General features: G+C 45.1%; 3 protein-coding genes, 1 long non-coding RNA gene and 1 pseudogene across 5 annotated transcripts; 3 read left to right on the top strand and 2 right to left on the bottom strand.

The window, feature by feature from the left end:
- Positions 1-23,375: 23,375 nt before the first annotated feature.
- LOC140720327 (uncharacterized) lies at positions 23,376-31,527 on the bottom strand. The gene is made up of 2 exons (XR_012097162.1): positions 30,846-31,527; positions 23,376-23,759 (listed from the first exon to the last, which is right to left on the bottom strand). It is a non-coding gene; the product is annotated as an uncharacterized lncRNA (long non-coding RNA).
- Positions 31,528-58,741: 27,214 nt separating this feature from the next.
- Positions 58,742-70,036, top strand: LOC140720307 (zinc-binding protein A33-like). The gene is made up of 6 exons (XM_073035174.1): positions 58,742-59,229; positions 59,363-59,458; positions 59,869-60,102; positions 61,409-61,431; positions 61,527-61,642; positions 68,851-70,036. Exons 1-6 carry the CDS (start codon positions 58,819-58,821, stop codon positions 69,378-69,380), a joined length of 1,410 nt encoding a protein of 469 aa, XP_072891275.1. The 5' UTR covers positions 58,742-58,818; the 3' UTR covers positions 69,381-70,036.
- A 9,388-nt stretch (positions 70,037-79,424) lies between these two features.
- Positions 79,425-85,786, bottom strand: LOC140720317 (zinc-binding protein A33-like; annotated as a pseudogene).
- Positions 85,787-128,792: 43,006 nt separating this feature from the next.
- On the top strand, positions 128,793-269,529 carry LOC140722216 (uncharacterized). The gene is made up of 20 exons (XM_073037009.1): positions 128,793-129,203; positions 129,290-129,385; positions 130,752-130,985; positions 137,913-137,935; positions 138,032-138,150; positions 153,081-153,612; positions 171,613-171,751; positions 173,762-174,154; positions 174,234-174,329; positions 174,565-174,798; positions 175,886-175,908; positions 176,005-176,123; positions 180,521-181,041; positions 206,943-207,371; positions 207,453-207,548; positions 231,847-232,080; positions 234,173-234,195; positions 234,283-234,401; positions 246,173-246,697; positions 268,413-269,529. The coding sequence occupies exons 1-20, from the start codon at positions 128,793-128,795 to the stop codon at positions 268,877-268,879; spliced, it is 4,833 nt and encodes a 1,610-aa protein (XP_072893110.1). The 3' UTR covers positions 268,880-269,529.
- Positions 256,013-268,010, top strand: LOC140720254 (zinc-binding protein A33-like). Of its 2 annotated transcripts, XR_012097148.1 has the most exons (5): positions 256,013-256,442; positions 256,522-256,617; positions 257,441-257,674; positions 263,118-263,236; positions 267,843-268,010. XR_012097148.1 is itself a non-coding variant. In XM_073035129.1 (4 exons), exons 1-4 carry the CDS (start codon positions 256,032-256,034, stop codon positions 263,025-263,027), a joined length of 768 nt encoding a protein of 255 aa, XP_072891230.1. In that variant the 5' UTR covers positions 256,013-256,031; the 3' UTR covers positions 263,028-263,093. The 2 variants fall into 2 exon arrangements, 1 of the variants encoding a protein (XP_072891230.1); XM_073035129.1 differs by lacking the exons at positions 263,118-263,236; positions 267,843-268,010 and adding an exon at positions 263,001-263,093.
- Positions 269,530-288,358: the final 18,829 nt, after the last annotated feature.

Genomic DNA, 288,358 nt, shown 5'->3' with positions numbered 1-288,358 from the left:
GATACAGAGCTGGAGAAGGGAACGGATTATGGGACGTGAGGCCTCGGGAGAAAGAAAGGGGGAAGGGAGCACCAGACGGAGATGGAGAGCAGGCAGTGATGGGCAGAAAGAGAGAGAAAAAGGAGGGGAAAAAACTAAATATATCAGGGATGGGGTAAGAAAGGGAGGAGTGGCATTACCAGAATTAGAGAAGTCGATGTTCATGCCATCAGGTTGGAGGCTACCCAGCCGGTATATAAGGTGCTGTTCCTGCAACCTGAGTGTGGCTTCATCTTGACAGTAGAGGAGGCCATGGATAGACATGTCCGAATGGGATTGCGACGTGGAATTAAAATGTGTGGCCACTGGGAGATCCTGCTTTCTCTGGTGGACAGAGCGTAGTTGTTCAGCGAAATGGTCTCCCGGTCTGCGTCGGGTCTCACCAATATATAGAAGGCCGCACCGGGAGCACCGGATGTAGTATATCACACCAGCCGACTCACAGGTGCAGTGTTGCCTCTCCTGGAAGGACTGTCTGGGGCCCTGAGTCCCTCTCACAAGCACTCCTTGCCTGCTCTCCATCTCCCTCTAGTGCTACCCTCCCCCTTTCTTTCTCCCTCGGCCTCCCGTCCCAGGATCCTTTCCCTTCTCCAGCTCTGTATCTCTTTTGCCAATCAATTTCGAGCTCTTAGCTTCATCCCTCCCCCTCCTGTCTTCTTCTATCATTTCAGATCTCCCCCTCCCCCTCCCACTTTCAAATCTCTTACTATCTCTTCTTTCAGTTAGTCCTGACGAAGGGTCTGGGCCCAAAACGTCAACTGTACTTCTTCCTATAGATGCTGCCTGGCCTGCTGTGTTCCACCAGCATTTTGTGTGTGTGCTTGAATTTCCAGCATCTGCAGATTTCCTCGTGTTTGCGTTTTTAAATAATTATCAGCCCAGTATTTTTCCATACCTTGGTGGGACCTGCTGCACACTCTTATCTCTTACAACCTTCAGCCCAGACACACAATTTTGGAAGACGACGACAACAGGTATGTAAAGAGGAAAACTTTCTTTGTCAGTATTTCATCTTAATGATGTGCGTTCAACATTGAGGCAAGACACTGGTCAATATGAGGGAAAATAGGCCATTATCACATTCCAACCTGATGACATTTTGTCTTCAAACTTCCATTTTATTTTGGCATGTGCCAGGGAGGAATCACAATTAACTCTTTCCTCACACAGGGAAATGCGCCTTCTCCAGCAGCCTCCCGATGTTGAGGATGACTCGATTCCACTCCAGAAATGAGGTGACGGATGAGGCCAATGTGGGATCTGCAGTGTAGGATTAGTACATGTGTGTGGTTTATGGTTGATGAGACTTGGTGACGAAAGGTCCTGTATCTGAGCTTTATTCGTAATAAAAGTATTAAACCTGATGTGAAAACTGTTTTACATTCTGAGTGCCATCTGGTCAAAACATTCAGTCATATTTATACAGTTGTATAAGATGATGAGAGGCATTGATCGTGTGGATAGTCAGGCCCAGGGCTGAAATGGCTAGCGTGAGAGGGCGCAGTTTTAAGGAGCTCGGAAGCAGATACAGAGGAGATGTCAGGTAAGTTTTTTACGCAGAGAGTGGTGAGTGCGTGGAACGGGCTGCCAGCGATGGTGGTGGAGGCGGATACAACAGGGTCTTTTAAGAGCCTCCTGGATAGGTACATGGAGCTTAGAAAAATACAGAGTTATGGATAACCCTAGGTAATTTCTAAGGTAAGGACAAGTTTGGCACAGCTTTGTGGGCCAAAAGGCCTGTACTGTGCTGTAGGTTTTTCTATGTTCCTGACTCACTGCACCATTGTCACTCAGGTTGCCTCAGAGGTGATGCAACTTTTCAATGCTTGTGGAGCTTCGCCACTTGAATTAACCCCTCCATGTCTGGTAGCAGAAGGAGCCTCAATTAAGGTCTTTTTCCACAGAGTTTTTGCTTTGGCTACACTGAGATTTAGTTCATCCCTAAGCACGTCCTTCTGTCGCCTGGACTGTGCCAGCTGGCGGCATTCCCTGACGGACATCTCGCTGTGCTGAGAGACCAACAGGTTTCGGGCCGACCAAAGATCGTCCCTCTCTAAGCTGATGATCTTCCAGCAGCAGTTTCCATGCTGAATGACTCAATGACACTGAGATCACCGGAAACAGGAACATCAGCACTGAGGGCGGCAGGTCTCATTTTGAGAGGGAGGCTGAAATGTTACACCCCGTAGGACCCCTGATCTCACTTGAGGGTCCTGTCTTCTGTAACATCCCACTGTTGTGGAGGAGAGGAGTTGTGCAGGGGCTGGGCTGATCTGACGGACAGATGGAGAGATTATCGGGCTGTTGGGAGGGGTTTACACACTTGGTTGGGAGAGGTCGGATCAGACAGGTCACTGGGCCTGCAGAAACAGAATCAGAATCGGGTTTGTTATCTCTGTTTTATATGATGTGAAATGAGTCGCTTCGAAGCAGCAGTGCAGTGCAAAGACATACTTTGTTGGCATTCATCTGTCTGGAAGGACCATGGGTGATGGTGATGATCATCACAAGTCTGAGCAGAAGGTATGGAGATCCTATGAGTCCAGTTGTTAAGATCCCCCTCTCGGCCTCACCAAAGAAGAGCTTATGAAGCAATCCGTTTGGCACCAGCTTGGCTGCAGGAGCTGCCGGAAGGATGTTCAATGACATCCAGCCGCAATTCGGGCTCCACTCCAGATGTTCTTCGTTTTTCCTGAGGCTGCCCACAAGTCTGGGGATCTGGTTCATGAGCACCAGGGCGTGTCCAGCCACCGTGCAGCCTGCGAGCTACATTTGCAGGGGCCAGACCTCTTCCCTGTTGTTCAGCCTTAGTCTGAAAAGAGTTTAGTTTCTGTGTGTCACCAGCGAGGGGCACTACATGAGACTTAAACACAAAGTAGACTGCAGATGCTGGGGTCAAAGCAACACATAAAACAAGCTGGAGGAACTCAGCAGGTCAGGGAGCAGCTGTGGAAATGAACAGTCAACGTTTCGGGCTGAGACCCTTTGTCAGGACTGAAGAGGGAGGGGGCAGGGGCCTATAAAGAAGGTGGGGGAGGGTGGGAAGGAGAAGGCTGGTAGGTGCCAGGTGAAAACCCAGTAAGGGGAAAGATCAAGAGGTGGGGGAGAGGATAGGCAGGAGAGGTGAAGAAGGAATGTAAGCAGAAAGCACTATGGATAGGAGAAGAAGGCAGAATCATGAGAGAGGTGATAGGCAGCTAGAAGAGGAGAGAGAGTGAAGGTGGGTTGGGGGAAGGGAGTGGGAGGGAATTACCGTAAGTTGGAGAATTAGATGTTCATACCAAGGGGCTGGAGACTACCCAGACGGTATATGAGATGTTGTTCCTCCAGCCGAAGTTTGGCCTCATCATGGCAGTAGAGGAGGCCATGTATGGACATATCCGAATGGGAATGTGAAGCAGAGTTGAAGTGGGTGGCAACCGGGAGATCCTGTCTGTTGTGGCGGACGGAACGGAGATGCTCGATGAAGTGGTCCCCCAATCTGCGTCGGGTCTCGCCGATGTAGAAGAGGTCGCACCAGGAGCACCGGATGCAATAGATGACCCCAACAGACTCACAAGTGAAGTGTTGCCTCACCTGGGAGGACTGTTTGGGGCCCTGAATAGTGATAAGAAAGGAGGTGTAGGATCAGGTGTAGCCCTTGCGCTTGCAGGGATAAGTGCCCGGTGGGAGATCTGTGGGGAGGGACGTGTGGACCAGGCAGTCACGGAGGGAACGAACCCTGCAAAAAGCGGAGAGGGGTAGAGAGGGAAAGATGTGCTTAGTGGTGGGGTCCCGTTGAAGGTGGCTGAAGTTGCGGAGGATAATATGCTGGATCCGGAGACTGGTGGGGTGGTAGATGAGGACGAGAGGAACACGGTCCCTGTTGTGGTGACGGGAGGATGGGATGAGGGCTGAAGTGCAGGAAATGGAGGAGATGTGATTGAGGGTATCATTGATGACGGCAGAAGGGAAACCACAATCCTTAAAGAAAGAGGACTTTTGAGATGTCCTGGAACGGAAAGCCTCATCCTGGGAGCAGATGCGGCAGAGACAGAGGAACTGGGAATAGAGAATAGCATTTTTACATTTGGCAGGGTGTGAAGAAATATAGTCGAGGTAGTTATGAGAGTCAGTAAGTTTATAGAAGATATCAGTGGACGGTCTGTCTCCAGAGATGGAGACCGAGAGATCGAGAAAGAGGAGAGAAGTGTCCGAGATGGACCAAGTGAATTTGAGGGCTGGGTGGAAGCTAGAGGCAAAGTCGATGAAATTGACGAGCTCAGCATGGGTGCAGGAAGCAGCACCAATGTAGCAAAGGAAAAGTTGGGGAGCAGTAACAGTATAGATTTGGAGCATAGACTGTTCCACATAACCCACGAAGAGGCAGGCATAGCTGGGGCCCATGCGAGTGCCCAGAGCTACACCCTTGGTCTGAAGAAAGTGGGAAGAGCCAAAAGAGAAGTTATGAAGTGTGAGTACCAGTTCTGCCAACCGGAGGAGTGTGGTGGTGTTGGGGAACTGGTGAGGTCTATTGTCAGGAAAGTAGCGGAGGGCTTTGAGGCCTTCTTGATGGGGAATGGAAGTGTATAAGGATTGGACATCCATAGTGAAAATTAAGCGGTCAGGTAGCTTGAAGCTGGAAGTTATTGAAGAGGTGGAGGACATGGGATGTATCCCAGATGTAGGTGGGGAAGGACTGAACTATGAGTGACAAAATGGAGTCCAGGTAGGCAGATACAAGTTTAGTGGGGCAGGAGCAGTCCGAAACGATGGGTCTACCGAGACAGTCAGGCTTGTGGATCCTGGGGAGGAGGTAAAACCGAGCAGTGTGGGGTGCGGTAATTATGAGTTTTTTTGGCTGAGGATGGAATGTCTCCGGAGTTGATAAGGACGGTGATGGACTTGTTACATAAGACTTGCTGTTGGAGAGGCTCTGTATTGGCAGGGAGAAACTTACACATTCAGCTCTCCATTTCACACAACTACCAGCCCGTGGTGGAAGCTGAAAGTGAGAGCTAAAAGCACTACCATTACACTACCACACTAAGCTCATCACAATGACCACTTTGACACCAAAGGCTTAACATCACTATGAATTATAAAATAAATAGTGCAAGTGAAGGAATAATGGGGGAATCAGTGGGAATCTGGGTGTCATCCCCGGCACAAAGAAGATGTTTGTGGTGTTTGGAGCCGATCATCTCAGCCACAGGACATCTCTGCAGGAACTCCTCAGGACAGAGTCCTCGGCCCAAACACCCTCAGCTGCTTCCTCAACGACCTTCTGTCCATCGTAAGGTCAGAGGTCGGGATGGTCACTGATGACGACACAATGTTCAGCTCCATCTGCCACCCCTCAGGTAATGAAGCAGCCCACAACACAAACGCAGCAAGACCAGGACAATATCCAGGCCTGGGCTGATAGGAGGCAAGTGACAATCACACCACACAGTGTCAGGCAGTGATGTCTGTGGGAGGGATCTCTGAGAATCATGAGAATTGGGAAAGTTTGTAATATGTTTAAACAAGGTGCTTATATTTTGGGAAATTATGGTAAAATTAGACCAAGAGAGAAGGTCACCGAAAGGTGACGATATGACAGTCGGTGCAGTGATCAGACTGTGGACGTGTTCAGTCAGCAAAGTGAAGCTCACTGGATCAAAGGTAACATAGAAAACATAGAAAATAGATGCAGGAGTAGGCCATTCGGCCCTTCGAGCCTGCACCGCCATTCAGTATGATCGTGGCTGATCATCCAACTCAGAACCCTGTACCTGCTTTCTCTCCATACCCCCTGATCCCTTTAGCCACAAGGGCCATATCTAACTTCCTCTTAAATATAGCCAATGAACCGGCCTCAACTGTTTCCTGTGGCAGAGAATTCCACAGATTCACCACTCTCTGTGAAGAAGTTCTTCCTCATCTCGGTCCTAAAAGGCTTCCCCTTTATCCTTAAACTGTGACCCTTTGTTCTGGACTCCCCAAACAACGGAAACATTCTTCCTGCATCTAGCCTGTCCAATCCCTTTATAATTTTATACGTTTCAATAAGATCCCCCCTCAATCTTCTAAATTCCAGTGAGTATAAGCCTAGTCGATCCAGTCTTTCTTCATATGAAAGTCCTGCCATCCCAGGAATCAATCTGGTGAACCTTCTCTGTACTCACTTCTATGGCAAGAATGTCTTTCCTCAGATTAGGGGACCAAAACTGCACACAATACTCTAGGTGCGGTCTCACCAAGGCCTTGTACAACTGCAGTAGAACCTCCCTGCTCCTGTACTCAAAACCTTTTGCTATGAATGCCAACATACCATTTGCCTTTTTCACCGCCTGCTGTACCTGCATGCCCACCTTCAATGACTGGTGTACAATGACACCCAGGTCTCGTTGCACCTCCCCTTTTCCTAATCGGCCACCGTTCAGATAATAATCTGTTTTCCTGTTCTTGCAACCAAAGTGGATAACCTCACATTTATCCACTTTAAATTGCATCTGCCATGAATTTGCCCACTCACCTAACCTATCCAAGTCACCCTGCATCCTCTTAGCATCCTCCTCACAGCTAACACCGCCACCCAGCTTCGTGTCATCCGCAAACTTGGAGATGCTGCATTTAATTCCCTCGTCTAAATCATTAATATATATTGTAAACAACTGGGGTCCCAGCACTGAGCCTTGCGGTACCCCACTAGTCACTGCCTGCCATTCTGAAAAGGTCCCTTTTACTCCCACTCTTTGCTTCCTGTCTGCCAACCAATTCTCTATCCACATCAATACCATACCCCCAATACCGTGTGCTTTAAATTTGCACACTAATCTCCTGTGTGGGACCTTGTCAAAAGCCTTTTGAAAATCTAAATATACCACATCCACTGGCTCTCCCCTATCCACTCTACTAGTTACATCTTCAAAAAATTCTATAAGGTTCGTCAGACATAATTTTCCTTTCACAAATCCATGCTGTCTTTGTCCAATGATTTCACCTCTTTCCAAATATGCTGTTATCACATCTTTGATAACCGACTCTAGCATTTTCCCCACCACCGATGTCAGACTCACCAGTCTATAATTCCCCAGTTTTTCTCTCCCTCCTTTTTTAAAAAGTGGGGTTACATTAGCCACCCTCCAATCCTCAGGACCTAATCCAGAATCTAAGGAGTTTTGAAAAATTATCACTAATGCATCCACTATTTTTTGAGCTACTTACTTAAGCACTCTGGGATGCAGACCATCTGGCTCTGGGGATTTATCTGCCTTTAATCCCTTCAATTTACCTAACACCACTTCCCTACTAACATGTATTTCCCTCAGTTCCTTCATCTCACTAGACCCTCAGTCCCCTACTATTTCCAGAAGATTATTTATGTCCTCCTTAGTGAAGACAGAACCAAAGTAGTTATTCAATTGATCTGCCATGTCCTTGCTCCCTATGATCAATTCATCTATTTCTGACTGTAAGGGACCTACATTTGTCTTGACCAATCTTTTTCTTTTCACAGATCTATAAAAACTTTTACAGTCAGTTTTTATGTTCCCTGCCAGCTTTCTCTCATAATCATTTTTCCCTTTCCTAATTAAGCCCTTTGTCCTCCTCTGCCTGTCTTTGAATTTCTCTGAATAAACAGGTGGAGTTTGGATTGCAGACTGGCAGGAGAGTTTATCATCAGATAAGGAGAGTCACGGCAGAAAAACAGGATCAGAAGTGAAAACAGTAAATTACAGAGAGCATTGAGAAATGGTTGTCAGTCAGATTGAGATAATTTAGTTCAGGTACCTTGTCATTCGGCATGGGTGATCATGTCTCTCCAACCATCACGGTCCCTGACCCTCCGAATTGTATCTGTTGCCTCCCCTGTTTCTAACCGTGATGTTAATCCGTCTTCATTCTCATTCTCTGTCTGCCTCTGCTTCTTTTTCCTTCCAGCTTTCCAGTCGTAACTGAATGTTATATTGTCTCTCTTCGCATGATGTGACCAAAGAATTTTGATTGCTGTTTTCTGATTTTCTTAAGTAACGTACGTTTTGTTTTTGTTCTCTGTAGAATTTCTTCATTGTTTATCCTGTCCATCTATGATGTGCATAGCATTCTTCTGAGGAACCACATCTCTGCTGCATCGACTCTCTTTTCCACTGGATTTGTGATGGTCCATGACTCGCAGCCATACATCAATACAGGAAGAATGTAGCAGCAGATGTCAATTATGAGTTTGAAGAGATTTGGTATGCCAAGAAATACACTCAAAATCTTCTGTAGATGTACCATGGAGAGCATTCTGACAGGCTGCATCACTGTCTGGTATGGGGGGTAGGGGGGTGCTAATGCACAGGACCAGAAGAAGCCGCAGGGGGTTGTAAATTTAGTCGGCTCCATCTTGGGTACTAGCCTACAAACTACCCAGGACATCGTCAAGAAGTTTTGTCTCGGAAAGGCTGTGTCCATATTAAGGACTTCCAGCACCCAGAGTATGCCCTTTCTGATTGTTACCATCAGGCAGGAGGTACAGAAGCACACTGAGCGATTCAGGAACAGCTTCTTCCCCTCTGCCATCTGATTCCTAAATATCAAGACACATGCTGGTGATAATAAACCTGATTCTGATTCTGAGGTCAAATACTACAGAGAAATGTAGGTTCCTGATGAATTTTTATGACTGTTAAGTGAACCACTGTAGCCATCCCATTGGTGCTGGACAAACGTGCCATTGCGTGAGTTTGAATCCTAATACAGTAGTTCTGCAATTAATGCCATTAAAGGGGATAAAAACTGGCATCACTATGGTGACAGGGGTTGTCACCATCCTTCCTGCCACGCTCACCCTGTCTGATCTCTGTGACTGCAGACTCTGTGACTCAGGTGTGCCCCCTGCTAGGGTTGCAAGCTTCACTGTTTTCAAACCACCACATTAAAGCATTCATTGTAAGATGTGATAGAGCAACTAGTCAAAAACTCCAGTGAACACAGGCCCAGGGCCATCAGATGCACTTCATGTGACAAGGCATTCAATCTTGGAATCATTTTCATGAGCCTTCTTTGACACTCTCCTGTTCGCTACAACAGATGATAAAAGGTCCCCAACATCCCGCTGCACACAACGAAGGATCTCAGGATTCTTAGGAAATAGAATCTGTTCATTCCTTTCTTGTAAACAGTCGTCTACCAACGACCTGCCCCTCCACCTGTCTTCATATCAGCTGCAGACCTTACAACAAAGCTATCAATTCCATCATCTGAATCACTGACATATAATATGAAAAGAATCGGTCCCAACACAGACCCCAGTGGAACACCACTAGTCACTGGCAGACAACCGGAAAAGGCTCCCTTTATTCCCACTCTTTTTCTCCTGCCAATCAGCCACTGCTTTATCCATGCCAGAATCTTTCATGTAATACCATGGGCTTTTCCTTGTTAAGCAGGCTTATATATGGCATCTTGTCAAAGGCCTGAAAATCCAAGTTCACAACATCAACCAATTCTTCTTTGTCTATCCTGCTTGTTATTTCTTCAAAGACTTCCAGCAGGTTTGTCAGGCAAGATTTTCCCTTGAGGAAACCATGCTGACTATGGCCTATTTTACCATGTGCCTCCAATTATCCCAAGACCTCAACCTTAATAATTGACTCCAACATTTTCCCAACCATGAAGGTCAGATCAACTGGTCTTTCTTCTACCTCTCTCCGTTCTTGAAGAGTGGAGTGACATTTGAAATTTTCCAGTCTTCTGGAACCATTCCAAAATCTAGTGATTTTTGAAGGTCATTATTAATGCCTCTACAATCTCTGCAGCCACCTATTTCAGAACCCCGAGGCATACACTACCTGCTCCAGGTGACTTATCTACCTTCAGACCTTTCAGTTTCCCAAGACCCTTCTCTGTAGTTATGGTAACTTCACACACTTCATGACCTGATAGCTGAAACTTCCACCACCCTGCCAGTGTCTTCCACAGTGAAGACTGATGTAAAATACTTAATTCAGTTCCTCCACTATTTGTTTGTCCCTCCATCATTTTCAATTGGTCCGATATCCACTGACACCTCTCTTTTATAATTTATATATCTGAAGTAACTCTTGTCATCCTTTTAATACTATTGGCTAGCTTACTTTTGTATTCATTCTTTATCTTTTTAATGATGTTTTAGATGTCATCTGTTGTTTTCAAAAAGCTTCCAATCTTCTAACTTCCCACTGTTTTCTGCTCTATTATATACCCTCTCTTTGGCTTTTATGTTGGCTTTGACTTCTCCTGTTAGCCACTGTTGTGTCATCTTTCCTTTGAATACTTCTTCCTCTTTGGGATGTATCAATCCTGTGCCTTCTGAATTGCTTCCAGAAACTCCAGCCATTGCTGCTCTGCTGTCCTCCTTGCCAATGTTCTCTTTCAATCAATTCTGGCCAGCTCCTCCCTCATGCCTCTGTAATTCTCTTTACTCCACTGTGATATTGATACATCTGACTTCAGCTTCTCCTTCTCAGAATTCAGGGTAAATTCAATCATATTATGATCACTTTCCCTTGAGGGTTCTGTTTCCTTAAGCTCTATAATCAATTCTGATTCATTGCATAACACCTGCTCCAGAATAGCTGATCCCCTATTGGGCTCAACCATGAGCTGCTCCAAAAAACCATCTCGCAATCACTCTTGAAAATCCCCCTCCTGGAATCCAGCACCAACCTGATTTTGCCAATCTACCTGCATATTGAAATCCCCCATACACCATCAGCTAAAGAGAAAATAGTAAGGAATGAACCCGGATGGATAACCCAGCATTGACCTAGGCACAGGAAATGACAACTGTAAAACCAGCCCTGTTGACCCTGCAAAGTCCTCCTTAGTAAGATCTGGGGACTTGTGCCAAAGTTGGGAGAGCTGTCTCACAGACCAGTCAACCAACAGCCTGACATAGTTGTACTGACAGAATCAGACCTTACATTCTGAACTCCACCATCCCCATTCCTGGGTAAGTACCGTCTCACTGGCAGGACAGCCCTAGTGGAGGTGGTGGCACGGTGGTATACAGTAGAGAGTAAATTTCCCTGGCAGCTCTCAACATCGACTCTAGACCCCATGAAGTCTCACAGCACCAGGTTAAACATGGGCAAGGAAACCTCCCGTGATTACCAGGTACCATCCTCCCTCAGCTGATGAATAAGTACTTCGTCATGTTGTGCAGCACTTGGAAGAGGCATTGCGGGTGGCAACGGTATAGAAGCTACTCTGGGTAGGGGACATCAATGTCCATTACCAAGACTGCTTTGGTAGTACCAGCACAGACCAAGCTGGTTGGGTCCTAATGGACATAGCTACTAGACTGGGACTACAGTAGGAGCTGATGGAACCAACAAGAGGGAAAAACACACTCGACCTCATTCTCACCAACCTGCCTGCCGTGGAAGCATCTGTCCATGACAGCATTGGTACAAGTGACCACCGCACAGTATTTGTGGAGACTAAATCCTGTCTGCATAATGAAGAAACCCTCCACCGTGCCGTGTGGCACTACCACTAAATGGGATAGACTTCGAACAGATCTAACAGCCCAAGACTGGCACCTGTGAGGCACTGTAGGCCATCAGCAGCAGCAGAATTGTACTCAACTACAATCTGTAACCTCATGGCCCGGCATATTCCCCACTCTATCATTACCTGCAGGCCAGGGGATCAACCCTGGTTCAATGAAGAGTGCAGGAGGGCATGCCAAGAACAATACTAGGCATACATCAGTATGAGGCAACACCCTGGTGAAGGTACAATACAGGACTACTCGCATGCCAAACACCATAAGCAGCAAGTAACAGATAGGGATTTGTCCATCGTCGTCGATGAACTAGCGCTTGATTTGAATTTAAGTGAGGGAGAGTTGCGCGGCATCAGCCTCACTGTCTCTTCCCAATTCCCATCTGGATCCAGTGGCAAGATGAGTCGAGACGGCTGGAGATGGGACCAGGTGCAGTGGATGACCAGGACGTCTTCTGTGTCTTGTCCAGCTCCACACATTCCACGATGCATGCAAAGACCGCCTTCTCGATCATTGGACCTTCCCTTGATCTCGTCCGCTCAATCCGCCGGAGCCTGTCTTCACATGCTGGGATAGACAACTCCCTATCTCACTGAGGGTTTGAGACCCGTCGGCTACGTTCACCTGGTTTAGCCAGCTTGTCGAAGCCGTTGCCCGGGGTGTGGCCGCTGTCGCATGTAAACAGCTACAGGGAGCCACAGGTGAGAGCTGAGCGCCAGGTGGGGACCAAAGGTGGGCAAACCGCCCTGAAAAGGACACAACATGTTCCCCCATCAGAGGTGCTACCCCTCCCTGACACCCCATGCACCCCAAATAATAGACAGAGCTAAGTGGTCCCACAACCAAGGGATCAGATCTAAGCTCTAGTCCTGCCACATCCTCACTGGAGAAGGAGGCTCTACAAATATCACCATCCTCAATGACAGAAGAGCCAGGCAAACCTGTGTAAGAGATAAGGCTGAGGCATTTGCACCAATCTTCTGCCAGAAGGGCCGAGTAGATGATCCAGCTCGGCCTCCTCCAGAAGTCCCCAGCGTCCCTGATGTCAGAATGCAGCCAATCCGATTCACTCCATGTAATATCGAGAAATGGCTGAGAGCAGTGGATACTGCAAAAGCTGTGGGCCCAGATAAAATCCCTGGCAATAGTCCTGAATACATATAGACAGACAGACAGACACACACACGCACGCACGCACGCACGCACGCACGCACACACACACACGCACTCCATCAGAGTGGGACACACCGTCCGGGACATAGACACAAATCTCTTGTTAGATATGAAATCTGCCAGCCGTATCCAGTCTCTCTGTACCATGAACTGCCCTCCGACCTGACATCACATCAACAGTTCACAGCCAGGCTCCAGGGTGAGATTCCTCAGGAGGATGATCTGGGAAGGGGTTTGACAGATGTTTAATCCACAGCCCAACTCATCCATCCGGACTAAGATGTCTTCTTGAGGAAGTTCTGTTTCCATGGGTTTGTTCCATTTCCCTTGAACCATTTTCTATCCGTGTACCTAGAAAAAATTATTACATATTTTGTTAATTATGCCTGTTTCTACAACTTCTTCTGGCAGCAAATTCTACATATACCCACTTTCCTAACAGTGAGAAGGTTGCCCTGCAGATCTCTTGTTAATCATTCCCCACTCACCTCTAATATATGATCTCTGGTTGGACTCCCTTGTTTTGGGACAAAGACCATGAGTTTACACCTAACCTATATACCTCGAAAAGGGATATTTCCTGAACATTCTACTCTCCAAGGAAATAGCCTCAGCTTATCCAGATCCTTTTGACCCAATCCCTCCAGTCCTGGTAACTTCCTCCTGAAGCTTCCTGTCCAGTGTAATGGCATTCTTCTCATAGTTGGGGAAGCAGAAATGCACACAATACTCCAAGTGTGGTCCACAATCAACGTCAACAGAATTAGTGAAGTCATGTGGATAATCACTACACCCTGTGCTGATCAATCCTCACTGTTACCTCTTCAAACAACTTCAATTTGTGAGACATGATTTCCCATGCATAACAGTCCCTAATCAGTTTGATCGTAACTGTCAGAAACTTTCCCACCACTGATGACAGCTTGGAGTTCCCTGGTAGGACCTTCCATCCCTTCTTAGCTAAGGCCTCAAACTGAGCCACCCTCCAAACCATTGGTGGTGCATAGATTAAAGGAAGGGATTCTGAGAGATGGGATCTACAGTCATTTGGATAGGCAAGGACTAATTAGGGACACCCAGTTTGGCTTTCAGCATGGAGAGTCATGTCTCATGAAGTTGACTGAGTTTCTTGAAGATGTAACAAAGACAATGGATAATAGAAGTGCAGTAGACATTGTCTGCATGGACTTCAGTGAAGTATTTAATGAGGTATCTCTTGGTAGGCTACCCCACAGAGTAAGATCACGTGGGATACAGTATGAACTGGCTCATTGGATACAGAATTAGCTAGGTGGAGGTCTCCGAACAGTGGTGTACTGCAGGAATTGATTTGAAAGAGATTGTAGGTGGCATATTTAGTAGGTTTGTGGAGGACTCTAAAATTGCTGATATAGTGGACAGTGAAGAGGGTTATTTCAAAGTTCAAATCAAATGTTATTATCAAAGTACATAAATGTCACTGCATACAACCCTGAAATTAATTTGCTTCTGGGAATACTGAACAAATCTACAGAATTATAACTATAACTATAGGAAATAGAAAAGGTGAGCCAAAAGGGCAATGTTATGGTAGTCATGGGAGATTTTAACATGCAGGTCAATTGGGAAAATCAGGTTGGTAATGGATCTGAAGAGAGTGAGTTTGTTGGATACCTAAGAGATGGCTTTTTAAAGCTGTTTGTCATTGAGCCTACTAGTGGATCAGCTATACTAGATTGGGTGTTATGTAATGAAGCAGAATCGATTAGGGAACTTAAGGTAATAGAACCTTTAGGAACTGATGATCACATTATGATTGAGTTCAACTTGAAACTTGATAAGGAGAAAATAAATTCTGTTGTAGCAGTATTTCAGTGGAGTAAGGGAAATTACAGTGGTATGTTGGGGAAGTCCAGAACAAGGGGTAACAGTTTAAGGATAAAGGGGAAGCCTTCTAGGACCGAGATGAGGAAAAACTTCTTCACACAGAGAGTGGTGAATCTGTGGAATTCTCTGCTACATGAAACAGTTGAGGCCGGTTCATTGGCTATATTTAAGAGGAAGTTAGATATGGCCCTTGTGGCTAAAGGGATCGGGGGTATGGAGAGAAAGCAGGTACAGGGTTCTGAGTTGGATGATCAGCCATGATCATACTGAATGGCGGTGCAGGCTCGAAGGGCCGAATGGCCTACTCCTGCACCTATTTTCTATGTTTCTATGAGAGAGGAGTTGATCAAAGAAAATTGGAAGGAGCTGCTGGCAGGGATGTCAGCAGAGCAGCAATGGTTTGTGTTTCTGGGGAAATGAGGAAGCTGCAGGACATGTGTATTCCAAATGGTAAAATAGCACAACAATGGCTGACAAGGGAAGTCAAAGCTATGGGAAAAATGAGGAAAGTGCAGGACATGAGTATTTCTTCATTTCTTCCAAAAATGAAGAAATACTCAAATGGTAAAATAGTACAACCAACAAGGGAAGTCAAAGCTATTGTAAAAGCAAAAGAAAGGGCATACAACAAAGCAAAAATTAGTGGGAAGATAGAGGATTGGGAAGTTTTAAAAACCTACAGAGAGCAACTTAAAAATCATTTGCAGGGAAAGATGAAATATGAAAGCATCTAGCAAATAATATCAAAGTGGATGGTATAAGTTTTCTCAAGTATATTAAAAATAAAAGAGAAATGAGAGAGGATATAGGACCACTAGAAAATGAGGCAGGGGAAATTATAACAAGGGCAAGGAGATGGCCAGTGAACTAAATAACTATTTTACATCAGTCTTCACTATGGAAGACATTAACAGTATGCCTGATGTTGCAGTGTGTGAAGGAAGAGAAGTGGGTGCAGTTATTATTACAAGAGAGAAGGTGCTCAAAAAGCTGAAAGACTAAAGGTACATAAGTCACACGGACCAGAGGAACTGCACCCTAGGGTTCTGAAAGAAGTACTGTTATTGATTGTGCTGGCATTAGAAATTATCTTTCAGAAATCATTGATTTCTGGCATGGTGCCAGAGGACTGGAAAACTGCAACTGTCACTCCACACTTTAAGAAAGGAAATTATAGAACAGTTAGCCTGACCTCAGTGGTTGGGAAGATGTTTGAGTCAATTGTTAAGGATGAGGTGATGGAGTACTTGGTGACACAGGACAAGATAGTACAAAGTCAGTACGGTTTCCGTCAGGGAAAATCCTGCCTGATGAACCTGTTGGATTTCTTTGAGGAGATTACAAGTAGGATAGATAAAGGGGATACAGTGGATGTTGTATATTTGGACTTTCAGAAGGCCTTTGACATGAAGCTGCCTACCAAGCTAAGAGCCTATGGTATTACTGGAAAGTTACTAACGTGTTTAGCGCATTGGCTGATTGGTAGGAGGCAGTGAGTGGGAATAAAAGGATACTTTTCTGGTTGGCACCCCGTGACTAGTGGTGTTCCGCAGGGGTCAGTGTTGGGACCATTTATTTCTATGCTGTATATAAATTATTTGGATGATGAAATACAAGTGTTTGTAGATGGCTTTGTTGGCAAGTTTGCAGATGATACAAAGATTTGTGGAGGTGCAGGTAGTGTTGAGGAAATGGGTAGGATGTAGAAGGACTTATACAGATTAGGAGAATGGGCAAGAAAGTTGCAAATGAAATACAATGTTGGAAAATGCATGGTCATGCACTTTGGTAGTAGAAATAAATGTGTGGAGTATTTTCTAAATGGGGAGAAAATACAGGAATCTGTGATGCAGAGGGACTTGGGAGTCCTTGTGGAGAACACCCTGAAGGTTAACTTGCAGGTTGAGTCAACGGTGAGGAGGGCAAATGCAATGTTGGCATTCATTTCAAGAAGTCTAGAGTACAAGAGCAGGGATGTGAAGCTGAGGCTTTATACAGCACTAGTGAGGCCTCACCTTTAGTATTCTGAACAGTTTTTGGCCCCTCATCTTAGAAAAGATGTGCTGGCATTGGAGAGGTTCCAGAGGAGGTTCACAAGGATGATTCCAGGAATGAAGGGGTTATCATACGAAGAACATTTGATGGCTCTGGGTCTGTCCTCACTGGCATTCAGAAGGATTTGGAGGTTCTCATCAAAACCTTTCATGGGTTGAAAGGCCTAGACAGAGTAGATGTTGAAAGGACGTTTCCCATGGTGGGACAGTCTACGACAAGAGGTCACAACTTCAAGATAGACAGGCACCCTTTCAAGACAGAGATACAGAGAAATTTCTTTTGCCAAAGGGTGGTGAGTTTGTGGAATTTGTTGCCACATGCAGCTGTGGAGGCCAGGTCATTGGGTGTATTTAAGGCAGAGATTGATAGATTCTTGATTGGACATGGTATCAAAGACTATGGGGAGAAGGACGGGAACTGGGGTTGAGGAAGAGAAAAAAAAGTACAGCTATGATTGAATGGCAGAGCAGACTTGATATGCCAGATGGGCTAATTCTGCTCCTGTATCTTATGGTCTTATAATAGAATCAATGGAGGACCACCCAACTAAGGTGTTCAACCAGAGTACAGAAGACAACAAGCTGTGCAAAAGAAATTATAAATAAATAGCAATAAATAAGGAGAACATGAGGTAAAAAGTCATTGAATGCCAGTACATTCATTGTGGAACATATCAATGGTGGGTCAAGTGAAGTTGAGTGAAATTATCCCCTTTTGTTCAAAAGCCTGATGATTGAGGTGTAACAGCTGTTCTTGAATCTGATGGTGCAAGTCCTAGGACTTTTGTACCCTCCTGTGATGCAGCCAGGCAATATACTCTCCATTTCGCATCTATAGAAATCTGTCAAAGCTTTAAATATCATGCAGAAACAACACAAACTCCTAAGGAATTCGAGGCACTGCTGTGCTTTCTTCGTAATTACACTTACATGCTGGGCCTGAGACAAATTCACTGAAAAAGTAATACCTAAGAATTTAGAGTTGCTAACCCTCCCCACCTCTGATCCCATGGTGAGGACTGTCTCATTCCAACACGTGAGCAGCACCAAACAGCAGCCTACACATTTAACCAATTCATCACAGAACAATTTACAGTGGACTATTAACCATATGACTTTGTACCGTGGGAGGAATCCGGAGCCCCCAGAATAAAACCACACAGTCACAGGGAAGAACAAAGTTATTGGTTGGTGGATATTGTCAGGCTGATTGGTGTTGAAGTTGGGATAGTAAATTGCACTAATAGTCTTGCTAATTATGTAATGACGTCTGCCGTTAATGGAACACTAGCTCCAGTAAGCACTATTATTGAGGTATTGACCACAAGATATAGGAGCAGAAGCAGACCATTCGGCCCATCGAGTCAAAGATCTGATCTAAATAGATGACACAGCACTGACTGCATCAGTTGAGGTTGCTCATTTCGACTTCTCAAGGGCAGTCGGTGGGCAGTAACTGTTGGTCCTGTTGCCGATGCCCACATTCCATAATCAAATTCCCACTCCTGTTCCAGCAGAGTTGCAACATTTTTTTGGCTCTTCCTGCAGTCCCGGTTTCCAGCAGCAAGCGGGGATTGTCAACACTGAATACTCTGCAGATGCTGGGGTCAAAGCAACACGCACAACACGCTGGAGGAACTCAGCAGGTCAGGCAGCATCCATGGAAACGAGCAATGTTACAGCCGAGACCCTTCGTCAGGGCTGGAGGGGGAGGGGCAGGGGCCTAGAAAGAAGGTGGGGGGAGGGTGGGAAGGAGAAGGCTGGTAGGTGCCAGGTGAAAACCCAGTAAGGGGAAAGATCAAGGGGTGGGGCAGGGGAAGCAGGGAGGGGACAGGCAGGAGAGGTGAAGAAGGAATGTAAGGGGAAAGCACTATGAGTAGTAGAAGAAGACGGAACCATGAGGGAGATGATAGGCAGCTGGAAGAGGGAGCTGAGTGAAACTGGGATGGGGGAAGGGAGGGGGAGGAAATTACCAGAAGTTTGAGAACTCAATATTCATGCCAAGGGGCTGGAGACTACCCAGACGGTATATGAGGTGTTGCTCCTCCAACCCCTGAATGGTGGTAAGAGAGGAGGTGTAAGGACAGGTGTAGCACTTACACTTGCAGGGATAAGTACCCGGTGGGAGATCTGTGGGGACGGGACGTGTGGACCAGGCAGTCGCGGAGGGAACGATTCCTGCAAAAAGCAGAGAGGGGTAGAGAGGGAAAGATGTGCTTAGTGGTGGGGTCCTGTTGAAGGTGGCAGAAGTTGCAGAGGATAATATGCTGGATCCGGAGGCTGGTGGGGTGGTAGGTGAGGACAAGGGGAACTCGGTCCCTGTTGTGGCGACGGGAGGATGGGGTGAGGGCCGAAGTGCGGGAAATGGAGGAGATGCGGGTGAGGGCATCATTAATGACGGCAGAAGGGAAACCACAATCCTTAAAGAAAGAGGACATCTGAGATGTCCTGGAACGGAAAGCCTCATCCTGGGAGCAGATGCGGCAGAGACAGAGGAACTGGGAATAGAGAATAGCATTTTTACATTTGGCAGGGTGTGAAGAGGTATAGTCGAGGTAGTTATGAGAGTCAGTAAGTTTATAGAAGATATCAGTGGATAGTCTGTCTCCAGAGATGGAGACCGAGAGATCGAGAAAGGGGAGAGAATTGTCCGAGATGGACCAAGTGAATCTGAGGGCTGGGTGGAAGTTAGAGGCAAAGTCGATGAAATTGACGAGCTCAGCATGGGTGCAGGAAGCAGCACCAATGTAGTCTTCAATGTAGCAAAGGAAAAGTTGGGGAGCAGTACCAGTATAGATTTGGAGCATAGACTGTTCCACATAACCAACGAAGAGGCAGGCATAGCTGGGGCCCATGCAAGTGCCCAGAGCTACACCCTTGGTCTGAAGAAAGTGGGGAGAGCCAAAAGAGAAGTTATGAAGTGTGAGTACCAGTTCCGCCAACTGGAGGAGTGTGGTGGTGTTGGGGAACTGGTGAGGTCTATTGTCAGGAAAGTAGCAGAGGGCTTTGAGGCCTTCTTGATGGGGAATGGAAGTGTATAAGGATTGGACATCCATTGTGAAAATGAAGCGGTCAGGACCGGGGAACTGGATGTTATTGAAGAGGTGGAGGACATGGGATGTATCCCAGATGTAGGTGGGGAGGGATTGAACTATGGGTGACAAAATGGAGTCCAGGTAGGCAGATACAAGTTTGGTGGGCAGGAGCAGGCTGAAACTATGGGTCTACCAGGACAGTCAGACTTGTGAACCTTGGGGAGGAGGTAAAACCGAGCAGTGCGGGGTGTGGGAATTATGAGGTTTTTGGCTGAGGATGGAAGGTCTCCGGAGTTGATAAGGGCGGTGATGGTACGGAAGACAATGGTTTGATGTTTTTTGGTGGTGTCCTTGTCAGAGAGCAGTTGTTTGGCCTCAGTGAGGTCGAGGTCCGTCTGCCAGACTACTACGGCACCACCTTTGTCTGCAGATTTAATGGTGAGGTTAGGATTATTGTGGAGAGAGCAGAGGGCAGTGCGTTCAGGAGTGAGGTTGGAACAGGAGAGAGGAGTGGTGAAATTGAGACGTTTGATGTCTCAGCGATGGTTACAGTTAGAGATGAAAAGATCGAGTTCAGGAAGAAGGCCCAGGGGGCCTTCTGTCTCCTTCTACTATCCACAGTGCTTTCCCCTTACATTCCTTCTTCACCTTTCCTGCCTATCCACTCCCTGCTCCCCTCCCCCACCCCTTGATCTTTCCCCTTACTGGTTTTTCACCTGGCACCTACTAGCTTTCTCCTTCCCACCCTCCCCCCACCTTCTTTATAGGGTTCCTGCCCCCTCTCTTCAGTCCTGACAAAGGATCCCGGCCCGAGGCAGGGATGCTCGTCGTGAAACTTTGGGCAGCCTTCTATCGCCATCTTCTGGTTGAACGCGGTGCTGCCATGAACTGAACTTTTGAAACATTTATGAGCTGGATTGGCAGAGTCCTGAATTCAAGCATGAACAAGGATGAATGAGGTGTGGGTGACATGGAAACCCCTTTCCTCTCTCAGCCGTCGTCCAGCCCTGGGAGAGCAGGGAGTGAAGGATCAAAGGTCACTCGCTGTTCTCAATGTGGATTTTTTCTGCCCCTCCTTCACTCAGTGTTCCATTGCCCCTTTCGCTCCATCCGTCACTCAGCCTCACTCACATGACCATTTGGGACAGTTGGGTCACCCAAGCAAGGATCGTGTCACCCACCTGGGTGGGAAGGAGAGCCCAACGCAGGGGCCACAGGAAGGTAGCACAGGGTGCAGCAAAGAGAGGGGTGGGGAAGTGTTGGAGGCATGAGGTCTGAGGAAGGGCATACGGAGGAGGGCCAAAAGAAACACTGAAGGAAAGGACAGGAGGGATCAGTGCTGAGGGAGGTTCAGGTGAGACTGCGTGTAAGCACGTGAAGATGAGGCTGTGGATAAAGGTAAGTGCCTGAGCTCACATGGTGTGTGTGTCTGTCTGAGGGAGAGGGAGAGGGGGAGGGGGAGGAGGAGGGGGAGAGGGGAGAGGGAGGGGGAGGGGAGAGGGGGAGGGGAGAGGGAGGGGGGAGAGGGAGAGGGAGAGGGGAGGGGAGAGGGGGAGGGGGAGGAGGAGGGGGAGAGGGGGAGGGGAGAGGGAGGGGAGAGGGAGGGGGGAGGGGAGGGGAGGGAGAGGGAGAGGGGGAGCGAGAGAGAGAGAGAGAGTCTTTCCAGGTAGATGCAGGTTCAGCACAGGCCCATTTTCTCCATAATTATTTTAAAACTCACAAAAAGATGCTCACTTGGGCAAAACGCTTCCCACTGACAGACTAACCATTCCACAGCCTCAGTTACTAGGAGGCAGTCAAGTGTAATACCTTCTCTAGTTGAACTATCTACATATATCTTGTCAAAATTTCAGGAACACATTTTACAAATTGTGCCCTGGCAGATCCCTCAGCACTATGTCTGTCCCAGTCAATATTAAGGATGTTGAAATCACCTCTGATTGCAATTTTATTATTCCAAAAATTATCTGCCATCTCCCTTCAATTGGGTTCTCACAATTCCCACTGACTTTTGGGTACCTATACTTAAATCCCAACAAAGTGATAATCCTCCTCTCATTTCTGACTTCGACCAATATAGTCTCGCTGGATGCACTCCGAAGTATATCTCTTGAGATACTGTAGAGAAAGTTGCTCCAATGTTTGCCTCCCTCTTATTTTTAACCAACCAATTTAGCCTCACTGCACATTCCCGCAGGAATATCTCTGTAAGCTCAGTGGTGATGCACTCCCTAACCAACATCGTGACCTGCCTCCTCCCAATCTTTGGTCTCCATTTCTATCACACCTGAGGCTGCTGTGCTGCCAGTCCTGGCCATCCATTAAAATTGTTTTGGTACAGTTATTCAATCACAATCTTGTGTCCCACTGTCCCAGATGGAGAGGACAAGGCGCTGGAAATCTGAGAGTCAGAGGGGCAGAGAGAAACCCACACTGGGAGGAGTGTGTGAAGACCTTTGACTCCCTGGCAGGGGCCTTTTGGCAAATGGAGTCGAGTTCTCAGTGCTGGAGAGTGAGTGAATGGAAAGGACTGGGGTTGTGGAGTGCATGGAGGTGGGGTGAGAGAGGATGCAGAGAGGAAAGGGGAGCGCCAAGGATCAAGGTGGGGGGCAGAGGGAATGAGGGCCTGTGCTGGGGAATGTGGGATGTGGAGATGCAGGAAAGAGGACGGTTGATTGAGGGGTAGGGAAGAGTCAGGGAGGATCAAGTTTTGGAGAGTTAAAGGGGAGGCAGTGGGTAATGTTTTCTGTGCCTCAGCCCAGGTGTGTGTGTGTGGCGTGAGTGGGGAGTGGAGCATGCCTAAGGTGATGGCCACATCCCCATGTACCTCTTCTGTTGGACTGTCAGGAACAAAATCACACCAACTATAATTTCAAAGAATGTGTGGCCATCAAACTGAAACTTACAAACTTCTTCCTGACTTCACAGGGAAGATGTTTCTGGTTTCTGGGGCATCTAGAAGGAGGGGTCACAGTGAGGGGATGACCATTCCGAAGATGATAAATTAATTCACCAAGAAGGAGTGAATATTTCGAGCTCACGGTCCGGGTGTGGGTTTGGTGTGGGGATTTTTAGAGAGCCAGTATGTTCAGGAGAGTCAGTGGTAGATTTTCTTAATAGCAAAGGAAATCATGGAAATGACATCAACACAGGCAAATGGTGTTGACGTTATTTAATAGACAGCAGGTGTGAGGAACTGAATGGCCTCCTCTTGTTTCTGTTCCTGATGTTCTTCAGATCAGGGGACGGACTGAACTGAGGGAAGATACGTGTGGCAGGGGTATACATAGAGGTGTCAGGCAGGAGGCTGAAAAAGTGGTTAAGTATAATGTTTGGGGAATTGTGATTTAAATAGTGTAAAATGCATGCAAACAATTATAATAAAAAGGGCTGTCCAGAGACAATATGACATTGTAAGATGTTGGATACACTGGGATTACTCAGACACAGGAAAACTACCTGACTTCATCTCTTACAGCCCTGCTTTGATGCAACGAACCACAATTCCTCATTGTCAGATCAGAAACATGTTTGAATTATGTAATTTTTTCCATAAATAGTCTAATGTAGTCTAAGTTCGATCCGGATTCAAATCCTTTTGCAATAAAGGTCAAGGTGGAGTTTTCCTCCTCATTGTTGCTTTCAGCTTCATTTTCAACCCCCGGTATCCAGTGATGCACCATCAATAACTGTCGGAGACGTGAGGCGAGATATAGGCTTTTATTCGCTGGAAGAGAGCAGTCAGCAGCAAGAGATCCCCACACGACATCCTGGAGACTGAGGGAGGAGCCGTGCCTCCAATCGCCTTTATACAGGGGTCTGTGGGAGGAGCCACAGGAGCAGTCAGCGGGGGGGGGGGGGGCGTGTCCAGACAGGTAAATGTAGTTCACCACATCCAGTGAGTCAGAATCAGAATTAGGTTTGCCCAAAACATTGACTGTACTCTTTTCCATAGACGCTGCCTGGCCTGCTGAGTTCCTCCAGCATTTTGTGTGTGTTGCTCGGATTTCCAGCATCTGCAGATTTTCCTTTGTGAACAGGTTTGTTATCATTGACTTACAGTATCGCACAGAATTTGTTGTTTTCCAGCTGAAATACACAGTAATACATAAAAAGTAATTACAATAAAAATAAATAAATAGACAAATAAGTAGACAGACAATAAATAGGTAGATTAGTAAATACAAGGAGAGTGAATAAATGAATGAATGGTGTAAAAGAGAGCAAAATAGAGAGGTAGTGTTTGTAGGTTCATGGACTGTTCAGAAATTCCATGGCAGAGGAGAAAAAGCAGAAAAAGCAACGCAACAGAATTTTAACGTTGTAAATCAGCGCGTTGTTTGTTGTCTCCCCTCTCGCTGTGAAACAAGGACACCCCTTTTTCCCTTTTTAGGGAGTGAGATCCTGTGTTATGTCGAATTACTGGGTGAACGAGTAGTCTTTGGGCTACTGCAAGTCTGTGTCTTTATTGATGCTTTGCTGCAGGCTTGGGTGCTCGGTGGGGAGTGCTGACGCTTTTTTGTTGGTGGGGGAGGAGGGGGGATGGTCGTTGCTTTGCTGCTGCTTGTGCATGGGAGGGGGAGCTGGAGGGGCTTTGGGGTTCTAACATTTAACTGTCATTCATTCTTTGGGGCACTCCTCTGTTTTTGTGGATGGTTGCGAAGCAAAAGCATTTCAGGATGTATATTGTATACATCTCTCTGACATTAAATGAACTATTGAAACCTTTGAAGTAGCAGATGGAGTTTAGCCTGGACCTGTGAGAGAGGATGCATTATGGGAAGTTAAATGTAAGGGGAAAGTTCACAGCAAATGGCAGCACTGTCAGAGCATTGATGTACAGAGGGATCTTGGGATCCATGTCCACAGCTCTCTCAATGTGGCGACACGTCAGAGTGCAGTCAGGAAGGTGTAGGACATGCTTGCCTTCATCAGTCAGTGCACTGAGTGTGGAAGTTGGCAAGTTCAAAGTAAATTTATTATCAAAGTACATAAAATGTCAACATATACAATTGAGGGATTCATTGCCACACACACAAAATGCTGGTGGAACGCAGCAGGCCAGGCAGCATCTATAAGAAGAAGTACAGTCGATGTTTCGGGCCGAGACCCTTCGTCAGGGTTCATTGTCTTGTCTGCGGTCATCACAACGGCACCGTGGTTCACTGGCGCCATCTTGTGGCTGTATGAAACTCTGGTGACGTCACACAAGAGGCTGCGGAGACAGGGAATCCGGACTGCTCAGCCAAACATCAGTGAGGCGAAAGTTTATGACAGACAGGATCAAACAGCATTTGAGATTAGGACCATAGAACATAGGAGCAGAATTAGGCTATTCAGGCCATCGAATCTGCTCTGCTACTCAAATTTATTTCCCCTCTCAGCCCCATTCTCCTGCTTTCTTCCTGTCATCTTCAACTCCCTTACAAATCAAGAACCTATCAACCTCTACTTTAAATAGACTCAAATGACTTGTCCTCCACAGCTGCCTTTGACAATGAATTCCAGATTAACAATTCCCTAGCTGAAGAAACACCCCCTCACCCCTGTACTAAAGGGATGCCCTTGTATTATGAGTCAGTGCCCCCTGATCCTAGTCTCTCCCATTATTGGAGACATCCTCTCATCTACTTATGTAGGCCATTCAATATTTGATTGGTCGCATTGAGATACCCTGTCATTCTTCTGAACTACAGTATATAAAGGCACAGAGCCATTAAATGCTCCTCATAACTAACCCGTTCCTGACCAGGATCATCCTTCTGAACCTCCTCTGGACCTTCTCCATTACTATTACATTCTGTCTTATATAAGGAGCCCAAAACTACTCACAACATTCCAAATGTGGTCTGACCACCTCCTTATAAAGACTCGGCATTACAACTCTTCTTTTACATTCCAGTCATTTCAAAATTAACGTGAGCATTGTATTTGCAACCTGCATGTTAACCTTTAGGTAATAATGCCCATGTGGTAAACTATGTGTATACCTGTCTGGACCCACACCCCTCTGCTGACTGCTCCTGTGGCTCCTCCCACAGACCCCTGTATAAAGGCGATTGGAAGCACTGCTCCTCCCTCAGTCTCCAAGATGTTGTGGTCACATGTGCAGCTAATAAAAGCCTATCTTTTGCCTCCTGTCTGCGAGAGTTATTGATGGTGCATCAGCACAAGACCCCTTTCACCTCCAATTTCTGAATTCACTACCCATTTAATAGTCTGTACCTTTGTTCCTTCTACCAACATGCATCACCATCAGCTTCCCTACACGATATACCAGCTGCCACTTCCTTGACCATTCTGCTAATCTGTCTAAGGCCTACTGCAGACTTCCTGCTTCCTGAGCACCAGCTATCTTTATATTATCTGTAAACCTGCCCACAAAACCATCAATTCTGCCATCCATATCATTTGCATAAAACATGAAAAGATATCTCAACACAGACCACAGTGAATCCCATTAGGCACCAGCAGCCAACCAGAAAAGTCCTCATTTATTCCCAATCTTTGCCTCCTGAGAGTCAGTCAATCTCCTCTCCATGCTGGTATCTTTCCTGTAATACCATGGGGTCGTACCATGTTTCGCAGCCTCATGTGTGGCTTCTTGTCAAATGCCTTCTGAACATCCCAGTGAACATCTACTGATTCTCTTTTGTCTATCCTGCCTGTTATTTCCACAAGAGTGCAATAGGTTTGTCACAAGCCCAAGAACATCTGCAGATGATGGTAATCTAAAGCAACACACCCACTCAGCAGGCCAGGCAACATCTATGGAAACGAGTAAGCAGTCATCATTTCGGACCTTCTGGGTCCCCTTCAATGGCGAACTTGAAGTGGCTCAGCTCAAAGGATGCAATTAATATTCCTGCTATAGAGAATCACAACTGCATCCAAGGTCTGTAAAGTTAGTAAATGTATTTTAATGCAATAGAACAATCTATCACTGTCTAAATCCAACAGCGGACGACTTCTCGTCAGAAATATTGCTGCTTCGGGTGACAAGTGCATTTAAAAAATCACAAGGTTTGTTGACTACCAAATCAACTATCTTGCTGGTAAATGTACTGTCTCTGGTAAGCAAAACTGATGATCTCAAAGCTATCGTGCTGTATCATAGGGACATTAGGACCACGTGCATCCTGTGCTTCACAGACTCCAGGCTAACCCCCTCCATACCAGACACAGCAACTGAGATTGACGGGTTGACTGTACACCATCAGGATAGGACGGTTGTGTCTCCCAAAAGCAGAGGTGGTGGTGTATGCCTCATGATCAACTCCCCTTGGTGCACAAATGTTTCAGTGATATCTCAATTCTGTTCATCAGACCTGGAATATCTCTCAATCAAGCGCAGGCCATTTTATCCGCCGTGGCAGATTTCAGTGGTGAATTTGGTCACGTTGTACATTTCACTTCAGGGCAATGTAAAACAGGCTCCCAGTGTTCTCAACAATGTGATCAACATGCACCAAACAGCAGAACCTTACACCTTCCCCAACATTTTGGGGGATTTTAACCAGGGAAGCTTGAAAAAAATCACTAAATAATTATCATCAACAAATCACTTGTAGTAACAGAGGAAACTACGGCACTGTTACACTAAGATCAAAAGGAATTGTCGTACTATTCCACACCACACTTCGGAAAGTCTGATCACCTGGTTGTACTTGATTCGAAGATGAATCCCTGAATACTGTCTAGCCCTCCTATTCAAAGCAGTCCTGTAAGCGCGCCTGAGCTTCCCTTGTCCATACCTTCTTGGTCCCCACAGTATTCAGGGATTCATCTTCGAATCTGGACGAGTATGCCACAGTTGAAACCTGTGTGGGTGAGTGGGGGCCTACAAAAAACTTGCTGTACAGTCCCAAAGCCATGGGTGAACCAAGAGCCGCTTGAGGGCTAATTCTAAGGCATTTAAATCTTGCAACCCAGATCTGTACAGGAAAACCAGGTATGATTTGTGAAGGGCTATTACAAGAGCAAAGTAACAAGTCTGAGCGAGGTTGGAGGTTACATTCCATTACTTCCTACAAAGCAAAACCCAATAGCATGAATGGCACCAATGCTTCAGTACTGTACCCGACAAGCTCAACACCTGCTATGCCCTCTGTGAAAGGAAGAATATATCTGTACCTGTGAAGATCCCTGCTGCATCCGGCGACCCTGTGATCTCTGTCTCAGAGGCTGTCTTTCAGGATGGTGAACCCTCACCAGGCAGCAGGCCCTGATGGAGTACCTGGTAAGACTCTGAAAACTTGTGCCAACCAACTGGCAGGCGTACTCAAGGGCATTTTCGACCTTTCACTGTTGTGGTTGGAAGCACCCACCTGCTTCAATAGGGCAACAATTATACCAGTACCCAAGGAGAGTAGTGTGAGCTGCCTTAATGGGCATCACACAGTAACACTCACACCTACAGTGATGAAATGCTTTGAGAGGCTGGTGATGGCCAGAATTAACACCTGCCTCAGCAATGAACTGGACCCATTGCAATTTGCCAATTGTGGCAGATACAATCCCAATGTCTCTTCACATGGCCCAAGATCACCTGGGCAATACAAACATCTACATCAGGATGCTGTTCGTTGACTATATCTCAGTGTTTACCACCATCACTCCTACGGTCCTGATCAATAAGGTACAGAACCTGGGCCTCTGTAGCTCCCACTGCAATTAGATCCTTGACTTCCAAACCAGAAGACCATAATCTGTGCGGATTGGTAATAATACCTCCTCCTCATTGACAATCAACACAGGTGCTCAGCCCCTAGGTTTACTCTGTCTATCCCCAGGACTGCATGGCTAGGCATAGCTCAAATGCCATATATAATTTCACTGTTTGTACAACCATTGTTGGCAGAATCTCAGATGGAGACAAGTGGTTGTACAGGAGTGGGATCTACCAGCAAGCTAGGTAATGTCACAGCAACAACCTTGCACTCATCGTCAGTAAGACCAAAAAGCTGATTATGATGAGAGTGGGGCACACACACAACAGTCCTCATAGACGGATCATAACTGGAAAGAGTGAGCAATTTCAGGTTCCTGCTTGTCAAGATCTCTGAAGATCTAACCTGGTCCCAACATATCGATGCAGCTATAAAGAAGGCAAGACAGCGACTACATTTCATCTGGAGTTTGAGGAGATTTGGTATGTCATCTGAAACACTTGAAGCTTCTACAGATGTACTGTGGAGAGCATCCTGACAGGCTGCATCCCTGTCTGGTCTGGGGAGGTCGGGGTGGGGGGGGGGGGTGCTACTGTACAAGCTACTGAAAGTTGCAAAATTAGTCAGCTCTGTCTTGGGTACTAGCCTCTGTAGTATCCAAGACATCTTCAAGGAGCAGTGCCTCAGAAAGGACCCCATCACCCTGGACATACCCTCTTCTCATTGTTACCATCAGGAAGGGGGTCTTCTTGGGAGAAGGCACACACGGCGATTCATGAACTGCTTCTTCCCCTCTGCCAGCCGATTCTGAAATGGACGTTGAACCCATAAACACTACCTCACTTTTTACATTATTTCTGTTTTGCATTTTTAATTTAATTATTTAATATATACCATAATTGATTTACTTAATTTATACTTATACTATCATGTATTACATTGTACTGCCCCCGATATTAGCAAATTTCACGACATATGCCGGTGATATAAAACTCATTCTGAAACCCTTCTTCAGATCTGTCAGGCAAGATTTCCCCTTAGGGAAATAATGCTACTTCAAGTCAAGTCAAGTCACCTTTTATTGTCATTTCGACCATAACTGCTGGTACAGTGCATAGTAAAAACCAGACAACGTTTTTCAGGACCATGGTGTTACATGACACAGTACAAAAACTAGACTGAACTACATTAAAAAAAACAACACGGGGAAAGCTACACTAGACTACAGACCTACCCAGGACTGCATAAAGTGCACAAAAACAGTGCAGGCATTTACAATAAATAATAAACAGGACAGTAGGGCAAGGTGTCAGTCCAGGCTCTGGGTATTGAGGAGTCTGATAGCTTGGGGGAAGAAACTGTTACATAGTCTGGTCGTGAGAGCCTGAATGCTTCGGTGCCTTTTCCCAGACGGCAGGAGGGAGAAGAGATTGTATGAGGGGTGCATGGGGTCCTTCATAATGCTGTTTCCTTTGCGGATGCAGCGTGTAGTGTAAATGTCCGTGATGGCAGGAAGAGAGACCCCAATGATCTTCTCAGCTGACCTCACTATCCGCTGCAGGGTCTTGCGATCCGAGATGATGCAATTTCCGAACCAGGCAGTGATGCAGCTGCTCAGGATGCTCTCAATACAACCCCTGTAGAATGTGATGAGGATGGGGGGTGGGAGATGGACTTTCCTCAGCCTTCGCAAAAAGTAGAGACGCTGCTGGGCTTTCTTTGCTATGGAGTTGGTGTTGAGGGACCAGGTGAGATTCTCCATCAGGTGAACACCAAGAAATTTGGTGCTGTTTACGATCTCCACCGAGGAGCCGTCGATGTTGTTGGCTCTGCACCAGTCCGTTAGCCGCGGCACCTCCTCTCTGTAAGCTGACTCGTCGTTCTTGCTGATGAGACCCACCATGGTCGTGTCATCGGCGAACTTGATCATATGGTTCGAGCTGTGTGTTGCAGCACAGTCGTGGGTCAGCAGAGTGAACAACAGTGGACAGAGCACACAGCCCTGGGGAGCCCCCGTGCTCAGTGTGACGGTGTTGGAGATGTTGCTCCCGATCCGGACTGACTGAGATCTCCCAGTCTAGGATCCAGTTGCAGAGGGAGGTGTTCAGGCCCAGTAGGCTCAGCTTTCCAATCAGTTTCTGAGTGATGATTGTGTTGAATGCTGGACTGAAGTCCAACCTATTACGTGCCCGATACTTTGTGCTTAATAACGGAGTCCGGCGTCTTCCCGACCACTGAAGTTAGAAGAACCGGCCTTTAATTTCCTGGTTTTTGCAATTTTCCAGTCCTCCGAAACCACTCCGGATCCGGTGAAAATTTAAAGATCACCAATAATGTCTCCACAATCTCTTCGGCTACTCCGAGACTACCTGATTGGCAATGGTTTAAATAGTGTTAATGTGTTGACCATCTGGCACTAAGAATTTAAAATGCCCTTTGAACTGTTTCAATCTTTTGTAGATATGCTAATTGTGAATAAAATTTAATTCCTTAAATACGTGTTTACCTTTTCGGCTTGCTCTGCCTTGCCCTCCAGTCTGTCGGCTTGCACAGGGGATCGGTGAGAGCACGGCCGCTCCCAGCAGCAGGAGGCGGCTTTCGGAGGCAGCTGCAGAAAACAGGCCCTTTTCGCGGTGGAAAACAGAAGCCGGCTATCTTCCGTGTAGATGAATTTTGCCCGAGACGCCACTCCCGATTTCCGGCCTCCCCCCAGACCCACTCGCTGCCGGTTGCAAACTCCGGCCCTTGTTCACTCCAAACGCCCACTGACACTGGGAGGGGCTCACTCCTCGGCTCTGAATATGCTTGAGTGACGGACCGTAGATTTCAGTCTGATGGAAGCGCCGAGTTTGTTCTCAGAATTAGAGCAAGTTCCGGGCAGTAACGTTGCCTCCTGGATGTGAAGGTTGCGTTAATGAACTTGGTCGCAGTTGCTCCGGGCCAACACATTCGGCCACTTGTCATTCAGGAAGTGGTCAGCTCGGCACATCCAGACGGATCAGCAGGTGATGGAAACCCGCGCATCACAGAAATCCCTGCAAGATGCAGGAGGGACTCAGCAGGTCAAACAGCAGCTGTGGAAAAGAGTAAACAGCCGAGCTTCCGGTCCTGATGACTGACGAAACGTCGTCTGTTCTCTTTAGATGCTGAGATTCCCAGCGTTTTGTGTGCGCAGCGAACATCCTGCAGACAAGCCAGGAGAATGACTCGATTGACACAGTGTGGTAGTCCTGATGAAGGGTCTCGGCCCGAAACCTCGACTCTTTACTCTTTTCCACAGATGCTGCCTGGCCTGCTGAGTTCCTCTCGCAATTTGCGTGTGTTGCTTGGATTTCCAGCATCCGCAGATGTTCTGGTGCCAGCGTGTTAGTTCCCACAGCAGCCTGTCCAGATCATCTGTCAAAACGCCTCAACGTCAAAACTGGCACCAAGACCTTGCCTGGCGGGTGGTGAGGGACCCTCCCCCCAGTCTGGTCCACGCTGCAGGCCCGAAGCATCGCCCACTATGCGCTGCCCCGAGATGACAATAGCAGGGAAAGGACGGTCGCTCACCTCTTTCCCGACTGGAGCTTTGCATACAGGATGTGGAGAGAGATGCGGGGCCTGTGTTACGGTTCATCCCGAGAAGATGCGTGACAGAGGGCACTCTAATCTAGGGGCTGTTTTCCAGCGACGCACAGAAAAACGACATCCAGTGTCAGCTCGGTGAATGACGCCCTTTGGTCTGCCCGAAACTTGTTCATCTAGAGCAGAGGTGTCGAACTCAATTGCACATGGGGCCAAAACTCAAAGCACACTTTAGGTCGCAGGCCGAACAGGATAAAAATTTATTGAACACACTAAAACTAAACATTTTTTGAACATAAATATGAATAAAAACAGACAGGAATATTATTCCAGAAAAAATAAACTAAAACTTAAAATAACTTAAATATTTTGCTCTCCATAAAAATATCTCCTGTCAGTATTATACAAGTTAGAAATATGAGCATGCTGCAAAAAAACCCCCTGAAAATATAAATAAAATTTGTGCTTTTCAGCAAAAGTTAAAACAACAACAAATCAAAACACTCAGTTTTCTTTGCTCTTATGCCGTTTTGTCAGAGCTGGATGCTTGGCATCTTTTCTTGGCAATAAGTTCGTTTAGGTTTGGTGTAAGGTTCTGTGTTGTGGAGATTCTCAGGATGGACTGCAGGTGTTCATCAGTGAGACGACTCCTGTGTGATGTTTTGTTAATCTTCATCACTGAGAAAAGCTTCTCACACAGATATGTGCTACCAAACATGCACAAGGTTCGAGCCGCATGTAGACGGAGCTGAGGCATTGCTTCAGGAATGGAGCGAATAAACTGTACGGGCACTGCAGTGTCGTACTTTGCCTTTAGTGTCCCATTACACTGCAGCTCTATCAGCTCCATCTGAATCTGTACAGGTGCAGTTTCCACGTCGACGGCAAATGGGTAGCGAAGCAGCTCGAAATTAATTTTTTGTGCTTCAAAGTCACCAAAGCGCCGTGCGAACTCAGTGCAAAGTGCGCTCAGTTTATCAGCAAAGTGCGCATTTGGGAACATCATTGCGCCGACCTGGTTCAACATTATTTGGCAACAGGGAAAATGAGGCAAGTTGCACTGGTGCATTTGTGTCTCCCATAAGAGCAACTTCACTTGAAATGCCTTCACTGCATCATACATGTCAGTGATCATGCGGTCACGTCCCTGGAGCTGAAGGTTTAAGACGCTGAGATGTGTTGTTATGTCAGCCAGAAACGCCAACTCACATTTCCACTTTTCATCCCGCAAAACTGTGGAGTCTTTTCCTTTACTGTCCATGAACTGACAGATTTCCTTGTTGAGCTTAAAAACTCTATTGAGAACTTTCCCCCGACTCAGCCAACGCACCTCTGTATGATAAGGAATGTCGGCAAACTCTGAATCTATTTCCCGCATAAAAGACTGAAATTGCCGGTGATTTAAACCTTTAGCTCGGATAAAGTTTACGGCTTGTGTTACAGTGCTCATTACATGTCCCATCTTCAGGACTTTACCACACAGCGTTTCTTGGTGTATGATGCAGTGATATGTTGTTAACTCACCAGTACAGTTCTCCTCCTGCATCTTTACCCGCATCCTTCCCACTAGTCCACTTTTTTCACCGCACATCGCCGGTGCTCCATCTGTTGTAAGTGCAATAAGTTTGTCCCAGGGCAATTTCATGTCGGTTACACTTTGACATACATTTTCAAAAATGTCTTTTCCTGTCGTTGTCCCGTGCATCGATTTAATGTTCAATATTTCCTCTGTAACGCACAAATTGGAGTCCACTCCTCGGATGAAGATAGCCAGCTGTGCAGTGTCCGTCATATCAGCACTTTCATCCACAGCAAGCGAGTATGCAATAAATGGGTTGCTTCTTTCAATCAACTGTGTTCTTAAATCAGTGGCTATCTCACAAACTATACTCAGCAACCCATCGGTTTTGAAAGACTCTTTTTTCGGAATCAACTTTTCTCTTCGCCATTGTTAGGGGTTAGCTTTGACTTCAGAATAGCGTTGTATACAGCAACAGACGCTTGACGCGGGAATGTTCCCGGGTAGCCTATCGGCAGCTGTTGCGCTGCATTATGGGATCTGTAGTTTGTGTGTTATCAGCGCTTCATATCGCCGGGCCATTAATAATTAAAATAATAGATCTATCTAAAATGATCTCGCGGGCCGGATATGGCCCGCGGGCCTTGTGTTTGACACCTATGATCTAGAGGATGCTGGCGCATTAAGAATGCAGGAGTAGGTGCCGTGGAACGCCTTGAAGGTACAGTATAGGGGGTTTCCGCCTCTGGACAGGGAGCGGCCTGGTTGGGTGAGGAAGCACCTCAATTACTGCAGTAGTGAACACCCCCGGGAGCCGTGTGAGATACAACAGCCCGATTGTTCTTAATGAATGCAGTAGAAAACTACGTAACACAATAACTGTGTGAATATGTAAGGAAAGCTATGGAACGGTTCAGAGTATTCTTGTGAATATTTTATTGTGAATAAAATGCATTCTGATAAAATAATTTAACTTGTCGCCAGTGTCCAGAATAAGGGAGAGATGGCCTTCCAATGGAGCCCAGGCGGACATGGGGGAAATGTCAGAATGCTTTTTCACAGGAAGGGCGGAGAAATAAGGACTTCACCAAAAACTGATTTTTTCACCCTGATGTCCTGTCCTTTACTTTGTCCTACAGTCACGTGTTAGTCATCGCCACTGTATCCCTCCCTTCTCAGCACAATATTCTTTCCACGTCCCCAATTTCATGGAATTGCATTCTAGTCTGAATCTCTTTCGATCAAAATAAATAAGCAAACAAACAAACAACTAAGTAAGTAAATAAATATCTGTGATACCGGAGGGACTCAGCGTGCCAGGCAGCATCTGTAGAAGGGAATGGACAGCAAGTCGAGATCCTTGATCTAGAACATCAACTGCCTGTTTCGTTTTTCAGGACTTGTCCTCTTCACCCCGGTCTTACACCGAACCAGGCTTTTCTCTCGGGCTTCATTTATATTCAGACATGTTTAATATATTTCTGATCCCACCCCAATGTGGAAATTGCCGTGGTTCTATCCCACTGAGCACTTGCAGGAACATTTTTCATTCTCTGTGACTGCAGCGCGCCTAGTGGACAATCGCGGTACTGCAGAGGTTCAGAAGCTGCACGTATGTGAAAGGACCCCGAACCAGGAAATTAAGGGTCTCGGCCCGAAACGTCGACAGCGCTTCTCCCTATAGATGCTGCCTGGTCTGCTGTGTTCCACCAGCATTTTGTGTGTGTTGTTCCAGGAAATTAATATGGCTTCGAAAGGCCAGTTCGAGTGTTTAACCGAGGAGGCAATTTGCCCCATCTGCCTGGATTTCTTCACCGATCCGGTGTCACTTGACTGTGGACACAACTTCTGCCGCTCCTGCATCACACAGTGTTGGGAAAGGGAGGAGAGAAACTCCTGCCCGGAATGTAGAGAGGAGATTGCAGACCCCATCCTAAGGGTAAATCGGGCCTTAGCAAATTTGTCTGAGAAAGCCCGGAAACTAAACCTGAATCCGAAAGAGAAGGGAAGTAAACTTTGCTGCGAGGAACATGAGGAAGAACTGAAGCTGTTCTGTGAGACGGACAAGAAACTGATCTGCCTGATCTGTAGAAATTCGTGGGAACACAAGTCTCATGACTTCTTGCCGATTAATGAAGCCGTTGAAGTTTACAAGGTAAAATGACCCTCTTTCGATAGTCTGTTTATGTTGTGTCATCTTTTTGTTTAATCAATTCACTCTTTAATTCCCAGGATCGGGTTAAATCTTCCTTAGACTCTCTCGCAAAAAAAGGAAATCTGACTTCGAGAAAGTGGAGCAGCAACAGAAAGAGAAGATTTCTGGAGTTCGGGTGAGGCTTCCTGAGCAGAAATTACAATCTTGTTGTGTAGCATTGCTCTCTTGAATGCAGAATACAGAGTATCTCAGCTCCAGTGGCCTGAGCTCTCTATGCTGTCTGCGTGGAGTTTGCATGTTCTCCCTGTGACCACGGTGGGCGACTTTGCTGAGGAATCCTGATTCAACGTTTAATTCACTACCGTAATTAACCCAGTGAGGGTGGGTTGTGTGTGAATCAGGCGGGAGTTCATGGGTCAGTGAGGAAAAATCCGTTTCAGGGAAATGTGTTGGAATGTGATTGAAGATCTGAGAGCCACTTACTTACTGTCTGTTACACCACTGGCGTTTAGGATAGCAGTGAAGGTCCTCCATCTCCGGCATTGTCCAGGGCTTCACTCAACATGTCAGTATCTACTTCTCAGTTTTCGCTACTGTCCATCATGCAAGTCTGGGCTGGGGAGACTTAGGAATGCTATCACTCTCAAATGTTGAATGATTTCTTTTTAGAAAATCAGTTTTATCAAGCAGGGTTGTTGGTCCTGAACTGAACCCGCAAGCCTCCAGGACTCTTTGTCTGGCCTCTGCCCTTTGACCTGTTTGACATGGGTGACCCCACCAAGAACCAAAGCATCAAGCCCTGACTCCAGCCAACATAGCTGTCTGAGTCACTTGAGGCATGCAAGCCTCGTCGTTGAGCTCCATGGAGTATCTGAAAGCAGGTTCAAATGTAATCAGCTGAATAGACCCTTCCACGTCAGAAAGAAATACAATAGCCTCAAAGACTAACTAGCCTTTCCTTTGATTTGACAGGAACAATCACACAGCCTTCAATCCCAGATCACATCCCATTCTGCCGAACTGCACCAGATTCTCATTGAGAGAGAGCAGTGTGCACTCAAAGATCTTAGGCAAGAAGAGGAGAGGATTCTTAATCTAATGGAGAAAAATCTGCGAGAGATTCAAGAACATCTGAATTTTATTTGGGAGGAAATCTCAAAATTACAGGAATGGGTAGATCAGAAAGACAGTGTGATATTTCTCATGGTGAGAGATTTCAGTTTGGCTCTGTAAAGGTACACAGTGACAAAAAGTTGTGTTTTAAATCAATTGTTATTTACATGTACTGTAGTTGTAAACTGATTTAAACCAGACAGATGTTTTGACTGTTCAGGATTGTCATTGTCCCAAACCGACCTTCCAAAACATCTGTACATCAAAGGATAGCCTGCAACCTTCTCGGGAATGAGTTACTCTGATCAGAGCACTGAGCTGGTGATCGTTTCTGTGATTCCCATGTATAATATCCCCTGAGACTCAGAGTAACACCCAGTAACAGTTACAGGCTGTGAGTGTGTCTGGTGTGGTGGGTGTGTGGGTCTCTCTGTTGATCAGCAGGAACTGAGGTTGAATTGCAGAATGTGACCCACACATCAGATTTACCATCAATATCAGGTTCATTGTTTTAGAGAATTTGGCACCGACTGTTTTCTTTGTTGGAACTATTCTTCATCGGATTATATCTGACTTTTCATCATAGACAGGTTTTTCAGTCCATTCTCTCCTATCAGTTTCCCTGCTTTACAAGTCCCTTCCCACCTACTCACCACAGCCAGCAACAGTGTCCCCGACTCCATGGTCCCTCAAGTGTTTATGTAGCTTCCACATTACAATCAATCTCTGCTGCTCCACTTCAACCACTCCTGTGGCAGTGAGTTCCACATTCTCTTCACTACATTTCCTGTAAGATTTATTAACGACCAACTGATGTTTTATCTTTGGCTTTTGGTCTTACACATGCAGTCATATTTTCTCCACTCCCACCCCATCAAATCCCTTCGGTGCCTTAAATTCCTCCATCTGATTCTCCCTGACATCGTATCCAGATAAAAATACACAACCTGTCTGGTCTCTCCTGTAAGTTCCATCCTCTCAGTTATGGTATAATTTTCATAAAATTCCTTGTACTTTCTCCCGTGGTTCTGTAGCCCTCTTTCCCCGTGTGTTATATAGGAATTTTCAGCAGCTTGTAATAGCCTGTCTCAAGTTCCAGCTGTCAGAATGCCGATGGTCAGTGTCCGTCAATTGAGATCTGTGTTTGATTTATTTCAGGAGGAAGCTCGTTGGAAGAGGAGGTAGAACGTGGTCTTTACTGAAACTCTGTATGGATTTGTAAAATAGTTCAAATATAGCCAATGCTCAGTTTATAACCAGCTGTATCATATTTACAGGATTAGTGATGATACCCAGACATTGTCAGTGACAGATGGTGCCCGACTGGTTGAAAAATTCTATCACCCCTATTTGTTCAACATAGCTTTTGGGGACGAGTTTGATGTCATTAAGCGAGGTAAAAGATACAGATTTATTTGTCCTTGTTTAAGAGACACCAGTATGTTATAATTAGACACAAAATTTGGCTGTAATAAGAGGCTGAAGGGAAACTGAAGTTTATTCCAGCAGTAACCTCACCTGCTGGGAGGCATCAGCTGGAGATGTCAAATCTCTGAACTCACTAACACAACGAAAACACGTACTGTTAGGTGAGGCACAGCATCCTGATCGCATTTGCTCTGACAAATAGGCCAATGCATAACTTTGAATCCTAATACAGCAGCTCTGGAGTTAATTGCATTGAAGGGAGTAAACACTGATGTCACTGTGGTGACAGGGATTGTTGGAAAAATACACAAATCCTTTCTGACTCTCTCAGCCGGTCTGACCGGTTCGTGACTGCAGACTCGTTGACGCAGGTCTGCCCCTTGCTGGCTCGTGAGCTTCATGGTTATGAAATCGGCCCATTCAACATTGCGAGACCAAGCCCGGATAGACCGACAGCATTGACCTCGGTCAAGGATTCATCTCGGGAGAAGCAGACACAGCGTTACCGGCCATGCAAAGCCCCCTCACACACATACACAAGAAGAATGGGCAGATTGTCGTCAGAGCCTCAGCATCGCACATTGTTAGTCCCCCCAGCAACTGGAAAACTTCCTCTCAGACACAGTGAACATGTTTTACTAGAGCAACTCACACACATTGTCAACACACAATGGACATGTGAAGACAGACTGTAACATCAAATCTTCAATACACACACTCACCTTCAATATGTACACATACCAGCTGATATTTCCCCAATTAACATGTGTGCACGGAGACACACACACACACACACACACACACACACACACACACACACACACATACACACACACACACACACACACACACACACACACACACACACACACACACACACACACACACACACACACACACACACACACACACACACACACACACACACAAAATCAGGGTGGGACACAGACAGAAATCTCCAGTTAGGTATGATCCAGTCTGTTTTGTGTACTGAACTGCCCTCTGACCTGACATTACATCAGCAGTTCAGAGACCAGATCCAGGGTGAGATTCCTCAGGAGGATGATCTGGGAAGGAATTTGGCAGATGTTGAAATCTGGGTCCAGCTTGTCCATCCAAAATAAAATGTCTTCTTGAGGAAGTCCCATTTAGATCATAAGCCATAGAAGCAGAATTAGGCCTTTCAGCCCACCGACTCTGCACTGCCATTCCATTATGTTTGATCCCGGATCACACTCAACTCCATACACCTGCCTTCTTTCCATATCCTTTGATACCTGACTGATCAGGAAAATATCACTTCCTCCTTAAGTATACCCACGGACTTGACCTCCACCACAGTCGGTGGCAGAGCATTTCACAGATTCACCAATCTTTGGCTAAAAAATTCCTCCCTACGTCCATTTTAAAAGGTCACCCCTTGAATTTCAATCTTTGCCGTTTACGCCTGGATACCCCCACCACATTCTCTCTACATCCACCCTATCTAGTCCTTTCAACGTTTGGAAGGTTTCAATGAGATCCCACTGCATTCTTTTGAATTTCGGTGAGTACAGGCCCAAATCTTCCAAACTCTCCTCATATGTTAACCCTTTTATTCCCAGAATCATCCTTGTGAACCTCCTCTGGACTCTCTCCAATGACAACACATCATTTCTGAGATATGGGGCCCAAAACTATTGACAGTATTCCAAGTTTATTTGGATAATAGTCCACACGATGGTTCCTTTTACCCAAATACATTATCAGACATTTCCCTACACTGTATTGCATCTGCCACTATTTTGCCCATTCTTCCAAGTCCTGCTGCAATCAGATTGCTTCCTCAGCACTACCTGCCCCTCCACCTATCTTCATATCATCCACAAACTTTGCCACAAATCCATCATTGATAAACAAAGTGAAAAGTAGCTAACCCAATACTGATCTCTGAGGTAGTCTTTGGCAGCCAACCAGTAAAGGCCCCTTTTATTCCCACTTGCTGCCCCCTGTCTGTCAGCCATTCCTCTATCCTTGCCAATATCTTGCCGGCAATGCCAGAGGATTGTATCTTGTTAAGCAGCCTCATCTGTGGCATCTTATCAAATGCCTTCTGAAAATCTAAGTAAATAACATCCACTGCCTCAACTTTGTCCACCCTGCTTGTTACTTCCTCAAAGAACTCTAACAGATTTGTCAGGCAAATTTCCCCTTACTGAAACCATTCTGATTTTGACATATTTTATCATTCATCTCCAAGTACCCCTAAACCTCATCATTAATCATAGGCTCCAACACTTTCCCAACCACTGAGGTTAGGCTAACTGGCCTATAATTTCCTTTCTTTTGACTTCCTCCCTTCTTAAAGAGTGGAGTGACAGATGCAATGTTCCAGTCCTCTGGGACCATGCCAGGGTCAAGTGATTCTTGAACGATCATGACAAGTGCATCCATTGTCTCTTCAGCAACCTCTCTCAGGCCTCTGGGATGTAGTCTACATGGTCCAGGTGACTTATCCACCTTAAGACCTTTGAGTTTGCCTAGCACTTATTACTTTGTAATAGCAATTACACTCAATCCTGCTCCCTGATACTCACGGACCTCTGGCACACTGCTAGTTCTTCCACAGTGAAGATAGGTGCAAAGTGCCCATTAAGTTTATCTGCCATTTCTCTGTTCCCCATTACTACCTCACCAGCATCATTTTCCAGTGGTCCAATATCAACGCTCACCTCCGTTTTACTCTTTATATAACTGAAAACACATTCAGTATCCTGGTTTATATTATTGGCCGGTTTCCTCTCATATTTCATCTTTTCTCTTCTTAAAGCATTTTAGTTGCCTTTTATAGGGTGTTAAAAGCTTCCTAATCATCCAACCTGCAGCTCACTTCTGCTACCTTGTATGCCCTTTCCTTGGCTGTTGTGTAGTGCTTAACTTTCCTTGTCAGCCATGGTTGCCTGTGCCGGCCATTTGAGAACTTCCTCTTCTGTGGGCTTCTATCCTGCACCTTGTGAACAATTCCCAGAAACTTCAGCCATCTCTGCTCTGTCACCATCCCCACCAGTATCCTCTCCAATCCTCCTGGGCAAGCTCCTCTCCTAGGCCTCTCTAATTCCCACTGTGATACTGATACACGTGACATATGCTTCTCCCTTTCAAACTGCAGTATGAATTCAGTCATATTATGACTATTGCCTCTTTAGGGTTCCTTTACATGAAGGCCCATTATAAGATCTGGGTTATTACATAACACCCAATCTAAGATCGCCTTTCCCGGAGTAGGCTCAAACACAAGCTGCTGAATAAAGCCATCCTGTAGGCATTCTACAAACTCCCTCATTTGCAATCCAACACCAGACTGATTTTCCCGGTCCCCCATTCCAATTCTGACATTAGGTAGAAAGCTGTAAAGTAGGACCTCCAGGGCAGTAATTTCTGGATTGCTGCCTGTGTCACCCACCAGTGAGGGTAGAAACATGATGATTTTGCAGTTAAATGTGTGGCTGAGAAGCTGGTGCAGGGGGCAGGGTTTTAGGTTCTTGTATCATTGGGATCTCTTCTGTGGGAGGTATGACCTGTTCAAAAGTGACAGATTGCATCTGAACCCGAGGGGGATCAATATTCTTGCAGCAGGTTTATTAGAGCTGTTGGGGAGGGTTTAAATTAATTTGGCAGGATGTTGGGAACCAGAGTGAAGGGACTCAGGATAGGGTGGATGGTAAAAAAAGTAATGACAGTGTTCAGTCAGGCTGTCAGGAAGACCAGGCAGGTGATGGGACATAGTCGCAGCCATCAGGGCGAGTATCAGTACATTAGGGATGCAAAATCTAAAAGGGTAGCAAATATGATGCTGTGTCACGTACCCCGTGACGGGTTAAAGAACCAGCAGAAATGGAAAACACATTGGAGTCTGGTATTGCTATAAACTAATAGTGTTTATTATAACTACGCAATACAGTAATATAAATGCAGATATATCAAACAGGTTAGCAATGAATATATAAAACAAAACTAGGCTCTTTCAAACCCAGGGGTAAATGGATATAGTCTTACGATGATGAAGAGAGTTCAGTTGAGTTTGAGGTATTTAGTTGAGTAGCGTTGGAGAGAGAGAGAGGTGAGAGGTGATCTGATGCTGTTGATCTTCCCGTTGCCCTCCAAAGTCCTGTAAAAGTCACCATCTGACACCTGCGACCGTTATTCCATAACGGAATCTTCACCCAGGCAAGGGTGGACACACAAATAATGCCCCACCGGTCACACCTTTTCACATTGCGAGAGCAACTGATCGATTTCCACAAATTGATCCTCCAAAAACCCCATCTTCCTGTGGGTACAACAAAGCTCGTCCAGTGTCCAAAAACTCTGTGTGTGTGTGTGTGTGTGTGTGTGTGTGTGTGTGTGAGTGTGTGTCTGTGTGCATGAGCGGTGGGGGGGAGGGGGGCGGCAGTACGGTTTGGTAAGGGAGTGCACACAATACATGCCTGTGTAGCTCTCTCTCTGTGACTGTCAGCAATCAAGTCTCGCAATGTAAACTTTGAAGGAATGTTTGATGATCAAACATTACAACCAGTGGTGCATGTGAGCTCCATTTCAACGTTTAGGAGAAGTTTGGAAGGGTACATGAATAGTGGGGATATGGAGGGTGATGTTCCCAGTGCAGGTCGATGGGGGTAGGTCGATCAATTAGTTTCAGCATGGACTAGATGGGCTGAAGGGCCTGTTTCTGTGCTGTACTTCTCTATGACTGTCAAAGTGGGAGATACAAACAACATCTACACATCACAGGGCTGATCCAGGAACGTTGTTTTCAGTAACTGAGCTGTCTGGAAGGAGGATCACAATAAGGGATGTTTCTCCAATCTAATTAGGGCTCTTCACCATGGTTTTGTGTGTGGGAACTCACATGATCCGGAGGATCCCTGAGGAAAGGACGGTAAATGTTGTTTACATGGATGATAGCTGTGCCTTTGAGAAGGAGCTCAACATGATGCCACACCTGTCATTTGAAATAAAGGGTGTGTTTTACATGTACACAGTCTGAGATCTACATTGGACCAACATTACTGAAGATTAAACTTTGAGGAACAAAACCAGGCAGCCATCTAATTGCTGGCTTCAATGCAGAGAGGTGTGAATACAGGAATAGAGATCTCCACTTTGGGGTCCTGGTGGGACTGCACATGGAACCTCTGGTCTCCCTCCCAGAGAGAGTCTGTGGGAGAATGGGAATGAAGACAAAGTTTCCCAGATTGCTCTGGAGGGTGAGGTCTTGTCCTCAAAGAGATCAGACTGGCTGGGCCTGTCTCAAAGTTAGAAGAGTAAGAGGTGGACTGACTGAGACAGACACAGTCTCACAGGGTATTGACTGGGCAGAGGCAGGAATGAGGTTTCACCTGGCTGGTGTGTGGAACCAGAGGTCCCAGACTCAAAATAACAGGTCTGAGATGAGAAATTTCCCCACCCAGACTGTGGTGAAACTTTGGAATTCTCTCCACAAGGTTTCTGGATTTTCATGGCTCAGTGATGAGCTCAGTGTCAGTTTCCCTGGGGTCAAAGATCAGCCATGTTCTGAGTGAAGGGAAGGGTAGGACAGGCACAAGGGGAAGAATGGCCACATTTTGCATCTGTTTTTTTATCATCTTAAAACACAAATCTACATTTGTGTTTTTTAATTTTTTGGTCTTCAGTCTGTTGGATTACACAGGGGAGCGGTAACCAATGCACTCTGTGTAAAGCATCCTCTGTACCCCGTGTTGACTGTATTCACTCCACTGTCCCCAGTGTTTGTAACAGGATGCAGAGTTTGTTGTATTCATAGTTTTTGTATCCAGTGAGAAACACGTCTGTGTAAGCACCCGGGACACTTTACTGCATTTACACAGCGACTGTACCTAAATACCAGTTGTTGTTGTTGACTGCTGCGTTCACAGCTGCTGAACATAGAACATTGAACAATACAGCACAGGAACAGGCCATTCGGCCCACAAGTCTGTGCTGAACATTGTGCCAATTCAATCTCATCCCATCTGCCTACAGACGGTCCTCAACCCTCCATTCCCTGCCTGTTCATGTGTCTGTCTAAATGCCTCTTAATTGTTGTTTTATCTGTTTCCACCACCTTCCCTGGCAGCACGTTTAGGATCTCAGAATTCTCTGTGAAAATTAAACTTTCCTCCTTTAAACCTTCTGCACTCATCTTATGTTTACTCCCTGTAGTATTAAACATTCCCACGGCGAGGGTGAAGAGACTCTTACTGTCTATCATGTCTGTGTCAGTTGTGTTGACTCTTTCCTAGAGAGCTGCTAGACTTTTCCTGAACTTCTGTGCCTTGTGGTCTCTCAGTCTGGGTTCCCTGCCGGATAAAGGATTCGGAGTGTGGACACGAGTAATTCTCCACAGCTCCTGCTGGACACTGGTGAGCACTGAGTGTGCACTTGGTCTCTGTTCCCGACCGGTGAAAGCAGAGTGTGAGAGCGAATAACTGGAGCAATTCCGCCACCTGCTGACCGCATAGGGAACTGCACCTTCTCCAGCTGTCTGCCGGGGTTCAGGGGGACACGCTTTCACTCCGGAACTGCTGTGACGGACGAGGCCAATGAGCTGCAGCGTAGGATGAGTGTAAGAGTATAGGTAATGGTTGGTGAGGACTTGGTGAGCCGAAGGGCCTGTTTCTGAGCTGCATTTTGTATTATTAAAAAATCATAATACAAATATATACAATATATGGTTCAAAATGTTTTGCTTTCTTAGTGCAAGAAACGTCATATTATAGTAGGTGAATTTCACTCTCCACATATTGACTGGGAATGAATCCCACCCCTTAAAAGGGCTAGAAGGGAAAGAGCTTGTCAAATGTGTTCAGGTAAGTTTCCTTTATCATGTAGAAGCCCCAACCAGAGAGCTTGCGATACTGGATCTGTTATTAGGGAATGAGATTGGACAGGTGACAGAAGCTTGTGTAGGGGAACACTCTACATCTAGTGATCACAGTGCCATTAGTTTCAAAGTAAATATGCAAAATGATAGCTCTGGTGCACAGGTTGAGATTCTAAATTGGAGAAAAGCCAATTTAAATAATCAGAAATAATCTGGCAAGTGTATATTGGGACAGGCTGTTTCCTGGCAAAGGTGTACTTGGTAAGAGGGAGGCCTTCAAAAATAAATTTTTGAAATGGGGGAGATCTTAATGTTTTTTTCATTTGTATTTACTCAGGAGATGGACACAGAGTCTATAGAAAGGAGGCAAAGCTGCATCAACTTCATGGACCCTGTACAGATTACAGAGGAGGAGGTTTTTGTTACCCTGAGAGAAATCAGGGTGGATAAATCCCCAGGGCCTGACAAGGTGTTCACCTGGACCCTATGGGAGGCAAGTGCAGAAATCGCCAAGGCACTAGAAGAGATAATTAAATCATCCTTAGTGAGAGGAGAGGTACCAGAGGATTGGAGGATAGCCGATGTTAATCTGCTGTTTTAAAAACAGCTCTAAGCATAAACCAGGAAATCATTGGCCAGTGAGTCTGACATCAGTTGCGGGAAATTTACTGGAAGTACTCTAAGGGAATACATAACTATTTAGATAGACATGGGCTGGTGAACGATAGTCAGCATGGTAGGTCATGTCTAACCAATCTTACAGAGGTTTTCAAGGAAGTTACCAGGGAAGTGGGAGAAGGCAAGGCAGCTGATGTTGTCTACATGGACTTTAGCAAGTTATTTGACAAGGCCCACAGTAGAGGCTGCTCAAGATGGTTCAGTTGCTCTGCATTCAGAATGAGGTAGTAAAATGGATCAGACATTGACTTTGTGGGAGACGCTGGCGTGTGGTCGTGTGTGGTATGGCGTCTGACTGGAGGCCTGTGACTCGTGGAGTGCTACAGGGATTGGTGCTTGTCATCCATATCAATGATCTGGACAATAATGTAGTTAACTGGATCAGGAAATCTGCAGATGATACGACGATTGTGAGTGTATTGTAGAGAGAGGAAGGTTATCATGGCTTGCAGAAGGATCTTTATCAGCTGGAGAAATGAACTGAAAATGGCTGATGGAATTTATTGCAGAGAAGTGTGAAGTTTTGCACTTTGGCAGCACCAACCAGGGTAGGTCTTACACAGTGAACAGTAGGGCACTAAGGATGGTGAACCCAAGTCCATAATGCATTGAAAGTGGTGTCACAGGTAGATAGGGTTGGAAATAAAGCTTTTGTCACACTGGCCTTCATAATCAATGTATGAGTACAGGAGTTGTGATGTTATGTTGAAGTTGAATAAGACATTGGTGAGGCCTAATTTGGAGTATTGTGTGCTGTTTTGGTCACCTACCTACAGGAAAGTTGTAAACAAGGTTGAAAGAGTACAGAGAAAATTTACAAGGATTTTGCTGGTTCTAGACGACCTGAGTTAAAAGGAATGATTGAATAGGTTTGGTCTGTGTTCTTTAGAATGTGTAACACTGAGGAGATTTGATAGAGGCATTTCAAATTATGAGAGGTAGAGATGAGGTAAATGCAAGCAGGCTTTCTCCACTGAGGTTGGGTGGGGCTATAACCAGAAGTCATGAGTAAAATGCTTAAGGGGAATACAAGGAAAATCTTCTTCAGTCAAAGGGCTGTGAATGTATGGAATGAGGTGCCAGCACAAATGGTGCATGCCAGCTCAATTTCAGCATTTAAAGAAGTTTGAATAGGTACGTGGATGGTAAGTGTACGGAGGACTATGGTGCTGGTGCAGGTGGATGGAGTAGGCAGCTTAAGTTGTCTCTGCATGGAATAGATGGGCCGAAGGGCCTGTTCCCAAGCTGTACTTTTCTATGCCTCATATGGTCAATGCATTCAGTAGTTTCAACACTATTTAAACCATTGCCGCTCACATTGTCCTGTGGGTAATGACCATTTCAATGTTTGACAGGCTTCTCCACCTGACTCAATCCCTCCATGTGTAGTAGTGGAATAAGCCTTGACTGTGGTCCTTCCCCACAGAGCCTCTGTATTAGCTTAAAACTTCCCTCAGCACATGATCCAGCAGCCTGGACTGTACCAGTTGGCAGCATTCCCTTAAGGACATCCTCTTCACTGCCTCCAAAGCCAGTATATCCTTCTCAAATATCATTTAAATAATAACCTGGTCTCCATTTTCCCTTCCAAAGTGATTGGCTTCACTTTTACAAACGTTGTACTCCATTTGTCAGTCCCTTGCCCACTCACTTAACCTATCTATATCTCTGTGCAGACTCTCCATATCCTCTGGTCTTCCACTCAATTTAGTGTCATCAGCAAACGTAGATACACTAGAGAGAAAATCTGCAGATACCAGAAATCCGAGCAACACACAAAATACTGGAGGAACTCAGCAGGTCAGGCAGCATCTTTGGGAAAAAATACAGATTTTGGGCCAAAAGGTCGACTGTACTTTTTTCCATAGATGCTGCCTGTCCTGCTGAGCTCATCCAACATTTTGTCTGTGACACACAGCACTCAGTTCCCTCTTCCAGATTGTTAATGTATATCATGAACAGTAGCGGGCCCAGCACCGACCTCCGTGACACAGCGCTCACCAACTGACGGCCAACTAGAGAAACACATGTATCCCACCTGTCTGTTTTCTATTGGTTAACCAATCATGCTGATACATCACTCCAAATCTATGCATCCTTATCTTATGGATAAGTCTATCTTGTGGCATATTATTGAATGCCTCTGGAAATCCAGGTAAATGACACCCGTCTATTCCCCTCTATCTACTGTCTTTGTTATATCCTAAAAGAACTCCAGTAAGTTTGTAACAGGACATGCCTTTGCTGAATCCCTGCTGTGTCTGCATGATGGATCCATTTCTTTCCAAAAGCCTCCCTAATGATACCTTCAAGCAATTTTCCAACTACGGACGTTAAACTAATGCACAGAACCTTTATGAATAGTGACACTTGGTGCCCACGTACTTGGCAGGGAGATGCAAGGGGCCAAATGGTCCAACTTGTTCTAGGTTCTGATTTTCTGAAAACACGAGTTTTCCTTTCCATTCTTGGCCTTACACAAGGGTGTGGTAACCCGTGCACCCTGTGCAAGGCAACCTCTGTACTCTGGGTTCAAGATGGTGCTGGTGAAGCCCAGTGACTACTTACTGGCACCAAACAAAGAAAATAATACCACTAAATACTTTATTAGTAACACTTTTTCCAGCAAAGTGTACGGTAAATGATCACAAAGGTGAAGCTGATTTGAGGGTTGAAGCATGGAGGTGTGAGGCAAAGTTGAGGCATATTCAAGGCAAAGTTGAGACAAGTGGTGCAGGGGAGAAGCAGATGTATTCCCATTCGAGGTTTGCTTGACAAATTCCAGGCTGATTCGGAGAGGTTTAGTACAGGTCAAAACATGGCGGCTGGGTCATAGTGCAGAGTGTATCGATGTGGCAGGTACTGGCTCCTCGTGTAAGGAATGAACCTATGTTTCTACAATTTTAACACCGGGTCATATGGACTGCAAAGGCAAGGTATCGGGCCAGTTCTGTTCACTGCTCCGTGTCACTTACTCTGCTCTGTGCTAAACTGAGCCTGAGGCTGTGGCCTGCTCTGGCTGCTCCAGGCATGGTGCCTGAGGGCACTGCTCCATTTCTTTGGCTCTGCACTGAACTGAGGCCATGGCCTGTTCCAGGATTTGTGTCTATGGACTCACTTTTGTACTGAATGCTATTCGCTTACTTTTATTGTTTGTGTGATCTGGTTTTCTTTCTCTCTCTGCATATTGTGTGTTTGATGGTCTTCATTATTTGGGGTTTCTTTGTTTTGTGGCTGCCTGTAAGGTTGTATAATGTACACATACTTTGATAATTAATGTACTTTGAACTTTAAGTATTCAGTCTGCTGTCTTCAATGCATGCAACAGTATGCAGAGTTTGTTGAACTGTGGTGACCGAAGAGACCAGTGTGGGAGACACCGTGTAGGATCAGGGTGTGTGGTTAAAGTTTGGTGAGGGCTCGGTAGGCCAAATGGCCTGTTTTGGTCAAAAAACCTTCTTCATCAGATGGATCTGCTGTACAAGAGGGACAGGCTGATGGAGGATCCTCAATATGGATGTTGTGGCCCATCTCATCAGAGACATCAGAAACTCAGCCTCTCATTACTTGCAGCTCACTGTCCAAACACCCATTTGCAAGGATCCCTAAGGTTTTGGAAATGACGTTGGGGTGACCTGGTGATGGAGTGGAGGGTTTGCAGTCTGAAATTTCCCTATTTATCCTTGGGATCATCTCCTCTCTAGGGGAAGCTTGTTGGAGATCATTGTGTCTGTGTACGGGCCTCATGGAGAAAGGAGTTGGAGAGGACAAGGGCTTTATCCAGTACGACAGGTGGCTATTCTGGAGGAATGGCCCTGAAGAGTACTCTAGAAGAATCTCTGCTTTCAGTGCCCTTTGAAGACCTGCTCACAGAAGCTCAGTTTGTGTTCTGTTGCCCCTGAGCCCATCACAGCGTTGGTCCAAACATGGACTAAAGTGCTGAACTCCAGGAGCTGAGTGGAATGATCCTTGCCATCAGAGCAGTGTTTGATCAGGTATGGCAGCAAGGAGACCTGGGCAACCTGCAGAAACAGAAACAAAATCAGGTGTATATTACTGTCACATATGATGGGAAATGTCATGTTTTCAAGTTCAATGTGAAGAAATATAGCTACTACAATTTACTTTAAATTATTAAATAAATAATGCAATAAGAGAAATTATAAAGTCAAATAGCACAGAAAAGGATAGTGGTTTGATCAACGGAAACAACAGTCAATGGAAATCAGTGGAAATCTCTCCAGTGGCTGAATCCACAAAGACGATGGTTGTGATGTTTGGAGCCGATCATCTCAGCCACAGGACATCTCTGCAGGAACTCCTCAGGACAGAGTCCTCGACCCAAACACCCTCAGCTGCTTCCTCAACGACCTTCTGTCCATCGTAAGGTCAGAGGTTGGGATGGTCACTGATGACGACACAATGTTCAGCACCATCTACCACCCCTCAGGTAAAGAAGCAGCCCACAACACAAATGCAGCAAGACCTGGACAATATCCAGGCCTGGGCTGATAGGAGGCAAGTGACAATCACACCACACAGTGTCAGGCAGTGATATGTTTGTAAAGACGGAATCTCAGGGATCATAAGAAAAGTGGAGAAGTTTGTAATATGGTCCAAATAGGTGCCACACAAACTGGGAAATTATGGGAATAATAGGCAAAGTGAGAAGGTAGTTGAAAGGTGACTTCAAAAAGGACAGTGCAGTGATGATATCGTGGAACTGTTCAAACAGCAAGTCATAGCTAACTGGAGCAAAGGTGAACAGGTGGATGGTGAACAATGGACTGAGGCATATATGTCAAACTCAAGGCCTGCGGGCCAAATCCGGCCCGTGACCTAAAATGAGTTTGACACCCCTGGACTAAGGGCTGGAGAGTTCACCATCAGACAAGCAGAGTCATGGCGGAAACACAAGATCAGAAATTAAACAACAAACTACAGGGAGTATCGGGGAAGGGTTGTCAAGCAGATCGCGGCAACTCCCACAGAGATGAACGGAAGTTATAGAGTCATAGAGAAATACACACAAAAACAAGCCCTTCGGCCCATCTAATCCATGCCAAAACCATTTTAACTGCCTACTCCCAATGACCTGCACTGCGAACATAGTCCTCCATACCCTTACCATCCACATACCTATCCAAACTTCTCTTAAATGTTGAGACTGAGCTCACACGCACCACGTGTGCTGGCAGCTCATTCCACACATTCACGACACTCTAACTGAAGAAGTTTTCCCTCATGTTCACATTAAACTTTTCACCTTTCACCCTTAACTCAGGACCTCTGGTTGTAGTCCCTTGCAACCTCAGCGTAAAAAGCCTGCTTACATTAACCCTATCTATGCTCCATAGTTTTGTATGCCTCTATCAAATCTCCTCTCAATCTTCTACAGTCCAAGGAATATAGTCCTAACCTATTTAATCTTTCCTTATAACTCAGGTCCTCCAGACCAGGGAACATTTCTGTAAATTTTCTCTGTACTCCTTTTTTTTTTAAAGCTATTATTAATGCTTTTTGAGTTAGTGATTTAGATGCATATCATATTATTACTGAGTTAAGTATTGTATGTAATTAGTTTTTGCTACAACAAGTGTATGGGACATTGGAAAAAAGGTTGAATTTCCCCATGGGGATGAATAAAGTATCTATCTATCTATCTATCTATCTATCTATCTATCTATCTATCTATCTATCTATCTATCTATCTATCTATCCTTGTTTACATCTTTTCTGTAGGTCGGTGACCAAAACTGCACACAATACTCCAAATTATGCCTCACCAACATCTCATACAACTTCAACATAACATCCCATCCGCTGTACTCAATACATTGATTTACGAAGGCCAATGAAAGAAAAGCTTTCTTTCTGACCCTATTTACCTGTGATGTCACTTGCAGTGAAATATGGACCTTTATTCCCAGATCACTTTGTTGTGCCGCACTCCCTGGTGCCCTACCATTCACTGTGTGAGACCTACCCTGGTCGGTCATACTGAAGTGCCAAACCTCGACTTGTCTGCATGAATTTCAATCTGCCTTTTGTTCGCCCATTTTCCCAGTTGATGTATAAGCTTCTGCAAGCCATGATGGGTTCCTTGCTGTTCACTACACCCCCAATTTTAGTGTCACCCACATATTTACTGATCCAGTTGACCACATTATCATTCACATCATTGATAGAGAAGGCAAACAAGAATGGCCCAGCACCGATCCCTGCGGCACACCACTAGTCACAGGCCTCCAGTCAGAGAAGCAACCATCCAGTACCACTTGGCTCTCTCACTAAGTCACTGTTATGTTAATCCAATTTTCTACTTCATCTTGAATGTTGAGTGACTGAACCTTTTTGAACAACTTCCCATGTGGGACCTCGTCTTGGTAAAGTCCAAGCAGACAACATCCACTGCCTTGCCTCATCCACTTTCCTGGTAACTTCCTCAAAAAACCCTATAAGATTGGTTAGATATGACCTAGCAGGCATGAAGCCCTGCTGACTATCCTTGACCAGTCCATGTCTATCCAAATACTTGTATATTCAGTCCCTTAGAATACTTTTCAATAACTTTCCCACAACTGGTATCAAACTCACTGGCCTATAATTTCATGGTTTATATTTTGAGCCACATTGAAACAGTGTAACAACTTTGGCTGTCCTCCGATCCTCAGGTACCGCTCCTGTCACCAAGGATGATTTAAATATTTCCGCTAGGGCTGTGGCAATATCTGCATTTGCCTCCCATAGGGTCTAAGTGAACACCTTGTCAGGCCCTGGGGATTTATCCATCCTGATTTGCCTCAGATAGAAAAAAATCATTCTCCTCTGTAATCTGTAGAGTCCATGAAGTTGATGCCACTTTTCCTCACTTTTATAGACTCTTTGTCCATCTCCTGAGTAAACACAGATGTGAACAAAGATTTAAGATCTCCCCCATCTGCTTTGGCTCCACTCATGGATTACCATCTGGTTTTCCAGAGGACCGGCTTTGTTCTTTGCTATTTGATGGCTTTTAACATATCTGTAGAATCCCTGAGGATTCTCCTTCACCTGGACTGCTAGAGCAACTTCATGTCTTCTTTTAGCCCTCCTGATTTCTTTCTGAAGTGTTTACTTGCATTTCTTACACTCCATGAGCACCTCATTTGTTCCTACCTGCCAATACCTGCTATGACCTCCTCTTTCTCTCTTGACTAGGGCCTCAACATCTCTTGAAAACCAAGGTTCCCTACACGTTATCTTTATCTTTTGTTCTGACAGGCACATACTAGACTTGTACTCTGAAAATTTGGCTTTGACGTCCTCCCACTTTTGCCAGGAAACAACCTCTCCCAGTCCATACTTGCCAGATCATTTCTGATTACCATCAAAATTGGTATTACTCCAATTTGGAATCACAACCTGTGCAATAGACTTATATCTTTGCAAATTTACTTTGAAATTAATGGCATTATGATCACTAGATGCAAAATGTTCCCCTACACAAACTTCTATCACCTGCATTGTTTCATTCCCTAACAGCAGATCCAGTATCGCATGTTCTCTCTTTGGGACCTCTATGAACTGATGAAGGAAACTTTCCTGAACACATTTGATAAAACACTATCCCATCTAGTCCTTCAGCAGTATGGGATTCCCAGTCAATATGTGTAAAGTTAAAATCACCCACTATAACAACCTTATGTTTCTTGTAACTGTCTGCAATCTCTTTACAAATTTGTTCCTCTAAATCACTCGGACTGTTGAGTGGTCTGTAATATAACTCCATTCACGCGGTCATACCTTTCTTACTTCTCAGCCCCATATAATGGCTCGCTAGATGAGTTCACCAGTCTGTCCTGACTGCTGTGACATTTTCCCTGACTAGTTACGCCACTGCTCCTCCCGCTCTGTCACATCTAAAACAACCGAACCCCAGAATACTGAGCTGCCAGTCCTGCCCTCCTCCAACCAAGTCTCACTAATAACTACAATGTCAGAATTCCAGGTGGTGATCCATTCTTGAGCTCATCCAAAGGTCAAATACTGCAGAGATATGTAGGCTAGTGGTGAATTATTGTAAAATTATGAAATCCGCTTCTCACAGTTCAAAGCACATTTATCATCAAAGTATGTATACTTTATCCAACCTTGGGATTTGTCTTCATAATTGCATTTATGATCGACTGAGTTGGTCAGTTCAGCACTGTGCAGGCCACAGCTACATATCCAGTTCCACGCTGAAGTGCCTCAATCAAATCGCACTAATAGTTGTAAAGGGGCATTTCTTCTCTTTCTTTGTTACTGCGTATGTTAATCAAAATGGCTTCTCTGTTTGTTAAAAGTAGGAATGTTTCTTTGTTGTGAGAGAGTGCTGGAAGCTTGTTTGGGTTAAAATTTACTGATAAGGAGAATTGTATTCCTGTGTAAACCAATTGGGATTAATGTTGTTCTTTCTTCTGGGTCTGTAAGCTACTGTTGGCGGGCTTTTGGGGAGATCGGCACGAGGGGGTGAGAGAGAGAGGACACGATGCTGTAAACTGGGTGAGGAACGGACCTCAAGCAGGGGTCCGAGGCCAGGAGGTACCCCAAGGAGAGGAGACGAAGATAGATGTGCTTGGTTGACCACTTCGGGTGGTCCTGAGCTGCAAGTCGAAGAGTTCGGAGGGGATCGAATGGTGGCCAGAAGACTTCAGTAATTGAGCTCCAACGGTTGTGCACGAAGTGGTTTGGACTTTGATAAGTTTGGCGCCTTTTCTTTATTTTCTTTTCCTTCATATACACTGTATCGTTTTTAATCACTTAGTTATAGTAACCTTTATAAATTGTACTCATTTAATCGCATATGGTGTACTGTCTGTTTCTGGGCGAGGCGGGGACATCACACAGCATCCACACCAGCTGATTACCCAGTTTGGTGGGGCCGAAGGCTGCTCCCCCAGACGAGAATGAGCTGAGCGAGCCTGAGGCGACCCAGGGGTTACATAGTAAACTGTGTTCAGCACTGAGAACAATAATCACCAAAGCACAGGCAAGAGTGAGTCCAACGACACAAGCCACTGAGGTGATCAAACTTTGCAATGCAGGACCCAAGACTCCTTCACCTTCCACATATAGCAGCAATGGGGAGTATGGTCAAACCCAGGTTGATGGTACTGAAAGAGAAATTACTAGCTGTACTTGTAAACTATATGCAGTTCAGGAGAACTTTACCTAGAAGGAGAGTATCCAGTAGTTTTTTTTTACTTTTGTGGGTCACTGGTGCATTTAACCATTGTAACGGGAATACTATATGATGCTGGAAGATCTTAAGTGGAGTATCTCTGAGCTGACACTTGAACTACCACCTCGTGTTTACTGTAACAGGGTCTGAATAAGATGGCTTGTTCAAGAAGCTCACCACTGCTGACCGGGAAGCTCTCCTGATCTGATTTAAGCAGCAGAGACTGAGTCCCACCCCCATGGATCGAGCTTCGTGATGGTCAGTGTGAGGCTGGGTGGTAAGCGGAGAAGCCAGTACTGTGTGCCCACTCTCTTTTTGATAAACTTCTTGATGGAGAAACCCCAGACAAACCGTGTTGGCAGGAACGTCTCTAACTTCATCATGCTGAGCGCTGGTGCCCCCCGGTTCTCAGTCTGCTGCCGTTCGCAGTGCTGACGCACGACTGTACTGTGATTCCTCAATGTTATCATCTCAGGGGACCTGTCCTGGGCCCAACACATAAGTTGCCCACTTATTTGCTGCACAAATCACTCTCTCACCTAGATGGGGTCAGTTGTGCTGTGAGGATCACATTCCTTGACTTCTCTAGTGCCTTTAACACCATCCAGCCCAAGATCTTAAGGCACAAACTAACGGAGATGGGAGTAGACTCTCACATGGTGGATTGGATAGTGGACTACTTGACAGATAGACCTCAGTATGTGCGGTTGGGAGACTGTAGGTCTGACACAGTGGTCAGCAGCACAGGAGCGCCGCAGGGAACCGTACTCTCTCCGGTCCTGTTCACCCTGTACACATCAGACTTCCAATATAACTCAGAGTCCTGCCATGTGCAGAAGTTCGCTGATGACACGGCCATAGTGGGGTGTGTCAGGAATGGACAGGAGGAGGAGTATAGGAAACTGATACAGGACTTTGTGATATGGTGCAACTCAAACTACCTGCGTTTCAATATCACCAAGACCAAGGAGATGGTGGTGGACTTTAGGAGATCTAGGCCTCATATGGAGCCAGTGATCATTAATGGAGAATGTGTGGAGCAGGTTAAGACCTACAAGTATCTGGGAGTACAGTTAGACGAGAAGCTAGACTGGACTGCCAACACAGATGCCTTGTGCAGGAAGGCACAGAGTCGACTGTACTTCCTTAGAAGGTTGGCGTCATTCAATGTCTGCAGTGAGATGCTGAAGATGTTCTATAGGTCAGTTGTGGAGAGCGCCCTCTTCTTTGTGGTGTCGTGTTGGGGAGGAAGCATTAAGAAGAGGGACGCCTCACGTCTTAATAAGCTGGTAAGGAAGGCGGGCTCTGTCGTGGGCAAAGTACTGGAGAGTTTAACATCGGTGGCTGAGCGAAGGGCGCTGAGTAGGCTACGGTCAATTATGGAAAACCCTGAACATCCTCTACATAGCACCATCCAGAGACAGAGAAGCAGTTTCAGCGACAGGTTACTATCGATGCAATGCTCCTCAGACAGGATGAAGAGGTCAATACTCCCCAATGCCATTAGGCTTTACAATTCAACTGCCAGGACTTAAGAACTTTTTTAAGCTATTATTAATGCTTTTTGAGTTAGTTCTTACTGAGTTCAGTATTGTATGTAATTAGTTTTTGCTACAACAAGTGTATGGGACATTGGAAAAAAGGTTGAATTTCCCCATGGGGATGAATAAAGTATCTATCTATCTATCTATCTATAAGTGCAATTATGAAGAAACCACGACAACGCCTCTACTTCCTTAGGAGTTTGAGAAGAATCGGCATGACATTTAAAACTTTGACAAACTTCAATATGTGAGTGATTGCATCCCATCCTTATATGGAGCTACCCTTGAATGGAAGTTCCTACAAAGAATAGTGGATGCGGCCTAGTCCATCACAAGTAAAGCCCTCATCAGTGTGGAGCAAATCCACACAGAGTGCTGTCACGTAGAGTGCAGCATCCATCATCAGGAACCCCCACCTACTACCAGGTCATGACCCCCTCTCACTGCTGTCATCAGGAAGGTGGTACAGGAGCCTCAGGACTTTCAGTACCGGGGCCAGGAGCAGTTATTATGGTGTCCTAGTTATTTGCATAATTTGTTGTCTTTTGCACCTTGGTTGTTTGTTCACCCTATAGGGTGCGGCCTTTCATTGATTCGAATATGGTTCTTGGATTTACTGAATATGCCACAAGAAAACAAATGTCAGGATTCTATATGGTGACTTGTGTGAACTTTGATAATAAATTTACTTTGAATATTGAACTTTGCTAGATCCAGATCTATCCACATCTTAGTTCACTGATACACGACGGTGGTTAGCCTAATCTGCAACAACGTTGAATCAACATAGAGAGAAGAGGTATAGCATCTTGTGGGCTGGTGCAAACTCAATGACTTGAGTCTCAGAGTGGATAATACTGAAGAAATGATTGTGGACTTCAGGAAAGTGCAGACTGCCCACTTCCTACTGCATATCAGAGGCTCCTCCACCAACAGAATCAGGAGCACCAAGTTTCTTGGACTACACACCATGAATGATCTCACCTGGTCTCTCAAAAGCACCTCCTTAGTCTGCAGTTCCTGAGGAGCTCTCCTCACCCCCGTTCTAACTACCCAACACAGGGTTGCCATCTACAATGTTTTGACCATCTACATCACTGACTGGTTAGGAATTGCAAGGAATTGGACCACAGGGCCCTGTAATCGAATGTGTGGACAGCTGAGAGAATCATCAGAGTCTTTCTTCCTCACTCTCATCCAGAACATGTATCAGAATCGGTGCATTGCCAGAGCCCGCAGTGTTGTCAAGGATAGATAGATAGATAGATAGATAGATAGATAGATAGATAGATAGATAGATAGATACTTTATTCATCCCCATGGGGAAATTCAACATTTTTTTCCAATGTCCCATACACTTGTTGTAGCAAAACTAATTACATACAATACTTAACTCAGTAAAAAATATGATATGCATCTAAATCACTATCTCAAAAAGCATTAATAATAGCTTTTAAAAGTTCTTAAGTCCTGGCAGTTGAATTGTAAAGCCTAATGGCATTGGGGAGTATTGACCTCTTCATCCTGTCTGAGGAGCATTGCATCGATAGTAACCTGTCGCTGAAACTGCTTCTCTGTCTCTGGATGGTGCTATGTAGAGGATGTTCAGAGTTTTCCATAATTGACCGTAGCCTACTCAGCGCCCTTCGCTCAGCTACCGATGTTAAACTCTCCAGTACTTTGCCCACGACAGAGCCCGCCTTCCTTACCAGCTTATTAAGACGTGAGGCGTCCCTCTTCTTAATGCTTCCTCCCCAACACGCCACCACAAAGAAGAGGGCGCTCTCCACAACTGACCTATAGAACATCTTCAGCATCTCACTACAGACATTGAATGACGCCAGCCTTCTAAGGAAGTACAGTCGACTCTGTGCCTTCCTGCACAAGGCATCTGTGTTGGCAGTCCCGTCTAGCTTCTCGTCTAACTGTACTCTCAGATACTTGGAGCCCTCCCACCTATCCCACAACATATTAGACCTCCTACCATCAGGCACTGTATAAGAAGAATGACTGTTAGGCTGAGTACGGCATCTTCACTCAGGTAAGTAGACTTCTTACTGCCTGCTGCCACCCAGCACACGTTATTTAAAACGGCGCCTGTAGCACTAAACTGTTATATATGCATTTTCTGTTATCTTGTTCAACTACAGACTATATATTTTATCTGTTAATATTGTGCTAGTATTATTTTATGTGATGTATGTACTGTGTTTTCCTCCTTGATCTCAGAGGAACGTTGTTTCCTTTAACTGTGTTCATGTATGCGGTCGAATAACAATAAACTTGCGGCAACATAACGTTCATTCCCTGAGACTGCAGCGCGTCTACTGGACAATCGTGGTACTGCAGGGGTTCAGCAGATCCCCCAAAGTAAAAAGATCGTGAATCAGGAAGTGCTGGGCGTTAACATGGCTTCGAAAGGCCAAGTCGAGAGTTTAACCGAGGAGGCAATTTGTTCCATCTGCCTGGATTTCTTCACTGATCCGGTGTCGCTGGAGTGTGGGCACAACTTCTGCCGTTCCTGTATCAGAAGGTGTTGGAAAAGGGAGGAGAGAAACTCCTGTCCGGAATGTAGAGAGGAGTTTGTCGACCGCACCCTCAGGGCAAATTGGGCCTTAGCAAGACTGGCTGAGAAAGCTCGAAAAGTGCACCTGAATCCGAGAGAGGAGGAAAATCAACTTCACTGCGAGGAACATCAGGAAGAACTGAAGCTGTTTTGTGAGACGGACAAGAAATTAATCTGTGTGATCTGTAGAGACGCGCGGGAACACAAGTACCACAAGTTCATGCCGGTTAACGAAGCCGTTGAAATCTATAAGGTAAAAACAAACAGATTTTGATCACCTGAATACTTCACTGCCACTTTATTTTTTAAGTTCCCGATATGACAATCAGCTGCTCTGAATTGGCACTGTATCTTTATTTGTTAATTCATTCACTCTCTGATACCAGGCTCAGGTGAAATCTTCCTTAGACTCTCTCACAGAAAAGAAATCAGACTTACAGGAAATGGAGCAACAACAGAAAGAGAAGATTTCTGGAGTTCGGGTGAGTCCTTCCACTGCAGAATTTCTGATCTTGTGTACATTTGTTGCTTTGCAGCACAATAGCAGATGCTTGCAGCTCCACTGACCTGGCTCCGATCCTGACTTGCGGTGCTGTCTGCATGATGTTTGTAGGTTCTCCCTGTGAACACTGCCGCTCAGTCACTTCCTCGGTGCTCCAGCTGAAAATATTAATGATGCCAAATTAATCCGGTGAAGGTGGATGGTATGTGAATCAGATTGCAGTTAACACATTGAGGGAGAATAGATTTAAGGGGAATGCGAGAGAAAAGAATCAATAAGATTTCTCTGATAACCAGCATATACTTTGATGGGCCGGAAGGTCATCTTCAATGTTATAAGGGAATACAATGCAGTAACTGCATTTATTAATACTCAACTTTCATTTGACAGGAACAGTCTCGCAGCCTTCAGACCCACATCACATCGCAGTATGCTGAACTGCGCCGGGTTCTCACTGAGAAAGAGCAGTGCTTACTCCGAGATCTCAGGGAAGAGGAGGAGAGGATTCTAAATCCAATGGAGAAAAATCTTCGACGGGTTCAAGAGAATTTAAATTCTATTCAGAAGAAACTCTCAAAGTTACAGGAACAGATGGATCAAAAAGATAGTGTAGTATTTCTCAAGGTGAGGGATTACATGTAAATTTGATTCAAAGAAAGTTCACAGGCACGAAATGAAGAGTGATATATTTGAAGTAAATGCAGCATTTCCTGATAGTTAGAAGCTAATTTAACTTGAAAGATGCTTTGACTGTTGCTGTCTCCAAAATGACCTCCCACAATATGTGCACATCACTGGAAAGTCTGCGTGGTAGCACTGCATAGTGATTATCATAATGCATTAGAACTAGAGTGCCAACGATCAGTGATCAGGGTTCAATTCCCGCTGTCAGTAAGGAGTTCAGACTTTCTGCACTTGACAGCGGTGCGATTCCTCTGGGTGCTCCAGTTTCCTCCCACATTTTCCAAAGATCGTCAGGCTAGGGTTAGCAAGTTGTGGGCATGCTGTGTTGGCTCTGCCCTCAGCACACATGAGGACTCTGTTAGTCATTGACGGAAAACAGCACAGTTTTTCTGTATATTTTGATGTTTTGATATATGTGATATTGTGGCAAACAGCAAATGTGTTTCATCTCTTACTTCAGTCTATGGGGAACAAGTTACTAAGATCTGAGCACTGAGCAGCAATTGTTTCTGTGATTCACCATGTAATATGCTCCCTGAAACTCACATTAAAATCCATTTACAGTCCCACATTCTAAGTTTATCAGGAATGACCAGTGTCAAGGTCTCTTTGTTGGTCTGTGGGAACGAAGGCTGAATTGCATAAGGTAAACAGACGGCCTGTTTTCTCTTTCAGATATGTTCCACAAGGGATTCTATCCCATTCTACATCACATCAGGCAATTCAGCCCATGATCTTCTGTCATTTCCTACTCTGCACAAGCCTGTTCCTATCTGCTCACCACACCCATCAACAGTGTCCCAAATTTCATCTGTTCATTTTCCTTCCGCATTACATTGAATCTCTCCTGTCTGCTTTAGCCACACAGCGGCAGCTTTCTTCACTGGATTTCTTATGGGATTTATCAAAGACCACCTTGCAAATTTTCTCCTCTCAACCAGCAGTACTTTCTCCAACCCCAACACCATCACTTCCATTGATAAAAGCAAACTCTGCAATCTGATCATCAGTGACATTTTACCAAAGAGTCAATCATCTTCTATTTTTCCTGAAAATTTCTTCCACTGAGTTAAGATGCATTTTTCAGAAACATTCCTTGTATTCATTCTCTCTGTGTGTCTCTAGGAGTGTGAGCTAGATAGTGGGAAATGGGAATTTTTAGCAGCTGTGATAACTTGGCTGAAATTCCTGTTGTCAGGATGTGGAAGATTTCAATGAAGTCAAATCTCTGCTTTATTTCTTTCAGGAGGAAACTTATCGGAAGAAGAGGTACATCTGCTGTTAACAGAAATTATACATGTTTTTGTTAAAAGATTCATGGATTGTTGATGATTTGTTTATAACCAACTGTTTAATAATTGCAGGATTATTGAAGAGAAAGAATTACTGTCAGTGGCAGATGGTGCACTGCCGGTTGAAAAATTTGATCAGCCCCTGTTGTATACGGTGTGGAGAGAAATGTTTCATGTCACTAAGCTGAGTAAGTCTCATTTTTTAACCTTGTCTTTGAGAGAACTTTATGTACTTATTGGATGCAAAGTTTGAATTTAGTGATGGACTGGTGGGTGATTTGAGTTTAATTTCAGCAAAAACCCCACTGGTCAGGCAGCATCACTTTCATATCATCAGCTGCCGAGGTCAGATCCCTGAAAACAATCAGCAGAGTGGTACAATAACCCAGTACATGGGCTGTTCCATTAACTACTTCATCCTGAATCCATCTAGACTACAAAATATTGCATGAGATGAGGCTCAATTCTACCATGGCTGCTGAGGGATTAACAATCATTAAACTAAATGACAGACACAAAAAGATACTTTGTCAAAGACCTTGCTGAAGTTCAGGGTGGCAATATCTACAATCTCTTCTGATCAATTGCTACTGTTGCCTCTTCAATAAACCTAATGAAATATGTCATGCAATTTTCCACCCACAAAGGTATGCTGGCTATCTCTAATCACTCTTTATCTCTTCAAATGTTGGCAAAACTGTTTCTCAGAATCCATTCCAGTAACTTTCACACCACTGATGTTAGGCTCAGCAGCCTGGTGTTCCCTGGCTTGTTCTTCCAGTCCTTCTTACTGAAAAACACAACCTGAATCTTCAGTCTTTGGCGTCTCACCTGTGGCTAAATGCTAAATACTGTAATTATATCTGCCAGAGTCCTTGCAAGTCCTTCCCTAATCCTAATACTCTCAGATGCACCCCATAAGGCTTCAGGGATTTATCCATATTAATATGCTTAATAAGACCGTAAGACCAAAAGGTATAGGAGCAGAAGTAGGCCATTTGGCCCATCCAGTCCTCCACCATTCAATCATGGGTTGATCCAAATCTTCCAGTCATCCCCATTCCCCTGCCTTCTCCCCATACCCTTCGATGTCCCGACTAATCAAGAACCTATCTAACTCTGCTTTAAATACACCCAATGACTTGGCATCCACAACTGCTCGTGGCAACAAATTCCACAGATTTACAACCCTCCAACTAAAGTAATTTCTCTGCATCTCTGTTCTAAATGGACGTCCTTCAATACTGAAGTTGTGCCCTCTTGTCCTAGATTCCCATACTATGGGAAATAACTTTGTCATATGTACTCTGTTCAGGCATTTTAACATTTGGAATGTTTCTCTTTGATCCCCCCCCCCCCCCCTCATTCTCCTGAACTCTAGGGAATACAGCCCAAGAGCTGCCAGACATTCCTCATACGGTAACCCTTTCATTCCTGGAAACATTCTTGTGAGGCTTCTCTGAAACCTCTCCAATGTCAGTATATCCTTTCTAAAATAAGGAGCCCAAAACTGCACACAATACTCCAAGTGTGGTCTCATGAGTGCCTTATAGAGCCTCAACATCACATCCCTGCTCTTATATTCTATACCTCTAGAAATGAATGTCAACATTGCATTTGCCTTCTTCACCACTGACTCACCCTGGAGGTTAACCTTTAGGGTATCCTGCACAAGGACTCCCAAGTCCCTTTGCATCTCTGCATTTTGAATTCTCTCCCCATCTAAATAAGAGTCTGCCCATTTATTTCTTCCATCAAAGTGCATGATCACACACTTTCCAACATTGTATTTCATTTGCCACTTCTTTGCCCATTCCCCTAAACTATCTAAGTCTCTGTGCAGGCTCTCTGTTTCCTCAACACTACCTGCTCTTCCACCTATCTTTGTATCATCGGCAAATTTAGCCACAAATGCATTAATCCCATTGTCCACATCATTAACATACATCGCAAAAAACAGTGGTCCCAACACCAACCCTTGTGGAACTCCACTGGTAACCGGCAGCTAGTCAGAATAGGATCCCTTTATTTCCACTCTCTGTTTTCTGCTGATCAGCCAATGATCCACCCATGCTAGTAATTCCATGGGCTCTTATCTTGCTAAGCATTTTCATGTGCGGCTCTTTGTCAAAGGCCTTCCGAAAATCAAGTACACCACATCTACTGCATCTCCTTCGTCTACCTCAATTTCCTCAAAGCTTGTAATTTCCTCAAGGAATTGCAGTAGGTTTGTCAGGCAGGAGTTTCCTTTCAGGAAACCATACTGGCTTTGGCCTATCTTGTCATGTGCCTCTAGGTACTCAGTAATCTCATCCCTAGCAATCGATTCCAATGACTTCCCAACCACTGATGTCAGGCTAACAGGTCTATAGTTTCCTTTCTGCTGCCTCCCACCCTTCTTAAATAGTGGAGTAACATTTACAATTTTCCAGTCATCCGGTACAATGGCAGAATCTATTGGTTCTTGAAAGATCATTGTTAATGCCTCCGCAATCTCTCCAGCTACTTCCTTCAGAACCCGAGGGTGCATTCCATCAGCTCCAGAATATTTATCCATCCTCAGACCATTAAACTTCCTGAGCACCTTCTCAGTTGTAATTTTCACCGCACATACTTCACTTCCCTGACACACTTGCCTATCCGGTATACTGCAGATGTCTTCCACTGTAAAGACTGATTAAAAATATGTATTCAGTTCCTCTGCCATCTCTGTATCTCTCATTACAATACCTCCAGTGTCATTTTCTATTGGTCCTATATTTACCCTCAACTCTCTTTTACCCTTTATATATTTAAAAAAGCTTTTAGTGTCTTCTTTGAAATTAGTTGCCAGCTTCCTTTCATAATTTACCTTTTCCTTCCTAATGACTTTCTTAGTTTCCTTCTGCAAGTTTTTAAAAGATCCCCAATCCTCTAACTTCCCACTAGCTTTGGATTCATTGTATGCCCTCTTTTTTGTTTTTACTTTGGCTCTGACTTCAGTTGTCAGGCACTGTAGTGTCCTTCTTCCCTTTGAAAATTTCTTCTTATTTGGAATATATCTGTCTTGTACTTCCCTCATTTGTCACAGAAACTCTGCTGTCCTTCCTGCTAGTGTCCCTTTCCAGTCAACTTTGGCCAGTTCCCCTCTCATGCCATTGTAATTACTTTTATTCCACTGAAATACCAACACATTGGAATTTAGTTTCTCCTTCTCACATTTCAAAGTGAACTCAATCATATTATGATCACTGTTCCCTAACCTTAAACTTTCTTATCACCTCCAGATCATTGCACAACACCCCATCCAGCAGAGCCGATTACCTAGTGGGCTCAACAACAAGCTGTTCTAAAAAGCCATCCCTTAGACATTCTACAAATTCTCTCTCTTGAGTTCCAGTACTGGCCTGGTTTTCCCAATCCACTTTCATGTTAAAATCCACAACGATTATCATGACAATGCCCTTCTGACATACCTTTTCTAGCTCCTGCTGTAATTTGTAATCCACATCCCGGCTGCTGTTTGGAGGCCTGTATACAACTGCCATTAGGGTCCATTTACCCTTGTTATTTCTTAACTCTCCCGTAGAGACTCTACACCTTCCAATTCTATGTCATTTCTTTCTATTGATTTAATATTATTTCTTATACACAGGGCCACATCACCCCCTATCTCTACTAACCTATCTTTCTGATACACCGTATCAGACATTCAGTTCCCAATGGCAGCCACCCTTTAGCCAATTTGTAGCTGAATTTGAAGATTGTCCATTTTGTTATATTCAAATATAACACTTTCAGTCCAGTATAACTGCACCATGTCTTTATTGCCCTGTAAATATCCCACTGGCTATGCTTATGCCTCATCTCCTGCCTGTCCTTTGTGTCATCTCACCAACTCCTCCATTTTGTGTTGTGATATGTTGCAGGATCTCACCCAGAGCCTGATCGGGACCATTTTCAATGCCAGCACATCCTTGCTTTTCAATGCCAGCACATCCTTGCTTTTCAATGCCAGCACATCCTTGCTTTTCAATGCCAGCACATCGTTACTTTTCAATGCCAGCACATCCTTGCTTTTCAATGCCAGCACATCCTTGCTTTTCAATGCCAGCACATCCTTGCTTTTCAATGCCAGCACATCCTTGCTTTTCAATGCCAGCACATCGTTACTTTTCAATGCCAGCACATCGTTACTTTTCAATGCCAGCACATCCTTGCTTTTCAATGCCAGCACATCCTTGCTTTTCAATGCCAGCACATCCTTGCTTTTCAATGCCAGCACATCGTTACTTTTCAATGCCAGCACATCCTTGCTTTTCAATGCCAGCACATCCTTGCTTTTCAATGCCAGCACATCCTTGCTTTTCAATGCCAGCACATCCTTGCTTTTCAATGCCAGCACATCCTTGCTTTTCAATGCCAGCACATCCTTGCTTTTCAATGCCAGCACATCGTTACTTTTCAATGCCAGCACATCCTTGCTTTTCAATGCCAGCACATCCTTGCTTTTCAATGCCAGCACATCCTTGCTTTTCAATGCCAGCACATCCTTGCTTTTCAATGCCAGCACATCGTTACTTTTCAATGCCAGCACATCGTTACTTTTCAATGCCAGCACATCCTTGCTTTTCAATGCCAGCACATCGTTACTTTTCAATGCCAGCACATCCTTGCTTTTCAATGCCAGCACATCGTTACTTTTCAATGCCAGCACATCCTTGCTTTTCAATGCCAGCACATCGTTACTTTTCAATGCCAGCACATCGTTACTTTTCAATGCCAGCACATCCTTGCTTTTCAATGCCAGCACATCGTTACTTTTCAATGCCAGCACATCGTTACTTTTCAATGCCAGCACATCGTTACTTTTCAATGCCAGCACATCGTTACTTTTCAATGCCAGCACATCGTTGCTTTTCAATGCCAGCACATCGTTACTTTTCAATGCCAGCACATCCTTGCTTTTCAATGCCAGCACATCGTTACTTTTCAATGCCAGCACATCGTAACTTTTCAATGCCAGCACATCTTTGCTTTTCAATGCCAGCACATCGTTACTTTTCAATGCCAGCACATCGTTACTTTTCAATGCCAGCACATCGTTACTTTTCAATGCCAGCACATCCTTGCTTTTCAATGCCAGCACATCGTTACTTTTCAATGCCAGCACATCGTTACTTTTCAATGCCAGCACATCGTTGCTTTTCAATGCCAGCACATCGTTACTTTTCAATGCCAGCACATCCTTGCTTTTCAATGCCAGCACATCGTTACTTTTCAATGCCAGCACATCGTAACTTTTCAATGCCAGCACATCTTTGCTTTTCAATGCCAGCACATCGTTACTTTTCAATGCCAGCACATCCTTGCTTTTCAATGCCAGCACATCCTTGCTTTTCAATGCCAGCACATCGTTACTTTTCAATGCCAGCACATCCTTGCTTTTCAATGCCAACACATCGTTACTTTTCAATGCCAGCACATCGTTACTTTTCAATGCCAGCACATCTTTGCTTTTCAATGCCAGCACATCGTTACTTTTCAATGCCAGCACATCGTTACTTTTCAATGCCAGCACATCTTTGCTTTTCAATGCCAGCACATCGTTACTTTTCAATGCCAGCACATCGTTACTTTTCAATGCCAGCACATCGTTACTTTTCAATGCCAGCACATCGTTACTTTTCAATGCCAGCACATCCTTGCTTTTCAATGCCAGCACATCCTTGCTTTTCAATGCCAGCACATCCTTGCTTTGACAAGAGGCTCAGTGCAGTTCACAATAGTTCACATGTGGTCTATCCAATGCCTTACAAAGCCTCGGCATTATACTATTGGCTTTATTTTCCAGTTCTCTCGAACGGAATACTAACATTGCACTTGCCTTCTTCACTGAACCTGCAAGTTAACCTTTAGGGAATCCTGCACTAGGACTCCCTATTCTCTTTGCACCTCCAGTTTCTGAATTTTCTCCCCTTTTCAAAAATATTCTACATCTTTATATCCTCTACTAAAATGCATTAACATACACTTCCCAAAACTGAACTCCATCTGCCACCTCTTTGCCCATTCTCCTAATCCGCCGAGTTCCTTCTGCTAATTCCCTGCTTCCTCAACACCAATTGCCTTCCACCTATTTTTGTATTATCCGCAATCTTGGCCACAAAGCCATCAATTCTGTCATCCAGATCACTGACATAGAATGTGAAAGGAAGTCGTTGCAATACTGACCCTTGGGGAAAACCATTAGTCACTGGCAGCCAACTCAAAAAAGGTCCCCTTTACTCCCACTCTTTGCTAGTCAGCCATTCTTCCGCCATTGTTAGTGTCTTTCCTGTGATGCCATAGGTTCTTATCTTGTTTAGCAGCGGCACTTTGTGAGATGTATTCTGAAAATCCAAGTGAACAACCTTCCCCGAATCTCCTTTGTCTATCCTGTCTGTTATTTCATCAATAAATTCCAACAGATTTCTAAGACAAGTTTTACCATTCTGTATGCAAAGCTGAGGCTCTATAAGGCAAAGGTCAGACTGCACTTACTGGAGCAGCATTTCTCTATAATACCAAAATATTCTGAGAAATATTTGATATAAACTGCTCCTTTTATTGTTCCATTCTGTCCAGTCCATTCCTCATATGGATAATATCATGCAAGTATGGGCATAATGGTGACTAGCTGCAGCTGTACGGTGCATTGGTGAGAGCACACCTGCAGTACTCTATTCAATTTGACCTTCTGAACTTAAAAAAAAATGCCACTGGAAGGAGATTTATCAGCTCATTCCTGGAATGAGAGGGATGTCCTATCGAGGGATGCTGAATGGTTAGGGTCTAGATGAGCTTGGAAGAATGAGGGCTGGACCGTATTTAAACATAACAGATCCTAAGGGACTTGACTTGACCAGGTAGAAGTTCAGATGTTTTCTCAAGTATGAGAGTCACGTCAAGAGCGCTTACAAGTTAGAGGTCATTTATTTATAAGTGAGGTGTGCACAAATTTCTTTTCATGGCGGATGGTAGATCTGTGGAATTGTCAGCCCATGAGGGTGGTAGAGATATGTTTATTGGAAATCTCTATGGCGGAGATAGAGAAATGCTTGAACTTTCAAGGATGTGAGTGCTTGGCAAACTGGCACAGAAGAGGATTTGATAACAGCAGAGATCAATTATGGCCATATTGAATGATAGGGCAGGTTTGAGGAGCCTGGTGACTAACTCCTGCTTCCTTATTGCGTCCTTATATTCTGTGCAATTCTCAAAATAATATACTTGGTACAGGGCAGAGAGGGAAAGCTGCAGCAGAATCCTGGGAAGTTCAGACTGTTCAGTAGTGCAAGGCTTTCTGAATTGCTTGGGGCTGTGCTTTTCAAGCTCCATCCCCGGGGACTCTCTAATTCTCTGCTTCTCCCCCCAGTCTCTGTCACCCTGGATGTGGAAACGGCGCATCCGGCGCTCGAGGTGTCTGAGGATCGGAAGAGTGTGAGGTGGACACGGACCCGGAGGAATCTCCCTGACACCGGGAAGAGATTCACAAACTGGTTCTGTGTGCTGGGATCGGAGGGATTCACATCGGGGAGACATTACTGGGAGGTGGAGGTGGCAGGGAATCAGCGCTGGATTCTGGGAGTCGCAACAGAGTCTGTGGAGAGGAAGGGAGGTATCACACTGAACCCAGAGACTGGATTCTGGACAGTCCGGCGAGTTTGTAACGAGTTTCATGTTCTGACCTCTCCTCCATATCGTCTCCCTGCTGGTCCCATCCCTGGGAGGGTGGGGATTTATCTCAGTTACGAATCCGGGACTGTTTCATTTTACAATGTGGAGACCAAGTTCCATCTCCACACTTTCACTGTGAATAAATTCACAGAGAAACTTTATCCTTTCTTCTGGACTTGGGATGGAAGCCAGTGGCTGAGAATTTGCAGTTCCACTCCTGGGCCATAAATGGGTGGGGTCCCGGGACCAGTGACAGGAGTACATCTGTGTAATTATAAATATGGAGAAGGTGAGATAAACACAAATAGATATTCAACCTGTCAACCCATTAGTTTTAATTTCATTGGTCAATGGAACAGCGATAATTTTTCAAATATATAAACATTGAAATAATCGCGCTTCCCATGGCTCCAGCAACAGCGTGGACATTGGGTCCTGAGCTCCCAAGTTTCCCCTAAAATCCACTGTATTGATGTGGTAGTAACATACAAAGCACTGGAGGAATACAGCAGGTCGGGCAACACTCATCAAGGGATATGCACAGTTGATGTTTCCTGTCGAAACTTCATAGTAAATTGACCCTTCGTAAATATTAAAAACTATTGAGAGGATCACTGGCTTCTCCATCCTCCCTATTTGTGCCTTTTACCCTGAGCATTGTAGATGAAGGGCCTGGAGCATTATTGCAGATTCCCACCACCCATCCCACAGTCTCTGTGATCCACTGCAGTCAGGAAGGAGTTACAGAAGCATCACGACTGGACTGCCAGACTGGCTAACAGCTTCTTCCATCAGGCTGTGAGACAGTGAGTACACTGCCACCACCGAGGTCTCAGCATTAGGACAGCGAGCAGTTTACTGTTTACCGGTGATGTGCACTACATACATATAAATTATATTTTAATTAAATAATTTATGGTAATATTTTCTTTTATGCACTGTGCGTGATATTTCTTCTGCAAGTGTATCGTGGTCTGGAGGAAAGTTGTTTTGTTTGAAAACATAGCCTACAGCACAATACAGGCCCTTTGGCCCACACAGCTGCGCTGAACATGTACTTACTTTAGAAATTACCCAGGGTTACCCATAGCCCTCTATTTTTCTGAGCTCCATGTACCTATCCAGCAGTCTCTTAAAAGACCCTATCGCATCCGCCTCCACCACCATCGCTGGCAGCCCATTCCACGCACTCACCAATCTCTGCGTTTTAAAAAGAAAACAACTTACCTTGACACCTCCTCTGTACCTGCTTCAAAGCACCTTAAAACTTAAGCCTTGCGTGGGGTACCTTATCAAATGCCTTGCTGAAATTCAGATACACTACATCTACGGCTCTTCCTTCATGAATGTGTTTCGTCACATCCTCAAAAAATTCAATCAGGCTTGCAAGGCGTGACCTGCCCTTGACAAAGCCATGCTGACAATTCCTAATCATATTATACCTCTCCAAATGTTCTTAAATCTCAGGAACTTTTCCATCAACTTACCAACCAGTGAAGTAAGACTCGCTGGTCTATAATTTACTCCCTTTCTTGAATAAAGGAACAACATCCGCAACTCTCCAATCCTCCGGAACCTCTCCCATCCCCATTGATGATGCAAAGATCATCGCCAGAGGCTCAGCAATCTCCTTCCTTGCCTCCCACAGTAGCCTGGGGTACATCTCATTCAGTCACGGTGACTTATCCAACTTGATGCTTTCCAAAAGTTCCAGCACATCCTCTTTCTTAATATCTACATGCTCAAGCTTTTCAGTCCGCTGTAAGTCATCACTACAATCACCAAGATTTTTCCATAGTGAATACTAAAGTAAAGTATTCATTAAGTACCTCTGCTACTTCTTCCAGTTCCATACACACTTCCCCACTGTCACACATGATAGGCCCTATTATTTCACGTACTTGTAGAATGCCTTGGGGTTTTCCTTAATCCTGCCCATCAAAGCCTTCTCATGGCCCCTTCTGGCTCTCCTAATTTCCTCATTAAGCTCCTTCCTGTTAGCCTTATAATCTTCTAGATCTCTCGCATTACCTAGCTCTCTAAACCTTTTGTAAGCTTTTCTTTTCTTCTTGACTAGATTTATTACAGCCTTTGTACACCACGGTTCCTGTACCCTACCATAACTTCCCTGTCTCATTGGAATGTACCTATGCAGAACTCTGCACAAATATCCCCTGAACATTTGCAACATTTCTTCTGCACATTTCCCTGAGAACATCTGTTCCCAATTTAAGCTTCCAATTTCCTGCCTAATAGCCTCATAATTCCCCTTACTCCAATTAAATGCTTTTCTAACTTATTTGTTCCTACCTTTTTCCAATGCTATTGTAAAGGAGATAGAATTATGATCACTATCTCCAAAATGCTCTCCCACTGAGAGATCTGACACCTGACCAGGTTCATTTCCCAATACCAAATCAAGTACAGCCTCTCCTCCTGTAGGCTTATCTACATATTGTGTTAAGAAACCTTCCTGAACACACCTAACAAACTCCACCTCATCTAAACCCATTGCTCTACGGAGATGCCAATTGATATTTGGGAAATTTAAATCTCCTATCACGACAACTCTGTTATTATTACACCTTTCCAGGATCCGTTTCCCTATTTGCTCCTCGATATCCCTGTTACTATTGGGCGGCCTATAAAAAAACGCCATAAAGTTATTGACCCCTTCCTGTTCCTAATCTCCACCCACAGATACTCCGTAGACAATCCCTCCATGGCGTCCACCTTTTCTGCAGCCGTGACACTATCTCTGATCAACAGTGCCATGTCCCCACCTCTTTTACCTCCCTCCCTGTCCTTTCTGAAACATCTAAAACCCGGCACTTGAAGTAACCATTCCTGTCCCTGAGCCATCCAAGTTTCTGTAATGGCCACCGCATCATATCTCCAAGTACTGATCCACGCTCTAAGCTCATCCGCTTTGTTCACAACACTCCTTGCGTTAAAATGGACGCATCTCAAACTGTTGGTCTGAATGCATCCCTTCTCTATCACCTGCCTATCCTCCCTCTCGCACTGTCTTCAAGCTTTCTCTATTTGTGAGCTAACCGCCTCTTCCCCACTCTCTTCAGTTCGGTTCCCACCCCCCAACAATTCTAGTCTAATCTCTCGCCAGTAGCCTTAACAAACATACCCACCAGGATATTTGTCCCCCTGGGATTCAAGTGCAACCCATTTTTTTTGTACAGGTCACACCTGCCCCAAAAGAGGTCCCAATGATCCAGATATCTGAATCCCTGCCCCCTGCTCCAATCTCTCAGCCACGCATTTATCCTCCACCTCATTCCATTCCTATACTCACTGTCACATGGCACAGGCAGTAATCCCGAGATTACTACCTTTGTGGTCCTGCTTCTCAACTTCCTTCCTAACTCCCTGTACTCTATTTTCAGGACCTCCTCCCTTTTCCTACCTATGTCGTTGGTACCAATATGCACCACAACCTCTGGCTGTTCTCCCTCCCACTGCAGGGTATCGTGGACGCGATCAGAAACACCCCGGACCCTGGCACCTGGGAGGCAAACTACCATCCAAGCTTCTATCCTGCGTCCACATAATTGCCAGTCTGACCCCCTAACTATAGCATCCCCTATCACTACTGCCTGTGTCTTCCTTTCCCTACCCTTCTGAGCCACAGGGCCGGACTCTGTGCCAGAGGCACAGCCACTGTTGCTTCCCCCAGGTAGGCTGTCCCCCCGCAACAGTGCTCAAGCAGGAGTACTTATAACCATATAACCATATAACAATTACAGCACGGAAACAGGCCATGGCCCTTCTAGTCCATGCCGAACGCTTACACTCACCTAGTCCCACTGACCTGCACTTAGCCCATAACCCTCCTTTATTGTCAAGGGGTACAGCCACAGGGGTACTCTCTAGTACCCCCTTCCCCCTCCTGAATGTTACCCACTTGTCTTTCTCCCGTGGCCCTGGTGTGACTACCTGCCTATAACTCCTTTGTGTCACCTCATCGTTCTCCCTGACCAGACCAAGGTCATCTAGCTGCATGTCCAGTTCCCTATCACGGTCCCTTAGGAGCAGCAGCTGGACACACCAGGTGCAGATATGGCTGTCCGGGAGGGTGGGAGACTCCAGGACCTCCCACATCTGACAGCAAGCACAGAAAACCGGCCTCACACACACAGTGAATCTGCAGATGCTGGAAATAAATAAAAACACAAAATGCTGGCAGAACTCAACAGGCCAGACAGCATCTATGGGAGGAGGTAGTGACGATGTTTCGGGCTGAAACCCTTCATCAGGAGTGAAGTAACATGGGATGGTCAAGGGGGGGATAAGAAGTGGGAGGAGGGATAAAGTAGAGAGCTGGGAAGTGATAGGCTGGAGGGAAATGGGCTGGGGGGGAAGGTGGAGAATTATGGGAAATAAAAGAGAAAGAAAGGTAGGGCTGGGGGGAGATATATTGAGAAAAGAGAGGGAAAGAGGACCAGACTGAAATAATAGATAGGGATGGGGGTAAGGTGGGGGGCAGGGGTATCAACGGAGGTCTGTGAGTTGGATGTTCATGCCGGCAGGTAGGAGGCTACCTAGGTGGGAGATAAGGTATTACTCCATCGACCTACGCGCGGCCTCATCTTGACGGTAGAGGAGGCCGTCACAGACCACTCCCACTCCGACATGTCTGTCCATGGCCTCCTCTACCGCCTTATCTCCCGCCTGGGTAGCCTCCTACCTGCCGGCATGAACATCCAACTCACAGACCCCCGTTGATACCCCTGCCCCCCCCTTACCCCTATCCCTATCTATTATTTCAGTCTGGTTCTCTTTCTCTCTCTCCCCCCCCCCCCCCAATATATCTCCCCCCAGCCCTACCTTTCTTTCTCTTTTATTTCCCATAATTCTCCACCTACCCCCTAGCCCATTTCCCTCCAACCTATCACTTCCTAGCTCTTTACTTTATCCCCCCCCCCCCACTTCTTATCCCCCCTTGACCATCCCATGTTACTTCACTCCTGATGAAGGGTTTCGGCCCGAAACGTCGTCACTACCTCCTCCCACAGATGCTGTCTGGCCTGCTGAGTTCTGCCAGCATTTTGTGTTTTTACTCACACACATACTTTCTTTCCGCGATTAACACATATAGACCTACCTCACCTCGTTACCTCGTTTGGTTCGATGTACTGCAGGTATAGTCAGATGACAATAAGCTTGAAGCTGAACTTCATCTGCAATTAAATTAAGAGGGGAGGTGACTGGTATAGTGAGGTGCAGGGAAGTGGTGGGTAAGAGCTGAACGGTGTTAGGCGATTTCAAGTGAGAGGTTTGGCTGACGAGGGAGCGGAGGGATTGTAGAAATGATGTCAGAACTGGGAGGTGATGGGTGGAAATGACAAAGGACTGACGATGATGGAGTCTGACGGAAGAGGAAAGCACAGCATGGAATGGGGGGCGGGGGAGTGGATACCAGCGGGTGGCAGAGAAAAACAGAATAAGGAAAACTGAATTCGATATTCACGCTTGGACTCTGTTCCGGCAGAACCTGAGGTTCTGTACTTCTAAATTGCAAGGAAATTGAGTCAGGATCCTAACGGCTTCTGCCTGAAACATATCATTCGATTATGGACCCATTTTATCCCCAGAAAATTCTGAAAGCTGGCGGCAAGTTCACATCGATAACCTCTCACTGAATCAGCTGGATTGGTGAATGTGGTGGTAATCTGAGTTTTGAGTCCGACGTTATGCTGTTGTACAAGCATTTATGGCAGTTGTTAAGGTCCTTAGTTCAAGAGAGTGAGATGGCCGGATCAGAATTACTGGAGGAAAGTCTCGGACCAGAAAATTCCACAATCCCTTTGTCTCGACTGATGCTGCTCCACATTCTGAGTTCTTCCAGTAGTTTAATATTCCCTCGAGAATTCAGAACTCCTCCAATCCAGCCGATGGCTGAGCAAATTCAATTCACTGAGTGCCGCTTTCAAATATGATGGGGATGGCGATCTGTGCAGTTTCACGACGCAGGATCCCCACCTGCCGCTGGTCATGGGTACTGCCGGAAGAGCAGAAAGAATGTCGGTCCATGGCATGAACATTGACTTCTCTAACTTCCGTTAATGCCCCTCCACCCCTTCTTACCCCATCCCTGATTTATTTAATCCCCCCCCCCCTTGTTTTTTTCTCTGCCCATCACTCTGCCTGTTTTCCATCTCCCTCTGGTGCTCCCCTCCCCCTTTCTTTCTCCCTAGGCCTCCCGTCCCATGATCCTTTCCCTTCTCCAGCTCTGTATCCCTTTTGCCAATCACCTTTCCAGCTCTTAGCTTCACCCCTCACCCTCCGGTCTTCTCCTATCATTTCGTATTTCCCCCTTCCTTTCCTACTTTCAAATCTCTTACTATCTTTCCTTTCAGTTAGTCCTGACGAAGGGTTTCGGCCCGAAACGTCGACAGTGCTTCTTCCTATAGATGCTGCCTGGCCTGCTGTGTTCCACCAGCATTTTGTGTGTGTTGTTTTCGGTCCACGGCCTTTTTTTTTTTACCACGATGAGGCCACTGTCAGTGGAGGATCCACATCTCATATTTCACTTAGCTAGCGTCCAACCTGATGGCATGAAAATTAATTTCTCCTTCCAGCGATTTTTTTATTCCCTCCCCCTTCCCTCTTCTTTTCTCCGTCCTGGTCTCTTACCTCTTCTCCCTATCAGCCAATCACCTTCCCTAGTGCCCGTCCTTTTCTTTCTCTCTTTGCATATCAGATTCCTTCCTCTCCGGCTCTTTACCTTTCCCACCCACATAGCTTCACATATCACCTTCTAGCTAGTCCTCCTTCCCCTACCCCCCCCCCCCACATTTTTATTCTGACGTCTTTCCCCTTCCTTTCCAGTAGACTGTTTATTCATCTCCGTAGATGCTGCCTGACCTGTTCATTTTGTATGTATTACTCTGGATTTCCTGCATCTGAAAAATCTCTAGTATAACAGAAAATACGCTAGAGACTGGAACAGGAGGAGTAATTTATTGTTTATGGAACCTTGGTATCGGCAGTAAGGGCGGCATTTACCGCCCACAGACTTCATTCCAGAAGCTGGAAACGAGAGACTTCAGCTGGTGCAGTCCATGTGCGGCTGGGCAGCGAGATTTGGACTCCACGACCATAAAGAAACAGCGGATATGTTTCCAGCCAGGAAGAAAGAGCAGAGAGAATTAACAGATTCTGATGTTAGATTCCTCAACAACCTGGGAGAAGTGGTGGTGACCGGAGCACAATTCGGGATTCAGAAGGAAAAGGCGAGCAAACTGATAGGTCGATGGGGATTTTCAAGCTGACTGGATGTAGAGCGGGGTAGTAAATTGCATTAATAATCTTGTTTTTTTTTTGTTTTAATAAAATACTAGCCTTGGTAAACACTTTAGATTTATTGTTAGAGAGTTCAATTAGAAGGGTGAGCAAATGTCCAAACAACGTTTTAAAATTTATGCGATGATCACTGAAAAGATTTGAATTTGTGCCTGTGGCTTGTTAATCAGGCCATTGGACTGCTCGATCGACATCTGAATCGATGCCCCACCAGCGCACCTTGATTTAATGCTGCTGCCTCAATTTAACGAGCTCCTAATGGACTCCGGTTCTTCAGTTTACAGCCAGGTTGAATCCCACGATTTGAACCCCAGCAGCTCAGGCAGAACCGAGCGGAGGGATCAAATCCAGATCCCTGGAGCTAAGAGACAGCAGGTATAATAACTGTCACAGTCTCCTAGCCAGAACCGAGTTTGTGTTTGGGACAGTACAGTGAATTTATCGATTACATAAGATGTACAATACCTGGATCAATTATCATTGTGTTTTCTTTCCCCAGAAATGGTTCCCAACCGTCAACCACTGAATAAAAACATTTTCCCCTCTTCCCTCTAATTCTTCTGACAATTGCATTAAATTGCCCCTGGTTTAGAACCCTGCTGCAATTATATATAGGTTCTTCCTATTCAGTCTGTCGAGACCGCCCATCATTTTATACACCTCGGTTATTTCACAGTGCCTCACATTCGGTTCCATTGCTATTAAACATGGGGTCAGATTACTCGCTGGTCCGTAGTCCAGAACTGAACTGCTTTTTTCCCCAGCTTCTCCCGGGAGAAGTCGTCCCTCGGATACTGCCTCCTGCTCAACAGTGGGCTCCGTGGTAACGCAGAGCCGCTGCCAGAGGAACTGACCGGCTGTGCTGACAGAACGGCTTCGACAGCTAGTCAGACCCTACCCCAGCTCACCAGCTGTCAATGCTACCACTGATGTTAAAAAAATATGCAAACAAACAGTCTACGGGCTTCATGTGACAACAATAACAATGCTTTGGAAAGTACTTCATTGTCAGTGGAGAGTTCAGACATATCCTGAAGAGGACGTTGAAGGTACTGCAACAATGTAAATCTCCCTTTCCTTCCCTCTTTTCCCTTGTCTAAACAATCCTAAACTATGGCCAAACACGGCAGATTTAACTCAGTCCCCTAGGTACTTCCGTACGTCGGCGTCCGTGTTGGGGTTAACAAGTTTAATCCTAGTTCTGCAGAAAGGAAGGAGAGAGAATCTTTGGAACTACAGACCAACCGGTCTGACATCAGGAGTGGGGAAATAATCAGAAGTGTTATGAAGGAAGTGGTAACAGGGCAATTAGAAAATAGTAATGATATATGCCACAGTCGGCACGGATCTATGAAAGGAAAGTCACGTTTCACGCATCTGTTGGAGTTTCCGGAGGCATGGGTGTAACGCAAAGATCAGAACACACGCAGCATTTTGTATCTGAAGGCCGCTGTAAGGAGCCAGTGAGTATTACAGAATATATTAGAGCTCAGGGGTTTGAAGGTAATGTAATGTTGACTGAAGGATCGTTAATGCATGGAAATAAAAAAACGGCAACAAAGGGGTTACGGTTGGTTGTCAGGCTGTGTCTCGATTTGATTATCTCCTTCCCTACACAGTCACTTTTTGACACACCCAGTTCCTCTAACATCTTGTGTGTTACCCCAGATTCATAGAAACATAGAAAACGTACAGCACAATACAAGCCATTCGGCCCACAAAGCCGTGCCGAACATGTCCCTACCTTAGAACTACCTAGGCTTTACCCATAGCCCTCTATCTTTCAAAGCTCCGTGTACCCATGTAGGAGTCTCTTAAAAGGCCCTATCATTTCCGTCTCCACCACCGCCGGCGGTAGCCCATTCCACGCACTCACCACTCCCTGCGTAAAAAAAAACTTACCCCTGACATCTCCTCTGTACCTACTTCCAAGGACCTTAAAACTATGCCCTCTCGTGCTAGCCATTTCAGCCCTGGGGAAAAGCCTCTGACTAGCCACACGATCAACGCCTCTCATTATCTTGTACACCTCTATCAGTTCACCTCTCATCCTCTGTCGCTCCAAAGAGAAAAGGCCGAGTTCAGTCAGCCTATTCTCATAAGGCATGCTCCCCAATCCAGGCAACGTCCTTGTAAATCCAGTAAAATCCAGTATGTGTGTCTCACGTCCATGAGCAGGCCAGTACTGCTACTTGCCTAAAAACTTAGGGAGATTTGGATTGTCAATGCGCAGGCTTCTGCAGATGCCCTGTAACGAGTTCGGCTCAGCACGACTGTACGGTCATCCATCGGTATGATCATTTCAGAGGACCCGCCCTGTGCCCAGCACATAAATGAAATTTCGAAGAAAGCGCGACAGTGCCTCTACTTCCTTAGACGTTTGCGAAGATTCGTCATGACATCTAAACCTGTGACAAACGTCGATAGACTTGAGGTGGAGTGTGCAGATTGGCTGCTTCAAGGCCTGGTGTGGGAAACACCAATGCCCATGAACAGAAAATCCAATTTAAAAAATGTCGTGTTACACAGCTCAGTCCACCTCTGTTACAGTAAAACCTTCCCCGCCATTAAGCACGTCTACATGGAGCGCTGTCGCAGGAAAGCAGCACCCATCATCAAGGATCCCCACCACCCACGGCACGCTGCTGCTGCCATCAGGAAAAAGTACAGGAGCCTCCGGACTTACATCACCAGGAACAGTTATTGCCCGTCAACCATCAAGCTCTAAATTGTTCCCACAACCAATGGACTCACTCTCAAGGACTCTTCATCTCAGACTGTCGACATTTGTTGATTACTATGATTGATTTTATTATTAGTTTTGTGAGCTCAAGCTGGTAATGCCTGATATATAAGTTCGACGGACGGAGTCTAAACCCACTCAAAACGTCGATTGTCAGTTTCCCTCCACGCTGCTGCTTGGCTCTCGGCTCCTCCATATCTTCTTTTATTTTAACGTTGGATCAATTCCACAAGGGACTATCGACTCAGATTCTAGCTCCAGGAATCCTGTCTGGCCTGTTGTACTTTTCCGCCATTTTCCTTTCGTTATCATCAAACTCATTTTCTTCAGAACCGAACTTAGTGTTTTTTTAAATAACTTTAGTCCACAATTGAATACAGATTCCACAAGCTCTATTCGCCTCGATTCAGGCAGGTTATGATTTGTTTCTTCGCGTTTTATTTACACCCACGCTTCTTGCAACCACCCCGAGTCACCTTTACCTTTATTTTCCAGCCTTCACCATCAACATTTGCGCGATTCACTATAATTAGTCGGAGCGGACAAGCCGAGGAACGCAGGACCCGTTGCCCACGGCCGCTGGTGAATCGGCGAAGGTAATCGTTTCAATCACAGTATTTTTACAAAAGTATTTCAGTTCCGTTGATGGATGCAGTTGATGCATAATTAACACGTCGGCAGTTTGAGTATCAATTCGTATTTATTGAAATATCCCCACATTAACATTTCCACCGGATTTATGTTCAGGATCATGGGGGGTTTTACAATACGGAATTTGGGGATCGATTGGAACCCTTTGCGCGCCAACCTGTTGTCAACAGGATATCTGCGTCACAGCCTCTAACCCCCGCTGCGATGCCGGTCCCGGGACCCGACCCTCTTTCACAGATCCAGAGCAGATTCTCAGCCACTTTTTGTCCCAAGTCGCGAAGAACGGATAAAGTTTTTCCGTGAATTTATTCCCAGTGATGGTGTAAAGATGAGACTTGGTGCTGGCATTGTAAAATGAAACTGTTCCAAACTCGTAACTGAGATAAACTCCCACCTTCCAGGGAATGGGACGGGTACGGAGACGGGATTCAGGGCAGGTGTTCACGTAAAGCTGGTTTTCGTTTCGCTCGATGGTCCATACTCCAGTCTCTGGTATTAAAGCGACCCACTTCTTCCTCTCCACAGACTCTGCGGCGACTCCCAGGCTCCAGACTCGACTGCCCGTCACCTGCACCTCCCAGTAATGTCTCCCCGATGTGAAACCCTCCGATCCCAGAACACATTCCCAGTCTCTGAACCTCTTCCCATTGTCAGGGAGATTCCTCCAAGTGTCGGTGCATCTCACACTCTTTCGATCTTCAGACACGTCGAGCCATGGGCTCGCTGTCTCCACATCCAACGTAACAGAATCTGGGGGGAGAAACAGAGAATCAGGGAGTCCCCGGGGATCGGGGAAAACTTGGGCTGCGCGACCCCGACTTCGGGTGAGATTCCGTTTGACGTCAGACACAATCGAATGGCCAATCAATAAAATAGCTTTCTCGGGTTTCACTGAAGTATATCAGAGGGACAATAATCCTCTGTTGAGCGTTTTCTCCTATCTGGAGAGCGGAGATTGTCGAGATGGGCAGCAGCATGCGGACGGGCGAGACAGCGGCAGTGTGAGAGGATCAAGAGACTGTGCGGTAGAGATGTGGAGCCGGGATTTGAGTGCTTCGGCTGGAAAGGGTGGAGATGGAGACAGATTAAGGGGGGAGTGGTGGTGGAGTGGCGTGGCTATTGGGGATTTTAAGTGAAGTCCTGATTATATCAAATGGAGGCAGTGGTGAGGGGTTAGGTGACCTGATCCTGCCCTATATTCAAATTGAAAGGGTATTGCTTCCACCATGGAAGGAGTCCAGAGGTGAATGGTCCAGTGTGAAATACAGTGAGTGGAGACTGAAAGATTGGAGGGCACTGAGGGAGACGACATTCATGTGTGGAAGAGGTGGAATGCCTGCAGCCAAGAGCGGATTCAACTGCCGGACATCAGCGAGGGATTTGACAAGATGTTCAGCTGGTCCAGAAGGTGAAACCACATGGATCCAAGCTGGAAATGTATTGTTGGCTTACAATTACAGAGCACAAGGACAACAAATTTGTATCAAATTTACCTTGCTTTATGGCATCAAACAATCCTCTCCACACCGTATACAATAAGGGCTGGTCGATTTTTTCTACCGGCAAGGAACCATCTGTCATGGACACTGTCTGGGCCTCATCAGTAAACCTGCAAATATTAAACTGCTGATTATAAACAGCAACAATTCACAAATAATTTTATGGGGAAAAAAGTAAGGCTGCAGTGAAGACCATGTCTTACCTGCTCTTCTGGTGAGACTCCTCCTGAAAGAAATGAAACATAAATCTGTACTGACTGACTAACTGTCCACATCTTAACAGCAGGAGTTCCATCAAATTCAAGCCCCTGAACATTCCCATTTCCCAACTCTCAGTCCTCATGACACGCAACTGGAAAAGGGATATTGGAGTCTGCAACTCAAAGGATAAAACTTCAGTCAAGTTCAAGGAGGTTGGACACTGCTGTGTGGACAGGTTGTCAGTGATGATCAGGAAGGTGAATTTAAAATTATCGATGGATTTAACTTGGTTGGAGAGGGTGTGAATATTTCTACTTTTACCTCTGTGTAATGGTCTGTTACCTCTGGTGTTACCTTGGGTAGTAGATGTCTCAGATCATCTGCTGAACAGTCTCAAACTCAAGGACCTGTTTCATTTTGTCACCAATGACGTAGGTAAAAAGTGGATGAGGTCCGATGTAATGAGTATCAGGAAGAAAGAAAAGAGGAATTGGTGCAGGTGGTAGGGTTTCAAAATACTTGGATCATTAAAGCCTCTCCTGGGGCAGGAACAATCTGTACAAGAGGGAGGGGTTGCAACTTAACTGAAGTGGAACCAATATCCTGGCTAGGGGGATCTCTAATACCACTTGAGAGGGTTTAATCCAGTTTAGAAGGGAGATCCAGAACAACAGGTTAGAAAGTGGAGGTGTTGAGAAGAATATAGATATCATGACCAGTAAGAGCAGAGAGGAGCAAGGTAATAGACACAATAGGATAGATGGGTTAAAGTGTGTGTATGAAGGGAGGTGAATTTTGAGCATGGAACAGCACATGTTCCAACATGTTGTGTCCATTACAGTGATGTGGTTGAGAGAGGGACAGGAATTAATACTAACGTTCCAAGGATTTGATGTTCTAAAAAGTATGGAGTAGGAGATAAATGGAAGTGGGTGTAGTATGCTATTAATCAGCGACATAATTACACCTGCACTCAGTGCAGCCATAAAAGGGTGCTCATCCACGGGTAGAGCTTCACAATCAGAAATCACGCTGGTCGGGTTAAACTACAGACCCCACACCCAACACCCCACCACAAGCAACTGCGACAGTGTGGAAAAGCTATGCAGGCAGAAGGTGGAAAGCTGTATAAACAACCGGATTGTGGTAAGTGAGTTCAACTTCCCTAATATAGATTGGGACCTCCCGAATTCCAACATTTAATGCATCCAGGAGGGTTCTAAAAATCAATTTGTGACAGTTCAACAAGAGGAAGGACAAAAGTGAAACGTGTTCGGTAACGAGCCTGGCCAATTGAATGTCTTGTTTTTCATCGGAGCATGGTTAGGGAACAGTAGACACAGCTCCTTAAATGTTATGGCAGCCATTGACAAAGATAAATACAAACTTTACAGGAGAGTACGGAAGTTACAAGAATATTAAACAGGAACTAGAGAGAGTTAATTGGAAACAGTTGACATTTGGTTAATCTACATCTGGCATGTGGAGAGTGTTTACAGAACAATTGAACAGAGTATAGGACAGCTGAACATTGAATTCTCCAACTTCCAGTAATTCTCCCCCCATCCGTTCCCCCATCCCAGTTTCACTCTGCCACCTCCTCCAGATGCCTATCACCTCCCTTATGGTTCCGCCTCCTTCTACTACCCATAGCGCTTTCCCCTTACATTCCTTCTTCACCTTTCCTGCCTATCCCCTCTCTGCTTCCCCTCCCTCACCCCTTGATCTTTCCCCTTACTGATTTTTCACCTGCCACCTACCAGCTTTCTCCTTCCCACCCTCCCCCACCTTCTTTATAGGACCTCTGCCCCCTCCCTCTTCAGTCCTGATCTGAGTTGACTGTTCTTTCCGTGGATGCTGTCTGATCTGCTGGGTTCCTCCAGCGTATTGTGCATGTTGTATAGGGCAGCTATGTCCCAGCAGGAAGGATGGACAAGGATGGTAAGGTAAAGCAACATTAGATGATGAGAGAGAAGATAAAAGAATTATATGTAAGGTCGTGTAAACTAAATTCAACAGAGCTTTTCAGGTTTGCAAAGAAGCCAGTAAAGAACTCCAGAAGGAAATTATGAGAACCAGGAACGGCCACGAAAAGTCCTTGACAAGTAGGATGAACTAGGATCTCAAGACATTCTATACATGCATCAGAAGCAAGTGATAACAATGGAGCGGGATAAAGAAGACAAAGGATAAAGCGGAGAACATGTGTTTGGAGGCAGAGAATGTCTGTGATGTTCTAAAGAAGTAATTTACATCACTATTTACCAATTTAGTCTTATATTCAATCTGGTTGCTTCATTGGCACCTTCCCTTTAGAGAAGCTGCAGAAGCATCTTACCAGGATGCCTCCTAGATTAGCGGGCATGTGCTATAAGGGGAGGCAGGACAGGCTTGTGTTGTTTTCTCTGGAGTGGAGGGTGTTGAGGGGGAGATCTGATAGAGGTTTCTAAGATTATGAGAGGAAAAGATGGGGTAGACAGCTGGTATCTTTTCACATGGTTAAAATGTCTAATATTGGAGGACAGTATTTACGATGAGAAGGACTAAAGACACTCACTGCCTCACAACAGTTATTACATATGACTGTTACTGGAATTGAGTGTGAGATTCAGGAAATACATATTTTGCTGAAACAATATATGTAGAGATATTGTAAAATATGCTGAAATATTGTAGAGGCCAATCTGGGGACAATAACAGCCCCAGAACAGACCATGTGTTTATTAGATTTAAATCGGAGTTTTACCAATTGGCCAACATTTCATTTGTTTAAAATATGTCACTCCCTATTTGGAACGGAGCTCACATTTTGTGACTGTGCACTTTTCCTGAACCAAACTCTAATATAACCTCTCACCTGCAGAAACATCACACTGTCGTTTTCATCCAACTGTTGCAGTAAATTTGAGAGTTCCTCCAGAAGAGAATTCAAATTCTCTTGAATCTCTCGAAGGTTTTTCTGCATTGAGTTTAGAATCCTCTCCTCTTCATCTCTGAGATCTCTGAGTAAGCGCTGCTCTTTCTCGTTGAGAATCTGGTGTATTTCAGCAATCTGCGAAGTGATGTGGGACTGTAGGCTGCTGGACTGCTCCTGTCAAATGAAAGACACTGATTCATGTACTTATGGCGGCATTGGACGCCCTTATGACCATGAAAGTTGACTGTCGTGGGCAAAGTACTGGAGAGTTTAACATCGGTAGCTGAGCGAAGGGCGCTGAGTAGGCTACGGTCAATTATGGAAAACCCTGAACATCCTCTACATAGCACCATCCAGAGACAGAGAAGCAGTTTCAGCGACAGGCTACTATCGATGCAATGCTCCTCAGACAGGATGAAGAGGTCAATACTCCCCAATGCCATTAGGCTTTACAATTCAACTGCCAGGACTTAAGAACTTTTTTTTAAAAGCTATTATTAATGCTTTTTGAGTTAGTGAGTTAGATGCATTTCATATTATTACTGAGTTAAGTATTGTATGTAATTAGCTTTTGCTACAACAAGTGTATGGGACATTGGAAAAAATGTTGAATTTCCCCATGGGGATGAATAAAGTATCTATCTATCTATCTATCTATCTATCTGTTCCTCCATTTAAAGTCTATCCCATTTCCTGACATTCTCCTGATCACTTTTCTCCCTCACATTATCTCCCTGATGATTCACATACCACCCAATGTAATTCACAAAGTTAATTAAAGTGACTATTTAACCGTTGACCCAGAAATACTTTTGGATGAGCCCAGTCATGGACACGGAAGAGAGTAAACTCAACGCAGTCAGCAGGATCGAAACCGGTCATAGGATGTGGGAAACCACAGGGCTACCTGCTGCAAAACTGCAATTGAGCATGAAATGGAACCAGACCACGAGAGTATCAGAATTCTCCTCAGGAAGCCTCACCCGAACTCGGGAGATCTTCTCTTTCTGTTGCCGTTCCATTTCTTGGAGCACTGATTTCTTTTCTGTGAGAAATTTTTATGGAAGATGTCACCCGATCCTAGGAATCAGTAAATAAGACCGTCAGAAAATAAAGATACAATGGGCAGAATGCGTGTTCAGTATATTTTACCTTGTAGAGTTTAACAGCTTCTTTAATCAGCATGAAGTCATGACACTTGTGCTCCTGCGCAGCCGCACAAATCACGCAGATCAATTTCCTATCAGTTTCACAAAACAGCTTCAATTCTTCCTCGTGTTCTCCGCAGTGAAGTTTACTTTCCTTCTCTTTCGGCTTCAGATATAGTTTTCGAGCTTTCTCAGCCAGTCTCCCTAACACCCGACTTGCTTTGAGGGTCCGGTCCGCAAACTCCGTTTTACATTCCGGGCAGGAGATGTTCTCATCCCTTTCCCAACAGCGTGTGATACAGGAGCGGCAGAAATTGTGTTCACATTCCAGTGATACTGGATCAGTGAAGAAATCCAGGCAGATGGGACAAATTGCCTCCTCGATTAGACTCGCGACGTGATCTTTGGAAGCCATGTTAAATCCCGGCACTTCCTGATTCGGGATCATTTCAATTTTGAGGAGCTGCTGAGCCCCTGCAGTACCGGGATTGTCCACTGTACGCGCTGCAATCTCTAAATACAGAGCGTTCTGTTGTTGCAAGTAAATGTCCTGGCCGCTTCTGACGAATCACAGAAAACGAAGGGAACAGAAAGAGAACACGTCTGAATGTGAAAGAAACCAGAAGGAAGTATCCGTGCCCGGCCAGGGTATATGGAAAACTGAACAGGAACTGAAATAATTATGTTTGACAGAAAGCTGGGTGGCAGTGTGAAATGTCAGGAGGATGTTATGAGAATGCAGGGTGACTTGGACAGGTTGGGTAAGTGGGCAAATGTATGGCAGATGCAGTTTAATGTGGATAAATGTGAGGTTATCCACTTTGGTGGCAAGAACAGGAAGGCAGATTACTATCTGAATGGTGTCAAGTTAAGAAAAGGGGAAGTACAATGAGATCTGGGTGTCCTTGTTCATCAGACACTGAAAGTAAGCATGCAGGTACAGCAGGCAGTGAAGAAAGCTAATGGCATGTTGGCCTTCATAACAAGGGGAGTTGAGTATAGGAGCAAAGAGTTCCTTCTGAAGTTGTACAGGGCCCTGCTGAGACTACAGCTGGACTATTGTGTTCAGTTTTGGTCTCCAAATTTGAGGAAGGACATTCTTGCTATTGAGGGAGTGCAGTTCTGTAGACACACGGCACTGAGTTCCCCACTTGCCGCACAGCCTCACACTGATCATGGGCAGTTTCCATCCACAAGCTCGGATTAGCCTCTTGGCAGGAAACCATTCCAGCATTCTCGTAGAATGTTGGAGCTGCTGCTCGGTAACTTTTAGTTACCGCGGATTTTCCTGAACTACAGGCTCATTAGGAATTCTGGTGTTCTCGGGAGTTACTTCCTTTCCCAGGGCACCGAGGAAACAGGTGACGGAGCGCTGGTCAAGGAAAGACGAACAATTGCCGAAATGGGGAAATAAGCACCAATGCAGCATTAAAGTTATCACATTCCATTGCAGGGTCAGCTGACACCCTCTGGTAAATGGAACCACTACAACCTATTACCCAAATACGCTAGCCGCACTTAACGTATCACTCTCCACAATTTCCGCCATGTCCAATGGGATCCCAACTGCAGGCACATCTTTCCCTCCCACTTCCGCATTCTCCGCGGAAGGCGGAGGGATCGCGTTCTCCGGGACTCCCTTGTCCACTCGTCCCTCGCCACCGATTTCCGATTCCCCCCCCCCCCGGCAATTACCCCTAAAATTGTTCTGTGCGACATGCCCCAACTCCTCCTCCCTCATCAATTCAGGCCCCCAAAACATTCTTTCCAGCGGAAACGGCGCTTCACCTGTAAGTTTGTCAGGGTCTCATTTATTGCATTCTGTGATCCCGTTACGGTCTCCTCTAACATCGGTAAGATCCGATCCAGATGGGAGACAGCAGCGTCGTGCGCCGTCCTCTGCCACGGTCAAGATCTCCTGATAGCCACCCACTGCAATTCCACTTCCCATTCCCACACCGACTTGTCCATTTTAGACCTTCTGTACCGCCATAATGATGCTAGAAACGGGTTGGAGGAGCAACGCCTCATATTCTGTATCAATAGTCTCCAACATGACCTATCAACACTGATTTCTCGAACCCGGTTACCTCTCCTCTCGACATCCCGATATGTTTTCCATCAGTCTGGTAGCACTCTCGCCCCTTTCTGCCCACGTCTCCTCTGCTATGCGCTGCCCTCTGGTTCCTCCGCCCTTCCCTTTATTTAATTTCTGCTACCTTGTCCTGACCGATTCCTTCCCCTTCAAACCTTTACATTCTCGCGTCATCCGCTTTACGTCGCCCCTCCTCTACCTACTTCTCCCTCCCCTGGTCTCACCTATGTCCTGTCAGCAGGGGATTCTCACCTCACCCTACGTTTTTGTTTATTCTGGATTCTGCCGCTTCCATTTCATTTCCTGTCTTGATGTGTCAAGAAATGTAGAGGAGGCCTGACCCAAATGCGGAGAGGATTCAGCGGTGAGCGATCACTTTAATAACAAACTGCGAAATTCAAGCCACGAGGGCCACAAAGCAAGAGAGAACAAATACTTAACACGACAAGACGACAAGGTGACCGGAGGCTAGGAGTAACTAGCCGAGGCAGGCTGGTCCGTACGAGCGAACAGGACTGCGGATGACAGCCGGGTTTAAGTGACGAGTTGGCAACGAGTGGCAGGCGACTCTTAGCTGGCTGGAGAGTGAGGTCCATCCGCCTGTGCCGGCCTGACATGATGAATGGTCTCGACCCGAAACCTTGACTGTTTATTTCTCTCATGAAATGCTGATTTCCAACAGCATTCCAACTCAAGATGCCCAGTATCTGCAGAGTCTCCTGTGTCGTTTCCACAATGGAACTGGGCGACATGTTTCCTGGGCTGAGATATCCTTGAGCCGCCTCACAGGTGCCAGTTGGGCGCAGCAGCCGAGAGCCTTCGAGATCTCCGACGTTCCGGAAAAGGCGTTGTATCTCCGGCAGCGGTACTTTCAGCCCGCATCACGTTCCCAGCCGGTCTCACGCATTCCCATTCTCTCACTCTGTCGTCCCCATATTGACTTATTTTAATTTTATTAAAGTGTGGTTGATACAGAGAGGGCGATAAAAGAAGAGAGTGAGACAGTTGCTGAGGGGAATTTATTGTGACTCTAAGCGCGCATTTCCAGCGCATGGAGACCCACTTACAACAATCAGCGATAACGTCCGGGAAACAATACCAACTCCGATTGGCTAGGCAGTTAGTACCGCCTCGTGTCAGTAGGTTGATTGTTGAGCACTCCGAGCGGAATGCAGGCCTGGTTTCGGAACCGGTAGCGAGTGGATCCAGGGAGAGACTGGAGATCGTGAGCTGCACATTGGACGAAGGCGGCAACACCGGCCGGAGCTGAGAAACCTTCCAGTCGCGGGGTTGAAATGATCCTGGTGGAGATTCCATGAGATGTTTCCGCTAAACGGAAGGTGCCCGACCTCCACCCGCCGTGGATAAGGACCTGTTTGCAGCTGCCACCTCAAGCCTCCTCCTCCTCCTGCTGGAAGACGGGAGCTGTAGCGTAGCGGCTGCTGAAGGATCTCTGGTGCTCTCACCTCTCCCTGTGCAATCCGACTGACTGAAGGGCGAGAGAGAACAGGGCGCAAATGTAAACTTTTGTTTCAGAAAAACTAACGCAGGGAGGGAGACCGGGCCTGTGCACAGTGTTCCGTGTGTTCCAGCGGTCTTACCAGCATGCCATATCAATTCAGACAGGGTTTTACTCTTGTATTCAAACATTCTTTCATCTTCAAAAACAGATACAACAGATCGTCGGTCATGAACCTAAAGGGCAGGTATTGTAAAAGTTTGAGGTTCATACTTCGGGCCACGTCCAGGACGGAAAAGAAATCCCACTGGATAGGCCACACAGTTCTTGTTGAGGTGACGGGTGTCCCAGTCAATCGTAAGTGAGTCTGGGTGGCAGATGGAGCGAAAGACCCACTGGAAGACAGACAGAAAGAGGGGCAGAAAGAAATCCACACTGGCATCGGAGTGTGAAGACCTTTACCTCTTCACTCCCTGTTGTGAAACTTTTTCTGAACCCTTTCTGGCTTAATAACTTCCTTTCTCAGCTGGGTAACCAGAATTGTTACATTACTCTGAGTGTGGTCTCAACAATGTTTTGTCTAGCTTTACCATAACATGTCAACTCTTGTACTGAATGCCTTGACCAATGAAGGAAAGGGTGTCATGTGCCTTCTTCACCACTTTGTCGAACTATATCTTCAATCTCAGGGAACTGTCAATGTGTTCCCTCGTGTTGTACAACAGTTCTTGGGTCCCTGCTATTCCCTATGTATATCCTTCCCTGGTATAACTTCCCAAAAAGCACCACTTCCTACGTGTCTGATTTGAATACCTTCTGCCGTCACTTTCCCAGTTAACTGATGTCCTGTTGTAACTTTAGTCGAGCTTCTTCACTGTCCACCACATCACCAGGTTTGGTGTCATCTGTAAGCTGTCAGGTTATTTCTTCAGCGGTTCGATCGAGGCACGACTGCGCAAGCGCGTGGACGTCAGCCGGTTAGAAAAGCGAGAGGAGTTTAAAAGCGAGAAGGCTTCACAGAACGGACGACGGAGAAGAGGAAGACAAAGTAGCAGGGCTTTGGCTCAACGAGGCTTAGGCAATAACGGGTCGAGGCGAGGTAGGTTGTCAGAGACAGGAAGAACGTGTGTGAGGGGGTTGGTCTGTGCTGGGTGTCAGATGTGGGAAGTCCAGGAGACCCCTAGCCTCCCGGAAGGCCGCATCTGCACCAGGTGCATCGAGCTGCAGCTCCTTAGAGACCACGTGAGGGAACTGGAGATGCAGCTCGATGACCTTCGTCTGGTCAGGGAGAGTGAAGGGATGATAGAGGGAGGCTAGAGGCAGGTAATCACACGGGGGCTTCGGGAGACCGAGTTTAGATGGGATGGAGTTTGTTGGGTGTGTTCAGGAAGGTTTCCTTACACAATATGTAAGTAAATATGCAAGAGGAGAGGCTGTACTTGATCTGGTAATTGGGAAATGAACCTGGTCAGGTGTCAGATCTCTCACTGCGAGAACATTTTGGAGATAGTGATCACAATTCTATCTCATTTACCATAGCTTTGGAGAGGGATAGGAACAAACAAGTTAGGAAATCGTTTAATTGGAGTAAGCGGAAATATGAGGCTATCAGGCAGGAACTTGTACGCATAAACTGGGAACAGATGTTCTCAAGGAAATGTACGAGAGAAGTGTAACAAATGTTCAGGGGATATTTGTGTTGAGATCTACATAGGTACGTTCCAATGAGACAGAGAAAGGATGGTAGGATACAGGTACCATGGTGTACAAAGGCTGTTGTAAATCCAGTCAAGAAGAAAAGCTTACGAAGGTTTCAAAAAACGAAGTAATGATAGAGATCTAGAAGATTATAAAGCTAGCAGGAAGGAGCTTAAGATGCAAATTAGGAGAGCCAGAAGGAGCCTTGAGAAGGCTTTGGCGGGCAGGATTAAGGAAATCTCCAAGGCATTCTAAAAGTATGTGAAGAGCAAGAGGATAAGATGTAAGAGAACAGGACCAATCAAGTGTGACAGTGGAAAAGTGTGTATGGAACTAGAAAAGACAGCAGAGGTACTTAATGAATAATTGAGCAAGAAAGAGGATGTGCTGGAGCTTTTGGAAAACATCAAGTTGGATAAGTCACCGGGACCGGACGGGATGCACCCCAGGCTGCTCTGGGAGGCGAGGGAGGAGATTGCTGATCCTCTGGCGATGATCTTTGCATCATCAATGGAGACAGGAGAGGTTCCGCAGGCACACAGATGTTCTTCCCTTATTCAAGAAAGGGAGTAGATGTAGCCCAGGAAATTACAGACCAATGAGACTTACTTCAGTGATTGGTAATTTGATGGAAAAGATCCTGCGAGGCAGGATTTATGAACATTTCGAGAGGGAGGCATAATATGATTAGGAATAGTCAGCATGCCTTTGTCAAATGCAGGTCGTGCCTTATGAGCCTGATTGAATTTTTTGAGGATGAGACTGAACATATTGATGAAAGTAGATTTCAGTAGATCAACTTCAGTAGATTTCTGCAAAACATTTGATAAGCTACCCCATTCAATGCTTATTGGGAAAGTAAAGAGGCATGGGATCCAAGGGAACATTGTTTCGTGGATCCAGAATTGGCTTGCCCGCAGGCAAAGGGAGTCATATTCTGCATGGAGGTCTGTGACCAGTGGTGTGTCTCAGGGATCTGTTCTGGGACCCTTACTCTTCATGATTTTTATAAATGACCTGGATGAGGAAGCCGAGGGATGGGTTAGTAAACTTGCTAATGACACTAAGGTTGGGGGTGTTGTGGATAGTTTGGAGGCTGTCAGAGGTTACAGTGAGACATCAATAGGATGCAAAACTGGGTTGAGAAGTGGCTAATGGAGTTCAAACTATATAAGTGTCAGGTGGTTCATTTTGGTAGGTCAAATATGTTGGCAGAATATAGTATTAATGGTAAGACTCTTGGCAGTGTGGAGGATCAGAGGGATCTTGGGGTCCGAGTCTATAGGACACTCAAAGCTGCTGCGCAGGTTGACTCTGTGGTTAAGGAAGCATACGGTGCATTGGCCTTCATAAACCGTGAGACAGAGTTTAGGAGTCGAAAGGTAATGTTGCAGCTCTATAGGACCCAGGTCAGACCCCACTTGGAGTACTGTGCTCAGTTCTGGTCGCCTCACTACATGAAAGATGAGGAAACAATAGAAAGGGTGCAGAGGAGATTTACAAGGATGTTGCCTGGATTAAGGAGCATGACTTCTGAGAATAGGTTGAGTGAACTCGGCCTTTTCTTCTTGGAGCGAAGGAGGATGAGAGGTGATCAGATAGAGGTGTATAAGATGATGAGAGTCATTGATCGTGTGGATAGTCAGACCCTTTTTCGCAGGGTTGAAATGGCTAACACGAGAGGGCAAAGTTTTAAGATGCTTGGAAATAAGTACAGAGGAGATCTCAGGGGTGAGTATTTTTTTTACGCTGAGTGGTGAGTGCGTGGAATGGGCTGCCGGCGACAGTGGTGCCGGCGGATGTGATAGGGTCGTTCAAGAGACTCCAGGATAGGTACGAGGAGCTTAGAAAAATAGAGGGCTATGGGTAAACCTAGGTAAATTCTTAGGTAAGGACATGTTCGGCACAGCTTTGTGGGCTGAAGTGCCTGTATTGTGCTGTAGGCTTTCTATGATTCTATGTTTGTTACTAGCCACGCCACCCACATTCTCACCCAGACCATTAATATATCTGTGCAACCCCATTGTACAGGGCGTCTCTGGGAACGGCTCGTTAGCCACGGGACTCAGCACCGAGAAAAGCTTCCTTTCTTCGGGTTTGTATGTTTAAGGCGTATACGACTTTGTCGCGCCTGATCCTTAAGACTGGGATGTCCCGCCCACCCAGACCCCGGTTTGTGTGGATGCTGTGTGGCTTACTGTCCTGCAATAGCCCATCGACATGAAATAACAGATCGCACACTGCATACAATTATGAAGTATATTTACGAACGTTAACTTAAACAAAGTGTTAGTAAAGAAAAGAAAGGAATAAATGCAAAGAGGGTCCATTATAATTAAACAGTCGTATATGCCCAGGTCGGAGCACATATCTTCCAAAAAATATATTCACCGATCCTCCCTAGACCTGCCCGCTTTGGCTCCATCTAATGGCGTCTCCCACTGGAGGAAGTCCTATAAACGGTTCTCTCGGGCGTCTTCTCTCTTCATCTCCCGTCGAACAAAGATAAAGATGCTCTCCCCTCCCAACCGGTGTCAGTCACAAAGCCTCCCCCCACCCCGGCCATCTCGAACCTTTTCCCCCTTTCTACTCTCCTGATTGGTTTGCCCATATTCCAAAGCATCCCTTATCTCTGACAGTAACCCAAACACCGTTTCTGCAGAAAGACCAATACACGAAATACCCTACAACGTTTGCGGTAAAACACTTACCAGGGCATTACACTCCACCCCAATCAAAAGTAGTCATGACTTTGAAATTTATGAAACCCCCATTAATAACACAATTTTCAAAGGCATTGCGTGATGTCAGGACATCCGACCCATAAGTGAACGGTAGTGACGTATCTCACTAGAGGAATAGGGCAACACTTTATTCCTTCTGTGCGACATAGGCCAGCCTATCTGGAGGTTTCCTTTGTCTTTGAGTCCTCCTTATCCCACCGTCTACTTCAGTTCCAGACACCCCCTGGGATCTTCTCTGTCTACGTGGAGAGGTGCCCCCATGTCCATTACTCGTGCCTTCCGGCAGATCAGGTCCCCTTGACACTGCTCCATTTCTATCTTTGATATCTCTTTTTTTGCCTTTTCAAGGTTCTTTTTGAAAACCCTGTCCTGGAATTACACGCTGACTTCGGTACTTTGCGGAGACCACCGGCCGCTTTTTGATATGCCACGGCTGCGGCCTGGAATATTAGCGCTCCTTCAAGGTGCCGGGTTTTCTTGGCTCTGGAGTTGGGAGGACTCGAGGTCGGTGCCTCCGCAGGAAACTGGTGTGTCGTGGGAGTATACAGAATATCAAAAGCAGTTAGCTGGCTGTGTGCCCAGGGACCCGAGTACTTTGGGCACAGTACTAGGAAAAGGGGACACAGCTGACTTTTAACACCATGAATTAGCGAGTTGCTTTGTTATGTCTCCCCTCTCGCTGTGAAACGTGGACACCTCTTTTTTCCCTTATTAGGGGGAGGGAGTGAGGGAGGGGGGGGAGAGAGAGAGAGAGAGAGAGACAGAGAGAGAGAGAGAGAGAGAGAGAGAGAGAGAGAGAGAGAGAGAGAGAGAGAGAGAGAGAGAGAGAGAGAGAGAGAGAGAGAGAGCTATGTTGAATACCCGGTGAATGTGGTATGTGAATGTGAATGTCTTTGGGATACTGCAAGTCTGTGTCTTTATTGATGTTTTGCTGCACGCTTGAGTGCTCGGTGAGGGGTGCCGATTTTTTTTTTCTCTGGGTTGCTTTGCTGCTGCTTATGCGTGGGAGGGGGGAGCTGGGGGGGGGCTTTGGGTTTCTAACATTTAAATGTCATTCATTCTTTGGGGCACTCCTCTGTTTTCGTGGATGTCTGTGAAGAAAAAGAATTTCTGGGTGTATATTGTATACATTTCTCTGATATTTAATGTACCTACTGCAGCTTAACTGAGCTCAGCTTCATTCAAGTTACTTCAGTCTCCCTTCATTGTCCAACCACAAGCCTGCCTGTCCAGTGCTAGACCCCCACCCCCGTTTCATCTGCATCAGCGTGTGGAAGTTTGGGAATCTCTTGGTGAATTATTGGGGAGTTTGTGTAGGGTATCATATACCATATCCCTATTTCCTCATCCTCTGAGTCCACCACATTCAGTGGTTGGGTCCCTTCCAGGCCTTTCCACTACTTGGCTTCGTGTTCTCCCCCATTGCCGTATTGTCCTTTTACTAGGTGTAGAGTCTATGTAGGTCAACACGTATCTCTTGTCGCAGAGCTGGAAGGTGGTTCCAATGGAGAAACGTAACAGGTTCATTCACATCCTCTGGTTTCACTCGGAACACTGGTACGTTTGTCATCTGACTTTCCCCTACGTAAGGCATAGCTGTCAGCCAGCTTATGCTTCCCAGGTAGACCTAAATTCTTTATGAGTATTCTGTCTGCAAGCATCAGTTGGGAGAACCTAATCTTTTGATCATATCTTCTCTTATTTCCTTGATTCTGTTTGGTAACAGGGACCTCTGCTAGTTCATAGGTCCTTTGTCATTCCTTCCTCATGTCAGGCAGATACCTCAGATAGGTCTTCTGTGCTAAATCTTCCCCAACAGTCCCAAAGCAAAGGTCAACAAGCGACCTTGCTTTGCGCCCAAGCATAAGTTAATATGGCGAGAATCCAGTAGCTTCATTCTGTGTTCAGTTGGAGCAGTGGACCATTTGTTCTTCTTGCTGATCTCCAGGGTACCGTGCATGTCTAGCAGTGTCCGATTGAACCTCTGGGGTTCGGATCACCCAGAGTGTGATAAGGCGTAGTCCTTGACTTCCGACTTCAAGCATGCTCAGTAACTCATGTATGAACCTACTCTCAAAATCCTTTCCCTGATCGCTAAGTATCCGTCTGGGAAGAACATAATGAATGAAATACTTTTCCCATAATACTTTGGTCACGGTGGACGTCCTCTGACCCTTTGTAGGAAAAGCTTGAGCATGTCAGGTGTAGTGATAAGTAATAACCAAGACATTCGCCGTGTTGCTGGATTCGGGCTCTATGGAGAGGAAATCCATACATACAAGATCAGGCAGGTGGCCCCGTGCTCTGCAAATAGTGTAATGGAGCGGCCTTCATAGGTATGTCTTCCTCGGAATACTCCACTATAGTACTCTTCGAGCTCAGGCTTCATTCGGGGCCAATAGGGCCAAACTCTGACCGATCCACTGGTCTTGTCAAACCCCAAATCTCCTGAATCATCATGAAGTGACTTAAAAACAATCTTCTGAAACTTCTCAGACAGAAACAACTGGGAACACCGAGGCCTGCCTGGAGGAGACGCGACGTGGGCTCCTCAACTCCAGTTTGTTCCGTTCTCTCAGCAGTAGAAATGCGGGATGGTGTTTCATCGTTTCAGTTTAGGGCATATCCCCTTCTGTAACCGCTGACCAAACGGTACCTATACACGGGTCATCTCCCTGAGCAGCAGCCGCTTTCCCTCAGGCAACTGATTTGTATTCCCAGCGGCTAGATTGCAGCAAGCTTGTGGAATGGCACAGGCAGAAGCTCCCAAATGATACACCGCTCGATCCTACCCTTGTCTTGCCTACGACTTCCCTTTGACAGCAAACTGGCACATTGCTTTAACCCCAGGAGCAGGAACGCTCTGCCACACTTCATCCTTTTCCAGCCCTTCAAGCGCACGTCGGACAACGCATCCGCATCAATGCGCTAGCACCCCGACCGGTACTTCAGGCTGAAATCATAGGCAGACAAAGCTGCCAACCACCAATAGCCTGGGTTATCCACTTTCGCCCAGGTCCGGATATAAGTCGATGGATTGTTGTCCGTCCTCACCTCGAGCTTGGCACCATACAGATATTTACTTAGCTTATGAACCACAATGCATTTCAATGCCAGAAACTCCAATTTGAGCGTGGGGTAGTTTCACACGAAGGGTGACAGACTCAGGCTGATAAACGCGACGGGTCTCAACCCTTTGCCCTGATCCTGATACGGAATTTCCCAAAGCCATCTCGGGTGACGTCTATGTGCAATACTTAAGCTTTCAGGTGGCCTGGTACCTTCAGTAGCCTCGCCTTGCGCTCTTCCAGGGTGGACCCGAGCTCTATGAGATCACCCAGGTACACCAGCAAATTCATATTCCCAACAGTTTTCTCCACCACACGCTGGGGCTCCTGTAGTAGTCGGGACTCCTGATACGCCCTAGCGCATCCGTTTAAGATGAAAGAATCCAAGTGGACATATGAATGCCGTTTTCTCCTTGTCAGCCCCACTCATGGATATCTGATAATATCCACTCCTCAGGTCCAGCACACTGAATCCCTTTGCTACATCCAGCGTCCTCGATCCTGGTCGGGGACTGTTAGTCGGTTCAGAGTTCGACAGTCAACACACATTCGTACCTTCCAATTCTTCTTACCACCACTATGAGGGCCGCACTGGGACTCCTGGACTCTGTGATAAACCTTCAGCTTCGTCTGCGAACGAACTCCACCTCGGCGGGTGCCAGTCGCCGAGACCTTCATCTGTCACTGGCATAGTACTCTTGGAACAACCCACATCAAACTGGTCAGTAGAAAAGACATCCTCGAACGTCAACATTTTCTCTGTCAATCTCCTCTTCCAGCCTTCAGGTACCGGAGAGTCAGCAAATTTGAATGACTTGGCTCTCGAATTCCCCTTTCCAGAAGAAGGCTTCTCTCCACCTTGTCTCACAGGAAAACTAGGCATTACAGTCACCGGAAAAAGACGGTGCCATCGGCATGCCCCTCCTGAGGGTGACCTGCCTCTCTGAGGTGTCCCTGACGATCACTGTCATCCTGTCTACCTGTACAAACGACGGCTTTGGAAGTTCGGGCATCACCAGTCCACCAAGAGGACTTCGGCGTCAGGCTTTTCAGAAAATTTGGGGTTTCCCGTCACTCGAGCTATTCACCCAGGCCGTATAACGACGGGTTTGGTCTGGCTGTACCACACAGTTCCTCGTTTTTGCCGATCATCCAGCCTAGGACGGATGCGCGCTTCCCGAAAAGCAGCTCTGAACACAGGGTCTGAACCTTTCTGACAAGGTTTGCAAAAAGCTCTCCAATTCTCTCTTTGCAGGCTCCCAACTGCCTCCTCATAATAGAAGAGTTGAAGCTTCACCCTTCTAGACCGGGTCCAGACAAACCAACACTAACGTATCAAGGACCTCAGCTACTCCAACATCTGCCTCCCAGAACTCCAGCTTGAACGACAAGTAACCATCATGTGGGTAGTCATCAGTACTGAGGCTCCTGAGCTCTGGGATACTGAGAGGTGTCAATGGTAAACGCGTTAACTGCCAGTTGTAGTAGGATCGAAGGATGTTTGCAGCAGAGTAATCTGAGAGCCTGTGTTAATTATGGCTCTAGCATAAATACCCTCGATCCGCAGAGATACACCGAAGCTGAGCCCAACTAAATCAGGAACAGGGTTTTTCACTTCAGTGTTTCCTGAAATCATTGATCGGGCCGTTCCCTCGCCACAACCACCCTCCCCCCGAGACGCCAGGCCCTTCCCTCACTGGGTCTCTCCGAAGTTTCCCGACTTTCCTTTCTGCTTAGTTGCCCGTGAGCTCAGTTTCCGAAGGTTTTCCCGTCCTTCATACTCCCGTCTAAAGTGTCCTTCCTCACCGCAGTTGAAACAGACAACACCGCTCGCTCCCCTTTTAGCAGCCTCGCTCAGATGCCGCCCTCCGCTTGTTACACGGGCTCCCTATCGGCGCTGTCATGCTTGCTGACAGCACCCGCCGATAACAACCGAATTACCTCAGGTATAAAATACGCCACGAACTCCTGAAACACCCCCGTTTGTGGGTCTTCAGCAACAGAGGCTGAATACTGTATCCCTTCTGACGAAGATCTCTCGCTCCTCCATCGCATTTTCCTCCTCGCTTACTTCTCTGATCAGCTCAACAAACAAGGGAGGGTCTTACGAGCCATTCGGAGGCTGAAAACGAACACGGCCTGCGACTGTCCGCCCTTCGCCACTTGATCCATCCTTAACTTCAGCCACTCATATGGCCCCTCTAAGCCTCAAGCAACGTGGCTGTCTCTTCAGCCGAAATTTGTAAGCAGAAAGTTTGTCCTCCTTTCTCCTGAAAAATGCTTCTAAAACCCGTCAGTGGGCTTTCTGACGTGCCAAAAATATTTTCTAGCGCTTGCATGTAGCCCGCGGTTGTAGCTAAAGGGTTCTCCGCCTTTAAGGACATCACGTCTTCAGCAGCCGAACATTTTCGACTCTCCCAGTTGCTGACTTTTGACATCATCAGAGCACTGCCACTCTTCCAGCACCCGAGAGGCCTGCTCCTCCCAAGTCCCATATTCCTCCTCGTCCTCGGGGGGTGGGCTTCACTCCCGAGAATATCCTCAGTCTACGATTGACTCTCCGCCTGTGCACTTTACCATTTATCCGCCAGGGACGTGAGGGCCGATACCAACCTAGAATCCCACCCCCCACGAGAATGTTCATTAGACCTTCAACATCAAACCACTTATTCCTCGCTCCGTAGAAATGAGAGCCACTTACCTTTAACGTTTCCGCCCTCAGCCTCGGGAGACTCGGCTTCCAATTCGGCACTCTCGCCTGCACTCCCGTCTTCTCGGAATGTACAGATGGCCCACGGTCCTGCCTCTCCCGAGACCCCAGTGTAAAAGATAGATCCTCTCCCGTTACGTCAACGCTGGTCTGAACGACACCTTTCCCCGCCGCTTGGTCAAACTGCCGTTCCCTGGTGTTTCAACAGTGCTTAAAACCTTAATCAACAACTTATCTGGGTTGCAGATACGCCCTCCCCCCCGCTCAGAACACAAGCATTAACTACAGGCAACCTCTTTGAATCGCACCAAAGCATAATCCCTGCGGCGTCCATATACACGCATTTTAATCACTTCCCCGGACAATAGTTTAACACAGGATTAAACACAAAAGTTTAACACAAGATTAAACACAAATACACTTAATCAATGTTTAGGGCAAATACGCAGCATCCAACGAACTCAATTCGGCATGAGCTCCCTTTGCACTGGGCGTTTCCTGAAACGACTCGTTAACCCCTTGCTAACAGCTATCGGACGGCACCGCGAAACCCACCTTTCTCCACTTCGTACGTCTAAGGCTTATAGACTTTGTTCTGCTAGATCCGTGAGGCTGGGATGTCTCGTTCACCCAAACCCCGGTTTATGTGAACGCTGTGTGATTTACTGTCCTGCAATTGGCTGTCGGCATGAAATAACAGATCGCACACTGCATACAATTTTAAGGCAGTATATTTGTGATCGTTAATTTAACCAAGGAGTTAGTAAAAAAAAAACATTTAAAGGGCCCATTATAATTAAATAGTCCAAAGTGCACAGGTTGGAACTCAAGTTTTCCAAAAACCATATTCACCGATCCTCAATACTCGGCGCCTTGGCTCCATCAGATCGCATCTTCCCACTTGATCGAATCCTTCGACCAGTTTTCTCCGGCGTACAAACAAGCTGGATGAACTCAACAGGTCGGGCAGCATCCATTGAAACGAGCAGTCAGTGAAACTGCTGAGTTCATCCAGCTTGTTTGTACGTGTTGGTTTGACCACAGCATCTGCAGTTTACTTTGTGTTTACTATTCATCTCTCCAGCGTCTTCTTTCTTCATCTCCTGCCCACAAAGGCAAGGACGCTCCCACCCGCACACACACACACACACACACACACACCAGTGTTAGGTACAAAGCCTCTCCCCCAGCCTTCTCTACAAACTTTTCCCCGTTCCACTCTCTGGATTGGTTTACCCACATTCCTAAGCACCCCTCATCTCTAAAAGTCACCCAAACACTGTTTCTACAGAAAGACCATTACATAATACGCCCTACAACCTTAGCAGTAAAACATTTACTAGGGAGTTACATGTGTGTATATATCAGACCACAAAATAAATTCAATTATGTGATTTATTATTGATAATTAGATGAATACGATATTCAGTGAAATGAATATTCAAATATACTTGCAATAAATGTCAACATACCTTTCGATTTCTTGCTATAAATTTTAGATTTCAAATTCCAATTTTATGATCCGAATTACTGTCATACAACTATTGGGAATTCCATGAATGGTCTCAGCACGACCCCATAAGATTATCTTTGGATTCAAGCCCACCAACGTTAACATTAAGAGGCTAATTGCTGCTGAAGTTTCTTGAACAAAATTCAGTCTTCGTTGATAAACATAAAAGGCCCCATTGCGTAGATCATGCAGTCCTTAGTAATTGAGTTACTGAGTCGCACAGCTGGGAAAAGGACCCTTCAGCTCAGGTGGCCCACTCTGACCATAGTATTCTACCTGCTTGTCCTAGATGCCTAGATGTCCATAACCCTCCAAGCCCTTTCCCTCATGTATCGACCTTCATCTTCCTTACCTCTTTGAAGAACTCCAAAAGACATGACCTCCCACAGAAAAAAAAACAGGCTATTCCTGATTAGGCCCTGACTACCTAAGTGATGGCAGATATTGTCCCCCAGAATTCTCTCCAGTAATTTCCCTGCATCTGAAGTCAGGCTCATCAGCAGTATTCTCAAGCTTGCCTTGTCCATACCAATCAAGGCAACTCTCTGTGTTTGCCCCATTTTTCCATTTTTGGGCCATATCACTCTGAATGTTTCCTGTGCATACATTTGTCTAAATGTCTTAAATGTAGTTTCTTGCTTCGATCACATTCACTTGGAGCTTGTTCAATACATCCACCATCTTCTGTGTGCAAAATATTTCCCCTTACATCTCCTGAACCTTTTCCCATCTCACCTTGCATCTATTAACTTACTGATCAGGGCATCTGCCATTGTTACCCCACTGTGGAAGCTCGTTCAATACACCCACCACCTTCTCTGTGTAAACGTTGCCGCTGAGGTCGCCTTTAAATCTTTTCCCTCTTGCCCCACTTCCACAAACTTACTAACCATGCTCTACATTCTCATCAAATTCGATAATATGAATGACAAACAGAAGAGGTAGCTGCAACGATCCCTGCTGTTCAGCACTAGTCACAGGCTTCCAATCAGAAAAACCCTCCACTACCACACTCTGCCTCCTGCCACAAACCAGTTTTGTATCAGCTCACCCAGGACATCAAGCTACAGAGTTTGTTCCTGTGTAGTATAATTAAGTATCCAATGTTATAATTATCTCGGCAAAGCCCCAGCAATTTCTTCCCTGGTTCCCCACAAGGTGAGATGACGGACCTGGTCAGGCCCAATGAGTTTATCCAGCTTCATGTATTTAAGACTTACAGCACCTCCTTGTTTGTCATGTATCAGGACAATACTATTTATTCTCTTCCCTAAATTTCCTAGCTTCCATTCCCTTCTCCACAGTAAACACAGATGAGGGGAACCAGACCTCACTCTTCCCTCATTGCTCCACACACTGACACGGATCCTGACGGGGACCTTCTCTCTCCCTATTTCTCTTCAAATTAGTGGACAGACTGAACTGAGGGCGGATAGAAAGAGCTGGGGAATAAACAGAGGTGTAGAGCAGGAGTAAATCTCACCCTAGTAAATCTGGTGAGTGAGAAATGGTCTTTCTGTAGAAACAGTGTTTGGGTGACTTTTAGAGATGAGGGGTGCTTAGGAATGTGGATAAACCAATCCGGAGAGTGAGCAAATCTGCAGATACTGGAAATCCAGAGCAACACAAACTGCTGGAGGAACTCAACAGCTCAGGTACCATCTATGGAAATTAATAAACAGTCGACATTTTGGGCTGAGGTACTTCTTCAGGACTGAGAAGAGAAGGTGATGATGTCAGAATAAAAAGGTTGGGAGAGGAGAAGGAGGCTCGCAGGAAGGCGATAAGTAAAACAAGGTGGGTGGGAAACATTAAGGGCTGGCGAAGAAAGAATCTGATAGGAGAAGAGGGTAGACCACTGGAGAAATGGAAGGAGGAAGAACATAAGGGGAATTATTAGGTAGGTGAGAAGAAGTAAAAATGGGGAAGAGATGAAAGGGATGGAGGGAGAATTTGTATTCCGGAAAGAAAAGTTGTTATTCATGCCATCAGGCTGGAGGATGCTCAGATGGAGTATAAGGAGTTGCTCCTTAAAGTTAAGTGTGTGTCTTTAAAACTAAGTTTGGAAGGTTTCATGATGTGCACTCCACTGTTAGACTGAAGGGCAAGGCTGGTGGGATGAAAGAATCCTAGCTGACAAGGATTATTGAGTCTCTGGTCAGGGAAATAATGGAGCCATGTATCAGGTGAAATCAGCTGGGATCAATCGAATCCCTAAAGGAGTAGAAGGGACATATGAGTACACCGAAGAAAGAAATCAGGAGATCAAAAAAAAAGATTCCTGATAGCTTTACTGGGTAAGGTAAATGAGAATTCAAACAGATTCCGTGAGTCTGTGGGAAAAAAGGGTAACTACTGAGGGAATATGTTCCTTGATGGGTGGAGCCACAGCAGATGGGTGAGGTCTGAAATAAATACTTCTTGTCTGTACTTGCTGCGGGAAAGGTGATGGAAGCTGAGGAATTCTGGAAGGAGGATAGTAATGTCCTGAAACATTACAGTGGAGGCTGGTCAGTTTAAACATGTAAAGCTGAATACCTCAGTAGGGTCTGAACAAGTGTATTGTCTGACATGGTAGCAATCCAGGGAAAAAACTGCTGGGGCCCTGGCTGTGATATTTCGAATACTGAACCTAAAACAGTATCGCATAGAGCCCATGACCATAAAACATCTGCCCATGATGTTTATGCTGACATTGACGCCTGTAAATGATCCATACCTTCCATTCCCTGTCAGTTCAGATCCCTGTTTAAATGCCTCTGAAGCGACACATTCATATCTGTTTCCACCCTCCCCTCCTGGCAACACATTCCAAAAATGTCCCACTCATTGTGTTAATGAACCTGCCTTGAGCATCCAAATTCAACTTTGACTCTCTCACTTTAAAGATTTTCATAGAGTCCTCAGAGAGGTTACACTGACTCTGTCTATCTCATAATTAGAATAATAAGAGGTATTCTGATGGAGAGAGACACAGACTCACAAGATATTGTCAGGGTATAGGCAAGTATGATGTTTCACCTGGCTGGGGTGTGGAACTAGAGGTCACAGACTCAAAAAAATGAAATTGCCTCAGTTAGACAGCGATGAGAAGAAATTTCCTCACCGAGAGTGTGGTGAAACTCTGGAATTCTCTCCACAAGGTTTCTGGGTTTTAGTGGCTCAACAATGATGGGGATCACACGGCTTTCTGGTGCTGAGGTCAAAGATCAGCCATGTTCTGAGTGAAGAGCAGGCCAGGCACAATGGGACAAAACGACACACCTGATGTTGTTACTTATTTTCATAGAACACATATCTACATTCCGCCTTCAGACTGTATGATTACACAAGGGAATATGGAGCAATGCACTCTGTGTAGAGCATCCTCTGTACCCTGTATTTACAGTATTCACTACAAAGTACAAAGTAAATTTAGTAACAAATTACATATACCTCACCATATTCAATCCGGAGATACATTTTCTTCTGGTCATACTCAATAAATCCAATAAACAAAATAGAATCAATGAAAGACCACACCAACAGGGCAGACAAACTGTCATGTTCCAGTCCGTGAAATCCGCATACCGGTTTACAGTCCGGTCCATGTTCCTTATTCCAGGTTTTTCAGTTTTCCCCAGTTTCTGTTGAGGCAGCTGATTTCCGTTTGGGTTGGCATCATAAATAGCTTCAGGATTCAGCCTCTGGCTGCTGGATTGTTCCTGTCCAAACCTGCTGTCTGTATCCCTTCCCTTCACCTTCCGCTTGGAGTCTTGCCTCACCTGGAGCCTTGCCTCACCTTGCCTCGCCTGGAGCCTTGCCTCACCTTGCCTCGCCTGGAGCCTTGCCTCACCTTGCCTCACCTTGCCTCGCCTGGAGCCTTGCCTCACCTTGCCTCACCTTGCCTCGCCTGGAGCCTTGCCTCACTTTGCCTCGCCTGGAGCCTTGCCTCACCTTGCCTCGCCTGAAGCCTTGCCTCACCTTGCCTCGCCTGGAGCCTTGCCTCACCTTGCCTCGCCTGGAGCCTTGCCTCACTTTGCCTCGCCTGGAGCCTTGCCTCACTTTGCCTCACCTGGAGCCTTGCCTCACCTTGCCTCGCCTGGAGCCTTGCCTCACCTTGCCTCACCTTGCCTCGCCTCACCTTGCCTCACCTGGAGCCTTGCCTCACTTTGCCTCGCCTGGAGCCTTGCCTCACCTTGCCTCACCTGAAGCCTTGCCTTCACGGCTGTCAAGTTCAACCACCGGAGCAAGACAAGGAACTGTCTTTCGTTGTTTTGAACTGACTTTGTGTCCTCGCCTTTGCTAGGTAGGTTTGGCGGTCTGCTGCTACCTTGTGTTGGGAACCGTCTCGCTGTATTCTGTGTATGAGTCCCGGCCCTACATCTTGCACCCAAGGAGGGGTCCCGGCTCTGTGTTCTGTGTATTAGTCCTAGCCCTACATCTTGTTTCCAAGGAGGGGTCCTGGCTCTGTGCTTCATGTTCCTGTCTCTCCCTCGACCAAGGCTCTGCGTTCCTGTCTCTCCCTCGACCAAGGCTCTGCATTCCTGTCTCTCCCTCGACCAAGGCTCTGCATTCCTGTCTCTCCCTCGACCAAGGCTCTGCGTTCCTGTCTCTCCCTCGACCTAGTCAAAGCTTTGGGGTCTTGTCCGGTCCTAACTATGTCCAGGAACCTTGTCCTGTCCAAGCCACGGCTTTATGTTCTCATCTTGTCCATGTGCCTCGCCCAGCCCAGGAGTACCTTGCTGAGCCCAGTGCTGGGGTTCCCTCATCATGTCCTTGCCTAGTTCTGGAGTCTGAGCCCGAGTCAAGACCCAGGTTCTGAGTCCTTGTCCAGGCTCTGGCTCGGAGTCGAAGCCCAGGCTCCTAGTTCCCAGTTCCATGTCCTGGTTCCGCTATCCTCGTCAAGTCCTAGCCCAGGCCTGGAATCCTTGTCTCGTCCAGGGCCTGTGTCATGTCCAGCATCCTTTTTTCCTCACTTCCCCGCTTCCTTCTCATGCCCAGTCCTGTTCCTGGTAGTTCAGTGTCAGTGTCTTGCATTTGGTTCCGTTCCCAATCTTATGAACCAAACAGAGTGCAAAAGACAACAAACTGTGTATAAGGAAAACAAGAAATAATAATAATAAATAATAATTATCATCATAAATAATTCAGCAATAAATATCAGGAACATGAGATGTAGTGTTCTTGAAAGTGAGTCCATGGTTGTGGGAACAGTTCAGTGATGGAGCAACTGAATTTCAGTGAAGTTATTCCCTTTGGTTCAAAAGCCTGATGTTTGAGGGAAAATAACTGGATGATGCGAGTCCTGAGGGTCCTGGGCCTTCGACCTGTTAACAACGGCAAGAAAAGAGCATGAGCTGGGTGGTGGGAGTCTGCTTCTTTCCTGCAACAATGGTCTGTGTAAATGTGCTCAATGGTGGGTAGGGCTTTACCCGTGATGAACTGGTCCATGTCCAGTACCTTTTGCAGGATTTTCTGGTTAAGGGCATTGGTGTTTCCATACCAGGCTGTGATGCAGTCAGTCAGTTTATGCTCCACCACACATCTATAGAAGTATGTCAAGGTTTGAGATGTCATGCTAAATCTTTTCAAACCACTAAGGAAGTAGAGGCCCTGCTTGCTTTTGGTAATTGCAGTTATGTGCTGGGATCAGGACAGTTCCTCTGAAATGACAACACTGAGAAATTTCAAGTGGCTGACCCTCTCCACCTCAGATCCCCCATGAGGACCTGCTTCTTCCTATTGAAATGAGTAACCAGCTCATTGGTCTTGCTGATATTGAGTTGTTGTTCTGGTGCCACTCCGCCAGATTTTCAATCTCCTCCGATATGCTGATTCATCACCACCTTTGACTGGCCTAAGAGAGTGGTGTCACCAGCAAACTTAACCCTGGCATTGGAGCTGTGCTCAGCCACACAGTCAGGAGTATAAATCGAGTTGAGCAGGGTCCAAGAACACAGCCTTGTGGTGCATCTGTGCTGATGGAGATTGTGGAGGAGATATTGCCAATCTGACCTGACAGGGACTGTAAGTGTGGAAATCGATGTCTCAATTTCACAAGAAGTTATTGAGGCCAAGATCTTGAAGTTTAGTGATTAGTTTTGAGAGGATGACAGTATTGATTGCTGAGCTGGCTTTGATAAAGAGCATCCTGATGTGTTCATCTCAGCTGTCCAAGTGTCCCAAGTTTGAGTGAGGAGCCAATGAAATGACATCTGCATCAGCTGTGGTGCATGTAACAGTATGCAGAGTTTATTGTGTTCATTGTTTTTGTATCCAGTGAGAAACGCGTCTGTGGAAGTGCCTGGGACACTTTACCCAGCGACTGTACATAATTATCAATTGTTTTTGTTGGCATCTTTGTCCACAGCTGCTGAACATAGAACATTGAACAATACAGCGCAGGAACAGGCCATTCGGCCCACAAGTCTGTGTTGAACATTGTGCCAACTCAATCTCATCCCATCTGCCTGAACATGGCCCAGAACCCTCCATTCCCTGCCTGTCCAAATGCCACCGAAATGTTGTTGTTGTATCTGTTTTTACCATCTCCCCAGGCACTTAGCATTCTCTGCGTACAAAAAAAAGTGTCTCATCAATCTCCTTTAAACCTTCTTCTCTGATCTTATATTTACTCCCTGTAGTATATGACGTTCCCACGTTCCGGATAAAGAGACTCTGACTGTCTATAATGCCTGTGTCAGCTCTTGCTGACTTTTCCCTCGACAGCTGCTGAAGCACCACGTTCCCAGACTTCTGTACCTTGTGATCCCCTCAGTCCTTGATGCTCCCTCCCGGGTAAGGAGACAGGGTGTGTGCAGCAGAGTAATTCCCCACAACTCCTGCTAGACAGTGGGGAGCGGCAAGTGTACATTTGGCATCTGTTCACACATTCTGCCCCGACTGGGTGAAAGCAGCGTGATAGCGAATAAGTGAAGCAATTCCGCCACCTACTGGCCACACAGGGTATAAGAAAAAAATTATTGTCATAGTCGTTCTGTGTTATTTAATGATTCAGCTCAGTATTCACATATACATTCACAAACAAAGCAGATGCTGCACGTGTTCAAGGCCACAAGAAAACACCTCATTATCAACAGCACTAATGCAATACAGATAGAAAAAAAACAAAAGTCTGCAGTAGTAGCAGTACATATAGTACTGCTACTGTGAATGGTAGTTAACATTCACAGCCTCGTGTGCACTTATGTTGATGGAGACTGTGGAGGATATGTTGCCAATATGACCTTTTTGGGTCTGCAAGTGCAGAAATTGAGGATACAATTGCACAAGAAGGTATTGAGGCCAAGATCTGGAAGCTTACTGACTAGTTTTGAGGCAATGATGGGATGAATTGAATTCCTGGGTGTCATTATCAGAGAACCTGCCCTAGTCCCATAATATAAATGCAACAGCAAAGACAGCATTTCCTTAGGATTCTGTGGAGATTCGTCAAGACATCAAAAATCTTGACAACTTCTATAGATGTGTGTAATGACTGGCTGCGTTGAGGTCTGGCATAGGATCACCAATGCCTTTGAATGGAAAATCCTACAAAGGTAGTGAATTCAGCGCTGCACATCACTTGAAAAGCCCTCTCAACCATTGAGTGCATCTGCATGAAACGATGTTGTAGGAAAACAGCATCATCATCAAAGATCTTCAGCACCCAGGCCATGCTCTGTTCTCGCTGCTGCCATCAGGTAGAAGGTACAAGTGCTTGAGGACTTATAGACAATAGACAATAGGTGCAGAAGTAGACCATTCGGCATTTCGAGCCTGCACCGCCATTCTGAGATCATGGCTGATCATCTACTATCCATACCCGGTTCCTGCCTTGTCCCCATATCCCTTGGTTCCCCTATCCATAAGATACCTATCTAGCTCTTTCTTGAAAGCATCCAGAGAATTGTCCTCCACTGCCTTCCAAGGCAGTGCATTCCACACCCCCACAATTCTCTGGGAGAAGAAGTTTTTCCTTAACTCTGTCCTAAATGATCTACCCCTTATTCTCAAACCATGCCCTCTGGTACTGGACTCTCCCAGCATCTGGAACATATTTCCTGCCTCTATCTTGTCCAATCCCTTAATAATCTTATATGTTGCAATCAGATCCCTTCTCAATCTCCTTAATTCCAGCGTGTACAAGCCCAGTCTCTCTAACCTCTCTGCGTAAGACAGTCCAGACATCCCAGGAATTAACCTTGTGAATCGACGCTGCAGTTCCTCTACAGCCAGGATGTCCTTCCTTAACACTGGAGACCAAAACTGTACACAATACTCCAGGTGTGGTCTCACCAGGACCCTGTACAGATGCAAAAGGATTTCCTTGCTCTTGTACTCAATTCCCTTTGTAATAAAGGCCAACATTCCATTAGCCTTCTTCACTGCCTGCTGCACTTGCTCATTCACCTTCAGTGACTGATGAACAAAGACTCCTAGATCTCTTTGTATTTCTCCCTTACCTAACACTACACCGTTCAGATAATAATCTGCCTTCCTGTTCTTACTCCCAAAGTGGATAACCTCACACTTATTCACATTAAACGTCATCTGCCAAGTATCTGCCCACTCACTCAGCCTATCCAAGTCACCCTGAATTCTCCTAACATCCTCATCACATATCACACTGCCACCCAGCTTAGTATCATCAGCAAATTTGCTGATGTTATTCTCAATGCCTTCATCTAAATCGTTGATGTAGATCGTAAACAGCTGTGGTCCCAATACCGAACCCTGTGGCACCCCACTAGTCACCACCTGCCATTCCGAGAAACAACCATTCACCGTTACCCTTTGCTTTCTATCTGCCAACCAGTTTTCTATCCATGTCAATATCTTCCCCTCAATGCCATGAGCTCTGATTTTACTCACCAATCTCCTATGTGGGACCTTATCAAATGCCTTCTGAAAATCGAGGTACACTACGTCCACTGGATCTCCCTTGTCTAACTTCCTGGTTACATCCTCGAAAAACTCCAATAGATTAGTCAAGCATGATTTGACCTTGGTAATTCAATGCTGACTCGGCCCAATCCGATTACTGCTATCTAGATATGCCACTATTTAATCTTTAATAATGGACTCTAGCATCTTCCCCACTACTGATGTTAGGCTGACAGGACGATAGTTCTCCATTTTCTCCCTCCCTCCTTTCTTAAAAAGTGGGATAACATTAGCCATTCTCCAATCCTCAGGAACTGATCCTGAATCTAAGGAATATTGGAAAGTGATTACCAATGCGTCCGCAATTTCCAGAGCCACCTCCTTTAGTACCCTAGGATGCAGACCATCTGGACCTAGGGATTTGTCAGCCTTCAGTCCCATCAGTCTACTCATCACCATTTCCTTCCTAATGTCAATCTGTTTCATTTAATCTGTTACCCTATGTCCTTGGCCCATCCATACATCTGGGAGATTGCTTGTGTTTCCCTCGTGAAGACAGATCTAAAGTATTTATTAAATTCTTCTGCCATTTCTCTGTTTCCCATAAAAATTTCACCCAATTCATTCTTCAAGGGTCCAACATTGTTCTTAACTATCTTCTTTCTCTTCACATACCTAAAAAAGCTTTTGCTATCCTCCTTTATATTCCTGGATAGCTTGCGTTCGTACCTCATTTTTTCTCCCCGAATTGCCTTTTTAGATAAGCTCTGTTGTTCCTTAAAAATTTCCCAATCATCTGCCCTCCCACTCACCTTAGCTCTGTCATACTTACTTTTCTTTAATGCTATGCAATCTCTGACTTCCTTTGTCAACCACTGTGGCCCCTTTCCCCCCTTTGAATCCTTCCTTCTCTGGGGGATGAACTGATTTTGCACCGTGCATTATTCCCAAGAATACCTGCCATTGCTGTTCCACTGTCTTTTCTGCTAGGATATCCGTCCAGTTAACTTTTGCCAGCTCCTGCCTCATGGCTCCATAGTCTCCTTTGTTCAACTGCAACACTGATGCCTTGTGCAGGAAGGCACAGAGTTGACTGTAGTTCCTTAGAAGGTTGGCGTCATTCAATGTCTGTAGTGAGATGCTGAAGATGTTCTATAGGTCAGTTGTGGAGAGCGCCCTTTTCTTTGTGGTGGCGTGTTGGGGAGGCAGCATTAAGAAGAGGGACGCCTCACGTCTTAATAAGCTGGTAAGGAAGGCGGGCTCTGTCGTGGGCAAAGTACTGGAGAGTATAACATCGGTAGCTGATCGAAGGGCGCTGAGTAGGCTACGGTCAATTATGGAAAACCCTGAACATCCTCTACATAGCACCATCCAGAGACAGAGAAGCAGTTTCAGCGACAGGTTGCTATCGATGCAATGCTCCTCAGACAGGATGAAGAGGTCAATACTCCCCAATGCCATTAGGCTTTACAATTCAACCGCCAGGAGTAAGATATGTTAAAGTGCCGGGGTTGATTGTATTTAATGTATTTAAGTAAACTACTTAAGAACTTTTTAAAAGCTATTAATGCTTTTTGAGAGAGTGATTTAGATGCATATCATATTTTTACTGAGTTAAGTATTGTATGTAATTAGTTTTGCTACAACAAGTGTATGGGACATTGGAAAAAAATGTTGAATTTCCCCATGGGGATGAATAAAGTATCTATCTATCTATCTATCTATCGATCTGCCCTTATCCTTCTCAAATTGCAGATAAAAACTTATCATATTATGGTCTTATTATGGTCATATTATGATTTGTACCATCTGGTTAACGAACAGTTACTACCTCTCAAACATCAGGTACTTGAACAAAAGAGGATGACTACATTCATCCCACAATCAGTAATCTCATATCAGTAATCAGTAATAGCATTTTCTTGTAATTTCAAACTCTCATTATTTATAACCATTTATTTATACTTGCATTTGCACAGTTTGTTGTCTTTATGCACTTGCTCTTTCATTGATCCTGTTTAATGTTACTATTGTTTAATTTTTTGATGAAAAATGCACTCTGATAATAATTTGCACAGATTCTTCAAAGGAGTAATAATAACAGGGTTGTTGTGGTTTGAGAATTTAATTTCCCAAATATTAATTGGCATCTCCCTAGAGTGAGGGGTTTAGATGGGGTAGAGTTTGTTAAGTGTTGTTATGCCGTTGGCCCCCTCCTTTGTGAGAATCGCAAGAACCCTAGTCAAGGGGGGGTCAACTGACCCAAAAGAGGAAGAGACGTGCTGAATAGACACAGGAAAATGGGAGAGAGAGAGAGATACCACGTTCTCCCAAGAAGCAGAATAAAGGTGACATTGACTATTGTCTCATGGAGACCACGTGAAAAAGCCCTCGGGCAAAGTGGGCTGGTTGAGAGAGAGATCGCATTACCTGCAACTTGATTGACACCTGCGATAAGTATAAAGGAGGGTCTGGGGGGGGGGGGGTACCCTCAGACGCACCCAGGAGACACCAAGGAAGCACGATATCGATTCCCGTGGGAGAGGGAAGCCATTTTGAAGGAAGCCACGTGCGTTAGATTCCGAATTCTGAATCTGTGGCTAGAACCAACGAAAGACTGCTTTTAACTAACAACGGGGAAGTCTGCTCCCCTGATTCCAAGGATTTGCTCTGCCAAGACGACGGGCAAGTGTTTATCTTTTCTAAATCATCTCTCTCTCTCCACAACGTGAAAACCCCAGCGGTTCCCGGAAGGGAAAAGCCTGCAAACTTCTGAGTGACTCTTTATATTTCAATCGGACTCAGTATTAACCCCTAGACAACTATAGAGCTTATTTCTGATTGATTATGGTTACACCGGTGTTTTAGATTGAGTTTTGACGATGTATATGATCTGAATGTTTTGTATTAACCATACGTTTGTGCCCTTTTTGAATAAAACGTTTGAAAATAGTAGCATCCGACTCAGCTGATCCATCTATCTTTGCTGGTAAGTTACCTGGTTACGGGGTTACGTAACAAGTGGGGTTCTCGTCCCGGATTTGAAACCAAACGGGAGGGTCAATGAATCGGGCTGTAAGTCCAAACTTAAATCTGGTTACGCAGGTAGCCAGACGGGAAACCAGCAAAGATGGATGTGGGTGAATTTATGAGAAACCCGACTGTAGAGGCGCTAGGGAAGGCTACAAAATCAGACTTGGTAAATTTGGCGCAGGCGTTAGACCTCACAGCGGTGAAGCCAGCAATGAAAAAGCAGGAAGTGCGAAGGGTCATACAACAGCATTACGTTGGGAAGAAGGTGTTTGCAGCTGAGGATTTGGAAAATATTCCCGAAAGGAGATTAGTGAGTGGGACAGATCAGGCAGAGTTGGAGAAAGCAAGGTTGGACCATGAGCTTAAAGTAAAGCAGCTAGAAGTAGAAGCAGCTGAGAAGGCTGCGGAACGAGCTGAAAGGGCTGCGGAAAGAGAGCATGTGTTCAAACTAAAGGAATTAGAGATGAAACGGGGTCATGAGCTCCAGCTAAAGCAGCTAGAAGCAGAAGCAGAAGAGAAAGAGAAACAAAGGAGCCATGAATTGGAGCTGGACAGGCGAAGGCAAGAGCGAAGAGCTCAAGGGGAAGAGAGAGAGGAGGGGTTTGATGTTAGTCGGGCGTTGAGGTTGGTCCCCCCGTTCGAGGAGACGGATGTTGATAGTTATTTCTTGATTTTTGAGAAGGTAGCAGTAAATCAAAAGTGGCCCAGAGAGCAGTGGGTGGCGTTGTTACAAAGTGTGCTACGAGGGAAGGCACAGCGGGTATATGCCGCGCTGCCCCCGGAAAGGGACGGGAGTTATGACCAAGTAAAGGAGGCCATTCTCCGAGGTTACGAGTTAGTACCTGAGGCGTATAGACAAAGGTTCCGAAATTTAAGGAAAGGGTGGAATCAAACATATACCGAGCTAGCCCAAGAGAAGGGTGTGCTCTTGGACCGTTGGTGCACCGCTGAAAAGGTGGCCGAGAACTATGGGCGTATCAGGGAGTTATTTTTGATTGAGGAATTTAAAGGTTGCGTTCCGGAAGAGATCCGAATGTATTTAAATGAGAGGACGAATCAGTCCATCTTAGAGATGGCTAGGGTCGCAGATGAATATGCCCTAACCCACAAGACAAAGTTTTCCTCGCCAAAAAGTTACCCGAGAGACCGTCGGAATGGTAGGGAAAGCCCGCCGGCTGAGGCGGAGATCCCGCCGAGAGCTAGCAGAAAAAGTGAGGATAACAGACAGGAAACCTGGAGACCCTCTGGTTTAACCTGCTTTAATTGTGGGAAGGTGGGTCATATCGCATCGAACTGCTTTGCTCCGAGAAAGGAGCCAGAGAGGGAGAGAGCAGCGACCCCTATCGGGTGTGCAGTGGTAATCAGGAAATGGACAAGAGGGCCCCAGTTAGATGGAATACCGGAGGGGCGGGAGACATTTAGTTCCGAAGGAACCGTGTCTTTGAGGGAAGGGGACCCCCCCCCCCCGCCCATCCCCGTACGAATTTGGAGAGACACGGGGGCGGAACTATCGTTAATCAGCCGTAATGTGTTAAAATTCGGCCCTCGGACGGGGGAGGCAGCCCTGAGAGGTATAGGGAACCGGACCGAGGTCGTGCCTTTGCATAGGGTCCTTCTCGATTGCGAGTTGGTGTCGGGACCTGTGGAACTAGGAGTCCTGCCGGAGTTACCGGGGGAGGGCGTGGACCTCCTTTTGGGTAATGACCTCGCGGGTGGGAAGATGGGAACCGCCCTGATAGTTGAGGCCCCGCCCATGGAGTCCCCGAGCTATCGCGCATGCGCGGACACTTGCAGCCTGTCGAGAAAAGCAGCTGAGAACCAGAGCAGTTTAAATCGGGCCAGTAGTGAATTGGCCAAGACGTTTTTACCGACCCTATACCATGAGGGTTCAGAGGGTGGTAAAACAGAAAGGAGTAAAGTGAAAGGGGGTAAGGAGATAGCCCCCCCCCCCTTAGTGAAGAGAAAGGTCCTAGAGGTAGGAAATAAAGATGAGAAACGGATAAAGCTGTTAAAACGTCCAGAGTTGGACGTGGTTGATCTGTCTGGTTTGGCAGAATTGTTTGGAGAAGTTGAGAGTTCTAAAGGTGTTCTCGATGGTCCCGAAAGTGAAATGAGGGCAGTCTTAGAGAGGAAGGGTATTCTTGCTGTGAAGAAGTCAGCTGAAATGGCCGAGGAGGTTGTTTCAGCTCGCAGGGTTGCGCCTTCCCCAATGGGGGGCTGCCTAGAGAGTAGCTGGAAGGATCGGGGGACGTTAGAATTTGAAAAAGGTACGGGTGTTGAAAGCCTGGAAGAGGCCAATGTCCCGTTTGAGTGTGTCCAAGATGGGGATGCACGTGGTGCTGAACCTAGTCACGGAGCTCAGGAAAAAGTGGAGGTATTTGACTCAGCTGGACGAGACAGCCGTCCTTTTGGATCAGATAGACTTGGTTCGGAAAAAGAAGGGTTACCCTTGGGAAGTGAGAGTTCCCAGGTGTTTATGCTCGAAGGTGGGTTACAAGTTGGTGAGGTGAATATTAATATTGAAGGAAAAGGGGAAGGCTACAGAGACAATGGCTTGGTACCACAAAGCCTGTGAATCAATTACAGGTTGAGTTGGAAGGTAAAGGGGCCCCACACGCTATTGTTATTCCAGAGTGTGGTGTGAAAAGGCAGAATTTGAAATGCTGTTTGAACAAAGAGTTTAAACTGGAACACATTGTTGATAAAATAACTCCTATGAAAGGAGCGGGAGAAAGCCTATTTCGCCAGGGTGCCCAGGATCACCACGAGGGAATTAACCGGAAAAGAGGCGAGGGTTAATGGGGACGCGATTTTTAAATAGCAGAAGCCGGTTTTAAGGGATTTTGACAAAGTATGTGAATAATAAAGACAACACCCATGGAAGCTTGACTGTTAAGTTTGAAAGTAACATAAAAATTAGTATTTTGCATGAACCTTTGTAGATGTATGTAAGCTAAGATCACACCTCCTTAGTTATGTTGCTGAAGAAAGCAAATAAATAAGGTGGTTATTGAGCTGAAGTTTGATGCTACCAGGCGTTAGTATGGCACGTGAGGTTAAGGTATTAAAGAAAAGGGGCACTGTACTTGTTACCTGTTTAGATACTGACTTGAATGTATAACAGTAGTACTCTGTGAAGAGAAAAGCTTGTGTAGTATGTAGATTCAAAAAAAAAATCCTGTACCAACCTGTTTTTAACCGCTGGTTAAAAACCCGTTATGGGGGGAGGTGTAATGCCGTTGGCCCCCTCCTTTGTGAGAATCGCAAGAACCCTAGTCAAGGGGGGGTCAACTGACCCAAAAGAGGAAGAGACGTGCTGAATAGACACAGGAAAATGGGAGAGAGAGAGAGAGACCACGTTCTCCCAAGAAGCAGAATAAAGGTGACCTTGACTATTGTCTCATGGAGACCACGTGAAAAAGCCCTCGGGCAAAGTGGGCTGGTTGAGAGAGAGATCGCATTACCTGCAACTTGATTGACACCTGCGATCCCGTGAAGAAGTATAAAGGAGGGTCTGGGGGGGGGGGACCCTCAGACGCACCCAGGAGACACCAAGGAAGCACGATACCGATTCCCCTGGGAGCGGGAAGCCATTTTGAAGGAAGCCACGTGCGTTAGATTCCGAATTCTGAATCTGTGGCTAGAACCAACGAAAGACTGCTTTTAACTAACAACGGGGAAGTCTGCTCCCCTGATTCCAAGGATTTGCTCTGCCAAGACGACGGGCAAGTGTTTATCTTTTCTAAATCATCTCTCTCTCTACAACGTGAAAACCCCAGCGGTTCCCAAAAGGGAAAAGCCAGCAAACTTCTGAGTGACTCTTTATATTTCAATTGGACTCAGTATTACCCCTAGACAACTGTAGAGCTTATTTCTGATTGATTATGGTTACACCGGTGTTTTAGATTGAGTTTTGACGATGTATATGATCTGAATGTTTTGTATTAACCATACGTTTGTGCCCTTTTTGAATAAAACGCTTGAAAATAGTAGCATCCGACTCAGCTGATCCATCTATCTTTGCTGGTAAGTTACCTGGTTACGGGGTTACGTAACAGTGTGTTCAGATAGATAGATAGATAGATAGATAGATAGATACTTTATTCATCCCCATGGGGAAATTCAACTTTTTTTCCAATGTCCCATACACTTGTTGTAGCAAAACTAATTACATACAATACTTAACTCAGTAAAAAAATATGATATGCATCTAAATCACCGTCTCAAAAAGCATTAATAATAGCTTTTAAAAAGTTCTTAAGTCCTGGCGGTAGAATTGTAAAGCCTAATGGCATTGGGGAGTATTGACCTCTTCATCCTGTCTGAGGAGCATTGCATCGATAGTAACCTGTCACTGAAACTGCTTCTCTGTCTCTGGATGGTGCTATGTAGAGGATGTTCAGAGTTATCCATAATTGACCGTAGCCTACTCAGCGCCCTTCGCTCAGCTACCGATGTTATACTCTCCAGTACTTTGCCCACGACAGAGCCCGCCTTCCTTACCAGCTTATTAAGACGTGAGGCGTCCCTCTTCTTAATGCTTCCTCCCCAACACGCCACCACAAAGAAGAGGGCGCTCTCCACAACTGACCTATAGAACATCTTCAGCATCTCACTACAGACATTGAATGACACCAACCTTCTTAGGAAGTACATTCTTAGTTCAGGAAGGTTTCTTGTCACAATATGTAGATAAGCCGACAAGAGGCTGTGCTTGATCTGGTATTGGGAAATAAACCTGGTCAGGTATCAGATCTGTCAGTGGGAGAGCATTTTGGAGATAATGATCACAATTCTATCTCCTTAACCATAGCATTGGAGAGGGATAGGAACAGATAAGTTTGGGAAACGTTTAACTGGAGTAAGGGGAAATATGACGCTATGAGGCAGGAACTTGGAAGCATAAATTGGAAACAGATGTTCTCAGGGAAACGTACAGAAGAAATGTGGCAAATTTTCGGGGGATATTTGTGTGGGGTTCTGCGTAGATACGTTCCAATGAGACATGGAAAGGATAGTAGGGTACAGGAACCGTGGTGCACAAAGGCTGTTGTAAATCTAGTCAAGAAGCAAAGAAGAGCTTATGAAAGGTTTAAAAAACTAGGTAATGATAGGAATCTAGAAGATAATAAGGCTAGCAGGAAGGAGCTTAAGAATAAAATTAGGAGAGCCAGAAGGAGCCAATAGAAGGCATTGGAGGACACGATTAAGGAAAATCCCTAGGCATTCTACAAGTATGTGAAGAGCAAGAGGGTAAGACATGAGAGAATAGGATTAATCAAATGTGACAGTGGAAAAGTGTGAATGGAACCAGAGGAGATAGCAGAGGTAGTTAATGAATACTTTGCTTCTGCATTCACTACAGTAAAGGATCTTGGTGATTGTAGTGATGACTTGCAGTGGACTGAAAAGCTTGAGCATGTAGTTATTAAGAAAGGATGTGCTGGAGCTTTTGGACTAAACACATCCTCACCATGAGAAAGTCTTGGTATGCAGAATTAAAGAAAATCCCAAGGCATTCGACAAGTATGTGAAGAGCAAGAGGATGAGCCATGTGAGAATAGGACCAATCAGTTGCGATAGTGGAAATGTGTGCATGGAGTTGGTGTAGGTAGGGGATATACCTAATGAATACTTTGCTTCAGTATTCACCAGGGAAAAAGAACTTAACAATTGTGGGGATGACTGAAATGCTTGAGCATATAGACTTTAAGAAAGAGGATGTGCTGGTACTTTTGAAAAGTATTAAATTAGATAGTCACTGGGACCAGATGAGATATACCCCAGACTACTTCGGGAAGCTAGAGATATTGCTGAGCCTCTTGCGATGATCTTTGCATCTTCATTAGGAACGGAGATGTACCAGAGGATTGGAGGGTTGCATATGTTGTTCCCTTTTTCAAGTAAGGGAGTAGAGACAACCCAGGAAATTATAGACCAGTGAGTCTGACTTCAGTGATGGGCAATATGTTGCAGAAGATCCAGAGAGGCAGGATTTATGAGCATTTGGAGAGACATAATCTAATTAGGGATAGTCAGCATGGTTTTGTCAAGGGCAGGTCGTGCCTTACGAGCCTGATTGAATGCTTTGAGGAAGTAACAAAACACCTTGATGAAGTTAGAGCCATAGATGTAGTTTATATGGATTTTAGCAAGGCATTCGATAAGGTATCCTATGCAAGGCTTATTGAGAAAGTAAGGAGGCATGGGATCCAAGGGGACATGGTTTTGTGGATTCAGGATCGGCTTGCTCACAGAAAGCAAAGTGTGGTTGTAGATGGATCATATTCTGCATGGAGGCCAGTGACCAGTGGTGTGCCTCAGGGATCTGTTCTGGGACCCCTATTGTTTGTGACTTTTATAAATGACCTGGATGAAGGAGTGGAGGGATGGTTTAGTAAATTTGCTGATGTCACAAAGGTTGTGGGTGTTCTAGATAGTGTGGAGGGATGTCAGAGGTTACAGTGGGACATTGATAGGATGGAAAACTGTGTTGAGAAGTAGCAGATGGAGTTCAACCCACATAAGTATGAGTTGGTTCCATTTGGTATGTCAAATATGATGGCAGAATATTGCAGTAATGGTAAGACTCTTGGCAGTGTGGAGGATCAGAGGAGTCTTTGGGTCTGAGTTCAAAGGACACTCAAAGCGGCTATGCAGGTTGACTCTGTGGTTGAGAAGGCAATTCGGTGCATTGGCCTTCATCAATCGTGGAATTGAGTTTAAGAGCCGACAGGTAATGTTGAAGCTATAGAGGACCCTGCTCAGACCCCACTTGGAGTACCGTGCTCAATTCTGGTTGCCTCACTACAGGAATGGCGTGGAAACCACAGAAAGGGTGCAGAGGAGATTTACAAGAATGTTGCCTGGATTGGAGAGCTTGCCTTATGAGAATAGGTTGAGTGAACTCGGGCTTTTCTCCTTGGAGCGACGGAGGATGAGAGGTGACCTAATAGAAGTGTACAAGATAATGAGAGGCATTGGATGTGTTGATAGAGGCTTTTCCCCAGTGCTGAAGTGGCTAGCAGGAGAAGGCACAGTTTTAAGGTGCTTGGAAGTAGGTACAGATGAGATGTCAGAGGTAAGTTTTTTACGCAAAGATTGGTGAATGCGTGGAATGGACTGCTGACGGCGGTGCTGGAGGTGGAAATGAAAGGGTCCTTTAAGAGCCTGCTGGATAGGTACATGGAGCTTTGAAAAATAGAGGGCTATGGGTAAGCCTTGGTAGTTCTAAGGTATGGACATTTTCGGCATAGCTTTGTGAGCCAAAGGGCCTGTATTGTGCTGTAGGTTTGCTATGTTTCTAACTGCGATATTCTGTTTCTGTGGGTATATTTAGCAAATCTATACAGCAGTAACTGTAAACAGGATGAATAGACATCAAATGGTGCAAATGCATATATCAATAAATAGCAATAAACTGCACATGAGATAACAGGTTAAGAGTCCTTAAATGAGTGTTGTTACCCAGTTTTGTTCAAGAGCCTGTTGCTTGAGGGGTAGTAACTGTTCATGAACCTGGTGGTGCAAGGAAAGCAGGATTGGGGAAAAAGTTATTGAGGATCTTGCAGGAAAATGGTGGAATCATGTGTCAGGTGAAATCAGCAGGGATCAAGTAATTCGCTTGAGTAGACTAAAGAGGGAAATAAGGAAGGCAAAAAGAAGACCTAGAGAGAAGGGAAAGAAGAATTCAAACGGATTCTTCGGGTCTATTGAAAACAGAAGGGTAACTGGTGAGGGAGTATATACTTGAAGGGTCAGTATCGTCAGATATACGTGGAGGTACAGTAGCTGGGTGAGGTCTGAAATAAACACTTCTCATCTGTATTTACTGTGAGAAGGTGATGGAAGCTGGGGAATTCATGGAGGAGAATGTGAATGTCCAGAAACATGTTGACATTACAGAGGAGGCTGACCAGCTTAAAAATATTAAACTGAATAAATCCCTTCGGTCTGACCGAGTGTGTCCTCTTACAGTCTATGTGCCTGTCTAAATGCCACTGAAATTTTGTTGTTGTATCTGCTTTGACCACCTCCCCTGACAACACGTTCCAGGCATCTTAAACCTTCTCCACTCACCTTATATTTACTCCCTGTAGTATTTGACATTCCAACACTGAGGATAAACAGATTCTGTCTGTGTCTGTTGTATTGACTGTTACCTCGACAGCAGCTGAAGCACCGTGTTCCCAGACTTCTGTAACTTGTGATCCTCTCTTTCCGTGATGCTCCCTCCAGGGTAAGGAAAAGAGGGGTGTGGAGCAGAATAATTCCCCACAATTCCTGCTGTACAGTGGTGAATACCGAGTGAAGCAGAGTGTGAGAGCGATTAACTGAAGCAATTCCGCCACCTGCTGGCCACACAGGATTTAACGAAAACCACTCCGCATTCTTTTCTGACTCAGCTCAATACAGAACGGAAAACAGAAGTCTGCAGTAGTAGCCTTATAGAAATCAAAATAGTACCTGTCATCCACTTAGCCGATCTCTGCAATGTCAGAAGAAAGTCAGAGATCCCACAATCTTTCAAGCAACTTTTTGCTTTCCCCTCTCCCCTGCTGACTCCACCTTATCAGTATCTTCCTCAACTCTTAGCACTAACACTGGTTGTGACCTAGCCTCAGACAAAACTCCCCCGGTACACCAAGAAAATGTCCCTTTTAACACCATTTGAGCTTCTATCAAAACATAACATAATTATCACCCCAGTATTTTTCAATACCCTAGTGGTACCAGCTGCACCCTTTTATGTCTTACAGCCTTCAGCCCAGACACATAAATAAGGACGAAGGGGACATTTCGGTATTTCATCTTAATAACGTGCTTTCAAAGTTGAGACAAGACGTTGGTCAGTATGAAGAAAGCAGATCGTTACCACATTCCACCTGACACCGTTTTGTCGTTAAACTTTCATTTTATTTCACCATGTACCAATAAGGAATCACAATTAACTCTTTCCTTACACAGGGAAATGAACCTTCTCCAACAGTCTCCCGGAGTTGAGAACGACTCGCTCCAGAACTGAGGTGACTGAAGAGGCCAATGTGGGATCTGCAGTGTAGGATTAGTGTAAGTGGGTGGGCAATGGTTGATGAGACTCGAAAGCCAAAAGGTCTGTATCTGAGCTGCAATTTGTATTTCTAAAGTACACTTTATTCACAATGAATGTATACACACAAGACTAATACAGTTTTACATTTTAGTACTGTCTGTCATGTTAATATTGTTTAAAACTCAGTTTATCACAGAGGCAATATAACTTCTCAATGCTTGAACTTCCCCATCCATCTCAATCCCTCTGACTGTGTTTCTTCTCCACAGACCCTTTGCATTGGCTGCAATGGGCTTTAGTTCATTCCCCAGCACGTCCTCCTGCAGCATGGACTGTTCATTCAGGGCGGCAGGCCAAATGTCTTGTTTTGATAGGGAGGCTGAAATACCTCATATACAGAAGCCATATCCTTACTTGAGGATCCTGCCTTCTGTAATATCCCATCGTTGTGGAGGGAGGGAATTCGGTTTGGAGTTGTGCAGGGGTCAGGTGGAGGGGATGGGAGGGGTGGATGGCGAGATCATCAGGGTGTTGTGAGGGGGTCATGCACCTAATTGGAAGAGGATGAATCAGACGCATCATTGGGAGATTATAAGGGTGTGTCTGGGAAGGTGAAATGGTGATGCAGCAAATGGGGGGGGGGGGGGTGGATGGAGGGGTAGGTCGTTAAGGAGAGAGACAGAGAAGGTCACTCAGGGAATGTGAAGGTTTCCAAGTAGATGACAAAAAAGCATGGACGATTAACCAAGTGTCTCTTGCCGGAGTCCAGAGAGATGACTTGAGATCATTGGAAGCAAGGAATGGGGGGGGGGGGGGGGGGGAGGCAAACACTACGGTTAGAAAGTGAAAGAAAACTCCAGCATTGAGAAAATCGGGATTTTCAAACACCACCACCACTGAGGTGGAGGTTCTACACCAGCACCAAGGACAGGATTCTGCCTCCCAGTTAAAGCCAACTTCCATATTATTGTACGGTACGGTAGGAATGTGTCACCTTCCTCACCAGCGGGCTTTGCTGTACAGGAGTGGCAGGACGGAGTCACCGTTGCCTCTTCCTTCTTTGTTTCAGTGAAAAAGAATCTACGATGATATAGAGCACGGCGTCCAATCAGCAGGAAGCCTGGAAGTACGCCTCAGAAGTATCTCTGCTTGTTGCGCTGAATAAAGCCTGTTTACATTCACAGCTCCGCTCTCCGTGTGGCTCATTCACATTCACGGTACGTGAGGGTGCAGTATTGCAGCGAGAAAGATGGAGACAATGTTGGGACGGTGACAAAGCCGAGCTGAATACCAGTCTGTACTGAGGTTTCACACTTTGTAAGACCTTTAGGGGTTACACCATATTTTACATTCCATCTTGAAGGTAAAGGCGGTGTCCATTCGACATCTGGACGCACAGTACGCAGACGGTGAGTCAGGGACCAGTGGTTGAGCTGTAGGGCGGCGAGAAGGGATTAGGAAACTCTCAGGTAGGACGAAAAGGGACAAGGCCCGGTGAGAACATGACCTCGGGTGATCTGACCAGGGGTTGTATGTGTTCGGCAGTGGAAACTGTTGCCCACAGCTCCTTTCGGAGCTCGTTGAAGTCAATTTATGGATACATATAATTATCTACCTTATGTATCTAAATTTATTGAGTTTTAAAATTATTTTTATGTTCTTTATCTTATTCTGGTTTTTCTGTGCTGCATCGAGTCCAGAGTAACAATTATTTCGCTCTTCGCACTTTTGAACATAGAACATAGAAACATAGAAAACCTACAGCAAATACAGGCCCTTCGGCCCACAATGCTGTGCCGAACATTTACTTACTTCAGAAATTACCTCGGATTACCCACAGCCATCTAATTTTCTAAGCTCCTTGTACCTATCCAGGAGTCTCTTAAAAGACACTATCGTATCCGCCTCCACCACCGTCGCTGGGAGCCCATTCCACGCACTCACCACTCACTGCGTAAAAAACTTAGCCCTGACATCTCCTCTATACCTACTTCCAAGCATCTTAAAACTATGCCCTTTCGTGCTAGCCATTTCAGCCCTGGGGAAAAGCCTCTGACTATCCACACGATCAATGCCTCTCATCATCTTATACACCCCTATCAGGTCACCTCTCATCTTCCATTGCTCCAAGGAGAAAAGGCCAAGTTCACTCGACCCATTCTGATAACGCATGCTTCTCAATCCAGGCAACATCCTTGTAAATCTCCTCTGCACCCTTTCTATGGTTTTCACATCCTTCCTGTAGGGAAGTGACCAGAACTGAGCACAGAACTCCAAGTGGGTCTGAACAGAGTCCTATATAACTGTAACATTACCTCTCGGCTCGGCTCCTAAACTCAATCCCATGGTTGATGAAGGCTAATGCACCGTATGCTTTCTGAACCACAGAGTCAACCTCCGTAGCAGCTTTGAGTATCCTATGGACTCGGACCTCAAGAACAATCGGATCCTCCACACTGCCAAGAGACTTACAATTAATACTATGTTCTGCCATCATCTTATGTGATCTACCAAAATGAACCAGCTCACACTTATCTGGGTTGAATTCCATCTGCCACTCTCAGTCCAGTTTAGCATCCTATCGATGTCCATCTGTAATCTCTGACAGCCCTCCACACTATCCACAACACCCCCAACCTTTGTGACATCAACGAATTTACTAACCCATTCCCTCCACTTCTTCATCCAGTTCATTTATAAAAATCACAAAGAATAGGGGTCCCAGAACAGATCCCTGAGGCACACCACTGGTCACCGACGTCCATGCAAAATATGACCCATCTACAACCAATCTTTGCCTTCTGTGGGCAAGCCAGTTCTGGATCCACAAAGCAATGTCCCCTTGGGATCCCATGCATCCTTACCTTCTCCATAAGCCTTGCATGGGGTACCTTATCAAATGTTTTGCTGAAATCTATTTACACACTGCTCTACCTTCATCAATGTGTTTAATCACAAAAAATCAATCAGAATTCAATCAGTCTCATAAGGCACAAAATTCAATCAGGCTCATAAGGCACCACCTGTCTTTGACAAAGCCATGCTGTCTATTCCTAATCCATTTTCACTCTCCAGAATAGGTAGACAAGCTCTTAACCCTATTGTTAAACATACTTTAAAAATTTGGTTTCAATTTCGCAGATTTTTTGAAGTAAATGATTTTTTACTTTCTAGTAATATTTATTCTAATTTCTTTTTTAAACCAACTTTGGATAAAGCTTTTCTAACATGGAAAATTAAGGGAATAAAAACTTTTTTAGATTTGTTTTTACAAGACTGTTTAATGTCTTCTTCACAGTTAATGGATAAATATATCTCTAATACACTCTTTTTCAGGTATTTACAGGTTAGGAATTTTTTACGTGATTTTTTACCAAATTACCCCTTGGCCTGCTCTTTAAATTTGGCTTGTTATTTTTCAGTTTAAACCTTTTCAAAAACGATAAATAGCTATCATTTATAAACAGTTAATGAATGCTTCCATGTCGCCTAATGATAGGGTTCAACACACCTGGGAAGTAGAATTTCAGCATTCACTCTCAGATAACCAATGGAGTAAAATTTATTATTTAGTCAATAATTCGTCTATCTGCGCACGCCATATCTTAATTCAGTTTAAGATAGTACACAGGGCCCATATGTCCAAGGATAAATTGGCACATATTTTTCCTAATATAAGCCCTATTTGTGACAGATGTAACGCAGAAGTGGCCACTCTAACTCAAATGCTTTGGTCATGTGTAAGTTTAAATAATTTTTGGAGGGATGTGTTTGGAATATTATCTAATGTTATAGATATGGATGTTCAACCTAATCCACTTACAGCAATTTTTGGGATTTTTCCAGAGGAAGCAAGCAAAGTTTCTGCTTCCACCCAACATGTGATAGCTTTTTCAACTTTATTGGCTAGGAGAGCTATTTTGCTACACTGGAAAGAATGTAATCTGCCTACTGTTTTCTATTGGCTCTCCTCCATTATGTCATGTCTAAGTTTGGAGAAAATTAGAAGCCGGACATTTGATACATCCTTTAATTTTGAACAAGTCTGGCGACCCTTTATTCAATATTTTCACATGATTTAATTTATTTTTATTAATTTATTTTTCTTTATTCTTTTTCGGGAAAATCCTTATCCATGAAGATTCGGAGATGACTGGAAGGATGTGTTTTTTTTCCTCCTTTTTTTTCTAATTTTATCCTCAATTGGACTACCCAATCTTTTTTTATCTTTCATTTTTTTTCTTTCTCTCTTTTTTTGTTTCAGTTTAGTTAGTGGATATTTTTCCTTATCAATAAAATTTCGAATCTTTTTTTATGATTGCTATGACGAGTTGTAGTTTTTTTGACCATTGTATATATAACAGCGTAATATTTTACCTATTTGATTTTGATATTATATACTTTTTGCTTTTACTGTTGCTGTTTGTATGTCTTTTATATTATCTTCTTGTTAAACTCCTAATCCGATTTATGTATTCTTTATTTGAAAATGAATTAAAAAGATTGAAAAATGACTATTCCTAATCATATTATGCCTCTCCAAATGATCATATGTCCTGCCTCTCAGGATTTTGTCCATCACCAACCACTGGTCTATAATTTCCTGGGATATATCTACTTCCTTTCTTGAATAAGGGAACAACATCCAGAATCCTCCAGAATTGCACTCTGTCCCCATTGATGATGTAAATACCATTGTTGGAGGCTCAGCAATGTCCTCCCTCGCCTCCCATAGCAGCCTGCAGTACATCTCGTATGGTGCCGGCGTCTTATCAACTTGATGCTTTCCAAAAGCTCCAGCACATCCTCTTTCTTAATTTCTATATGTTCAAGCTTTTCAGTCCACTGTACGTCATCCTTACAATCGCCAAGAACCTTTTCCATAGTGAAAACCGTGATCTAGAAGATTATAAGGCGAGCAGGAAGGAGCTGTAGAATGAAGTTAGGAGAAGTGGTCATGAGAGTCCTTGGCGGGCAGGATTAAGGAAAACCCCAAGGCATTCTACATGTATGTGAAGAGCAAGAGGATAAGACATAAGAGAATCGGACTAATCAAGTGTGACAGTGGAAAAGTGTGAATGGAACCGGTGGAGATAGTAGAGGGACTTAATGAATAGTATAATTACCTAGTTTTCTGAACGTTTCATAAGCTTTTCTTTTCTTCTTGACTAGATTTTTCAACAGCTTCTGTTCACCACGGTTCCTGTATCCTACCATCCTTTTCCTGTCTCATTGGAACGTACCTACGCAGAACGTCACTCAGACATCCCCTGGACATTTGCCACATTTCCCTGAGAACATCTGTTCCCAATTTATGCTTTCAGGTTTCTACCTGAGAGCTTCATGTTTCCCTTTACTCCAATAAAACGTTTCCCAAACTTGTCTGTTCCTATCACTATCTCCAAAATGCTCTCCCACTGAGAGATCTGACACCTGACCAGGTTCATTTCCCAATACCAGATCAAGTACAGACTCTCCTCTTGTCGGCTTATATACATAGTGTGACAAGAAACCTGAACACACCTAACCAACTCCACCCCATCTAAACCCCTCATTCTAGGGAGATGACAATCAATATTTTGGAAATTAAAATCTCCCACCACAACAACCCTGTTATTATTACTCATTTCCAGAATCTGTCTCCCTATCTGCTCCTCGATGTCCCTGTTACTATTGGGTGGTCTATAAAAAACACCCAGAATTATTGACCCCCTTCCTGTTCCAAACCTCTACCCATAGATACTCAGTAGATAATCCCTCCATGACTTCCTCCTTTTCTGCAGCTGTGACACTTACTCTGATCAACAGTGCCACGCCCCCACCTCTCTTGCCTCCCTCCCTGTTCTTTCTGCAACATCTAAAACCCGGCACTCTAATTAACCATTCCTGCCCCTGAGCCATCCAAGTCTCTGTGATGGCCACCACAAGTACTGATCCACGCTCTAAGCTCATCCACTTTGTTCAAGATACTCCTCGCATTAAAATAAACACATCTCAAACCATTGATCTGAGTGTTTCCCTTCTCTATCACCTGCCTTTCCTCCCTCTCGCACTGTCTACAAGCTTTCTCTATTCGTGAGCCAACCGCTCCTTCCTCCTTCTCTTCAGTTCCCATCCCCCAGCAATTCTAGTTTAAACTCTCTCCAATAGCGTTAGCAAACCTCCCCGCCAGGATACTGGTCCCCCTCGGATGCAAGTGTAATCCGTCCTTTTTGTATAGGTCACACCTCCCCCAAAAGAGGTCCCAATGATCCTGAAATCTGAATCCCTGTCCCCTGCTCCATTCCCTCAGCCACACGTTTATCCACCACCTCACTCTATCCCTGTGCTCACTATCACGTGGCACATGCAGTAATCCCGAGATGACTACCTTTGAGGTCCTGGTTCTCAACTTCCTTCCTAACCCCTGTAGTCTGTTTTCATGATCACCTCCCTTGTCCTACCTGTGTCATGATGTACTCGAAGTGACATTAAACAATCTTGAAACTCGGATTAAGATGGACAGAGACCTCCCTCCAACCTCATGTTACCGGTTTCACAGAACACAGAAGGGAACAGAACTGCTCTTGACGAGGCTCTCCGCCGCATGATGTCTCAGTCGAACACGATGCCAAATTAAACCAAACTTCTTCTGCCGATCAATCCCCTGCAGAGTCACGTGTCTATCTCCAAGTCTCTTAAATGCTACAGTTGTATCTGCATCTTTATTCAGTTAGTTTATCTACATTCAGGACTGGTTTCCCCTCGACCTACCCCCCTATGCGAGAGGAATCGGCAACTGCCAGGTTATCTTCCCATTGAACACTTGTATCATTACCTCCATCCCCTGAAACAGGAGCGCGTCTAGTGGACAATCGCGGTACTGCAGGGGTTCAGCAGCTCCCCGAAAGTGAAAGGACCCTGAATCAGGAAGTACCGGTCATGGCTTCGACAGGCCAGGTCGAAAGTTGGACGGACGAGGCAATTTGCCCCATCTGCCTGGAATTCTTCACCGATCCGGTTTCACTGGAATGTGGACACAATTTCTGCCGCTCCTGTATCACACGGTGTTGGGAAAGGGAGGAGAGAAACATCTGTCCGGAATGTAGAGCGCAGTTTGCAGACCGGAATCTCAGACCATCTTGGCTCCTAAAAAGACTGGCTGATAAAGCTCGAAAAGTACAGCTGAAGTCGAGACCTTCTGAAAGGAAACTTCACTGCAAGAAGCACGAGGAAGAACTGAAGCTGTTTTGTGAAACGGACAAGAAACTGATCTGTTTGATTTGTCGAGACGCCCGGGAACACAAAGAGCACCGCTTCCTGCCGATTGAAGAAGCTTTTGAAGTCTACAAGGTAAAAGTAACAGATTTTGATCACGTAATTGTTCATTTGTTTCTTTCTGGTCTAATGCTTTTATTTTCTGACTCTAAACCACCCAGGATCAGGTTAAATCTTCATTCGAACTTCTCACTAAAAGGAAGTCAGTGATCAAGGGAGTGGCAAAGCAACAGAAACAGAAGATTGAAAGAGTTCGGGTGAGTTTCGATTTCCTGCTCTGTGCAGATTTGATCGGTGTAATGCGGGTAATTATTAGGGCGGTGCTTTTCTCAGTCGGTGCTATTGTCACAGATCTGGTGCTCTGGCTGGATCCTAAACTCTGTGAGGCTTGTGCGTACTCCCCGTCGCCGCCTCGGATTCCTCCCTCATCCCAAGGACACGCTGGTTGGATGGTCAATTGGCTGCCGTAAATTATCCTTGTGAAAGTGGGTGGTGAATCAACGGGAGTCAATGGGCGTGTGAAAGGGAATCGACTACAGGGGAATAATGAGGAGTGGGAATGATGGGATAATGAACTTCCCTTCACAACATTTTGGAAGCATCGCGACAGGCTAAAATGTAATGCAGTAGGCAGAATAATAATATTTACACTTCTCCAGGGTCGGTATCCAGCATTTTGTGTGTGTCATACTGCAGGTAGAATCTACTTAAGTATTGAGACTCATTGCAAAATAGACCCTTCCTGCCCTGCCACTCAGCAACTCCCGCTTTAACCCAATCCTAGTAACAGGACAATTTAACCTACCAACTAGCACGTCTTTGGTCTGTGGGAGGAAACCGGAGATTCCAGAGGATATAATGTTGTGGCTTTATAAAGCACTTGCTAGGCCTCATTTGGAGAACTGCTTGCAGTTTTGTGCCCCTTACCTTAAAAAGAATGTGCCGAAACTGGAGAAAGTTCAAAGGAAGTTTACAAAAATGATTCGAAGATTAAACTGTTTGTTTTATGAAGAGTGCTTGATGGCTGTGGGCCTATATTCAGTGGATATTCAGAAAAATTAGGAGTGACCTCATTAAAACCAATTGAATGGTGAAAGGCTTTGATAGAGTAGATGTAGAGAAGACGTTTCCTATGGTGGAAGGCCAGAGGACACAGCCTCAGAATAGAGAGACATCCTTTTGGAATGGAGGTGAGAACAAATATCTTCATTCAGAGAGTGGTGAATCTGTGGAATTTGTTGCTAAGGCAGTTGTGTAGGCCAAGTCCTTATGTATATCTAAGGCAGAGGTTGATAGATTCTTGACAGGCCAGGGCATGAAGAGACAGGAAGGCAGGAAATTGGGGCTGAGAGGCAAAATGGATCAGGTTTGATGAGATGGTGATGTGGACTCAATGGGCCAAGTGGCCTAATTCTGCTCCTATATCTTATGGAAACCCTTGCAATCATGGGACAAATTACAAACTCCTTACAGGTCATGGTGACACCAACCGGGTGGGCTGAAAGACTTCTTGTGCTCGATAAGTCTGTGCTCGAGCCTGATGGGCTGAGTGGTCAACTTCCCTATCAAAAGGATCCACAATACAGGAACGTAACATTTTAATCTTCTCATTTTATTTGACAGGAGCAGTCAAACAGCCTTCAGTCAGAGATCAAATCCCAGTTTGCTGAACTGCATCAGATTCTTATAAAGAAGGAGCAAAACTTACTCCAAGATCTCAGGAGTGAAGAGGCAAGGATTCGAAATCCAATGGAGAAAAATCTTCGAGTGATTCAAGAGAAATTAAATTCAATTCGGAAGGAAATATCATTGTTAAAGAAACAGCTGGATCAAAAAGACTGTGTGAAATTTCTGAAGGTGAGGGATTGTATTACAGATTGATTCAGTGAAAATACAGTCACAAAATGCTGGGTGACATTTCTGAAATAAATGCAACATTTGCCAATGATTCAGAAATTGGAAAATGTTCTGCCTTTTTCAGGGCTGAGCTGATGTTCTTTCCAGAATAAGTGGCCTCTTTAATATCTGTTCAATCGGAGGATTTTCTCCAAACTGCTTGTGATTGAGTTGCTGTGATCTTGACAATGAGATTGTGATTGTTTCATCTCTCCAAGATGTTTATATTAGTAACTGCAGTTAAATTCAATGTGTGTGTGGCTGTTACAATGCTGTGAGGGCTAAACTGGAGTTAGTATATTTAGACCATATGACATAGGAGCAGAATTAGGCCTTTCAGCACATTAAATCTGCTCCACCATTCCATCATGAGCAATTTATTTCCCTCTCAACCCCATTCTCCGGCCTTCTCCCTGTAATCTTTGACTCCTTGACCGATCAAGAACCTATTAACCTGTACTTTAAATATAGAATCAGATTCACCTGTTAATTTAGCAGCGGCAATTCAATGCAACACATAATATAGAAGAACAAACAAACAAACAAACAAATAAATAAATAAATAAATGGATTGCAGTATATGTGCATTGAATAGAATAAAAATCATGCAAAAATAGAAATAATAAATATTTTGTTTAAAGTGAGTTAGTGTTCATGGGCTCAACGTCCACCCAGGAATTGGATGGCAAGGGGAAGAAGCTGCCCCCAAATCACCAAGCGTGAGCCCCCAGGCCCCCACATCCCCCACCCGATGGCAACAATGAGAAAATGGCATGCCCTGGATGCTGGAGTCCTTAAGAATAGACACTGAGACATCAGTTCTTGAAGATGTCCTGGGTACTTTGTAGGCTAGCACCTGAGATGGAGCTGATTGAATTTATGACCCTCTGCAGCTTCTCTCAATCCTGTGCAGTAACCCTCCCCCCATAACAGACAGTGATACAGTCTGTCAGAATGCTCTACATGGCACACCCACAGAAATTTTTGAGTGTTCTTGTTGACATACCAAATTCCCTTAAACTCCAAATGAAGTATAGTCACTGTCTCACCTTCTTTATAGCTGCATCGATAGGAGCAGGTTAGGTCCAGGTTAGGTTAGGACCAGGTTAGGTCCTCAGAGATTTTGACACCCAGGAACCTGAAACTGCTCTCTCTCTCCACTTCTGATCCCTCTATGAGGAATGGTATGTGTTGCTTTGTCTTACCCTTCCTGAGGTCCACATTCAGCTCCTTCATCTTACCAAAGCCATTGCCACGACACCACTCCACTGGTTGGTATATCTTCTTCCTGTACACCCTCCCATCTCCATCTGACATTCTACCAACAATGGTTGTATCAGCAAATTTATAGATGGTACTTGAGCTTTGTCCAGCCAGACAGTCACGGGCAGAGAGAGTAGAGCAGCAGGCCAAGCACATACCCTTGAGAAGCACCAGCATTGATTGTCAGTGAGGAGGAGATATTATCGCTAATGCACACAGATTGTGGCCTTCTGGTTATGAAGTTGAGAATCCAATTGCAGAGGGAGGTACAGAGACCCATGTTTTGCAACCTATCAATCAGGATTGTGGGAATGATTGTTTCAAATGCTGAGCTATAGTTGATGAACACCATCCTGACACAGGTGTCTGCACTGTCCAGGGCCGTGTGAAGAGCCATTGAGGTTGCATCTGCTGTTGACCTATTGTGGTGATAGGCAAACTGTAGTGGGTCCAGGTCCTTGCTGAGGCAGGAGTTTGGTCTCGCCATGTCCAACCTCTCAAAGCATTTCATCACTGTAGATGTGAATGCTACTGTGCAATAGTCATTAAGGCAGCTCACATTATTCTTCTTAGGCACTGGTATACTTGTTGCCTTTTTGAAGCAAGTGCGAACTTCTGCTCATAGCAGTGATATGTTGAAAATGTTATTGAATACTCACGCCAGTTGGTTGGCACAGGTTTTCAGAGCCTTATCAGTACTCCATCAGGGCCTTCCGCCTTGCGAGGGTTTCCCCTCTTTAAAGAGACCTTACATCAGCCTCCGATACAGAGATCACAGAGTCACTAGGTGCAGCAGGGATCTACACAGCTGTAGTTATATTCTCCCTTTCAAAGTGGGCATTGAGTTCATTTGGTCGAGAAACATCATTGTCATTCATGCTATTGGGTTTCGCTTTGTAGGAAGCAATGTATTGCAAACGTTGCCAGAGTTGCATGCATCTGATGTCACCTCCAATCTCATTCAATTACTGAGGATGACCACAGCGATCGGGTATCTGGCACTGAGCCTGGATCCCTGGTGCAGAACGGAAAGAGGAAGATGAGGAATGCAGTCATCATAGGGGATTCCATGGTGAGGGGAACAGACAGGAGGTTCTGTCACCCTAATAGGGATACCTGCATAGTGTGTTGCCTCCAAGGTGCCAGGGTACGGGATGTCTCGGATCAGGTGCAGAGTATTCTGAAGGGAGAGGGTGACCAGCCAGAAGTCTTGGTACATGTTGCTACCAATGACATAGATAGAAAAACGGAGGAGGTCCTGAAGAGAGAATTCAGGCAGTAAGGTAGGAAGCTGAAAAGTACGACCTTTATGGTAGTAATCTCAGGATTGCTGCCTGTGCCACGTACTACCAAGTGCTAGAATAGCATGATCAGGCATATTAATGTGTGGCTGAGAGACTGGTGAAGGGGGCAGGGCTTCAGATTCCTGGATCATTGGGGCCTCTTCGGGGGGGAGATACGACTTGTACAAAAAGGATAGGTTACACCAGAACACAAAGGGGTCCAATTTCCTAGCGGGCACATTTAATAGAGCTGTTAGGGAGAGTTTAAACTAATTTTGCAGGGGGATGGGAACCGAAGTTATATGGTTGAGCTAGGGGAAAACAGAAATAAATCAAAGATAGCATGCAACAGAGATTATAGAAAGAACAGGCAGGAGAGGAGGTTTACTCACAGTCAATAGCATGAGTTACAGGGCAATAGAGGTATGGTGCAGTTAAAACAGAAAACAGCAAACACTGGACTGAAAGTGTTATATTTAAATGCACACAGTATAAGGAATAAAATGGACGATCTTCAAATTCAGCTACAGATTGGCAAGTATGATGTTTTGGTTATCTCTGAAATTTAGCTAAAGAATGGCTGCCATTGGGAGCTGAACATCCAAGGATATATGGTGTTTCGGAAAGATAGGTTAGTAGGCAGAGGAGGTGGTGTGGATCTGTGTATAAGAAATAACATTAAATCATTGGAAAGAGATGACATAGGATTGGAGGGTGTAGAGTCTCTATGGGTTGAGTTAAGAAATGGCAAGGGTAAAAGGACCCTAATGGCAGTTGTATGCAGACCTCCAAACAGCAGCCTGGGTGTGGATTACAGACTACAGCAGGAGCTAGAAAAGGCATATCAGAAAGGCAATGTCATGATAATCATTGAGGGTTTTAGCATGGACGTGGATTGGGGAAACCAGGTCAGTACTGGACCTCAAGAGAGGATTTGTAGAATTTGTAGAATGTCTAAGGGATGGCTTTTTGAACAGCTTGTTGTTGAGCCCACTAGGGGATCGGCTGTGCTGGATTGGGTGTTGTGCAATGATCTGGAGTTGATAAGAGAGTTTAAGGTTAAGGAACCGTTAGGGAACAGTGATCACAATATGATCAAGTTGAAATTGAAATTTGAGAGGGAAAAAATAAAACCCAATATGTCAGTATTTCAGTGGAATAAAAGAAATTACAATGACATGAGAGGGAAACTGGCCAAAGTTGACTGGAAAGGGACAATAGCAGGAAGGACAGCAGAGTTTCTGTGAAAAACAAGGGAAGTGCAAGACAGATATATTCCAAGTAAGAAGAAAATTTCAAAGGGAAGAAGAACACTACCATGGCTGACAAGTGAAGTCAGAGCCAAAGTAAAAGCAAAAGAGAGGGCATACGAGGAAGCCAGAGCTAGCGGGAAGTTAGAGGATTGGGGAGCTTTTAAAAACTTGCAGAAGGAAACTAAGAAGGTCATTAGGAAGGAAAAGATGAATTCTGAGAGGAAGCTGAAGACAAATATCAAAGAAGATATTAAAAGCTTTTTAAGTATATAAATGGTAAAAGAGAGTTGAAGGTAGATATAGGACCAATACAAAATGATGCTGGAGATATTTTAATGAGATGCAGAGATGGCAGAGAACGTGAATGTGTATTTTGCATCAGTCTTCACAGTGGAAGACGTCTGCAGTATACTGGATATTGAAGAATGTCAGGGAAGTGAAGTTTGTGCAGTGAAAATTATGTCTGAGAAGGTGCTCAGGAAGCTTAATGTTCTGAGAGTGGATAAATCTCCTGGACCTGATGGAATGCACCCTCGGGTTCTGAAGGAAGTAGTTGGAGAGACTGCGGAGACATTAACAATGATCTTTCAAGAATTGATAACTTCTGACACTGTATCAGATGACTGGAAACTTGAAAATGTTACTCCACTATTTAAGAAGGGTAGGAGGCAGCAGAAAGGAAACTATAGACCCGTTAGCTTGACATCAGTGGAGGGAAGTTGCTGGAATCGATTGTTAGGGATGAGATTATGAACTACCAGGAGGCACATGACAAGGTAGGCCAAAGCCAGCATGGATTCCTGAAAAGAAAGTCCTGCCTGACAAACCTACTGCAATTCTTTGAGGAAATTACAAGCAGGATAGACTAAGGAGATGCAGTAGACATGGTGTACTTGAATTTTCAGAAGGCCTTTGACAAGGTGCTGCACATGAGGCTGCTTAGTACGATAAGAGCCCATGGAATTGCAGGGAAGTTAATAGTGTACGGGGACCATTGGCTGGTTGGCAGAAAACAGAGAGGGGGAATAAAGGGATCCTATTCTGGCTGGCTGCCGATTACCAGTGGAGTTCCATAGTGGTTGGTGTTGGGACCACTGCTTCTTATGATGTATGCCAATGATTTGGACTATGGTGTTAATGGATTTGTGGCTAAATTTGTTGATGATACAAAGATAGGTGGAGGAGTGGGCGATGTTGAGGAAACAGAGAGCCTGCAGAGAAACTTAGATAGTTTAGAGGATTGGGCAAAGAAGTGGCAGGTGAAATACTATCTTGTAAAGTGTATGACCATGCACTTTTGTGGACAAAATAAATGGGCAGACTGTTATTTAGATGGGGAGAGAATTCAAAATGCAGAGATGTAAAGGGACTTGGGAGTCCTTGTGTAGGATACCCTAAAGGTTAACCTCCAGTTTGAGTCAGTTGAGAAAAAGGCGAATGCAATGTTGACATTCATTTCTGGAGTTATAGAATATAAGAGCAGGGATGTGATGTTGAGGCTCTCTAAGGCACTCGTGAGACCACACTTGGAGTATTGTCTGCAGTTTTGGGCTCCTTATTTTAGAAAGAATATACTGACATTGGAGAGGGTTCAGAGATTCATGAGAATGATTCCAGGAATGAGAGGGTTACCATATGAGGAACATCTGGCAGCTCTTGGGCTGTATTCCCTTGAGTTCAGGAGAATGAGGGGGGATTCGGCATGTTAAAAGGCCTGAACAGATTAGATATGGCAAAGTTATTTCCCAAGGTAGTGGATTCTAGGACAACAAGGCATGATGTTCGGATTTAAGGGTGACCTTTTAGAACTGAGATGCGGAGAAATTAATTCAGTCAGAAGGTGGTAAATCTGTGGAATATGTAGCCACAAGCGGCCATGGAGGCCAAGTCATTGAGTGTATTTAAGGCAGAGATAGATAGGTTCTTGATTAGCCAGCATATCAAAGGATATGGGGTGAAGGCAGGGAAGTAGGGATGACTGGATGAAGTGGATTAGCCCGATTGATTGGCAGAGCAAACTCGATGGGCCGAATGGTCTGCTTCGGCTCCTATATGTTATGTTCTTATGGGTGGGAGGTTCTGGAAAGCAGGGACATAATTTCAGGGGAAACGCCTGGTCATCTAATACAGAGGTCTTTATAAATTTCTCCTCACCATAAAATTTGAAAATAAAATAGGGAATTGAGAGCATTTGGAACCCAGCAAAGAGTAAGATGTGAGGTAGATTAGCCATGACCAGAGTTTCAGGTTTGAGGGGTTTGATGATCTCTTCCTGCTCCTGTCCCCATGTTGTAGTGATTGTGAGGGGGACTGTGCCAATGATTTGGGACTAACATTAGCATCTGGAATATGACACACTCATATCAGATTTAACTCAGATTAATAAATGGTTATCTCTGGCCAGTTTCCATTAGCAGTGGGGGGCATTTGGGGGAAATTTACATATTTTATTTTGTTTTGTTCAATGTTAAATTACATCCCATTCCTCATCATGGTTAGGCCATTTGGGGCATCTTCTCCTGCTAACTTTGCTGCTCCACGCAAGCCTCCTGCCACTAGTCACCCATCAGCAATGGCCCAAATCCCATGGTTCCCCAGATCTTTATCACCTTCCCCTTCAATTTATCTCCGCTGTTGGCTTAAAGAACACCTGCGGCATCCAGTTCCCTATTCTTTTTACTGAATTCCTTATGGGATACATTGAAGACCACGTGACTTTTTATTTTTGACTTTAGGTTTCCCCACAAGTACAGATACTTTCTCCACCTCACCCAATCAAATCTATTCATAACCTTAAATTCCTTAATCTGATCATCGCTGATATCTTCTCCAGGTATACATGCACAACCTGTCCAATATTCCCTGCAATCGCCATTCTCTTGGTTATGGTAGAATTTTCATTAAAAAGTCTCTGTACTTTCTCCCGTGATTCTATGTCCTACGGTATCCATTTCCCCTCTTTGTGTCAATGTGAGTGAGGTTTGGTCAATGGGACTTACAGAAGTTTGGAATAATTTGGGTGTAATTTCTGCCATTGGGGTCGGATGGTCAGTCTCAGTCAATTCAGAATTGTGTTTTATTTCTTTCAGGAGGAAGCTCAACAGAAGAGAAGGTAGGACACGTTCTTCACTGAAACCCTGTCTGTGTTGTGAAAGTGCACAGAAACTGCTAATGCTCAATTTATAACCGGCTGGTGTTCCTCCTGCAGGCTCTGTGATGAAGAGAAATCATTGCCAGTGACAGATGGTGCTCTGCCAATTGAAAAGTTCAATTACCTCTTTTTATTGAAAAACATATTGGGAGAATCCCTTAATGCCATTAATCAAGGTAAAACTTGTACTGTTTCCTTTGATATTGTGCATGAGACATCTTTAAATAAGACTTAGACACAAAGATTGCTATAATAGTAGATTGAAAGGGAGCAGATATTTTATCCTGGCACCAACCCCACCTGTTGGAAACCATCACTGTCACATGGTTAGCTGGAGATCCCTGAACACACTGACATGGGGCACAATACACAGAGTAAAATGAACATCCACATCCTAATCCCTCCCATTCTGCAAAAACTCCCCATGAGACAATGTTGGATAGAACCACAATAGCTATGGAATGAAAATTCTTTTGATGATGCCATAGGGATAAAAGCCGGGAGTATCAGACAAATACACCTGGATAGTTCAGGGGAACCCAGTTCTTCCCCCTGCTGGTCTTTTGGGTTTATTATTAAACCACCACATGGAGACTGTGAGACTGAGACTGGACAGGCCAAGATGAATTGACCTTCAATCAATCACACAGACACTATATAATCTGGCAGATCTCCTATCACACATGTAGCCAAGGAGGATTAGCAAATTAGCCAGAACCTCCATCTGGTATTTTCTCATTTCCCTCAGTAAACTGGTATTATGATGCTTGTGCTGAGTGTGATACCAGATTCAAGTAACATTCTTCACATGCTCAACAGACAGGATGCAGAGAGACAGTTTCCCCTGTCTGAGGAGTTGAGGGTCAGGGGTCACTGTCTCAGTATGGGGTGAACCCTCAGAAGAAGGTGTATCATTGGAATTCTCTGCACCGGAGGCTGTGGAGTCTCAGTCATTCAGTTCATTTAAAGTGATAGAGTTATTGTCATATAGCACAGAAACAGGCCCTTCCACCCATCAACTCTGTGTGACCTATTTACCATCTACCATCCCACTGGCCGGCATTAGGTCAGTCTCCTTATGTGTCTTGTCTGTTGAAGTGATCCTTAAACACAGTGATTGTATCTGATTCCATCACCTCCTCTGGCAGCAAGTTCCAACATCAACAACCCACTGCTCAGATAAACCCACCTTTAAACTATTTCCTCTCACCTCAGACATATGACCTCTTGTATTTGATTCCCTCCTCTGGGAAGAAGATTTTAACCACCTGCTCAATCTAAGCCCCTCATAACCTTATATATTTCTGTCAGATCACCCCGCGACCCATTTACCTGCATTTTGTCCGCACCCTTCTAAACCTTCCCTGTCATAATTTCTCTGCCCCAGGCCTCAACTCCTCTTCTGTGCCAGTTCCAGAGGGCTCTCAATTCTCCCACGTTACAGAAGATGATCAAGCTCATTTTCTACCACATTACAGAAGCAAATGTGCTGCAGGTCCTAAAATGCAAAAGGGAGATAAATCCCCAGGTCCTGATCATTGTGGGAAGCTGAGGAAGAAATTGTGGGACACCTTTCAGTGATACGTTTATCATCAATTGCTACAAGTGATGAGCCAGAATGTCACAAGGTTTGGATATGGCCCAAGTGCAGAGCAAGAGACTCTGAAGTGGGTCAATAGTTCACAGACTATTGGCAGGTGAAAAGTGTTAAAGGGAAAAGGAAACAATAAATGCTGGGCCAAATAGGGCCATTAACTAAAACTCCCAAATGGAAAATGAAGCCGACTCTGCAGCTAGAAAGAACAACTAATACCATCCTCAAAGTCAGCTGACTTGACTGTCCAATTTCTCAGGCAAGGCTGAAAGCAAACAGACAGTGAAGTGTTACTGTGCTGGGTTCAAGTTTTGACAAATACTATGAAGGAATGAATTCAATTAAATACTATCAGAATGAAATAATAATTAGCAGACACATGCATATTCACAAGTGTAATTGCTATATCTACTGCGCTGCCAAATCTGTGGTTGTGACACGGAAGGCTGGAGGGAGACTAATGTACTTTTATTTATCCTGGACTGTAGGGAAAAGCCTGGGAAGAACAGACTGGTGAGTGTAACAGTGGTGGAGGGTAAATTAATGGAGGGCATTCTGAGAGACAGGATCTATATTCATTTGAAAGTAAAAGACTAATTAGAGATACCCAGCCTGGATGAAGAAGATAGATGACAGAAGAGCACTGGACATTGTCTACATGGACTTTAGTGAGCTACTTGACAAGATACTTCAGGTAGGCTATTCCTCAGAGTTAGATCACATGGGATACAGTACGATCTGGAATTGGATACAGCGTTGGCGGTGTGGAGTCCTGTGACCAGTGGTTGTGCTGCAGGGGTCGGTGCTGGGTCCAGTGTTTTTCATCATCCATATGAATGATTTGGAGCGAATGTAGGTGACATAGAAACATAGAAAACCTACAGCACATTTCAGGCCCTTCGGCCCACAAAGTTGTGCCAAACATGTCCCTACCTTAGTTATTACTAGGCTTACCCTTAGCCCTCTATTTTTCTAAGCTTCATGTACCTAACCAAAAGTCTCTTAAAAGACCCTGTCATATTCACATGTTTAGTAGGTTAGTCGAGGACTCTAAAATGGGGTGCACAGTGGACAGTGAGGAATGTTACATATCTATTTGATAAGAGATACAGCGTGAAACCTGCAGTCCCAGCCGAATGAGCTGAACCACCTGGCAACCAGGCTATTAAACACTAGGCTAATCAGAGGGTGCCACAGTAGTGTAGTGATTATCACAACGCTTTACAGTACAGGCGACCTAGGTTCAATTCCCACCGCTGCCTGCAAGCAGTTTGTATGTTTTCCCTGTGACCTCATGGATTTCCTCCGGGTGCGCCAGTTGTCCAAATACGTACTGGTTGAGATGTTAACTGGTCACTGTAAATTGCCCTGTGCTTAGGCAAGGATTAAAATTGGGGTATTGGTTGATGTTGTGGCTGGAAGGCCTGGAGGTGCCTATTCCATGCTGTATCTCAATAAAAATAATAAAATGACATTAGTAATTCACTGTGATCAATTAACCTACCAACCAGTATATCTTTGTACTGTGGGAGGAATCCAGAGACCTGGCAGAAACCCATGTGGTCATGGGGAGAACATACAACCTCCTTACAGACAAGGACAGAATTGAACTCCAAACTACATTGCCCTGACGCCCATTGCTTAGCAAAGATTACAATGGGGTCTTGACCAAAATGGCCAGTGACCCGTTGAATGGCAGAGAGATGTAATGTTGCATTTCTGAGCAGTGGCCAATCGGTGATCAAAGACGTAGCTCACTCAGTTTCATTGATTGAGTAGATGAGGCAGCAACCCGCAGCAGACTGGCATTCTGAGCAGCGGCCAGTCGGTGATCCAATGGGTGAGAAGATGTGGCTCTCTCAGGTACGCAGATTCTGCAGATACGGCTCGACTGGTGGCAGTTTGGTGTTTTGAGCAGTGGCCAAACAGCAATGGGGATGGATTGGAAAGAACAAATTAAAATAAAGTAGGGGCAAGTGCAGCGACCACTGCTGGAGTGGTCACCATTGGAGTGGACGGGTTCAGAGTTGGAATTTTGTGGCTTTAGATTTCTGAGGCTTTGCAAAGGAGAGGTTTCAGTGAGGGAAAGTGAAAAGCTGTAGATAGATTTTTTCTTCTGTATATTTGCTAATTTAGAACAGTAGGAATACCAGGCAGGGTAGCTAAATGCTCCTCTTGTGGGATGTAGGAAGACGAAGTATCCTGCAGTGTCCCTGATGACTACACTTGCAGTACACGAGAATCTGAGTGACAGTCAGGAAAGGGAAAGGGGTTAAACAGACAGTGCAAAGTATGTCTGTGACCAACTCCCTCAACAACAGGATACTAGAACGTAGAGTAGTACAGCACATTACAGGCCCTTTGGCCCACAATGTTGTGCCAACCCTCAAACCCTGCCTCCCATATAATACTATTGGATATTGCTGAGGGGGAGGAGTGGGAAATGCCCTTGCAGAGGAAAGTCACAGTGGTCAGGTCTCTGGCATTGAGTCTGGCTCTGTGGCTCAGAAGGAAAGAGGGGGAGAAGAGGCAAGCTGTGGTGATAGGGGACTCATTAGTTAGGGGAACAGAAAGGAGATTCTGTAGACGAGAATGAGATTCTCGGATATTATGTTGCCTCCTGGCTGCCATGGTCTGGGATATCTTGGATTGAGTCCATAGCATTCTTAAGTGAGAGAGTGAGCAGCCAGAGGTTGTGGTCCATGTATCTACCAATGACATAGGTAGGAAGAGAGACATGGTTCTGCAAAGTGATGTCAGGGAGTCAGATGCTAAATCAAAGGGCAGAACCTCCAGGGTTGTGATCTCAGGATTGCTACATGTGCCATGTGCTACTGAGGCCAAAAAATAGAAGATTGTATTGTTTAAAATGTGGCTAAGGAGTTGGTGTAGGAGTGAGATTTCTGGATCATTAGGTGCTCTTTCAGGGAATGTAGGACCGGTACAGAAGGGACTGCTTGCACCTGAACTGGAGGGGGATTAATATCCTCGTGGGAAGGTTTGCTAGTTTGGAGGGGGCGGAGTTTAAAGTACAATTGCAAGATGATTGGAACCAGAATGCAAGAATAGATAATGGAGAGGTTGTGGAGACAGGTATTCTTAAGACCTCAGTCAAAACTCAGAACCAAAAGGTTGAGTGTGGTGAGACTAATGTCCTGAGCTGTGTATATTTCAATGCAGGAAGTATGGTAGGAAAGGCAGATGAGTTCAGGACATGGACCAACAGATGGAATTATGATATTGTAGCCATTAGTGAGACTTGGTGTCTAGAGGGGCAGGACTGGCAACTCAACAATCTGGGGTTTGGTTGTTTTGGAAGCAACAGAGTGGAAGGAATTAAAGCAGGAAGGGTGTTGTGACTGTCAATGAAAGCCACCAGAGAGAGACAGTGCTGGTAGTATAAAAGTATGTATATTTGCTCAGTGTGCCTATCCCTACAGTGATTCATTCATTGTTTGGGCACATCCATAAATCTACAGGAAGCTGCACACCCTCAAACACAAGAACCAGGGGCTGACTTCTCTCTGCCCTCATTGTTTCACCTCCTGCACAGGTATTGTAAATTGCCTCACCAGTTATCAACACCGATGACCCCACATCCACTAACATTTCACATTACTGTTCCCCTCATAAACCTCTTGTGTACATTCGTCGATGACCAGCACTGGCAAGAGAGGCTGTCTCCAGTCATTTGACTGACCTGGATGCCTACCTCACCAGCTCTATAATTTGGTGGACAGTCAATTCAGAAACAGAAGGTGCTGCTGTGGATTCTAGAAACATAGAAAACCTACAGCACAATACACGCTCGTTGGCCACAAAGCTGGGCCAAACATGTCTTTACCTTAGAACTACCCAGGTTTACCCATAGCCCTCTGTTTTTCTAAGCTCCATGTACCTATGCAGGAGTCTCTTTAAAGATCCTATCATTTCTGCCTCCACCACCACGGCCAGCAGCCCATTCCATGCACTCACCACCCTCCATGTAAAAAAAACTTACCTCTGACATCTCCGCTGCACATACTTCCAGGCACCTTAAAACTATGCCCTCCTGTGCTAGCCATTTCAGTCCTGGGAAAAAGCCTCTGACTATCCACACGATCAATGCCTCTTATTATCTTGTACACCTCTATCAGGTCACCTTTCATCCTCCCTCGCTCCAAGGAGGAAAGGCCGAGTTCACTCAACCTATTCTCATAAGGCATGCTCCCCAATCCAGGCAACATCCTTGTAAATCTCCTTTGCACGCATCTATGGTTTCCACATCCTTCCTGTAGTGAGGCAACCAGAACTGAGCACAGTACTCCAAGTGGGGTCTGACCAGGGTCCTGTATAGCTGCAACATTACCTCTCGGCTCCTAAACTCAAACCCATGGTTGATGGAGGCCAATGCACCGTATGCCTTCTTAAGAACAGAGTCAACCTGCGTAGCAGCTTTGAGTGTCCTATGGACTCAGACCCCAAGATCCCTCTGTTCCTCCACACTGCCAAGAATCTTACCATTAATGCTATATTCTGCCAACATATTTGACCTACCAAAATGATCCACTTCATACCTATCTGGGTTGAACTCCATCTGCCACTTCTCAGCCAGTTTTGCATCCTATCAACATCCCTTTGTATCTGACAACCCTCCACACTATTCACAACACCTCCAACCTTTGGGTCATCAGCAAATTTACTAACCGGACCCTCCAATTCCTCATCCAGGTCATTTATAAAAATCACGAAGAGTAGGGGTCTCAGAAGCCTGAGGCACACCATTGGTCACCAACCTCCATGCAGAATATGACCCATCTATAACCACTTTTTGCCTTCTGTGGGCAAGCCAGTTTGGATCCACAAAGCAATGTCCCCTTGGATTCCATGCCTCCTTACTTTCTCAATAAGCCTTGCATGGGGTGCCTTATCAAATGCCTTGCTGAAATCCATATACACTACATCTATGGCTCTACCTTCATCAATGTGTTTAGTCACATCCTCAAAAAATTCAATCAGGCTCAAAAGGCATAACCTTCCTTTGACAAAGCCATTCTGACTATTCCTAATCATATTCTGCCTTTCCAAATGTTCATATATCCTGCCTCTCAGGATCTTCTCCATCAACTTACCAACCACTGAATTAAGACTCATTGGTCTATAATTTCCTGGGCTATCCCTACTCCCTTTCTTGAATAAGGGAACAACATCTACAACCCTTCAAACCTCTGGAACCTCTCCTGTCCTCATTGATGATGCAAAGCGCATCGCCAGAGTCTCAGCAATCTCCTCCTTCACTTCCCACAGCAGCCTGGGTTACATCCCGTCCAGTCCCGGTGACTTATTCAACTTGATGCTTTCCAAAAGCTCCAGCACATTCTCTTCCTTAGTATCTACATGCTCAAGGTTTTCAGTCTGCTGCAAGTCATCCCTACAATCGCCAAGATCCTTTACTATAGTGAATACTGAAGCAAAGTATTCATTAAGTACCTCTGCTATCTCCTCCAGTTCCATACACACTCTTCCACTGTCACACATGAATTCTGTCTGCTTTGGTGAGAGATTCTCATACTCTTTCAGGACACTGCCTCCAACCATGGCATGAGAGGTCACAGCTGTACCAAATCATCTCTTTTACTTTTCCACATCTTGCTTGCTAGGTGCCCTGGACATTGACACACAAAACAACTCCTCTGTACTGTAACAGACTACCCAACAGTCCAAGGGATTTAGGGGAACAAATTTTCAGAGAGAGTGCAGACAGTTGCAAGAAATATTAGGTTGTCATAGTAGGAGATTTTAACTTTCCACATATTGACTGGGACTCCCAACCTGTAAAAGGACTGGATGGGATAAAGTTTGTCAAATGTGTTCAGAAAGGTTCCTTCATCAGAACACAGAAGTGCCAAAGAGAGAGCTGTTATTTAGGAATGAGATGGGGCAGTTGACAGAAATCTGTGTAGAAGAGCATTTTGCATCTATTGACCACAATGCCATTAGTTTCAAAGCAATTATGCTGAAAGTTCAGTCTGGCCTGCAGGCCGAGACTCTAAATTGGAGAAAGGCCAATTTTTATGGTGTCAGAAATGATCTGGCATGTGGGTTTGAAGAGGCTGCTTTTGGCAAATGTGTACTTGTTAAGTGGGAGGCCTATTCTGACTGTCAGAATAAAAGGCAGAGAAAAGAAGTTTAGAGAACCTTGGTTTTCAAGAGATAGTGAGATCCTCATTAAGAAAAAAAGAAAAAAAAGGAGGTACGTAGCAGGGATAGGCAGGTAAGAACAAATGAGTTGCTTATGTAGTATAATAAATACAAGGGAACACTCAAGGGCTAAAAGAAGGCATGAGGTGCCCTAACAAACAAGTTGAAGGAGATACATCCTAAGGGATGTTTGAGATATGTTAAGAGCAAGGACAAAGTTGGTCCTCTGGAATTCAGACTGGTGATCCATGTGTGTTGCCAAACGAGTTTCAAGAGAGATTAAATTAATATTTTGAATCTGTATTTACTCAGAAGATGGACACAGATTCTGTAGAAATGAGGGAAGGTTGCATTGACTTCATGGACCTGTTGAATCTCTGTTTATTTTCTGAACTATAGGGTTCTTCCAGGTGTCAGGAATGATGTGCAGTCTTAATTACAACGATTGTTTATTTTAAAGTATGATCAAACATGCCAATACCAAGCAAACTAAATGAAGAGTTGAGAAACAATGCCAAGAGATAAATTAAGAGCAAATAATGTGAAAACAAAAAAAAAAGAAAGATGGCACCTCTGAAAAAGCCATCACCTATTCTAATTTAGATAACCAAAATTCCTTGCACAGAAATAAACTAGTTAATAGGATACATAGTTAAAACAATTACATCACATAAGTAATGTGCTAATACTTAGCCAATAAAAATAAGAAAGGTGATAAAACTCAGGCTACTGCTTTCTGCCAAACCACCACATACTGTGAAAAATAAATGAGTTTGTTAAAAAGTACAAATTGTATTAAAAATATTATTTTTAAAAAACAGTGGTTTCCAACAGAACCTATACAGATTATAGGAGGAGGTGTTTGCTGTCTTGAGGCTAAATAGGGTGGATAAATCTGGCTGGTGGTGTAGTGGCATCAGCGTTGGACTTCGGGGCAAGAGGTCCCGACTTCAAATCGAGCCGGCTCCCTTGCACGCTCTCTATCCATGCCTGGGTTGAGTGTCAAGCTAGCAACTCGAACTCGTGAAAAGAAACCTGGAGAGGGATGGGCTCCACCTGGTTGCAGATGCCCAAGACATGCCGTACAATGAGCAATCACTAAAATGATTGGTGCAAATAGCTTGTCATGTCGGCGACCTGATGACTCCAACAGGAGTTAAGGACACACACACACACACACACACACACACACACACACACACACACACACACACACACACACACACACACACACACACACACACACACACACACACACACACACACACACACACACACACACATCCCCACGGGCCTGACAGGGTGTTCCCTCGGACCCTGTAGGAGGGAAATACAGAAATTGCAAGAGCCCTAGCAGAGATATTCAAATAATCCTTAGCAACAAGTCAGACACCGGAGGATTGGAGTATAGCTAATGTTGTTCCGCTGTTTAAGAAATGCTCTAAAAAATAAACCAGGAAATTATAGTTCAGTGAGCCTGACATCAACCATAGGAAAGTTATTGGAAGGTATTCTCAGTGGCCGAATATGAGTATTTGGATAGACATGGACTGATTAGGGATAGTCAGAATGGCGTCATGCACAATAGGTCATGTCTAACCATTCTTACAGAGTTTTTCGAGGATGAGAAGTGACCTGATAAGAGGTGTTTAAGATGATGAGAGGCATTGATCGTGTGGATAGTCAGAGGCTTTTTCCCAGGGCTGAAATCGTTGCCACAGGAGGACACAGGTTTAAGGTACTGGGGAGTAGGTACAGAGATGTTGTCGTGGTTTTTCGTGCCTCACAAATGACCAGGAGACGCAGAAAATTCTTCAAGAAGGGTTAAACTTTAATTTGCAAATCAAAGCTGAGACAGTCATTGAGCTAGTCGCTGATTGCCCACCGATCCTTGTACATAGCATTTTTTATAGCAATATCCTGGTTTAGTTGCATTAGCATATCCACTCGGTCTATAGTTGCGTATCACAAGTACATCCGCCACTATTGTTTCTACCTATTGACTTATTCATGTTCTAGTCTACATCTCTTAGCTACCTCTCATTAACACACCATTGTCTCCTACATTCTTAAGATTTCAAATAGCAAGTTCAAACTACATAATCTACATCAAGACTGACTACATAGTTTTGGTTACACAGCAGACAAGTTCAAAGCAAAACATCTCTTAGCTACCTCTCATTACCACACCATTGTCTTCTACATTCAATTGGATACATGCGTAGCACATAGCAAACTTCAAAGCTGACTACATCTCTTAGCTACCTCTCATTAACATATATTAACACACCATTGTCTTCTACATTCCTAGCATTTCACATAGTTTTGGTTACACAGCAAATAATACAAGTTTTATACTCCATAATATTTTATACTCCAATATATCCCCCCTTTGAGACCCAGAGGGTCTCACACAGAGAAAGAAGACTAAGAGTCCGCGCACAAAAACCCCAATAAACTCAAGCACTTATTCCCAAATCTCGGGTTAAACTATAATTTTCTGCGCCAAGACCTCAAAGTATTCTCTCCCTGTTACCCTGGGCCGCTGAGCCAAAAACCTGTCCCTTTGTACCTGAGACAGGGAAAAAGACTCAAAGCCCTTACAATCTACTCCCACACTGTCATTTTGCTCTTGTTCATCCTGCAGGTGTTGTAGGCTGTAACGATACATTTTCGGTGTTTCTTTCTCCACTAAGCTAGCTTCAGTAATTACCACGAGCATTGGAAATTGTTTGGTTGCAGCACGCACTACAAGAGATTTGAGACAAGGAAGAAAACAGCGCAGCACAAGCACACAGCTCAACAATACAATACTGACAGTTATTGCCATTTTAGTCAGCCATGCTCCCCATCCTCCGAGTCTACTTTCCAACCAATCAAAAACAGATGTTCAAATCCTGCATTCTGTTTGACCTCCGTCCGCAGATTCTTTAATTTATTCATTGCTCCGGTGAAAGACCCGTCTGGGCTAGTGTTGTTTGGTATGAAAGTGCAGCATTGTTCTCCAAACATTACACACACACCCCCTTTTTCTGCCAAAAGCCAATCCAGTACCTGTCTGTTTTGCCACACCATCCTGCTAGTTGCATCTAGCCGTTGCCCTAAGGCCTCCAGTGCATCATCATTGGTGTCAGTTGCCCTTCTAACATAACCTGAACAATGGGTTCCTCATCTGCCTCCCTTGTTATCATTGGGTAATGCCCCTTCCCACTCAAGTTCTCGGGGCACCCCTAATACCTCGCATAGGGGTTCACAGGTCCGCTTGGGCCTGTGGGGGCTGGTCCTTGGCTAAACTTTAGTTCCCTTCTTATCGGTTCCTGCTGGTGTGTGACAGGCCATAGTATAAACGGACAATCTCTTCTCATGTGACCTGGCTGATTACATTCCCAGCACAATCTCTCTACCTCTCTTTCCCACTGTTTCCTCACTGGTTCCCTTTGCCCATAGCTCCTCTGTCCCCCTCCTTGGGACTTCCAGTCCTGTCTGGGCTGTTTGAATTTAGTCTGTTCCTGATAGGGCATTTGTGGGAATGCTCCCTCAAAGTCAATTATTGGCATGGGGTTTTCCAGCCCTTGTCTTACAGTATGATCGGTCCCTCCATATAGCAGTGCTTTGTTCAGTTCGATGGCTGTACTCGAACCGGTGGTTGTTGGCAGCATCTTTTTGTTTTTCTCTTTTTCCTTCTTTTTGAGTTCTTCGAGCTGCATTTGTATTAACTTTCTTTGCTCCTCTTCCTGCTGCTCAGCCAACCTTTGTTTGTCTTTCCGGTATTTCTCAACTGCATGGACTACGTGGTCTCTAAATTCTTGTGGGGTCTTTGACGTTAGCCCAACCACTTCCTCCAGTTTGGATTTTACTTGTGGTGGCATTGCATCCAAAATGATATGTCGGAACAGTGAGGTCATAAATAAGCTATTCTCCACCTCTTGCTCAGTCTCCAGTCTCCACCTTTTCAACTGGTTTTCTACGTAGGCTGCTGGGTTTTCATTGTCTCCCAGTGGATCCCCTCTTAAGGCTTTGGGGTCCACTTTGGGTGGATAAAACTTTCTGAGGGCCTGCCATACCCTCTGCCTCACTCTGTCAAACCCATCTCCATCAGTTCTCGGGTCGTTTGAGTTTACTATGCCAGCCATTTCCATTAGTTCGTTAAATTTGGAGGTTCCCATCAACCTTATCAACAGTGCCTTCAAATCTCCCATAGCCAATAATCGTCCCGCTGTTTCTTCTTCAAAGGCTCTAATCCATTTCCCTGCTCTTTCATGTAGATTGGGCAGAGTGTTTTTCAGCCCTTCTAGGTCCTGGGATCCCCAAGGGATATACTGCACTTGTCCTGATCCTTTTACTAACAACGGCATCATTCTTCCTCCTTCTTCCCACCTTCCCTGGCTCTCCTCCTCACCTGACTCCCCATCTGTCTCAGGGTATGTCTTTACTGCCTCCCACACAAATGTCTCTGGGGTCCTCTTCTTCCCTCGGTCTCCCTGTGGAGTCCTTCCTTTCTGTCTTGATTCAATACTTGGTTGGCCCCTGGAGTATTTTTCGCATCTCTTCTGGCAATCCCCTCTCAGTAACTTATCTGGCTCTCTCTCTACTTTCACAAGTCACTCCCCTACCGCCTCCTTCTGCCCTTCTAGGCTTATGCCTCCTACCTCTTCCCCACAAATTCTCGCATCCTCTCTCTCTCCACTTAACTCTTGCTCCTCCAATGAGTCACCTTTTCTAGTCTGTTTATTTCTATGGTATAATCGATACTCCTCATATTCCTTTTCCTCTCTCAAATATTTCATCCGTTCAATCTGTTCTTGCATTTCTCTCTGTACCTGTTCTATCTTTATCCTTTCTGCCTGTATCTCCTTCCATATCGCCACTTTTTCCTTCTCGTATTGTTTTTTTTCCTCCTCATTATCCCAAACTTGGACTTCTCCCTGCATGTTTACTGTTTCCGTCAGCAGGGGGCACTGCTTAGGGGTTCCTTCCTCATTGTAGGGAGGGGGGTTTTCTGTTTCTTTCGCATCCGGGTACGGAGCCGAAGCCAGCTTCTCACCATACCCTTCTCTCTCTTTAACAGGCTGTTTCTCCAGCACCTTTGTGTCTTCCTCGCTTGTAATCAATATTCTACCTGTCCTCCTCAGCCTTTCTCCCTCCGTTCTGAAGAGTTTTAGCACTTCCATTTCTCGTTCTTTTTTTTTGCTCTCTTAGATTTATCTTTTGATTTGTAATTTTTAATTAGTCCTTCCATTTCTTCGCACAAGCTTACATCAAACGTTCCTTCTCTTGGCCACTTTGTGACCAGGTTTTTGGTTCTTTTTTCCCATTTTTCTGAAGTTTTTGTGATCTCATTTTTAATTAACGGGAATTTTTTGCTCAGAATCTCTACTGCTGTTCCTTTACCTGTCATGTTATTCTCTCTTTTAAGGTATTTCAGAGATTCACAGTTTGTTTACTGGATAATATTATTTACTCTAATTCTACACCTAGTCCTAGTCTAACACCACGTGGACTTTTTCTTCCTATAACACCACGTGGACTTTTTCTTCACTAAACTTACTCTAATTCTACGCCTAGTCCAACACCTCGCCTGTTCAGACCCTTATCTCTTAAGGCGGTATCCACGAGGATTTTCTACTCTAATTCTATTCTATTTTCCTTTCCCTGCCCTTTCAGCCCTTCGTTTCATACGAAGCGGTACCCTCAGGGATTTACCAACACCACGTGGAATTTTTCTTAACTTAACTTCTTATTAACTTATTTGTACTTACCTTCACTGCAGTGTTCTTGATCAATCCTCTGAGCCTCCTGTTAACCCCCAATTCTGCCAGATTCTTTGGACCGGAGAGACCCTTCGGCAGTGGTTCCACACTTCTGAGACTCCCAGACCTCCCCAAAGCCAACAGAATTCTTAGTCCAAATTGTCGCAAAAGCGCTTACCTTTTGTTTGGGTGCACCCTTAATTCTGTTAGCCTTGTGGGGTCCCGGAGGACTAGGAAGCGTCCCCAATCTGCCGTTTCCTTTCCGCGGGTCTCTTTCTGATCCTGTCACGGTCGCCAATTATGTCGTGGTTTTTCGTGCCTCACAAATGACCAGGAGACGCAGAAGATTCTTCAAGAAGGGTTAAACTTTAATTTGCAAATCAAAGCTGAGACAGTCAGTGAGCTAGTCGCTGATTGACCCCCGATCCTTGTACATAGCATTTTTTATAGCAATCTCCTGGTTTAGTTGCATTAGCATATCCAATCGGTCTATAGGTGCATATCACAAGTACATCCGCCACTATTGTTTCTACCTATTGACTTATTCATGTTCTAGTCTACATCTCTTAGCTACCTCTCATTAACACACCATTGTCTCCTACATTCTTAAGATTTCAAATAGCAAGTTCAAACTACATAATCTACATCAAGACTGACTACATAGTTTTGGTTACACAGCAGACAAGTTCAAAGCAAAACATCTCTTAGCTACCTCTCATTACCACACCATTGTCTTCTACATTCAATTGGATACATGCATAGCACATAGCAAACTTCAAAGCTGACTACATCTCTTAGCTACCTCTCATTAACATATATTAACACACCATTGTCTTCTACATTCCTAGCATTTCACATAGTTTTGGTTACACAGCAAATAATACAAGTTTTATACTCCATAATATTTTATACTCCAATAATGTCAGGGGTAAGTTGTTTTTATACAGAGAGTGGTGAGTGTGTGGAATGGGCTGCCGGTAATGGTGGTGGAGGCAGATACGATAGGGTCTTTTAAGAGACTTTTGGATAGGTACATGGAGCTTAGAAAAATAGAGGGCTATGGGTAAGCCTATTAATTTCTAAGGTAGGGTCATGTTTGGCACAACTTTGTGGGCCGTACGGCCTGTATTGTGCCGTAGGTTTTCTATGTCTCTATGAATTCATTCGGCTGAAAAGCCTGCCTTAACTCCTTTTTAAGTGCCTCCAGTATTCACTCACCCCCTCCTCATCTGGATCCAGTTGTTGTTATATCTCTTCCACACACCAGTTTCCACTGGCCATCTCCGGTCTTTCCTTCCATTCTTGAAGAAAGGTCTCAAACTCAGACATCAACTGTCTATCTCCCTCCACACATGCCACCTGACCTATTGAGTTCATCTAGAATTTTGTGTGTGTTGATCAGGAAAATCTAAGGTCTGGTTGTCCAGCAGCTGTACAACTGCTAAATAAATTCCGGTAAAGGTTTCTGTTGGCCATTCGACTGTGCCTGAGCCCCATCGGTCTTTCCACTGGTCCCGTGGCCGCGCTGCCTGAGCCTCCCCCGATCCTCGGGGACTCTCTAATTCTCTGCTTCTCCCCCCAGTCTCTGTCACCCTGGATGTGGAAACGGCGCATCCGCTGCTCGAGGTGTCTGAGGATCGGAAGAGTGTGAGACGGACTGGGACCCGGAGGAATCTCCCTGTCACTGGGAAGAGGTTCACAGCCTGGATTTGTGTGCTGGGATCAGAGGGATTCACATCGGGGAAACATTACTGGGAGGTGGAGGTGACGGGGAATCGGTACTGGGGTCTGGGAGTCGCCGCAGAGTCTGTGGAGAGGAAGGGACAGGTCAGACTGATTCCGGAGACCGGATTCTGGACCATCAGGCAGGATGATCATGTAATCAGGATTCTCACCTTCCCTGAATCCCGTCTCCCTGCCGGTCCCATCCCCAGGAGGGTGGGAGTTTATCTCAACTACGAGTCTGGGACAGTTTCATTTTACAACGCGGAGACCAAGTCCCATCTCCACACCATCAGTAGGAATAAATTCACGGGGAAACTTCATCCATTCTTCTGGACTGGGGATGAAAACCAGTGGCTAAGAATCTGCTCCAGTTCTGCTCCGGGTCTGTAAACAGATCAGTTCCCAGGACTGGTGTCAGGAATAAGTCGATGTAAATATAAATGTGCAGAGAGTGAAATAAACACGATATGAGAATAATCGGTCCATTAATTTTAATTTTAAACTCAACCTCACGAATGATGAAGGCCAATACACCGTATGTCTTCTTAACCACAGAGTCGACCTGCGCAGCTGCTTTGAGCGTCCTATGGACTCACACCCCAAGATCCCTCTGATCCTCCACACTGCCAAGAGTCTTACCATTAACACTATATCCTGCCATCATATTTGACCTACCAAGAAGAACCACTTCACACTTATCTGGGTTGAACTCCATCTGCCACTTCTCAGCCCAGTTTTGCATCCTATCAATGTTCCGCTGTAACCTCTGACAGCCCTCCACACTATCCACAACACCTCCAACCTTTGTGTCATCAGAAAACTTACTAACCCATCCCTCCACTTCCTCATCCAGGTCATTTATAAAAACCACGAAGAGTAAGGGTCCCAGAACAGATCCCTGAGGCACTCCACTGGTGACCGACCTCCATGCAGAATATGACCCGTCTACAACCACTTTTTGCCTTCTGTGGGCAAGCTAGTTCTGGATCCACTGGACCTTTCAGTTTGATTAGCACTTTTTCCTTTGTAATAGCAATGGCACTCACTCCTGCTCTCTAACACTCACAGAGCTCTGGCAGACTGCTAGTGTCTTCCACATTGAAGACCGATGCAAAGTACCCATTATGTTCATCTGCCGTTTCTTTGTTCCTAATTACTACCTCACCAGCATTATTTTCCAGTGGTCCAATATCAACTCTCAACTTCCTTTTACTCTTTATACAGCTGAAAAACTTTTTGTATCCTGCTTTATATTATTGGCTAGTTTGCTCTCATATTTCACCTTTTCCCTTCTTATAGCTTTTTTATTTGCCTTTTGTTGGATTTTAAAAGCTTCCCAATCATCCAACTTCCCACTCACTTTCGCTACCTTATATGCCCTTTGATGCAGCCCTTAACTAACTTTGTCAGCCACAGTTGCTCACCCCTGCCATTTGAGAACTTCTCCCTCTGTGGAACATATCTATGCTGTGCATTGTGAACTATTCCCTGAAAGTTCAGGCATCTCTTCTCTGCTATCATCCCCGCCGGTATCCTCCTCCAATAAACCTGGGCAAGCTCCTCTCTCATGTCTCTGTAATTCCCTTTATTCCATTGTGATACTAATATATGTGAGTTATGTTTCTCCCTCTCAAATTGCAGTATGAATTCCTTAACATTAAACTTTACATTAAGCTCCCTAATAAGATCTGGGTTATTAAACACCACCCAATCTAAGATAGCCTTTCCTTAAGTAAGCTCAAGCACAAGCTGCTCTAAAAAGCCATCTGATTGAATTCAGCAAATTCCCCCTCTTGCAATCCAACATCAACCTGATTTCCCCAATCCCCTTGCATATTGAAGTCCCCATTACAATTTCTCATTACCCTTATTACATGTTTTTTCCAGCTCCCCTTACAATTTCAACCCCACAGCTTGGCTATATATAATCCCCACAATGTTTTTTGTTACCCTTATAGTTTCTTAACTCCAGCTACAAAGATTCAACATTTTCTGTCACCTCCATCTAAAGAGTAATTTCATCTTTTACCAATAGGGCTACACCGCTGTTTATTCCTTCCCACCTGTCCTTTTGATACAAAGTATATACTTTAATGTTAAGCTCCCAACTATGGCCTTCTTTCAGCCACGACTCAGTGATGCCCACAATGTCAAACCGACGAATCTCTAAATGCGCCACGAGTTTGTCCACCTTATTTCAAATGCTATGCACATTTAAATACAGTAACTTCATCCTGCATCCTTTGCCCTTTTGAATTTTTCCTCTGTGGTACAATTTAACTCTTTGCTCTGTCTGCATTTGTACCCAGTCATTGGCTTGTCCTTCCTTACGTTCATGTTACACTCATCGTTGACTTGTACACCTGCTGGCTCACCCTCAGCTCTATCAAACTGCTTCCCATCCTCGTGCCATATTAGTTTAAACTTTTCCCAAGAGCTCTCATATATATGTCCCCATCGGATTCTGGTGCAGTCCGTCCCTTTTGTACAGGTCCCACTGTCCCAGAAGAGGTCCCAATCATCTAGAAATCTGAATCCCTGCCCCATCTCCAATTCTTTAGCCACATATTTTCCTGCCACTTCATTGTATTCCTATTCTCACTGTCACATGGCACAGACAGCAATCCCAAGATTATAGTATTGAGGTTCTGCTTCTCAGCTTCCTTCCTAACTCCCTATATATTTTTTTCAGGACGTCCTCTCTTTTTCTATCTATTTTGTTGGTACCAATATGTATGACTTCTGGCTGCTCAGCCTCCCTTTTCAAGATATTGTGAATGCGTTCAGAAGCGTCACAGATCCTGGCAGCTGGGAGGCAAACTACCATTTGTGTTTCCATTTTGTGTCCACAGAACCACCTATCTGTCCCCCTGTCAATAGAGTCCCCTATTACTGCTGTCATCCGCTCAGTTCCCTACTCTTCTGGGCTACAGGGCCAGGCTTAGTGCCAGAGGTACGGCTGCTATTGCTTCCCCCCAACAGTACTCAAATGGAGTATTTCTTGTTCAGGAGGATGGCCACAGGTGGGCTCTCCACTATCTGAGGTTCTCCCTTCCCTCTCCTGACAGTCACCCATTTATCTGTCTCCTGTAGCCCCGGGGTGACTACCTCCCTGTAGCTCCTCTCTATCACCTCTTCACTTTCCCTAAGATGGTCTCCAGTTCTCTAACACAAGAGGCTCACCAGGTTCCTCTCTGCCATCTGATTTCTGAACAGACCATGAACCTATGAACACTACCTCACTATCTTGTGCTACGTATTTATTTTCTTAAAATACATTAAAATTATTGACTGCACTGTCCTGCTGCCGCAAAACAATACATTTCACAACATACGTCAGAGATAAGGAACCTGATTCGGGATTGTAATTTTTGACCTACACAGGAAAATCCTGTTTTCCTATAATGTGATGCCCAGAATTGATGCATGACTATCACTCAGCTCTGGAGATGATCCCCTTGCTTGTAATCCTCCTGTAGGGTCTGAGGGAACAACTTGACAGGGCCTGGGAATTTGGAATGGAGCATGATTTGCCTCCGGATAATTCCAGGATGATTTCAGGAATGAAAGGGTTATCATATGAGGGACTTCTGATGACTCTGGGCCTGTACTCACTGGAATTTTGAATCCCTTCTGAATCCTCCAGCACATCTTTTCATAGATAAGAAGCCCAAAATGTTTAAAATACTCAAGGTGAGGCCTCACCTGTGCCTTGTAAAGCCTCAGCATCACATCCCCAACACTACCTGCCCCTCCATCAATCTTTGTATCATCTGAAAATTTGGCAACTATTCCATCATCTAAATCATTTATATACAGCACTGTATAAAAAGAAGCGGTCCCAACACTGACCCCTGCGGAACATCACTAGTCTTTGGTAGCCAACCAGAAAAGGATCCTTTTACTCACACTCACTGTCTCCTACCAAACAGCCAATACTCTAACCATGTTAGTAACTTTCCTGTAATACCATGGGACTTTTAACATGGTAAGCAGCCTCATGTGTGGTACCTTGTCAAAGGCCTTCTGAAAGTCCGAATATACAACATCCACTACATTTCCTTTATCTATCCTACTTGTAATCTCCTCAAAGAATTCCAACAGGTTCATCAGGCAGGATTTTCCCTAAAGGAAATCATGCTGACTTTGGACTATCTTGTCCTGTGTCACCCAGTATTCTATCACCTAATAATAATAAAAATAATTTTAAAAACTAAAGTATATATATTTCAAAAGATAAATTAAAAATTCCAACAGTGGTGCCAAAAGAGAGAAAAATAGTAAGATAACGTTCATGGGTTGAATTTTCATTCAGAAATTTGATGGCAGAGGGGAGGAAGCTGTTCCTGAATCACTGAGAATGCCTTAAGACTACTGAACCTCCTACCTGATGGTAGCAATGAGACGAGGTCATGTCCTGAGTGATAGGAGGTCCTTAATGATAGATGCCACCTTTTTGAGGCATCTCTCCTTGAAGAAGTCCTGGATGCTGGGGAGGTGAATGCCAATGATGGAGTTGTCTGATTTTACAACTTTCTGTAGCTTATCTTGATCCTGGGCAGGAGGACAGGGATCAGTTTGAGATATGGGTGGAGAAATGGCAGATGGAGTTTAATCTGGACATGTGAGAGAGGATGCATTATTGAAAGTTAAATGTAAGGGGAAGGTTCACAGCAAATGGCAGCACTGTCAGAGCATTGATGTACAGAGGGATCTTGGGATCCATGTCCACAGCTGTCTCAATGTGGCGACACAAGTTAAAGTGCAGTCAGGAAGGTGTAGGACATGCTTGCCTTCATCAGTCAGTGCATTGAGTATGAAATTTGGCAAGTTCAAAATTCAAAGTAAATTTATTATGACGGTACATGTGTATCACCATATACAAGCCTGAATTCAGCACACAGAATATTTGGATGGTTTACCAGCGTCATCTTGCGGCTGTATGAAACTTGGGCGATGTCAGATTTGGAGTGTTATGGCTACACAAAAAACTTCAGAGTCTGGAGTTTAAGGAAGTGTCTCAACCTGAAATATCGACAATTACTTTGCTGTTACAGATGCTACCTGACCTGCTGAGTTCCTCCAGTGGCCTGTTTTTGTCTATGGAGTATTGAGGAAGAAGATACAACAGCAATGTTTAAGAGGCATTTCAACAGGCAAATGAACACAGGAAATAGAAGGATATAAAACATGGGGAGGCAGATGGGATTAGAATACGTTTGCCTCATGGTTGGCACAAACAGAGTGGGGCCAGGTTACTGAGGGATAAGAGGAAATACATTCTGGAGGCTTTGGCCACAAAGAATACACAAAGGGTGGATTGAACTCCATTGTGAGGAACCCCAGGGCACAGCTCTCTGCCTTGAGGAGCATCAGAGGTGGAGAAGAACACTGAAGATGGAAATCAGGAGGGTAGGAGAACACGCAAGGTGTTACAGGCACATTGAGATTTAAAGAATAATTAGTGAGAGAATAGGTTTCCTTAAGCACCAATTTGGTTCTCTACAGGTGGAGCCACTGGGGAGAGGAGTGGTCATAAATCAATATTTCTCATCTGTATTTTCCAGGGAAACATCATAGAAACCAAGAAATTAAAGAAAATGAACATTAACATGGTGGAACGTATCACACAATCAAAGAGTAGGTGATGATCTTGTTCCCAGAACCTGACTATATCTGAAGACATCAGGACTAAGTCAAAATTGCAGGGAACTTGGCAGACATATTTACTTCATATTTAACAAAAGGTGAGGTGCCAGAAGACCGGAGGGCGGCTCAAGTGGTGCCTGTAGTTAAAAACGGCTGGAAGGACAATCTGAGCCCAATATCAGTGGTGTTAAAGCAACTGGAAAGAATTCTAAGAGACAAGACCAAACAGAGTTTGACCATATGACATAGGAGCAGAATTATGCCATTCTGCCAGTCAAGTCGGCTTCACCACTTTGTCATGGCAAATCCATTTTCTCTCTCAGCCCCAACCTCCTGCCTTAGCCCCATTTCCCTTCAATCCTGACTAATCAAGAATCTATCAAACTCTGCCTTAAATATATCCAGTGACTTAGCCCCCACAGCCACCCTTGGCAATGAATTCCACAGATTCTCTCTTGTTAAATAAATTTCCTCTCAGCTCCATTCTAAAAAGATGCCCCTCTATTTGGAAGCTGTGTCCTCTGGTCTTAGACTTCCCCATCATGGGAAACATGCTCTCCACATCTACTCTATCGAGGCTTTTTAACATTCGTCTGGTTTCAATGAGTCACCCATCATTCTTCGGAATTCCAGTGAGTAGAGCCCCTCAGCCATCAAACGCTCCCCATATGACAAACCTTTCAAACTTGGAATCATTTTCATGAAGCTCCTTTGAAACCTCTTCAATGTCAGCACACCATTCACAGATAAGAACTGCTCAAAATCCTCCAAGTGAGGCCTCTCCAGTCCATTATAATGCCTGCACCGTACATCCTTGCTTTTATATTCTAGTCCTCTTGAAATGACTGTGAACATCACTTGTGCCTTCCACACCACCAACTCAGCCCTGCAAATGAACCTTTTTGAAATATTAAACAAAGACTCCGGAAGCCCTTTGCACCTCAGATGTTGAATTTGTTCTCCATTTGGAAAAATAATTCTATGCTTTTATTTCTTCTATCAAAGTGCATGACCATATACTTCCTGACACTGTATTCTATAGGCCATTTCTTGGTCCGTTCTCTGCCCATCCGTTCTCTGCCCATCTAAGTCCTTCCGTAGCCTTCCTCAAAACTACCTGCCCCCTCTGCCTATCTTTGTATTATCTGCAAACATGGTCATAAAGCCATCCATGTGTCAAAGCCCTTCTGAAAATCCGTATACAACATTTATCGATTCTCCTTTGTCTATCCTGCATGTCATTTCTTCAAAGACTTCCATTAGTTTTGTTATGCAGGGTTTTCCCTTAAGAAAACCATGCTGACTACAGCCTATTTTATTATCTTCCTTCAAGTAGCCCAAAACCATATTCTTAACCAATATCTTCCTGACTACTGAGGTCAAGCTAACTAGCCTATCACTTACCCTTTTTTCTGCCTCTCTCCCTTCTTGAACAGTGGAGTGACACTTGCAAATTTCTATTCATCTGGAACCATGCCAGAATCCATTGATTCTTGAAAGATCATTACTAATGCCTCCACAACCTCTTTAGTCATCACTTTCAGAACCTTGGCATATATATCATCTGGTACCTACCTTCAGACTTTTCAGTTTTGGTATGCTCTTTCATAGTATTGGCTAGCTTACCTTTGTATTCCATTTTCTCCTTTTCTATGACTTTTTCAGTTGCCTTCTGTTGGTTTTAAAAGCTGTCCAATCCTCTAACTTTCCACTAATATATACTTTATTATATGCACTCTTTGACTTTAACCTCTCTTGTCAGCCACAGCTGCGTCATCTTGCCTTTAGAATACTTCTTCCTATTAGGGACGCACATGTGCTGCGCCTTCTGAATTGCTCCCAGAAATTCCAGTCATTGCTGGTCTGCTATCATCCATGTGAGTGTTCTTTTCCAATCAACTTTGGCCATCAAACTGAATCTTAGAATCTTCTTCCTGACTTCCGAGGGAAGCGATGATGTTTCTGGTTCCTGGGGCATCTGGAAGAAGGGTCCCAGAGAGGGGATGACAATAAATTAATTAACCAAGCAGAAGTGAACACTTCAAGCTGGGTGTGGTGTGGTGGCTGTGGATGCTTAGAGAGCCGGTATGTTCAGGAGACGTGGTTAGATTTTTCAGTAAGGGTAATCATGGAAGTGGCATCAGCACAGGGAAGTGGTGTTGATGTTATTTAATAGGACAGCAGGTGTGAGGGGCTGAATGGCTTCCTTTTGTTTCTATACCTGATGTTCTTCAGAGCAGTGGACAGATTGAACTGAGGGAGGATAGAAGGGTCCAGGATATACATAGATGGGAAGTGCAGGAAGGTTAAATATAACTTTGAGGAACTGCTATTCATATAATTCAAATTTCACGGAAATAATCTTCTCAATAATAAGGGCAATCCAGAGGCAACTTCACATTGTTCTGTGTTGGATACACTGGGATTACTCAGACACAGCTGCAGGAAGACTTCCTGACTTCATCCCTTTTCAGCCCTGCTCTGCTGTGTTAAAACCCTCTTCCTCATTACCGGAACATGTTTGAGTTAAGTAATTGCATTCGTAATTATAATAATTTAATGTAGTTTAAAGTGGTACCTTAAGATTGATATAGCTGGCGGTGGTGGTGTTACTACCTATTAAATGCTCCCAATGTGCTTTAGAACAATCAGAGTGGCCTGTGCTGCTATACTGAGGTAGTGATTAGTGTTGTAACGATGGACTGAGAATAGAATGGGTCAAATGAAGTAGCTGTTCCTGAACCAGGTAGTGTGGAACTTACGGTTTCTTACATCCTGCTCGATAATACCCATGAGAAGATGGCATTGGATGTTGCCTTCTTGATGCCTCCTGTAAATATGACTTCTTAGCTTCCCATGAAGTATTGGGTTGAATTCACAGCATTCTAAATTGCACTAAATTCCTCCACTTCTGAAGTGGGTTAATATTTACTGAATTTAACCACCACCTGCATGGTGCAGGATTTAGCGAATTAGTGGATAGAGTGGGATGTACAGAGATGGGACTGAGTGAGGAGCTCTGTGGTGGTTGAAAGGATGGGGTGTTGGGTGTCTCACTTTGCCTTAAGGATGGTGAAAGACCCTTCTTCCACCTACCTTTAAGGACGAGAGCTCTGAGGGAGAAAAAGTTTTACCCAATCTCCATCTGAAATGAGTTGTCCCATTTTTCCCACATGAGTAAACTACCGCTCCACATCCACCTTATCTCCACCTTCCATGAGTCAATAATTTCCTTTTACTGTTCTAAACCCAGCAAGTACAAGCCCAGCTTGTTCAAACTTGCTTGATAGAGTCATTGAGTAGGACAGCACTCTGTGACTCTTTGGCCCATCTATTCCATGCCGTACTATTATTCTGCTTAGTCCGATCGACTCACACCTGGACCACAGACCACCATTTCCATCCCATCCAAGTACCGTAGATTCCGGACTACAGAGCGCACTGATTAAAAGCCGCTGGCTCTAATTTTAGAAATAAAATCAATTTTTTACTTGTAAAGGCCGCACCGGATTTTAGGCTGCACCAGATTTTAGGCCGCAGGTGTCCCACGTTGTAATATGAGATATTTACACAGAAAGATATTACACGTGAGGATTTTTTAACTTTTAATTAAATCCATATGGTAACAAAAACAAATACATATTGCAAATGCTTTTTTTTCGAACCGTGCCCGTAACGCGGCTACTTTTAAATATACGTTGCGTATACTTCTTTACTGAACAACATTCCAATATCTCCTAACGACTGGTAAAAAATATATATACTGCAGCCTACCAGGAAAAGTTATTGATCGCCTTTAACTTAAAAGCAGCGTTTTCGCTCCGCCGCTCGACCCCCGCCGTCCCGTTTATCGCAAACTGGTATCCCACAAGACGCAGCGAAACCGGGTGTGACGTCATAGCATCCCGCGATGTAGTACAGAAAACAAATATAGTTAAAACTCTTCTAACTTTAACTAGAAAATGAATTACTAAGCGAAAATATTATAAACTAAATAACTGCCATAAAGGCAGCACAATGCTTTTCTTCGAGTGTTTTCCATGTTGATGAGGGTGAGTACAAATGACTGATTTACAATAATTTAATTGTGAAAGTGCGCTTGATTTATCGTACAATTTCATTGGACCTCTGTGAACTACTCATCAATTTTATTGGTCTACTGTTACGAGGCAAAATGTTTACGAGGCGGCATGAAAAAAATAATGTATTAGCCGCTCTGGATTAAAGGCCGCAGAGTTCAAAGCTGTTCAAAATGTGGGAAAAAAGTAGCGGCTTAAAATCCGGAATCTACGGTAGTTGTCCAAACCTCTCTTAAAAGTCACAGTTGATCTCAGATCCCCAACTTCCACTGGCAGCATGTATCACACTTGTACCACCCTCTGTGTGAAGAATTTCACGCTCTATTTCCCTTAAATATATCACCTTTCACCTTTAAACTATGACTTTTAGTACTGGTTGCATTCAACAGAAATGGAAAAGGGTGGCTTGCACTTAACCTATCTATCCCTCTTTCAAATCTTCCCTCATTCCCCCATGTTCCAGGGAATATTCCACTGTTTAACCTTTCCCTATAAGTCAGCTCTCTTTACAAACATATCTACCTGTAATGCCATTTTCAAGCAATGATGTCTCTGCATTCAAAAATACATTTCTTCTATTGTAGTCCTCAGTGCCCCATCACACACCATGCAAGTCCTACCCTGATTTGTTCTCCCAAAGTGCAACACCTCTCATTTGCCTGCATGAACCTCCATCTGCCATTTTTCAGTCCATTTCACAGCTTATCCAGATCTCTTCCTTGCTCTGTACTACACCCCCAATCATGATGTCATTCACAAATTTGCTGATTCGGCTTACCCTGTTAACATCCAAGTTATTACTACAGATGACAATTACAACAGATCCAGCCCTGATCCATGTGGTACCCCACTAGTGACAGGCCTCCATTCAGAGAGGCAGCCATCCTACTACCACTCTCTGACTTCATCCACTAAGATAATGTTGAATCCAATTTACTACTTATAGACAATAGTTGCAGAAGTAGACCATTTGGCACTTTGAGCCTGCACAGCCATTTTGAGATCATGGCTGATCATCTACTATCAATACCCGGTTCCTGCCTTGTCCCCATATCCCTTGATTCCCCTATCCATAGGATACCTATCTAGCTCCTTCTTGAAAGCATCCAGAGAATTGGCCTCCACTGCCTTCAGAGGCAGTGCATTCCAGACCCCCACAACTCTCTGGGAGAAGAAGTTTTTCCTTAACTCTGTCCTAAATGACCTACCCCTTATTCTTAAACCATGCCCTCTGGTACTGGACTCTCCCAGCATCTGGAACATATTTCCTGCCTCTATCTTGTCCAATCCCTTAATAATCATATGTTGCAATCAGATCCCCTCTCGATCTCCTTAATTCCAGCGTGTATAAGCCCAGTCTTTCTAACCTCTCTGCGTAAGACAGTCCGGACATCCCAGGAATTAACCTTGTGAATCTACTCTGCACTTCCTTTACAGCCAGGATGTCCTTCCTTAACCCTGGAGACCAAAACTGTACACAATACTCCAGGTGTGGTCTCACCAGGACCCTGCACAAATGCAAAAGGATTTCCTTGCTCTTGTACTCAATTCCCTTTGTAATAAAGGCCAACATTCCATTCTTCACTGCCTGCTGCACTTGCTCATTCACCTTCAGTGACTGATGAACAAGGACTCCTAGATCTCTTTGTATTTCTCCCTTACCTAACTTTACACTGTTCAGATAATAACCTGCCTTCCTGTTTTTACTCCCAAAGTGGATAACCTCACACTTATTCACATTAAACGTCATCTGCCAAGTATCTGCCCACTCACCCAGCCTATCCAAGTCACCCTGAATTCTCCTAACATCCTCATCACATGTCACACTGCCACCCAGTTTAGTATCATCAGCAAATTTGCTGATGTTATTCTCAATGCCTTCATCTAAATCGTTGACGTAAATCTTAAACAGCTGTGGTCCCAATACCGAGCCCTGTGGCACCCCACTAGTCACCACCTGCCATTCCGAGAAACACCCATTCACCGATACCCTTTGCTTTCTATCTGCCAACCAGTTTTCTATCCATGTCAATATCTTCCCCCCAATACCATAAGCTTTAGTTTTACCCACCAATCTCCTATGTGGGACCTTATCAAATGCCTTCTGAAAATGCCTTCTTCCTGAATGCCAAGTGAGTGAAACCAGCCTCCCATGTGGTATCACATCAAAGGACTTTCTGATGTCCATGAGGACCACGTCCACGACCTTTCCTTCATTAAATTCCATGGTCCTCCTCGAAAAACTAACATTAGACATGATTACACCACACAAAGTCATGTTAACGATCCCTTATCAAGCCCTGTCTATACAAATATTCATAGATCTACTCCCTTAGCTTACCTTCCAATAATTTACCTACTACTGATGTCAGACTAACCAGCCGAAAATTCCCCAAATTATTCTTAAAGCATTTCTTTGACAACAGAACAGTAGCCATCCTCCAATCCTCCGGTTCCTCACCCAGGGACAAGAATATTTTAAATCTCTTTTCTATAGCACCTGAATTATCGGCACTACCCTCACACAAGGTCTGAAGGTCAGCTTATCAGGCCCTGGGGACTTATCCACCCTAATTTGACTCAGGACATCAAGCAACTCCTTTTCTGTAATCCAAATATGGCTATAGTCTCTTGCAAAAATGCTATCCCCTTTTCACAATTCCTCCGTCTCCGCTGCATCTGCTCTCAGGATGAGGCTTTTCATTCCAGGACAAAGGAGATGTCTTCCTTTTTTAAACAAAGGGGCTTCCCTTCTTCCATCATCAACTCTGCTCTCAAACGCATCTCTCCCATTTCCCGCACATCTGCCCTCACCCCATCCGCCTGCCACCCCACTCGGGATATGGTTTCCGTTGTCCTCAACTACTACCCCACCAGTCTCCGGATCCAACGTATACTTCTCCGTAACTTCCGCCACCTCCAATGGGATCCCACTACCAAGCACATCTTTCCCTCCCCCCCCTTTCTGCTTTCTGCAGGGATCACTCCCTATGTGACTCCCTTGTACATTCATTCCCTCCCCACCCCATTCCTTCCCACCGATCTCCCTCTGCAAGCGGAACAAGTGCTACACCTGCCCTTACACTTCCTCCCTCACCACCATTCAGGGCCCCAGACAGTCCTTCCAGGTGAGGCGACACTTCACCTGTGAGTCAACTGGTGTGGTATACTATGTCCGGTTCTCCCGGTGTGGCCTTTTATATATTGGTGAGACCCAACGCAGACTGGGAGATCATTTCACTGAACACCTACACTCTGTCCGCCAGAGAAAGCAGGATCTCCCAGTGGCCACACATTTGAATTCCATGTCCCATTCCCATTCTGATATGTCTATCCATGGCCTCCTCTACTGTCAAGATGAAGCCACACTCAGGTTGGAGGAACAACACCTTATATACCGGCTGGGTACCTGATGGCGTGAATATTGACTTCTCTAACTTCCGTTAATGCCCCTCCTCTCCCCTTCTTACCCCATCCCTGATATATTTAGTTTTTTTCTCTCTGCCCATCACTCTGCCTGTTCTCCATCTCCCTCTGGTGCTCCCCTCCCCCTTTCTTTCTCCCTAGGCTTCCCGTCCCATGATCCTTTCCCTTCTCTAGCTCTGTATCCCCTTTGCCAATCACCTTTCTGGCTCTTAGCTTCACCCCAACCCCTCCGGTCTTCTCCTATCATTTCCCATTTTCCCTTCCCCTCCTACTTTCAAATCTCTTACTATCTTTCCTTTCAGTTAGTCCTGATGAAGGGTCTCGGCCCGAAACGTCGACAGTGCTTCTCCCTATAGCTGCTGCCTGGCCTGCTGCGTTCCACCAGCATTTTGTGTGTGATGGTTATATAATCTCCTCTATATTACCTAACAAAGCTATATGTTGTTCCCCTTTTGCCCTCTTGATTTCCATCTTCAGTGTAGTTCTGCATACTCCAGAAGGGATTTGTTTGATCCCAGCCGACACAAGATTCCACCTGACCAAAGCCTCAATAACCCTCAGCCAAGGTTTTCCCTTCACTCTAACAGTGACAAGCTGATCCTGAGCTCTTTCCAATTCAGTTTTAAAAGCCTCCCACTTTTGCGATATGTTTTTACCTGTGATTATCTCCCAACCCACTTCTGCAAGATCCCGTCTGATACCATGGAAATTAGCCTTCCTGCAGTTTTAGACTCTACTTGTGGACCAGTTCATGAATATTTTAAAACGAGTAAATGATGGTTAGTCACTGGTCCCAAAGTGCTCCCCCACTAGCACATCAACCACTTGTCTGGGAGGCGATGCTATCCTTTGGGCCTGAACTATGGGCTTCTCTTGCTTTAAATGGCATCATCTTAAGGGTCTCAGTACAATCGTGGATGCTTATTCATCATCCGGACCGGTTTTGGGCCGAGGATCCCCTGGGGTCTTTGAGGAAATCCTTGAATGTTTTCCTCTGTATACCTGCTGCTCTCTGACACTGTTCTGAGCTCTGTTCTGGAGTCTGGCATGATGACTTGTCCTGCCCAATAGAACATACAGGCTCTTCTAATCCCCACTGTCTTCTGGGGTCTGTAGTGAATTCCAACAAAGTGTTCACTCATCTTATTTATAACCTGCAAATAACGCCATACTGTGGAACAATAAAGGCCAATGTAACACCTCCCCTCCTAATTACTGCCTTTAGTTCAACTTACATATTCCTTTACCATGGAGAAGGACATGGAAGGCAGGGAAGAGAATAGTGATGTCCTGAAACATGACCAAGAAAAGGTGCAGCTTAAACACATAACGCTGAATCCCTGAAGCCTGACCAAGTCCATCCTGGGACCCTTTCCCTTCATTGTTCAAGTTGACCATGGATATTGTGTCTTAGCTATCTAAGTAATATGCAAGTCAGGGCAATATGATATGGAGAGCAAGCTTTGCCCATGCAGCAAGCTCCCCCTCTCCATGCAGTTGATTAATCCAAAGGAAAGGCAGAAACCAATTCAGCTTGACACCAGTAGCATAGCAGGTGCTGCCAGTCAGTGTTAAATTCAACGTAGGACTGTCTTAGGGACTCCAGCTCTGGATTTTTCCTCAGGGTTTATGCCCAAAGCCTTCACAGTGAGTGAGTACAACCACAAGACAGTGGAGGTTTCAAATCAGTTTTCCTTCTCCTAGATGAGCTGCCAGCCACAGCTGATGAGCACCATTATGACTTGTTAAATCTGCCTTTCCCTCTTCTCCTGTTAGTAGAAACAGTTCCGCCAGGCTTAGTAGCTGAGGCACATGTGATGGCCAGGAGTTGGACTTGTTGTCAGAGGCAATTTGAAGCGAATGCCATTGACAGCATTTAACAGGTAGTGGAAGCTTGTCCCTATTGCCTCCACTGGCTAAGACAACCTTAGGGAACTACATCCTCGGACCTTGTGGGAAACCAGGGAAGGAACTGAGGGAACTGAGAATATACATTGTGGAGGCTATGGCCACAAAGAGTAAACAAGGGTGGATTTAACTCTCTTGTGAGGAACCCCTCGTCACACCTCTCTGACCTAAGGAGTATCAGAGACAGAGGAGTACACCAAGAGGTTGAAGGAGAACATGTGATATCTCTGGCAGATAACTTGAGGGACACTAATGAGGTGCTACAGACACATTGAGATTCAAAGAGTAACTAGTGAGAGAACAGGTTTCCTTAAGCACCAATGTGGTTATCTACAGGTGGAGATACAGGGGAGGGAAGTGGTCTTAAATCAGTATTTCCCATATCTATTTCCCAGGGAAAATATCATGGAGACCATGGAATGAAGGAAAATGAACAGTAACATCTTGGAATATCTCACATTACAAAAGAGGTGGTGCTGGAGATCTTAAAGCTGATTAAGGTGGATAAATCTCTGGAGGCTGATCAAGTGTACCCGAAGTCATTAGGACTAGGCCTGGGAACTCTAGGCCATTGAGCCTAATATCAGTGGTGGAAAGTAACTGGAAGGAATTATGTGAGACAGAATTGAACAGCGTTTAACCATAGGGGCAGACTTAGGCCCTTAAACTCATTGAGTCTGCTCCGCCACATCATCATGGCTGATTTATTTTTCCTCTCAACCCATTATCCTGCCTTTTCCCCATAATCATTGATGACCTTACCAATTAGGAACCTATCAACCTCCATTTTAAATTTGACTGGGCCTCCACATCTGTCTGTGACATTGAATTCCAGATTCTCAATCCTCTCGCTAAAGAATTTCTCCTTCACCTATATACTAAAGGGATGCCCCTGTATTATGAGTCTTCGCCCCATGGTCCTAGATACCCCACTTTAGGAAACATCCTCTCCACATCCACTCCAGGTAGGCCAATCAATATTTGATTGGTCATAATCAATAATAATTGGAGTTTAGTCTTCTAAACTCCAGCAAATACAGGTACAGAGCTATCAAAAGCTTCTTATGACTCACTTGTACTTCACCCGGATCATTCTTGTGAACCACACCCCCCAGAACCATCTCAAATATCAACACATCCTTTCTTATACAAACTGCTCATAATACTCCAAATTTGGTCTGACCAACACCTAATAAACACTTAGCATTACATATTTTCCTTGAAGGTTCAAAATTACAAAGCTCCAAGTAAAATCTGTGATGAGAGTACATACATGTCACCACATACAACCCCGAGATTCTTTTTCTCTGGTCTTACTGAGCAAATCTATTGAACAGTATGTAAACAGGATCAATGGACAACAAACCGTGCAAATGCAAATATAAATAAATAGCAATAAATAACAAGATAAAGACTCCTTAGAGTGAGACCATTGGTGTGGGAACACCAGAGTTGAAGGAGTGTAGCCCTTTTGTTCAAGAGCTATAGCTGAGTTATAGTAACCGCCCTTGAACCTGGTGGTGTAAGTCCTGAGGCACTTGTACCTTCTACCTGAAGGCAACAGCAAGAAAAGAGCATGGCTGGGTGATGGATAATGGGCTGAATCCATGACCTTTTGTAGGAATTTCTGCTCAAAAGCATTGTTGTTCCCATACCATGCCGTATTACAGCCAGGCAGAACATTTTCCACCACACACCTATAGTAGGTTTCTGATGACATTCTAAATTTCCAGACTCCTGCAGAAGTAGAGATACTGTCATGTATTTTATTCCTCTCAAAATTAACATGAAGATTGTATTTCCCTTCCTGTCTGCTGACTCAACCTGCATGTTAACTTTTAGGTAATACTGCACTAGGACTCCCAAGTCCCTTTCCACTTCCGACTTCTGAATTCACCACCTGTTCAATAGTCTTTATTCATTCTATCAAACTGCATAATCATGCACAGTACTTCCCTACACTATATTCAGCCTATCATTTCTTTGGTCATTCTCCTAATCCGTCTAAGGCCTACTGCAGACCCCCTTGCTTCATCCACACCACCTACCTCTCCAGGTTATCTTTGTATTATCTAAAACGTTGGCCACAAAGCCATCAATTCCACCATCCATGTCATCAACATGCAACAGGAAAAGAAACGATGCCAATGCTGTCCACTGAGGAACACCACTAGTCACTGACAGCCAACCAGAAAAGGCCCCTTTAAGGAAACCATGCTGACCTCAACCTATCATGTGCCTCCAAGTACCCTGAAACTCATTGTTAATCATGGACTTTAGTATCTTGCCAAACAGTGAAAACAAAAAATTGGCCTACAGTTTCCAGTCTTTTGCCTCCGCTCTCTGCTTAGAGAGTTCAGTGCAATTTCCCAGTCCTCTGAAGCTATTCCATGGTCCATTGACAACTGAAAGATCACCACTGATTTCGCCACAATCTCTTCAGCCACCTCTCTTTAGGTGTTGTCTATGTGGTCCAGATGACCTGTCTACTTTCTTCTTCCCTAGTACCTTCTCCTCAATTATAGCGACTACACTCACTTCTGTGCCCTGACTCTCTCGATTCCTGGTGCGTTCCACAGTCAATACTGATACAATGTACTTATTGAGATCGTCCACCATTTATTGTCCCTCGTTATTACCGCTCTAGTGGTCTGATATCCATTCTCACCTCCCTTGTACTCATATCTGAAAAATCTTTTGGAATCCTCTGTTGGATTATTGGCTTACTTACTTTCATATTTTGTCGTATACTCTTCTTGTTTTTGGCTGCATTCTGTTGCTTTAAAAGCTTCCCAATCCCGTAGCTCCGAATGGACCTGGTCCCTTGCTGTTTCTCACTTCCACCCACACTGACTCAGTAGACAATCCCTACACCACGTCCTCCATTCAGTCATTCAGCACGGGAACTGCTGCCGGAAGATCATCAACTCAGTGAGAGTTGCTCTTTGACCGTCACGAAACCTGTCGGTCTCCCAGCTGAGAGGTGTCCGCATGGGAACGCCACCGACTGGCACAGTCCGGGCAGCAGGAGGACGTGCTGAGGGACAGAGTGGAGGTCGGTGCAGGCAGTGCAATTTCTGTGGGTAGGACCACGAGTAGAAGCTCATTCTGCTATGGTCTGAGTGAGATGGGGAAGCCTCACAAAAATTGAAATGTTGCATCACCCACGGGACCACCCTGAGCGGCAATGATTTAAATAGTGTTAATATCACTTCCACATTCTCTGAGAATGTAAAGTGTTTTGTCTTTAGTAGATATGTTTATTACGAATAAATTTTAATTTCTTAAGCACAAGTTTACCTTTGCGCCTCGTTTTCCTTTGCACAGCCTCTCCCGGGGCCCATTTGCTCTCGCGCTGCAAACTCCGGACCGGGGCTTGCCACTGACACTGGGCAACTCTCATTCCCCAGGCAATTCGCGCCGGTCCAGCAGCTTGACGGACCGCCTCCGGGAGCTGGAGATTTCAGTCTGATGGAAGCGCCAAGTTTGTTCCCAGAATCACAGGAAGCTTCCGGCAGCAATTTTATTTATCGCCCTCTGGATCTGAACTTGGTCGCAGTCCCTCCAGACCACAAGCAAAGCACACAAAGTGCTGGAGGAATTCAGCAGGCCAGGCAGCATATAAAGAAAGACGGTGTTTCAGTCCGAAGCCTTTCAGCAGGACTGGAGCAAAAAAAAAGCTGAGGAGTAGATTTAAAAGGTGGGGGAGGGGAGGGAGAAGCACAAACTGATAGGTGAGACCTGAAAAGGGAGGGGATGAGGTAAACAGCTGGGAAGTTGATTGGTGAAAGAGATACAGGGCTGGAAAGGGAGGAGTCTGATAGAAGACAGAAGGTCATGGAAGAAAGAAAAGGGTGGGAGGAGCACCAGAGGGAGGCGCTGGGTGGAAAGAGAAAAGACGAGAGAGAGAAAAGGGGATGGGGAATGATGAAGAGGGGGCATAACTGAAAGTTCGAGATCGAGATCAGGTTGGAGGCTACCCAGAAGGAATATAAGGTGTTGTTCCTCCAACAACAGCTTATCATGTGGCATCATCACGACCGTGGAGGAGGCCACGGATAGACATACAGGAATGGGAAATATAATGAAAATAAATGGCCACTGGAAGATCCCGGTTTTTTTCGGCAGTCTCCCAATCTACGTCGGGTCTCACTGATGTACAGGAGACCACACCGGCAGCACCGGACATAGAGTATGACTCCAACATGACTGTTTGGGGCCCCGAATGTTAGTCAGGGAGAAGGAGTAGGACAGGTGTGGCATTTGTTCCGCTTTTACCACAAGTCTATCAGGCAGAGATCGCCATGGAATATTCTGCAAAGCATCCAGGAGAACGACTCGTGTGGTAGTTCCCCGGAGCAGGCTCTCCAGAAAATTTGAGAGAACGCCTCATCGCCAGATCTTACCAACAGGCACCAAGACCTTGACTGGCTGGATCCTTCATCTGGAGCATCAACCATCTGCCCGAAACTTGTTGGTCATCGAGGCGTCTGTAAAGGATGCTGCCGACTGGCACATTCCAGTACCTGCCGAGGGATGATGCCCTGAAGCAAAAGGATTCTCCCGCTATTGGATAGGGAGCGGCCCTGTTGGGTGAGGAAGCCTCTCAACCATTGTAGTCGTGAATCACCCCAGGGGGACACATGAGTTTCGAAGACCCAATTGGTTTTGGTGAACGTAATAAATAAGGCACTGACTATGTAAATTCATAGTGTAGAGATACTTCACGGTTTACCGTGTTCTTGTGAATATTCTATTGTAAATTACGTTTATTTTGATAAAAGAATTTAACTTCTGGGCAGTGTCCAGCGTGTGGGAGCAGCATCTTCCAGTGGAGCCGAGGTGGAAATGGGGGGATTCAGGAAGCTTCTTTACACAAAGGGCGATGAAAATCATGACTTCCCGAAAATCTGGATGTTTTCACCCTGTAATGGATAATGCCCAGTCCTGTACTTTTTCCAGCAGCCAGCCACATGACGGTTATCACCACTGCAAAACAACATTCTCTCCGCAGCCCCAATTTCAGGCATTACAATCCAGATTGAATCTCTTTAGTCCTCGAGCAAAAATAAAAGATTATAACCGAGATACTGGTCGGACTCCGTGGGTCAGGCAGCATCTTAGGAGGGAATGAAAAGCCGAAAGCTCGGGTGAGATCCTTCATCTGGAACATCAACTGTCTGTCTTTCTTTTTCGAACTTGCCACTTTCAGTTCTGCTATGCACCGAACCAGGCCTTCGCACCGGCTTCATTAATATTTAGACCCGTTTAATACGTTTCTGAATCCACTCTGATGTGGAATTGGCCGCGATCCCTTCCCCACGAAACAGGTGCAGCGACGTTATGTTCATTCCCGAGACTGACTGCAGCGCGTCTAGTGGACAATCGCGGTACTGCAGGTGTTCAGCAGATTCCAGAAAATGAAATGATCCTGAACCAGGAAGTACCGGGAGTTAACATGGCTTCGAAAGGACAGGTCGAGAGTTTAACCGAGGAGGTAATTTGTCCCATCTGCCTGGATTTCTTCACCGATCCGGTGTCACTGGAGTGTGGTCACTACTTCTGCCACTCCTGTATCACACGGTGTTGGGAAAGGGAGGAGAGAAATTCCTGCCCGGAATGTAGAGAGGAGTTTGCAGACAGCAGCCTCAGGGCCAGTCGGGCCTTAGCAAATCTGTCTGAGAAAGCTCGAAAACTAAACCTGAACCCGAAAGGGAAGGAAAGTAAACTTCACTGCGAGAAACATGAGGAAGAACTGAAGCTGTTTTGTGAGACGGACAAGACACTGATCTGCCTGATCTGTGCGACTGCGCGGGAACACAAGTCTCACAACTTCATGCCGGTTAACGAAGCCGTTGAAATCTACAAGGTAAAAGTAATTCGCTTTATATCGTTTTTTTAATATTGTTTAATCTTTTGGTCTAACCCATTCACTCTTTAATTCCCAGGATCAAATTAAATCTTCCTTAGACTCTCACACAAAAAGAAAATCAGACTTCGAGGAAATGGAGCAGCAACAGAAAGAGAAGATTTCTGAAGTTCAGGTGAAGCTTCCTGAGTAGAATGGTTAATTCGCTGCTGTACTTAACCCGGTGAAGGGTTAATCACTGTGAATCAGGTGGGAGTTAATAGGTCAGTGAGGAAGACTCGTTTTCAGGGAAATGTGATAAAAGTCCTGAGAACCAGCATAGAATGTAATGGGCTGAATGGTCGCATTCCATGTCATAAGAAAATATATCATGGCCAAATAATAAAGCAGCCTCTCATTTTGTTTGACAGGAACAGTCACACAGTCTTCAGACACAGATCATATCCCAGTTTGCTGAACTGCACCAGATTCTCACTGAGAAAGAACAGCGCATACTTCGAGATCTCAGGGAAGAAGAGGAGAGGATTCTAAATCCAATGGAGAAAAATCTTCGAGAGATTCAAGAGAATTTAAATTCTATTCAGGAGGAAATCTCAAAGTTACAGGAACGGATGGATCAACAAGACAGTGTGATATTTCTCCTGGTGAGATATTTCAGTTTGGTTCCGTAAATGTGTATAGTTTACTTCTATAAAAGTGCACAGTGAAAAAGTGATATATTTTAAATCAATGTACTTAAAATATGCAGTTGTAAACTGATTAAAACCAGATATGTATTTTGACTGTGTAAATCTGTTGTCTCCAAACTGGCATCTGAAAGCATCTGTACATCATAGGACAGTCTGCAACCTTCTCGGGATTGTGTTACTCTGATCAGAGCACTGAGCTGGTGATCGTTTCTGTGATTCCCACGTATAATATCCCTGGTACTCAGAGTAACACCCAGTTACAGTCACAAGTGAGCGTATCTGTTGTGGTGGGTGTGATTAGTTGATTAGTGGGAACTGAGGTTGAATTCCAGAATGTGACCCACACATCAGATTTACCATCAATATCCTGTTTGCATCAGAGAATTTGGCACTGACTGTTTTCTTTTTCAATTACGTATATTCTTCATTGGATCATATCCCATTTTACATCACAGTCAGGTCTTTCAGTCCAGTTTCTCCTATCAATTTCCCTGTTTCACAAGCCTCTTCCCACCTACTCACCACACCCAGCAACAGTGCCCCGAACTCGATGGTCCCTCGTGTTTATGCAGCTTCCCCTTTACGTTCAATCTCTGCTGTTCCATGTCAGCCACTCCTGTGGCAGTGAGTTCCACATTCCCTTCACTACATTTCTTGTGGGATTTATTAATGACTGACTGATGTTTCATCTTTAACTTTTGATTTCTGCCCAAGCAGAAACATTTTCTCCACTCCCACCCCATTAAATCCATTCAGAATCTTAAATTCCTTCATCTGATCCTCCCTGACATCATATCCAGATAAAAATACACAACCTGTCCAGTCTCTCCTGTAAGTTCCTTGTCTCAGTTATCGTATAATTCTCATAAATATTCCTTGTACTTTCTCCCATGGTTCAATGTCCCTCTTTCTCAATTCGTGTTAGTGGGAATGAGTTCAGTGGGAATTTTCAGCAGTTTTTAATAACTTGTCTCAGATTCCTGTTGTTCGAATGCCAATGGTCAGTCTCAGTCAATTGAGATCTGTGTTTGATTTATTTCAGGAGGAAGCTCGTCGGAAGAGAAGGTAGGACATGGTCTTTACTGAAACTCTGTATGGATTTGCAAAATAGTTCAAATATCACTGATACTCAGTTTATAACCATCTGTATAATATTTACAGGATTAGTGATGATACCCAGACATTGTCAGTGACAGATGGTGCCCTATTGGTTGAAAAATTCGATCACCCCTATTTCTTCAACATAGCATTGGAAGAACCATTTGACAGCATTAAGAGAGGTAAAAGTTATATAGATCTGTCTGTCATTGTGCATGAGATACCTTTAACTAAATTGGACACAAATATTTGTTGTAATACTGAGCTGAAGGGGAAGTGAAGTTTATTCCGGCACCAATCCTAACTGCTGGGTGGCATCACTGTCACATGGTCAGACCAAAGCAGGGGAAAATACAATCAATTCACAGGACAGTTAGATGAACCACTGCATCTTGATCCCATTCTTACTGGACAAATATGTCAAGACATGAGTTTGAATCCTACATTGCAGCTGGGGAATTAATATTGACTTCATGACATTATAAGGAATAAAACGGTGGTGACAGGGATTGTCAGAAAGGTACACGAGTCCCTCGTGCTCTGATTTTCCCTCTCTGACCTATCAGTGACTGCAGATTCTAGTTGACTCAGGTATGCCCCCTGCTGGATTCGTGAGTATTACGGTCAAAGCACCACATTGAAATATTGAAGACAGCCCAAACACACCAACCAGTAAGAATCTCTGTTCAAGGTTTCCTCTCGGGAGAAGCCCACACAGCATAACCAGCCTGACAAATCTCCCTCACACACATACACAAGAAGGACTGGCAGATTGTAGTCAGAGCCTCAGCAATGCACATTGTTAGTTTTCTCTGTAACTTGGAAATCATTCTTTTCAGACATAGTGAACATTTTTTACTTGAGCAATTCACACACGTGTCACACATTGCCAACACACACTGGACATGTGAAGACACACTGTAACATACAAATACTTCAATGTGTGCCCTCACCTTCAGTGTGTACACACACTCACTGATATTTATGACAATCAATGCACCCACATAGAAACAACCAAAGAAACACATACCCAGACACAATATCAGAATGGGACACATTGTCTGTCAGTGATGTGAACTGCCCTCTGACGTGACGTCGCATCAACAGTTGTGGACAGTCTCCATGTTGAGATTCCTCAGGAGAATGAACGGGGAAGGGGTTTCAAATTGCTTTCAAATACTTCAAATGGGTTCAGTCCTTGCCTTTCCAAATGCTGCTTTATCCTGTCCTTCAGAAACTTTCCCACCACTGATGTCAGGCTCAGCAGCCTGGAGTTCCCTGGTGTGACCTTCTGTCTGTCTTAGCTAAAGGTTCCACCTGAACCCCCTTCCAGACTTTCTGCAGCTCATCTGGCCTGAAACGTGAAGCAAATATATCTGCCTACATCCATGCAAATTCATACCCTGTCCTAATGAGGGGCTCTGGGAGGGGGGATTAAAGTTGCAGGAAAGGGGGAAAAGAGACACTCACCGCCCAGCTTCTGCTTCCATCTGCCCTAACGGTTACCATTATCACATCGCTACTGATAAGACTCCAGCATAGCTGACCTTTGTGCTCCCGTTTTTCACCCTCTCACAACTGTCTCCGCCTTCACACTCCCCCACAATCTCCCTCCATCTTCCTCACACTTTTCAGCCTCCATCTGTCATTCACCTCTCACTCTCTCCCAACAGCCCACACCCCCACCCTATCCCCACCTCATGAAACCGGCCCGCCATCTTTTAGCACTCTTAAGTTCACAGTCACCTCAGATTCCTGCCTTATCTCTCCACTTCTCCTCTCAGCCCTATTGGTTTCAACACGAAACGTTGAAGGTGCCTCTCCTCCCACAGATGCTGCTCCACAGATTGTGTGAGCCCTGATTTTTGAATATATTTGAGGTGGAGTCAGAGAAACGTTTCAAAAATTGAGGGATGGAGGTTTTGGGGATCTGGTACAGAAGAGGAATTGATACCGGTATCGATCAGTCACATCATATAGAATGAAGGGCCTGTTCCTGTGCTGTATTGTTCTATGTTCTCCGTTCCCTGTTTAGAAGAATGAGAGAGGAGATCTCAGGGAAACACAAAATCCCTCTGCGTTCAACAGTCAGGATGCAGGGAGGATATTTCCCCTGTCTGAGGAGTGGAGGGTCAGGGGTCACTGCCTCAGGATGGGCTGAGCCCTCAGAGGATGGTGTATCTTTGGAATTCTCTGCACCAGAGGCTGTGGGGTCTCTTGTCTATTGAAGTGTCTGACTAAGTGTCTCCGAAATACAGTGATTGTATCTGATTCCATCTCCTCCTCTGGCAGCAATTTCCAACATCAACCACTCACTGTTCAAATAAACTCACCTTTAAACTCCTTCCTCCCACCTCGGACATGTGACCTCCTGTATTTGATCCCCCTGCTGTGGGAGGAAGATTTCAACCATCTATTCAATCTAACCCCTTTTAACCTTATATATTTCTGTCAGATCACCCCCCCCCCATCCATTTACCTGCATTTGGCCCATATCTCCAGAACCCAGGGCATGCCTTTTTCTCATGTTACCATCAGGTAGGAGGTACAAAAGCACTCACTCAACAATTCAGGAACAGCTCCTTCCCCTCTGCCATCCGATTCCTAAATAGACACTGAATCCTTGGACACTACCTCACTTTTTTAATATACAGTATTTCTGCTTTTTGCACTTTAAAAAAATCTATTCAGTTTATGTATTACCTAATTTCCCTTGGGATCAATAAAGTATGTCTGTCTGTCTATACTGTAATTGATTTACTTGTTTATTTATTATTTTTTTAATTTTATCACTTTATTATGTATTGCATTAAGCAATATATTATATATTGCTGCTAAGTTAACAAATTTCATGGCACATGCTGGTGATAATAAACCTGATTCTGATTCGGATTCTTTCCAAACCTTCCCTGCCATCATTTTTCTCTCCTAGGCCTCAACTCCTCTTCTGTGCCAGTTCCACAGGATCCTCAATTCCCCCGTGTTACAGAAGATTATCGACCTCATTTTCTACCACATTACAGAAGCAAATGTGCTGCATGTCCTAAAATGCAGAAAGGTCGATAAATCCCCAGGTCCTGATCAAGTGTATCCCAGGACATTGTGGGAAGCTCAGGAGGAAAGTGTGGAGCCCTTTTGGAGATATGTGAGTCATTGATAGCTCCGGGTGAGGGGCCAGAAGACTGGAGGGAGACTAATTTTGAACAATTATTGAAGATCAACTGTAGGGAAAAGCCTGGGAAGTACAGACCGGTGAGCCTAACGTCACTGATGAGCCTATCACTAATGGAAGGGATTCTGAGAGAAAGGATCTGCATTCATTTGGAAAGGCGAGGACTAATCAGGGACACCCAGTTTGGCTTTCTGCATGGATGAAAAAGAAGAATGATGGAAGTGTAGTAGGTACTTTGTGGTAGGTTATTCTACAGAGTTAGGTCATGTGGGGTACATTACGAACTGGTCAATGCAATACAGGATTGGTTGGGTGGGGTCCTTTGGCCAGAGGTGTTCTGCAGGGATCGGTGCTGGGTCCACTGTTAATCGTCATTCATATGAATGATTTGGAAGAGAATATAGGTGATATATTTAGTTGATTTGTGGAGGACTCTACAATTGTTGGCATAGTGAGCAGTGAAGAGTGCCCATTAATTTCAGGATCAAAGTTTGAAACAGGCCCTGCCAGCCACACTGCCAAACAACCTAGATATTTAATGCTGGCAACACACAAAATGCTGCCTGGCCTGCTGAGTTCCTCGCACTTTTTGGGTGTGTTGCTTGGACTTCCAGCATCTGCAGATTTTCTCCTGTCTGCTATTTAATACTATCCGACTCACAGAACAATTTCCAACGACAAATTAACCTTGTAATCAGTATGCCTTTGTTTTGTGGGATGAATCTGGAGCTCACAGAGGAAATCCACATGGTTATGGGGAGAACGTACAACCCACTTACAGTCAGCACCAGAATTGAGCTCCAAACTCACTTGGAATGCTCCAAGCCTTAATAGTGTCATGTTATCTACTGTATTACCAAGGCTCCCATGAACTATACTGATTTATCCAAAATTACAGCAGGTTGGTGATCAACTGGGCCAGTTAGCCATTGAAAGGCAGATGGATTTTAATTCAGAGAAATTTTGCATTTTGGTAAGGTAAACCAGGACAGCATTTTCACAGCAATTGGTGGGGTGCTGGAGAGTGTTGTAAAACAGAGACAAGAGGAGGTGATTGCCTTCATCAGTCAGAATACTGAGTACAGGAGCTGGGATGTTATGTTAAGTGTGTAGAAGATGTTGGTAATCCCACATTTGGAGCACTGTGTACAGTTCTGGTTACCTTGCTATGGGAAGGATGTCACGAAACTGGAGAGAGTGCAAAACTGATTTACAAAGATGTTACAAGGATGAGTGTTAGGTTATAAGGAGATGCTGAATAGGCTGGGGGACTTTTCCCAGAAGCTTTGGAGGCTGCCAGAGGAAGCTGTAGAGATGGGTACAGCTACAGTGATTTAAAAGACATCTGGATAGTGGTTTCTCCCCCCGATCCCCAGGGACTCTCTAATTCTCTGCTTCTCTCCCTAGTCTCTGTCACCCTGGATGAAGAAACAGCGAATCCGTGGCTTGACATGTCTGAGGATCGGAAGAGCATGAGGTGTTCCGAGACCCGGAGGGATCTCCCTGACACTGGGAAAATGTTCACATACTGGCTTTGTGCATTAGGATCGGTGGGATTCACATCAGGGAGATATTACTGGGAGGTGGAGGTGGAAGGAAATCAGGGCTGGTGTCTGGGAGTCGCCGCAGAGTCTGTGGACAGGAAGGGAGGAGACAGAGCGAGTCCAGAGACTGGATTCTGGATAGTTGAGCGGGATGATCACGGGAACAATGCTTTCACCTCCGCTAAATCCTGTCTAACTGCCAGTCCTATCCCCGGGAGGGTGGGAGTTTATCTCAGTTACGAGTCCGGGACAGTTTCATTTTACAACGCAGAGACCAAGTCCCATCTCCACACCTTCACTGGGAATAAGTTCACGGAGAAACTTTATCCTTTCTTCTGGACCTGGGATGAAAACCAGTGGCTGAGAATCTGCTCCGGTTCCGCTCCGGGTCTGTAAACGGGTCGGGTCCCGGGACCGGCGTCAGGAGTCAGTCAGTGTAAATATAAATGTGCGGAGAGTGAAATAAACACGATGTGAGAATTATCGATCCATTAATTTGAAATCATACACTGCATCCATCAATGTAACAGAAACACTGCAAATTCCACAGCCACCGTTGGTGGCGGGTCCTGGGCTCCCCAGCTACCCCGGGTCCTGGGCTCCCCAGCTACCCCGGGTCCTAAAGTCCAACTGCACTGAATGGGTTAACAGGGACAAGTGGCGGTGGTGCTGACTGGAAGAGAGAGATCAAGGTGAATCTTGGAAGGGCGAGTCATGTAGTGGTGGTAACACACAAAGTGCCAGAGACTCCCAGCATGTCAGGTAGCATCTATGGAGGGAAATGGACAGTTGATGTTTTGGCTCCAGACCCTTCATCTGGTCTGAAAGAAAGAGGGGAGATAGTCAGTCTAGAAACGTGGAAGGAAGGGTGGAGTAAAAACTGGCAGCTGATCCAGATGAGGGAGGGGTAGAGTGTGGAATGTGTCAGAGGCTGCTAGATGAGATGTAGCAGTGCGGCACATTATCAAATGCCTTCTTAATATCCAAGTAAATGACATCCACTGCCTATCCTTTGTCCATCCTGCTTGTTACTTCTTCGAAGAATTCTAACATATTTTTCAGGCAAGATTTCCCTTCACAGAAACAGGGCTGAATTTAACTTAGAAACATAGAAAACCTGCAGCACAATACAGGCCCTTCGGCCCACAAAACTGTGCCAAGCATGTCCTTACCTTAGAACTACCTAGGCTTACCCATATCCCTCTATTTTTCTAAGCTCCAAGTATCTTATTTTATTGTCAGTCTCCAAGTACCCCGAAACATCGTCCTTAATAATAGATTCCAACACTTTCCCAACCACTGAGGTTAGGCTAACTGGCCTATAGTTTCTTTTGCCTTCCTTCCTTCTTAATGAGTAGAGTGACATTTGCAATTTTCTAGTCTTCTGGAACTAAGCGATTCTTGAAAGATCATAACCAATGCATTTGCTATCTCTTCAGCAACCTCTCTCAGAACTCTGAGATGTAGTCCATCTGCTCCAGGTGATTTATCCATCTTCAGACCTTTCAATTTGCCTAGCACTTTTTGCTTTGTAATATCACTCACTCCTGCTCCATGACACTCATGGACCTCTGGCATGCTGCTGCAGTCTTCCATAGTAAAGACTGATGCGAAGTACTGATTAAATTCATCCGCCATTTCTTTGCCCCTATGGCTACCTCACCTGCATCACTTTCCAGGTCCAATATCAACTCTCACCTCCCTTTTAATATTTATATAACTGAAAAACTTTTGTTATCCTGCATAATATTATTGGCTAGTCTGTCCTCGTATTTCATCTTTTCCCTTTTTATGGCTTTTCAAGTTGCCTTTTGTTGGATTTTAAATCTTCCCAGTCATCCAACTTCCCACGCACTTTTGCTAGCTTATATCCCCTTTGCTCGGCTTTTATGCAGTCCTTAACTTTCCTTGTCTGCCGACCCCACCATTTGAGGATGACTTCTGTGGGACATATCTATACTGTGTCTTGTGAACTATTCCCTGAAACCTCAGCCACCTCTGCTCTACCATCATCCCCGCCAGTATCCTCCTCCAATCCACCTGGGCAAGCTCCTCTCTCATGCCTCTGTAATTCCCTTTATTCCATTGTGATGCTGATAGATGTGAGTTATGATTCTCCCTCTTAGACTGCAGTATGAATTCAATCACATTTTGATCACTTTCACCTAAGGTTTACTTTACCTTAAGCTCCCTAATAAAATCTGGATTATTACACAGCACCCAATCTAAGATAGCCTTTCTCCTTGAAGGCTCGAGCACAAGCTGCTCTTAAAAGCCATCTTGTAGGCATTCAAAAGATTTGCGTTCTTGTGATTTGACACCAACCCGATTTTCTCAATCCCCTTGAATATTGAAGTCCCCCATTACAATTGTGACGTTACTCTTATTACATGCCCTTCCTTTCCAGTTCCCATTGCAATCTCAAACCCACATCTCAGCTAATATTTGGAGGCCTATACATGATTCCCATAATGTTTTTTTCACCCTTGCAGCTTTTTAACTACACCCATAAAGATTTGCCATTCTCTGACCCTATATTATTCTTTTAAAAGATGTAATTCCATCTCTTACCAACAGAGCCACGCCAGCACGAGGGCTTCCTGCCTGTTCTTTTGATACAAAGTATATTCTTTTATATTAAGCTCCTACAATGACCTTCTTTCATCCACGACTCAGTGATGCGCACAACTTCACACTGACAAATCTCTAATTGCACCACCAGTTCATCCGCCTTATTCCGAATACTACATGCATTTAACTACAGCTTCAGTCCTGCATGCTTTGCTCTCTTTTTGCCTCTGTGGTACACTTTAACTCTTTGCACAGTCTGCATTTGTACCCAGTGATTGGCTTGTCCTTTTTTATGTTCATATTACAACCATCATCCTCTTATAAAAACCGGCTGACTCATCCCCGGCTCTGCCCATCCCACACCCAACAGTTGTATCAACTCCCAAAACCCGTAGGTCTTTTGAATGTAGAGGATACCATAGCACCCATATGGTCATGGGGAGAATGTACAAAGTCCTTACAGACAGTGGTGGGAATTACACCCTGATTGCTGGCCCTGTGGAGTGTTACACTAGCTGGTATGTAAGTGTGACATCCTTATCACCTCAGGTCGTGTAAGCTGTGCTTCTGGTCTCTGGTACTCACCTTTACCAGAAGGTCATCTGCAACTTTGGGAGTTGTTTCCGCAGCATGAGAAGGTTGGGTAAACATGGGTGACCCTGGCGTCACAGTAAAACCAGCCTCTGGAAAGAGGTTTATGAGAATTAGAAAAACACTGAGTGCTGGTTTGGGTGTGGGGGCAGTGTGTGAGGAGCTGCTGTTCAATGGGAGGTACGAGATGTATTTCCCACCCCAGCAAGGTGATGAAGTGTGTGTAGATCTCCGAGACGAACCCACAACCCATCTCAGTGATATGCTCCGAATGCACTTCCCACTTTTATGCTGTTTCTTGGTTCAAATGAGGACATGGAAGGACAAAGGGCAGAAGAAGTCCCAATGACATTATATGTCACCCAAACCAAGTAGGGCCCAGAGAACCACAATATTCAACTCCTTCCCCCAGCTGATCTCAGAAAGTAAACGCTCAAGAGAGTTCAAGTCTCTTTCTGCGAGGGATGACCAGCAACATTTCTAAGTATTTTCCATGCCGTCAGGCAGTAAAGTGTCAAACATTAAACCCCAAAATCAGGAAATAAAATGAGAGGACTTTGAGGAGACTATTCAGCCCTTCAAGATTGTCCTACCTATCTGTCAGATCAGAGTCAATCCGGATGCATCGCGGCTTGGCACGGTAACTGCTTTGCCTGGGAATGTCCCTCCCCACCTCCCCTTCTTATTCTGACTTCCTCCCCCTTCATTTTCCAGTCCTGATGAAGTGTCTCAACCCGAAATGTTGACTGTTTATCCCCATCCATAATACTGCCTGACCTTCTGAACTCTTCCAGCACATTGTGTGTATTGCTCTAGATTTCCAGTATCTGCTGTACCTCTTGTGTCCTCTTGGTACATGTGCCAACAATACACCAATACCAATGGACGGCGCAGTAGTATACCATTTAGGGGGATGTTTTATTTGCGCCAGTGACCACACCTCTGTCTGCAAGGAGTCTGAACATTCTTCCCATAACCCTGTGGGTTTTCTCCGGGTGCTCCAGCTTCCTCCCATATTGCAAGGACTTAGTGTAAGTAAGATGTGAGTATGCTATGTTGGTGCCAGAAGCAAGATAACCCTTGACAGCTGCCCCCAGCACAATCCTCGGACCATGTTGATAGTTGGCATCCACACATTTCACTGTATGGTTCGATGTACACATGACAAAGTTAAGCTTTCTTAAAAAAAACTTCCACGTTAACTGTAACACTACATTCCCCACACAATTATTGCTTTTTACTTTGTACTCACTTGATGTATGTATATTTTCAAATAAATTGTATGGACGACATGCAAAACAAGATTTTTCACTGTATCAGTACATGTGACCATAATAAACCAATTGCATCTCAGCAGCTGAAAGTCCTGAGATTCCTCTGCCTCCCTCAGTGCCTCTTACCCTTATCCTGCGCTCAATCACACTCAACTCACTTTGGCACTTGGAGGAGATGGGCTGTCCCATTTAAGCACTCACAGCTCAATCATCGCTAAGCTTATTCACACCTGATCCAAAGTTATCATCAGATCTTACAGCCTCAGACACGACTGAACACGTCGCTATCATGCCTGGAGACAAATATGCCAGGGAGGCAGTGAGGAGGGAGATCGATGACTTCACTGATGAAAATCAATGCCACCTCATTTCCTCTGAACCTAGGGGGTTTAGTTACTCTGGGGAGGCTGTAAGACTACAGGGGAAGTCTATATTTAAAATGACAGTCACACCCTCCTCTGCTCATCGATATTCAGAAATCCCACTGTCACACTGGGCAAACATTTCTGTTTCTCATCATTTCCCACTCTGCCTCGTCTGTTTCCCCTTCATTACTTTCCATCGCTTCTGAGAGGTGAAGCCTGGGTTTTGCCCTCAATCAGCCTGGGTCCTGTGATAAATACAGGTCATGAATGTTGAAATTGTTGCCTCATTCTGAAATCCCTCTTGGGGATGCATGCTTCCCTGTGTTCACACTGTTGACTGAAGTTGTATTAAAGGCACCTTGTTGCTCCCGGTTTCCTGCCACCCCAATTGGCTTGCCTTTGAGAAGTGCCATGGACACAGTGTTCTGAGTTCTTTCAGAGAAGCCTGTCAAGTTTGAGAGTCTGGGGCTAAGGACTGGAGACTTAGAGGTGACCTGTCCCAGGAGTGAGTGAGTGTGTGTGTGTGTGTGTGTGTGTGTGTGTGTGTGTGTGTGTGTGTGTGTGTGTGTGTGTGTGTGTGTGTGTGTGTGTGTGTGTGTGTGTGTGTGAGTGTGTGTGTGTGTGTGTGTGTGTGTGTGTGTGTGTGTGTGAGTGTGTGTGTGTGTGTGTGTGTGTGTGTGTGTGTGTGAAAGAGACAGAAAGTAGGAAGAGTGAGGGGTGAGAGGGTAAGACAGAAAGCAATAGGAAAGGTGGACAGAGGGGGGAGAGGGGCTGTGGGAGGGGAGAGGGAAAAAGCTGCTTCAAAGGGGTTGGTTTGCAAATTTCCTGCAGTGTGGAGCACCAGGGTGGGAAAGTCCCCACCCTCCTTCAAAATAACCCTCCCACAGTGGGATGCACCATTAACACTGACCCTCACCCAGTACAGCACAACATCAGCATTTACAACTAACCTCATTATTATCACTACTCCCTCAGCACTATATCCTCCCTCTAAACCCCACACCTCAGCACCATACCCTTCATCTGTAAACCCGCCCTCAGTACCAACCTCTCTCACTGCCACCCCTTCAGTACTACCCCCTCAGTACCACCCCTCTGTCAGTACCACCCATCCTCACTCCCCCCATCCTGCAGTACTGGCCCCTCCCACACCGCAGTGCTCCCCCAGCACTGAACTCTCCTTTCCACAGTCTATCTCAAACTCATAACTTTCTGAATGCAAAGAACACGGAACAGTGTAGTGCAGGAACAGGCCCTTGGCCCACAATGTTGCCACTTCAAGTTTATTTTTATTCATTGAAAACCTATGTAAGTGCAACATTCACAGCGCGTGGCTCAGATCAGATTCATTTATTTATCATTATTATTTCCAGCACCTGCGTAACATGTCCGCGCTTGCCCTCTGTACGTGAGCAGGTATGAATGGATGTCTCTGTCTGTACTTGTCGTTTTGTTCAGTCAGCACAGTTCAGACAGATCCTGTACATCAGCAGTGTGGGCACACAGATCATGTGACCTCCAGGATGTCAGCAACTTCAGGTGGGTTTGTGTAGGCTCATGGGGATGTGAGGGGTATGTTTTTTAACTCAGAGTCATGGATGTCTTGATTATTGATTATTGACAGGCCTGCTCCTGTGCTGTACTGATCTATGTTCTATGTTTTGAAGAAGTTAGAGGTACTTTCTTCGTAATGCACTTATGTACTGGACCCAAGACAGATCCTCTGAAATGATAGCACTGAAGAATTTAAAGTTGCTGACTCTTCCTATTTCCAACACCCCAGTGAGAATTGGCTCATGAATCTTCAGCTTCGTCCCCCTGAACTCAATAATCATATCCTTAGTCTTGCTGACATTGAATGTCGGTGTGGCACCACTCAGTTAGGTTTTCAATCTTTCCCCCCAAGCTGATTTGTCACCACCTTTGTTTCGGCTAACAACAGTCATCAGCAAACTAAAAATATGGAATTGGAACTTTGCTGAGCCCCACAGTCACAAGTATAAAGCGAGTAGAGCAGGCAGCCACGTACACAGACTTGTGGCGCACTTGTGCCGATGGTCATTGTGGAACAAAATTTGTTGCCAGTCTGATCTGACTGGGGTGTGCAAGGTTGCAAACTTTTCTTGGTGGCTTATCTGGCAGCTCTTGGACTGTATTTCCTGCAGTTCAGGAAAATAAGGGGGGGATCTCATAGAAACATTCCGAATGTTAAAAGGCCTGAACAGATTAGATATGGCAAAGTTATTTCCCATGGAGGGGAGCCTAGGGCAAGAGGGCATGACTTCAGGATTGAAGGATGTCCAGTTAGAACAGACATGCGGAGAAATTACTTTAGTCAGAGGCAGGTAAATCTGTGGAATTTGTAGCCTTGAGTGGCTGCAGAGGCCAAGTCATTGGGTGTATTTAAGACAAAGATTGATAGATTCTTGATTAGCCAGGGCATCAAAGGATATGGGGTGAAAGCAGGGGAGTGGGGATGACTGGAAGAATTGGATCAGCCAATGATTGAATGGCGGAGCAGAGTCAATGGGCCGAATGGCCTACTTCTGCTCCTATATCTTATGGTCTTATGGCTCAGGTGAGAGGAGTGTGTGTCGGTGTCAGAGGCTTTGGACAGTAGATGGATAGGATTTTTTAAAAATCAGAGCAGGATTCCCCTCAGCAACAATTATATCCCTTTGGATACTGCTCAGAGATAACACATCATATTACGGCAGCAACTGCCAGGCTGTTAGCACAGGGGCTGGCTCTGAGGCTCGACAAGAAAGGATAAAGTCAGGAAATGCAGTAGGTATAGGGGACTTGATAGTTAGGGGGTCAAAAAGGAGATTCCCTGGCCAAAGTGTTTAACTGAGTACTGTGCAGGCACAGCAGAAGCATTGCCACACAGGTCCAGCGAAGAGCATTAAAACCCCAGTCTCTAAAAAAGAGGGGTACCGCCTAGTGGAGCGGTCATTGTCGGAGCAGTAAGGCTTTGGCTCAACAAGGCTTCGGGGAGAACAGGCAGAATCAAGATAAGTAGGTAAGTTAATTCCTTATTTCTTATTTTTTCCTGAATTAACTCCTGAGAGAATAGGGTTATGTCTACAGAGCCAGTATTCGGTTCTGGGTGTCAGATGGGGGATTTCCAGAAGACTTCCAGCCTTCCTGAAGGGCAAATCTGCACCAGGTGTATGGAGATGCAGCTTCTTAGAGGCTGCAGCTTGATAACCTTCAGGTTGTTCAGGAAAGTAAAGCAGTAATAGACAGGAGCTACAGGGAGGTAGTCACCCCAAGGCTACAGGAGACAGATAAATGGGTGACTGTCAGGAGAGGGAATGGCGAACATCAGATAGTTGAGAGCACCCCTGTGACTGCCCCCTCAACAAAAAGTACTCTATTCTGAGTACTGTTGGGGGGGGCTACCTGGGGGAAGTAACAGTAGCCGTGCCTCTGGCACTGATACTGGTCCTGTGTTTCAGAAGGGCAGGAAGCTGAAGAAGATGGCAGCAGTAATTGGGGACTCTATAGTTAGGGGGACAGAAAGGAAACATTGTGGATGCAAAAAGGAAACATTACCTCCCAATTTCCAGGGCCCGCCATGAATCTGAATGCATCCACAATATCCTGGAAAGGGAGGTTAGCAGCCTGAAGTCATGGTACATATTGGTACCAGCAACATAGGCAGAAAAAGGGAGGTGATCCTGAAAACAGAATACAGGGAGTTAGGTAGGAAGCTGAGAAGCAGGACCTCAAGGGTAATAATCTCGGGATTGCCACGTGCCACATGGCAGTGAGGATAGGAATAGAATGATGTGGCAAATAAATGCTTGGCTGAAGAAATGGAGCCAAGAACCTCTTCTGGGGCAGGTGTGACCTGTACAAAAGGGACAGCTTGCACTTGAATCTGAGGGAGACCCATATCCTTGTGGACAGGTTTGCTAAAGCAGTTGGGAGTGGCTTAAACTAATATGGTAGGGTGATGGGAACCAGTTTGATAGAGCTGAGGATGAGCCAACAGGTTCACAAGTAGATGATGTAATATATAATAGAAATGTAAGGGAGGACAAGTCAATAATTGGGTACAACTGCAGACAGAGCAAAGAGTTATGTTGTACCACAGAGGCAAAATTCATAAGGGTGAGGAATGCAGGACTGAAAGTTATATATTTAAATGCACATAGCTTTTGGAATAAGGTAACTGAACTTGTGGCACAATCAGAAATTGGTCGATATGACATTGTGGGCATCACTGTGTCGTGGCTGAAATAAGGTCATAGTTGGGAGTTTAACATCAAAGGTAGGACAGGCAGGAAGGCATAGGCATTGGAGTGGTTCTGTATGTGAGACATGGAATTACATATTCAGAAAGAGGTGACATGCTGTCAGAGAATGCAAATCTTTGTGGGTGGAGTTAAGGAAGTGCAAGGGTGAAAAATACATTATGGGAAACATATATAGGCCTCCAAATAGTAGCCAAGATGTAGGGTTGAGATTGCAAAGGGAGCTGGAAAGGGCATGTCGTAAGAGTAATGTTACAATTGTAAAGGTGGACTTCAGTATGCAAGGAGATTGGGAAAATCAGGTTGGTGTTAGATTGCAAGAGAGGGATTTTTTTGAATACCTACAAGATGGATTTTTATAGCAGCTTGTGCTATAGCTTGTGCTTTACCCTACTAGGGGAAAGGCTATTTTAGATTGGGTGTTGTGTCATAACCCAGATTGTTTTAGTCCGTTTAACATGAATGAACCCTTAGGGGGCAGTGATCATAATATCATTGAATTCATACTACAGCTTGAGAGGGAGAAGCATAAGTCACTGATATCAGTATCGCAATGGAATAAATGGAATGAGACATGAGAGGGGAGCCTGCCGAGGTGGATTGGAAAGGAATACTGGTGGGGATGACGGCAGAAAAGGGATGGCTGCTGTTTTTGGAAATAGTTCTCAAGGGACAGGATAGATATGTCCCACAGAAGTAGTTGTTCTCAGATGATTAACAGGATAAAATCCTATGGTGAAAAGATACTGGCATGCATAGAGGAATGGCTGACAGGCAGAGGCATTGAGTGGGAATAAAAAGGGCCTTTTCTACTTGGCTACTAGTGATTCATGGTGTTCTTCAGGGTTCAGTATTGGTACTGCTACTCTTGACATTGTCAATGATTTGGATAATGGAATTGATGGTTTTATGGCAAAGTTTGCAGCTGATACAAAGATAACTGGATCAGTAGGTACTGCTGAGGAAGCAAGGTGACTGCAGCAGGATTTAGACAAATTGGAAGAATGAACAAAAAAGAAGCAGATGCAATACAGAGTTGGGAAGTGTATGATAATAACCATATAACATATAACCATATAACAATCACAGCATGGAAACAGGCCATTCCGGCCCTCCTAGTCCGTGCCGAACTCTTAATCTCACCTAGTCCCACCTACCCGCACTCAGCCCATAACCCTCCACTCCTTTCCTGTCCATATACCTATCCAATTTTACCTTAAATGACACAACTGAACTGACCTCTACTACTTCTACAGGAAGCTCATTCCACACAGCTATCACTCTCTGAGTAAAGAAATACCCCCTCGTGTTTCCCTTAAACTTTTGCCCCCTAACTCTCAAATCATGTCCTCTCGTTTGAATCTCCCCTACTCTCAATGGAAACAGCCTATTCACGTCAACTCTATCTATCCCTCTCAACATTTTAAATACCTCGATCAAATCCCCCCTCAACCTTCTACGCTCCAATGAATAGAGACCTAACTTGTTCAACCTTTCTCTGTAACTTAAGTGCTGAAACCCAGGTAACATCCTAGTAAATCGTCTCTGCACTCTCTCTAATTTATTGATATCTTTCCTATAATTCGGTGACCAGAACTGTACACAATATTCCAAATTTGGCCTTACCAATGCCTTGTACAATTTTAACATTACATCCCAACTTCTGTACTCAATGCTCTGATTTATAAAGGCCAGCGTTCCAAAAGCCTTCTTCACCACCCTATCTACATGAGACTCCACCTTCAGGGAACTATGCACTGTTATTCCTAGATCTCTCTGTTCCACTGCATTCCTCAATGCCCTACCATTTACCCTGTATGTTCTATTTGGATTATTCCTGCCAAAATGTAGAACCTCACACTTCTCAGCATTAAACTCCATCTGCCAACGTTCAGCCCATTCTTCTAACCGGCATAAATCTCCCTGCAAGCTTTGAAAACCCACCTCATTATCCACAACACCTTCTACCTTAGTATCATCAGCATACTTACTAATCCAATTTACCACCCCATCATCCAGATCATTTATGTATATTACAAACAACATTGGGCCCAAAATAGATCCCTGAGGCACCCCGCTAGTCACCGGCCTCCATCCCGATAAATGCATTTTGGTAAAAGGAACAATAATGCAGACTCTTCTCTAAATGGGGAAAAAGTTCAGCATCAAAGGTGCAAAAGGACTTAGTAGTCTTGTGTAAGACTCCCAGGAGGTTAGTTTACAGTTTGAGTCTCTGGATTGGGGAGCATGCCTTATCAGAATATGTTGAGTGAACTCGGCCTTTTCTCCTTGGAGCGACAGAGAGGTGACCTGATAGAGGTGTATAAGATGATGAGAGGGATTAATCGTGTTGATAGTCAGAGGCTATTTCCCAGGGCTGAAATGGTTGCCACAGGAGGACACAGGTTTAAGGTGCTGGGGACAAGGTACAGAGGAGATGTCAGAGTTAAGTTTTTTACTTATAGAGTGGTGAGTGAGTGGAATGGGCTGCCGGCAATGGTGGTGGAGGCGGATACGATAGGGTCTTTAAGAGACTTTTGAATAGGTACATGGAGCTTAGAAAAATAGAGGGCTATTGGTAACCCTAGGTAATCTCTAGTAATTTCTAAGGTAGGGGCATGTACAGCACAACTTTGTGGGCCAAAGGGCCTGTGTTGTGCTGTAGGTTTTCTATGTTTTAAAGAAGGCAAATGCAATGTTGCCATTTATTTCAAGGGGTCTATTCCCCTTGAAATAAATATAAAAACAACGAGATAATGCTGAGCCTTTATAAGACACTAGTCAGGCTGCACTTGGAGTATTGTCAACAGTTTTGGGCCCCATATCTCAGAAAGGATGAGTATTTATGGGACAGAGTCCAGAAGACATTCACGAGGATCATTCTGGGAAAGAAAGGGTTAACATATGAGGAGCATTTGGCAGTTTTGGGCCCGTATTCACTGGATTTAGATTTAGATTCACGGGATCTCATTGAAACCTACTGGAAGTTGAAAGGACTGGATAAGGTGGATGTGGATATAATGTTTCCTATGGTGGGTTATCCAGAACTAGAGGGCAGCATTGAGTGTTGACCTTTTAGAACAGAGGTAATTAGGATTTTCTTTTAGCCAGAGGTTAGTGAATCTGTACAGACTGTGGTGGAGGCAAAGTCTGTGGGTATACTTAGGGGAGATGTTGATTGATTCCTCATCAGTCCAGGCATCAAAGGGTATGGCGAGAAGGCAGGTGTATGGGGTTGAGTAGGATCCGGAATCAGCCATGATGGAGTGGTGGGGCAGACTCAATGGGCTGAATGGCCTAATTCTTCTCCCACATCTTATGGTCTTTTGTATCAGAGTGGCTGCTGTATATTCTCTTTGGGGATGGGGAGCTGCCAGAGGTTGTGGTGCATATTGGCACCAATGACATTGGCATACAAGGGGAAGAAGACCAATGTGGTGAGTATAAAGAGTTAAGAAAGAGGCTTAAGAGCAGGATCTCCAAATAGTAATCTTCAGAATACTCCCTGTATCACAGGCAAGTGCAAGTAGGAATGGGGTGTTAGCATTAATGAATGAGTGGATATGGTGTAGGGGACAGGGTTTCAATTTCTTGGATCATTAGAACCTTTTCTGGGGAAGGGGGACAGATTGCAGCTGTACTGGTGGGAAACCAATATCCTGGACACAAGGTTTGCTGATGCTCCTTAGGAGAGTTTAATCCAATTTTAACAGGGGCGGGGAACCACAGCTCTAAGTCAGTAAGAAGATAATGAAAGACAAAACAGTTATGACGAGTTGGATAATTTGAATTGTGTATATTTTAATGCTAAGAGTATTATGGGTGAGGTTGATGAATTTAGAGCATGGATCAGAACATGGGACTGAGATATTGTAGCCATTACTGAAAATTGGTTGAGAGAGGGGCAGGAATGGGTGATTAATGTACTAGGTTTTCAAAGTTTTTGAACAGATAGAACAGGAGGGAAAAGTGGGGGAGCTGCACTACTAATAGGGACAATATCACAGCTGCACTCAGTGGAGACATAATGGAGGAATCAGACATTGAGTCCATTTGGATAGAACTCAGGAATAGGAAGGATGAAATCACACTGATGGGATTGTACTACAGATCCCCTGATAGCCACTGGAATATTTATAAACAGGTATGTAATCAATTAAGGAAATGTGTGAAACTAATAGAGTTGTTGTCGTGGGAGATTTCAATTTCCCTAATGTAAACTGGGACCTTCTTAGTGTAAGAGGTTGAGATGGAGCTGATTTTGTTAAGTGTATCCAGGAAGGTTTCTTAAATCAATACGTGGCTGGTCCAACAGGAGGAAGGGCTGTATTGGACCTGGTGTTGTGTAATGAGCCTGGTCACATGACTGACATTTCAGTGTGTGAGCAGTTAGGGAAGTGACCACAACTCCTTAACGTTAAGGATAGCTGTAGACAGGATAGGTATGGTCCTTGCAAGGGAGTTTAAAATTGGAGTAAGACAAATTTCAAGGGCATTAGGCAGGAACAAAGAAGAATTAATTGAAAATACGTTTTCTCTGGCAAGTCCACTTTAGATATGTGGAGGGTGTTTAAAGAACAATTGCACAGTCTACAAGAAAGGTATCTTCCTGCTAGAAGGAAGGATGAGAGAAACTTGGATGTCCAGAGAGGTGATGAATTAAGTCAAGAAGAAAAAAGAAAAATATTTAAAGATTTGGAGGTTGGTATCAAACAAAGGTAATGAACTGGGTCAGGTCACAGATCTCTCAGTGGGTGAGCATCTGGGGGACAGTGACCACCACTCTCTGGCCTTTAGCATTATTATGGAAAAGGACAGAATCAGAGAGGACAGGAACATTGTTAATTGGGAAGGGCAAATTATGAGGCTATAAGGCTAGAACTAGCGGGTGTGAATTGGGATGTTGTTTTTGCAGGGAAATGTACTATGGACATCTGGTCGATGTTTAGGGATCTCTTGCAGGATGTTAGGGGTAAATTTGTCCCAGTGAGGATGATAAAGAATGGTAGGGTGAAGGAACCACGGGTGACAAGTGAAGTGGAAAATCTAGTCAGGTGGAAGAAGGCAGCATACATGAGGTTTAGGAAGCAAGGATCAGATGGGTCTATTGAGGAATATAGGGTAGCAAGAAAGGAGCTTAAGAAGGGGCCGAGAAGAGCAAGGAGGAGGCATGAGAAGGCCTTGGTGAGTAGGGTAAAGGATAACCCCAAGGCATTCTTCAATTATGTGAAGAACAAAAGGATGATGGGAGTGAAGGTAGGACCGTTTAGAAATAAAGGTGGGAAGATGTGCCTGGAGGCTGTGGAAGTGAGCAAGGTCCTCAATGAATACTTCTCTTCGGTATTCACCAATGAGAGGGACCTTGATGACAGTGAGGACAATATGAGTGAGGTTGATGTTCTGGAGCATGTTGATATTAAGGGAGAGGAGGTGTTGGAGTTGTTAAAATACATTAGGACGGATGTCCCTGGGGCCTGACGGAATATTCCCCAGACTGCTCCACGAGGTGAGGGAAGAGATTGCTGAAACTCTGGCTAGGACCTTTATGTCCTCGTTGTCCACAGGAATGGTACCAGAAGATTGGAGGAAGGCAAATGTTGTCCCCTTGTTCAAAAAAAGGTAATGGGGTAGTCCGGGTAATTATAGACCAGTGAGCCTTACGTCTGTGGTGGGAAAGCTGTTGGAAAAGATTCTTAGAGATAGGACCTATGGTCATTTAGAGAATCATGGACTAATCAGGGACAGTCAGCATGGCTTTATGAAGGGCAGATAATGTCTAGCAAGCCTGATAGAGTTCTTTGAGCAGGTAACCAGGCATATAGATGAGGGTAGTGCAGTGGATATGATCTACATGGATTTTAGTAAGGCATTTGACAAGGTTCCACACGGTAGACTTATTCAGAAAGTCAGAAGGCATGGGATCCAGGGAAGTTTGATCAGGTGGATTCAGAACTGGCTTGCCTGCAGAAGGCAGAGGGTCGTGGTGGAGGGAGTACATTCGGATTGGAGGGTTGTGACTAGTGGTGTCCGACAAGGATTGGTTCTGCGACCTCTACTTTCTGTGATTTTTATTAACGACCGTGATGTCGGGGTAGAAGGGTGTATTGGAAAGTTTGCAGACAACACAAAGATTGGTGGTGTTGTGGATAGTGTAGAGGATTGTCGAAGATTGCAGAGAGACATTGATAGGATGCTGAAGTGGGCTGAGAAGTGGCAGATGGATTTCCACCTGGAGAAGTGATCATCCACAGATCCCTGAAAGTTGCCTCACAGGTAGATAGGGTAGTTAAGAAAGCTTATGGGGTGTTAGCTTTCATAAGTCAAGGGATAGAGTTTAAGAGTCGCGAGGTAATGATGCAGCTCTATAATACTCTGGTTAGGCCACACTTGGAGTACTGTGTCCATTTCTGGTTGCCTCACTATAGGAAGGATGTGGAAGCATTGGAAAAGGTACAGAGGAGATTTACCAGGATGCTGCATGGTTTAGAGAGTATGCATTATGATCAGACAATAAGAGAGCTAGGGCTTTACTCCTTGGAGAGAAGGAGGATGAGAGGAGACATGATAGAGGTATACAAGATATTAAGAGGAATAGATAGAGTGGACAGCCAGTGCCTCTTCCCCAGGGCACCACTGCTGAATACAAGAGGACATGGCTTTAAGGTAAGGGGTGGGAAGTTCAAGGAGGATAATAGAGGAAGGTTTTTTTAGTCAGTGAGTGGTTGGTGCGTGGAATGCACTGCCTGAGTCAGTGGTGGAGGCAGATACACTAGTGAAATTTAAGAGACTACTAGACAGGTATATGGAGGAATTTAATGTGGGGGATTATATGGGAGGCAGGGTTTAAGGGCTGAAGGTCCTGTACTGTGTTGTATTATTCCATTTTTCTAAGTTCTAAAGTACATGAGGAGTATAAAGAAGCAATAAAAAAAGCTAAAGATGGGATTTAGGAAAGTCAGGAAGGGCCAAGGCAAGTCCTTGGCAAGTTGGATTAAGGTGAATCCCAGGGCATTCTATACCTACATCAAAAGCAAGAGGATAACTAGGGAGAGGGTGAGACCAATCATTTTCATTTCATTTCATTTTTCAATCTTTTTATTGATTTTCAGTAAAAAAAAATATACAAATCAGAGGAGTTTAGCAAACATGTAATACAAAAGACATATAAATAGCAATTAAGAAATGTATATATTATCAAAATCAAGTAGGTATAGTGTTACGCTGTTATATACACAGTATAATAAAAAAAATTTGGCTAATGCTATTTTTCAGCTTAAACCATTTCAAAAATGATTAATAGCTATTATTTATAAAGAGTTAATGAATGCTCACATGTTGCCTAATGATAAGGTTCAACGCACTTGGGAAATGGAACTTCAACATTCATTTTCAGATGATCAATGAAGTAAAACTTATTATCTAGTTAATTATTCATCTATCTGTAAATGCCATTCCTTAATTCAGTTTAAGATAGTAAATAGGGCCCATAGGTCTAAAGATAAATTGGCGCATATTTTTCCTAATATAAGCCCTATTCATGACAGATGTAACGCAGAGGTGGCTACTCTAACTCACATGTTTTGGTCGTGTGTAAGCGTAAATAGTTTTTGGAGGGATGTGTTTAGAAAACTATCTAAAGTTATAGATGTGGATGTTCAACCCAATTCACTTACGGCAATTTTTGGGATTATTGCAGTGGAAGTAGGTAGAGTATCTGCTGCCGCTCAACATGTGATAGCATTTTCAACTTTACTGGCCAGGACAGCTATCTTGTTATACTGGGAAGAATCTAACCCACCTACTGTTTTCTATTGGCTCTCCTCCATTATGTCACGTCTAAGCTTGGAGAAAATTAGAAGCCAGACGTTTGATACTTCTTTTAATTCTGAGCAAATCTGGCGACCCTTCATTCAATATTTTCATATGATTTAATATATTATTTATTTATTCATTTTTCTTTATTCTTTTTGGGGAAAATCATTATCCGTGAAGGTTCGGAGGTGACTGGAAGGATGTTTTTTCTCTTTCTTTTTTCTTCTAATTTTATCCTCAAATGAACTGCCCAATCTTTATTTTCTTTTCCTTTTTTGTTTGTTCCAATTTAGTTTAGTGGGGTTTTTCCCCTTTATATAAATAAAAATTTCTAATATTTTTTTAATGATTTGTTAAGAGGAGTTGTGGGATCAATCAATGATAAAGAGGGGAACATTTGCTTGGATGCAGTGAATGTGAGTGAGGTGCTTAAAAACAGAAATACTGCATATTAAAAAATGACTGTTTAATATTTTAAGTATGAATAATTGTTATTTATGTTTGATAAACCCATCTAAGCTTGTTTCTCACTGTATTTTGTTTAGTCTTGGTTGGAATACTAAATACCTTGAATTCTTGGAGCGGTTCCAACAGGCTTTCTAAGGGAATGTGCTTAGGGGAAGTAAATATCGGTTGCTCTATGACCGAGTTTCTCTCTTTGGGAGGGGGAGGAGGGATGGGGAGTCTTTTTTTCTTGAAGCTGATTTGGAAATCTAATCAATTCTGTTGCTTAGTTAATATATTTCAAAGTTTATTATTTGGGTTTGATGTACATTTTTCTGATTGCTATTTTAAACTTTCTTATAATGAGCCTTAAATGGATCAGAGTATTAATTTACTTAGCTTTAACGTAAGAGGACTAAATCACACCATGAAAAGAAATAAGATTTTTGCATATATTACGAAAGCTTAAGGTACCCCTTTTTTTTTCAAGAAACATGTGTATGTAAGTGTGACAATTCACACTTTTTTAATTGATGGAGGGAATCTCATTTTCATTCTTCATTTCAGGCCAAAGCAAGAGGGGTTTTGATCCTCATAGATAATGAAGTTCCCTTTGTTCAACATAAAGTAATTTCTGATACTAATGGGTATTTTGTTATAGTATCAGGGAAACTAAATAACAAATTAATGGTATTTGCCAATGTATATGCTCTGAATATAGATGACCCAGGTTTCTTTGAGCATTTGTTTTTCATTTTTGCCAGATCTAAGTCTGTACTCATTGGTGATGGGTGGAGACTTTAATTGTTGCTTAGATTCTGTTTTAGATCATTCATCTTTTAAACCAATGATATCAAATAAATCAGCCGTATTTATTAAATCTTTTTAAATGAAATGTGGCATTGTTGATGCCTTGCATTTTTTAATCCTGTAGATAAGGAATAGTCGTTTTTCTCTCATGTTCATCATACATATTCCAGGATTGATTATTTTTTTTATTGATAGCCAAATGATATCATTAGTTCGATCCTCTGTATATAAAGAGATTGCTATTTCAGATCACGCTCCTGTGCTTCTATCTTTAAACCTTCCTGGTCTTCTTCAAACAAACAGTTTTTGGCAAATTAATCTCATTTTGTTATCTGATAAAGATTTTTTAAAGTTTATGGGGAGACAAATTACTTTTTTTTAAGAGAATACGTTAGAGGAGACTCCTAGTCTTATCAGATGGGATGCCTTTAAGGCATATATTAGAGGACAAATTATTTCTTATGCCACAAGTGTTAAGAGGAAAGCTAATAAAGAGAGAAGTGATTTAGCTAATCAGCTGAAACAGTTAGACCAAGAGTATGCCTTGTTACATACCCCGAAACAGGTTTAAAAAGGACCAGCAGAAATGGACACACCTGGAGTCTGAGTCTTCCATTATAAACACTATTTTATTAGTAACTACGTGATAAAGTAATATAAAACAAAATAAGGCAAACAGGTTAACAGAGTATATGCATATATAATTGAGTAAATAAAGCTCCCAAGCTTCTCCCAGCTCAGGTGATAAATGATACAGTCTCACGATGGTGTAGGTATGAAGTCAGTTCAGTTCTGGATATTGAATTGAGTAGATTGAAGAGAGAGAGAGAGACTTGTTTTGTCTTCCCAGTGCCGATGCCATCGAATCTTCCACGTCGTCCTCCTGCTCCCGAAACTTATCAAAGTCACCGAATGTGACCACACAAAAGAGAATGCCATTTTCACGTGGTACTGCTATCAACCCAGGCAAGGGTTAAACACACTGATAGCTTTCCACCGGTCACCCCTTTGTCCACACTGTGAGCAAAAACCCCACCTTTGTCGTGGGCACACAAAGCACAGCTAGTGTCAGTTTTGTCAGTGTGTCTGGTGTGTCTGATTATAAAGCCAGTTGACCTTGTATATATTCCAGAAGTGCTAAACACCAGCTGTCCATCATATAACTCCACCTTGCCATTTCCAAGGCAACACACAGGCTTTTGTTGCTCTCTCTCCTCACACGCAAACACTCTTCGCTTTCTCTCTCTCCCTCTTTTTAAAGGAACAGTCCATATTTAATAATCCTTCAAATCTCATCACAACCTTGGCTCCAGAACCTGCTTTATATAAAAGATGTGTCAAAGTTAAAACTAAATATGATCTTCTTTTAACTGATCCAATTGAAACCCAACTCCTAAAGATACAAGTCAATTTTATATTCATGGAGATAATACAGGTAAACTATTGGCTGATCAAATTAAAACCTTTAGAGCTAAACAACAGATTAAAGAAATATGCAAAGCTAATGGTGATAGAACAACTGATTATTTAGAAATAAATAATACCTTCAGAGAATTTTACTCTAAACTTTATAGTTCTGAATCTGCTAAGGATGATATTGTATTGAACAATTTTTAGATCAAATAAATATTCCTACAATTTCTGCTGACAACAGAAAATTGTTGGAATAACCTGTTTCTTTTAAGGAAATTGTTGAGGCTGTGCTCTCATTACTTTTGAGGAAAGTTCCAGGTCCAGATCATTTTCTGAAGAATTTTATAAGACCTTTTCCTTACTGCTTATACCTCATTTATGTTCATTTTTTCCAGATTCATTTAAGTCTGGCAGACTTCCTCAATTTTTTATGAGGCTTCCATTTCTCTTATTCTTAAAAAGAATAAGGATCCAACTAAATGCTCTTCTTAAAGACTATTTTCTTTACTTAATGTTGATGCTAAGATTTTATCTAAAGTTTTGGCCCATAGGATTGAAAATATTTTACCATCTGTTATTTCTGATAACCAAACTGGTTTTTATCAAAAATTGATATTTTCACTTTAATATTTGCCAGTTATTAAATGTTATTTATTCTTCTTCTAACATGGTATCAGAATGTGCAGTATCCCTAGATGCTGAGAAAGCTTTCAACAGAGTTGAATGGAATTATTTATTTAAAACTTTAGAAAAATTTAATGTTGGACCTGTTTTCATTAAATGGGTTAAATTACTTTATTTAGCCCCTTCTTCTAGGGTTATCACTAGCTTTCAAAACTCCAAACCGTTTAACCTTCAATGTGGCACTAGGCAAGGCTGTCTGTTGAGCCCTTTGCTTTTTGATCTGGCCTTAGAACCTTTAGCCATTGCTTTTCAAGAATCTAATGATATCACCGGTATTTTAAGGAGAGACACTATTTATTAAGTCTTGTTGTATGCTGATGATTTGTTGCTATTTATTTCTAATGTTGAGACTTCATTACCCCACGTGCTTTCTTTACTCTCCTGTTTTAGCCAGTTTTCAGGTTATAAATTAAACCTATATAAAAGTGAACTTTTCCCTTTGAACAATTTGATACCAATAAATTATAACTTTCTTTTAAAATTGTAAGAAACCAATTTACCTATTTAGGTGTAACAATCACTAAAAAGTATAAGTGTCTATTTAAAGTAAATTTTCTTACTCTATGAATCATATAAAAAGAATACTATCAAATTGGTCGCCTCTTTCAGAATCGTTAATTTGTCAAATTAACTCCATCAAAATGAATACATTACCTAAATATATATATATCTTTTTCAGGCATTGCCGGCTTTTATTCCCAAATCCTTTTTTGATTCTCTTGACTCTATTATATCTTCTTATATATGGAAGAATAAGTGTTTTAGATTAAATAAAATTCATCTTCAGAAAGATAAAAAGTATGGAGAATTAGCCTTACCAAACTTTAGATTTTATTATTGGGCAGTTAATATTAGAAATCTTACATTTTGGTTATATTATATAAATCGTGAGGATTGCCCGATGTGGGTTTTTTTTTAGAAGCTAATTCTGTTAATATATCCTCTATTATTTCTCTTTTTGGATCATCACTTCCTTTGTCTTCAAGTAAGTTAACTGATAATCTGGTAGTTAAACACACTAAGGATTTGGATACAATTCCGAAAATATTTTGTCTTATTGAGATTTTCTCTTTTGAGTCCCATTTTTTCTAATTATTTTTTAAACCCTCCATGATTGATGTGGCTTTTAGAGAATGGGATACATTAGGTATTAAATGCTTTCAGGACTTGTTTGTAGAGGGAAGTCTTTTTTCATTTGAACAATTGTCAACTATAGTTTACCCAAAATGCATTTTTTTCGATATCTACAAATAAGAGATTTTCTATGGTCTGAAATAAGTACATTTCCTAAAAATCCTGATAAGAATCTACTAGATGTAATCTTTAATCTAAAACCTTTTTATAATGGATATATATCTAATATTTAAAATATGCCATTAGGAATGAGAAGTGTTCCTTTAGATAAAATTTAAAATATTCGGGAACAAAATTTACAGACTTCAATTTCTGAGGAAACTTGGAATCAAATTTTTTAATTGGTTAACACTTCATTGTTACGTACCCGTCACTCTCTCCTTCAATATAAAGTGGTCCAAAGGGCCCATATGACTAAGGATAAGTTGTATCGTTTTTATTTAGATATATCTCCATATTGTGATAGACGTAATAATGGAGAAGCTTCACTCATTCATATGTTTTGGACATGTCCGAGTCTTGGAAAATATTGGAAAGAAGTATTTCAAAACTTTTCAATACTTTTTAAAGTAAATTTCAAGCCTAACCCTTTGACTGCTTTATCTGTTATTGTTGGAGGATAGGATATTATTTTGGATCTATCTGATCTGCACATTTTGGCTTTTATGTCTCTTATGGCCAGAAGGATGCTTTTGCTTAAATGGAAAGATGTGGCCCTTCCTAATCACGCCCAATGGTTACATGATGTGATGTCATGTTTAAATTTAGAGAAGATTCGATGTTCAATCTTTGAATCTAATCAAGACTTTCAAGCATTGTGGGGACCTTTTCTGAACTATTTTCAAAACCTTTGATCTGCTGTTAGAGCACAGATGATGAATAATAATCTTTTTTTCTACTAATCAGCTTCGGTCTTGGTAGTGGGTTAGATTTTTTAATATAATAAAATTATTACTTTTCTATGTTACGAACTAATTGACTTGTGTGAATATAGGGTAAGGAGTCATTATATGCAATTTAGTTTAATGTATTGACATATATATATATTTTCCCTGTACTCTGTATTCATATATATATATATATATATATATATAAATATAAATTAATAATATTGGAAAGAAAGTATTTACCAAGGGAAAGGGTATGGAGGACCAGGAGATCAGACTGAGTGTATAAATATGTTAGGGCATATAGAGGTCAAGGAGAAGGAAGTGTTGAACCTCCAGATGAATATTCAGGTGGACAAGTCCCCAGGGCCTGATGGGATTTACTCAGGTTTCTGAAAGAGGCAAGGGATGGAATGTTAAGTCTTGATCAGTATCCTCATGTCCTCTCTTGGCATAGGCGAGGTCCTAGAGGTCTGGCGAGTGGCTACTGTTGTATCTCTATTTAAAAAGGGAACTATAGACTGGTGAGTCTCACATCAGTTATGATTTTTTTGACAAGGTGACATGAGAGATTGATAAGGGTAGAGATTTGAATGTTGTCTACGTGGATTTTAATAAGGCATTTGACAAAGTCCCTCATGGGACACTAATCCAGAAGATTAAGATTCATGGGATCTGTGACAAAATGGCTGTTTAGATTCAGAACTGGCTTGCACATCGAAGACAGGGTAGTGGATGAAGGGACTTATTCAAGCTGGAGTTCCACAGGATCTGTGCTGGGACCTCTGCGGTTTGTGATGTATATATATGCACCCTGGATAAAAATGCAGATGGGTGGGTTAGTCAATTTGCAGATTATACCAAGATTGGTGGAGTTGTGGAGAGTGTAGAAGACTGGCAAAAAATTCTGTACGAAATAGATCAGTTACATAAATGCATTGAGAAATGGCAGATGGAGGGACCCTCCCAGTCTGGTCCTTGCTGCATACCCGGAGGATCAGTCCATAACTGTCAGGAACGGGGCCGGATGTACCCAAACGCAGGGCGCAGACACTTAAGTACTAGGGGGAGGACAGGATGGGGATACCATGGCATTTAAGGATAGAGCTGGGGTTCAGGTAGATAGAGTGTCAGGCAGGCAGAGAGGAGCGGGCTCCCAGAGTTCAGGCAGGCAGACAGGTCTAGGTGGCTAGATAAGCTGGCGGAGAGCCCTCTCTGGGCGGGCCGCATATATCCCGGGTAGGGCCGCCTCCCAGGCAGAAACACTGGAGGCCTGGGAACGACACGGACCCCTAGGCAGGTGCGGGGCACAATCCCAGGGTTCGGGCAGAAGGGGAGTACGGGGCAGAACCCCCGGCTGGGCAGCGGCGGACCGGCCGGGCCTGCCCGACGGAGGCAAGGGATAAGAAAGGGCCTAGGTCCAGAGTAACCAACATAACAGCCATGATAGCAGGAAAATCGGGAAAGGCCAGCAGACAGCGCGAACAAAACAAACGAGCGGAGAAGCGGGACCAGCGCATGGGAAGAAAGGTGGGGGAACGGACCAACCTGGCAGTACTGGTACGGGGCAGAGAAGCACGATGAGGAGTAGATCTGAGCCCGGGCAGGATAACAGAATGCAGAGAAGAGTTCGGAGCCGGCAGAGAAACAGAACAAAACGACCACCCGCCTGGTCCCAGTCCCAAGGCCCCTTATAAACACCTGCAGCTTAATGGTTCCAGGTGTGCCTCCTTGAGCCAGGAGGGTCCGAACTAGATCACGGGTGACGGGAGGGACAACTGCAGGACCCGGAGTCCGGAGCACTCGGACCGGATCGAGACCCGGAACGCGGATTCAGGACCGGACCCTGACAATAACGCGCTGCCCGAGATGACAGCACTAAGGAAAGGACGGTCACTCACCACTTTGTCGACTGTGGGTTTGGGAAGAGGATGTGGAGAAAGATGCGGGGCCTCTGTCATGGTTCATCCCGAGCAGCTGCGTGACAGAGGACACTGTGTGCAGCAAGTTCGGTGCTGACCACTTCCTGATGGACTTGTTAAAGGTGCTGGTCTGGAGGAACTCTCAGGTACGTACAGGAAAACGGACAATAACGCTGCTGAGAGATTATCAGCTCAGTGAATGACGCCGTTTGGTCTGTCCTAAATTTGTTGGTCATCAGGATATCCATAAAGGAATGCTGTTGACTGGCACGTTCCAGGCTGCAGGAGTACGTGGTGAGGGACGCTCTGAAGCCATTAAGGTTTTCCGCTACTGGACAGAGAGTGGCCGGGTTGGGAGAGGAATCCCCTCAATTAATGCAGCTGTGAACGACCCCTGGAGGCCACATGAGTTACTGCAGCCCAATTGGTTTTGATGAATGAAATAGAAAGCTGCGTAATGCAATAACTATGCAAATTCTTAGGTAAAGATAGGAAACAGTTTACAATATTCTTGTGAATATTTTATTATGAATAACTTTTATTTCTAGAAAATAATTTAACTTGTGGGCAGTGCCCAGTGTGAGGGAAACAAGACCTTCCATTGGAACCGAGACAATCATGGGGGAAAAGCCAGAACGCTTCTTCACAGGAAGGGCGGTGAAAATCAGACTCCGCTGAAAATTTGATTTTTTTCCTACCCTGTCTCAGATAATTTTAAGTCCTGCACTTTCCCCTAAAGCCACATGTCGGCCATCGCCCTGCATCTCTCTCCTCACAACACAACATCCTCCCCACATCCCCAATTTTATAGCACTACCTGCTAGTCTGACTCTCTTTAGTCCTCGATCTGAATAAATGAATGAAGAGAGAGATAGATAGATAGATAGATACTTTATTCATCCCCATGGGGAAATTCAACTTTTTTTTCCAATGTCCCATACACTTGTTGTAGCAAAACTAATTACATACAATACTTAACTCAGTGAAAAATATGATATGCATCTAAATCACTATCTCAAAAAGCATTAATAATAGCTTTTAAAAAGTTCTTAAGTCCTGGCGGTTGAATTGTAAAGCCTAATGGCATTGGGGAGTATTGACCTCTTCATCCTGTCTGAGGAGCATTGCATCGATAGTAACCTGTCGCTGAAACTGCTTCTCTGTCTCTGGATGGTGCTATGTAGAGGATGTTCAGAGTTTTCCATAATTGACCGTAGCCTACTCAGCGCCCTTCGCTCAGCTACCGATGTTAAACTCTCCAGTACTTTGCCCACGACAGAGCCCGCCTTCCTTACCAGCTTATTAAGACGTGAGGCGTCCCTCTTCTTAATGCTTCCTCCCCAACACGCCACCACAAAGAAGAGGGCGCTCTCCACAACTGACCTATAGAACATCTTCAGCATCTCACTACAGACATTGAATGACGCCAACCTTCTAAGGAAGTACAGTCGACTCTGTGCCTTCCTGCACAAGGCATCTGTGTTGGTAGTCCAGTCTAGCTTCTCGTCTAACTGTACTCCCAGATACTTGTAGGTCTTAACCTGCTCCACACATTCTCCATTAATGATCACTGGCTCCATATGAGGCCTAGATCTCCTAAAGTCCACCACCATCTCCTTGGTCTTGGTGATATTGAGACGCAGGTAGTTTGAGTTGCACCATATCACAAAGTCCTGTATCAGTTTCCTATACTCCTCCTCCTGTCCATTCCTGACACAGACACTGATGAATGGATAGGTAAATAATGGAGAAGCGAGAGAGAGAGAGAGAGAGAGAGAGAGAGAGAGAGAATTGAATGGACAGGTAAATTACGGAGATGCTAAGGGACTCAGCGGGTCAGGCAGCATCTGTGGAAGGAAATGGACAGCCGAAAATTCGGGTCGAGATCCTTCAACTGGAACATCATCTGTCTGTCTCTCTTTTCAGGACAGGCCTTTCAGCCCTGTGTTACACCGAGCTATGCTATTCTCTCCGGCTGTTTAACGTGTTTCTGATCCCACCCTGATGTGGAAATGGCCGTAACTCCTTCCCACTGAGCACTTGCAAAAACAATGTTCGTTCCCTAAGACTGCAGCGCGCGTAGTGGAACAATCGCAATACTGCATGGGATCGGAAGCTCGTAGCAGGAATTACCATGGCTTCGAAAGGACAGGTCGAGAGTTGGACCGAGGAGGCAATTTGTCCCAACTGCCTGGATTTCTTCACCGATCCGGTTATACTGGAGTGTGGACACAACTTCTGCCGCTCATGTGTCACACAGTGTTGGGAAAGGGAGGAGAGAAACTCCTGCCCGGAATGTAGAGAGGTGTTTGCGGACCGCACCCTCAGGGCCAGTCGGATTTTAGCAAATCTGTCTGAGAAAGCTCGAAAACTAAACCTGAACCCGAAAGAGAAGGAAAATAAACTTCACTGCGAGAAACATGAGGAAGAACTGAAGCTGTTTTGTGAGACGGACGGGAAACTGATCTGTGTGATCTGTAGAGATGCACTGGAACACAAGTCTCACAACTTCTTGCCGATTGAAGAAGCCATTGAAGTTTACAAGGTAAGAATAACCCGCTTTCGATCGTCTGTTTATGTTGAGTCGGTTTTTTTTTGTCTAATCCATTAACTCTTTAAATCTCAGGATCGGGTTAAATCTTCCTTGGACTCTCTCACAAAAAGGAAATCAGACCTAGAGAAAATGGAGAAGGAACAGAAAGAGAAGATTTCTGGAGTTCGGGTGAGGCTTCCTGAACATTATTTCCAGTATTGTTGTGTAGTTTTGTTTCTTTAATGCAAAAAGCAGAGTACCGCAGCTCCAGTGCCCTGGGTTCAGTCATAACCTCTGGTGCTGTCTGCGTGGAGTTTGCACGTTCTCCCTGTGAGCACGACAATTTCAGTGACATCCCAAGGGCATGTTGGTTGAATGGCTAATTGCTTCCTGTAATTAACCCTGATGACTACTTCAAAACCTCAGCAACGTCCTGCAGGCTGCTGAAAAAATTCTAAATATATATTTCCTCGGCAGGAAGAATTTAAAAGGAGAGCGTTTTTTTCTTCAAACAACACACAAAAATTGCTGGTGGAACACAGCAGGCCAGGCAGCATCTACAGGAAGAAGTACAGTCGACGTTTCAGGCTGAGAGCTTTCGTCAGGACGAACGGAAAAAAGAGATAGTAAGAGATTTGAAAGTGGGAGGGGGAGACCCGAAATGATAGGAGTAGACCGGAGGGGGAGGGATGAAGCTAAGAGCTGGAAAGATGATTGGCAAAAGGGATACAAGACTGGAGAAGGGGGGCGTATCATAGGACGGAAGGCCTTGGAAGAAAGAAGGGGAGCACCAGAGAAAGATGGAGAACAGGCAAGGAGAGATTGTGAGAGGGACAGAGAGAGAACAAAAAAATATAAAAAATTAAAAGTTAGGGATGGGGAAAAGGGGGGCATTAACGGAAGTTAGAGAAGTCAATGTTCATGCCATCAGGTTGGAGGCTACCCAGCCGGTATATAAGGTGTTGTTCCTCCAACCTGAGTATGGCTTCATCTTGATAGTAGAGGAGGCCATGGATAGACATATCAGAATAGGAATGGGATGTGGAATTAAAATGTGTGGCCACTGGGAGATCCTGCTTTCTCTGGCAGACCGAGTGTAGGTGTTCAGTGAAATGGTCTCCCAGTCTGCGTCGGGTCTCACCAATATATAAAAGGCCACACTGGGAGCACCGGATGCAGTATACCACACCAGCCGACTCACAGGTGAAGTGTCGCCTCACCTGGAAGGACTGTCTGGGGCCCTGAATGGTGGTGAGGGAGGAAGTGTAAGGGCAGGTGTAGCACTTGTTCCGCTTACAAGGATAAGTGCCAGGAGGGAGATCGGTGGGAAGGGATGGGGGGGGGGGGGGGGGGCGCGAACGTATAAGGGAGTCACGTAGGCAGCGATCCCTGCGGAAAGCAGAAAGTGGAGGAGAGGGAAAGGTGTGCTTGGTGATGGGATCCTGTTGGAGATGGCAGAAGTTATGGAGAATTATATGTTGATATCCCAGTGGCCACACATTTTAATTCCACACCCCATTGACATTCTGATATGTCTACCCATGGCCTCCTCTACTGTTGAGATGAAGCCACACTCAGGTTGGAGGAACAACACCTTATATTCTGTCTGGGTAGCCTCCAACCTGATGGCATGAACATTGATTTCTCTAACTTCCGTTAATGCCCTCCCCCACCTTCTTACCCCATCCCTAATTTTTAATTTTTTTGTTCTCTCTCTTTCCCTCTCACAATTACTCCTTGCCTGTTCTCCATCGTCCTCTGGTGCTCCCCTCCTCCTTTCTTTCTTCCAAGGTCTTCCGTCCTATGATACCCCCCCACTTCTCCAGCTCTGTATCCCTTTTGCCAATTAACTTCCCAGCTCTAGCTTCATCCCTCCCTCTCCAGTCTTCTCCTCTCATTTCAGGTCTCCCCCTCCCCCTCCCACTTTCAAATCTCTTACAATCTCTTTTCTCCGTTAGATCCTGATGAAGGGTCTCGACCTGAAACGTCGACTGTGCTTCTCACTATAGATGCTGCCTGGCCTGCTGTGTTCCACCAGCATTTTGTGTGTGTTGTTTGAATTTCCAGCATCTGCAGATTTCCTCGTGCAGTGGTTTGATTGAAGTACGACTGCGTAGGTGCGTGGATGTCAGTGAATTAGACCAGAGGGAAGAACTTTAAAAGAAGAATGCTTTACAGAACAGGAGTCAGAGTAGGCTTTGGCTCAACGGGGCTTCAGTGATAACAGGTCGAGGCAAGTTACTGGTAAAGAATAGGAACAGGAAGTATGTCTGCGAGGCTGGTGTTCTGCACTGGGTGTCAGATTGGGATGTTCGGGAGACTCCCGGCCTCCCAGATGGCCACATCTGTGCCAGGAGCATCGAGCTGCAGCTCCTTAGGGACTGGATTAGGGAACTGGAGATGCAGCTCGATAACCTTCGTCTGGTCAGGGAAAGTCAGGAGGTGATAGAGAGGAGCTATAGGCAAGTCGTCACACCAGGACCTCCAAAGACAGATAAGTGGGTAACAGTCAGGAGAGGGAAAGGCAAGAGTCAGATATTAGAGAGTACCCCAATGGCTGTACCCCTTAACGATAAGTACTACTGGGGGCGGGGGGAGCCTACCTGGAGGAAAGCAACAGTGGCCGCGCCTCTGGCTCAGAGTCTGGCCCTGTGGCTCAGAAGGGTAGGGAAAGGAAAAGGACAGCAGCAGTGATAGGGGACTCTATAGTTAGTGGGTCGGACAGGCGATTCCACAGATGCAGGAAAGAAACACTGATGGATGTTTGCCTCCCAGTTGCCAGGGTCTGGGATGTTTCAGATCACGTCCATGATATCCTGAAATGGGAAGGTGAACAGCCAGAGGTCATGGTACATATTAGTACTAATGACGTAGCTAGGAAAAGGGAGGAGGTCCTGAAAACAATCTACAGGGAGTTGGGAAGGAAGCTGAGAAGCAGGACCTCTAAGGTAGTTATCTTGGGATTGCTCCCTCAAAACAGTGAGAATAGGAATAGAGTGAGGTCAAGGATAAATGCGTGGCTGAGAGATTGGAGCAGGAGGCAGGGATTCAGATTTCTGGATTATTGGGTCCTCTTTTGGGGCAGATGTGACCTGTACAAAAAGGGTGGGTTGCACTTGAATCTAAGGGGGACCAATATCCTGGCAGGGATGTTTGCTAAGTCTATTGGGGAGAGTTTAAACTATAATTGCTGGGGAGGGGTGAGAACTGAACTGAAGAGACGGGGAAAGGGGCGGTTGGCTCACATATATAGAAAGCTGGCAGGCAGAGTGAAAGGGAGGATAGATAGGTGATAGAGAATGGATGCACTCAGATTGATGGTTTGAGATGTGTTTATTTTAATACAAGGAGTATCATGAACAAAGCGGATGAGTTTAGAGAGTGGATCAGTACTTGGAGCTATGACATTGTGGCCACTACAGAGACTTGGATAGCTCAGGGGAAAAAATGACTACTTAGAGTGCCAGGCTTTATATATTTCAGAAAGAACAGGGACGGAGGCAAAAGAGGTGGGGTGTGGCACAGCTGATTAAAGATAGTGTCAGAAAAGGACGAAGTCATGGAAGGATTGTCTATTGAGTCTCTGTGGTTGGAAGTTAGAAACAGGAAGGGATCAATATCTCTACTGGGTGATATTTTATAGACCACCCAATAGCAACAGGGACGTCGAGGAGCAGATAGGGAGACAGATTCTGGAACGGTGCAGTAATCACAGGGTTGTCATGATGGCAGATTTTAATTTCCTCCATATTGGTTGGCATCTCCCTAGAGCAAGGGGTTTAGATGGGGTGTAGTTAGTTAGGTATGTTCAGGAAGGTTTCCTGACACAATATATTGTAGCCTCCATGCCCCCAGTTGGCCCCCATTTGCCTAAGGTGAACCGCCGTTACCCCGCCAATAGGGCTATACTTCAGTGTAAATATGGAGTAATGCCCCCCAGTACACACTCGCAATACAAATACCAGGCAATACACCCCAAAAGTGAGTAAATAAATGCAACTTTATAGTTATCGCTTAGTGATGGGTTAGTAGAAACAGATCATCTAAAGGCGCCAGATAAATAAATTTATCAGTTTGTGCACATAATATTTTAATACATTGGAGCTTACGCCTCCGGTTCCATCCACAACGACCTTCCAAGCCTTTGGCCACCGTCCGAACCGCCGACATCCAGTATCCGTTGCTCTGGAACCGCTGTCCGCTTCTCACACGTCCGTCCTCCTCGCTCTCCTCCCGAAAAAGACAGCGAACTCCCACTCAGCTTACACATTCAAGATAGCATAACAATTCACCATTGGTTATTTTCCCCCAAACACACCAGACACAGAAACCCATTACAGCATTACAGAGAAGCCATTTTGTTAGCCTGAACAGTTAACACCACAGTTACTGGTACTGAGAGCCCTACATTCTCCCCTTACCAAATTTCCTCATGCCCTCATGACGCTCAGATAATTTGCCAACCCTTCCTGCAAAACACAAAGCCCAACCCAGGTGCAGAAAGCAGTGACATAACTCCCCAAAACAGTGGAGATCACACCCTGTTCCCCAGGTGCTACATAGGCCAACCTATCTGGGAGATGCCTACTTCTCTGAGACCTACGCACTCCCTCTTCTAACTCCTCCACCTCGGACACTACAGAAGACTCGGGGAAACTATGAGGTGAACCCTCCTGCGAGCGGTCACCCAAACACCTCAGCACCTCGGAACCCTCCATCTCTTGCTTAGGCCCCACATCCTCCCCGCCAACACCCTGTGGTACTCCCGACAGCCCACCACTAGCCCCCCCCTTACCCCCTCTAACCCAGTGGCGGAAGGGCCAGGAGTCTCCTCCTCCACCATGGGGGCATCAGCGAATGTCAGCATGTACCAATCATCCGAGTCATCATTCTCCGAGTCAGTGTCCCTCACAGGGACTGGGCCTGGGCCCGGGCCCGACTCTCCCGGAGTGGGCTCTTCCTTCACCTTGCGTGGACGTGAAGTCTTGGTACGAGGTGCAGTCGGCACCTCGGGCTCCCGCTCTACCAGTACATCTTGCCCCAGAGTCAACAGGTGATTCCGATGGAGAATCTTGATGGGCCCATTCCCATCCTCGGGCCACACTCGGAAAACCGGTAAGTTGGGCAACTGACTCTCCACCATAGAGGATGTGCCTGACCAGCGATCAGCCAGCTTGTGCTTCCCAGGCAATCCCAAATTCCTTGTGAGGACTCAGTCTCCCAGCAGGAGTTGGGAGAACTTCACTTTCTGGCCATACCTCTTCTTATATCCCCGATTCTGCTTGGCGGCCGCCTCCCCAGCCAACTCATAAGCCCTTTGCAGCTCCTTCTGCGTATCAGCCACATACTTCAAGTAAGGCTTCAGTGACACTTCATCCGCGGCAGTCCCGAAACAGAGGTCAATGGGCAACCCTGCCTCGCGCCTGAACATCAGATAATAGGGCGAGTACCCAGTAGCGTCATTGCGTGTACAGTTGTAACAGTGAACCAGATGTCCAATATGTTGACTCCATCGGCTCTTTTTGCTGATCTCCAGAGTCCTGAGCATGTCTAGCAGGGTCCGATTAAACATTTCTGGCTGGGGGTCGCCCTGCAGGTGATAGGGCGTGGTGCCCGATTTCTCAATCCCCAGCATGCCCAGTAACTCATAGATGAGCTTACTCTCGAAATCCCATCCCTGGTCACTATGTATCCGCCGAGGAAGGCCATAATGCACAAAATACTTCTCCCATAGCACTCTTGCCACTGTAATTGCCCTCTGATCCTTGGTGGGGAATGCTTGAGCATACCTGGTGTAGTGGTCCGTGATGACTAAGACATTCGCCGTGTTGCTGGCATCGGGTTCTATGGCCAGGAAATCCATACACACCAGGTCCAAAGGCCCCGCACTCTGCAAGTTGACAAAGGAGCAGCCTGCCCGGGCAGTGTCTTCTGGCTTATGCAACGTATGCAGGACTTGCAATACTCGTCGACCTCTGACCTCATTCGGGGCCAATAAAACCGGTCCTTGAGCAACTCATTGGTCTTCTCCACCCCCAAGTGTCCAGAGTCATCACAACCCTCCGATACTTCCCAGGCAGGACCAGCTGCCAATGCCAAGGTCGGTCCGGGGATGATTTTAACCTCAACCGAGGCCACTCTCTCAGTAACAGAAACACTGAGCCGTGTTGTGTCTTCTCCACCCGGGCCACGTCCCCCTTCTCAACTGCGTCCCAAATAGTGCCAATGCCAGGGTCATCTCGCTGAGCAGCTGCAACTTCCCCAGGACTCAACTCTGGCAGCTGCGGGGTTTTCAGAGCAGTCATGTCACAGTAAACTAGGGGTAGGACGTCATCGGACACCCCCAATGGGTCCACTGCTCGATCTGGCCTCTCCTTTTCCTCGGCCTGCACGGTGATAGCAAACTGACACATGGCCTTCACCCTTGGTGTAGGAATGCTCTCCCGCTCCTCGTCCCCCTCCAGGTCCTCATGCCTCTGTTGAGACAAAGCATCTGCATCGACATTACGGCTCCCCAGCCGATACTTCAGGCTAAAATCATATGCAGACAGGGCGGCCAACCAACGATGACCGGTGGTGTCCAGTTTCACCGAGGTCAAGATGTAGGTGAGCGGGTTGTTGTTCGTCCGCATCTCAAACTTGGCCCCGTAGAGATAGTCACTCAGTTTATCTACTACCGCCCATTTCAATGCCAGAAACTCCAACTTGTGGGTGGGGAAGTTCCTCTCGGAGGGTGACAAATGCTACCGGCCTCAGCCCAGCCCCCTGATCCTGATACAAGACGGCCCGTAAACCCTCCCGACTGGCATCGGTGTGTAGCAGATAGGGCAATCAGGGTCCGCAAAAGCCAGAACCAATGCCTGAGTCAGCATCTCCTTCAACTGCTTCACATTGGTCATCCCATCTCTGTCCGAAGGGCTCTGCCGAGTTCAAATATTCTCCAGCCTCCCGTCCTCCTCTCCCTTTCTCTTTCTGTCCCAGGGGTCGGGTGTAGCCACGTAGAAGGTGGTTTTTGGGATGCCTCACCTTGGCATAGCCCTTCACGAATCTCTGGTAGTATCCACAGAACCCCAAAAACGAGCACAGAGCGCTCACAGTCTTGGCCAGGTGGTCACCATTTCGATTTTACTCGGGTCTGTAGCTACCCCGTTTCGTGAGATTATATGTCCAGCATAGCTAACAGACGTCTGGCAAACTGGCACTTGTTTTAACCCTTCATCCGTCAGCCGGTTGAGCACCTTCAGTAGCCTCACTTCGTGTTCTTCCAAGGTGGATCCAAATACTATCGGGTCGTCCAAATATACCAGAACATCAAGCAGGTTCATATCCCCCACAGTCTTCTCCATGATCCTCTGGAAGGTGGCAGGGGTCTCCGATATGCCTTGGGGCATCCTTTCGAACTGGTAAAACCCCAGAGGGCATAGAAAGGCCGTCTTCTCCTTATCCGCCTCACTCATCGGGATCTGATAATATCCACTCCTCAAATCCAACACACTGAACCACTTCGCCCCACTCAGACAGGCCAGCGCGTCTTCGAACCTGGGGACCGTATACTGGTCAGGGATGGTGCGCCTATTTAGGGTCCTATAGTCCATACACATACGAATCTTCCCATTTTTTTTCCTGGCCACGATTATCAGGGACGCATAAGGGCTGCGGGACTCCAAAATTATCCCAGCTTCCTACAACTTACATAAATACTGCCGTACATCATCCACGTCAGCAGGGGTCAGTCACCGCGACCTTTCTCAGAACGGGGTGTCTTCAGTCACCCGGATGGTGTGGCGAGTGCTCCTGGAACAGCCCACGTCAAACTCGTCTAGGGAAAAAACATCTTTCAGCATCAACATCTTCTCCACCATCCTCCGCTTCCAACTCTCCGGCACAGGCGAGGCCCCAAAGTTAAACGCCCCCGCGGTCAACTTATCCCTGTTTTCCAATTACCCTCCCCCAGTGAGCCTCACGGGGGCACTATACATCACCGACACTGGGAACAAATGCGCCAGGGGCATCCCTCGTTTAAAAGTGACCTCCTGTTGCACGTTGTTCCTGATGTTCACCAGCTCCCGGCGTGCCCGTACCACCGGGAGCTTCTGCAGCTCGGGTCTCACCAGCTCCCGGTGTGCCCGTACCACCGAGAGCTTCTGCAGCTCGGGTCTCACCACCACCCGGTGTGCCCGTACCACCGGGAGCTTCTGCAGCTCGGGTCTCACCAGCTCCCGGTGTGCCCGTACCACCGAGAGCTTCTGCAGCTCGGGTCTCACCACCACCCGGTGTGCCCGTACCACCGAGAGCTTCTGCAGCTCGGGTCTCACCACCACCCGGCGTGCCTGTACCACCGAGAGCTTCTGCAGCTCGGGTCTCACCACCACCCGGCGTGCCCGTACCACCGAGAGCTTCTGCAGCTCGGGTCTCACCACCACCCGGCGTGCCTGTACCACCGAGAGCTTCTGCAGCTCGGGTCTCACCAGCTCCCGGCGTGCCCGTACCACCGGGAGGTTTTGCAGCTCAAGGTCTCACCACCACCCGGTGTGCCCGTACCACCGGGAGCTTCTGCAGCTCGGGTCTCACCAGCTCCCGGTGTGCCCGTACCACCGAGAGCTTCTGCAGCTCGGGTCTCACCACCACCCGGCGTGCCCGTACCACCGAGAGCTTCTGCAGCTCGGGTCTCACCACCACCCGGCGTGCCCGTACCACCGAGAGCTTCTGCAGCTCGGGTCTCACCACCACCCGGCGTGCCCGTACCACCGAGAGCTTCTGCAGCTCGGGTCTCACCACCACCCGGCGTGCCCGTACCACCGAGAGCTTCTGCAGCTCGGGTCTCACCACCACCCGGCGTGCCTGTACCACCGGGAGCTTCTGCAGCTCGGGTCTCACCAGCTCCCGGTGTGCCCGTACCACCGAGAGCTTCTGCAGCTCGGGTCTCACCACCACCCGGTGTGCCCGTACCACCGAGAGCTTCTGCAGCTCGGGTCTCACCACCACCCGGCGTGCCTGTACCACCGAGAGCTTCTGCAGCTCGGGTCTCACCAGCTCCCGGCGTGCCCGTACCACCGGGAGGTTTTGCAGCTCAAGGTCTCACCAGCTCCCGGCGTGCCCGTACCACCGAGAGCTTCTGCAGCTCGGGTCTCACCAGCTCCCGGCGTGCCCGTACCACCGGGAGGTTTTGCAGCTCAAGGTCTCACCAGCTCCCGGCGTGCCCATACCACCGAGAGCTTCTGCAGCTCGGGTCTCACCAGCTCCCCCGCCGGGAATCTCGATTCCCCCTCGAGATCTTCCGGGGTGTTCACTAAAAAGGCTTCACCCTCAGGCACTCTGGAGTACCTGGGGATCCCCATCACTCTCGCTACTTCACTGGGCCATACCACCCTGGGCTTCGACTGAGCACACCATACAGTTCCTCTTTCCAATGCTGTGTCCCGCCCAGTGCGACCACACGCCTCCTTAAATGCAGCTTGAAACACTGGGTGCACTGACAGGGTCTCCAAAAAGTCCTCACCCGCTTTCTCCTTGCAGGCCCCCAGGAGTCTCCGCACAATAGGGGTGTTGGTCCCTACCAGAATTGATGCACCTCCAGTCACAACTGGGTCTGGACAAACCAGTAGCAAGGCCTCATGAGCCTCAGACACTCCCACCTCGGCCTCGAGGAACTCCAGCCTCATGGACAAATAACCATCGTATGGGCAATCACCTGCACTGATACCCCAAATTTCCAGGGCACTGAAGAGCGTCAAGGGTAAATGCGACAAATACCGATCATAGAATGAACGGTACCATAGCGTGACCTGTGACCTCGTGTCGAGTATGGCTTTTGCATCTATTCCCTCTAACCGGATTGACACGCTGGATCGGGGCCCCACCAATCCTTCTGGCATAGGGTCTACTCCTCTCAGGGGGCCCGTGGCACATTGCTGGGAACGTGTTTTCCAGGCCGTTCCCTCACTGGGTTTCCTCTAAGTTTCCTGACCCCCCTTCCTGCTGGGACACCCCTGGAGTCTCCCACCGAGGGGCTCCCAGCTGGTCACATTCCTGCCTAAAGTGCCCCTCTTTCCCACAGTTATAACACACACACATCGTCTCGTGGGACCTCGGCCTCTCCCGGGCCTCTGTGCTGTCCGTCCCTTCAGGAGGGGCCTCTCTGCCAGTCCCCTCACGCGGTGGGACCCCGCCGTCTTGTTCATCAAGGAGTTAATGGCTGACGCCAACTCCGAACCCTCCCCCTTCCGTGGGAGAGGGGGACTAATTAGATTTTCCAAATCTGATTATTCCCTTCCTTCATCCTTCAAAAACGACGGGACCTGCTCTCGAAAATCTCCGCCTCCAGCTGCTGGCAACTCCTCTGGTGTCCTAACAGACCCGTCAAACCTTTCCTCTGTGACAATGTGCACGCCTCACGGCCCTGCGTCACTGAGGTCACCGAGAGACGGTGGCAATCCCACCGCTGAGATGTCAGCACCAATCCACGCTAACACATCACCTAAATCCCCCATTTTACCAGTCTTTCTGTCTACGATTTCGACTTTACCGATAGCTCTGACCATACTCAAACATTGAATTAACACTTCATCCGAGGTACGCATGTCCACCCCACTTAATACGCAGGCATGAGTAACTGGTGCATCCTCGATCTCACACCAGAGTTCAGTCTTATCCGAATCCATCTCCCCTCGTTTAAACCGGGGCGAATTACCCCGTATGTGAGAAATTCAAACCCAGATGAGAAACCCCACAAACGTAGCCTCCGTTTCCCCAGTTGGCCCCCGTTCACCTAGGGTGAACCGCCGTCGCTCGGCCAATAGTGCAATACTTCAGTGTAAATACGGAGTAATGTCCCCCCCCCCCCCAGTACATGCTCGCAATACAAATACCAGGCAATACACCCCAAAAGGGAGTAAATAAATGCAACTTTATAGTTATCTCTTAGTGATGGGTTAGTAGAAACAGATACCGTAATCTAAAGGAGCCAAATAAATAAATTTATCAGTTTGTACACATAATATTTTAATACATCGGAGCTCACGCCTCCAGTTCCATCAACAACGACCTTCCGAGCCTTCGGCCACCGTCCGAACCGCCAACTTCCAGTATCCGTCACTCTGGAACCGCTATCCACTCCTCACATGTCTGTCCTCCTCGCTCTCCTCCCGAAAAAGACGGTGAACTCCCGCTCAGCTTACACATACAAGATAGCATAACAATTCTCCATTGGTTATTTTCCCCCTTTTGGGTAGTCATAACCCAAACATACCAGACACAGAAACCCATTACAGCATTACAGAGAAGCCATTTCATTATAACAATACAGAGAAGCCATTTTGTTAGCCTGAACGGTTAACACCACAGTTACTGGTACTGAGAGTCCTGCATATACATAAGCCTACAAGAGGAGAGGTTGTATTTGATCTGGTATTAAGACATGAACCTGGTCAGGTGTCAGATCTCAGTGGGAGAGCATTTTAGAGCTAGTCATCACAATTCTATCTCCTTTACCATAGAATTGGAGAGGGATAGGAACAGACAAGTCAGGAAAGTATTTAATTGGAGTAGGGGAAAAATGAAGCTATCAGGCAGGAACTTGGAAGCATAATTTGGGAGCAGATGTTCTCAGGGAACTGTACGGCAGAAAAAGAGGATGTGCTGAAGTATTTGGAAAACATCAAGTTGGAAAAGTCACTGCGACCAGACAAGATATACCCCAGGCTACTGTGGGAGGTGAGGGATAAGATTGCTGAGCCTCTGGCAATGATCTTTGCATCATTGGTGGGGACTGGAGAGGTTCCAGAGGATTGGAGGATTGCAGGTGTTGTTCCCTTATTCAAGAAAGGGAGTAGAGATAGCCCAGGAAATCTGACTTCAACCCAGATTAGTGTGAGGTGGTTCATTTTGGTAGATCAAATATGATGGCAGAATATAGTTTTGATGGCAGTGTGGAGGATCAGAGCGATCTTGGGGTCCAAATCTATAGGATATTAAAAACTGCTGTGCTGGTTGACTGTGTGGTTAAGAAGGCTTATGGTGATTTGGCTTCATCAACCATGGGATTGAGTTCAAGAGCTAAGAGGTAATGTTGCAGCTATATAGGTCCCTGGTCAGACCCCACTTGGAGTACTGTGCTCAGTTCTGGTCACCTCACTGAAGGTAAGATATGGAATTATAGAAAGGGTGCAGAGGAGATTTACAAGGGTGTGGTCTGGATTGGGGAGCATGCCTTATGAGAATAAGTTGAGTGAACTTGGCCTTTTCTCCTTGGAGCAACAGGGGATGAGAGGTGACCTGATAGAGGTGTATAAGATGATGAGAGGCATTGATCATGTGGATAGCCAGGGGGATTTTCCCAGGGCTGAAATGCCTAACACAAGAAGGCACAAAAAATTGCTTGGATGTAGGTACAGAGGAGATGTCGGGGTAAGTTGTTTTACGTCGAGATTGGTGAGTGCATGGAATGGACTGCTGGTGATGGTGGTGGAGATGGGTATGGTAGGGTCTTTTAAGGTACTCCTGGAAAGGTAGATGGAGCTTAGAAATCGAGGTAATTTCTAAAGTAAGTACACTTTTGGCACAGCATTTTGGGCCAAAGGTCCAGTATTTTGCTGTAGGTTTTCTATGTTCTATGTATTACTGTCCTGCAAACTGTAGCCTGTAATTTCCATTTTAAGCGATGTGCTTTTGAGCTGTCTTAATGAATTAGCAATTTCATGATCCTCTGAAGGACTCATGGACTTAACTCTCAAATATGCAATTACTGCACGTTTAAATAGATGAAGGTACATCACCATGGCTAGAAGAGATGGAGAAAAGGCACACCCCAATCCAGGCTTAAACACAGAGGAATGAAACTCCCTCTGCCAGCCTCTTGTCAGCAAATATGTAGTCAGTGGAGAACAAGACTGTGGATCTCAGGACATATTGGTGCATCAGAGGGAAATGAGGAATTGCTGTGTTCCGTGTTTCATGGAGACTTGGCTCACTCCACACACACCAGATGTGTTGGTAAGATCTTGATTCACTACATGGACCAGACTGCTAATTTGGACAAAGCAAAAGATGGGTGTCTGTTTTTCATGACAAACTCTTTGTGATGTTCAATGCAGCAGGCTTGTCACACTCTTGTTCCCATGAGCTGGAACTCCTGATGATTATGTGCTGACTGTTCTACTTACCAAGAGAGTTCTCTGATCCTGACCGCAGTTTACATACCACCAAAAGTAGATATTTTAAAAACACTCGATGTATTGAGTGTCTCAATTAGCAAACAGGAAACAGTCTATCCTGATGCATTTCAAATAATTGTTGCGGACTTCATTCAGGCTTGTTTGGAGGAAACTCTGCCTAATTATCATCAATGTGTTACCTATACCCCCAGAGGTCCCAACACTCCTGAATATTGTTACACTATGATTAGGAAAGCTTATCATTCCATGCCTAGACCACATTTCGGGAAATCTGATCACTTAGCTGTCCTCCTCTTACATGTGTCCAGGAGAGGCTAAAGAGCAAGACTCCAGAGATAAGGACAACACAGAGGAAGTTGCGGGAGGCTGAGGAGCGGCTACACAATTGCTTCGAGTCAATAGGCTGTGCCGTGTTCAGGGACTCATGGAAGGATCTGAATGAACGCATCATGGCTATTACAGACTTCATAAAAACAGTTGTAAACAAGTTGTCCCTCAAAATCATTCAGAATTTTCCCTAACCAGCAACTCTGGATGAACCAGATCAGTGGTATTCAGGTGGGGGAACCAAGTTAAATATAAGAGGTCCAGGTATAGTCTCCAGAAACTTGCAAAATGCAATTCTGGACCAAACTTGAATCACTGAAGGATGTTTGCTAGCTGTGGTAGGGCTTGAATGATGACATCTCTTACAAAGTAAGATTTGATTTGATCTTTGCTTTGATTTAAATCGAAGCAAGAGGTGGAGAGGGAAGAGGTAAAAGAAGCTCAGAGAGAAGCTGGTTTTTTTTTAACTGATGGGGGCGAAGAAGCTAGACTGCGCAGGTGCGTGATGTAGCGCGCCAAAGGTTTAAAAGAAAGACCGCCATATACAGCGGCGATCATCGTAGCGGCCATTGTCAGAGTGGACTGAGGCAGAGTGGGACTGCTTTGGCTCAATCAGGCTTTGGCAAGAACAGGCAGAGGCGAGGTTTGAATGGGGCATGACTGCGCAAGCGCGTGAAAGTCGGCCCGTGAGGCAGCGGGAGAATTTAAATAGCAAGCAAAGGCTGAGTACAAGCGTCACTCCAGGTGAGGTAAGACCAGGTAAGCTCCTTTAATTAATATAATTAGATTAGGAGTAGGTAATGGAGGCAGTTAGGTCAGTTGAGTGCTCCGTTTGCAGTATGTGGGAAGTCAGGGCAAGCACAGCCATCCCTGATGACTACACCTGCGACAGGTGCATCCAGCTGCAGCTCCTGACAAACCGTGTTAGGGAACTGGAGCTGGAGCTGGATGAACTTCGGATCATTCGGGAGGCAGAAATAGACAGGAGTTTCAGGGAGATAGTCACCCCTAGGAGTCTGGAGACAGGTAGTTGGGTGACTGTCAGGAGAGGGAAGGGGAATAGACAGGAAGAGCAGAGCACCCCTGTGGCCGTTCCCATCAACTATAAGTATACCGTTTTGGATACTGTTGGTGTGGACGACCTACCAGGGACAAGTTGCAGTGGTTGCGTCTCTGGCACCGAGACTGGACCCTCAGCTCAGAAGGGAAGGAGGGAAAAGAGGAGAGCAGTAGTGATAGGGGATTCGATAGTTAGGGGGACAGTTAGGAGGTTCTGTGGAAGAGATCGAGAATCCCGGATGGTCTGTTGCCTCCCTGGTGCCAGGGTCTGCGATATCTTGGATCAAGTTCTCAGTATTCTCAAGAGGGAGGGTGAACAGCCAGTTGTCGTGGTCCATGTAGGGACCAATGATGTGGGTAGGAAGATTGAGGAGGTCCTGAAAGGTGAGTTTAGGGAGCTAGGTGCCAAGTTAAAGGACAGGCCCTCCAGGATAGCAATCTCAGGATTGCTTCCAGTGCCAAGTGCAGGTGGGTTTGGAAATAGTAAGATAGTGCAGATCCACACGTAGCTGAAGACATGGTGCAGGAGGGAGGGCTTCAGATTTATAGATAATTGGGCAGTTTTCCAGGGAACGTGGGACCTTTTCTGGCAGGACGGTTTACATCTGAACTGGAGGGAGACAAATATTCTTGCAGGTAGGTTTGCTAGAGAGGCTCCAGTGGATTTAAACTAGATACGAGGGGGGAGGGGAAGCAGAGTGTAGGAACAGATGTATGGGAGAAGGAAGAAAAAGAAGACAGTAAAGTTCTTTGTACTGTTAGAGATAAACAGAGAGGAAGAGGTGGAGAATTTCTTAAATGCATTTATTTTAATGCTAGGAGCATTGTAAGAAAGGAGGATGAGCTTAGAGCATGGGTTGATACCTGGAAATATGATGTTGTAGCTATTAGTGAAACATGGTTGCAGGAGGGGTGTGATTGACAACTAAATATTCCTGGATTTTGTTGCTTCAGGTGTGATAGAATCGGAGGGACAAGAGGGGGAGGTGTTGCATTGCTTGTCAGAGAAAATATTACAGCGGTGCTCTGGCAGGATAGATTAGAGGGCTCATCTAGGGAGACTATTTGGGGGGGAATTGAAGAATGGGAAAGGTGTGGTAACACTTATAGGGGTGTATTATAGACCGCCTAATGGGGAGCGAGAATTGGAGGATCAAATTTGTAAGGAGATAGCAGGTATTTGTAGTAAGCACAGGGTTGTGATTGTGGGAGATTTTAATTTTCCACTCATAGACTGGGAATCCCATGCTGTAAAAGGGATGGATGGTTTGGAGTTTGTAAAATGTGTGCAGGATAGTTTTTTTGCAGCAATACATAGAGGTACCAACCAGAGAAGGGGCAGTGTTGGATCTTCTGTTAGAGAATGAAATAGGTCAGGTGATGGAGGTATGTGTTGGGGAGCACTTCAGGTCCAGTGATCACAATGCCATTAGTTTCAATATAATTATGGAGAAGGATAGGACTGGACCCAGGTTGAGATTTTTGATTGGAGAACGGCTAACTTTGAGGAGATGCGAGAGGATTTAGAAGGAGTGGATTGGGACAATTTGTTTTATGGGAAGGATGTAATAGAGGAATGGAAGTCATTTGAAGGTGAAATTTTGAGGGTACTGAATCTTTATGTTCCTGTTAGGTTGAAAGGAAAGGTTAAACATTTGGGAGAGCCATGGTTTTCAAGGGATATTGGAAACTTGATTAGGAAAAAGCGAGATATCTACAATAAATATAGGCAGCATGGAGTAAATGAGGTGCTCGAGGAATATAAAGAATGTAAGAAGAATCTTAAGAAAGAAATTAGAAAAGCTAAAAAAGATACGAGGTTGCTTTGGCAAGTGAGGTGAAAATAAATCTGAAGGGTTTCTACAGTTATATTAATAGCAAAAGGTTAGTGAGGAATAAAACTGGTCCCTTAGAGAATCAGAGTGGACAGCTATGTGTGGAGCTGAAAGAGATGGGGGAGATTTTGAACAATTTCTTTTCTTCGGTATTCACTAAGGAGAAGGATATTGAATTGTGTAAGGTAAGGGAAACAAGTAGGGTAGTTATGGAAACTATCATGATTAAAGAAGAGGAAGTATTGGCGCTTTCAAGGAATATAAAAGTGGATAAATCTCCGGGTCCTGACAGGATATTCCCTAGGACCTTGAGGGAAGTTAGTATAGAAATAGCAGGGGCTCTGACAGAAATATTTAAAATGTCATTAGAAATGGGAATGGTCCCGGAGGATTGGCGCATTGCTCATGTGATTCCATTGTTTAAAAAAGGTTCTAAGAGTAAACTAGCAATTATAGGCCTGTCAGTTTGACGTCAGTGGTGGGTAAATTAATGGAAAGTATTCTTAGAGATGGTATATATAATTATCTGGATAGACAGGGTCTGATTAGGAACAGTCAGCATGGATTTGTGCATGGAAGGTCATGTCTGACAAATCTTACTGAATTTTTTGAAGAGGTTACGAGGAAAGTTGACGAGGGTAAAGCAGTGGATGTTGTCTATATGGACTTCAGTAAGGCCTTTGACAAGGTTCCGCACGGAAGGTTAGTTAGGAAGGTTCAATCGTTAGGTATTAATATTGAAGTAGTAAAATGGATTCAATAGTGGCTGCATGGGAGATGCCAGAGAGTAGTGGCGGATAACTGTTTGTCAGGTTGGAGGCCGGTGACTAGTGGTGTGCCTCAGGGATCTGTACTGGGTCCAATGTTGTTTGTAATATACATTAATGATCTGGATGATGGGGAGGTAAATTGGATTAGTAAGTATGCAGATGATACTAAGGTAGGTGGCATTGTGGATAATGAAGCAGGTTTTCAAAGCTTGCAGAGAGATTTAGGCCAGTTAGTAGAGTGGGCTGAACGAAGGCAGATGGAGTTTAATGCTGATAAGTGTGAGGTATATTTTGGTAGGAATAATCCAAATAGGACATACATGGTAAATGGCAGGGCATTGAAGAATGCAGTAGAACAGAGTGATCTAGAAATAATGGTGCATAGTTCCCTGAAGATGGAATTTCAAGTGGATAGGGTGGTGAAGAAAGCTTTTGGTATGCTGGCCTTTATAAATCAGAGCATTGAGTATAGGAGTTGGGATGTAATGTTAAAATTGTACAAGGCATTGGTAAGGCTGAATTTGGAGTGTTGTGTACAGTTCTGGTCACCAAATTATAGGAAAGATGTCAACAAAATAGAGAGAGTACAGAGAAGATAACTAATACTAGTACATTAAATTAACTATATAGCATGGAGCAGGTGATGTGTTACTGCTGCGAGATGTGGGAACCGGTAGACCCCATTGAGGGACACGGCGACTACATTTGCAGCAAGTGTTTGTTGCTCGAGGAACTCCAGCTTCATATTGATGAGCTGCAGTCCGAGCTTCAGACACTGCGACACATCATGGAGGGGGAGAGTTACCTGGTCTCTGTGTACCAGGAGATAGCCACATCTAATAGATTAACTAATGTAGATTGCAGTCAAGCACAGGATGGTGTGGCTATGAGTGAGGCAAGTAGGGGAATCCAGGAGGTAGGGCTGGAGGAGATGCAGGCCTTGCTCTTGTCCAACAGATTCAAGGCTTTAACTCCCTGTGAGGGCAGGAGCGGGGACTGTGGGGAGGATGAGCAACCTGCCCATAGCACCGTGGAGTGGGGGGCCATTCCAGAGGGGGGAGTCAATAGAAATGTTGTAGTAATAGGGGACAGTATCATCAGGGGGATAGATAGGGTTCTCTGCAACCGAGAGCGAGAGTCCCGAAGGCTATGTTGCCTGCCTGGTGCCAGGGTTAAGAACATCTCTTCTGGGCTGGAGAGAAACTTGCAGTGGGAGGGGGAGGATCCAGTTGTCTTAGTACACGTCGGTACTAATGACATAGATAGGACAAGGAAGAAGGTTCTGTTACAGGAATATGAGCAGCTAGGGGTCAAATTAAAAAACAGAACCTCAAGGGTAATAATCTCTGGATTATTACCTGAGCCACGAGCAAATTTGGCTAGGTTAAATAAAATTAGGGAGTTAAACGCGTGGCTCAAAGACTGGTGTGGGAGAAGTGGGTTTTGCTTCTTGGGACACTGGCACCAGTACTGGGACAGGAAAGAACTGTTCCGGAGGGACGGGCTTCACCTGAACCGGGCTGGGGTTAGTGTCTTGGCGAATCATATAACTAGGTCTGCAGAGAGGTCTTTAAACTAACTAGTGGGGGGGAGGATTCTAGAGAGCAAATAATTAAAAAGACAATGGAGAAGGTAATGGATGTAGGTAAAAGTGGAGGAATAAAAAGACAGAGTGTGTCAGGAGGGGAAAGAATGTACGGAGATAAGCGTAAAGTTGTACAAAAGGAAAAGGTAGGAAATAAGTGTCAAATATATTTGAAAGTCCTTTATTTGAATGCACGTAGTATTAGGAATAAAATTGATGAGTTGACAGTACAAATAATTATGTATGGTTATGATATTGTGGCAATTACGGAAACATGGCTGCAGGGTGACCAGGACTGGGAATTAAACATACAAGGGTATTCGACAATTAGGACAGACAGGCAAGAAGGAAAAGGAGGTGGGGTGGCTATGTTAATAAAGCAAGAAATCACTGCAATAAAGCGAAATGATATTGGCTCAAAGGATCAGGATAATGAAACAAATTTGGGTAGAAATAAGAAATAGTAAAGGGAAAAAAGCAGTGGTGGGAGTAGTCTATAGGCCTCCAAACAGCTGTAACTCAGTTGGTCGGAGCATAAATCAGGAAATAGTTGGGGCTTGTAATAAGGGAACAGCTATAATTATGGGGGATTTTAACTTTCATATTGACTGGACTAATCAAGTCGGACACGGCAGCCTTGAAGAAGAGTTTATTGAGTGTATTCGGGATGGGTTCCTTGAACAATACGTTACTGAGCCGACAAGGGGGCAAGCAGTCTTAGATCTGGTCCTGTGTAATGAGACAGGACTAATAAAAAATGTCCTAGTAAAGGATCCCCTTGGAATGAGTGACCATAACATGGTCGAATTCCATATTCAATTAGAGGATGAAAGGGTTGGATCTCAAACAAGCGTACTGAGCTTAAATAAAGGAGACTATGATGGTATGAGAGCGGAATTGCTTAAGATGGATTGGGAAAATAGATTAAAGGGTAGATCGGTACTTGATCAGTGGTGTATATTTAAGGAGTTATTTTACAACTATCAAGAAAAATATATTCCACTGAAGAAAAAAGGGTGTAAAAGAAAAAATAGTTATCCGTGGCTAAGTAAAGAAATAAAGCAAAGTATACGACTAAAAAGAAAGTTATATAAGGTAGCTAAATCTAGTGGGAAGATTGAAGATCGAGAAGCTTTTAAAGATCAGCAGCAAATAACAAAAAGATTGATTAAGAAGGGGAAGATAGATTATGAAAGTAAATTGGCGAAAAACATAAAAGCAGATAGTAAGAGTTTTTATAGTTACATAAAAAGAAAAAGGGTGGCTAAAGTAAATGTTGGTCCCCTAGAAGTTGAGACCGGGAAATTAATGGTAGGGGACATGGAGATGGCGGAAACGCTGAACAAATATTTTGTATCAGTTTTTACAGTAGAGGACACTCAAAATATCCCTACACTGGATAAACAGGGAGCTGTAGGGGGAGAGAAGCTAACTACAATTCAAATCACCAAGGAAATGGTACTTGATAAATTAATGGGACTGAAGGTGGATAAATCCCCTGGACCGGATGGCTTGCATCCTAGGGTCTTAAGGGAAGTGGCGGTCGGGATTGTGGATGCATTAGTGATAATTTTTCAAAACTTGCTGGACTCGGCAATGGTCCCGGAAGATTGGAAAAATGCTAATGTAACTCCTTTATTTAAAAAGGGCAATAGACAGTAGGCTGGGAATTATAGGCCAGTTAGCCTAACATCTGTGGTTGGCAAACTGTTGGAATCGATAATTAAGGAAACAGTAACAGGGCATTTGGATAAACATAGCTTAATAGGACAAAGTCAGCATGGCTTTACAAAAGGGAAGTCATGTTTGACAAATTTGTTGGTGTTCTTTGAGGACATAACATATAGGGTAGATAAAGGGGAACCAGTGGATGTGGTGTATTTGGACTTCCAAAAGGCATTTGACAAGGTGCCACACCAAAGATTATTACTTAAAGTAAAAAATCATGGGATTGGGGATAATATTCTGGCATGGGTGGAGGATTGACTTTCTAACAGAAAACAGAGAGTTGGGATAAATGGTTTATTCTCAGACTGGCAGTTGGTGACTAGTGGTGTTCTGCAGGGGTCGGTGTTGGGACCCCAACTCTTTACAATCTATATTAATGATTTGGATAAAGGGACTAAGTGCAATGTATCGAAGTTTGCTGATGACACAAAGATGGGAGGGAGTGTAATGAGTGCGGAGGACATTGAAACCCTGCAGGGGGACATAGATAGGCTGAGTGATTGGGCAGACATTTGGCAGATGAAATATAATACTGACAAGTGTGAGGTCTTGCACTTTGGCAGGAAAAATAATAGAGCAAGTTATTATCTAAATGGAGAGAAACTGGAAAATGCTTCTGTGCAAAGGGATCTGGGGGTCCTGGTGCAGGAAACACAAAAAGTTAGCATGCAAGTGCAGCAGGTGGTCAAGAAGGCCAATGGAATGCTGGCTTTTATTGCTAGGGGGATGGAGTATAAGAACAGGGAGGTCTTACTGCAGTTGTACCGGGTATTGGTGAGACCACACCTGGAGTACTGAGTGCAGTTCTGGTGTCCATATTTAAGAAAGGACATACTGGCTCTCGAGGCAGTGCAGAGAAGGTTCACTAGGTTAATTCCGGGGATGGGTGGGTTGACGTATGATGAGAGGTTGAGTAGATTGGGACTGTACTCATTGGAGTTCCGAAGAATGAGAGGCGATCTTATTGAAACATATAAGATTGTGAAGGGGCTTGATCGGGTGGATGCGGGGAGAATGTTCCCAATGATGGGTGAAACTAGGACTAGGGGACATAGTCTTAAAATAAGGGGATGCCATTCCAGGACTGAGATGCGGAGAAATTTCTTCACTCAGAGGGTAGTGGGGCTGTGGAATTTACTGTCCCAGAGAGCTGTGGAAGCTACTACACTCAATAAATTCAAAATGGAGATAGACATTTTCCTGGATAAAAATGGCATTAGGGGATACGGTGAGCGAGCAGGTAAGTGGACATGAGGCTAGGTTTAGATCAGCCATGTGATCTCCTGGACCAGTTTTCGATAGCCTGGATGGGTCGGAGAGGAATTTTCCAGATTTTTTTTCCTCAATTGGCAACTCGGTTTTGTCCCCCCGGGCGATCACATGGGTTTGGGCGGGATAAATAATAAAATAAAATGGGCGGCACGGTGCCCTGTTGGTTGGCACTGTTGCCTTGTGGGATTCGGTGAAAACTAGAGTTAAGATTGGATCAGCCATGATCTTGTTGAATGGCGGAGCAGGCTTGAGGGGCCGATTGGCCTACTCCTGCTCCTATCTCTTATGTTCTTATGTTCTTATGTAAGATTTACTAGAATGTTACCTGGGATTCAGCACCTAAATTACAGGGAAAGGTTGAACAAGTTAGGTCTTTATTCTTTGGAGCATAGAAGGTTGAGGGGGGACTTGATATTTAAAATTATGAGGGGGATAGATAGAGTTGACGTTGATAGGCTTTTTCTATTGAGAATAGGGGAGATTCAAACAAGAGGACATGAGTTGAGAGTTAGGGGGCAAAATTTTAAGGGTAACACAAGGGGGAATTTCTTTACTCAGAGCGTGGTAGTTGTGTGGAATGAGCTTCCAGTAGAAGTGGTAGAGGCAGGTTCAGTATTGTCTTCAAAAGTAAAATTGGATAGGTATATGGACAGGAAAGGAATGGAGGGTTATGGGCTGAGTGCGGGCCAGTGGGACTAGGTGAGAGTAAGCGTTCAGCACGGACTAGAAGGGCCGAGATGGCCTGTTTCTGTGCTGTAATTGTTATATGGTTATATGGTTATAAAGTGATACCAAAATACATACATGACAACAAAAATTCACTCCAAGATGAGCTCAATGCTTTTCATGCTTATTTTGACCATCAAAATGTGAAAGTATCTTCATGAGCTCCCACAGCCCCTGATGATCCTGCCATTTCAGTCTCTGAGGCTTACATGAGAGTATCCTTCCAGAGGGTCAACCCACGGAAAGCATCTGGCCTGGGTGGTGTACCTGGCTGAATCCTAAGGACCTGTGCTAATCAACTGACTGGAGTGTTCACCAATATCTTTAACCCCTCACTTCAGCAGTCTGTTGTATCCATTTGCTTCAAGCCGGCTTGGCCAGTAACGAAGAAGAACAGGAAACCTGCCTCAGTGACTATCACTCAATGGCACTTACATCCACTGAGATAAAGTGCTTTGAGAGGTTGCTGGTGAAACATATTCACTCCTGCTTGAGAAGCAATTTGGATCTACTTCAATTTGCCTACCGTCACAACAGGTCAACAGCAGATGCCATTTCACTGGCTCTTCACTCAACCCTGGAACAGCTCGACAATTAAGGTGCATACATCAGGATGCAATTCACTGACTACAGTGCAGCATTCAAAACTATTGCCCCCTCAAAATTAATCAATAAGCTTCCAGTACTAGGCCTCAATACGTCATCGTCTGACTGAATCCTCAATTTTCAGACCTCAGTCAGTTCAGATTGGCATAAAAATCTCCACAGTTTCACTCAGCGCAGGAGCCCCACAGGCTGTGTGCTTCACCCCCTGCTCTACTCACATTGTACTTATGACTGGGAGTCTAAGCACAACTCCAATGCTATAGTTCAGTTTCTGATATCACTGTCATTGACCAAATCAAGGGTCGTGGCGAATCAGGAAATAGGAGGGAGATGGAAAATATGGTTGAGTGGTGCCACAGCAACAACCTCTCCCTCAATATCAGCAAGACAAAGGAGGTGAATATTGACCAGGAGGATGCAAATGGAGGTCCATGAGCCAGTCCTCACTGGTGTATCAGAGCTGGAGAGCATCAGTAATATAAAATTCCAAGGTGTTATTATTTCAGAAGATCTGTCCTGGGCCCAGCACTTAAATGCCTTTGTGAAGAAAGTATGTAGCACCTCTGCTTGCTGAGAAGTTTGTGAAAATTCAGCACAACATCTAAAATTTTGACAAACTTCTCTAGATGTGTAGTGGAGATTATATTGACGAGATGCATCACAGCCTGGTATGGAAACACCAGTGCTTGTGTGGAAAAGCTATGATAAAGTAATGGATACCATCCAGTCCATCACTGGTAAAGCCTCCCACACCAGCACATCAACATGTAACGCTGTCACAGGGCAGCAGCATCCATCATCAGGGACCCCAGCCATCCAGGCCATGCTGTTGCCATCAGGAACAAGGTACAGAAACTTCAGGACCCTCACCACCAGGTTCAGGAACAGTTATTACCCCTCAACCATCAGGCTCTTTGACCAAAGAGGATAACTTCAGTTGCCCTATACTGAACTGTTCCCACTTCATCTCATGTTCTCCATATTCATTGCTTACTTATTATTATGATTATTTTTTCCTCTCTTTTTGTATTTGTACTGTTTGTTTATTTTTCTTTGCATATTGGCTGTTGTCTGTCCTGTTGGGTGCCGTCTTTCAATGATTCTACTGTGTTTCTTGCATTTACTGTGATTACCTGCAAGAAAGGGAACCTCAGGGTTGTACATGGTGACATACAGTATATGTACTTCGATAATAAATTTACATTGAATTTTGACTTTGAGATGGGGTATGTGAATCAGGTGGAAAATGGGCATGTGAGGAACAGCATTCAGGAAAACATGAAATGGGATTGATGTGATTGCTCTGAGGAACAATATAGATTTGATAGGCTGAACCGACACCTTCCATGTCAGAGGAAAATACAACAGAGCAATATAGTAAATTAATCTTCACCTTTCATCGGACAGGAACAGTCACACATCCTTCAATCCCACGTCAAATTGCAGACGGTTGAACTGCAACAGATTCTCACCAAGGAAGGGCAGCACAAACTTAGAGATCTCAGGGAAGAAGAGGAGAGGATTCTAAATCCAATGGATAGAAATCTTCGAAAGATACAAGAGAATTTAAATTCTATTCAGGATGAAATCTCAAGGTTACAGGAACAGATGGATCAAAAAGAGAGTGTGATATTTCTCAAGGTGAGAGTTTATATTTCAATTTGTTTTTATAAAAGCAGACAAAATTGGGATCAATATGTTTGAGGTAACTGTGACATTTAGAAATGGTTGTAAACAGATATAAGGCAGACATATGTTTCGAAGTTCAAGACTGTTGTCTCCAAAACTGGACATCACAGTGTCTGTACATCAGAGGACAGTTTGTAATCTTCTTGTGAATGAGTTACTCTGAACATAACACTGAACTGGTGATTGTTTCCTTGATCCCTATATCAAACATCCCTGAAACTCACATTAAAATCCAGTTCCAGTCACACTGTGAGTGTGTTTGGTGCTGTTGGTGAGGGTCTTTCTGTCAATCAGTGAGAGTAAAGGACCAAATCCAGAAGACAGACATCCCACTCTGCAAAAACTCATTTCAGTGAGGTAGCACCACCACCCCAGCTCCCCGCAACCCCATATCTGCTCTCCCCCCCCCCCACCCGTCGACCACCAAGGGTGTATGTATACAGGTGTATCCTTATTATATTGTCTAATGCAGAAAATGTGACATTAAAAAATGTACTTATATTATCATAGTTTTTTTTATTCTACTACAACTTTAATCAAGTCTACAGGGAGTTTGGCCTCATCATGTAGGACATCAATGGAGTAGCTCCTGAGCAGCTAGCCAGCTAGTTTAAATAATGTTAACTATGCTAATGAACGAATGACACTTGTTAAATTCACCTCAACATGTCTTTTACAGTCATTTAACCCACCAGGGGCAATAGAAAAGTCACTGTTGCAAACAGTGCAGCGAGCAACACTGTCATTATTTTTGCCCCTATTAGGCAGGGGTACACTTTAGTGCAGTCTGGGGTTAGGTACATTTTATATTTTCTTTTTTTGGAACACTCTGCCATGGTGCTGCAGGACACGAAACTGAACTGATGGACAATGAAAGAGAGAGAGAGGTCGACAGCCCACAGAGAAAACTGATAGGTCTACTTAGCACAAAGAGAGAGCAATCAGGATTCTTTTTTTCTCTCTCTCTCTCTCCCTCTCTCTCCCCCTCTCTCTTTCTCCCCTTCTCTCTCTCTCTCTCTCTTCTCTCCCCCCCAAAAAAAATTGATTTCCAGGATATTGTGTATAATTTGCGGGCATCAGGGAACCGCTATCAATATGTGGAAGACTCCTGGAACTTCCGGGAGAGGTGGGATGTCTGAGAATGTGACCCATCGACAGGTAAATCCACTCACCCTTTGATTAGCAGTTTAAGGGCAACCTACGCTGTTTCTTTGTATCACACACAAAATTCTGGAGGAAATCAGCAGGCCAGGCAGCATCTAATGTTTTGGCCCGAAAACCTTCAGTCCTGCCGAAGGGTTTTGGCCTGAAACATTGACTCTGCTTTTTTCCATAAATGCTCCCTGGCCTGCTGAGTTCCTCCAGCATTTTGTGTGTGTTGCTCGGATTTTCAGCATCTGCAGATTTTCACTTGTTTCTGTTTCTTTGTTTATTCAGGTATAGGATTACACGGGATTAAATCCCATTCCCCATCATTGGCTGACCATTCAGTCCATTCTCTCCTATCAGTTTCCCTGGTGCACAAGCCTCCTCCCACCTACTCACCACACCCAGTAACAGTGTCCCCAACTCCATGGTCCCTCATGTGTTTATCCAGCTTCCCCATTACATTCAATCTCTGCTGTTCCACTTCAGCCACTCCTGTAGCAGTGAGTTCCACATTCTCTTCACTACATTTCTTGTGGCATTTATTAACGACCAACTGATGTTTTATCTTTGACTTTTGGTCTCCACACAAGCAGCAATATTTTCTCCACTTCCACGCCATCAAATCCATTCAGAATCTTAAATTCCTCCAACTGGCCCTCCCTGACATCATATCCAGATAAAAATGCACAACCTGTCCTGTCTGTCCTGTAAGTTTCATCCTCTCAGTTATGGTCTAATTTTCAGAAATATTCCTTCCAATTTACCCTGTGGTTCTGTATTATTTATGGAGGACTGTAGGAGTGGGAATTTTCAACACCATGTAATTATTTGGATGAAATTCCAGATGTGTACAGTAAGTCTCAGTCTATTCAGATTTGTGTTTTATTTATTTCAGGAGGCAGCTCGTCGGAAGAGGAGGTAGGATATGTTCTTTACTGAATCTCTGTATGGATTTGTAAAATAGTTCAACATTTCAGTTTATAATCAACAATTTTATATTTGCAGAATTAGTGATGATCATGAACTATTGTCAGTGACAGACGGTGCCCTGCCAGTTGAAAAATTTGATCATCCCTATTTGTTGACCACAACGTTGAGAGAAACACTTGATTCCATTAATCGAGGTAAAACTTACACTGATTTATTTTTCCTTGTTTATGGGACACAATTAATTAAAATTAGAAACAAAGATTGGTTGTTATAATGAGCTGAAGGGGAACTGTAGTTTTATTCCAGTATCAATCCTGGGAAATGTCACTGTCAGATGGTCAGCTGGAGATGTCAGATCCAAGTCAAGTCAAGTCAAGTCACTTTTTATTGTCATTTCAACCATATCTGTTGGTACAGTACACAGTAAAAACGAGACAATGTTTTATCAGGACCATGGTGCTACATGAAACGGTACAAAAACTACACTGAACTACGTAAAAAACAACACAGAAAAAAACTACACTAGACTACAGACCTACCCAGGACTGCATAAAATGCACAAAAACAGTGCAGGCATTACAATAAATAATAAACAAGACAATAGGCACAGTAGAGGGCAGTAAGTTGGTGTCAGTCCAGACACTGGGTATTGAGGAGTCTGATAGCTTGGGGGAAGAAACTGTTACATAGTCTGGTCGTGAGAGCCCGAATGCTTCGGTGCCTTTTCCCAGATGGCAGGAGGGAGAAGAGATTGTATGAGGGGTGCGTGGGGTCCTTCATAATGCTGTTTGCTTTGCGGATGCAGCGTGTAGAGTAAATGCCCCTGAACACATCGACACAGGGGCACAATACAACCAATACACGGGACTGTTAGATTAAACACTGCACCCTGGTCCCATCCAGACTGTACAAACCCAATAGGATATGAGTGTGAATCACATAAGCGGGAGAATTAGTATTCATTTACTGACATTAGAGGGAATAAAGGGCAAGCATAGTAGCGTAGCGCTTGTTGTGAAGCTGTCCCATCTCGGGGTGTCAGAACTCAGAGTTTAATTCTGACGCCATCTGTAAGGAGTTTGTACATTCTCCCTTGACTGCATGAGTTTGTCCAGAGATGTAGCAGTTGGTAGATTAATTGGTCATTGTAAATTGTCCTGTGATTAGGTTAGTGTTAAAAGAGGCTGGTTGGGCCAGAAGGGGCTGTTCCACACTGTATCACTAAATAAAATAAAACAAAGTTTTTATCAGTGTGGTGACCAGTATTTTCAGAAAGATACACGAGTCCCTCCTTTACCGCTTACCCTGTTCGTGACTGCAGACTCAGGTCTGCCCCCTGCTGGTCTCATGTGCTCACTGTTATTACCAAACCACCACATTGAAACATCGTCAGTCTGAGCCGACACACCAACCAGCATTGAATTGACCTCGCTCAAGATTTCACCAGCACTTCCTCTTTTCTATGATCTTCAGATGGCAACTATTCATTTCAAACCATTCCCCACTGTGTCTGTGCCGACTGTGAAACTAAATTAAACTAATCCCACCTGTCTGGCCACATTCTATATCCCTCCATTCCCTGCCTGTTCCTGTGTCTGTCGAAATGGCTCTTAAACATTGCTGTTGTATCCATTTTCTTGATAGTCCTATTTATTTGGTGGTTAACTAACATGTTTCAGGTTTGCACTTTATTCCATTGTAAAGCACTTTGAGTTACATCATTTGTATGAAAATTGCTCCATAAATAAATTCTTCCTATTATTATTCTTATCATTGTATTTTTAGTTCTTTCTCAGAGGTACGGGAATAGCCAACTTAGCAATTGCTAGTAACTTTCAGACTATTCTAGTTTGGTTTAGTAATGTCGCTTTCTGGAGATCAACATAAATATTGCTGTGTAGGCCTAATTGTTTAATGTAGGCCTAATTGTGTGGTGACTTTGGGATGATACCAGTTGCAGATATTACCAGTGGGACAATGTATATTTTATATTGTTACTATTTTTACTCCAAATTCAAAAACAAGCTGCTGGAGGAACTCAGCAGGTCAGATAGCATCTGCAGAGACAGTTTCAGGTGGAGACCCTGCATCAGAGCACTGCATCTGTAGTCTCTTGTGGTCTCCACAACACTTCAAATGAGACCTTACCAAAGTTTCAAACAACTGCAACAGGACTTGCCAACTTCCAAATTCAATACCACAAAACAAGCCTGATCACGCTCTACACTTGTGTTGCCACTTGAGGGAGCTGTGCTCTTGGACCCTGATATCCCTCTGTCATCAATGCTCCTGGGGTCCTCTCATCCGCTCTATAATTTACTTGTAATCTGCTCATATTTTACTTTCCAAAATGTACCCTCTCTCACTTGTCCAGGTTAAACTCCATCAGCTGTGTCTCCATCCAGATCTCCAACTGTTCTATATTGTACTGTATCCTTCAACAACATTCCTGCTATCCAGAACTCCACCAAATTTATATCTTTGCAAGTGTACAGCCCACATATATGTAGGGGCAAGGATCGGAAGATTGTCCACATACAGACCACAGAACCTGCTGTTTCCAGAGCTGGAAGCCATGTATCTCCCTAGACAGCAATCCCTACTGCCGACCTCAACAGTTCTAATAATCTTGAGCAGATTCAGAACCCAGACTCCACCGCCGTCAATGCGGGTTCCAACTGCCTGGACTGACAACACCGCCAGGCCAGGACTTTACACATTGCGTTGGAACCTCAGTCTCCCCTTTCCCCACCACCACTCTGCAATCCCGTGTATCTCAGGTCCCACCGTCAGCTCTTGGGTCTACGGAGACTGCATCTTACTCCCACCCACCTGGCCCTGATCATCCAGTCCCTATACACCTCTAACCCTATCAGGAGGGCCTTAAAGCTGTTTGCTTCTTTCTAGATAACAGACCCAACCAGTTCTCCTCCACCACCACTCTTCATTGACTGGTGGAACTTGTCCTCACTCACAATCATTTCTCCTTTGGCTCCTCCCACTTCCTTCAAGCAAAAGGTAGACATGGGCACTTGGTTGGGTCCCAGCTATGCCTGCCTGTTTGTCAGCTACGTGGAACAGTCACAAGCCTACACTGGTGTCACTCCCCAACTTTTCCTACGCTACATCGACGACTGTATTGGTGCTGCTTCCTGCAGCCACACTGAGCTCGTCAACTTCATCAGCTTTGCCTCCAACTTCTACCCTGGCGTCAAATTTACCTGGTCCACTTCTGACAGCCCTCTCCCCTTTCTCAGTCTCTGTCTCTGTCTCTAGAGACAGTTTATCTACTGATATCTTTTATAAACTCTCTGGGTCAGAGCTACCTGCACACAGTCACTCTCAGTTCCTCTGTCTCCACCACATCTGCTCTAAGGATGAGGGTTCTCATTCCAAAACAAAGGAGGTGTCCTCCTCCTTCACAGAAATCACTGCCCTTCCTCCCCCATCCATGCTGCCTTCAAACTGATCTCTTCCGTTTCTCGCATGTCTGCCGTCACCCCATTCTCCCGCCTACTCACCAGGGATAGGCTTCCTCTTGCCCTTACCAACCACCCCACCAGTCTCCACATCCAGCACATAACTCTCCACAACTTCCACCATCTTCAAAGGTATCCCACCAGGAAACATGTCTTCCTCCTCCCCCCCCCCTCCCACCAACTTTCCCCAGAGATCCTTCCAGATGAGGCGACACTTCACCTGTGAGTCTGTTGGGGTCACCCTGGTGGCCTCCTGTAGATTGGGAGTCTGCTTCGCCAAGCACTTACCAGAAAAATGTGGGATCTCGTGGTATCCACCCATTTCAATTCTACTTCCCATTCTCAGTCCATGGCCTTCTCTACTGCCGTGATGAGACCACACTCTGGCAGGAGGAGCAACACCTTATATTCTGTTCGGGTAGCATCTAACCTGATGGCATGAACATCGGTTTCTTGAACTTCTGGTAATGCCCCCCTCTCCATCACCATTCCTAGTCCCATTTCCCCCTCTCTGCTTATCTCCTTACCTGCTCATCACCTCGCTCTGGTGCTCCTCCCACATTCCCTTTCTTCCATGGCCTTCTGCCCCCTCCTATCAGATTCCCCCTTCTCCAGCCTTTACCTCTTTCACCAATCGACTCCTCAGCTCTTTACTTCACACTTCCCCTCTCCCAGTTTCACCGATCACCTGCTACCTTGCACTTCTTGCTCCCTTCTCACCATCTCCTTGTTCTAACTTCCAATCCTTTCTTTCCAGTGATGATGAACGGTCTCGGCTTGAAACGTTGACTGTACTCTTTAGATGCTGCTTGGCCTGCTGAGCTCCTCCAGCATTTTGTTTCTCTCGCTTGGATTTCCAGCACATTTTTTTTATCTTGTAGCCCACATACAGTATGGTACTCAACAACAGAGTGACCAGCATTGAACTCTGTGCCATACTATTCATCACAGACGTCCAGACAGAGTAACACTCCTCCACCACAGCCCTCTGTCTTCTGTGGCCAAGGCAATTGTGAATCCAATCTACAATCCTCCTTTGTAATATGGATACGTTCCAAGACGTAATGACTCATTTGCCTTAATTTCCCATCTCCCAGACTTGTTTCCATGGGAAATACATAAATGGCCTCTGTCATTTCCTGTGACTCCGGATATCAATGATCACATTGATCCTGAATGGGGGGGACTCCCTGCATCAGGACTGAGAGTGGAATGTGCATGATGGGGTGGTGGAGGTGGGCTTGTGAGGAACTGCATTAACGGTTCACCAGCACACTTCTCACCCCTCCCCATCTGGTTCTGGTTCCATCTGCCATTCATCTCTCTCCTAATGGTCCCCATTATCGTCTCCTTTACTGATTAGATTCCTTCACACATCCTCCTTGTTCCATCGCCCTCTCAATTTATCCTCTGCGTCTGACTTCAGCACTGTCACCCAACCCCAGCCCACACCCCCAGCCCTCCCTCCCCTGCCTGGAACAACCTGCCGACCATTTTTCACCCCTCCTCAGTCCACAGTCACCTCAGACTCCTATCTCATCACTCCCGTTCTCCTCTGTATAATGGCCATCTCCCTTCTCCACTCTCAGTCCTGATGTAGGGTTTCAACCCGAAATGTTGACCATCCCTTTCCTCTCACAGGTACTGCTTAACACACTCAGTTCCTCCAGAAGATTGTGCGAGGCCTGATTATTGGATATGTTTAAGGTGGAGTTAGATAAAATTTTGAAAGATGGAGAAATTGAGGTTTTGGGGAACTGGTACAGAAGAGGAATTGATGCCGGTATCGATCAGTCACTGTCACATTGAATGAAGGGCCTGTTCCTGTGCTGTACTGTTCTATGTTCTCTGTTTAGAAGAATGAGAGGAGATCTCAGAGAATCACAAAATTCTTCCCAGGCTCAACAGACGGGATGCAGGGAGGATGTTTCCCCTGTGTGAGGAGTTGAGGGTCAGGGGTCACTCAGGATGGGGTGAACCCTCAGAGGATAGTGTATCTTTGGAATTCTCTGCACCGGAGGGTTGTGGGGTCTCAGTCATTCAGTCATTTAAAGTCAGAGTATTCGTCGTACAGCACAGAATTGGGCCCTTCTACCCATCACCTCTGTGCCAACCTATTTACCTATCTACACTCATCCCATTGGCCAGCATTAGGTCAGTCTCTTTCTGTGCCTTGAAACAGGACAATTTACAGTGATCAATTAGGCAACTACCGGGTATGTCTTTGTTCTGTGGGAGGAATCTAAAGCACCCGGAGGAAACCCACATGTTCATGGGGAGAACGTATATCCTCCTTACTGACAGCACTGGAATTGAACTCCAAACTCCTGAACGCCTCGAGGTGTAACAGCGTTGCACAATCTGCTGTGTTACCATGGTGCCCATGGTTTTCCCAAGGTTATAACAGAACTTTGATCATCTGGACCAGTGAACCATAGAATGGCAAATGGATTTTAATTCAGAGAAAGGTGGGTTTTGAGAAGGCAAACCGGGACAGGATTTGCACAGCAATAGGTGGGGCCCTGGGAAGTGATGTAGAACAGACAGACCAGAAGGTGATTACCTTTATCAGTCAGTGTACTGGGATGTTATGTCTGTACAAGACACTGATTGGAGGACTGTGTACAGTTCTGGTTACCTTGCTGTAGGAAGGATGCCATTAAACTATGAGAATGTTACCGAGACTGCAGGGTTTGGATTATAAGGAGAGTCTGGATAGGCTGGGACTTACTCACTGAAGCTTAAGAGGTTGCCAGAGAATTCTGTAGATTTGGGTATAGTTACAATGATTGAATGGACATCTGGAGTTGGACATGGGTAGGAAAGGTTTAGACCATAACACTAAAATATATAGGAGCAGAAATAGGCCATTTGGCCCAAGGAATCTGCTCTGCTATTTCATCATGGCTGCTCCATTTTTCCTCTCAGCCTCAATCTTCTGCTTTCTCCTGTATCCTTTCATGTCCTGACCAATCAAAAATCTGTCAACCTCTGCCATAAGGTCTTGGCCTCCACAGCCACAAGTCTCAAAAAGACCCCTCTATTCTGAGGCCACGTCCTCTGATCTTAGACTCACCCACCAAAGGAAGCATCCTTTCTGCATCCACTCTATCAAGGTCTTTCAACGTTCGATAGGTTTCAATTAGGTCAGTCCTCATTCTTCTGATTGCTAGTGAATACAAGTCCAGAGCCATCAAACACTCTTCATATAACAAGCCATTTAAACATGAAGTCATTTTTGTGAACTTCCTCTGAACCCCCTCTAGTGCCAGCACATCCTTTCTAAGGTAGATGTCAATCAGCCACTGTTGTATCCATGCTAGTAACTTTCCTGTAATGCCATAGGCTCTTAACTTGTTAAGCAGCCTCATGTGTGTCACCTTGTCAAAAGCCTTCTGAAATCTAAGTACAAAACATGAACTGATTCTCCTTTGTCTACCATGCACGCTATATCTGAGGTAAGACTAACTGGCCTATAATTTCCTTTCTTCTGCCTGTCTTCCTTCTTGAAAAGTGGAGTGGCACTTGCAATGTTCCAGTATTCCAGAACCATTCCAGAATCTAGAGATTCTTGAAAGGTGATTATTAACGGCTCCACAATCTCTTCAGCCACCACTTTCAGAACTCTGGGATGTACACCATCTGGTCCAGGTGTCTTACCTACCTTCAAACCTTTTACTTTCCCAAGATACTTCTCCCCAGTAATGGTAACTTTACACATTTCATACCCCCTTACACAATGGAGTTTCCACAACACTGCTAGTGTCTTTCACAGTGAAGATGATGGAAAATACTCATTCAGTTCATCCACCATTTCTTGTCCCCCATTACTTCCTTCCCAGCATCATTTTCCAGTGGTCCAATATCCACTCTCACTTCTCTTTCACACTTTATGTATCCAAAGTAACTTTTGGTATCCTCTTTAACATTGTTGGCTAGCTTAGTTTTGTATTCCATGGTTTCCTTCTTAATGACTTTTTAATGACCTTTTTAGTTCTGTTGGTTTCTAAAAGCTTCCCGGTCCTCTAACTTCCCACTAATTTTTGCTCTACTATATGCCCTGTCTTTAGTACGTATATTGGCATTGACTTCTCTTGTTAACCACAGGTGTTTCATATTTCCTTTAGAGTACTTTTTTTTCCTCTGTGGGATATACTGTGCCTTATGAATTGCTTTCAGAAATTTTAGCCATTACTGCTCTGCCATCATCCCTGCCAGTGTTCTTTTCTAATCAAATCTGGCCAACTCCTCTCTCATGCCTCAGTAATTCCCTTTACACCACTGTAATACTGATATATCTAACTTTTGCTTCTTCCTAAATTTCAGGGTGAATTCGATCATATGATGATCACTTGCCCCGAGGGTTTCTTTTACCTTAAACTCTCTAATCAATTCTGATTCATTGCACCACACCCAATCCAGAATAGCTGATTCCCTAGTGGTCTCTACTATGAGGTGTTCTAAAAAGCCATCTCACAACCACTCTAGAAATTACCCCTTCTGGAATACAGCACCAACCTAATTTTCCCAATCTATCTGGGCCAGACAGGCAATTCTGTGGATGCAGGAAAAAAGCACAGATGGTAGTTTGCCTCCCAAATGCCAGGGTCCAGGAAGTTTCTGATTGTGTCCATGATATCCTGAAGTGGGAAGGAGAACAGCCAGAGGTCGTGGTACCAACGACATAGGCAGGAAAAGGGAGGAGGTCCTGAAAGCAGTCTACAGGGAGTTAGGAAGGAAGTTGAGAAGCAGGGCCACAAAGATAGACATCTTGGGATTACTGCCTGTGCCACGTGACAGTGAGTATAGGAATAGAATGAGGTGGAGGATAAATGCGTGGCTGAGGGATTGGAGCAGGGTACAGGGATTCAGATTTCTGGATCGTTTGGGACCTCTTTTGGGGCAGGAGTGACCTGTACAAAAAGGACAGGTTGCACTTGAATCCCAGGGGGATCAATATCCTGGCGGGGAGAATTGGTGAGAGTTTAAACTAGGATTGCTGGGGAGTGGGAACCAAACTGAAGAGACTGAGGAAGAGGTGGTTGACTCACAAATAGAGAAGGGTTGGAATCAGTGCAAGAGGGAGGATAGGCAGGTGACCAAGAAGGGACGCACTCAGACCGATGGTTGGAGATGTGTCTATTTTAATGCAAAGTGGATGAGCTTAGAGCATGGATCAGCACTTGGAGCTATAATGTTGTGGCCATTACAGAGACTTGGATGGCTCAGGGGCAGGAATGCTTACTTCACATGCCAGGCTTTAGATGTTTCAGAAGAGACAGGGAGGGAGGCAAAAGAGGTGGGAGCATGGCACTGTTGTTCTGAGATAGAGTCACGGCTGTAGAAAAAGAGGAAGATATGGAGGGATTGTAAACGGAGTCTCTGTGGGTGGAAGTTAGGAACAAGAAAGAGTCAATAACTCTACTGGGTGCTTTTTATAGAACACCCAATAGTAAAAGGGACATTGAGAAGCAGATAGGGAGATAGATTCTGGAAAGGTATAATAATAACAGAGTGGTTGTAGTGGGAGATTTTCCCCAATTTCCCAAATATCGATTGACATGTCCCTAGGGCGAGGGGCTTAGATTGGGTGGAGTTTGTTAGGTGTGTTCAAGGAGGTTTCTTGATACAATGTGTAGATAAGCCGACAAGAGGAGAGGCTGTACTTGATCTGGTATTGGGAAATGAACCTGTTCAGGTGTCAGATCTCTCAGTGGGAGAGCATTTTGGAGATAGTGATCAAAACTCTGTCTCCTTTACCATAGCATTGGAGAGGATTAGGAACAGACAAGTTAGGAAAGTGTTTATTTGAAGTAAGGAGGAACATGTGGCTATCAGGCAGGAACTTGGAAGCATAAATTGGAAACAGATGTTCTCAGGGAAATGCATGGAAGAAATGTGACAAATGTTCAGAGGAGTTCTGAATAGGTACATTCCAATGAGACATGGAAAGGATGATAGGATACAGGAACCGTGGTGTGCAAAAGCTGTTGTAAATCTAGTGTATGGGGTGTCAGGGAGGGGTAGCACCTCTGGTGGGGGAACATGGTGTGTCCTTATCAAGGCGGTTAGTTCACCTTTGGTCCCCACCTGGCGCTCAGCTCTCACCTGTGGCTCCCTGTAGCTGTTTACATGCGACAGTGGCCACACCCCGGGCAACGGCTTCAACAAGCCGGCTAAACCAGGTGAGGGTAGCCGAGGGGTCTCAAACCCTCAGTGAGATAGGGAGTTGTCTATCCCAGCATGTGAAGACAGACTCCGGCAGATTGAGTGGACAAGACCAATGGAAGGCCCAACGATCGAGAAGGCGGTCTCTGCAAACGTCGTGGAACACGTAAAGCAGTACAAGACACAGAAGACGTCCTGGTTATCCATTGCGCCTAGTCCCATCTCCAGCCATCTTGACTCTTGTATTGCCACTGGATCCAGATGGGAATTGGGAAGAGAGAGTGAGGCTGACACTGCGCAACTCTCCCTCACTTAAATCCAAATCAAGCCCTAGTCTCAACACCGTCATAATGGTGTCGAGGTCCTCACCGACGTCGACAATGGACGAATACAAATCTAGTCAAGAAGAAAAGAAGAGCTTACAAAAAGTTCAAAAAGCTAGGTAATGATAAAGAGCTAGAAGATTATAAGGCTAGCAGGAAGGAGCTCAAGAAAGAAATTAGGAGAGCCAGAAGGGGCCATGAGAAGGCCTTGGCGGACAGGATTAAGGAAAACCCCAAGGCATTCTACAAGTTTGTGAAAAGCAAGAGGATAAAATGCAAGAGAATAGGACCAATCAAGAGTGTTAGTAGAAAAGTGTGTATGGAGCCGGAGGAGATAGCGGAGGTACTTAATGAGTACTTTGCTTCAGCATTCACTACAGAAAAGGATCTTGGTAATTGTAGGGATGACTTACAGTGGACTGAAAAGATTGAGTATATAGACATAAAGAAAGAGGATGTACTGGAGTTTTTGTCAACTTATTACATTGCAACACATCCTGTTGACTGCAAGATTGCCCTATCATCAGCCTCTCCTGGCTAGGAGTCCCACAACACACTGCCTCTGTCTGTAAACCTCATCTTTAGCACTAGCACTGTGGTTCCCATCCCCTGGCGAATTACTTTAAACAACTCCAGCAAACCTGCCCAGAAGGATATTGGACCCCCTCGGGTTCAGGTGTAACCTGTCCCTTTTGTAAACTTTGTACCTTCCCCAGAAGGGATCCCAATGATCCATTAATCTGAACCCTTGCCCCTGCACCAGTTCATCAGCCACACCTTCACTGGCCAAATCATCCTATTCTTACCCTGACTGGCATGTGGCACAGGCAGCAGTCCAGAGGTTACTACCTTGGAGGTCCTGTGTCTCAGCTTTCTACTAGCTCCCTAAAATCTTGCTCCTCACCTTGTCTAACAATGTCAATGGTGCCAATATGTACCTAAACTTGTGGCTGCTCACCCTCGCCCTTGAGTATATCATGGATACGAACCGAGTTGTCCCCGAACCTGGCACCAGGGAGGCAACATACTATCTGAACATCCACAGAATCTCATCTCTGTTCCTCTGACTATGGAATCTCCTATCAACATACAGCCATCTTCCCCTCTGTTCTTCTGAGCCACAGCACCAGATTCATGACAGAGACCCAGTCAAGGTGGCTTTCCCCCCTAAGAGACCCAGTCAAGGTGGCTTTCCCCCCGGTAGGTCGTCCCCCTCAGCAGATCTAATGTTGTATACTTATGGTTGAGGGGAATGGTTGTGCATTTTCCTTTCTTTTCCTAACGCTCACCCTCTTACCTGCCTACTGTAACCTAGGAGCTATGAGCTCCCTGTATGAACCAAAGGTCATTGAGCTGCAGCTCCAGTTCATTCATTCATTCATTCTCTCAGGAGCTGCAGACTGGAGGTCTCCCAAATCTCACACCTCCCACACAGTACAAAACACTGCTCAGGAACTATTCTCACTGCACTAGCTCGAGGAATAATGGGTAAATGTAGTCAAATGGGACTAGTTCATCAAAACAACTTGGGTAGCACGAATGAATTTGGTCGAAAAGCGTACCAGTCCTCCTCTGAAAATGCCTCCAGAATTCACACACCCCTTCCTCATCTGGATCCAGTTGTAGCTCCTTTCTTTCCACACGCCCTTTGCCAGTGGCTATCTCCCGTCTTTCTTTGCATTCATTGGGAATAGTCTCAACCTGAAACACTGACTCCCCATCTCCCGTCACATATGCTGCTTGACGCGAGGATACCCTCTGGTATTTTGTGTGTGTTGATCGGGAAAAATCCACTCTCCATGTCAAGTAAATTCTCGGGGAGATACATCCCCGAGGTTGTCCATCCGCTGTGTTTGGGTAAAACCCCGGGAAAGGGTCCTGTCACCACCAGACTGTGCCTGAGGCCTAGCAGCCTCTCCCCCGGTCCCGGGGCCGCGCTGCCTGAGTCTCCCCCCGATCCCCGGGGACTCTCTAATTCTCTGCTTCTCCCCCCAGTCTCTGTCACCCTGGATGTGGAAATGGCGCATCCGCAGCTCGAGGTGTCTGAGGATCGGAAGAGTGTGAGACGGACCGGGGCCCGGAGGAACCTCCCTGACACCGGGAAGAGGTTCACAGCCTGGCCTTGTGTGCTGGGATCAGAGGGATTCACATCGGGGAGACATTACTGGGAGGTGGAGGTGACGGGGAATCGGTGGTGGGATCTGGGAGTTGCCGCAGAGTCTGTGGAGAGGAAGGGAGGGGTCGCACAGAGTCCGGAGACCGGATTCTGGACCATCAGGCGGGTTGATCATGTGATGTGGGTTCTCACCTCCCCTGAGTCCCGTCTCCCTGCCGTTCCCATCCCCGAGAGGGTGGGAGTTTATCTCAGTTACGAGTCCGGGACAGTTTCATTTTACAACGCGGAGACCAAGTCCCATCTCCACACCTTCACTGGGAATAAATTCACGGGGAAACTTTATCCTTTCTTCAGGATTGGATATGAATACCAGTGGCTGAGAATCTGCTCCAGTTCCGCTCCAGGTCTGTAAACGGGTGGGTCCCAGGACAGGCATCAGGACTAAGTCAGTGTAAATATACATGTGCGGAGAGTGAAATTGTCATGGTCCGGTCCATGAAATTCGCATTCTGGTTCATGGTCCGGTCCGTGGACTTTGGACTCCGGGTCTTCCGGCTGTCCCTTGTTTCAGTAGGGCTTAATCATAGGTACCTGATGCTTGTCTTGGGGCTGGGAATATGTAGCCCTGGGTTTGAGTGTGGGTGCTGGTTCGTCTCGTCAGTATCCTGTCCTTGTCTCCGTTGAGTAAACCAAGCCATCTTTGCTGTTACCCTGAGGCTGGACTGTTCCCTTCCCTTCCCCTTCTGAATCCCTGACAGTTTCCTCGGAGTCATCCTGGCCTGGTGTCCAAGGAAGGGGCCCGGCCCTGTGCTCTAAGATGGAGTACCTCGTCCTGCCCAGGAAAGCCTCAAAGAACCCAAGCCTTGTCCAGTTCTAAAGCCATGTCATGTCTTCACCTAGTTCCGGGGTCTGAGCCCGAGTCAAGACCCAGGTTCTGGGTCCTTGTCCAGTCTCTGGCTCGGAGTCTAAGCCCAGGCTCCTAGTTCTTAGTTCCTTGTCCTGGTCCTGCTTTCCTAGCCAAAGTCCTAGTTTTTGTCCCAGCTCCTAGTCCGTGTCCAGACCCATCCCTAATTCTAGGCCAGTCCAGTTCCCAGTACTTCAGTGTCTGTGTCTTGTATTTGGGTCCGTTCCCAATGCCACACCCCCCTTATGACAGAAATAAAAACGATATGAGACTTATCGATCCGTTAATTTTAATGTGTTAACGGCATCCGTCAACATAACAAAAACACTGTGGATTCAGCACGACACTCAAAATGCTGGAGGAACTCAGCAGGCCAGGCAGCATCTATTGAAAAGAGTAAACAGTCAATGTTTTGGACTGAGACACTTCATGAGGACTGAAGAAAAAGAGATGATGTCAGGATAAGAAGGTGGGGGAGGCGAGGAATAAATACAAGGCAAAGATGAGAGGTGAAACCTGAAAGGAGAGAGGAGTGAAGTAAGGAGCTGAGAAGTTGATTGGTGGAAGAGATACAGGGCTGGAGAAGTGGGAATCTGATAGGAGAGGACAGGCGGCCATGGAAGAAAGGGAAGGGGAGGAGCACCAGAGGGAGGCGATGTGCAGGTTAGGAGTTAATTTGAGAGAGGGAAATGGGAATGGTGACGTGGGAGGAGGGGATAGCATTACCCGAAGTTCGAGAACTTGATGTTCCTGCCATTAGGTTCAAGGCTACTAAGATGGTATATTAGGTGTTGCTCTTCCAACCTGAGTATGGTCCCATTGAGATAGTAGAGGAGGCCACGGCCTGACATTTTGGAATGGGAATGGGAAGTGGAATTAAAATGCGTGGCCACTGGGAGATCCTGCTCTTTCTGGCAGATGGATCGTAAGTGCTCGGTGAAGCAGTCTTCCAATCTACTTTGCGCCTCACCGTTGTACAGGAGGCCACGCTAGGACCACCAGACACAGGAGATGATCCGAACAGATTTGCAGGTGAAAATGTCACCTCACCTGGAAGGGACCCTGAATGGTAGTGAGGGAGGAGGTGTACAGGTAGGTGTAGCAATTGGTCCACTTGCAAGGATAGTGCCAGGAGGGACAAATGAACATGGGGGTATTGTAGGAAGAGATCACTGTGGAAAAAGAAAGTGGGTCACAACCCTTGGGTATTCTTGGCTAACATGAAAAATAAAAATAGGAGGTTATTAAGTTGGAGTCTGTTGTTACAGGAATTCATTATTAAAATACAACATGTAAAGGGGAGTGACAATGTAGTTGCTGATTGTTTATCTAGATGTTAATTTGAAAGTGTATCTGTATTATTCTTGTAGTTAAGACCACTTCTGTATTTTGTCAAACTCTGTAATTCAGTAATATGCTTTATTAGTTAATTTTCACTCTGGTGAAAATTTCCAGAAAGATGGAGGTGTTAGGAGTGATGAACAGACCTGATGGTCAATGAGGTGCAGAGTTAACCATTCCCAACCCCCCTCCTGAGAACTATGAACTATTGCTGTTGCTATGCTGCTCATGAGAGAGAGAGATGAAACACAGGCAAGAACATCTGCTACAGATAAGAGGGGGAGAGAGACTGTTGATTTACTGACTCTTCCTGGATTATTTACCTTCCACTACAAGGACTTTACTTTGCTCGTTAACATTCCTCAGGAGATAGTAGGAGTGGCCTGATTTGATGGACACAGTCATTCAGAGTTGATGGATAGCTGAGACCCCGTAAGTGGGGATAAAAGACAGGTCTGGAGAGACACCTTTCAGACACACCAGTGGACACTGATTGAGTGTTGGGAACCCACAGAAAGGTGGGGGCTTCAGAGACCGAACCAGGAGATCGGTCAGTAAAGCTCACAGTGTAATGGCAGGACCGGTGGGGACTTGTGTGTGTGTCCACTCATGCCAGAGCGATGAGTCCACCATAGAAGAATGATCAAGCTGAAGACCAGAGGGGTCATAACTGAATAACCACAACGACACGATGGATTAAGAAAGCCACAAAAGGTTTGTCTGCCGCAGCTGTTGCAGTTACATCTTGCTCTCTCTCTCTTTTCAACAATTTCAAAACAACAACCATAACCACCTCAGCATTTATGAACTGAACTCTATACTTTCCTATGACAATTCATTTACCCCTAGACATCGATAGAGCTTGTTTATTATTGCTTATTATGATTCCTACACTTTTAGATTTATTACTGCTAACTTGTTTTATATGTATATTTGCATTTTTGATATTGTATTGTGTAGTTTACTAATAAACACCTTTAGTTTGGTAACACCAGACTCCAACGGATTCTTCTTTCTCTGCTGGTCAGACACCCAGTTACGGGGTATGTAACACTACGTTGTTGGCACGTTAAGTATATTTGATGATCGGACACAATCATATTTCTGTATGCAGTTTCTGATGCAGACGGTGCTCACAACATGAAGTTTGCAATGATTTGTCTGCAGATTTTAGAACTGGCTTATTAATACTGTTTTTATTGAAGAAATTATTCATTCACTATGTCAAATTCCAAAGAAGCAAAGTGTGTGAAGTGCAAAAGAACTGCTAGTTCATTTAAAGCAGAATTGCTTAATGGAACAGTAGAAACTGCTACACTGAAAGCTCACGAAGTCAGGAACAGGCAGTGATGAAAAATATTTAAGTACAATACGGAAAATGGTGTTAGCTGCTTGTATTATCACAATCCAAAAGAGTTTTTATTTGGACTGTCTATGCAAGTAAGTGTAGATAAGGTATATTCGAGCTTCTATGAGATAGAGAATGGGACCCCACAAGACAGTATATATAGTCCTTTATTATTTAATATTATGATTAATGATATTTTCTTTGAGATAGGTCCTGGGCTGGGTAAATCACTTTTTGCAGATGGTGGAGCTTTATAGATCAGAGGTAGAAATTTCAACATAACTGTATAGAGGATGCAATTAGTGATTAATAAGGTCGAATAATGGGCAATTAGATGTGAGTTTATGCTTTCAGTAGCTAAAACACAAGCTGTATGTTTTACAAGGAGGATCAATAGACATGCACTTATTTTGTAATTATATAGTCAAACTCTTAAAGAAGTGTCAGCGATAAGATTTCTTGGCATGTGGTTGGACAAGAAGCTGACAAGGAAGCACCATATCAGTAAAATAATTGACAAATGTAAAGGGGCATTAAGTATCCTTAAATATGGAGATCCTGGGCTGTCCAGACATAAAGATCCCCCTCTCCGCCTCCACGGATGTGGTCCAAAGGAACGCGAAGCAGTACATTTGGCATTAGCTTGGCTGCAGGGGCTGCTGGGAGGTGACGTAATACATCATCCAACCACCTTAGGGGCTCCACTCCGGATTTGTGTGGGGTTTACTCCTTAGCCTTCGCTTCTCCCAAAGATACCCACAAGGCAGTGGGATCCATAACCCTGGATAGGGGACCATACTGGTTACTGTCAGCCGGAGCCAGCTGAGCCCGCGACTCCTGTAAGTCAGGGTCGACACGCCCTGTAGTAGAAGTACATATGGAGTCAGAATTACAGGTAACAATAATGAAACGTCTTAGCATTTATCAGTATTCACTACAGAGTTGGTTGTCATCATTTTGGTCTTACAGTGGGTGGAGGAAATCTGTCCTTGCAAATTTATAATTTGTTCAGATTTTTTTTGGTTTTGACTAGTCTTAAAACAGGTCGTTTTTGCAGTTGGTCGGATTTAATGCTGGAAACTCTTAAAACTTTATTTCATATTCAAAGTATTGGTCTTCATTTCTGCTTCTTATTGGTCCCTGCACACAGAGGTGTTGAGGGGAATGAGTGGGTTGATTGTTTGGGCAAAAAAGCTGTTAAACATTCATCTGTGGATTTAGACCTTCCACTGAGCAAATCAGAAATCAGGGTTGGTGGGGCTTAAAGTTGGGGGATTATGGCAAGACACGGGAGACACCTTTACAGAATACATAAAACTGTTGGATTGATGGGGGTGGGGTAGACAAGAAGGAAGGAATTATATTGACTCTACTTAGAATTGGGCATACTATGCTGAGCATCGCTCGGGGATGTGTCATCATGAAACAGCTGAACACATTCTTTAACAATGTGAAGCATATTAGGTCGAAAGGAAGCAAATGCAGGCAGCACTACTATCTTTGGGGGTTGACAGTTTTCATTGAAAAACTTTACTAAGTTATGAAATTGATATTAATTTAATTCACAATATTGTCTTTTATTAGCCCTATAGGGCTCTTAGGATCATTTAGTTTTCATTTGATAAAGAACAGTCAGTGCAGTCTAATTTCCTCCTGAAGCATAATCTCAGCCATCTCTTGTCTCCACTGATATTGCTTGACCCACTGAGTTCTCTCAGTAATTTAATTTTCGCTCCTGAGTTCAGGACTTTGTCAATCCAGCTGATGGATCTGAGACAGTTCAGTTCATTGTAGTGCCACTTTCAGCCAGATGATGTGGACGACGAGTGGCCCAAAGATCTGTGTAGTTTAAATCACAAACAAGAAATACAGATGCTGGAAATCAGAGCAACACTCACACACAAAATGTTGGAGGCACTCAACAGGCCAGGCAGCATCTATGGAAAAAAAAAGCACAGTCTATGTTTCGGGCTGAAAGGACAGGAGAAAAAAAAAGTTGAGCTGTAGATTTGAAAGGATGAGAGTGAGAAACACTAGATAGGTGAAACATTGTGGAGGGGGTGGGGGTGGGGGTGGGGCAAACACCTGGGCAGTTGATTGGTTGAAGAGACATGGAAGAAAGAAAATATGGAGAGAGGGGGAGGAGCACCAGGGGAGACAATGGGTGGGTAAGGTGATAACATGAGTGAGGGAAAAGTATGTAGTTTCATGGTGCAGGAGCCCTGTCTGCTGCTGGAAACCAGTTCTGCAGGAAGAGCAGAAACAAAATGCTGTAACTCGGCTGGAACAGGGACAGAATTTTTGTTTATGAAATGTGGCATTGGTAGCAGGACCAACATTTACTGCCCAAAAGAAAGTCGAAATGAGGTACCTGCCGATCACTCACACACAGAGATCCAAACCCAGGAAAGGCTGCCTCCAGGGTTCTGACTCAAGTATTTGGCCCTGGACTCACAGAATCACTGATATCAAGACCCAGGCTTGCTAACTCCTGGATTTTGAGCTCTGACTTCAAACTCCGGATTCCCCGACTTCGGGGTATCCAACTCAGGACTCAATGATCACAGGGCATTGAACTCGGGGCCTCCAATCCTGGAGCTCACAGATTCATAAGAACATAAAAACTAGCCAGGGGTAGTAGACCATCTGGCCAACTGAGCTTGCTCCGTCATTCAATAAGATCATCACTGATCTGACCACGGACTTATCCCCGTAACCCTTAATTACCCTACTATGCAAAAAATCTATCCAACCTTGTCGGAAATATATTTACTGGGGCAGCCTCCACTGCTTCATTGGGCAGAGAGTTCCACAGATTCGCCAATCTCTGAGAAAAGCAGTTCCTCCTCATCTCCACCTAAATTTAGTGGAAATGACTTTCCTGTCTCTATCTTATCTATCCTTTTCATAATTTTATACGTTTTTATAAGATATCCTATCATTCTTCTGAATTCCAGCGAGTTCAATCCCAGGCAACTCAATCTCTCCTCATAGTCTCACCCCCTCATCTCTGGAATCAATCTGGTGAACCTCTGTACTGCCTCCAAAGCCAGTATATCCTTCCTCAAGGAAGCAGAGCAGAACTGCATGCAGTAATCCAGATTCAGCCTCACCAGTCCCATATGCAGTTGCAGCATAACCTTCCTGCTCTTAAATTGAACCCTTCTAGCAATGTAGGTCATCATTTTCTTGTCTTTATGGTAGCCTGCTGCACCTGCAAACCAACCTTTTGCAATTCATGCACAAGCACTCCCGAGACCTTTTGCACAGCAGAATGCTGCACTCTTTTAACATTTAAATGATAATCTGATCTTCCATTTTTCCTTCCAGAGTGGATGTCCTCCCATTTACCAATATTGTACTCCATCTGCCAGAACCCGAGATGACAGTAGCGAACACAAGGTATATGGTGGGAAGGTTAAGGAACAGTGGAAGAATTTCAAAGATATTTTTCACAGTTGTCAACAAAAGTATATTCCAGCTAAAAGCAAGGACAGTAAGGGTGGAGAGAGCCAACCTCGGATGACTAAGGAAATAAACGAAGGCGCCAAACTAAAAGCTCACGCATACAAAGTCGCCAAGAGTAGTGGGAAACTAGAATATTGGGAAAACTTTAAAAAGCAGCAAAGAACCACTAAGCGAGCAATAAAGAAAGGGAAGATAGAGTATGAAAATAAACTAGCACATATGAAAAGAGATAGTAAAAGTTTTATATTTATAGTGGAAAATGGTGACTAAACTGAATGTAGGTCCCTTGGAGGACGAGAAGGGGGAATTGATTATTGAGTAATGAGGAAATGCAGAAGCTTGGAACAACTATTTTATGTCAGTTTTCATGGTGGAGGACACATGTAACATTCCTAGGAGAGATGTTATGGATGCGATGGGAGATGAGGAGCTCAATACAATTGTTATTCCCAAAGAGGTAGTACTGAGCAAACTTGTGGGTCTGAAGATAGATAAGTTCCCTGCTCCGGATGGAACGCATCCTAGAGCATTGAAAAAAATGGCAGATGTTATCGTAGAGGCTTTGCTAATAATTCACTAAAATTCTCTGGACACTGGGCAGGCCCCAGCAGATTGGATTACGGTGAATGCCATACCACTGTTCAAAAAATTATGTAGGCAAAAGGCAGGTAAATATAGGCCAGTTAAGTTAACATCTGTAGTTGAGAAAATGCTTGAAGCTAACATTAAAGAAATAGCGAGGCATCTGGAAATAAATGGATCCATCAGGCAGACGCAGCATGGATTCAGCAAAGGCAGGTCCTGTTTGACAAACTTCCTGGAGTCTTTGAAGATATAAAGAGTGCAATGGGTAGAAAGGGAACAGATGGACAATTTTTACTTGGATTTGCAGAAGGCGTTCGATAAGGTGCCACACAAAGACACGGATGCATAGAGTTGGGGGTGATGTATTGGCATGGATAGAGGATTGGTTAACCAATAGAAAACAGAGAGTTGGGATACATGGGTGTTAATCTGATTTGCAATCAGTGGTAAAGAGTGTGCTATAGGGGTCAGTGCTGTGCCTACAACTGTTTATGATATACATTAACGATCTGGAAGAGGGGACAATATGTAGGATATCTAAGTTTGCTGATAATACTGAACTGAGTGGAAAAACAAATAGTGCAGAAGATTGAGAGAGTCTGCAGAGAGTTATAGATAGGCTAAGTGAGCGGGCACGGGTTTGGCAGATGGAGTACAATTTTGGTAAATGCGAGATCATCCACTTTAGTTAAAATAGAAGATCAGATTATTATTTAAATGGTAAAAATATTGCAGCATACTGCTGTGCAGAAAATCGGGAGTGCTTGGCAATAATCACAAAAGGTTGGTTTGCAGGTGTAGCAATCTATCAAGAAGGCAAATGGAATGTTGCTCTTCATTGCTAGAGGGATTATAATTAAGAGCAACTGCACAGGGCACTGCTGAGGCCACACCTGGAGTACTGCGTACAGTTCTGGTCTCCGTACTTGAGGAAGGATATACTGGCTTTGGAGGCGGTGCAGAGGAGGTTCATCAGAGATAAGGGGGTTAGACTATGAGAAGAGATTGAGTCGCCTGGGACTGTACTTGCTGGAATTCAGAAGAATCAGAGGAAATCTTATAGAAACGTATAAAATTATGAAAGGGATAGATAAGATAGAGGCAGGAAAATGGAAAGTTTTTTTTCCACTGGCAGGTGAGACTAAAACTGAAGGGCGTAGCCTCAATATTCGAGAAAGTAGATTTAGGACGTAGATGAGGAGGAAATGCTTTTCCCAGAGAGTGGTAAATCTGTGGGATTCTCTGCCCAATTAAGCAGTGGAGGCTGCATCAGTAAATTTATTTAAGACAAGGTTGGATATATTTTTGCATAGTGGGGGAATTAAGGGTAATGGGGGAAAAGCAGGTCGGTGGAGATTAGTCCATGGCCAGATCAGTCATGATCTTATTGAATGGCAGTACAGGACTCGACGGGCCAGAAGGCCTACTCCTGTTCCTATTTCTTATGTTCTAGTAGGGAAGGGACGGTCGATTCCCGTGGGTTTGCTAAGAGGAAGTGGAGAAAACTGCGAGGCCCGTGTAACAGTTCATCCCGAGCAGCCACAGGAACCCCAGGAAGCTACACGCGTTACAACAGCCCAAATGGTTTTAATGAAAGTAATAGAAAACTGCGTGTCGCAATAATTGTGTAAATTGATAGGAAAAGATATTGCACGGTTTACAGTATTCTTGTGAATGTTTTATTATGAATAAAGTGTATTTTAATGATGAGAAATGTATCTTAGATGAGATACCGGAGGGACTCTACAAGTTAGGCAACATTTGGAGAAGGAAATGGCAGCCAAAACTTCGGGTCGAGATCCCTGATCTGGAATATCAACTGTCTGTCTCTATTTCAGGACATGTCCCTTTCAGTCCTGCTTTACACCGAACCAGGCTCTTCTCCCCAGATTCACCTATATTCAGACCTGTTTAAAGTGGTTTTGATCACAAACTGATGTGGAAATGACGACGATTCCTTCCCACTGAACAGCAAGTGAACAGTCACTCCCTGAGACCGCAGCGCCCCCTGGTGGACAATCGCGGTACTGCAGGGGTTCAGCATCTCCCTGAAAGTAAAAGGATCCTGAACCCGGAAGTACGGAGAGTTAACATGGCTTCGAAAGGACAGGTCGAGAGTTTAATCGAGGAGATAATTTGTCCCATCTGCCTGGATTTCTTCACCGACCCGGTTATACTGGAGTGTGGTCACAACTTCTGCCGCTCCTGTATCACACGGTGTTGGGAAAGGGAGGAGAGAAACTCCTGCCCGGAATGTAGAGCGGAGTTTGCGGACCGCACCTTCAAAGTCAGTTGGGCCTTAGCAAATCTGTCTGAGAAAGCTCGAAAACTAAACCTGAATCCAATAGACAATGAAAGGAAACTTCACTGCAAGGAACATGAGGAAGAACTGAAGCTGTTTTGTGAGACGGACAAGACACTGATCTGCCTGATCTGTGCGACTGCGCGGGAACACAAGTCTCACAACTTCATGCCGGTTAAAGAAGCTGTTGAAGTTTACAAGGTAAAGCTAACCCGCTTTAGATCATCTGTTTATATTGTGTCATCTCTTTTGTCTAACACACTCACTCTTCAATTCCCAGGGTCAGGTTAAATCTTCCTTAGACTCTCTCACAAAAAGGAAATCAGACTTCGAGGAAATGGAGCATCAACAGAAAGAGAAGATTTCTGGAGTTCGGGTGAGGCTTCCTCCGCAGAATTTCCAATATTGATGTGTAGGTTTGTTCCCTTTAATGTACAATAGCTGAGTATCACAGCTCCAATGACCTGGGATCGATCCTAAACACTGGCAATGTCTGTGTGGAGTTTGCATGTTCTCCCTGTGACCACAATGGACTAACATCGCCAGGAAACCCTGATTAAATGGTTAATTCCCTACTAGGATTAACCCCGTGGAGGTGGGTTGTATGTGAAGAAGGTAGGGGTTAATGGGTCACTGTGGAAGAATCGGTTTCAGGGAAATGTGATCGAAGATCTGAGAACCACTTACTCATTGTCCGTCGTACTCATTGGTGCCTCGGATGAATGTCCCCCATCACTGGCAGTGTTCAGGGATTCACTTATCATGTCGGCAGCTACTTCCTGGTTTTCACTACATGCAAGTCATGGCCGGAGAGACTCGGGAATACCATCACGTTCAGATATAGAAGGATTCGTCATTGCTGTTTCAGTAACAAGTTCATTTTACCAGTCAGGATTGTTAGCCCTGTGCTGAACCTCCCAATTAAGAGGACTGATGGAGCACTCTTACTCTGGCCTCTACCCTTTGACCTGTTTGGCATGGGTGACCCTACCAGGAGTCAAAGCATAAAGCCCTGACTCCAGCCAACATAGTTCTTCAAGTCATTGAGGCACACAAACCTCCAAACCCAATGACAGGTTGAGGTCCTCTTGGAGGATCTGAGAAGCAGGATTGAATTTAATGGCTGGATAGACCCTTCCATGTCATAAGGAAATCCATCAGGGCCAAATAATAAACTGGCCTCTCCTTTCATTCGACAGGAACAGTCACAAAGTGTTCAGTCCCACATCACTTCCTATTTTGCTGAACTGCACCGCATTTTTCTTGAGAGAGAGCAGCGTGTACTCAGAGATATCAGGGAAGAAGAGGAGAGGATTCTAAATCCAATGGAGAAAAATCTTCAAGTGATTCAAGAAAATCTGAATTCTATTCAGCAGGAAATCTTGAGCTTACAGGAATGGATCAATCAGAAAGACAGTGTGATATTTCTCAAGGTGAGAGATTTCAGTTTGGTTCCATAAATGTGCATAGTCACAAAATGACTTAGTTTAAATCAATGTGATATTTACAAATACTGTAGTTGTAAACTGATTTTTATTGAAGTTGTAAGCTGATTTAAACCAGGCAGATGTTTTGACTGTTCAGGATTGTTGTTGTCCCCAAACTGGCCTCCCACAACATCTGTACATCACAGGACAGTCTGCATCCTTCTCAGGAATGCGTTACTCTGATCAGAGCACTGAGCTGGTGATCGTTTCTGTGATTCCCACATATAATATCCCCTGAGACTCAGAGTTACAGTCACAGGCTGTGAGTGTGTCTGGTGTGGTGTGTGTGAGGGTCTCTCTGTCGATCAGTGGAAACTGAGAGTGAATTGCGGAATATGACCCACACAGAAGATTTATCATTTATAGATAGATAGATAGATAGATACTTTATTCATCCCCATGGGGAAATTCAACATTTTTTCCAATGTCCCATACACTTATTGTAGCAAAACTAATTACATACAATACTTAACTCAGTAAAAATATGATATGCATCTAAAATCACCCTCTCAAAAAGCATTAATAATAGCTTTTAAAAAGTTCTTAAGTAGTTTACTTAAATACATTGAGTCCTAACCCCGGCACTTTAACCTATCTTACTCCTGGCGGTTGAATTGTAAAGCCGAATGGCATTGGGGAGTATTGATCTCTTCATCCTGTCTGAGGAGCATTGCATCAATAGTAACCTGTCGCTGAAACTGCTTCTCTGTCTCTGGATGGTGCTATGTAGAGGATGTTCAGAGTTTTCCATAATTGACCGTAGCCTACTCAGCGCCCTTCGCTCTGCTACCGATGTTGTACTCTCCAGTACTTTGCCCACGACAGAGCCCACCTTCCTTACCAGCTTATTAAGACGTGAGGCATCCTTCTTCTTAATGCTGCCTCCCCAACATGCCACCACAAAGAAGAGGGCGCTCTCCACAACTGACCTATAGAACATTTTCAGCATCTCACTACAAACATTGAATGACGCCAACCTTCTAAGGAAGTACAGTCGACTCTGTGCCTTCCTGCACAAGGCATCTGTGTTGGCAGTCCAGTCTAGCTTCTCGTCTAACTGCACTCCCAGATACTTGTAGGTCTTAACCTGCTCCACACATTCTCCATTAATGATCACTGGCTCCATATGAGGCCTAGATCTCCTAAAGTCCACCACCATCTCCTTGGTCTTGGTGATATTGAGACGCAGGTAGTTTGAGTTGCACCATATCACAAAGTCCTGTATCAGTTTCCTATACTCTTCCTCCTGTCCATTCCTGACACACCCCACTATGGCCGTGTCATCAGCGAACTTCTGCACATGGCAGGACTCCGAGTTATATTGGAAGTCTGATGTGTACAGGGTGAACAGGACCGGAGAGAGCACGGTCCCCTGCGGCGCTCCTGTGCTGCTGACCACCGTGTCAGACCTACAGCCTCCCAACCGCACATACTGAGGTCTATCTGTCAAGTAGTCCACTATCCAATCCACCATGTGAGAGTCTACTCCCATCTCCGTTAGTTTGTGCCTTAAGATCTTGGGCTGGATGGTGTTAAAGGCACTAGAGAAGTCCAGGAATGTAATCCTCACAGCACCACTGACCCCATCCAGGTGAGAGAGGGATTTGTGCAGCAAATACGTGATAGCATCCTCCACTCCCACCTTCTCCTTATACGCAAACTGAAGAGGATCCCGGGCGTGCCTGGTTTGTGGCCTCAGATTCTGTATTATCAGCCGCTCCATGGTCTTCATCACGAGCGACGTCAAGGCAACAGGTCTGAAGTCATTCAACTCCTTTGGTTGTGGTTTCTTCGGTACCGGGACAATACAGGATGTTTTCCACTGTCTGGATACTCTTCTCTGCTCCAGGCTCATGTTGAAGATGCGCTGTAGTGGTTCTCCCAGCTCAGTCGCACAGGCCCTCAGTAATCGTGGGGATACACCATCCGGTCCAGCCGCCTTGCTGGTACAGATCTTCCTCAGTTGACCTTCCACCTGTGCAGCCGTAATCCTGGGCGTGGGCAAGGTCTCCTGTGAGTGGCTATTTTCCTGTGAGGGAAGTAAGAGGGAGGACGAGTAGAAAGACAAGCCTGGTGTGGAGTTCTGCGGTGAGGATGAGATTGTGCTGTCGAACCTATTGAAGAAGTTGTTCAGCTGGTTCGCTTTCTCCACATCTCCATATATTTGGCTTATATCAGGTTCATTATTTTAGAGTATTTGCCACAGATTGTTTTATTTTTCAGATATATTCTTCATCGGATTATATCCCATTTTCATCAGAGACAGGTCTTTCAGTCCATTCTCTCCTATCAGTTTCCCTGGTGCACAAGCCTCCTCCCACCTACTCACCACACCCAGTAACAGTGTCCCAAACTCCATGGTCCCTCATGTGTTTATCCAGCTTCCCCATTACATTCAATCTCTGCTGTTCCACTTCAGCCACTCCTGTAGCAGTGAGTTCCACATTCTCTTCACTACATTTCTTGTGGGATTTTTTAACGACCAACTGATGTTTTAACTTTGACTTAGTTTAACACCTGTGGAGCATCAGTCTTATTGTGTGTGACTAGTTGCTGCTTTCTTTTGAGAAAACAAAATTACACTAGCTGCTAATAGGCCATCAGAATGCTCTAGGTATCGGAAGGAGGCAGTGAATAGAAGCCACACACTTCTGGGGATAAATTTTTCTTTATATAAGAAAAAAAAATAATGTACAAAATACTTACATGATCCTATTCTGGCTGACTGCTGGTTACTAGTGGATTTCCACAAGGGTTGGTGTTAGGACCACTGCTTTTTACAATGTATGTAAATGATTTAGACTATGGTATTAATGGATTTGTGGCTAATTTTGCCGATGATACAAAGATAGGTGGAGGAGCCGGTAGTGTTGAGGAAACAGATAGTCTGCAGAGAGACTTAGATAGTTTAAGGAAATGGGCAAAGAAGTGGCAAATGAAATGCAATGTGGGGAAGTGTATGGTCATGCACTTTGGTGGAAGAAATAAACGGGCAGACTATTATTTAGATGGGGAAGGAATTCAAAATGCAGAGATGCAAAGGGACTTGGGAGTCCTTGTGCAGGATCCCCGAAAGGGTAACCTCCAGATTGAGTTGGTTGTGAAGAAGGTGAATGCAATGTTGGCATTAATTTCTGGTGGTATGGAATATAAGAGCAGGGATGTGATGTTGAGGCTCTATAAGGCCCTCATGAGACCACACTTGGAATACTGTGTGCAGTTTTGGGCTCCTTATTTTAGAAAGATATACTGACATTGGAGAGTGTTCAGAGAAGATTCACGAAAATGGTAAGAATGAAAGGGTTACCTTGTGAGTTTAGGAGTATGAGGGGGGATCTCATAGAAACATTCCAAATGTTAAAAGGCATGAACAGATTAGATATGGCAAAGATATTTCCCATGGTAGGGGAGTCTAGTACAAGGGGGCACGACTTCAGGATTGAAGGACGTCCATTTAGAACAGAGATGCAGAGAAATTACTTTAGTCAGAGGATGGTAAATCTGTGGAATTTGTTGCCACGAGCGGCTGTGGAGACCGAGCCATTGGGTGCATTTTAGGCAGAGATAGATAGGTTCCTGATTAGCCAGGTCATCAAAGGGTAAGGTCTGAAAGCAGGGGAGTGGGAATGACTGGAAGAATTGGATCAGCCCATGATTGAATGGTGGAGCAGACTCACTGAGCCGAATGGCCTACGTTTGCTCCTATATCTTATAGTTTTAAAATCAAATTTGGATTCTTCGAATGAAAATAACTTATACATCCAAACATATTAAATCCTCTGCATCATTCCAGATTTCGTTTCCGCGCTGGTTCTTCATGTTGGGTGGCTCGCCATTTGTTTCTAGTTTCATTGGAATGAAATAGTTTATCATCCACAATAAGTCCGTTCACAAATTTGCACACAAACTTGACCAAATCTCTTGGTATGATTTTGGAGAACTAATTCCAGACTACACAGTAGGGATGTTGGACACTAGTCTCTGCCGATATATTCTTGTTGAAACTGATGCACGTTATAGCTGGAGCTTCAATAAATCTTTTATCGTAATTGTCTCTCCTCCAGGTGTTTCACCCTGAGGGTTTCAAATTAGTAGGGTAAATATGCTCACTGCTAATTCCACCCTTAATAGTTCATGTTTTCAGCTTCTAATCATTGCTGCGTTTCTCTCCTTGTCCATCCTGTGTCCAGCCTTCACATAGCGTTTTTTTAAACTCTCCTTTTTTAAAAATTGGTGAACCTCGTTTTTCATCCCTCCACAGGTAGAACTTTCTAACATCACAACTTTGGGTGCAATTAACCTGGGTTACATTTAGTCTCCACAGAGGCAGAAATATTTTTTTCACTCCTACCCCATCAAATGCATTCAGAATGCTAAATTCCTCCATCTGATCCTCCCTGACATTGTATCCAGATAAAGATACACAACCTGTCCTGTCTCTCCTGTAAGTTCCATCCTTTCAGTTATGGTATAAATTTCACACACATTTCTTGTACTTTCAGTTAGGTGGGAATGTCTGGTATGTTTGGAATGTTTGGTATGGTATGTTGGCATTCATAGCAAAAGGATTTGAGTACAGGAGCAGGGAGGTTCTACTGCAGTTGTACAAGGCCTTGGTGAGACCGCACCTAGAGTATTGTGTGCAGTTTTGGTCCCCTAATCTGAGGAAACACATTCTTGCCATAGAGGGAGTACAAAGAAGGTTCACCAGATTGATTCTTGGGATGGCAGGACTTTCATATGAAGAAAGACTGGATCGACTAGGCTTATACTCACTGGAATTTAGAAGATTGAAGGGGGATCTTATTGAAACGTATAAAATTCTAAAGGGATTGGACAGGCTAGATGCAGGAAGATTGTTTCCGATGTTGGGGAAGTCCAGAACGAGGGGTCACAGTTTAAGGATAAAGGGGAAGCCTTTTAGGACCGAGATGAGGAGAAACTTCTTCACACAGAGAGTGGTGAATCTGTGGAATTCTCTGCCACAGGAAACAGTTGAGGCCTGTTCATTGGCTATATTTAAGAGGAAGTTAGATATGGCCCTTGTGGCTAAAGGGATCGGGGGGTATGGAGAGAAAGCAGGTACAGGGTTCTGAGTTGGATGATCAGCCATGATCATACTGAATGGCGGTGCTGGCTCGAAGGGCCGAATGGCCTACTCCTGCACCTATTTTCTATGTTTCTATGTTTCAGGAGCTTGTAAAAACTTAGCTCAACTTCCTGCCGTCGGGATGCCAACGGTCAGTCTCAATCTGTGTTTCATTTATTTCAGGAGGAAGCTCGTCGGAAGTGGAGGTAGGACGTGGTTTTTACGGAAACTATGTGGATCTGTAAAATAGTTCAAATATCACTGTTGCTCAGTTTATAACCAGCTGTATAATATTTACAGGAGCAGTGATGATGCCCAGACATTGTCAGTGACAGACGGTGCCCTACTGGCTGAAAAATTCTATCACCCCTATTTGTTCAACACAGCATTGGGAGAATTGATTGACGGCATTAAGCAAGGTAAAGTGAAATTCATTTGTCTTTGTTTATGAGACACAATTAAGTTACAACTAAGCTGTAATAATAGGCTGAAGGGGAAGTGAAGTATATTTCAGCACCAACACCACCTGCAGGGAGGTATCACTGTCACATGATCATCTGGAGATGTCAGACCCCTGAACACACCAACACTGGGGCAAAATACAACCAATTAACAGGACTGTTATGTGAACCACTGCATCCTGATCCCATTCGTACTGGACAAATACACCAATGCATAAGTTTGAATTCCAAAGCAGTAGCTCTGGAATGAATATTCAGTTAATTGCATTAAAGGAGATGAAAGCTGGTATCACAGTGGTGACAGGGATTGTCAGAATAATACACCAGTCCTTCGAGCCTCTCACCCTGTCTGACCTGTCCGTGACCGCAGTCTGATTGACTCAGCTCTGCCCCCTGCTGGACTCGCCAGTCTCACTGTTGTGATCAAACCACCACATTGAAGCATCGTCAGACTGAACCCCGACACACCAATCAGCATTGATCTCGGTGAACGACTGGAGAAGCCCACACAGCATAACTGGTCTGGCAAATCTCTCTCTCTCACACACATACCCAAGAGGATTGGCAGATTATATTCAGAGACTCAGCACTGCACGTTGATAGTAACAGGGAAGCCATTCTCTTCAGACACAGTGAACAGTCTTACTTGAGCAACTCACACACGTCATACATTGTGAACACACTGGACATGTGATGACACATTGTAACAGAAATACTTCTGTGCACACTCACCTACAATACGTACACACAGATATTTTCCTCAGTCAACACACGCACAGAAAACCACATTGACACATATCCACATGCATCATCAGAGTGGGACTCATTGTCAGAGACACAGACACAAATTTACATTTAGGAATGAAATGTTCTGCCTTTATCCAATCAGTTTATTTTATGGCACTGAACTATCCTCTGAACTGGCATCACATCTACAGTTCACAGACAGGCTCCAGGGTGAGATTCCTCAGGAGGGTAATATGGGAGGGGTTCACGGCTCAGCTCATCCATCTGGACTAAGATGTCTTGGGGACTCTATAGTTAGGGGGACATGCGGCTGATTCTGTGGGTGTGAAAAAGAAACATGGATGGTAGTTTCTTTTTCTGAGTGATCAGCGATATTTCTGAGCACATCCACAATATCCTGAAATGGGAGGGTGAGCAGCCATGGTACATATTGCCACCAATGACATAGGTTGAAAAAGGGAGAAATCCTGAGAGCACAGGGAGTTTGGAGGAAGCTGAGAAGCAGGACATGAAGGGTAATAATCTTGGGATTGCAGCCTGTGCCACGCGACAGTGAGGACAGGAACAGAATGAGGTGGCAGATAAATGCGTGGCTGAAGAATTGAGATAAATGAGCCGGGTCAGGGATTCAGATTTCTGGATCATTGGGACCTCTTCTGGGGCAGGTGCGACCTGAACAAAAAGGACGGGTTGCACTTGAATCTGAGGGAGACCAATATCCTGGCGGGGAGGTTTGCTAAAATCTAGGGTTCAAACTAGATTTGTAGGGGGGGTGGGAACCAAAGTGAAGAGGAAAAGGATGGGGCAGTTGGTGCACAAGTAGAGACCTTGTAGGGAGTTTGTGAGGAGGAATAGGCAGATGATAGAGCAAATATGCACTCAGCCTCACTATTTGAGATGTGTCTAAGTTAATGCAAGGAGTATCATAAACAAGGCGGATGAACTTAGAACGTGGATCAATATGTGGAACTCTGATGTCATGGCTATTACAGAGACTTGGATGTCTCAGGAGCAAGGATGGCTGAGTATGTCAGGCTTCCGATGTTTCAATCACGTGTCACGGCTGCAGAAAAGGAGTAGGTCATTGAGGGATTATCTACCGAGTCTCTGTGGGTGGAAGTTAGAAACAGGAAGGGGCAATAACTCTACTGGGTGCTTTTTGTAGACCACCCAATATTAACAGGGACATCAAGGAGCAGATAATGAGGCAAATTCTGGAATGGTGCAATAATAATAGGGTTGCAGCGATTGTGATTTCTGAATATTGACTGGCATCCCCTTACAGCAAGGGGTTTAGATAGGGAGGACTTTGTTAAGTATGTTCAGGAAGGTTTCTTGACACAATATGTAGATAAGCTAACTAGAGGCGAGGCTGTACTTGATCTGGTATTGGGAAATGTACCTGGTCAGGTGTCAGATCTCTTGGTGGGATGCATTTTGGAGGTAGTGATCACAACTCTATCTCCTTTACCATAGCTTTGGAGTGGGATAGGAGCAGACAGTTTGGTAAAACATTTAATTGATGTAGGGGGAATATGATGCTATTAGGCAGGAATATAAATTGGGAGCAGATGTTCTCAAGGAAAAGCATGGCAGAAATGTGGCAAGTGTTCAGGGAACATTTACATGGCGTTCTACATAGATATCTTCCATTGAGGCAGGGTAAAAGAACCATGGTGTGCAAAGGATGTGGAAAATCCAGTTAAGAAGAAAAGAAAAGTTTCAACAAACTAAGTACTGACAGGGGTCTAGAAAATTACAAGTTTTCCAGGAAGAAGGTTAAAAATGAAATTAGGTGAGCTAGAAGAGGCTTAGAAGACCTTGGCAAGCTGGATTAAGGAAAACCCCAAGGCATTCTACAAGTATGTGAAGAGCAAGAGGATGAGCCGTGTGAGAATAGGAACAATCAGGTGTAATGGTGGAAACATGTGCACGGAGTTGGAGGAAGTCATGAAGGTACTTAATGAATTATTTGCTTCAGCATTCACCAGTGAAAAAGACCTTGGCAGTTGTGTGGATTACTTACAGTGGACTGAAATGCTTGAGAATATAGACATGAAGAAAGAGGATGTGCTGGAGCTTTTGAAAAGGATTAAGTTAGATAGGTCACTGGGACTAGATGGGATATACCCCAGACTTCTGTGAGAAGTGAGTGGAGAGATCACTGAGTGATCCACTCAGTGATCACTGAGTGGAGAGTGGAGAGATCGCTGAGCCTCTGGTGCATCATCAATAGGGAAAGGAGAAGTACTGGTGGATTAGAGGGTTGCAGATGTTGTTCCCTTATTCAAGAAAGGGAGTAGAGATAACCCTGGAAATGATAGGCCAGTGAGTCGTACTTCAGTGGTGGGCAAGTTGTTGGAGAAGATCCTGAGAAGCAGGATTTGGAGAGACATAATCTGATGTCAGCATGGCGTTGTCAAGGGAAGGTCTTGCCTTATGAGCCTGATGGAAATTTTTAAGGATGTAGCAAAACATGTTGATGAAGGTAGAGCAGTGGATGTAGTATATACGGATTTCAGTTAGGCAATTGATAAGGTTCCTTGTGGATCCAGAATTGGCTTCCCCACAGAAGGCAAAGGGAGGTTGTAGATAGCTCATATCTGCATGGAGGTCGGCGACCATTGTGTCTTATGAAAATAGTTTGAGTAAACTTGGCCTTTTCTCCTTGGAACAACAGGGGATCAGAAATGACCTGATAGAGGGGTACAAGATGATGGATGTAAGGAGAGCCAAAGGCTTTTTCCCATGGCTGAAATGGCTAACAGGAGGGGCATAGTTTAAGGTGCCTGGAAGTAGGTACAGAGGGGATGTCAGAAGTAGGTTTTTCACACAGAGAGTGGTGGGTACATGGAATATACTGCCGGTGACAGTGGTGGAGGTGGATACAATAGGGTCCTTTAAGAAATTCTTAGATAGGTACATGGAGCTTAGAAAAATAGAGGGCTATGCGCTAGGGAAATTCTAGGCAGTTTCTACAGTAGAGTCGGCACAACATTGTGGGCCGAAAGGCCTGTAATGTCCTGTAGATTTCTATGTTCCTGAGCGAGTCCCATTTCCATGTGTTTGACCCATATCCCTCTAACCATTTCCTATCATTGTATATGTCTAAATTTATTTTCAAATACTTTAATGATACATGTTTCTACAGCTTCCTCTGGCTGCAAATTCCCCATATTCCCACCTCCTTCACAACAAGAAAGTTGCCCTGCAGATGCCTTAAAAACGTTGCCCTCTCACCTTCAATCTACACCCTCTGGTTTTGGACTCCCCCATTCTGGGGAAAAAGACCATGTCTACACCTTACCTCTGCTCCTCATGATTTTATATACCTCAATAACGGGTCACCTCTCACATCCAACGATCCAGGGAAATATCCCCAGCTTATCCAGTTTCTCCTTTTGGTCAGCACTACTGAATTCGGCTGAAAAGCCTCCCTGACTTCCACTTTAAACGTCTCACTGATTCACTCACCCCATCCTTATCTGAATCCATTCCTTCCTCACACCCGTTTCCACTGGCTATCTCCCGTCGTTTTTTTCCATTCTTGACGAAAGGTCTCGGCTTGTGACATCAGCTGTTATCACCCTCGTCCAGAATTCTGTGTGTGTGTGTTGAATGGGAAGACTCTGCTCTCCATTCCGGAGGAAAACCTGGAAAATGCTGATTGTGCATTTACTGGGGTGAATGTCCGGGAATAGTTTCTGTTGGCTGCCCGACTGTGCCCTGAGCCCCCGGTCACAGGGCTGCGCTGTCCGGTTCTCCACCCTCCACCCCAATCTCCGGGGACTCTCTAATTCTCTGCTTCTCCCCCCAGTCTCTGTCACCCTGGATGTGGAAACGGCGCATCCGGTGCTCGAGGTGTCTGAGGATCGGAAGAGTGTGAGGTGGACCGGGACCTGGAGGGATCTCCCTGACACCGGGAAGAGGTTCACAGTCTGTGAACGCCCCTGCTCCCAGCACTCATCGGAAGGGGATGAGGGGTCGGAAGGGGATGAGGGGTCAGAAGGGGATGTGGGGTCGGAAGGGGATGAGGGGTCGGAAGGGGATGTGGGGTCAGAAGGGGATGAGGGGTCGGAAGGGGATGTGGGGTCGGAAGGGGATGAGGGGTCGGAAGGGGATGTGGGGTCGGAAGGGGATGAGGGGTCGGAAGGGGATGAGGGGTCGGAAGGGGATGAGGGGTCGGAAGGGGATGTGGGGTCGGAAGGGGATGAGGGGTCGGAAGGGGATGAGGGGTCGGAAGGGGTTGTGGGGTCGGAAGGGGATGTGGGGTCGGAAGGGGATGAGGGGTCGGAAGGGGATGTGGGATCGGAAGGGGATGAGGGGTCGGAAGGGGATGAGGGGTCGGAAGGGGATGAGGGGTCGGAAGGGGATGTGGGATCGGAAGGGGATGAGGGGTCGGAAGGAGATGAGGAGGGGGAAGGAGATGAGGATTTGGAAGTGGGGGGAATTGTGCTGGGATCAGAGGGATTTGCATCGGGGAGACATTACTGGGAGGTGGAGGTGACGGGGAATCAGAACTGGAGTCTGGGAGTCGCCGCAGAGTCCATGGAGAGGAACAGATGGGTCAGACCGAGTCCAGAGACCGGATTCTGGATCATCCAGCAAGATGATGACAAGATGAAGGCTTACACCTCCCCTCTGTCCCGTCTCTCTGCCGATCCCACCCCCGGGAGGGTGGGAGTTTATCTCAGTTACGAGTCCGGGACAGTTTCATTTTACAACGCGGAGACCAAGTCCCATCTCCACACCTTCACTGGGAATAAATTCACGGAGAAACTGTATCCTTTCTTTGCGACTTGGGATGAAAACCAATGGCTAAGAATCTGCTCCGGTTCCACTCTGGGACTGTAAATGGGTCGGGTCCGGGACTGGTGTCAGGAGAAAGTCAGTGTAAATGCAAATGTGTGGGAGTGAAATAAACATGATATGAGAATTATCAATCCATTAATTTTAGCTCGTTTACTTCATCTGTCAACGGAACAGAAACACTGCGGATTCAGCAGCAGCCGCGGGCGGCGGGTCCTGAGCTCCCCGGCTTCCCCCGGGTGCTAAAGTCCACCAGCAGAGTTAACTGGGGCAAGTGCTGGTGGTGCTGAGTGGAAGAGTGAGATCAAGGTAGTTGATGTAGAAGTAGTGGACATGGATTTCCACAAGGCATTTGATAAGGTACCCCATACAAGGCTTATTGAGAAAGGATGGAGGCACGGGATCCAAGGGGACATTCTTTGTGGATCCAGAATTGGCTTACCCACTGAAGGCAAAGAGTGGTTGTATTCTGCATGGAGGTTGGTGACCAGTGGTGTACTCAGGGATATGTTCTGGGACCTCTTCTCTTTGTGATTTTTATAAATGACCTGGATGAGGAAGTCGAGGGATGGGTTGGTAAACTTGCTGATGATACACAGGTCTAGGGTGTTGTGGATAGTGTGGAGGCCTGTCAGAGGTTACAACGAGACATCGATAGAATGCAAAACTGGGCTGAGAAGTGGCAGATGGAGTTCAACCCAGATAAGTGTGAGGTGGTTCATTTTGGTAGGTCAAATATGATGGCAGAATATAGTATTAATGGTAAGACTCTTGGCAGTGTGGAGGATCAAAGGGATCTTGGGTCCGAGTCCATAGGACACTCAAAGCAGCTGCGCAGGTTGACTCTGTAGTTAAGAAGGCATGTGGAGCATTGGCCTTCATCAATTGTGGGATTGAGTTTAAGAACCGAGAGGTAATGTTGCAGCTATATAGGACCCTGGTCAGACCCCACTTGGAGTACTGTGCTTAATTCTGGTCACCTCACTACAGGAAGGACGTGGAAACTATAGAAAGGAGGCAGAGGAGATTTACAAGGACGTTGCCTGGATTGGGGAGCATGCCTTATGAGAATAGGTTGAGCGAACTTGGCCTTTTCTCCTTGGAGCAATGGAGGATGAGAGGTGACCTGATAGAGGTGTATAAGATGATGAGAGGCATTGATCATGTAGATAGTCAGAGGCTCTTTCCCCGGACTGAAATGGCTAGCACAAGAGGGCATAGTTTTAAGGTGTTTGGAAGTAGGTACAGAGGAGATGTCAGGGGTAAGTTTTTTACGCAGAGAGTGGTGAGTGCGTGGAATGGGCTGCTGGCAACGGTGGTGGAGGTGTATATGATCGGTTCTTTTAAGAGAACACCTGGATACATGCAGTTTGGAAAAATAGATAGATAGATAGATACTTTATTCATCCCCATGGGGAAATTCAACATTTTTTCCAATGTCCCATACTAATTACATACAATACTTAACTCAGTAAAAATATGATATGCATCTAAAATCACCCTCTCAAAAAGCATTAATAAATAGCTTTTAAAAAAAGTTCTTAAGTAGTTTACATAAATACATTGAGTCCTAACCCCAGCACTTTAACATATCTTACTCCTGGCAGTTGAATTGTAAAGCCGAATGGCATTGGGGAGTATTGATCTCTTCATGCTGTCTGAGGAGCATTGCATCGATAGCAACCTGTCGCTGAAACTGCTTCTCTGTCTCTGGTTGTGTGGAGCAGGTTAAGACCTACAAGTATCTGGGAGTGCAGTTAGATGAGAAGCTAGACTGGACTGCCAACACAGATGCCTTGTGCAGGAAGGCACAGAGTCGACCGTACTTCCTTAGAAGATTGGCGTCATTCAATGTTTGTAGTGAGATGCTGAAGATGTTCTATAGGTCAGTTGTGGAGAGCGCCCTCTTCTTTGTGGTGGCGTGTTGGGGAGGCAGCATTAGGAAGAGGGACGCCTCACGTCTTAATAAGCTGGTAAGGAAGGCGGGCTCTGTCGTGGGCAAAGAACTGGAGAGTATAACATCGGTAGCAGAGCGAAGGGCGCTGAGTAGGCTACGGTCAATCATGGAAAACCCAGATGGCTATGGGTAAGCCTAGGTAGTTTTAAGGTAAGGACATGTTTGGCACAGCTTTGTGGGCCAAAGAGCTTGTACTCGGCTGTAAGTTTTCTACATTTCTATGTTCCTAAGGTGAATCTGGGTAGCACGTGACATGCAGTGATGGTAACACGCAAAGTGCCGGAGACTACCGGCGTGTCTGGTAACATCTATGGAGGAAAATGGACAGTTGACATATCAGCTCGAGGCCCTTCATCTTCTCTGAAAGTCATACAGCAGATGACTAATGCAGAGGGAAGGATGGAGAAAGAGCTGGCAGGTGATGGGTGGATCCAGGTGATGGGGTGATAGGTAGATGAAGGAGGGGTTGATTGTGGAACTGTGTCAGATACTGGGAGCTAAGAGCTGTCACTGACAAAGAGCTGAAGATTTTGGAATCTGACAGGGGAAAGTGGAGCCTGGATTAAAGGGAGGTAGGTGGGGAAGAGTAGGGGTGATGGGCAGATGGAGAGAGTGGGGGAGGAGGGGAAAGAGATAGCGTGATGGAGGCTGATAGACCGAAAAATTAAATAGGACAAGTGATGGGGGGAGCACCTACCAAAAATCTGAGAATTCAATGTTTATGCCAGTACGCTTCAGACTTCCCTGGCAGAACATGAGGACTGGTTCCTCCATTTCAAGACAAATAGAACTGGAAGCTCTACTTTGAAACAGATATTCTGTTTATATCCAGGAAATGCAGGAAAAACACAGCAGGTCAGTCAGTATCTGTGGAGAGAGGAACACATTTGGAGTTCCGCGTCGATGACCTCTCCCGGAATTGATTCAAATGCTGCCTGTGGATTGCAAACATTTTCTGTTTTGTTTAACTCAAGCATCTGAGTCAAGAAAAAAGTAGAATGCAGTCTAATTTCCTTTTGAAGGGGCTGAAAAAGAAGGAATCTGACAGGAGAGGAGAGTGGACCATTAGAGAAATCAATGTTCATAGAACATAGAATAGTACAGCACATTACAGGCCCTTCAGCCCACAATGTTGTGCCGACCATTAAACCCTGCCTCCCATATATCCCCCCACCTTAAATTCCTCCATATACCTACCTAGTCATCTCTTAAATTTCACGTGTATCTGCCTCCACCACAGACTCAAGCAGTGCATTCCACGCATCAACCACTCTCTGAGTAAAAAACCTTCCTCTAATATCCCCCTTGAACTTCCCACCCCTTAACTTAAAGCCATGTCCTCTTGTATTGAGCAGTGGTGCCCTGGGGAAGAGGCACTGGCTGTCCACTCTATCTATTCCTCTTACTATCTTCTATACATCTATCATGTCTCCTCTCATCCTCCTTCTCTCCAAAGAGTAAAGCCCTAGCTCCCTTAATCTCTGATCATAATCCATACTCTCTAAACCAGGCAGCATCCTGGTAAATCTCCTCTGTACCCTTTCCAATGCTTCCACATCCTTCCTATAGTGAGGCGACCAGAACTGGACACAGTACTCCAAGTGTGGCCTAACCAGAGTTTTATAGAGCTGCATCATTACCTTGCGACTCTTAAACTCTATTCCTCGACTTAAGAAAGCTAACACCCCATAAGTTTTCTCAACTACCCTATCTACCTGTGAGGCAATTTTCAGGGATCTGTGGACTTGTACCCCGAGATCCCTCTGCTCCTCCACACTACCAAGTATCCTGCCATTTACTTTGTACTCTGGCGTTTGTCCTTCCAAAGTGTACCACCTCACACTTCTCCGGGTTAAACTCCTTCTGCCACTTCTCTCTGCAATCTTCGACAATCCTCTACACTATCCACAACACCACCAACCTTTGTGTCATCTGCAAACTTGCCAACCCACCCTTCTACCCCCACATCCAGGTCATTAATAAAAGTCACAAAAATTAGGGACCCCAGAACAGATCCTTGTGGGACACAACTAGTCACAACCCTCCAATCCGAATGTACTCCCTCCACCACGACCCTCTGCTTTCTTTAGGCAAGACAATTCTGAATCTACCTGGCCAAACTTCCCTGGATCCCATGCCTTCTGACTTTCTGAATAAGCCTACCATATGGAACCTTGTCAAATGCCTTACTAAAATCCATGTAGATCACATCCACTGCACTACCCTCATCTATATGCCTGGTCACCTCCTCAAAGAACTCTATCAGGCTTGTTAGACATGATCTGCCCTTCACAAAGCCATGCTGACTGTCCCTGATCAGACTATGATTCTCTAAATGCCCATAGATCCTATCTCTAAGAATCTTTTCCAACAGCTTTCCCACCACAGACGTAAGGCTCACTGGTCTATAATTACCCAGACCATCCCTACTAACTTTTTTGAACAAGGGGACAACATCCGCCTCCCTCCAATCCTCCGGTACCATTCCCATGGACAGTGAGGACATAAAGATCCTAGACAGAGGCTCAGCAATCTCTTCCCTTGACTCTTGGAGCAGCCTGGGGAATATTCCATCAGGCCCCGGGGACTTATCCGTCCTAATGTATTTTAACAACTCCAACACCTCTTCTCCTTTAATATCAACATGCTCCAGAACATCAACCTCACTCATATTGTCCCCACCTTCAACACGTTCCCTCTCATTGGTGAATACCGAAGAGAAGTATTCATTGAGGACGTCACTCACTTCCACAGCCTCCAGGCACATCTTCCCACCTTTATCTCTAATCGGTCCTACCTTCACTCCTGTCATCCTTTTGTTCTTCACATAATTGAAGAATGCCTTGGGGTTTTCCTTCACCATAGAAACATAGAAAATAGGTGCAGGAGTAGGCCATTCGGCCCTTCGAGCCTGCACCGCCATTCAGTATGATCATGGCTGATCATCCAACTCAGAACCCTGTACCTGCTTTCTCTCCATATCCCCCCATCCATTTAGCCACAAGGGCCATATCTAACTTCCTCTTAAATATAGCCAATGAACCGGCCTCAACTGTTTCCTGTGGCGGAGAATTCCACAGATTCACCACTCTCTGTGTGAAGAAGTTTCTCCTCATCTTGGTCCTAAAAGGCTTTCCCTTTATCTTTAAACTGTGACCCCTCGTTCTGGACTTCCCCAACATTGGAAACAATCTTCCTGCATCTAGCCTGTCCAATCCCTTTAGAATTTTATATGTTTCAATAAGATACCCCCTCAATCTTCTAAATTCCAGTGAGTATAAGCCTAGTCGATCCAGTCTTTCTTCATATGAAAGTCCTACCATCCCAGGAATACCCTACTCACCAAGGCCTTCTCATGCCCCCTTCTTGCTCTTCTCAGCCCCTTCTTAAGCTCCTTTCTTGCTACCCTATATTCCTCAATAGACCCATCTGATCCTTGCTCCCTAAACCTCATGTATGTTGCCTTCTTCCACCTGACTAGATTTTCCACCTCACTTGTCACCCATGGTTCCTTCACCCTACCATTCTTTATCTTCCTCACCGAGACAAATTTATCCTTAACATCTTGCAAGAGATCCTTAAACATTGACCACATGTCCATAGTACATTTCCCTGCAAATCATCATCTCTATTCACACCCACATGTTCTAGCCTTATAGCCTCATCATTTGCCCTTCCCCAATTGAAAATGTTCCTGTCCTCTCTGATTCTATCCTTTTCCATGATAATGCTGAAGGCCAGGGAGTGGTGGTCACTGTCCCCAGATGCTCACACACTGATAGATCTGTGCCCTGACCCGGTTCATTACCTAATACTAAATCTAGTATGGCATTCCCCCTAGTCGGCCTGTCAACATACTGTGACAGGAATCCATCCTGGACACACTTAACAAACTCTGCCCCATCTAAACCATTGGAACTAAACAGGTGCCAATCAATATTAAGGAAGTTAAAGTCACCCATGATAACAACCCTGTTATTTTTGCACCTTTCCAAAATCTGCCTCTCAGTCTGCTCCTCGCTATCTCTGCTGCTACCAGGGGGCCTACAGAATACCCCCAGTAGAGTAACTGCTCCCTTCCTGTTCCTGACTTCCACCCATAATGACTCAAAAGAGGATCCTGCTACATTACCCACCCTTTCTGCAGCTGTAATAGTATCTCTGACCAGTAATGCCACCTCTCCTCCCCTCCTCCCCCCCCCATCCCTTTTAAAGCACTGAAATCCAGGAATGTTGAGAATCCATTCCTACCCTGGTGCCAGCCAAGTCTCTGTAATGGCCACTACATCATAATTCCATGTATGTATCCAAGCTCTCAGTTCATCACCTTTGTTCCTGATGCTTCTTGCATTGAAGTACACACACTTTAGCCCTTCTACCTTACTACCTTTACACCCTTTATTCTGCTTCTCTTTCCTCAAAGCCTCTCTATATATTAGATCTGGCTTTACTCCATGCACTATACTTGCAGTTCTCGCATGACCTTTATCCTCCTCCACCTCACTATCTGCTCTAACATTCTGGTTCCCCTCCCCCTGCAAATCTAGTTTAACCCCCCACCGGAGCAGCACTAGCAAACCTTCCCACAAGGATATTAGCCCCCCTCCAGTTCAGATGCAACCCATCCCGTTGGAACAGGTCCCACCTTCCCTGGAACAAGGCCCAATTGTCCAGAAACATGAAGCCCTCCCTCCTGCACCCACTCCTTAGCCACGTATTTAGCTGCATTATCTTCCTGTTTCTAGCCTCACCAGCACGTGGCATGGGTAACAGTCCTGAGATTGCAACCCTGAAGGTCCTGTCCTTCGACTTTGCACCTAACTCCCTAAACTCTCTTTGCAGGACCTCGCCCTTCTTCCTTTCCACGTCGTTGGTCCCTACTTGGACCACGACATCTGGCTGCTCACCCTCCCTCCTGAGAATACGGAGAACTCGATCTGAGATGTCGGGGACCCTGGCACCAGGGAGACAACAGACCATCCGGGATTCTCAATCTCTTCCACAGAACCTCTTATCTGCCCCCCCTAACTATCGAATCTCCTATCACTACTGCTCTCCTCTTTTCCCTCCTTCCCTTCCGAGCTGAGGGTCCAGTCTCGGTGCCAGAGACAGGACCGCTGCAACTTGTCCCTGGTAGGTCGTCCCCACCAACAGTATCCAAAACGGTATACTTATTGTTGATGGGAGCGGCCACAGGGGTGCTCTGCTCTTCCTGTCTATTCCCCTTCCCTCTTCTGACAGTCACCCAAATACCTGTCTCCTGACTTTTAGGGGCGACTGTCTCCCTGAAACTCTGATCTATAAACACAAAATACACTAAAGATCCTGTGGTCAAATGAACACGTACAAACAAGCTGGATGAATTCAGCAGGTCGGGCAGCATCCGTTGAAACGAGCAGTCAACGTTTTGGGCCGAGAGTCCTGACGAAGGCTCTCGGCCACCACGAAAGTCAGGATTTCCCAGTGGCCACCACTTCAATGAGATGCCAGTCCCTTTGCAACGTGGCAACCGACCTGTGTGTACACAGCAAGGTCTGGCAGCATCTACGGAGAGGAGTAAAAAGACCATTCATCGGGATCTCGAATCCTCGCTCACTGACGAAAGGGCATCAGAGGATACGACGAGAAGGAAGGTGTATGGGATTGAGTGGGATCTGGGATCAGCCATGATGAAATGGTGGAACAGACCCAATGAGCTGAATGGCCTAATTCTGCTCCCATGTTTTATGGTTCTATGGCCCGAGAAATTAGAATCAGAATCAGGTTTAGTATCACTGGCATATATCGAGAAATTTGTTGTCTTGCTGCAGCAGTAATTAATAGTTAAAACCATGAATTACAGTAAGAAGTATATATGGCAGAAGGGAAGAACCTATTCCTGCGTTGTTGAGTGTGTGCCTTCAGGTTCTTGTATGTACTCCTTGATGGTAGCAAGGAGAAGAGGGCATGCACTGGGTGATTGGGTCCTCGATGATGGATGCTGCCTTTTTGAGGCATCGCTCCTAGAAGGTGTCGTGGATATTGAGGAGGCCTGTGCCCATGATGGAGCTGACTGAGTTTACAAAGTACTGCAGTTTATATTGATCCTGTGCAGTGCCCATCGCCATAACAACCGGTGATAACGTTCTGCGCAATTTACCTTTGCAAACATTTGCAAGTGTCTTTGGTGACATACCAAATCTCCTCATATTCCTACCAAAATATATCTGTCGTCCTGCCTTATTTGTAACTGCTTCAGTATGTTGGGCAATAAATAAACACGCAATGTTCTCTGGTTTGTGATTCGACTGCTACTCTGTGAACTCTCCCGGGGATGCCTACCCTGAAGAAGTTCAAATCTTCCCTTCAACAGGAGTTCAGTTAAACCCCCTCTCACCGTTCCCCCTCTGTGATCACTGCTGCCCTCCGACTCCTCGACCACATGTGCACACAGCCACGTATGCTTCCTGGGAACAAGTTTTCACCACCATCTTGAGCCACACGGCTTCCAGATCAGTTTTCAAGCTTCTCCATTTGCAAACAGGAAAAAAATCTGCAGATGCTGGAAATCAAGGTAATGCACACAAAATGCTGGAGGGACTCAGCAGAGCAGGCAGTATCTATGGAAAAGAGTAAATAGTCGACTTTTCATTTACCTGCTGGGCCCAGGATAGATCCTCAGTGATGTCGATACCCAGAAACTTGGAATTGATCTCTCTTTCACTTCTGCTCCCTCTGGCGTGTGTTCCCTTGTCTTATCCTGTCGAAGTCCACAATCAATTCTTTGGTCTTACTGATGTTGAGTGCAAGGTTGTTGCTGTGGCACCACTCAACTTGCCAATATATCTCGCTCCTGTACGCCCTCTCACCACCTGCCAAAACATAGTCGTGCCCTCAACAAATTTATAGATGGCAATTGAGCTGTGCCTAGCAACACAGTCATGCGTGGAACTAAGCCAATGTTGATTATCAGCGAGGTGGAGATGTTATTTCCGATCGGCACAGTATGTGCTGGATAGAGAATCTATTTGCCTCCATAGATGCTGCCTGACCTGCTGATTTCTTTGTGAGCGTTACTCTGGATTTCCAGCATCTGCAGAATCTCTTGTGTTCATACATAAGAAGCTGCAAACAACCAAAACATTTTGGTGATAAACACTGGCTGGGGTGTTGGGGTTGGCTCTGTGTTGCCCTCAGTACCAGTACTCAAAGTTCAGTAACATTCATTGTCAAAGTACCTGTATGTTACCGTATACCACCTTGAGATACACTTTCATGCCGGCATTTACAGGAAAATAAAGAAAACAATTGAATTTATGGAACCTGATGAGGCCTCCATTGGTCGGGGTCAACCACGGATGGTGTGTGCTAGCTGCCTAGATACACAAGCCTGGGCAGGACCATATGGAGAGCAGGCTGTGCACTTGTAGCAAGCTTCCCCACTCCACACATCTGATGAACCCAAAGGAGCAGCAAAGGCCAGTTTGGCACCAGCAGCATCGCAGGAGTTGCAGGTCTGCGTTAAACTCAATGTAAGTCTGCCCTAGGGACTCCAGCACCGGATTTTTCCCTCTTTGATTACTCCGGAAACTTTCCGCATTGTCACCATTTTCCACCATTACCTGCAGCCCATTCCACGCACTCACCACTCTCTGCGTATAAAAACTTACGCCTGACATTTCCTTTGTACCTATTTCCAAGCACCTCAAAACTGTGCCTTCTAAAGTTAGCCATTTCAGCCCTGGGAAAAGCCTCTGACTATCCACATAATCAATGCCTCTCATCATCTTATACACCTCAGTCAGGTCACTTCTCATCCTCCGTTGCTCCAAGGAAGAAAGGCCAAGTTCACTCAACCTATTCTCATAAGCCATGCTCCCCAATCCAGGCAACATCCTTGTAAATCTCCTCTGCACCCTTTCTATAGTTTCCACATCCTTCCTGTAGTGAGGAGACCAGAACTGAGCACAGTACTCCAAGTGTGGACTGACCAGGGTCCTATATAACTTAGTCTTCCAAAGAGACTAAGGAGCCTTTGTCCCTCCACAAAGGTCGCTGTATACCAAGCAGTCTGTGTCACCACCCTCGTTTATAGCTGTGAAGCTTGTGTAACCTACAGCCGTCACATCAAATCTTTTAAGCGCTTCCACATAAGCTGCCTCCAGTGCATCCTGGGAATTACCTGGCGTGAGCGGGAGCCTCACACTGAAATACTTGTAAAGACCAACGGCAGAAGTATTGAGGCCGTGATCACCCAGCGTCAGCTGCAGTGGCTGGGGCACGTGATAAGGATGCCCCCATGTTTGCTACCCCACAGAGTGTTATACGGCCAGCTACATCATGGTCGATGCTCAGCCGGAGGGCTGAAGAATCGCTATAAGGATCAGATGAAGAATGCTTTAAGGAAGTGCAAGATCAGACCTGAGGACCTGGAGGATGTTGCTGCTGACTGTAACACTTGGCGACAGCTGTGTAGAGACAGAGTTTGTATTCTGGAGATGGAAAGAACAACCAGAAGACAGCAGAAGAGAGCCAGGAGAAATGCAGCCATGGTTGCCATCACTACCATCACTACCACATATACATGTCCCACCTGCAATAGAACTTGTGGGTCCAGGACAGGACTGTATAGTCATCAAAGATCTCACCGTTAAAGGAGTGGACGTTGTCATCGGATTTCGATGGACAACCGAAGAAGATATAGTTTAACATTACCTCTCAGCTCTTGAACTCAATACCATGGTTGATGAAGGCCAATACACCATATGCCTTCTTAACCACACAGTCAAACTCTGCATTAGCTTTGAGTGTCCTATGGACTCAGGCCCCAAGATCCCTCTGATCCTCCACACTGCAAGATTCTTACCATTAATACTATATTCTGTTATCATATTTGACCCACCAAAATGAACCACCTCACACTTATCTGGGTTGAACTCCATCTGCCACTTCTCAGCCCAGTTTTGCATCCTATCAATGTCCCTTTATAACCCCTGACAGCCTTCCACACTATCCACAACACCCTCGACCTGTGTGTCATCAGCAAATTTATTAACCCATCCCTGCACTTCCTCATTCAGTTTATCTATAAAACTCACAAAGAGAAGGGGGTCCCAGAACAGATCCCTGAAGCACACCACTGGTCACCAACCTCCTTGCAGAATATGACCCATTTATAACCACTCTTTGCCTTCTGTGGGCAAGCCAGTTCTAGCTCCACAAAGCAATGTCCCCTTGGATCCCATGTGGCCTTACTTTCTCAATAAGCCTTTCATGTGGTACCTTATCAAATGCCTTGCTGAAATTTATATACACTACATCTACTGCTCTTCCTTCATCAATGTGTTTAGTCACATCCTCAAAACATTCAATCAGGCTCGTAAGGCACGACCTGCCTTTGACAAATTCATGCTGACTATTCCTAATCATATTATATCTCTCTAAATGTTCATAAATCCTGCCTCTCAGGATCTTCTCCATTTACTTACCATCCACTGAAGTAAGACTCAGTGGTCTATAATTATAGTTTATTAACTTACTTAGAGTATAATTTGCTTTACATGCTGTGTACTGAGATATGTTGTATGGGTGCACCGTGGTCCTGAAAAACATTGTTTCATTTGGTTGCGTGTACATACAGTCAGATGACAATACACTTCAACTCGAAGGAACATGCCAAATTTCTTGGCCTACCACGGAGGAAGAAATTTCCTGTAGCCCGAGTAGCTTCCACGAATCTATCCAGTTACTAACGTTCCCTCGATTTGATTTGTATTTTCTCTTGCACCCTCTAGGGACAATATGGTTTGTCTGATGCTCCAAGTTACTCTTTGAATGCCAGAAAGCCAAATACCAGGAGCTGGTAGAGCAGTGCCAGAGGCAGGGATGTCATTGGGTCCAATATGTATCAAGACAGCTGGCTGTTCTCCCTTCCTCTCTAAAATGCTGTGGACACAATCTGAGATGTCCTTGACCCTAGCACCTGTGAGACAGAAAACCATCTGGGTTTTACATTCACATTCACAGAATCTCTTGTCTGTTCCTCTGACTTCCGAGTCCCCTATCACTACTGCTCCCCTCCTCTCCCCTTTATTTTCTGCACCACAGAACCCTGTTCAGTGCCTGTAACCCGGTCTCTGTGGCATTCCCCTGGGAGCCCACCTCCCACAAAGGTCTCCAAAGTGGCATACTTATTTTTGAGGGGAATGGCCACAGGGGAGCTCTGCGCTAATTGCCTATTCACACTTCCATTCCTCCTAAGAGTCACCCAGCTACTCACCTCCTGCAATTCGGGGGAGACTTCTTCCCTGTAATGAGGAGATAGATCATCTCCTCACTCTCTTGTATAAACTGCAAAGAGATGTACTCACAGCTCAACACATCACAGAAAGCATCCTTTCCTCCATGGACTCTACCTACACTTCTCGCTCCTCAGTAAAGCAGTCAACATAATCAATGACCCAGCATACACTGGACATTCTCTCTTCTCCTCATTCCCCTTGGGCCGAAGATATAAAAGCCTGAAAGCATGTACCCCCAGGCTCAGAACAGCTTCAATCCTTATGGGGAATACTGCCCCTTCCGGACTTCCGGTAAGATGGTGCCACGATTAAATGCAACAGCCACTCCAGGGACAACAAAATGCGGTGTTGTCTTTTTTAAACATCTGTTTTACAATCGCAAGACAATACTGGGGATGAAGAACTACAAGCTCAGGGTCTCCCCCATCGGTGAACTGCTCATTGACGAGCGAGCTGGGCTTGGTGCGGACCGTGTTACTGCCTGCTACAGAAAGGCATAGAAGTTGGTGTGTCTTGAACATTTCTCTTGTGATCGCAAAGGCCTGTTAGACAGTGGTAATGTAAAACACTGCCAGGTCATTTCCCTTGTTTATTGGTGAGACAGATGGCGGAGGAGCTGTGTGGCCTCGGCTGCAGTTGACTGATCCTGACTAGATTTCCATCACACATACAGGACCACAACGGTATTAACTGAAAGGTAGAAGTTGTTTAATTTCACCTTCTAACCTTACCGACTGCCCCCCTACTCCTCGCTGCCAATACCCTCAAGCCCCTTTCCAATTATTTGTCCAGCATCTTCCCCAGTCACCCGGTCTCTGATCAGAAAAAGTCGGTGAGTCTTCCAGATCATGTGTCAGCTGTCTGGCATCCCTCGTACTCCATGAATGATCTTTTTGTTCCCCTTCTCCAATCACCTGACCTTCACCAAACAAATCACTGAACCCCCCCCCCCCCAGTTGCTCCAATACCACCTCACCTTCCCAGACACGTGATCATTTCTCTGTTTGCCCCTCATCCCCTCCACCCCTCACTCTCCCTGCACAACTCCCTCCCCTCAAAGGTGGAGGAAAGCAGGACACTAACGTAAGGCCAGTACTCCTGCGGGGTACAACATTTCAGCCTCCCTCTGAAAACGAGAGACAGCTGACCTGCCACTCTCCGTGCTGATGTCCCTCTTTCTGTGATCTCTGTCAGCATGGAAGCTGCTGCTGGAAGATTATCCGCTGAGTGAGAGACGCTCTTTGGATTTGCCTGACACCTGTGGGTCTCCCAGCGCAGTGAGGTGTCCGTAAGGGAATGCTGACGACTGGCACAGTCCAGGCTGCAGGAGGATGAGCTGAGGGATAAACTGAAGCTCAGTGAGGCCAGTGTAAAGGCTCTTTAGGGTTGGACCACAGTCGAGACTCCTGTTCCTGTTCATGGAAGGGTTGAGTCGGGTGAGGAAGCCCCTTTGACCACTGAAATAATATATCACCCACAGTGCAATCTGTGTGACAGTGGTTTAACATTGTTAACCTGACTGAATGTACTGCCTATGAGACACTAATAATGCAATTTTTGCACTGCGTCATCTTTAGTATGTACTTTTATTGTGAATAAAGTTTAATTTTGATACACAAAATGCAGCTTAGATACAGGCTCCCAGTCACCAAGACCCACCAACCATTAAACACCTGTATCCAACAGTGTGGCTCCCAGATTGGCCTCATCAGTCACCTCCATTCTGGGAGACTGCTGGAGAAGACGGTGTCTTTCCCTGTGTAAGGACAGAGTTAATTGTGATTTCTCCTTGGTACATGCCAAAATAAAATGGGGGTTCAAAGACAAAATGGAGTCAGGTTGGGATGTGGTAATGGCCTGTTTCCCCTCCTATTGACCAATGTCTTGTCTCTTTTGGATGCACATCATGAAGATGAAATACCAATAAAGGATGTTTCCTCCTTACAGACAGGTGCAGCTGGTACCAAGGTATGGAAAAATACTGGGGTGTTAATTATGTTATGCTTTGATGGAATCTTAAATGGGGCATTTCCTCTGTGTAGTGGAAGAGTTTTGTCTGAGGCTGGGTCACCACTGGTGTTAGTGATAACAGTTAGAGAAGATGGAGATGAAGATAGAGAGAGAAATGAGAAACAGAGAGAGAGAGAGAGAGAGACTTGTGTGAAAGATTGTCGAATCTGCAACTGCAGACCAGCTCAGCGAATGTTAAGTATTATTTTGATTTCTGTACTACTACTGCAGACTTTTGTTTTTCCTATCTATGTTGCATTTGTGCTGGTTCTCATGAAGGTGTTTCCTCGTGGCCTTGAACAGGTGTGCAACATCTCCTTTGTTTGTGAATGCATATGTGAATACCCTGAGCTGAATCAGAAAATAACAGAACAAATCTTAAAATAATTTTCATTATACCCTGTGCGGCCAGCAGGTGGCGGAATTGCTCCAGTTATTCGCTCTCTCACTCTGCTTTCACCCAGTCAGACAGAATGCGTCAATATATGCCAGTCCACACACACTCAGTTCAGCCGGAGTTGTGGAGAATTACTCAAAATTAGAAGAACAGTACATGTTCCGCTGAAGGGCCTGTTCCTGTGCTGTACTGTTCCATGTTCAGTGTTTGAAATATCACAGCCAGGGACACAGCAATTTCTTCCCTGGATTCCCACCATGTCAGACGGTACACTTGGTCTAACCCCCAGGTTTATTCAGCTTAATAGGTTTGAGCTGGGCAGCCTCCTTGTAATGTCAGCCTGTTTCAGAACAGTATTATTCCCCTGCCTGAATTCCCCAGCTTCCATCACCTTCTCCACAGTAAACACAGATGAGAAGTATTTATTTCAGACCTCGCCTGCTGTTGTGACTCCACACACAGATTCTCCAAGGGACATATTCCCACATTCATTACCCTTGTGTTCACAAACTTATAGAATCTTTTGGAGAATCTCCATTATATTACCTACAAAACTATTTCATGTCCGCATCCTACCCTCCTGATTTCCAGCTTATGTACTCCTTCAATGCTCCTACTGCTCAAGGGATTTGAGTGATCCCAGCTGCTTTCCCCGACACACAACTCCATCCTGAACAAAGCCACAATAACCACTGTTAGCCAGGGTTCCCTCATTCCTCCAGTATGGCCATTCACTCAGAAATAGCAACAAGAGGAGGCTGCTCTCCCATTGAATAAGATCAAAACCACCTCACTGTGCTCCAGATGCAAAGGACGTGACAGAAGTGGGGGTCAGAGAGGAGGGGGAGTTGTGATGTTGATTAGGGAGAACATCACCACAGCACTTAGAGAGATCCTTGTGGGGAACGGCCAGTGAGAGTTTATTGGTAGGAGTCAGAAATATGGAGATGTTCAGTTTGCTGGGATTGTACTGTTGGATGCCAAATGTCAGTGAGAATCAGAAGAGCCCATGTGTAGGGAGAATGCAGATAACTGTTGGAATATCAGGGTTGTAATAGTCAGAGACTTCAGCTTCCCTAACATTGACTGGGTCAGACACAGTGCTGAGGGACTTGACAGGGTAGGATTTGAGAGTGTGTTCTGGAATGGTTTCATATGGAACTTGTAGATGCCCAACTAGAGAAGGGGGTCACACTTGATCTTCTCTCAGGGAATGAGTCTGGGCAAGTGGTTGATGTGTCAGTGGGGGGCGGGGCATATTGGGACTAGTGTCCATCATTCTGTTAGACATAAAATAGTTATGGAAATACTTGTGGAGTCGTCCTGAATTGGAGCAAGGTTAATGTTGATGGTGTCAGACGGAATGTGTGATGACTGATTGGTTGAGACCGTTCACTGGTAAAGGCACACAAAGCTGCAGAAAGTTATAAACTCAGCCAGCTCCATCAAGAGCAATAACCTCCCCGGCATCCGGAACACCTGCAACAGGCGATGCCTCAAAAAGGCAGCAAGGACCCCCATCACCGAGGACCTGCCCTCTTCTCTTTGGAACCACGAAGGAGAAGATACAGGAGCCTGAAGGTACACAGTCGACATTTCAGGAACAGCTTCTTCCCCTCCACCATCAGATTTCTGAGTGGACGATGAACCCATGAACACTTCCTCAGTGTCTTTCTCACCCTCTCTTTTGGCAAAATTAATTTAATGTATTTTTCATAGTTACTTCTTGCAGTAATTTACATGTTTTATTACTGTGTATTGCAAGGTGTTGATGCAAATTTCGCAACATGTGCCAGTGATATCAAACAAAATTCTGATTCAGATTCACAGGAACAGGCTCTCTGGATGGGACCCGGGTGAGCTGCCCAACTCGATACTACATAGGTTTGTGTTTGGAGGCTGAGGGTGGTTTTGCTGATTGGAGGCCTGTGACCAGTGCTGAGCCGTGGGTTCAGTGCTGTGTCCATCGTTGTTTGTGATTTATATTAATGTTTGGATGACAATGTAGGTGGCATTGTTAGTCAGTGTGCAAGAGAATATTTGACAGGGAACTGAAGGGCAACACTCTCACACAAAGGCAGTGGGTGTGTATCGAACGAGCTGTCAGAGGAGGAGGTAGTGGCAGGTACAATGACAACATTTAATAGATATATCGACAGTACATGGATAGGAAAGGTTTAGAGCAGGGGTTCACAGCCATTTTAATGCCACAGACCTCAGGCTGGGAACCCCTGGTTTCCAGGGATCAGGCCAAATACAGACCAATGCCCAGAACAGCATCTTGGTTAGTTTGAGGAAGTAGGGCCGAAGGGCCTGTTCCCCTGCTGTACATCTCAGACACAAACAAAACAGAATCAATCTGTCACTCTCCATCAGTCACTTGGGAAACTGGGACATCAGTCACCTGAATAGCAACATCATGGTCTCCCGATTGTGATGGATTGTGTTCTGTGTGCAGGGCACGGTCTGGACCCAAGGATAGAAATTAAAATATTGCAACAGCAGCTGGTTTAAATAATGGGAAAGAGGTGTGTTATATATGTACACAGTCTGAGTTTCCTACTGAATTAATTTCAATGAAGACTAACATTTGACAAGAAAAATCAGGCAATTACCAGCCAGTTAACTTTAATACAGGTGTGTTTAATCCAAGGAAAATCATGTGTCCTGATGGGACCACACATGGAACACCTAAAGTGGCCCCAACTGGTGAATAAATGTAATTCTGGTCTTGAGACCGAGATTTCAAATTTAAAGTCAAAGTAATAGTTGGGAAGGTTAAGAATCTGTGGGCATTCATTGCAAGTGGAATTGATTAAATGTCATACTGAAATTATATTAATCCATGAATGAATCACATAATCAACCTTCTTGCTCTAACTTCTCATCTTTTTTTTCCAGTCCTGATAAAGGGTTTCAGCCTGAAAAGTCGACTGTTTACTCTTTTCCATAGGTGCTGCCTGGCCTGCTGAGTTCCTCCAGCATTTTCTGTGTATTGCTCGGATTTCCAGCATCTGCAGATTTTCTCATCACTGTTCCTTTGTGCCTTTCTCAATGAGAATGGTGGTAACGTGATGTGTAATCTTGTGGATGACACCAAAATTGGTGATGTGGTGGCCAGTGATGATTGTCTAAAGTTACAACAGGACCTCAATCAACTGGGAATATGGGAAAGGAAAAGCAGAAAAAATGTGAAGTGTCGTATTTCGAGAACTTAAAACCAATACAGAATACTGTGGCTTATGAAATCCTGCAGGGCAGTGATGAGGTTGATGGTCACAGTCTTTCCCCAGGGTAGAGGAGTCTAAAACTAGAGGGCAGAGATTAACAGGGGACCTAAGGAAGTTTTTCACACAGGTGGAAGGAGCTGCCATTGGAAATGGTAGAGGCAGATAGAATTGAAACATTTTTGAGACTTTTGGATAGTATCTTGATAGAAAGTATTTTGAGGGGCGTGGACCAATGCAGTCAAACGGGAATATGCTGAGGAAGACACCTCGATTGACAGGGACATGTTAGGCCGAAGGGCCGGTGTTCATGCTGTCTATCTCCATTTGTCTGGTTAGGGGGAGTGGAGCCCTACATCAGAGTACCCAACAGGGTATCTGGTAGGGCTCGGAGACCTGTGCCAACCAACTGGCAGGTGTGTTCAAAGATGTTTTCAATCTCTCATTGCTACAGTCGCAAGTTACCACCTGCTTCAAAAGGCCAATGATCCTTTGCTGTCTAATAAATAGGCTGCTATTTATTGACTACAATTCAGCAATCAACATAATCATATCGTCAGTTCTGATCAACAATCTCCAAACCCTGGGCCTCAGTACCTCCCTCTGCAACTGGATCCTGGCTGTGCTTTACATGTACAGTCTGAGTTTTCTATTGAACTAACATCAATGAGGATTAAAACTTGACAACAAAATTAAGCAATACTCAGCCTGTTAATTTTAAAGCTGGTGAGTTTAATCCATCTCGTACATGGGGGTCCCAATGAGATAACAGGGCGCCACAGGGTGAATGAATGTAATTTTACACTCAGAGTAATATTTGGGAAGGTTGAGAGTCTGTGGGTATTTATTCCAAGTTGAATTGATAGATATTTTACTGACATTATATTCAGCAAGTAATGAATCACATAATTGTGTCTTTCTCAATGAGAAATTAGGTGACATGAGGAGTAAACTGCGAATGACACTGAAATTGGTGACGTGGTGGACAGTGAAGATTTTCTAAAGTTACAATAAGATGTCCATCAACTGCGAATGTGGGCAAAGGGATGGCAGAAGAACTTGATTCAATCAAGTGTGAAGAATTGTATTTCGAGATGTTAAAACCAATGCAGAATGTGCACAGTGAATGGCAGGGCACAGTATCGCATCAGAGCAGGGCTGTACAGGGGTGAAGTCAGGAAGTTTTCCTACAGCGGTCCCTGAGAGTGGGACCTCACATCAGAGCAGGGCTGTACAGGGGGGAAGTCAGGAAGTTTTCCTACAGCGGTCCCTGAGCACTTACAGTGTATCTGACACCTCTAATGTTCTATTGAATCAAGATCTCCCATTTCAGTGTCAAAGATATTTGCCTGACAGTTTAAATTATTGGCATTTAACCACTTTTTCACCCTCCTGCCCTACACTTCAATTAATAACACAGACTCTTCTATCCTCCCTCTGATCAGGCTGTCCACTGCTCTGAAAAACATCAGGAATTGAAGCAAGTGGCCATTCAGCCCCTCACACCTGCTCTCCCATTAAATAAGATTAATACCACTGTACTATTTCTACTGATTCCTCTTCTTATTCAAAACTCTATGCTCAAGAGAGAGCAGGGTAAATACATTTATTCACTTCTTAATGGTCGTTCTCTCACTGTGCCTCCTCATCCTG

The sequence above is a fragment of the Hemitrygon akajei genome, chromosome 2, assembly GCF_048418815.1.
Source record: "Hemitrygon akajei chromosome 2, sHemAka1.3, whole genome shotgun sequence".
NCBI lineage: Eukaryota > Metazoa > Chordata > Chondrichthyes > Myliobatiformes > Dasyatidae > Hemitrygon > Hemitrygon akajei.
Note: the sequence above shows the minus strand (reverse complement) of the source record. Positions and strands in the feature narration are given on the sequence as shown.

Excerpts from the sequence above, each read along its gene's own strand:
- LOC140720254 (XM_073035129.1), top strand. The coding sequence starts at position 256,032 with ATGGCTTCGAAAGGACAGGTCGAGAGTTTAATCGAGGAGATAATTTGT. Across the intron at positions 256,443-256,521 it reads AAGCTGTTGAAGTTTACAAG|GGTCAGGTTAAATCTTCCTT; the intron begins GTAAAGCTAACC and ends TTCAATTCCCAG. Across the intron at positions 256,618-257,440 it reads AGAAGATTTCTGGAGTTCGG|GAACAGTCACAAAGTGTTCA; the intron begins GTGAGGCTTCCT and ends TTCATTCGACAG.
- LOC140720307 (XM_073035174.1), top strand. The coding sequence starts at position 58,819 with ATGGCTTCGAAAGGCCAAGTCGAGAGTTTAACCGAGGAGGCAATTTGT. Across the intron at positions 59,459-59,868 it reads AGAAGATTTCTGGAGTTCGG|GAACAGTCTCGCAGCCTTCA; the intron begins GTGAGTCCTTCC and ends TTCATTTGACAG. Across the intron at positions 61,432-61,526 it reads GAAACTTATCGGAAGAAGAG|GATTATTGAAGAGAAAGAAT; the intron begins GTACATCTGCTG and ends TAATAATTGCAG.
- LOC140722216 (XM_073037009.1), top strand. The coding sequence starts at position 128,793 with ATGGCTTCGACAGGCCAGGTCGAAAGTTGGACGGACGAGGCAATTTGC. Across the intron at positions 129,204-129,289 it reads AAGCTTTTGAAGTCTACAAG|GATCAGGTTAAATCTTCATT; the intron begins GTAAAAGTAACA and ends TAAACCACCCAG. Across the intron at positions 207,372-207,452 it reads AAGCCATTGAAGTTTACAAG|GATCGGGTTAAATCTTCCTT; the intron begins GTAAGAATAACC and ends TTTAAATCTCAG.